Raw genomic sequence first — 202500 nt, 5'->3', positions numbered from 1 at the left:
GTTCAGAGGATTGTCATTTGTTGGGCAGATTATGAAATGAGAAGTGAAGTGATTTTGCTTATTAGATATATGTGTGGTTTAGCGAGCCAAAGTCAACATTATGGTTCTTATCCGATTATAAAATGTTTCTGTCATAGGCTACATCCCCTAATGGCACCCTATTCCATACATAGTGCACCATATGGGCCCTGGTCAAAAGTAGTGAACTATGTAGGGTATAGGGTGCCATTAGGGACACAAATATAGCATTTAATATAGTATTTAATATAGCATTTAATATAGTATTTAATGTAGTATTTGATATAGTATTTAATATAGCATTTAATGTAGTATTTAATATAGTATTTAATGTCGTTTTTAATATAGCATTTAATATAGCATTTAATGTAGTATTTAATATATCATTTAATATAGCATTTAATATATCATTTAATATAGCATTTAATATAGCATTTAATATAGCATTTAATATAGCATTTAATATAGTATTTAATATAGTATTTAATATAGCATTTAATGTAGTATTTAATATAGTATTTCAACAGGATGGGGCGAAACAAAATGGAGAGAAACAGCTGTCAACCTCCGCTTATGGTATTGACCCAGATTATGTTCAAGTTATAGTTTAAGTAGCCTATTATCATTGATGCTATGACACCATCCTGCCTATCTGGCCATTGCCCATAAGTCTAACTAAGTTTTAACTAAGTTCAAATTCATTAAAGGGTACGAGACTCAAACCTTCAAAGTCGATGTTGCAAAAACCACTATCCAACTATCAGAGTATTCTGAAAACCAGCTTTCCTTCGACACTGTCTTGGAATCTAATATCTGGGGTTTAGGAATGCTTCTGTAATGCTTTATTATAAAGCCATGACCGGGTGATACACTAAATCACATGGCTCCAACAGCCATGTTGGATTGATCAGTTACCCACACAGACTGAGGTTTGAGGTTTGGGCTGGGAAACTGGAGCCCGGCGGCCTCGATCTGTGCCAAGAGCTACAGGAACTGGCCTGAAAGGCTAGTATTACTATGGCCTATATCTTATGTCGTTGTCATAACCACTGAGTAAATCTTCCAATGAACTAACTCAGCAAAACTTAAAGGGTGTGTTCATAAGGCTGAAACATTAGAGTGTTGCAAAGAGACATATAATTTATAGTGACAGACATGTTAGATAATGAATATTATCTGTTCTACATTATGTATTTCTATCTGAACGTTTTTGTAGTGTTCCAACATCAGAACTAGAATGATTTCCATAGCGATTCTATTTCTATGGTTCCAACCTTCTGAAGAAATCCCAGGTTCCTCCTCGTTGATTGAGTCTTTCAAACTAAAGCAGGATGGAGAATAGATAGAGTTTATTTTTAATACCTTTTACCTAGAAATCCTTTTCTGGAATCACAAAGCTGAAAACCAGACTTGTTCCTTGGCTGTATGATTACTTTCTCCTGTTCCTAGTTGTGCTAGGTTTTCATGTGTTAGGATGCAACATCCCATTTTTATGATGATAGTATTTATAAAGGGTTTCAACAGAGTCCTGCCTGAGCAAGATGGATAAACCATTACCTAAGTATCTTATAGTCAATATTGACAGATGAAAACTAAACCCTGGTCAAAATCATGACATTGTTTTATGAGATTCAAGAGCGATGTCACACTGAGAAGGGCCATCACGAGCACCCACTTGGATATATCCATCACGAGCACCCACTTGGATATATCCATCACGAGCACCCAACTTGAATATAAATTGCAATTGAAACTTGTTTTTAAATGTTCTTTCTCTCACCAATATGGCAAGTTTCTATACTAAGCTCACTTACCAGTAGTAGCTGCATCAAGGATATTAGCCAACAATTCACAGATTCTCTGGCAGACCAGAATATGGGTCAACTCTTCCATGGCAGTAAATCACATCTAAAACTCTTCCAGACTCTCCTTATCATCTCTCTCCCATACAGTTTCCTTTCCAGACGTCCTCCTTTAGGACATTAGACATACATGTATGACCTGTGGCAAGACAAGTAAAACTGTAAGATTTTTTTTGTGTGACCCCTAACATAACATACATACAGTGCCTTCAGAAAGTATTCATACCCCTTGACTTATTCAAAATAAAAATGTTACAGCCTGAATTCAAAAATGGATTACATCTAAAAAAAAATATCTGAGCCATCTATACACAACACCCCATAATGAGAGTGAAAACATATATATTTTCAAATTGATTGAAAATGAGATACAGAAATATCTAAATTACATAAGTATTCACAAAGGTGCTTCTTAAATACTGTAGAAGCATCTTTGGCAGCGATTACAACAGTGAGTCTTTCTGGGTAAATCTCTAAGAGTTTTCCACACCTGGATTGTGCAACATTTGCCCATTATTCTTTAAAAAATTCTTCAAGCTCTGTCAAATTGGTTGTTGATCATTGCAAGGTTGTCATAACAAAAGGGGTTGAATACTTATTGACTCAAGACATTTCCGTGTGTGCGTGTGTGTTTGAGTGTGTGTAGCAGGCAGCCACAATACTCCGATTGTACTAAACAAGGCCTGTAGCAGTAAACATTCCTGGCTTCCTCATCAGCCATCTCCAAGTGCAGCAGAACGTTGTCAAGGGAATCACACATGCACGGACACACACTCCTCACTGGGTCAATGCAAGAACGTCCTATGACCTAGATTCCATTAAAGATGTTCATTTATTTTTATAAAACATTTATTTGTAAAAAAAAACAATCGCTCCCATTCACATAGCCTGTTGGTAAGGAATCCAGATATGTAAACATTCAATATGAAGTTATGATGATTAATATATAACTCACTGCCTGTAAAGTGAGTTTATTTATTCATACTATAAGCACAAGTTGGTATTGTAAACTACTTATGAACTCATAACACCTTAAACCCTTTATAAAGGGGACATTAATGTAAAGTGTTACCAACGTGTCGGTTATAGTAGAAGACCACAAGAATACAGCAACAGATGCAAATCAGACATTTGCTTACATTTTGCCAGCTGAAAAATAATGTATTTCTTTCAACTGACCATTTCTGACCAAAATGTGATCTTTCTTTCAACCTATAACTGACCAAATAACATTCACAGTTGGTTATGGAATGGTTCCGAACCGACAGCATTGGACACAGCTACTCGTATATCCAGAAATGATTTCTATTCTAACAGATTTTAAAGGCCATAAAAGCAATGTAACAATTGAAAAATCTATTAATTTAAAACTTTTCTTATCAATGATCGCTTGCTTTTGGAGTAAGTGATTCTCAAAAAAACAGCTCGTATGCTTTGACAAAGACATTTAGATAATACAAAACACATATATAACAATAAAAAATCAAGTGTTTCATTTCACTGGGACTTTCAGTCCTAAAGGCATTTGGACTCGAGTTCTGTGGAGATTTCCCAAACAAGGTTCAGTCAGTCTATCGTTTCCCCGTCAAGGTCCCAACAAACACAGTTCTTCTGTTTGTTGATCGTCTTCTCCTTGGATCTGAATGGTTAAAAAGTCACCCTTTAGGCATAGATCTAGGATCTATTTTACCCTCCCAAATCCTATCATCAACCATTAGGGGGAGAAACAAACAACTGACCCTAGATCAATGTTTAACTGCAACTATCAGTGTCTAGGTCTCTCAACAAGCGTGTTTGTTTGGTGGTCCAATATACTTTTATCAATCTCCCGGATTCCACACCACAGTTGCCATGGTTACTGCAGGATGACGTCATCGGGCTCGGTGTTGAACAGCAAGGGGCCTGTTCATGAGTGACATTGTAACGTTACAGAACGTTCAGATTAGTATTATAATTTTTAAAAAAGTCTTGAATACACTCGTGGTCATTTGTCATGGTTACTGCATAATGACATCAGGCTGGATGTTGAAGAGTAGGTCGTCGTTGCCCCTCCTGACCTCCAACAGCAGAGTCGTCTCCTGTGTGAGCGCCCCCTGTAGGTCAGTAGTGGTCAGCAACGGACGGCCGTTCAGCTTCACGATGATGTCACCGTCTCTGATTCCACCTCTGTGTGGAGAAAAGGGATTTCAGAATATATATATTTACATGGTCTGTGGGTACTGCAAAGCATTTTGTTTTTAAATATAAATAACAATGTTAATTTATCGTGGCTTATTCATGAACGTTATTATGAAAATGTAACTAAATCTTTTAAGCCAATCAATGGTCATGGTATAGCAGTGTAGACCACCTACTTCTGTGCAGGAGAGTGAGGAACCACTTCATGAACGTAGATCCCACTAGTGACCTCTGGGAAGTCTGGGTTCTGCTGCTTCAGCTCCTCAACCAGGCTAGACAGGACAGACACACAGTAAAGTTAGTTTTGGAAATAGTACGATTTTTTGTATTTATTGTAAGCTATAGAGATGTAATATATAGTTTGACACACGTTTTAGTATTATGACTACGTGTTAGAAAGACTTACGCTGAGGTGATGGTGAGCATCCTTATCCCAATAAACCGCTTCTTCAGTGATCTCACTTCTGTAAAAAAAAAAAGAGAATTTTTATTTTATTTATACTCATCTGTTCTATTCTTCCTTTTTCTGTTAAAATGTGATCATGCTGTCACGGTTCCACCTGTCAACAGAGGGCGGCAGAGACCGTCCTAGAGGCATTAACGACACTCAGGTGTGTCCAATTTACTCATTATCATTTCCCTCTTAAAAGAGGTGTGTTTTCCGTTGTCCTTTGCAGAAACTTGAATTGTTTACTGTGTGCGGTTGTTTCCTGAGTGAGTTTGCGAGACTTAGTGTTTGTTGTTTTATTCAAGTGTACTGTGATCCTGCGGCTACCGTTTCTCAGTGAAGTATTATGTTTATCCTTAACCGCTGATTCATCGTCTGGTCTCTTCTCTGCACCTGGGTCCAACCTTGCCACGTCACACATGCATGATGCTAATGTCTGTCTGTCTTTCCTGCTGTATGTATGGTGATGGGCTCTACTTGTCCAATGATTTGTTAAGGAAGGGGAGGGGTGGGCCTACCTTTGCTCTGCTTGTCCATTGATTCGTTGAGGAAGCGTGTGATCCTATCAGAGGGGATGGCGAAGGAAATCCCAGCAGCCACCTTGAGAGTGTTGATGCCAATCACCTCTCCATCCTGGTGGCAGTCAGACAGATAATGTAACATTGTGTTATGAATAGAAACTGGATTGCTACGGTTACCGATCACCTCACCATCGTGGTGGCATCCTATACAGGGTTAATAGGGGTCCGCACTGGGCTGGCTTCATTTAATTACATAGAATATTAGAATGGGCATTGGAATCCTGGCAATGTGACTCACAAGACCAGTGAACGTTTTGTTACTAGCGTATTATATTTCTGTGGCAACGGCTTCTTCAAGATTATCACAGTGAAGGTCGTGACTAATGTTATGGGTGCTGATGTAACGCTTACCAAGTTAACGAGAGGTCCACCTGAATTTCCATACTGAGAAAAGATGGAAACAATGATTATTCAAACAACCAATGGGATGTGTCTCTGATCATGGATGTCCCCTTTAAAATGTCAACACAGACAGCTAGACAGCCTATGAGTTGGTTATAAGTGGAGTGTGCTATAATTACCCTTTAAATAAAGTTTAGCTAAAGTTTAATTGAATGTCTCACGTTAATGATGGCGTCTGTCTGTACATAGCCCATGTCAGAGTCTCTGATGCCCAGCTCTTTGCCGTCCCTCTGAGCCGTGCTCACGATCCCCGTGGTAACCGTGTTCTGGAGCGCAAAGGGGCTGCCGATCGCAACCACAAACTCACCGGGTCGAAGGTCGGCCGAGTGGCCAAGCAACAGCACCGAGAGCTTTTTCTAAAGGGAGGAAGTGGGAGAGGATGGGGGAAGGGAGAGAGGGTGGGGGAAGGGAGAGAGGGTGGGGGAAGGGAGAGAGGGGTGGGGAAGGGAGAGAGGGGTGGGGAAGGGAGAGAGGGTGGGGGAAGGGAGAGAGGGTGGGGGAAGGGAGAGAGGGTGGGGGAAGGGAGAGAGGGTGGGGGAAGGGAGAGAGGGTGGGGGAAGGGAGAGAGGGTGGGGGAAGGGAGAGAGGGTGGGGGAAGGGAGAGAGGGTGGGGGAAGGGAGAGAGGGTGGGGGAAGGGAGAGAGGGTGGGGGAAGGGAGAGAGGGTGGGGGAAGGGAGAGAGGGTGGGGGAAGGGAGAGAGGGTGGGGGGTGGGGGAAGGGAGAGAGGGTGGGGGGAGGGAGAGAGGGTGGGGGAAGGGAGAGAGGGTGGGGAAGGGAGAGAGGGTGGGGAAGGGAGAGAGGGTGGGGGAAGGGAGAGAGGGTGGGGGAAGGGAGAGAGGGTGGGGGAAGGGAGAGAGGGTGGGGGAAGGGAGAGAGGGTGGGGGAGGGAGAGAGGGTGGGGGAGGGTGGGGGAGGGAGAGAGGGTGGGGGAGGGTGGGGGGAGGGAGAGAGGGTGGGGGAGGGTGGGGGGAGGGAGAGAGGGTGGGGGAGGGTGGGGGAGGGAGAGAGGGTGGGGGAGGGTGGGGGGAGGGAGAGAGGGTGGGGGAGGGTGGGGGAGGGAGAGAGGGTGGGGGAGGGTGGGGGAGGGAGAGAGGGTGGGGGAGGGTGGGGGAGGGAGAGAGGGTGGGGGAGGGTGGGGGAAGGGAGAGAGGGTGGGGGAGGGTGGGGGAAGGGAGAGAGGGTGGGGGAGGGAGAGAGGGTGGGGGAGGGAGAGAGGGTGGGGGAGGGAGAGAGGGTGGGGGAGGGAGAGAGGGTGGGGGAGGGGGAGGGAGAGAGGGTGGGGGAGGGGGAGGGAGAGAGGGTGGGGGAGGGAGAGAGGGTGGGGGAGGGAGAGAGGGTGGGGGAGGGAGAGAGAGAGAGGGGGTTGGAAGAGGGAGAAAGAGGAGACAGAAAGGGGGAAAAGGAAAGAAGAGAGAGAGACGGAGAGAACAGTTAAGTAAAAACATATGCTCACGAGACGGATGGTGTAGGAGGGCGAGAGAGAGGGACTTGTGGAGGAATTCTTTAAAGGGAAACTTCCACATGTTTCAACTTCATATTCATCATGTCCAGCACCACCCCAACATCAACATATGTAAAAAAGATAGAGGATGATACAGTGCCTTCAGGAAGTATTCACACCACACCCCTTGACTTTTTCACATTTTGTTGTGTTACAGACTGAATTTAAAATGGATTAAAATGAGATTGTGTCACCCGCCTACACACAATACCCCATGATGTCAAAGTGGAATTATTTTTTAGACATTTGTACAAATTAATTAAACATGAAAAGCTGAAATGTCTTTAGTCAATAAGTATTCAACCACTTTATGGCAAGCCTAAATAAGTTCAGGAGTAAGAATTTGCTTAACAAATCACATGATAAGTTGCATGGACTTGCATGGACTGTTTAGGATTTTGCCTGTGCTTAGCTCCATTCTGTTTATTTTTTATCCTGAAAAACATTAACCTGAATATATAACCACCATAGTATTTGGACTGTTCCATTGTAAAAAGTCCAAAAGTCTTTAGATACAGTGTTAGTCTTCCTCTAACCACAAATATTGGAGTCTTACCACAGCCATATTGTTCACAAAGAATAATCAGGTAGAACAGACAACCAGCAGTAGTCCGGACCTCCATGGGGTAAGATTTGAAGAAACTGACCATTCAACAATACATTGGAATAACTAATATATAATCCACTTCTCTCACCAGTGAGTTGACTTTTATGGTGGCGATGTCGGACTTCTTGTCGATGTCCTTGATGGTCGCCTCGTAGATGTCACCACTGTGCATCTGGACCTTGAGCTGCTGATGACCTGACATGGGCGTGGTGCTGGACACGACGTGGGCATTGGTCACTATCAGGCCCGTCTCTGACATCACAAAGCCTGACCCGCTAGACAGAGGGACGTTCCGGCCGAACAGAGGGTGTCTGGGAGTCGAGAGGTCAAAAGAGGTACACATAGAGCTAGAAATATAGACTTTCTAATGACAAGACGAGAGTTTACTGTGTCATGTGAAGTGCTATTGCCTATGATGAGAGATGACATACGATCTACACTGTTGTGATGAAGTTACTACGTTATACGTGATCATTTTGGTTCAACCATCATGCGCCCTTTCTTCAACACGAGTAAGACACATACTGACACAACACCAACTGTAGTTGGAAATCCAATTTGAATATTGAAACTATGTTGCAAATGTCAGAGAGACAGACCACAAGATTTTTACAAATCTCCGCTGTTGAGAACTAAATGATATTATAAAAAGAAATGTGAGATAATGTCTAGATGATTTTTATAGTGGAGATCAAGTTTATAAATTACTTGGCTGGGCTGATGAGACAGTGGATTGTGTAGTCAGATGGAACACAGTAAATAGGCATTTTAACGTCAGATTTAGCCGGTGGTAACTTGTGGAATAGACACCGGCTGGAATGTGCTTTCAACCAATCAGCATGCAGGATTAGACACACCCGTTGTATAATGCAGTACAAACACACGTGTCTGCCTACACAAACACACTCGGCGTACCTGAGGAAGAGTTCGATGTGGACCACAGCCGGAGCGATCTTCTCCACCACGTCAGCTATGAAGTTAAACTTATACCTGGGACTGGTGGGGTGTGAAGTACCTATACTAGCGGGAAGAATTACTCATGTTAATAATAGAATCCAGTCACTCCTCCACACCATCACCACTGAAACATCAGATTTTCTAGCTGTTATCTGGTAGCCGCAACCTAATGTGCTGAAAACAGTAGGCTTCAAAGTGGTAACAGTAAGGGCCCAGAGTGGTCCCTAGTTAGGTCATGTGATCAGGAAAACGTCCTGGACAACAACATCAACAGTATCAAAACATACACCTGACGTCAACAGGTTCCCCTGAAGTTCCTTTGTGATGCCCTACACTATTTTATTCTTCCCTCCACCCCTTCCTAAATGAAACCTCAGTACTTTGGTCTAAAAACAGCTGGGAGGTTTTGCTGGGCTGCACTCTTTCAGGGCCATGAAAGCGCCTTGGTGGCGTGTGTGGGGTGCGTGCAGCAGTTAACAAACGTTAATTACAGCGGGTTATTTCCAGTACATGGCAGCCACGCCACCGGCTAGCGTTTTGTTCTCCTCAGCTGACTGCGGTTTCCTGTGTGTGTGTCGGTGTGTGTGTCGGTTTGTGACCGCCTTGGCTTGTACATGTATACACAATCAGGCTACACAGCTGAGTTTAGAGTACAAACAGTCAGCAAACATACACTCTGTCCTGAAACTGGCCTGTGGCATACTAGTGACCTCAATATCAACTCCCAGATTTTACAGTTACTCTTATTCATCTCATGCAGTTATACTAGGGCCAGGAGTTTGTCCTGACTGGGGGATCGTCATCATGAAAAACACTATCACTAACCAGGGCCCAGAGTTCCTAGTCAGGTCACATGGTCAGGGAAAAACATCTGACTAGATTTTAGAACTATTCTCATTCTAACCATTTGCAAATCCAATTTTTGGCTATGGTCATCCTCGTAATCATTGGCAAACCGTTGGCTAAGGGAGTGTAGAATTAAACATCCAAGCGAAGTGGAATCTCAGAAGAACATATTTCAGCACTAAGCTACAAATTGGTCCTCTATGGTTGGCTAACCAAGCATTAGAAAAACCAAACCAGTGGATGGCACAATCGTGGCCGTAACTGTGGAAAAACCAACTCTGCTATTAGTCTAGCCTGGTTTCCCAGATTTGTTTGTGCCGTCTTGCCAATAACCATATGAGTTGGAAAGACAGTAAAACAAATCTGGGACCAGGCTGCTATTATCCTGTGTGGTGGCCAATAATGATACTGTACATCTACCTCATGCTTTTCTGTGGGATAGAAGAATATATTGTAATTTCAGTGTTTATGTGCACGCATGCATGTGTGCATACTGTAGATGCAATGCTAAGGTAAGGGTTTGAGATAAGTCTGGAAAATGTGGGTTTGGAATGAAGAACAGTTTGAAGATACTAAACATGTACTTAGACTGAAGGCCAATGATAATGGGGAGATCATTTTAGCTTTAGGCCGATGTGGTAGCTGGTCCATCTGAAATAACTCAAGGATGACTTGAGGGCAAACACACATAATTCAACATAAGTTGAATGGGTTCACATGCTGATATAATATTAGACTGAGTGGGATATGCTGTAGACTGAGAAATGAGAGGCAATGGAGATCTGAGAATAGAAACTAAAATGTAAACAGTGATAATCTTCTATTTCTAACTCAACAGGGAATGATCAGTTTAGTTAGGGAAACCTTGAGTAATTGGCCAATTTGTCAGGAGATTAAGATAAAACGCCACCATCCATAATAATCTGCCTGTGTGAGGTCTCTACAAAGCCTTGATTCTAATTGGCTCATGGATGATTTGGACCAATGAGCAGATAAGAATACAAATCTCATCATCAGTCATCCGTATCCCTCTTATTAAACTCCATATAGTTATGGGTTCAAATAATATTTGAAATCTTTCCAATATCTTAAACATTTGCTCTGCTCTCCCTGGAGTGCCCGATAGGCAAGGTTTGCAGTTTTGGGACTACTCTATTGGTTCCATTGTGCCAGGCAAGCTCAATCAAGCCCAGCTTACATAGTTGAAATTATTTGAAATAGTAGTTGAACCCATCTATGGCGATTAGAACAATTCAATGGCAGTCAGCCACATGCTTTTAAGCCCCTGACACAGAATAATGACTTCTGATCAAAGTCAAGACAAATCGGATATGCCATAACTTTTTGTGTCTGCATGGGACTTCCTGCTTCGTGTAAAGTCTCTGAAGGGACACAAGCCAACTGTTTCCCTCATTAGTGAGAAAGTACTGTATTATTCGGGTCAGGTCAACCTGAGACGTCATACACTTAGTTCGTTTGAAAAGGGAATTGATGGACAAATTCAATACGGTTTGATTCATTCTGTGTAAAAGACCTGCAGGATATCTCTACCATATTACAATGGAGCCCCCTCAGTTTGCATGTGCTCTGTTGTCTATATTACACAGTACAACTTTGTTGATGTAGCCTGCAGTAAAGCGTGTTACACACCATCCCCAAGGACCTGTTTAGGTCGGAGATGGTATGAAGTCATGTATTGATTCTAGAATGTCTCTCAGGAACTATTTGTAATGTGCTACATTATTTTTCTAAAAATAAATACATTCAGAATGGAATGGGAACCAAGGTAACTTCCACCCCTGGGCAGGAAAATGCCTATAAATGGACACAGGAAATGCAAATAAAAGCTAGACAGGAAAACAAACATTAAACTCTGACAAGTGAAGTCATTCATTCAGTGGCTGGTCATTAGTTTTAATCATGTGAGACTAATCTATAGGAAGTCTGTCTGGGTGTAATGATGGAGATTCCCCTAGGCACAGATCAGCTTTCTCTCCCCCAATCCTAACCTATACCCTACATTACTCATCTCATATGTATATACTGTACTCTATACCATCTACTGCATCTTGCCTATGCTGTTCTGTACCATCACTCATTCATATATCTTTATGTACATATTCTTTATCCCTTTACACTTCCGTGTATAAGGTAGTAGTTGTGGAATTGTTAGGTTAGATTACTCGTTGGTTATTACTCCATTGTCGGAACTAGAAGCACAAGCATTTCGCTACACTCGCATTAACATCTGCTAACCATGTGTATGTGACAAATATGATTTGATTTGAAACCATTAGGAGGGAAAACCACAAAACTGGCCTCAGATCAGTGTCTATGGGAAACATTTGTTATTTTCCAATGAGGGACATAAAGGACTTGTATGGGTTGACTTTCGGGGTTAACTTTAACGATCCATTCACCCAGACAGTCTGCTGGCTGCCCGTTCTGACAAAGGAGGGGTTGAAGGGTTGTTCCTGCTCTTCCACTAGCCTACTTATAGTAAGCTGTTCCTATATAGTGCACTACTTTTGAGAAGAGCCCTATATGCCCTAACCAAATCTCAGCATTATTGAGTATGTAAAAAAAAAAAAGTGCACTATATGGAAGAGGATGTAATTTGGGATGAACCCTGTAACTGCACTATGCAAACATCAACCATATCAATTCATCGTCCACATCGCATAAAGTGCATCAAAGTAACTGTGTGTGTGCAAATCAAATCTGATTTGTCACATGTGCGGGAATACAACAGTTGTAGACTTTACCGTGAATTGCTTACTTACAAGCTCTTAACCAACAATGCAGTTCAAGAAATAGAGTTAAGAAAATATTTACTAAATAAACTAAAAAGTAAAAAAATAAAGTAACACAATAAAATAACAATACCGAGGCTATATACAGGCAGTACCGAGTCAATGTGCGGGGGTGCAGGTTAGTCGAGGTAATTTGCACATGTAGTTAGGGGTAAAGTGACCATGCATAGATAATAAGCAGCGAGTTTCTGCTAATATTGAATTGTATGTTTTGTATGTTGCAACTGTTTGTTGTTGTTGTTGATTTAGTTTATTTTTAGACACAAATGACTTACCTTTGTTTTGGTTGATTTTGCATGGTCCCTTCTGGACCGAGTTGATGGCTGGCAGCCCCTGTTGCAGAGCCTTCCTACTCTGCGCCTTAAGCTGACACACGTTCCCATAGGTATTGCCATCACTGCCGCAGACTTTATGGCCCAATTTGCACTGGCAGAACCCCTTGGCGAGACGCTTGCCGGCCGGGTGCTTGCAGTCGAGTCCATCACCGCAGGGTAGGTCGTCTTTGCGTCCGCATGGATCGCCTTCGCCCTGGGCGCATACCAGGCAGCAGTTGCATCGGTCTGGAACGTAACCCATCGGGCAGCTGGGGCTGGGGCAAGTGCTCACGTCGCAGCGCTCCGTGCACTTTGGTTTGGCCTCAGCACGGACGAAGTCCTCGACGCAGAAGAGAACGGTGGCAAACAGAAGGACCTGCATTGTTGGCGATCTGGTGGAGAAAATTAAACCTATAAAATAAAAAATAATGTAAAGTATTTACATTAAGGTCATGTTCGTCACAAAACGGTTACTTGTAATATGGGAAGATTGAACGACGCGCAACGTCTTTATGCATCACTTTCACGGGGCTGTTGAGACAAATTTACGCTTGCAGGACAGACATTGGTGTCTTCTTACGACTGAAAAGTTCTCCACTCATATGCATATTCTGATTCAGATTAAATGGGTAACTTTATCCCAAAGGAGTGGAAATTCATCCCAAAGATGCTCGTAATTGTGCGCCTAATCGATGCACTGTTTACAGCTGTAAGTTATTTGTAATGATCCCGGTGACGCTGAGTCTCCATTGAAATGAGTGTCAGTGCAGCAGTGCAGTGTCTTTTCTCCGGGTTTTGGAAGATCCCATATCATTCGTTCGCATCTGGTCTGGCTCTGCCCCTCCGAAGCGCGTAGCTGAGCAAAAGAGGTCTTTGATCATTAAAACGCGCCCCCAGGAGGCGGAGACTGAGCCCATTGACACACACACACCTCATAACCTTTGAGTTTTCATCATATAGAGCATGAAAGTTGTCATCATACCTTGTGATGAATAACTTGAAAATGAACTTTGTCTGTACCTTGCCACCGTAGGCCAAAGCATAATTAATCACTGGACAATATTATGGAGGTTACCGTTTTTTGTCATGAATCTTGTTCTGGAGGCAGCTCTGCAGAGTGGTCACTAGCTGGCACAGCCACAAAATCATAAAATCGGATAAAACCAAAAAGCATATTTTTGTTTTCAAACATTTTTTTTTACACTATAGACAATTTTTACTTTGCAGCTGGCCCATCCAGCAGAAACCGCTCAGTTCTGCCTCCAGTGAAAGATTCATGACAACAAACGTGTCAAAATCTGTGTCAAAATATTGACGTAAATAATTGGGTCTCTGTCAGTAAACATGGGCGTGGATGCACTCAGTAACAGTTGTCGCGTGGCAATTTGTTTTTTCCGTTTCAAAATATTAAGTCATCCATTCGTCTGGATGTGAGCAAGTGCAATGTACGTCCTAAATGGCACCCTATTCCCCACACAATGCACCAGTGCACTATAGAGGGAATGGGTGCACTAATAGGTTGGCATTTGGGATGCAAACACATGTTTTTATAAGCACCCCTTTTAAGGACAATTTAAGATGACCAGCCGGTAGCAACATAGTGGTGGTTGTTTTTTGCACATACTCTCTCTCCTAGAGGAATGGGCATCAGGCTAGAGCCTAATAAATGTTTGTTTAGGTAAAGAAGAGAGGAAATGGCACACTATTCCCTATATAGCGCACTAGGTTTGACCAGTGCCTGTAGGGAATAGCGTTCCATTTGGGACATACCATATGCATTTCACCAACCGCGGGTATGTTTATTTGAAAGCTCAACGTCAATCACTCCTGGCACTTTTCAGAAACACTGGACCCCTTGTTCCAGTCACCAACTGAGCTGACCGTTAATGTGGGAAGCAGTACTTGGTGATATTTTCACGATTCTTAAGCATACTTTATATGTGTTATTCTTGGGATTAAAAGATGGAATTGTTGCTGAAATTGTGATATTACCATTTATTACAGAAAAGTAAGACTCAGCATTACTCTTTCTCTTTGTCTGTAACTTTTTCAATAGTCAGTGCTTTCCAGGCATGCTTCATGTACAGAACTTCAGGGCAGCATGTTGTTCATTTGGAAAGTGTTTGGTGCAGACAGTGAGCTGCAAAAGTATTGGGACGGTGACACTTTGTTGTTGTTTTGGCTCTGTACTCCAGCACATTGGATTACATCAAGCTTGTGACTCTACACACGTGTTGGATGAATTTGCTGTTTGTTTTGGTTGTGCTTCAGATTAGAAAAATGAATGGTAAATAATGTATTGTGTCATTTTGGAGTCACTTTTATTGTAAATAAGAATAGAATATGTGTCTAAACACTTCTACATTAATGTGGACGCTACCATGGTTACGAATGATCAGTGAGAAAGTTACAGACCTACAAATATCATACCCCCAAGACATGCTAACCTCTCTCAATAACAGGGGAGGTTAGCAATTTTTTGGGGGGTATGATATTTATGCCTTTTAAATAAAACATATAATATTCTTATTTACAATAAAAGTCACTCCAAATAGACACAATACATTATTTACCATTCATTTCTATTGGGAACAAAATAATCTTAAACACAACCAAAACAAACAGCAAATGAATCAAACAAGTTAGAGTCACAAGCTTGATATAATCATTGGTTGCTAGGAATATGGGACCAAATACTACAGTTTTGACTACTTTATTAATGCACATAAACAGAGCATTCGGAAAGTATTCAGATCCCTTGACTTTTTCCACATTTTGTTACATTACAGCCTTATTCTAAAATGGATTAAATAGTTGTTTTTCCTCATCAATCTACACACACCCCATAAAGACAAAGCAAAAACAAGTCTAGAAGTTAAGTATTCAGACCCTTTACTCAGTACTTTGTTGAAGCACCTTTGGCAGCGATTACAGCCTTGAGTCTTCTTGGGTATGACACTACAAGCTTGACACACCTGTATTTGGGGAGTTTCTCCCATTATTCTCTGCAGATCCTCTCAAGCTCTGTCAGGTTGGATGGGGAGCGATGCTGCACAGCTATTTTCAGATCTCTCCAGAGATGTTCGATCGGGTTCAAGTCCGAGCTCTGGTTGGGCCACTCAAAAACATTCAGAGACTTATCCCGAAGCCACTCCTGCGTTGTCTTGGCTGTGTGCTTAGGGTTGTTGTCCTGTTGGAAGGTGAACCTTCGCCCCAGTCTGAGGTCCTGAGCTCACTGGGGCAGGTTTTCATCAAGGACCTCTCTGTACTTTATTCTGTTAATCTTTCCCTCAATCCTGACTAGTCATCCAGTCCCGCTGCTGAAAAACATCCCCACAGCATGATGCTGCCACCACCATGCTTCACCGTAGGGATGGTGCCAGGTTTCCTCCAGACGTGACACTTGCCATTCAGGCCAAATAGTTCAATCTTGGATTTATCACACTAGAGAATCTTGTTTCTCATGGTCTGAGAGACTTTAGGTGCCTTTGGCAAACTCCAAGCGGGCTGTCATGTGCCTTTTACTGAGGAGTGCCTTCCGTCTGGCCACTCTACCATAAAGGCCTGATTGGTGGAGTACTGCAGAGATGGTTGTCCTTCTGGAAGGTTCTCCCATCTCCACAGAGGAACTCTGTAGCTCTGTCGGAGTGACCATCAGGTTCTTGGTCACCTCCCTGACCAAGGCCCTTTTCCCCCCGATTGCGCAGTTTGGCCGGGCGGCCAACTCTAGGAAGAGTCTTGGTGGTTCCAAACTTCTTCTATTTAAGAATGGTGGAGGCCACTGTGCTCTTGGGGACCTTCAATGCTGCATACATTTTTTGGTACCCTTCCCCAGATCTGTGCCTCGACACAATCCTGTCTCGGAGCTCTATGGACAATTCCTTCAACCTCATGGCTTGGTTATTGCTCTGACATGCACTGTGAACTGTGGGCCCTTATATAGACTTTCCAAATCATGTCCAATCAATTGAATTTACCACAGGTGGACTCCAATCAAGTTGTAGAAACATCTCAAGCATGGTCAATGGAAACAGGATGCATGTTAGTTACATTTCGAGTCTCTTAGCAAAGGGTCTGAATATTTATGTAAATAAGGTATTTCTGTTTATATTTAATACATTTGCAAACAGTTATACAAAACCTGTTTTTGCCATGTCATTATGGGGTATTGTGTGTAGATTGATGAGAAAAAAGGTGGTAAAGTTACAAAATGTGGAATAAGGGAAGGGGTCTGAATACTTTCCCAGAATGCACTGTAAGTGAATTTGCCCCAATACGTTTGGTCCTCTAAAATGGGGGGACTATGTACAAAAAGTGCTGTAATTTATTAACAGTTCACCCGATGTGGATGAAAATGCCCTCAAATTAAAGCTGAGTCTGCACTTTAACCTCAGTCATTGTATCATTACTGTATAAAAATCACTGTATATGCATGTGTTAGTCCTTTCAGAAAGTATTCATACCCCTTGAGTTATAAAATGTTCAGAAAGTATTCATACCCCTTGAGTTATAAAATGTTCAGAAACTATTCATACCCCTTGAGTTATAAAATGTTCAGAAACTATTCATACCCCTTGAGTTACAAAATGTTGTGTTACAGACTGAATTCAAAATGGATTAAATAGATTTTTTCCCCATTTGGTATTTTTGGTATTTTATTAGGATCCCTATTAGCTGTTCGCAAAGCATCTACACACAATACCCCACACCTGTCTATAAAAGACCCACCAGTTGACAGTGAATGTCAGAGAAGAAACTATACCATGAAGTCCAAGAAACTGTCCGTAGATCTCCAAATTGTGATGAGGATTAGATCTGGGGAAGGGTATAAAACAATTTCTAGAGTGTTGTAAGTTTCCACGAGCACAGTGGTCTCCAGCACTGGGAAATGGAAAAAATATGGAATTACCCAGACTCCGCCTAGTGCTGAGCAACTGGGCAAGAAGGACCTTGGTCAGAGAGGTGACCAAGAACCCAATGACCACTCTGACAGAACTACAGAGTTTCTTAGCTAAGATGGCAGAACCTGCCAGAAGGACAACAGTCTACAGCACTTCACCAATCTGGGCTTTATGCGAGAGTGGCCAAACGGAAGACATGACAGCACGCCTGGAGTTTACAAACATTCACATGAAAGACTGTGGTCTGATGAGACAACATTTTAACTGAATGCAAAGCGCTATGTCTGGAGAACCAGGCACAGCTCCTTACCCATCTAACACCATCCCTACCGTGAAACATGGAGGTGGCAGCATCATGCTATGGGGATACTTTTCAGCGGCAGGGACTGGGAGAATGGTAAGGACAGAGAGAACAATGAATGGCAAATCCATGCAAATCCATGATGAGAACCTGCTTCAGAGTGCAAACAACCTTAGACGGGGGCCAAGATTTACATTCCAACAGGACAATGACCCCAAGCATACAGCCAAAGCAGTGCTGGAATGGTTTCAGAACAAGAATGTGAAAGTCCTTGAGTGGTCCAGCCAAAGCCCAGGCTTGAATCCCATTGAAAATCTGTGGAAAGACTTGAAGATAGATGTGGGGCAGTGGTGAACAGCAAATTTAACAGAGTTTGAGAAAATCTGAAGGGAAGAATGGGAGAACATCCCCTAATTCAGATTAGCAAAATTGATACAGCCATACCCAACACGACTCAAAGCTGTAAACACTGCCAAATGTGCTTCTATAAAGTATTGACTCAGGGGTGTGAATACTTATGTAAATGAGATCTCATTTTCAATACATTTGCAAACATTTCTAAAAACATGTTTTCGCTGTCATTATGGGGTATTGTGTGTAGATGGGTGAGAAAAGTCAAGGGGTATGAATACATTCTGAAGGCACTGTAGCTACCTTAAGATCAATGCAGTAACTGCAAGTCGCTGTGGATAAGAACTTCTGCTAAAATGTAAATGTAGGTAGGATAACTAGAAGTTAAAACTAGGGCCCAGAGTTCTTCCCTTCTCAGGGGGGCACATGATGGCCCCAGTCAGTGGCGATTTTAGCATGTGAATCTTGGTGGGGCAAATCCCCCAAATTCTTTGGGGATGCATGCCAGCAAAGCCACAACACAACACAATACATTAATTGCACTATAACGGTGACAAACGGTGCCCACAAACTGTTAGGGCCTACATAAAGCTGTCCCAACAGCAGACTCCCAACACCTTACCACTGCTACACCTGGCTATCAGCGGAGCCTTGTCTGGCAGCGAAACACTTCATTCAGCCTCATTTACTGTCTTAAAAAAAAGATAGCTGTTATGGCTGACTTGCTTAAACAAATGTGATTCCTACTGACAATTGAGATGTACAAACTAAACCATAAGGGGACGACAAGCGGATAAGAGGCAATCCATAATTTCGATTAAGACCTTAACTGAGCGAGCGACGACGGACGTAGTCAATATAACTATTTGTTCAGCACTTTTGAAATGGACAGCGACAGAATTCAGAACATGGGCCGTTCTTACAGTGTTCTCCCTGTACACCAAGTCAGAATCGTAGGATAAATAATGGGGGCATATAAGCAAACAATGAAAGCTCTTACAATATTCAATGATTACATTTCTCTAAAACAGGTTATAGGCTACATGTGCACCACCAAGTCAGAACAGAATGTGAAATTAAGAGGGGGAAATAGACCAAATTATTAGGGTGAGGCACATGGGCTACTAACAGCTTACTACACAACATACAATATAATAATTGATATTATAACCATCATATTGAAGTAAACTTGGAGTCACGAGATGATATGGTGTGTGGTCCTCCCACTATGACTCATGAAACCATGCAGTTTATTAGGCTACAGATGAAATAAGTTATGAACTTAATAGGGTGGGGAAAGTGGACAGTGATGGGCTTGATGCTCCTTTCCAATAAATATCAAGCGTCTTATTCTGGTGACTTGATGATCGACGTTTGACAAATGAAAATATTCTCTCTCTTATCCATAATAATCTCATGATGTAGACTACCAGCACAGCCTACCTGCACAGCATCTGCCACCTGTTGGCTAGAATGCACGTGCCCAGATCAGAGGAGGCACATTTTCTATTCAACTCAACAGTTTCTGTGACAAAACTATCAGTAGAGTAAAGAAAAGAAAAATGCCATGGAAACACATTGACTCTTTAGATTTTTATTCATTACATGAAAACCTAAGCGAAAAAGTACATTTTGTGTGCACTACGTCATCACACATTGATTTTTATCTACAACAAGTCCGTTGGGTGGAAACACCACTGATGGGAAAATGCGCATATTGTCTTTATGCGGATTGTTGAATATTCGCATGAAAATCTGTGCGCCGATTGGATGGAAAACGAGCTAATTATACAAAAAAAGGCATTGACGGCTTATCAGAGTGCTGACTTAGGATCAGTTTTGCCATTTGGATGAGAATAAATACGACTGTATGGACAGATCCTAGATCAGCACTCCTACTATGAGACACTTTGTGGATATGGGCCCAGCCGCGCAGTCCAAGTGGTCTTCACTCTCACAGAGCAATTCACTCCAGACTCCACTATAACCTGCAACAGCTGGACCTTCTCCATTATCTTCTCTGACTTTTTATTAGAGATATCTTTCATGATTCATTACTTTCACCATGACTTAACTCGTTTCAGGTCATCAACTGAAGACAATTATAGATATTCAGTCATTGCTGTATGATTCTATTCAAAGTGATATTGTTCAGTAAGGCACAGAACACTGATTGGCAAAATCACATTAACACATCTCAGCAGTTCAAAATGTCAGAATTACATATTTAAACCGAACGAAGGCCTACAACGCCCACTTGGCACAATCTCCTCCAACACCCATAACCTCTCTAGCCTGAGTGCCAGTCTGTTTGTGCTATCATTGCAACTCCTTGTCACTCACTGTCATGTTTTGCTTGACAATGAGCATTGGAGTTGGTAAGAGCACAAACAGATCTGGGTCCAGGCTATAATCTCTCCCCTCTTCTCACTAACTTCAAACCAAGATGGCCGTTTGACGGTGACTTATTTCTTGGTTCCTGGATGTTCACCCTGTTCATCTTGTACTGTGACATACTGCTGAAGATCTGGTCTGGCGAGAGGTTGATGCGTCGTACATTGAGGTCGGAGGCGAACGCTCGTGCTTTCTGGTAGAAGAAGAGGGACAGTTCCCGATCAACCAGGAAGTTGTGGTAGATGGTAGCCAATCGGGTGCAGAGCTGGAGTTGGGACTTCTTGTTGCCGATGTCCATGGCTGCAGCAAGTGCTAGGTGGTAGTAACCTGCGGCGTCATACGGGTCCTACGGGTCAAAGGTGAAAAGTTAGGGGTTAGAGGTAAGGTTGGTTCGGGTCAGTGGAGAAACCGTTTTGGTTTGGTCCATGTAAATCAAGCGTTATATAGCCATAATGAAATGGAAATTCATGTATATGTTTCTGTATGCCTTTGAGGGTTGGCATCAACTCCATCTTGACACAGAGTGCAATTCAAAGAGTGCAATTCAAAGTTGAACTTTTGGGATCAAATTTCTATTTCTTATAGATATGTATTTAAAACCTGAAAAAACAACAAACAGCCAAGTCATGAATTCCATTGATTGATTGATTGATTTGATTACCTTCAGGTCATAGAATATAATGTCCCCCAGCGTCCGATACACCCTGACATAGTACAGGGTTTCCTCATCAAACTCCAGGGGCGTGGGGCAGAGGGAGAGGGCCTTCAGGTAGTAGTGTTCAGCCAGCTCAAACTGACCCAGACAGTGGTACAAAGTAGCCAGGCGGTGGAACGCCACACGCTCGTTCAGACGGTTTCCTATATGAAGTACAACCATGGTTTCATTAGTTAGTATTTCTTCACAGAAAGAGCTATAGCCATGGTGCACTTGTTTCTACTTTCTGGCACGGATTCTTCTGATGGCAGCTTTTTGTTGTTGTTGTTGTTGTAATAATAACTGTGATGTGGTTGTTTTTTCCTGCCAAACCTTCCTGGAATGCACTGACTGTAATTCACTCTGGATAAGAGCATCTGCGATATGTAAATACATATTTCTATTGGGAAATACAAGTAAGGACTGGGTCTGTGCTAAGCAAGGTCTGACCTCTTTTGGCCATAGCTAGAACACCCAGGCTCTGTTGTGTGTCCTACCCAGTTTAACACTGATGTCCAGGGCGGTCTGGGCGTACTCAACAGCCTCTCCATACAGCTTCATCTGCAGCAGCAGCTCCACCAGCTTGTTAGACAGTCTCAGTCTGACCTCTGTACTGCTGGTTTTCACCGCGATGGGCAGGGCACGTTCCTAACACACACACACACACACACACACACACACACACACACACACACACACACACGAGGTGGGTCACACACATACACCACCTCTGTCCTACCCCATAGAAGCAGTGTGTGCGTCTGTGTCCTACCTCATAGAAGCAGACAGCCTTCTCTCTCTCCGTTGAGCTGTTGAAGAAGACGTCCCCTGCCGCCTCCAGCAGCTGTAGGATGAAGTGTGTGTCTCCCGTACTCACACCCACATCTTGGGCCACCTGGGAGGAAATACAAGAGGTAACGTGTCAATGTAAGTCTGAGTGAATGCTGTGTGCACTGTGCTATAGAATAGAATAGGTTCTGACCTGTAAATAAAGGTCCACCAGTTCAGTCTGGCCCAGCAGGTGGTATATCTTCCCAGCCTGTAACCAGGCGTAAGCCTCCTTCTCCCTCCGGCCCAGGTCTATGAAGATACCCAGGCTACGCTTGGTGTAGTCTAGAGCAGACCGCCTAGCCCTGGACACAGAGATGGAAAGGATGAGAAATGCTATCATTTGCTGCCAACTAGAGACAGGCACACAGACAAACAGACAGACAGACAGACAGACCTCTCTGTCCCCAGACTAAGGTATAGCTGGCTGATGGTCTCCAACACCTCCCCCTCCTGTCTCCTGTCTCCCCGTGTCACCAGCAGGGCCAGCTGATGTTCGTTGTAGATGATGCACTGGTTCTCATCCGGACACACTGCTCTGTAAAGGTGGCACAAGCGTCGCGTCACGCTCAACTGACCTGGTTAGAGGGGAATACACCATGGAGAGTCGGATTAACAGCATCTTTCTGTTAGCCTACTGAGCTAAAGCCTCGACATTAACCAGAGGAGCTACTTGATAAACATATTTGGGGCAGAAGTGATATATTCGGGTATACTGCAAATGAAATTCATTCCATATGTTCAGTATATAGTAACTTAGTATTTAAACAATCCAATCTTAAATAAATACATTATAGAACTATAGAATGCATAACCGACATTCCATCCTGTGCATATTTTTTCATGTCATTTTAGCAGGGAAATATACACGTATGAAAGATTCTGCATCTCGGTTTCTCACACAAAAACTAACCACAGGCTTGAGAGTATTTCCTTTCCTTGGATCCAATACCAACGTTCTCAGAGGGTCCCCATACCTCCGAATGTTGATTCAGCTGATGGGTAGTGGCGGGAATTGTGTTTGAGCCTGTATGTGAGCCATGTTTTCTGTAGCATTGTGGTGACACTAAGAAATTATGCTTTCAACAAAAAACAAATGAACGTACTGTCTGAGTGGTTGGACTTGATAGCCATGAGTAGAGCCCATTCATAGTAGATCTTTCCTCTGTCCAGGTGTCTCTGGTTCACATAGTACTGTCCCAGCTCCAACAGCACTGTGGTAAAGTTCACCTTGAATAACAAAAGATGACGACAAATGACAAATGTTATAATGTATATTATATAGCTGTTATAAAGGCTTTATGAAAGCATTCATAATGACACCTACAGTAAATTGTAAAGATAACAAATATTACATAGAACTAAATAAATAAATAAAATAGTAACATTTTTGACATAAAAAAATAAAAAGTTGTCCTCCTAATAGGGATGTGTAAAAATAAAAAAGGAATAAAATGAACCTCATGTTCTTGTCCCTCCAGCGCTGACAACATCTCAACAGCTTCTGTTAGATGCTGCTCCGCTAACCTCTGAGGATGAAGAGAAAGGACTGCTAATCCATCTGGAATCCTAATTAAAGTAGCAACATTTCGCTAACTTTCCTCAAAATGAACTGGTTTTCTGAGAAATCCCTGTTGGAATATTCACAGATTCTTTCCAAACAGGATTTCTGGAAAACCTGGGAATTTTGTAATCATAATTCATATATCAAATCAAATGTTATTTGTCACATGCGCCAAATACAACAGGTGTAGACTAAACCATGAAATGCTTACTTACGAGCCCATTACAAACAATGCAGAGTTAAAAAGTTTTAAGAAATTGCTAAATAAAAAAAAAGGAAATAGTAACACAATAAAATAACAATATATTTCTGATCACATACCTTAGCCCCAGCCTTCAGACACAATAACCCCAGGTTAGCTTCTGCTACTGCCCAGTTAGCCCTGTCCTCAAACTCCTCACACACATCAATGGCCGTCTGGTAGCTCTCTGCTGCCCTCCTCAGGTCCCCCATGCTTCGCAAGGCTACACCCCTCATGTTGTGGACCAGTCCTTGAGATGAGATTGTACTTCATTAATCTCTAAGGGGAAATTAGTTAGTCATACTTACAGCAGTAGTAAATAAACTATACAAATACTCACATATTTGTATAATAACACAAACAAGCATTACAAGATATCTACAAAAAAAATACATATGAAGAGGTAAGTTCAACAGTACCTTCCTGTGGGGTAGTGCAATGTTCTGGCATGGAGGCCAGCACTGAGTCGAGGACGTCTAGAGATACCTCTGGTTGTCTGTTACAGATGTGGAGCCATGCTAGCCACACAAGGGCGATGTTTCGTTCAGGAATGCTAGTGGTGCCCGATGATGATGACGGCGCACGATGATGGTCTATGAGAGTGTGCATGGAGCGTACGGCGTGACCTAGCATCCCATGTACCTGAAACAGCTGGGATAGGCAGAGTGTTAGAGCCTGGCTTAGAGCTTGGTCACCAGTGCCACCGACTCCATCTAATCGCCCAGTGAAGGAGAGCGACCGGCTGAGATATGGAGCCACTTGAGCCGGAATGGCAACGTCCTGCTTCCGGATCCCATAGAGTCTGTCTGTGTTCTCCAGAACCAGCCCCGTTCCATTCAGACAATCGGCTAGCCTAGCAGACGGATGCATCGTGGCTCTCCTGGCCGAGCTGACACAGAGGTGGGGGAGGGAGAGCTGGCTGTACAGCCTCCCCAGGCTGAGGTAGCCATGGCTGGGTGCGACGCTCCGGACACCAGGGGGCTCCGCCAAGAGAACCAGAAGCCTCTCCAGGAAGGGAACGGTGTCCGCCGCCTCACCTCGCCTCCAGTGGAGCTTGGCCAAAAGGAAGCATGCTCTGGCTTCTGCCATCTTGTTGTGACTAAGCACCGCCTTCTTCAGGATAAACTTCAGAACTTCTGAGTCTTTCTCCACTGTCGAGACGCAGTAAGGGATGCCCATTAGCAGCGCAGCGATCCGCTCCGACAGAGCCAAGTATTTTTCTGTATTTTTCTGCATGAGATAGATCACCGCTAAATTAGCGTAGATACTAGCTAGCATTAGCATGTCCGTGAAGCCGCCTCGAGGGACGCTAAGGGCCTCCTCGAAGTAGACTCGAGCCTGGGAAAATTTTGATCGTCCTGCGCAGAGCTTCCCCAAAAGGAAACAGAGGCGGCTCTGGGACCAATGGAGACGCTTCTTCCTGGCAGTTTCCCTGGCAACACCTAGATACGCCACCAATTTGTCAACGTCGTCTGAGTGGCCAGTGAAAGTGGCGAGGAGCCGTTCTGGAGTTTGGCCATAGAGGGCGCCAAACTCTGGCTTGTAGTTGCTGCCACCCAGGAAGGATAGAAGAGGAAGGAATTTCTCCTGGTTGGTGGTGGTGCCTTCCTCAACTGGTTGGATGGTGAAGTGAGGCCCGCTGGGTAACGTAGTCTTAGAGGTCTCACTGTGGTCCTCCAGAGTTCCGTTTGTCGTCACAGTTGCATGAGGCACCTTCGATTTCATCTTCCCTTTTAGCAGAATCTCTTCAATCTTCCTCCTCAGTTCTGCTTGTTGGTGAGCGTCCATGTTGCCTTGGGAACCATCTGTAAGACATTAGATGAAGATCATTATTTATGATTTTGTTGACATGTGGGAAGAATCAGAAAAAGGGAATTATTTGAATAGTTTTCCAAGTTGAGAAAAAATACTCAAACCCAATAGTCCATAAGTACAAAGCAAACAATAAATACCCCTCCTTTGAGTTGGTTCATTTGGAGAATCCGGTTGAGCAATCAGATCTGGAATGAAAGGAATAATGAATGAATCAATATTAAAACAGACTGTCTTTACACAGTAAGCAAGTCTAAGAGAGCAATGCAAAAATAAAAACAAGCTGTTCTTGCTGGCAGCTGTTCATCACCAAGAAAATGCCCCTGAGCATTTCCCAATTTCTGTCTCACCAAGTTTGTAGACGTGTCCAACATCATTCTGGTTGATTTTTTTCAGCAAGGCGATTGTCTCCTCTTTAATCTGATCTTCTTTCAGGTTGAAAAACAACCTCTCTTCTTTCTCTAGGAAAATGTCAGACGCCCTAGAATGGAGTTAATAAAACAAAATGTCTACTAATTTCAGACAAGGTAGAATGATAACACTTTCTAAAAGGAACGTGAGGAGCTACTATGTTGGTTTGAACATATAATTCAACATGGCTCTGAAAGCATTGTCCACAGTGTGCCTTTGTACATTTACTGTGATACACCCATAGAGATAAACCAAGTGTGCTATTATTGAGTTGCGCCCCCCTCCTTTCCTCTCAGAACAGCCTCAATTCATCGGGGAACGGACTCTACAAGGTGTCGAAAGCACTCCACAGTGATGCTGGCCCATGTTGACTCCAATGCTTCCCACAGTTGTGTCAAGTTGGCTGGATGTCCTTTGGGTGGTGGACCATTCTGGATACACATAGGAAACTGTTGAGTGTGGAAAACTACACTTGAGTAGCTGATACCATCGAGCTGCATAGTTGCTGGCATACCAATCACCATGTAAGTGTTCTATTTAATTCTATGAATATATCACTACTGTATACATGATGACGCAGTTAATCTGATGCAGTTAACCAGACGGAGTTAAACTTCTTAAGTGTAGGGGGCAGTATTTTCGTTTTTGGCTAAAAAACGTACCCATTTGAAACTGCCTATTTCTCAGCCCCCGAAACTAGAATATGCATATAATTGTCAGATTAGGATAGAAAACACTCTAAAGTTTCCAAAACTGTCAAAATTTTGTCTGTGAGTTTAACAGAACTGATATTGCAGGCTAAAACCTGAGGAAAATCCAATCAGGAAGTGCCTCTGTTTTTGAAACATCTCTGTTCTTATGCATCCCTATCACCCATTTAAAGGGATATCAACCAGATTACTTTTTCTATGGCTTCCCCAAGGCGTCAACAGCCTTTAGACATAGTTTCAGGCTTTTATTTTGAAAAATGAGCGAGAACGATCACATTGCGTAAGTGGATAGGTGGGGGCTCTCAGAGTGAGTTGTGCGCAACAGAGAAAGGCGGCCATTGTTACTCCCGGTCCTATTGAAAAACCAACACTCCCGGTTGATATACACTGCTCAAAAAAATAAAGGGAACACTTAAACAACACAATGTAACTCCAAGTCAATCACACTTCTGTGAAATCAAACTGTCCACTTAGGAAGCAACACTGATTGACAATAAATTTCACATGCTGTTGTGCAAATGGAATAGACAAAAGGTGGAAATTATAGGCAATTAGCAAGACACCCCCAAAAAAGGAGTGATTCTGCAGGTGGTGACCACAGACAACTTCTCAGTTCCTATGCTTCCTGGCTGATGTTTTGGTCACTTTTGAATGCTGGCGGTGCTCTCACTCTAGTGGTAGCATGAGACGGAGTCTACAACCCACACAAGTGGCTCAGGTAGTGCAGTTCATCCAGGATGGCACATCAATGCGAGCTGTGGCAAAAAGGTTTGCTGTGTCTGTCAGCGTAGTGTCCAGAGCATGGAGGCGCTACCAGGAGACAGGCCAGTACATCAGGAGACGTGGAGGAGGCCGTAGGAGGGCAACAACCCAGCAGCAGGACCGCTACCTCCGCCTTTGTGCAAGGAGGTGCACTGCCAGAGCCCTGCAAAATGACCTCCAGCAGGCCACAAATGTGCATGTGTCTGCTCAAACGGTCAGAAACAGACTCCATGAGGGTGGTATGAGGGCCCGACGTCCACAGGTGGGGGTTGTGCTTACAGCCCAGCACCGTGCAGGACGTTTGGCATTTGCCAGAGAACACCAAGATTGGCAAATTCGCCACTGGCGCCCTGTGCTCTTCACAGATGAAAGCAGGTTCACACTGAGCACATGAGCACATGTGACAGACGTGACAGAGTCTGGAGACGCCGTGGAGAATGTTCTGCTGCCTGCAACATCCTCCAGCATGACCGGTTTGGCGGTGGGTCAGTCATGGTGTGGGGTGGCATTTCTTTGTGGGGCCGCACAGCCCTCCATGTGCTCGCCAAAGGTAGCCTGACTGCAATTAGGTACCGAGATGAGATCCTCAGACCCCTTGTGAGACCATATGCTGACATATGCACATTTGTGGCCTGCTGGAGGTCATTTTGCAGGGCTCTGGCAGTGCACCTCCTTGCACAAAGGCGGAGGTAGCGGTCCTGCTGCTGGGTTGTTGCCCTCCTACGGCCTCCTCCACGTCTCCTGATGTACTGGCCTGTCTCCTGGTAGCGCCTCCATTCTCTGGACACTACGCTGACAGACACAGCAAACCTTTTTGCCACAGCTCGCATTGATGTGCCATCCTGGATGAACTGCACTACCTGAGCCACTTGTGCGGGTTGTAGACTCCGTCTCATGCTACCACTAGAGTGAGAGCACCGCCAGCATTCAAAAGTGACCAAAACATCAGCCAGGAAGCATAGGAACTGAGAAGTGGTCTGTGGTCACCACCTGCAGAATCACTCCTTTTTTGGGGGTGTCTTGCTAATTGCCTATAATTTCCACCTTTTGTCTATTCCATTTGCACAACAGCATGTGAAATTTATTGTCAATCAGTGTTGCTTCCTAAGTGGACAGTTTGATTTCATAGAAGTGTGATTGACTTGGAGTTACATTGTGTTGTTTAAGTGTTCCCTTTATTTTTTTGAGCAGTGTATTATCGAATAGATATTTGAAAAACAACCTGAGGATTGTTTATAAAAAACGTTTGACATGTTTCTGTGGACATTATGGATATTATCTGGAACTTTTGTCTGCGTTGTCGTGAACGCTTTTTCCTGTGGATTTCTCAGCATAACGCGCGAAACGAACGGAGGTATTTGGATATAAAAATATCTTTATGGAACAAAAGGAACATTTGTTGTCTAACTGGGAGTCTCGTGAGTGAAAACATCCGAAGATCATCAAAGGTAAACTATTAATTTGATTGCTTTTCTGATTTTCGTGACCAAGTTACCTGATGCTAAGTGTACTTAATGTTTTGTCGAGCGATCGATAAATATACACAAACGCTTGTATTGCTTTCGCTGTAAAGCATAATTTCAAAATCTGAGACGACAGGTGGATTAACAAAAGGCTAAGCTGTGTTTTGCAATATTGCACTTGTGATTTCATGAATATGAATATTTTCTAGTAATATTATTTGACTGTGGCGCTATGCTATTCAGCGTTGCTGATGACAATTATCCCGGATCCGGGATGGGTGGTTCAGAAAGGTTAATCAATATGTAACTCAGCAGAAGGACACACTTACTCACAAAGGCTATCGGCCGGTCTGACCAGTGTTGTCATCACCAATCCCACTTCTCCTGTCCTCTCCAGTCTGCCAGTGAACCACTCGAAGCACGACACCAACAGGCCCACAATGATGATGCGATCACCCTGCTCCAGGCTTAGCTCGTCTGGCCCACCGGCGTCATACTCAACAGTGGCCACGCAGGAGCCAGTGGCTAGCATGGAGAGAGAGAAAGGTGGACAGGAGAGATTAATTAGAATTTTAAAGTAAGTTTTGACTCTAGAATTCCTCCACATAACTCTAATTCTATGAGAAAAAGGAACAGTGAAGCCCTTAGAATTAGGATTGTCAAGTGGAATTCAAACAAGGTTCTTCTTACCAAACTGGCAGGGGAAATCACATGCTGGCTTGCCACTGCCAACTAAGATGTTCTCCCCACATGATTTGAGGAACCATCTATAGGGCGGAAACAGGAACGAAATATGCGAATAAAAAGGTGAAACTTGGAAAATTAGCAGTATGCTTCTTCTTCTGTATTGACTAAGAATGAAATAGCTAAGTATACACTAGGCAAAGTACTGACTGGTGGAAGGGGATGACGGGCTCCAGGGCTGGTTTGGGTTTGGTCCCCCGGGCTCCATCCCCCAGGGAGAGTACGGTCCACCCCGAGCCCAGGAACGGGGGCTCAAACAGGGCGATGTCCCCCTGCTCCAGGTAGAGGTCTCTACCAGAGGTGGAGCTGTCGAACATCTGGGTGGAGCTGCAGCTGGCGAACAAGGAACCTGACAGAAGGGGAGATTTGTCATACTTTATTTGTGGGTATAACTAAATAACAAATAATTTGTAGCATTGTAATTAAGAGTATAACATGTATAACATATCATAACAGCATAACATGGATACTCAATGTTAATTTGATCTGTATGTGCTGACTTATCAAATTAAGTGCTTCTGTATATTCTGAATACACCATTCTGAATACACCATCTGAATGTGGGTACCAAAAGCTGTCGAAGTCAGATATTTTAATCTGTGAGTCACTGGGCGAGTTACCCTCTTGCATGAGGATGCCTTTGTACATGAGGTTGAGAGTCTCCTCTTGGATAGAGATCTCTATTGCAAAGTACTCCTGGTCCAGAGAACTCAACCAGAAGTCCTGGTCCAACAGCAGGTTCTCCATGCACTGGCCCAGAAAGCCTGGGGAACAGAGGTCAAAGGTCAGATGTCAATATGTCAGAGGTCAGTCAGAACTCCTGGTCTATAAGTAGTTTATGTATTGATTTCAATCTGAGATATAAAATCAGTTACTTTGTTATTTCAAACCCGAACCTGTTCAGGCCCGGGTCGGGTCTCGGGTATATCGGGTCCACCCGAACCTGTTCAGGCCCGGGTCGGGTCTCGGGTATATCGGGTCCACCCGAACCCGTGAAGAACTCTACTTTGTTTGGTATTTATTAGGATCTCCATTAGCCGCTGCAAAAGCATTAACTACTCTTCCTGGGGTCCTCATGAAACAATACATAGTGCAGAACATTATTAGTCAAGGACTGAAATACATACATTTAAAACGTGACACATAGCCTATGTCATGACTGTCCTGTGAGGATCCAAATAGGTCAGATCAGCTTTGCAATAAATAACAATAAATAAAACATTCAGAAATCTTTCTCTAAATTACCTCAAGGAATGTACTTTGTTTTAAGAAGACTTTTCGGGCCAAAAGTCTAACACGTTCAAAAGCAACTACTAGAACAATATTTCTAACATAGAATGTGGGGAATTGTCAGAGGCGACCTAAAAGAACACTAATTTCGGTTTGGTTGTTATTTTGTGATGTCATTAAAAATATTATAAAGGAAACACTGTAACTTGGAAAGTATACATACGACATGTACAAACTTTCCATCCTCTGCGTTGTGCATGCTATATGAAAAATGAGTGTTTTGTTGAGAGGGATGTGATTTTAGAAACTAAGAGGAAATTGTTTCTATAACTGTGCACATATCTTTTGACCATGATAGCTTGCTATCTAGGGTTAGACCCAGCAGTTTAGTCTCCTCAACTTGCTCAATAGCCACAATATTCAATAATAGATCCAGATGAGGTTTAGTGTTGAGCGAGTGATTTGTCCCAAAAACTATGCTTTTAGTTTTTGAGATATTTAGCACCAGCCTATTGCTAGATACCCATTCTATAACTGACTGGAACTATATGTTAAGTGTCTTATTTATTTTACTGTTACAGGCGACATGTATACTGTTGAGTCGTCAGCGTACAGACACACAGGCTTTATTCAAGGTCAGTGGAAGATCATTTGTAAAAACAGAAAACAATAATGTCCCTAGCCGGCTGCCCTGCGGTACACCACACTGAATTTGCAGAGGCTTCCATTAACGAAGAGAGAGAGGATTCCATTAACAAAAAGCCTCTCTGTTCTATTAGATGGGTAACTCAATCCATAATACAGGCAGAGGATGCAAATCCACTGAAGTCTAACAAAACAACTCACAATCTTCTTACTATCAATTTCTTTCAGCCAATCATCAGTAATTTGTGTCAGTGCCAAGCATGTTGAGTGCCCTTTGTTTTCTGTAAAATAACTTGATCAAACCCAACTTTTCCCCAGAAGTTTGCTAAGCACTTGCAACAGGCTGATTGGTCGCCGATTTGAACCATTTAAACATATATTTTTTTATTTAACTAGTCAGTTAAGAACAAATTCTTATTTACAATGACGGCCTTCCCCGGCCAAAGCCGGACGACGCTGGGCCAATTGTGTGCCGCCCTATGGGACTCCCAATCACGGCCGGATGTGATACAGCCTGGATTCGAACCAGTGACTGTAGTGACGCCTCTTGCATGGAGATGCAGTGCCTTAGACCGCTGCGCCACTCGGGAGGCCATTAAAGGGTGCTCTGCTATATTTGGTTAGAAATGACCTCAGACCCCTCCATGTCTGAGGGCACACAGCATCTTCTAGGCTTAAATTGAAGATGTGGCAAACAGGAGTCACAATGTATTCTGCTACCAACCTCAACAATTGACCATCCAGGTTGTTGGCACCAGGTGATTTGTCCTGATCTATAGATCGCAACAATTCTTCCACCTCTTCCACACCCACTTTGAGGAAGTTGAAACTACAGTGCTTGTCTTTCATTATTTGGTCCATTATGCATGAATATGAAGACTCAGCATTTACTGTTTGCATGTCATACCTAAGTTTGCTAATCTTGTCAACAAAACAGTTATTAAAGTGGTTGGCAATATCAAAGGGTTTTGTTATGAACAAGCCATCTGTCTCAATGAAAAGATGGAGCCGAGTTTGCATTCTTGCCTATAATTGTATTTAAAGTACTCCAGAGCTTTTAACTTTCATTCATCTTTCTTCCATAGTATAGTTTCTTCTTCTTTTTGTTTAGTTACGTGACTTGTCAATTTACTGTATGTTTGCCAGTCTGCTGTGTTGTCAGATTTATTTGCTATTACCTTTGCCTCATCCCTCTCTGCCATACCGTTTTTCAATTCATAATCTATTCATGGGGATTTGACAGATCTAACAGTCAGTTTGTTGATGGGCGCCTGTCAGTAACCGGAAGAAACAGTTTCATAAACGCTTCAAGTGCTGCATCCAGATGTTCCTCATTACACACATCAGACCAACAAATAATTATTCACATCTTCGACACAGGAATCATTGCAAAACCTCTTGTATGATCGTTTATACAAATGTTTAGGTCCAGTCTTTGGAACTTTAGTTTTTCTAGACATGGCTATTATATTATGATCACTACATCTGATGGGTGTGGACACTGCTTTAGAGCAGATTTATGCAGCATCAGTAAAGATGTGATCAATACACATGCATGATTAAGTTTCTGTTCTGTTAGTAAATACCCTGGTAGGTTGACTGATGACTTGAACCAGATTGCAGGCACTACATTTTGGAGCTTATTTTTGAGTGGGCAGCTTGATGACAACCAGTCAATATTTAGGTCACCCAGAAAATATACCTTTCTGTTGATATCACATAAATTAACCAACATTTCACACATATAGTCCAAATACTGACTTTTAACACTTGGTGGACTATAGCAACTTCCTACAATAATAGGCTTTGGTGAGGCAGATTAACCTGTAGCCATATTACTTCAACATCACCGGACATGAGATCCTCTCTCAGCCTTACAGGAATATGACTCTGGACATACAGTGCATTCGGAAACTATTCAGCCCCTTTTTACACATTTTGTTACATTACAGCCTTATTCTACAATTTATTTAATTGTTTTTTCCCCCCTCCTCAATCTACACACAATACCTGATGATGACAAAGCAAAACCAGGTTTAGACATTTTTGCAAATGTATAAAAAAAAGTGAAATATTACATTCACATAAGTATTCAGACCTTTTACTCAGTACTTTGTTGAAGCACCTTTGGCAGCGATTACAGCCTCAAGTCTTCTTGGGTATGACTCTACAAGCTTGGCACACCTGTATTTGGGGAGTTTCTTCCATTCTTCTCTGCAGATCCTCTCAAGCTGTCAGGTTGGATGGGGAGCATCGCTGCACAGCTATTTTCAGGTCTCTCCAGAGATGTTCGATTTGGTTCAAGTCCGGGCTCTAGCTGGCCCACTCAAGGACATTCAGAGACTTGTCCCAAAGCCACTCCTGTGGTGGCTTGGCTGTGTGCTTAGGGTCGTTGTCCTGTTGGAAGGTGAACCTTCACCCCAGTCGGAGGTCCTGAGCACTCTAGAGCAGGTTTTCATCAAGGATCTTTCTGTACTTTGCTCCGTTCATCTTTCCCTCCATCATGACTAGTCTCCCAGTCCCTGCCGCTGAAAAACATCCCCACAGCATGATGCTGCCACCACAATGCTTCACCGTAGGGGTGGTGCCAGGTTTCCTCAAGACGTGACGCTTGGCATTCAGGCCAAAGTGTTCAATCTTGGTTTCATCAGACCAAATAATCTTGTTTCTCATGGTCTGAGTGTCTATAGGTGCCTTTTGGCAAACTCCAAGCGGGTTGTCATGTGCATTTTACTGAGCAGTGGCTTCCGTCTGGCCACTACCATAAAGGCCTGATTAGTGGAGTGCTGTAGGGATGGTTGTCCTTCTGGAAGGTTCTCCCATCTTCAAAGAGGAGCTATGGGGCTCTGTCAGAATGACCATCGGGTTCTTGGTCACCTCCCTGACCAAGGCCCTTCTCCCCGATTGCTCAGTTTGGCTAGGCGGCCAGCTCTAGGAAGAATCTTGGTGGTTCCAAACTTCCTCCATTTAAGAATGATGAGGCCATTGTGTTCTTGGGGACCTTCAATACTGCAGAATTTTTTGTACCGTTCCCCAGATAACGACACAATCCTGTCTTGGAGCTAATGGCTTGGTTTTTGCTCTGACATGCACTGTCAACTGTGGAACGTTATATAGACAGGTGTGTGCCTTTCCAAATCGTGCCCAATCAATTGAATTTACCACAGGTGGACTCCGATCAAGTTGTTGAAACATCTCAAGGATGATCAATGCAAACAGGATGCACCCGAGCACAATTGAGTCTCATAGCAAAGGGTCTGAATACTTATGTAAATGTAATATTTCAGTTCTTTTTTTTATACATTTGCAAAACTTTCTAAAAACAAGTTTTTGCTTTGTCATTATGGGATATTGCGTGTAGATTTATGAGGAAAAAAACAATTTAATCAATTTTGGAATAAGGCTGTAATGTAACAAAATGTGGAAAAAGTCAAGGGGTCTGAATACTTTCCAAATGCACTGTACATGGCAACACCTCCATATGCATTTCTATCTTTCCTATATATTCTATAACCATGTATGTTAAGTTAGGATTCAGAACTTGCGTATCATTCATGTAAATAAAAACCCCATACTATATCTAGAACTTCTTATACTAGACGACATTACCCATTGTGTAATACGTGGTGAACCTCCATATCTCTTCAAATGTTTTGAATGTGACAAATATGGCGTTTTCTTCACAGTTGATGGAAACGAGCCGAGCTGATAGTTCCTAAAAGTACAGGAGAACAGAGAAGAGTTCTAAATGTACATGATTTCTCACAAACTACTGTATAAAGCAATGTAATCTGTTAATAAGGTACTAAACTCAATAAGAACAAATACAACCTGATAACACAACCACTTCAAATGCAAAACTGGTGATATGACCATACACAATGCATTCATTCTTTTCACTATAACTTTACAGACTTGCGATAATTCCACAAAAGCTGTGACAAAGCATTGACAAAATGGGGTGTGACTGTGCTGAGTACAGTATCATAGCAAATGCATTTTAGCAGCATATATAGATTACAGGAGTACATATAGATTACAGCTGTACATAAAGATTACATGAAAATTACATAGGTTAACGTTTATTGTCCTGAATCTTTCCCTAGAGGCAGAACTGAGCGATTTCCACTAAATGGGCCAACTACAAAGTCAAAATTGTCTATATCGTAGTTCAAGAAAACAAAAATGATATTTTGTGTCTTAATTTAAGGTTAATATCAGATTTTATGACTTTGTGGCTATGCTAGCTACTGACCACTCTGCAGCGATGCCTCCAGGTCAAGATTTCTGACAATAAATGCCAACCTGCGACAAGACTAACCTGGATACATAAAGGTTAATAGAGTGTTATACCATGAAGAGAGCGTTGACCTCCATGCTGTCGGCCTCCAGGAGGCGGAGTTTCCCCCGCAGCACTTCCTGTGACCCCTCGTCTGCAGGAAGCTTGTCCGGCCCCTCCACCATGGCCAACAGCATGGGCAGCGCTGGAAACACACACATTAAAATCACCATTACAGTCTATGACAAGCTGAGTATGGGCAATCCTTCTCTAGTTAATGTTTTGTAGGAGAGAAGAGGTGACAGAGATACTCTGGTGACTTCGTAATAAAACAATAGTGCCATTTATCAAAACACCACGTAGAAGTAATTCACTTCCACATTCCAAAAGCAGTTCAAAAGTGTAGTTTGAGGTTTGTCATAGTTAAAGACTAAAAACGACTCAGAACAAAAATTTCAATATCCTGACAGGTACAGTACTAATACTGTATCCTCAACTTTGCTTTACTTCCTGTTTCTTTATTAACCAAAGTCCATTTTGGACACAATCATCTCACCACTTACAGAAAAACCACATGATTTCACATGTGGGAAATCACACGATTTCACATGTGAAATTGAATGTGAAATCATGTGTTTTTGGAACACTTGATCACGTTTTCACATGTGTAGTTCCATGTTACCACGTTGCTTTACATGTTGTCTCGTGTTATCATATTAACGTCACATACGATCACGTGATCACATGTGTAGTTCCATGTTATCACGTTGCTTTACATGTCTCGTGTTATCATATTAACTTCACATACGATCACGTGATCACATGTGTAGTTCCATGTTATCACGTTGCTTTACATGTCTCGTGTTATCATATTAACTTCACATACGATCACGTGATCACATGAAAACGTGTGTTTTTGGAACCCTTAATATGTGTCTACATGAAATTCATGTTGTTTTTCAGTAATGGACTGGTCTGGTGACACTGTGATTGACAGTGAATGACCCACAGAGATTAATCAATGACTTCAAAGTGGCTTTCTCAAGTCCAAGGTACAAGAATCATAGTTCAAATTCACTGTCAAATACATGATTTTTCCATAATGAGAAGTGAATTTCCAGCCTGGTCCCAGATCTGTTTGTGCTGTCTTGCCATTTCCTATGGTCCCTGTCACACCAAATGTAACAATAACCATAGGAGTTAGCAAAACAGCACAAACCGATCTGGGAACCAGGCTAGTGAGTTCTAGTTTAATAGCATACAGGCTACTGCTTTTGTGAGACAAGAGAAGAAAGAGTGCAGAACACACTATAACTGCAGTAAGTTGTTTATGGGTACACTAAAAACCACAGTAGGAATATACAAAATATAAAAACTGTTTCCTACTGAAGAAACATGAAACCCATAACTTATATGATTGTAATATGACCCAATGTCAACTCGCCTTTTTAATGGTTGACTGAGTCTGCAGTCATAGCGTGGGTCAAATCACTACAGCAGTGCTCAGTGTGTTGCTCTCAACCTAGCCTGGTCCCAGATCTGTCTCCATTGCTCTCATTATTGAGTGACAGGGAGTTGGCATGATAGCACAAACAGGCTGGCACTCAGGCTACTCACCTCAGACTACTATGTTGATACTGGAAGCATGAGGCTGTATGAAATAGCATGATGGTTCGTAGCAGAATGTGTCATTCAAAACCCACAGTTGAATCTTAGAGCTCATAATGGCAAGAGAGAGTTAAACCCATAAACCATAACTTTACTCCAACTACCACAGCCAAACCCCAAACTCTCTCCCCTTCTTTTGGGAATACTGTGGTTGGAACCTTCAAGAAATTCCATTCCGTTAAATTCTGAGTTTCCACAATGAGAATGAAGTGTCTGATATACATGCATTGGACGATTGAAAATGGAAATCCCCCTTTCACTGAAAGGTGTCATATATCTGGGTCTGTATTAATACAGTGTTTCAGGGTATGATCTAGGATCAGTTTAGCCTTGTAGATCATAATGAATAAGATTACATGGACCGGTGGGAACTGATTCTAGATCAGCCCTGTAGAGTAGATACACAGTTATTAGTTAGTCACCTGTTGGGAAGCCGTCTTCGGATGTGCCTGCTCCTCTGGAGCTGGAGCGCTCTGCAATAAACAGACATGTTCATTTAATACTGAACACAGTGTGTATGCTACTTTGAGCGATTGTAAGAAGTAGGTAAACAAAATAACCTACAAATTAAAGGTGACATGCCCAAAAGTTCTTTATGGGCCTTTTGGCTAGTGGTTGACATGTCTTTTATGTGTTTATTATGACAAGAGCAGGAAAACATATGATCCCTAGTCCTGTTTGTGCTGTTTCCTGTGTGTGCTATCGCTTACACACACCACACAGAGGGAGACAGGAGGAATCTGTCACGTTCTGATTTCATAACAGTGTCCCCAACTAAACAAGAAGGAAGAATTGAGAGAAAGGGGGCAGGGTCACAAAACAGACCACCATAGATAGAACTGAAACAATGAACAAGTTGTCAAATAACCCTCATTTAAACTGAGCTTGTAAGACTAGCACAGACAGTGTCACCAGCAAAGCACCCCCACACAATAACACCTCCTCCATGCTTTACCGTGGGATATACACATGCAGAGATAATCCGTTCACCCACACTGCGTCTCACAAAGACATGGCGGTTGAAACCAAAAATCTAAAATTTGGACTCCAGACCAAAGGACAAATTTCCACCAGTCTAATGTCCATTGCTCATGTTTCTTGGCCCAAGCAAGTCTTCTTCTTATTGGTGTCCTTTAGTAGTAGTTTCTTTGCAGCAATTCAACCATGAAGGCCTGATTCACACAGTCCTCTGAACAGTTGATGTTGAGATGTGTCTGTTACTTGAACTCTGTGAAGCATTTATTTGGGCTGCAATTTCTGAGGCTAATAACTCGAATGAACTTTTTTTTAAGTCTGGGTCTTCCTTTCCTGTGGTGTTCCTCATGAGAGCCAGTTTCATCATAGCGCTTGATGGTTTTTGCGACTGCACTTGAAGAAACATTCAAAGTTCTTGAAATTGTCTGGATTGACTGACCTTCATGTCTTAAAGTAATGATGAACTGTCGTTTCTCTTTGTTTATTTGAGCTGTTCTTGACATAATATGGACTTAACCCTTTTGGTACAAGACCATCTTCTGTATACCCCCCCACCTTGTCACATCACAACTGATTGGGTCAAACGCATTAAGAAGGAAAGAAATTCCACAAATTAACAAGGCACACCTGTTAATTGAAATGCATTCCAGGTGACTACCTCATGAAGCTGGTTGAGAGAATGCCAAGAGCATGCAAAGCTGTCATTAAGGCAAAGGGTGGCTATTTGAAGAATCTCAAATATAAAATATATTTTGATTTGTTTAACACTTTTTTGGTTACTACATGATTCCATATGTGTTATTTCATAGTTTTGATGTCTTCACTATTATTCTACAATGTAGAAAATAGTAAAAATAAAGGAAAACCCTTGAACGAGGTGTTCGAAGACTTGACTGGTAGTCCTAAAAACAATATCACTGTATGCTACTACTGCAGAGGCGGATTGTGGATCTGTGTGTCATTTTAATGTTACTTTATGGATCAATGACTCACCCATTTTTCTACTTCTGGTCCCCTTTTTTACCGGATCATGGTTGTGGTCTTCTGCTGAGAGCTCTCTCCGGTAATGGCGCGTGTTAGTGTCCTTACGGTTAACCACCGCCACGGGTTCCACCTCTTGTTCCGCGGTTGACATAATGAATCGAAGTATTTCCTACTTTTTCATGTTGTAGCCCTACTTTAAACTCCCCGAGCGAAGCTGGATATCATGCGCATCTGCACCCTCCTCGCGCCGTGGGCACACTATCCATGGAGTACGTCACAAAAGTTTACTATCACTGTCGAAGAGGGCGTGAGACGTTAAAACCGCTAACTTGGAGATGCCTTGTCGTAGAAGAATATCAATATTGTGTTGTCACTTAATGGTCCATAGAAGCGTTACTTATTCCAAAGTCAGATCTTTGGTGAAAAATCGGTGATTGTCATCCGCTGTTTTGCTTACAGAGGATTTCCCAACTCCATCAGAATTGACCTGTCCTGTGACGTTTGTGCGAAGAAAGTGCAGCTGACTGCAGGGAACAGGTTAATAATCGCTGACTGAACAAATAAAGTTTATTTTCTTAAATCCACCGCGCTGTTCTGTCAACAGAAGGAGTTCCCTGTTATGAATATAGGCCATTGGCTGTGGGAAAGTTGAACTGTTTTCTCAATCCTCAGATACATTTTTCCAGAAGTTTGAGTGCTATGTGTCGTATATAAAACTTTTCCACTTATTTGACCTCATCGTGGCATTCATAATTTCTTGCTATTTCCTATTGGGAAATTGAAAATGCTACACGCAAGCACGCACGTAGCCTACGTGTACGTACATAAACACACAATTGCTTAGACCTTTAATGTAGTCCTTTGTGTAGTCTATTGCACCATTTGACCATTTCCACAGTCAGCTGCTGCGTACACTAAAATAAGTGTCCTTTGCCCAAGCTAACCTCTTGTCACATCCTAGGAAGAGAGTCAGCGCTTCCCTTTCCTCCTCTCTATCAGCCTGGCCTGGAGTTAACACTTAGTCTCGGAGACCAGAGCCCTGTCTATCATGTCCAACTGAATGGAAAGAATGACTCACTATTTCCATTCGAATCTGTTAGAAAAATAAATAAACCTTTTCGCACTATGAAACACCTAAAGATTAGACAATAAGCAAACATAAAAGAACAGAATAATAGCTATTGAATAATATGTATTCAACGTCACACACTATAAAAAAAAAAGCACTTAAATGTACGTTTTTAAAATGACATTCGTAAGCACGTTTCATTGGTGAAAAAGTCGAACATTAGGTTCTGTTTTCCCGGGAAATAAGCTACTGTCAAAATCGAATACATGATAGATATCAATTATGACGTTAGGGTTCCTTGATAATGGCATTCTACTAAGTGTCCGTATTTCACGGGAAACAGAACCAAATATTACACTGGAATGCATTTATCACCCAAAGACAATGAAATCATTTCAGAACTGAAACACTTATTTTAATAAGAAGACGTGTCTGAGTTACAATGACATCCAAACGTTTCCATTCTAATTATTTTGGGGAATTTATTACCAAAACGATTTTTTTTACAAAGAAGGTTAATTTGTTTAAATGTTGCTTTTTTCTCTAATTTACAAGCCTAATTTTGCATAGGTCCCAATTCCCTATGGACCCTGATCAAAAGTAGTACACTATGTAGGGAATAGGGTGCCATTTCTCCAATCAAAAGTAGTGCACTATGTAGGGAATAGGGTGCCATTTCTCTAATCAAAAGTAGTGCACTATGTAGAGAATAGGGTGCCATTTGGAACTAACACTTTACTTCTGCCTGTCTTTCCTCCATAGGTATTTAGTATCCAGGAGCATGACCAGGAGTCCGACGGGGCCAAATGCCTCCACTCTGTACCCGACGACCCTGAGGTGAACCTGGGCGGCACCTCCAGTGTCCCGACCACCTCCATGCTCTTCCTCCACCGCGTGTCCATCCTGCAGGACCTCACTGAGGCACCAGACGACCAGGGCTCCCAGGCTTACCAGTGTGGCTTGTGTTGGCTGCCCCTCCCCAGCCTTGCTGCCCACCAGGCCCACCTCCTGGTCAGCTGGACGTACAGCACAGGCTGTAACCGCCTCTACAGTGACATGATCAGACTGAATCCGTCTCCTCTTCCTCCATTGGTATCTGAGGAGCCATCGCCATCCTCACCCAGCCCAGTCCACAATGACCAGTGGGACCAGGAGGCTGATATGGCCCGTCGTTTCAACCCTGTCCCCGACGACCTTGAGGCCAAACTGGGATCGAGGCGAGGCGGCTACACTGACCACCTCCAGGCCCACTTCGTCTGCCAGGTCTGTGTGTTTTGTGAATATAAGCACATGACCAATCTCTGTTCTTTACTGTAACATATGGACAATAAAGTTGTATTGTATTGAAGGTCTCCAATGAGGGCTATCGGGGCTCTCAGGGCTCTCAGGGCCACCAGGGCTACCAGGGCTCTCAGGGCTACCAGGGCTCTGAGGGCTACCTGGGCTCTGAGAGCTACCTGGGCTCTGAGGGCTACCTGGGCTCTCAGGGCTCTCAGGGCTACCAGGGCTACTAGGGCTCTCAGGGCTACCAGGGCTCTGAGGGCTACCAGGTCTCTGAGAGCTACCAGGTCTCTGAGGGCTACCAGGGCTCTCAGGGCTCTCAGGGCTACCAGGGCTCTGAGGGCTACCAGGGCTCTCAGGGCTACCAGGGCTACCAGGGCTTTGAGGGCTACCTGGGCTCTGAGAGCTACCTGGGCTCTGAGGGCTACCTGGGCTCTCAGGGCTACCAGGGCTCTGAGGGCTACCAGGGCTACCAGGGCTACCAGGTCTCTGAGGGCTCCGAGGGCTCTGAGAGCTCTGAGGGCTTTGAGGGCTGCCAGGGCTCTGAGGGCTCTGAGGGCTACCAGGTCTCTGAGGGCTACCAGGGCTCTCAGGGCTCTCAGGGCTACCAGGGCTCTGAGGGCTACCAGGGCTCTGAGGGCTACCAGGGCTCTCAGGGCTACCAGGGCTCTGAGGGCTACCTGGGCTCTGAGAGCTACCTGGGCTCTGAGGGCTACCTGGGCTCTCAGGGCTCTCAGGGCTACCAGGGCTACTAGGGCTCTCAGGGCTACCAGGGCTCTGAGGGCTACCAGGTCTCTGAGAGCTACCAGGTCTCTGAGGGCTACCAGGGCTCTCAGGGCTCTCAGGGCTACCAGGGCTCTGAGGGCTACCAGGGCTCTCAGGGCTACCAGGGCTACCAGGGCTTTGAGGGCTACCTGGGCTCTGAGAGCTACCTGGGCTCTGAGGGCTACCTGGGCTCTCAGGGCTACCAGGGCTCTGAGGGCTACCAGGTCTCTGAGGGCTCCGAGGGCTCTGAGAGCTCTGAGGGCTGCCAGGGCTGCCAGGGCTCTGAGGGCTCTGAGGGCTACCAGGTCTCTGAGGGCTACCAGGGCTCTCAGGGCTCTCAGGGCTACCAGGGCTCTGAGGGCTACTAGGGCTCTGAGGGCTACCAGGGCTCTGAGGGCTACCAGGGCTCTGAGGGCTCAGGGCTACCAGGGCTCTCAGGGCTACTAGGGCTCTGAGGGCTACCAGGGCTCTGAGGGCTCAGGGCTACCAGGGCTCTCAGGGCTACTAGGGCTCTGAGGGCTACCAGGGCTCTCAGGGCTCTCAGGGCTACCAGGGCTCTGAGGGCTACTAGGGCTCTGAGTGCTACCAGGGCTCTCAGGGCTACCAGGGCTCTGAGGGCTACCAGGGCTCTCAGGGCTACCAGGGCTCTGAGGGCTACCAGGGCTCTCAGGGCTACCAGGGCTCTCAGGGCTACCAGGGCTCTGAGGGCTACCAGGGCTCTCAGGGCTACCAGGGCTCTGAGGGCTACCAGGGCTCTCAGGGCTACCAGGGCTCTCAGGGCGACCAGGGCTCTCAGGGCTACTAGGGCTCTGAGGGCTACTAGGGCTCTCAGGGCTACCAGGGCTCTCAGGGCTACCAGGGTTCTCAGGGCTACCAGGGCTCTCAGGGCTACCAGGGCTCTCAGGGCTACCAGGGCTCTCAGGGCTACCAGGGCTCTCAGGGCTACTAGGGCTCTGAGGGCTACCAGGGCTGTCAGGGCTACTAGGGCTCTCAGGGCTACCAGGGCTCTCAGGGCTACCAGGGCTCCCAGGGCTCTGAGGGCTCTGAGGGCTACCAGGGCTCCCAGGGCTCTGAGGGCTCCGAGGGCTCTGAGGGCTCCGAGGGCTACCAGGTCACTGAGGGCTCTGAGGGCTACTAGGGCTCTCAGGGCTACCAGGGCTCTGAGGGCTACCAGGGCTCCCAGGGCTCTGAGGGCTACCAGGGCTACCAGGGCTCCCAGGGCTCTAAGGGCTCCGAGGGCTCCCAGGGCTCCCAGGGCTCTGAGGGCTCCGAGGGCTCTGAGGGCTCCGAGGGCTACCAGGTCACTGAGGGCTCTGAGGGCTCTGAGGGCTACTAGGGCTCTCAGGGCTACCAGGGCTCTGAGGGCTCTGAGGGCTCCGAGGGCTACCAGGTCACTGAGGGCTCTGAGGGCTACTAGGGCTCTCAGGGCTACCAGGGCTCTGAGGGCTCCGAGGGCTCTGAGGGATCTGAGGGCTACTAGGGCTCTCAGGGCTACCAGGGCTCTGAGGGCTACTAGGGCTCTGAGGGCTACCAGGGCTCTCAGGGCTACCAGGGCTCTGAGGGCTACTAGGGCTCTGAGGGCTACCAGGGCTCTCAAGGCTACCAGGGCTCTCAGGGCTACCAGGGCTCTCAGGGCTACCAGGGCTCTGAGGGCTCAGGGCTACCAGTGTGCCCTGTGTCAGCTGCCCTTTTTTGGTTCTGGTATGTTTTGCAGTTCGCTTTTGACTTGGTATATACTTAAGCATAAATATTGTCTATGCAGGGTTGGGGTCAATTCCATTTCAATTCAGTCAATTCAGGAAGCAAACTGAAATTCCAATTCTGTTTCCATTTTTTTTTCTCATAGAAGGCAATGAGGTAAATTGGAATTGATGTCGGAATTTCAGTTTATTTCCTGTATTGACTGAATTGAAAAGGAATTGACCCCAACCCTGCATCTACACTAGGTAAACTACACCAACCCTGCATCTACACTAGGTAAACTACACCAACCCTGCATCTACACTAGGTAAATACCAACTGAAAGAGGACTGTCAAATAAAAGGTTACCATACAGCCTATTCATGTGAATCCTATCTTACATTTTTATTCATCAATTAATTTGCTCTGCATTTGATGAATTGAAATACAATTTCAATTAAACATCATTCATCTTTGTGCCTTTGATTTTGTGCACTGCTTCACTAAATAAATGAGTTGTATCTGTCACACGCACGCGCACACTCGCACACACGCACGCACGCACGCGCACACACACACACACGTTGTGACTGACAATGTGTGCGTGAGTGTGTGTATGACAGAGCCACAGTCAATCACACTCTGTCACGCGTGTTGTTTGGTTATCTGACCTAGACACATTTAGCCAGGTAATCACATGATAATACTCTCTGACGGATGGACGGAGGGAGGGAGGGAGGGAAGGAGGGATGAAGGAGAGGAGAGCAAGAGGACCCAATCCTGTCATTCACATTACTGAAGGAGAAAGACTGCAGCTCTCTATCTCCTATTTCTTTCTTTAGTTTTTGGTTTTGTACCGGACAGCTGAAGGTAAGGACAACGCAGATCAATCATCACTTTGTACTCTTTGCACAAAATAGAAGGGGAGATTGGTTGATGACCTATGCCTTGACTGTGTATCCTTAAAGTAGGTGACACCTCTTTTTCCTCAGTGTGATTGGCTAGACTTGCATAGAATTTTTTGTGAGTGTGTGACAACTGAGTAACTTTCCACATTTTTCTCCAGGATGTCTAAGACCCCATCCACCACGTCTGCAGCCTCTGTAACCTCGGCAACGTCTGCAGCCTCTGTAACCTCGGCAACGTCTGCAGCCTCTACAGACAGGTAAGATCAATGTCTACATCTGAGACAGGGGAATTCACAGCAGGGAAAGACAGTGGCAATGTTGGGCAACAATAAAGTTATTGAGAGACATTGTTATTGAGTACACACTGATATGTTACCTGAGGTTACCTGAGGTTGACAAAGCGGTTGTGATACACCTGATGTTTTTGATGATGCCCAAAATAAAACAACAATATCAAGTGGTGTCTTCACCACGATACTTGGATCATTTTTTTTTGTTTTGTTGTTGCAGAAAATATCTCTGTTTTTATCACAACTGTTGTGCCAAATGCGTTTTACATCAGTTGTAAAACTTTAATGTGTATGCGGGGCCATTGAGTGATGACCTTATTTCTATGCATTCACCCAATGGTGATTATGTTAAGTCAAGGTGGCAAGATGGTAAGTAAGTATCCTTGCACCATCGTTGGCATGTGTGAGCAAGAATGGCTCATAGAACGGCCATCTCCTGTTTCTGTAGTGTGAGGCAGCTTGATGTAGAAGTACACCGCCTGGAGTGGACATGACGCTAGTCTATCTCCTGTTTCTGTAACGTGAGGCAGCTTGATGTATAAGTACACCGCCTGGAGTGGACATGACGCTAGTCTATCTCCTGTTTCTGTAGTGTGAGGCAGCTTGATGTATAAGTACACCGCCTGGAGTGGACATGACGCTAGTCTATCTCCTGTTTCTGTAGTGTGAGGCAGCTTGATGTATAAGTACACCACCCGGAGTGGACATGACGCTAGTCTATCTCCTGTTTCTGTAGTGTGAGGCAGCTTGATGAACAAGTACACCACCTGGAGTGGACATGACTCTAGTCTATCTCCTGTTTCTGTAGTGTGAGGCAGCTTGATGAACAAGTACACCACCTGGAGTGGACATGACGCTAGTCTATCTCCTGTTTCTGTAGTGTGAGGCAGCTTGATGAACAAGTACACCACCCGGAGTGGACATGACGCTAGTCTATCTCCTGTTTCTGTAACATGAGGCAGCTTGATGAACAAGTACACCACCCGGAGTGGACATGACGCTAGTCTATCTCCTGTTTCTGTAACATGAGGCAGCTTGATGAACAAGTACACCACCCGGAGTGGACATGACTCTAGTCTATCTCCTGTTTCTATAGTGTGAGGCAGCTTGATGAACAAGTACACCACCCGGAGTGGACATGACGCTAGTCTATCTCCTGTTTATGTAGTGTGAGGCAGCTTGATGAACAAGTACACCACCTGGAGTGGACATGACTCTAGTCTATCTCCTGTTTCTGTAACGTGAGGCAGCTTGATGAACAAGTACACCACCCGGAGTGGACATGACTCTAGTCTATCTCCTGTTTCTGTAGTGTGAGGCAGCTTGATGAACAAGTACACCACCTGGGGTGGACATGACTCTAGTCTATCTCCTGTTTCTGTAACGTGAGGCAGCTTGATGAACAAGTACACCACCCGGGGTGGACATGACTCTAGTCTATCTCCTGTTTCTGTAGTGTGAGGCAGCTTGATGAACAAGTACACCACCCGGAGTGGACATGACTCTAGTCTATCTCCTGTTTATGTAGTGTGAGGCAGCTTGCTGAACAAGTACACCACCTGGGGTGGACATGACTCTAGTCTATCTCCTGTTTCTGTAACGTGAGGCAGCTTGATGAACAAGTACACCACCCGGAGTGGACATGACTCTAGTCTATCTCCTGTTTCTGTAGTGTGAGGCAGCTTGATGAACAAGTACACCACCCGGGGTGGACATGACTCTAGTCTATCTCCTGTTTCTGTAACGTGAGGCAGCTTGATGAACAAGTACACCACCCGGAGTGGACATGACTCTAGTCTATCTCCTGTTTCTGTAGTGTGAGGCAGCTTGATGAACAAGTACACCACCCGGAGTGGACATGACTCTAGTCTATCTCCTGTTTCTATAGTGTGAAGCAGCTTGATGAACAAGTACACCACCCGGAGTGGACATGACGCTAGTCTATCTCCTGTTTCTGTAGTGTGAGGCAGCTTGATGAACAAGTACACCACCTGGAGTGGACATGACTCTAGTCTATCTCCTGTTTCTGTAACGTGAGGCAGCTTGATGAACAAGTACACCACCTGGAGTGGACATGACTCTAGTCTATCTCCTGTTTCTGTAGTGTGAGGCAGCTTGATGTATAAGTACACCGCCTGGAGTGGACATGACGCTAGTCTATCTCCTGTTTCTGTAACGTGAGGCAGCTTGATGAACAAGTACACCACCCGCAGTGGACATGACTCTAGTCTATCTCCTGTTTCTGTAACGTGAGGCAGCTTGATGAACAAGTACACCACCCGGAGTGGACATGACGCTAGTCTATCTCCTGTTTCTGTAACGTGAGGCAGCTTGATGAACAAGTACACCACCTGGAGTGGACATGACTCTAGTCTATCTCCTGTTTCTGTAACGTGAGGCAGCTTGATGAACAAGTACACCACCTGGAGTGGACATGACTCTAGTCTATCTCCTGTTTCTATAGTGTGAGGCAGCTTGATGAACAAGTACACCGCCTGGAGTGGACATGACGCTAGTCTATCTCCTGTTTCTGTAGTGTGAGGCAGCTTGATGAACAAGTACACCGCCGGGGGTGGACATGACTCTAGTCTATCTCCTGTTTATGTAGTGTGAGGCAGCTTGATGAACAAGTACACCACCTGGGGTGGACATGACTCTAGTCTATCTCCTGTTTATGTAGTGTGAGACAGCTTGATGAACAAGTACACCGCCTGGAGTGGACATGATGCTAGTCTATCTCCTGTTTCTGTAACGTGAGGCAGCTTGATGAACAAGTACACCACCTGGAGTGGACATGACGCCTGTCTAGCGCAGAGCATTACCCCCAATCTATCTGCTTAATGCTGAGTGCCATGCAGAGACGCATTGTCTCCCATTTTTACAGTCTTTTAGTGTTACTCCCAACCTTCCAATCTCAGGGTCGGACACTCTAACCACCAGGCCACTGAGTCGGTAAGATAGCGCTTGTCAATGTCTCTAATATGAACCCTTGTTGTCTCTTGGCTCCTAGCAAAGGTGGTAAATCCTCCCAGAAGTCCTCGGCCTCGGGTTCGGAGTCGGCTCCCAAGAAGGTGTCTAAGAAAGAGCAGAAGAGACAGGACATGGAGAAGATACACACCACCCTGCTCTGCAGCGTGTTTGGAGCGGTATACACACACACACCATAACAGCTACTTTACCCTTTGACCCCTAACCCATAATCCTGACCTATAACCCCACACCACTTAGTGAGGGACATGCTAGGCTAACAGCAGTCTGGTGTTTGGTGGGGAGTGAAAAGCCAGGGAAGCTGCTATTTTAGCTGAGCTTCTGATCTTTGCATGCCGATGTGTGTGAGTGCGTGCCTGCCTGCTTATCTGCCAGCATGCTACATCCGTGCCTGCCTGCGTGTACGACTGTGTGTGTGTGTGTGTGTGTGTGTGTGTGTGGGGGGGGGGGGGGGGGGGGGGGGGTTAGTAATGATCCTTTAAGTTACACACACAGAGTAGTTATCCTCTCACCACTCATTAGGATTAAGGCTAGAAGATGCTGGAAGAGCATCGAACAAAAGGGGAAAGTTATACGGTTATTTTAATATACGGTTATTTTTCATGTTTAGACCAATTGATGTGTGCATGTTTGCTGTTTTATGAACAATTGCTGTTGTCTTACTTTGAAATGTTTCTTGACATTGTGAACCTGAACCTGGGGACATCGATTAAGGAAAGAATCATTCAGATCAGAACTTCAACTAGGTCGTATTGAGCATGCAGTGTGAGCATGTAGGCTGTGCGGATCAACACAACACGCCACACACGTGTGAACGAGGTTGAAGGTTTTCCCAGAGAAACAGGATGGAACTCTTAATGATTTAATCCACCATGAGAAGGAAACGTCCTTAACTGTGCCTGTCCCCAATCCCTCACTAATTTACCTCACTACAGTACCAGAATGACCTCCTCTTACACAACAGTCTAAATCTCACATTTCCTGTCCTAAACTTCCAGCCATAAGCATCTGTTTTTGTCCCAACGTCTTCAAGGTTGCCCCTATCCAGATTATAGTACATGGAGATCTTCTGCAAGTCATGCGCTATAATATTACACAAAATGTAAGCCTGGTTTAAGTATTGTCAGACAGTGTTGTTTCTCCCTCACTAAAACACCTCTCCCCTGCTGTCTTCCTATAGGAGAGAGAGTTGGCTCAAGCTGAGTTGGATGGTGAGTTTTCTTAGCACAGTGATGTTGCATATACAGTAGAATGCTTTATTTCAAGTAGATTGACCAGTAGCACCACTCATTACATTGAGCTCGTATTACTCAAGTTAGGATTCAGCCAGACATTATATTTGTAAAAGGGGTGTAGCTTTGAGTCATCCATAGAAATAGCATGACTAGAATGGACAAAACGCCCCTCAGACCACGGAACTTTGACAGTACTACTGTCAGGGGTAGACTCAATATGGCCGCCAGCCCAGCCATCACAGAATGTTGACTTAAATGGGAATGTTCTTTCTAGTAATTCGACTTCCATGGTGTCATCATCACCTTCTGACCTCTAACATTTGATGTTTGGGGCAGAGCTGGACTTTGCCTTCAAGGAGTTTGACTACGACTGCGACGGCTACCTGAACTACAAGGACGTGGCAGAGTGCATGAGGACCATGGGCTACATGCCCACTGAGATGGAGCTTCTGGAAATAGTACAACAGATTAAGATGAGGAGTGAGTGTCTTATAACTGTTATATAGCTGTTATGGACCTGTTATAACCTGTTACAGACCTGTTATAACCTGTTACAAACCTGTTATAACCTGTTACAGACCTGTTGTAACCTGTTACAGACCTGTTATAGACCCGTTACAGACCTGTTATAGACCTTTTACAGACTGTTTTAACCTGTTACAGACCTGTTACAGACCTGTTATAACCTGTTACAGACCAGTTATAGACCTGTTACAAACCTGTTATATACCTGTTACAGACCTGCTATAACCTGTTACAGACCTGTTATAACCTGTTATAGACCTGTTATAACATGTTACAGACCTGTCATAACCTGTTATAGACCTGTTATAAATCTGTTACAGACCCGTTACAGACCCATTACAGACCTGTTAGACCCGTTACAGACCTGTTATAACCTGTTACAGACCTGTTATATCCTGTTATAGACCTGTTACAGACCGTTATAGCCTGTTATAGACCTTTTATAACTTGTTCTAACCTGTTACAGACCTGTTATAGTTCTGCTGGAGATCAAGATGAGGATTGTGTGATATGACTGCTGAAGAGGGAGAAAGAGAGAGATGGAGAAAGACCGAGAGAAAGAGAGAGAGGAGAACAGATACAGACTCATGTCAATGTAGTGACATTACAACTGACAGAAACTGTTTCTCTATCTCATTGACTGAGGTTATTGACTCCACTAAACCCTCCTGTCCTGACTGTTGATTGGTGTGTTGGTCCAGTCCCTATCTGTGTCCTGATTGTTGATTGGTATGTTTCTCTGCAGTGGGCGGTCTGATGGACTTTGATGACTTCTGTGAGCTAATGGGTCCCAGGATAATGGGGGAGACTGTTGACATGCTGGGGCTGAAGGAGCTCAGATCAGCCTTCTCTCAGGTAAGAGATTGAGATTGGAACCAAAGGAAACTACAAATAAAAACACAGGCATTATAACTCAAACTTTTATCTTTCAGCGTTTACATCATTGCATGATTGAGCTGATCTACTCTTCCTCAAATTCAGATTCAGCCCTCAACCAATATTAACTCACCTGTTTACTTAATCACCCCCATCCTCTCGTCCTCAACATCCTCTCCTCACCTCTCCCCTCACTTCTCCTCACCTCACCCCTCCTCTCACCCCTCCTCGCCTCACCCCTCTCCCCTCCTCACCTCTCCTCTCACCCCTCCTCGCCTCACCCCTCTCCCCTCCTCACCTCTCCTCACCCCTCCTCTCACGCCTCCTCGCCTCACCCCTCTCCCCTCCTCACCTCTCCTCACCCCTCCTCTCACGCCTCCTCGCCTCACCCCTCTCCCCTCCTCACCTCTCCTCTCAGTTTGACCAAGACTGTGATGGAAAAATCAGTCAGGATGAGATGAAGGAAGCGGTGAAGTGTTTTCTGGGGGAGAAACTGAAGAAAGGAGAGCTGGAAGATATCCTCAAGGAGATTGACATCAACGGAGATGGAAGCATCGACTTTGACGGTGAGGAGATAATTGTGCACACACACACACACGTGGAGGAAATACTCAAAAACATTCAGGATACACACACAAAAGTACGATCACTTACAGTTCCAGTCAAAAGTTTGGATACACCTACTCATTCAAGGGTTTTTCTTTATTTTTTACTATTTTCTACATTGTAGAATAATAGTGAAGACATCAAAACTATGAAATAACAAATATGGAATCATGTAGTAACCAAAAAACTGTTAAATATATCCAAATATATTTTAGATTTTAGATTCTTCAAAGTAGCCACCCTTTGCCTTGATGACAGCTTTTCACACTCTTGGCATTTTCTCAACCAGCTTCATCTGGGATTCTTTTCCAACAGTATGCTGAGCACTTGTTGGCTGCTTTTCCTTCACTCTGCGGTCCAACTCATTCCAAACCATCTCATTTGGGTTGAGGCCGAGTGATTGTGGAGGCCAGGTCATCTGATGCAGCACTCCATCACTCTCCTTTTTGGTCAAATATCCCTTACACAGCATGGAGGTGTGTTGCGTCATTGTCCTGTTGAAAAACAAATGATAGTCCCACAAAGCGCAAACCGGATGGGATGGTGTATCGCTGCAGAATGCTGCGGTAGCCATGTTGGTTAAGTGTGCCTTGAAATCTAAGTAAATCACAGTGTTACCAGCAAAGCACCCCCACACCATCAGACCACCTCCTCCTTGCTTCATGGTGGGAACCACACATGCGGAGATCATCCGTTCACCTACTCTGCGTCTCACAAAGACACGGCGGTTGGAACCAGAAATCTCAAATTTGGACTCCAGAACAAAGGACAAATTTCCACCGGTCTAATGTCCATTGCTTGTGTTTCTTGGCCCAAGCAAGTCTTCTTCTTATTTGTGTCCTTTAGTAGTAGTTTCTTTGCAGCAATTCAACCATGAAGGCTTGATTCACATAGTCTCCTCTGAACAGTTGTTGTTGAAATGTGTCTGTTACTTGAACTCTGTGAAGCATTTATTTGGGCAGCAATTTCTGAGTCTGGTAACTCTAATGAACTTATCCTTTGCAGCAGAGGTAAGTCTGGGTCTTCCTTTCCTGTGGTGTTCCTCATGAGAGCCAGTTTCATCATAGTGCTTGATGGTTTTTGCGACTGCACTTGAAGAAACTTTCAAAGTTCTTGAAATTGTCCGGATTGACTGACCTTCATGTCTTAAAGTAATGACGGACTGTCATTTATCTTTGCTTATTTGAGCTGTTCTTGCCATAATATGGACTTTTACCAAATAGGGCTATCTTCTGTATACCCCTCTACCTTGTCACAACACAACTGATTGGCTCAAACGCATTAAGAAGGAAAGAAATTCCACAAATTAACTTTTAAGGCACACCTGTTAATTGAAGTGCATTCCAGGTGACTACCCCATGAAGCTGGTTGAGAGAATGCCAAGAGTGTGCAAAGCTGTCATCAAGGCGAAGGGTGTCTACTTTGAAGAATCTCAAATATATGTTGATTTGTTTAATACTTTTTTTTTGGTTACTACATGATTCGATATGTGTTATTTCCTAGTTTTGATGTCTTCACTATTATTCCACAATGTATAAAATAGTAAAAATAAAGAAAATCCCTGGAATGAGTAGGTGTGTCCAAACCTTTGACTGGTACACACACACAAAATTCTCTAACGCAGTGGTGGCCAAACATGTTGTGGCCTTTCTAATTTCCCTCCCAGAGTTCGTCATGATTCTGTCCATTCGATAAGCGCTGGAAGACCTGAGAGGACGCTATCGTTTTAATGAATCTTGTTAGACTAAGACGAGATAACATTGTATGTGTGCATCTGTGTGTACTACTACACATGTACTACCATTTAAAAGTTTGGGGTCACTTAGAAATGTCCTTGTTTTTGAAAGAAAAGCAATTTTTCTGTCCATTAAAATAACATGAAATTGATCAGAAATAGAGTGTAGACATGGTTGATGTTGTAAATGACTATTGTAGCTGGAAACGGCTGATTTTTAATGGAATATTTACATAGGTGTACAAAGGCCCACTATCAGCAACCATCACTCCTGTGTTCCAATGGCACATTGTGTTAGCTAATCCAAGTTTGTCATTTTAAAAGGCTAATTGATCATTAGAAAACGCTTTTGTAATTATGTTAGCACAGCTGAAAACTGTTGTGCTGATTAAAGAAGCAATACAACTGGCCTTCTTTAGACTAGTTGAGTATCTGGAGCGTCAGCATTTGTGGGTTCAAATACATGCTCAGAATGGCTAGAAACAAAGAACTTTATTTTGAAACTCGTCAGTCTATTCTTGTTCTGAGAAATGAATGCCATTCCATGCAAGAAATTTCCAAGAAACTGAAGATCCCGTACAACGCTGTGTACTACTCCCTTCACAGAACAGTGCAAATTGGCCCTAACCAGAATAGAAAGAGGAATGGGAGGCCCCGGTGCACAACTGAGCAAGAGGACAAGTACATTAGAGTGTCCAGTTTGAGAAATAGACGCCTTACAAGTCCTCAACTGGCAGCTTCATTAAATAGTACCCACAAAACACCAGGCTCAACGTCAGCAGTGAAGAGGCGACTCCGGGATGCTGGCCTTCTAGGCAGAGTTGCAAAGAAAAAGCCATATCCAGACTGGCCAATAAAAATAAAATATTAAGATTGGCAAAAGAACACAGACACTGGACTGAGGAACTGAGACCGGTGTTTTACGGGTACTATTTAATGAAGCTGCCAGTTGAGGACTTGTGAGGCGTCTGTTTCTCAAACTAATAAGACACTAATGTACTTGTCCTCTTGCTCAGTTATGCACCGGGGCCTCCCACTCTTTCTATTCTGGTTAGAGACAGTTTGCGCTGTTCTGTGAAGGGATTAGTACACAGCGTTGTACGAGATCTTCAGTTTCATGGCAATTTCTCACATGAAATAGCCTTCATTTCTCAGAACAAGAATAGACTGACGATTTTCAAAATAAAGTTATTTGTTTCTGGCCATTTTGATCCTGTAATCAAACCCACAAATGCTAATGCTCCAGATACTCATTTACATTACATTACATTTAAGTCATTTACTCAACTAGTTTAAAGAAGGCCAGTTTTATTGCTTATTTAATCAGGACAACAGTTTTCAGCTGTGCTAACATAATTGCAAAAGGGTTTTCTAATGATTGATTGGCCTTTTAAAATAATAAACTACACGTGTTTGTGTCAGTATGTATGCTACAAGATCATATCCATGCCTAATGATGTAATGTGTATATCAGATCTAAGGATGAGATGTACTCCTCCCCTCCTCTCTTCTCACCCCTCCTGCTCCCCATCCTCTCAGTTCTGTTCTCTCCTCTATACCCGGTCACTGAGAAAAGACATGAAGGTGTGCACGTTGGGAAAGAGTATGAACTTTAATGTATTTGGGTTATTTATCAATTTATTGACACTGATGTGATATGACATGTAGATAAGTTACCATATTGCTATTTTAATAAAGAATTTGAATTCCATTATGAGTGACAACTAGACAAAAAAAAAGTTATGTTTTCTTTCTGTCTCAGTATTAACTTTACTTCTGCAAACAACTTGGCAAAGTTGACCCTTTAACTTTATTTCTAAAACATTTTACATACTGTATGCAGTCAACCTCAAGTCTAAATGTCAACGAAAAGAAAACCAATACCCTTAAAGGGATAGTTCAGCAATTTTACATATTTTTGTTTCCTCCCCATGAAAGCAGTGTATTTTAACAAAACCAAAGTGTGGATTAGTCATTACTTGTCTGTAGACTGATTTCAAAGTTAGGAAAAAAATATCTAAATATGTAAAAATTGCTGAATTACCCCTTAAAGCCAAGTAGATATTCTGTTCTCAGCTAAACTCCAGCCAAACCATCACTCAAACGGTAACTCAACAATTCAGCAAAATGTCCAACATATCGTGCAGCGTATCTAGAGTCAGGAGTTTTTCCTGATCATGGAAGACTTTGGGCCCTATAATGCAGTACTAGCCTAATACTGTAATACTGTAACAAACTATAGAGTTTTTCTCACAGTTCACATGGCCAGAAAAAACACCTGGCCCCTAAGGATATCTGCAGAAAGTCTTGTCATCCGACACAAATTCAACACTTGAAAAATAAATAAATGAAAACCCACTTTTATTTTTTCCCCAACCGATCTAAGTCACATGAAATAACAGTAGCTTCTTTGCATCATCAACTGACTAGAGGCAATATATTTCTAGAGACAGTTCAGCGATTTTACCTTCAAAGCAGTCTATGGACCAAAGGAATTGCTGAACTATCCCTTTAACTACGTTTTGTAAACCTTCATGACGTCAGACTGAAGTGTTCAGGTCTCGGTAAAGGCCTTCATACTGTAACTGTCTTAATTAACAACAGTCTTTGATAAGTTGAGTTACAGTGCATTCGGAGAGTAATCACACACCTTGACTTTTTCCACATTTTGTTACGTTACAGCCTTTGTTTTTTCCCCCTTATCAGTCTGTCATTATATATTATAGTGTGTAAAGCAAAAACAGGTTTAGAAATGTTTGCACATTTATAAAAAATAAAAAACTGAAATATCACATTTAAATAAGTATTCAGAACCTTTACTCAGTACTTTGTTGAAGCACCGTCGGCAGTGATTACAGCCTCAAGTCTTCTTGGGTATGCGGTACAAGCTTGGCACACCTGTATGGTGAGTTTTTCCCATTCCTCTCAAACTCTGCCACCACCATGCTTCACCGTAGGGATGGTGCCAGGTTTCCTCCAGACGTGATGCTTGCCATTCAGGCCAAAAAGAGTTCAATCTTAGTTTCATCAGACCAGAGAATCTTGTTTCTCATAGTCCTTTAGGTGCCTTTTGGCAAACTCCAAGTGGGCTGTCATGTGCCTTTTACTGAGGAGTGCCTTCCGTCTGGCCACTCTACCATAAAGGCCTGACTGGTGGAGTGCTGCAGAGATGGTTGTCCTTCTGGAAGGTTCTCCCATCTCCACAGAGGAACTCTGTAGCTCTGTCAGAGTGATCATCGGGTTCTTGGTCACCTCCCTGACCAAGGCCCTTCTCCCCGATTGCTCAGTTTGGCCAGGCGGCCAGCTCTAGGAAGAGTCTTGGTGGTTCCAAACTTCTTCCATTTAAGAATGATGGAGGCCACGGTGTTCTTGGGGACCTTCAATGCTGCAGAAATGTTTCAGTACCCTTCCCCAGATCTGTGCCTCAACACAATTTTGTCTCGGAGCTCTACGGACAATTCCTGCGATCTCATGGCTTGGTTTTTGCTCTGACATGCACTGTCAACTGTGGGACGTTATATAGACAGGTGTGTGCCTTTCCAAACATGTCCAATCAATATAATTGACCACAGGGGGACTCCAATCAAGTTGTAGAAACATGTTAAGGATTATCAATGGAAACAGGATGCACCTGAGCTCAATTTCATGTTTCATAGCAAAGGGTCTGAATACTATTGAAATAAGGCATTTCGTTTTTTATTTTTAATACATTTTGCAAACATTTATAAAAAGCTGTTTTGCTTTGTCATTATCGGGTATTGTGTGAAAATTGATGATAAAAACATATATTTAATAAATTTTAGAATAAGGCTGTAACGTAACAAAATGTGGAAAAGGTCAAGGTGTCTGAATACTTTTCGAATGCACTGTAAATACGTTTTTTGCGTTGATTGTTAATGCAGCTTATGTATCACATACATATTTATTTCCATAATTTGTTTCTAATTAGAGGAACACTAATGTGTTTCCCAAAGCCTTCGTAGCTACATTATCTCTCCACAATCCAGTCAAGGAGCGAAATTTGTCAAATGTAGGACTTTGCTGTTCTACGGAGGGGCTTGAGTCAAGAAAACAAAAGTACCATATGAGCGAAGGCGTCAGGAAACCCATCCCATATCACGGCTAGACATTCAACAGATTATGACAACTCCTCTGTGGGGCAAAAAGCTTTTAGGGAAGTCGGCACGATGGTGATATTATTGAGCTTTTGATCAGAATGCCATCCCATACTGTGAGCGAGAGTGTGTTTCACTGTGTCCCCCCACTCTCAAGCACAACAAGTCCAAGTCACAAGTCTCCTCTCATTCCAACTGTCTCCCGTTGTAACGGCAACAGGCGTTCTGGTTTCTCATAGCAACATCCGTAGAAATGTCCAGCATCCAACTACACTTAGGTATCCAAAACAAATGTTTATACTTTATTATATATATATATATTTTTAAACATTTGTTTTGAATAGACCTACCTAGTTGTTCCTGCCATAACCAGCACTCTAGATGCACTGTTGTGCACAGGGTTGATCTAACTACACTTCTTTGGTGAGTTCGTCATCGAACTCGACCATGATGTCGTGAACCCAGATGTCCTTCTCCTCCTGCGAGGTGTCAACCAGGAAGACGGTCAACTTCCTGTCCCAGGGGTGATGCGCTTCCTGTACGGCCTCCAGCTGAGCCACCAGCGGCTTCTTCTCCACATGGTTCCGGAACAAGATGGAAGCCTCCTCCGACCACTGCCTCGGTTTCACTCCTATTGGTGGAGGGGAAAGTAATGTTAATCAACAACAACAAAAGCAGAACACAATGGAAGCCTCCTCCAACCACTGCCTCAGCTTCACTCCTATTGGTGGAGAAGAAATGTTAGCCAATCAACAAGCTTCATATGAAAAAAGCTATCCTCAGAATTATGTATGAGAAATAAGCAAGTAAAAAAATTTATTTCATGAAATGGAAAAAAAAAGTTAAGTAAAACATTTATATCACATATCTTTTAAACCAGGGGTGTCAAACTAATTTTGTCCCAGGGGCAGAATTCGATCTTCAACAAGGTCCGGAGAGCCACACTGAAAATGTCCTCGTGGTCATAAATAGCAAAAAAGATAGTCCTCTATCAATCATTTTGGGAATTTTCTATGCTCCCTGACAGTCTAGGTTTAATTTCGGTGATAATTAGGGAGGTATAATAACGGTTTAAATATAAGTCCATTATCCTTTCTACACAGTTTAAATGTGGTTTTAATCCATTTAAATTAGTTCCCCCGTCCACCAAAAACAACAAAACAGTTCCCCCTCGTGGGCCGGATCCGGCCCATATGTGTGACACCCCTGCTCTAAACTCATAACTCACACTGAAGTCATTTCTCAGTTCAGTTCCTATCCTGGCCACCAGAGGACTCCCTACTCAAACAATCTGTATGCTCATAACTAATGGACTTATCTAGACATTAACAAGCTCAAGGACCATGTGACACATGTAGAGATGCTTCCAGAGGTATTTGTTCACAACAACAACAACAACACAGCCATATAAGGGACGTAACTCTTTTTCCAATATGTGCAGATCAGAAGAACCACTTGTTGCTGATTCTTTTGCAGTCTGGGTGCATTCCGAAGTCTAAGCTATATGGTTGCCTGGGGCAACTCTCCTTAGTTACCTGCGAGTTGTGCGGTGATGCCCTGGAATGGTAGCTGTCGGAACTCCTGTATGAGGGGGCGGAGCTGTGTGCCGCTGACCAGCTCATGTTTACCATAGTCCAGTTCATAGACCGACATCAGACCGTTGGTCAACACCCCCTTCACCAGCACACGGTGCCAACTGGGAGGGCACAGAGAGGTCAATTAATCAAGTTAATTCAATCAAGAGGTTTGTTAATTCAAGTTCATCCTTAGCCTGGGTGCCCAATTTAGTACACTGTTAATGAATGCAGTCAGACTATCTTACTAGAAGACGTACCCAAATCCCTCATACACACTCCCGGGCTACAGTGGCCCAAGACACTCCCGGGCTACAGTGGCCCAACACACTCCCAAGACACATTAACCCCCCCCCAAAAAAATGCCACCCGCTCCCATCCACTACCAACATACTTACTTGTTCTCTACTTTGGCAGCATATATCTGGTTCTTCTCCCCTTTGAGAGGCTTCTCCTCTGTTTTATTATAGTACAGGATCATCTCTTCCATCAGAACCACCAGCTTGTACATATCTCTCCAAGGTTGCACTACGAAGTGGCCCGGATGACACGCCACCGACACATAGATATCCATGTTATGACCTGCAGCAGAGACAGATTTAGAGAGAGTTTGGACCATATAATTACCTATAGAACACTAGAATTGACTTTGGCATCCTAGCAACATGATTAAATATTGGCCATCTTGGTCAGGAAAACTTGGTCAGGTAACTGATCAAATGTTAAAATATTGTATAAAACAATGCATTTGTAGATACAGTCAGATCCCAAATGATTGCAACTTTTTTTTTTGCTCATCTTTAATCAAGGGTGCCAATAATTTGGGAACTCGCTGTATATGTGGACAGTAGGGAATTCTCAAAGGTGCTGACATGGTGTCTGTTCTAAAATATTCCCTACATAGTGAACTATGTAATAATAATAATAATGGCGCCGGAGTAGTGGCTGCCGTTTCATGGGCTCCTAACCAACTGTGCTATTTTCTTTCCCCCCCCCCCCCTCGCATTGTTTGTAACTTATTTTATACATTAAGTTGCTGCTACTGTCTCTTAAGACCGAAAAGAGCTTCTGGACAATAGAACAGCGATTACTCACCTCGAACTGGACAAAGATTTTTTCTTTAATGAGCCCGACGGGAAGGATATACTGCTTTGCGGAAAACAGTTTGCGTGAAGAAAAGGCGGAGATACAGAGGGAGAAGGTCGGGACGCCTTGTTAGGATGTGTAGGCGAGTGAGTAAATCACCATTACCATCGGTTCTATTGGCGAACATGCAATCACTGGAAAACAAACTCAACGATCTACGGTCGAGACTATCCTACCAACGGGACATTAAAAACAAATATTTTGTGCGTCACCGAGTCGTGGCTGAGCGACGACGCGGATAATATAGAGCTGGCTGGGTTTTCCGTGCATCGGCAGGACAGAGCAGCTACGTCTGGTAAGACGAGGGGCGGGGTGTGTGTCTATTTGTCAATAACTGCTGGTGCACAATGTATAATATTAAAGAAGTCTCGAGGTATTGCTCGGCTGAGGTAGAGTACCTCATGATAAGCTGTAGAACACACTATATTATTCGTATCCGTATATTTAGCACCACAGACCGATGCTGGCACTAAGAGCGCACTCAACCGACTCTATTAGGCCATAAGCAAACAACAAAATGCTCACCCAGAAGCGGCACTCCTAGTGGCCGGGGCTTTAATAGAGACAAACAAATCTGTTTTACCTCATTTCTACCAGCATGTCACATGTGCAACCAGGTCTTGAAAATTCAAGACCACCTTTTCTCCACACAAAGAGACACTTACAAAGCTCTCCCTCACCATCCATTTGGCAAGTCTGACCATAATTATATCCTCCTGATTCCTGCATACAAGCAAAAACTAAAGCAGGAAGAACCAGTGACTCACTCAATACGGAAGTGGTAAGATGACGCGGATGCTACTCTCCAGGACAGTTTTGCTAGCACAGACTGGAATATGTTCCGTGATTCATCCAATGGCATTGAGGAGTACACCACCTCAGTCACCGGCTTCATCAATAAGTGCATTGACGACTTCATCCCTACAGTGACCGTACGTACATATCTCAACCAGAAGCAATGGATTACAGGCAACATCTGCACCGAAATAAAGGCTAGATCCTGTCGCTTTCAAGGAGCGTGACACTAATCCGGATGCTTATAAGAAGTCCCGCTATTCCTTTAGACGAACCATCAAACAGGCAAAGCCAGACAGATTACCAGGGCATGTACTCAGAGCACGCGTGGACCATCTGGCAAGTGTCTTCACTGACATTTTCAATCTCTCCCTGACCAAGTCTGTAATACCCACATGTTTCAAGCAGACCACCATAGTCCCTGTGCCCCAGAATCCGAAGGTAACCTGCCTAAATGACTACCGCCCCGTAGCACTCACGTCAGTAGCTATGAAGTGCTTTGAAAGGCTGGTCATGGCTCACATCAACACCATCATCCCGGAAACCCTAGACCCACTCCAATTCGCATACCGCCACAACAGATCCACAGGTGACGTAATCTCAATCCCACGCCGCACTGCCCTTTCCCACCTGGACAAAAGGAACACCTATGTGAAAATGCTGTTAACGTCTTATGGATGAGGGGTAGTATTGAGTAGCTTGGATGAATAAGGTGCCCAGAGTAAACTGCCTGCTACTCAGGCCCAGAAGCTAAGATAAGCATATTATTAGTAGATTTGGATAGAAAACACTGACGTTTCTAAAACTGTTTGAATGATGTCTGTGAGTATAACAGAACTCATATGGCAGGCAAAACCTGAGAAAAAATCCAACCAGGAAGTGGGAAATCTGAGGTTTGTAAGTTTTCAAGTCTTTGCCTATCCAATATACAGTGGGAATTTGGTCCGATTGCACTTCCTAAGGCTTCCACTAGATGTCATCAGTCTTTAGAACCTTGTTTCAGGCTTCTACTGTGAAGGGGGAGAGAATAAGAGCCGTTTCAATCAGGTGTCTGGCAGAATGCCATGAGCTCAGTCAGGCGCACGCCCGTGAGAGCCAGGTTAGATGGGGAACGTCGTTGCACAGCTATTTTAAGGTCTCTCTAAAGATGTTCGATCGGGTTCAAGTCCGAGCTCTGGCTGGGCCACTCAAGGACATTCAGAGACTTGTCTCGAAGCGACTCCTGTGTTGTCTTGGCTGTGTGCTTAGGGTCGTTGTCCTGTTGAAAGGTGAACCCTGTTGGAAGGTGAGCGCTCTAGAGCAGGTTTTCATCAAGGATCTCTGTACTTTGCTCCATTCATCTTTTCCTCGATCCTGACTAGTCTCCCAGTCCCTGCCACTGAAAAACACCCCCACAGCATGAATGCTGCAAACCACCATACTCCAACGTAGAGATGGTGCCAGGTTTCCTCCAGACGTGAGGCTTGGCATTCAGGCCAAAAAGACTTCAATCTTGGTTTCAGACCAGAGAATCTTTTTCTCATGGTGTGAGTGTCTTTAGGCGCCTTTTGGCAAACTCCAAGCGGGCTGCCTTTTACTAAAGAGTGGCTTCGTCTGGCCATTCTACTATAAAGGCCTGATTGGTGGAGTGCTGCAGAGATGGTTGTCCTTCTGGAAGATTCTACCATATCCACAGAGGAACTCTGGAGCTCTATCAGAGTGATCATCGGGTTCCTGACCAAGGCTCTTCTCCCCCGACTGCTCAGTTTGGCCATGAGGCCAGCTCTAGAAAGAGTCTTAGTGGTTCCAAACTTCTTCCATTTAAGAATGATGGATGCTCAGTTTCAATACTCATAGCAAAGGGTCTGAATACTAATGTAAACAAGGAATTTCTGTTTTTTATTTTAAAAAATATTCAATTTGTCATTATGGGGTATTGTGTGTAAATTGATCAATTGTTTTTAATCTATTTTAAAATAAGGTTGTAACGTAACAAATTGTGGAAAAAGTCAAGGGGTCTGAATACTTTCCGAGTGCACTGTATGGTACTGACCTGCAGGTGGTAGTTCCAGCAGCAAGGGTAGCTTGATAGGTGTGGTGGATGAGGGAGGTGGGGGAGTCCCCGGAGGGGTGCTTGTACCCCCCGTCGGCCTTGGTTCCGAGCGGGCACATCTCAGCTGGGGCTTGGTCCCGTTGGAGCTGGGTGTGGTGGTGGTTGTGGAGGTCTTGGGGGTAGAGGTAAGGGTGGCAGTGGAGGTACAGGTGGAGGTCTTGGAAGGGCTGTGATAAGAGAAGATGAAATATATACTATTGTCAAAGAGCCACTCAAGTGTATTTTTCCTAACCCCAACCCCACAAGAAAGCGGAGTTCGCACAACGGCAGGAGATTCCACACTGTGTAGGATTCAGGAACTGACTTGTTGAAATGGACTCCCAGCCCTACCAGTGGTCCCCTCTGTGTTTGAAGAGATCCGAGGCAGCCATCTGGCGGTTGAGACTCCTCGCGGGGTCCTGGAAGTTCTTGTCGGGGAACAGGTAGACATGGGCTACACTGCGCTTGGTCTCATCCAGCTTGGCGATCTGTGGAGAGAGGTCGGGGAGTGGATAAGAAGCCCAATATTTCAATACACAATAAACATATTTATCATACAAAACAGCCCAATCTCAGAGTGACGTTTCCAATGTTAACTCAGCAAAGATGTACCAGCTGAATACACACATTCAATACAGTGGAGTGTCCATTTCTACTCTGAGCCCTCAACCCCTCCCTTCCACTAAGATGTACTTCAGTACTTTTCCATCATCCAGGATTTATCCATGCTCTTCTGTACATATCATGCTCTTCTGTACATATCATGCTCTTCTGTACATATCATGCTCTTCTGTGCTTCTTATCAGACAGCACCTGGAGTTATTGGGAATACACATTCTTACAGTCTACCACTAGATAATTACACTTCTCATACACAAAGAGCTTAAACCTAACACTACTTTCAATCTCGAAAGATATAAAAACTGTATATTCATACTAAGAGGATATAATGACATAAAACAAAGATATAAAACAGTAAAGATGCAAAGATATAAAACAGTAATATACAGTGCATTCGGAAAGTATTCAGACCCCTTGATTAAATATTTATTTTGTTATTCAGCAATCTACACACAATACCGCACAATGACAAAAAACAGAAATACCTTATTTAAATAAGTATCCAGACCCTTTGCTATGAGACTTGAAATTGAGCTCAAATGCATCCTGTTTCATTGATCATCCTTGAGATGTTTCAACAACTTGATTGGAGTCCACCTGTGGTAAATTCAATTGATTGGACATGATTTGGAAAGGCAAACACCTGTCTATATAAGGTCCCACAGTTGACAGTGCATGTCAGAGCAAAAACCAAGCCATGAGGTTGAAGGAATTGTCCGTAGAGCTCCGAGACAGGATTGTGTCGAGGCACAGATCTGAGGAAGTGTGCTAAAACATTGCTGCAGCTTTGAAGGTCCCCAAGAACAGTGGCCTCCTCATCTTTAAAATGGAAGAAGTTTGGAACCACCAAGACTCTTCCTAGAGCTGGCCGCCCGGCCAAACTGAGAACCCGATGGTCACTCTGAGAGAGCTACAGAGTTCCTCTGTGGTGATGGGAGAACCTTCCAGAAGGGCAACCATCTCTGCAGCACTACACCAATCAGGCCTTTATGGTAGTGGCCAGTTGGAAGACACTGCTCAGTAAAAGGCACATGACAGCCTGCTTGGAGTTTGCCAAAAGGCACCTAAAGGACTCTCAGACCATGAGAAACAAGATTCTCTGGTCTGATGAAACCAAGATTGAATTCTTTAGCCTGAATGCCAAGAGTCACGTCTGGAGGAAACGTGGCACAGAGAGATCCTTGATCAAAACCTGCTTCAGAGTGCTCAGGACCTCAGACTGGGGCAAAGGTTCACCTTCCAACAGGACAACAACCCTAAGCACACAGCAAAGACAACACAGGAGTGGCTTTGAGAGAAGTCTCTGAATGTCCTTGAGTGACCCAGCCAGAGTCCGGACTTGAACCCGATCGAATATCTCTGGAGAGACCTGAAAATAGCTGTGTAGCAAAGTTCCCCATCCAACCTGACAGAGCTTGAGAGGATCTGCAAAGAAGAATGGAAGAAACTCCCCAAATACAGGTGTGCCAATCTTGTAGCGTCATACCCAAGAAGACTCGAGGCTAAGACACTGCCAAAGGTGCTTCAACAATGTACTAAGTAAAGGGTCTGAATACTTATGTAAAAATTATTGTTTTTTTATGTTTCATAAATGTGCAAAAATGTCTAAACTTGTTTTTGCTTTGTCATTATGGGGTATTGTGAGTAGATTGATGAGGAAAAACAACTATTTCATCAACTTTAGAATAAAGCTGCAATGTAACAAAATGTGGAAAAGGTCAATGGGTCTGAATTCTGTGCGAATGCACTGTAAAACAGTAAAGATATAAAACAGTAATATAAAATCTCAATGTTAAGAAGAATTCCGCTTTATGTTTACGATGGTGACATACACAGGAGTATCTGTATGCATTTGTATCTCAGTGTGAGTATACAGTATGTGTGTGGGTTGATACATTCTCAGAATGGATATTGGAAGTTGTCACAAACTCACAAAAAAGATGAGTTCTATGCAAAGCCTAGTCAATCACACTGAGGAAAAAGAGGTGTAAAACATTACCTTCACGCTGCAGTCTGTGGAGTTGAGCACGGCGTCTCGGAACCACTGAACAGCGTCTGGAGTCCAGGAGCCCACACCACTCACAGTCAGGTCAGCCAGACAACACTTCACCACCTAGAGAGAGACTACTGCACGTCAGACTACATTACCCAGGCAACACTTCAACGCCTAGCAGGACTGACTACATTACCTATACACAGACCCCCCACACACACAACATCCCTCCATCCATCCATCCATCCATCCATGTTCTGACCTGTGGTGGGATGGAAATCAGGTCCCGTAGGAAAGGAGGTGGGACTTCCCTCAGCTCAATCACCTCCACTGAGGCCTGCACCCCCAGGTCTGTGAAGAGGATGTCCAACACACGACTACCATGTAGGTTAGTGATCTATAGGAGAAACAGGGGAATGAGGGAGGGTGAAAGGGAGGGTGAAAGATAATAACATAACATAACATAACATATGACCTGGTTGTCTAGGATGTGCTAGCATTGTGTGCTACAGATGTGGGATCTTAATTTGATCACTCTTATGTTGCTGAGAATTCTTCTGCACCGCAGGAGCTTGATGATTTACATACATTCACTGAAAACCCACACTAACACACAGTTATATTAAAAGTATTGCACTTTTCATGTAGCTTAATTTTGGCCAGCTAATAGCCTAACCACAGACCAAGCAACATTATGGATTATGGTTTCTGTAGAGCACTTTGATATATCAGCTGATGTAAGAAGGGCTATATAAATACATTTGATTGATTTGATTTGACTAAACGTTCAAATCCTGTTGCTGCAGGATTATTTTGACATGGCAATACTGGTCAAATTAAGATCCTCCATCTGTAGACATTTTGTACAATATTTGGTGTAGAATTGAGCTAGTTAACTTCCATCCAGGTAAGTCACCTTCTCCTCCACCTCTTCATTGTGGGTCAAACTGAAGCTAGATGGTATGACCTTTAGGCAGAACGGTAGCTGAGACATGCAGTATCTATCACTGCCACAAACTATTGACTGTATAGGCAATAGAATCCATCTCACCTCCACGCGAGACCATTTGCCTTTGTAGCGCGCCAGACAGCCTTTCCCACAGAACGGTCTGGATACCAGGAACTCTGACGTCACCTGCCACACAGAAGAGATTATGTTATCAGTATAGGACAGGATTATGTCATCAACGTGAGACAGACACAGGCAAAAAAAAAAACATGAGATCTACGTTGACTCAGACTGTTGAAGCAGAACATCTCAGGTCAAGGTTAATATATTGTATGTAGATTGATGAGTTTTTATTTTTACCAATTTTAGATTAAGGCTGTAACGTAACATGTGGAAAAGTCAAGGGGTCTGAATACCCTCTGAATACACTGTATATGCAATATTATGTAGCCTGGTATATATATATATATATATATATATATATATATATATATATATATATATGAGAGTCTGTATTTTGTGCATCTGAACAAACCTGAACACCATCTTAGTGAATGATAACTGGGGACTACGGTAGGTACTATGTTGCCACTGGGTCAATGACAGTCAGTTCCAGTGTCATGTGATGAGATGAACTAAGTAGCCTGTGTCTTAACCCCAGATTATGTTCCTTAATCTCAACTGTGTCTGGCTCTCAGCAGCCTCCTCAGAGGACGAGACAGACAGAAGCTCTCACACGCACACACACACAGTCACACAGACACACGGGTACCTGTGAGTGGAAGTATGCCTCAGCCTTCTCCAGGATCTCAGTGAGTTTGGCCAGACCTCGAGACGGGAGCTGGCAGTAGATGGTCCCGTCTGAACACACACTTCTCACAGCCACGTTCATATAGGCACTGTTCACCTACAGGGGGAGAGAGAGAACCATGGCTGGGTTAGACATGATCCCATTCCACTCAGATTCAAATACTATGGACTGAAAAACAGGGATTAATACAATACTGATGAAAGATGCTCAAGAACGTCTTCGACCCACTGACAGTGGTACTCTCCTCTCCTATGACAGTAACCCACCTGTATGGTGGTCTTGTCCTGCAGGGCTTTGATACATACAGCGTTGATGTTGACATCATCATCCCCTCCTATGACAGTAACTCACCTTTAGGGGGCTGGCCAGAGTCTTGTCCTGCAGGGCTTTGATACATGCAGCGTTGATGTTGACATCATCATCCTGCGACGTGTCGTACAGGACCACCAATGGGGTCTGCCCTCTCTCTAGGATCTCAGCCAACAGGATCTTGCCGCTGGCCATGGACTCAAGCTTCTTCAGGACAGCAGGCTCCTGGTAGAAAGGCTCCAGACCTAGGTAGGAAAACAGACACTTCATTAAGAAGAAGAAACTGAATCCAAACATCTGACTGCAACACTATTGTATACAAATCAACAAGCCTTCTGTAACTTTGTGATTTAAAAAATATATATATAATTCACTGTCTAAGATTGTGATCAAAACTCACCAGCCAATTGACACTTGGTGGCCTGGAAAGGCAGGTTAAAAAACTTCTCATGCAGCTCAAACACTTTGGCCTTGCTGATGACTTCTGAAAACCCGTGATCCACATAGTAAACCTACAGATTCGCAAAAAACAGTGAAAAAAAGTGGAGAGAAGTGATTCATTTTCTAAAATGTCAAACCCTAAACTCTCCTCCTATCCTTAAACCATTAACATGGCACCATAGTATAATATAATATATATTATAATATATTATATAACATAATATAACATATACCCTACAATATAGAAATCATTGTATCTTTATTCATTTCGAAGTTTCAACCAATTGACCTTTGAACTCACCTTGACCTTGTCAGCCATGACCTCTGTGACTTGTGCTCGTAGTACCTCCTCATCCTCCTCCGTCCTGACGGCAGCCAGCTGACCTGAGGTTAGGGAGAGCAGGGGTGTACCACTTTTCTTGTCACCAGTACGGGTGTTGTTGTCCTGGCAACAGTAGAATTCTCTCATCTTGTCCTCCAGAGCCTCCTGGGCTTGGGAGTAACCCTCTCCTATGTACCTGGATGGAGGATACACAGGGAGAGAGGGGAGGGTAAGGAAGCATTTCACGGGAAGGTCTACACCTGTTGTATTTGGCGCATGTGACAAATATAATTTGATTTGAGGGGGGTAAGAAGAGAGCGAGAGGAGAATCTTTCATTTCTTTCTATTCATCCAGGTAAGGCTTAGTTAAACAGCACTGAGGGCATATTCTTACTGCACCACAACCAAACGACTCCCATGCCCATCCCACTGGTTCTTACCGGAGTATGACTCCGTTGGTATTAGCAGCCTCCCCCACCAACACAGAGGGGTACTCCTCTCGGGGGATGAGAAGAGGAGGTACAGTCTGGGTACTGAGCCTCCTCCCCACCTCCTCTCTGGCCCTGCACTCCTCCACTGACTCCCTCCTGTTGCGGTTCTCCTCCTCCCTGGTCCTCTTGTACAGAATGGCCCGTTTGGGGTTGTCCGGCATGGGGTATTCGATGGTGCAGAAGTCGGAGAGCAGCGAGAGATTCTCCAGGATGTGTTCGGGGAGTTTGGTTTTGTACATGTCCAAGTAGAGTTTGGGTAAGGCGTGGGCCCATAGACCATTGCTGTATTTGACTAGAAGCTCTCCCAGTTTTTGTCTGAGGTCGGGAGAGAGGGTGGAGGGGGAGGCTGGAGGACTAGGGGAGGAAGAGGGGGTGGTGAGTGGGAGGGGGCTCATGGTAGTGGTAGAGGGGGTGGTAGGGGGCTTTGACTGGGGCTTGATGTCCATGGTTGGGGTGAAGGCGGTGGAGGTGGGGTATTGGACTCTGGTAGGGACAGGGGATGCGGTCTGTGTTGGTTCCTTAGCCGGGTAGAGGAGTAACTCATTGGGGTTGCTGCTGCATGGTTTCTCTACCTGGAACAGGAGGACATATTCTTCAGATAAACAGAGTCTAGAACAACCAGTGGCCATACAGTATGTATCAAGCATCTCAGAGTAGGAGTGCTGATCTAGGATCAGGTCTTTCCTGTTCATGTAACCTTATTCATTGTGATCTAATAGTCAAAACAGATCCTAAATCAGCACGTTTGATACATATATGCCCAGATCTAAAACACACAAAAGGATAATACTGCCATTATAAATCACATAATATTAAAATACTTCACACCATACGTTATGCAGTTGTGGGGACTTACAGGCTATTTGACTTCGAGAGTATCAACTGTTACAACGGGTATAAGGTGCAAATATTTTTGCTCTTGCGAACCAGATGAGGGATGCTTATGACGGTATTACTGAACTCCATGTAAACATAGAAAATGTTTGGCTAGAAAATAAAACGCTATGTACAATATCAGTATTACACTCAAACAATGTTCTGTTTAATAAGCTATACATTATTCATACAGCTTTTAAAATAAACTGAAATAAAGTATTTAATATATACAGGATCATAATTTGAGCTAGTTTGCTACATCAAAATAATCCTGCAGCAACAGGAAATGTGAATTATTATGTGGATTATAATTAATGGACATTTTTGTAGGGGTTGGTACATTTTTTGTAAAGATATATCAAGTCTGAAATTTCAAAGTGGAAATTACAAACTTCAGAAGCCTTTTTAAACCTCAAATACACTACAAGTTTTAATGTCCTACATTGCAGGAAAGTTCTCCTGCAATAGGGTGGTCAAATTAGGTTCCTACATCTGTACATTCTGCGCAGATGTGTGTTCAGTGCTCCAGGTCTTACCAAGATAGTGATATTTCAACAGTGTTATTTAATACTGTACAGCAGTATAAATACAATACAAGTATGGTATGTACGGTGCAGATGTGTGTCCAGTGCTCCAAGTCTTTGATTGCTTCACTAGGCAGGTCCTGTTTGTACAGTTCTCTGTAGAGCTGAGGCAGCTTGGACACCCAGAAACCATTACTGTACTTGTTCAGCACCTCTCTGATACGCCCTTGCACCTTCTGGGGGTTGTAGTTCCCCCCGGGTGAGGGGTTGTAGTCCTTGGGGTAGTGATGTGGCATGGGCTTCCCAGAGACAGCATTTTCTTTGAAGTTTGTAGAAGCTGGAAGAGGAAAGAGGGGGACATTTTAGGTGAAATTGGTTAGGCACGATTTGTATGAAATAATACAGGTATAGACGTGTTATTGCACAGTTTTTGGGATCATATGGAATATATAAGTCCAGGAGTCTGTCCTGACAAGGCAGCTATAGTCTAGGGCCCAGAGAAAATCTCTGTGTTACATTGCAAGAGACTTTTGGTGCCTCGGGGTAACACTAAAAACGGTCTGCTTTCCTAGACCTGTCTCTTATTACCGAGAATTAAGTCATGAGTTAGCAGCCTAATGCTAATCTCTAGCCTGTAATGTGATTTTTGCTTTGAGACAGGCTGTATTCAAAGACAGTAATGTGAAGGACTGGAACCAGAGGGGTCAGTCATCTCTTGAAACAGTCATTTACACAGCTGTTTTACTTCTGATGTAAAGACTGATCTCTCTGTGAGGAACTACACCCCAGATGAAAACAGCAACCGATAAAACCCCTGATCTGGGACAGTCAGTCTATTGTAGTCCTTAAACGGTCCTACATACTGTTGCTCTGCTGGGCATTTGTGTGTGTGTGTGTGTGTGTGTGTGTGTGTGTGTGTGTGTGTGTGTGTGTGTGTGTGTGTGTGTGTGTGTGTGTGTGTGTGTGTGTGTGTGTGTGTGTGTGTGTGTGTGTGTGTGTGTGTGTGTGTGTGTGTGTGTGTGTGTGTGTGTGTGTGTGTGTGTGTGTCAGTGTCCCACGTACAGTTGCTCTGGGTGTTCCTGGAGAAATGAGTGTACACTTCCTTCTGGAACAGTGACGGCAGGGTCATCCTTTTGTCTGACCTAAAACACACAACAAGAAGAGAGAGAGAGAGTGTTGACTTAGAACCATTTCTACTGTATCCTTCAAATGACAGAGAGTCTAAGGGGCAGACGAAGCGGTCTTCTGGTCAGGCTCCACATCGCGCACCGCTCCCGAGCATACTACTCGCCAATGTCCAGTCTCTTGACAACAAGGTTGATGAAATCCGAGCAAGGGTAGCACTCCAGAGAGACATAAGAGACTGTAACGTTCTTTGCTTCACGGAAACATGGCTCACTCGAGACACGCTATCGGAGTCGGTACAGCCAGCTGGTTTCTTCACGCATCGCGCCGACAGAAACAAGCATCTTTCTGGTAAGAAGAGGGGTGGGGGGGTATGCCTTATGATTAACGAGACGTGGTGTGATCATAACAACATACAGGAACTCAAGTCCTTCTGTTCACCTGACTAAGAATTCCTCACAATCAGACAAAACAGACACTTCTGAACCAATGGCGGACAATGGAGGAATAACACAAGGACTTGCATTCATTTCCTTTTTGTTTAGTTTCCTGGTTGGATACATAATGGCAGTTTGTGTCCCCATTTCTCACCAAAAAAAGACTCAGGCGGAAGAAGCCAGCAATATCAGTCAACTCAGTCAGTGTTAGATGAGACTGCTGTACTCTACTGTACCATGTTCACACACCATAAACATTAGGCCTGTGCTAGAGTGTAGAGGCCTGAGATATCCTCATAGAAATGGAATAATTCCTCGAACAGTCATCCCCATTCAATTCAATGGGTGAGTGAGCCTTCTCCCCTTCTACTTACTACCCATAATTCTCTCTGAAGGGATCTTCTCCATCCCAGAATTACCTTAGACAATGGGAGCATAACATTCTGAATAGATCACGCTTATACAACAGAGTCGCTAGGCAGAACAGCACCCGAAACAGGCCTGAAATCCCCAGACATAGATAATTGTGGGCCCGGGTCCTCATTTATCATTATTGCATAGAAATTATTCTAAAATACTACTTGCGAACGGAACTTAGAATGTTCGTACGCATAATAAAAGTATGATTTATCAAACAAACCTACGAGCATCATACTCACACCGGTAGTAGATAACCATTGATAAATACCAATTGTTATTAGCTTCAGTGATCGTGCACGACCTTGGCTGTTTGCATTTCGAAACGCCCCTAATTAACCACATAGGGTCAAAAATCCTCCCTTTAAAGCCAGTGGGGAATATACAACGCAGTACCATAAAATACAAAGCACAACCAAATAGAACTTGGAAAAAAATACTTCTCTGAGACTGAATAAGAGGTGCTAGTGTCAGAGATTGAGTACAGCCAAAAGGTTTTATTTGGCTCGCTCAGTTGTGGCTTGACCAGTAAACATTGCTACAAAGAGAGGACCATTAGGACAATTCAAGTAGCTTTAGCAATGGCAAATTTACTTCAAATGAGTAGGCAACACTCACCAATAAGCCATCCATCCTCAACAGCTCCCTCCTGTAGGTGTATAGGCCAACATTGCTGTTCTGCAGAATGAACGAGTGGTGCATTCCACCTGGCCACTATAGTCTTTCCCGCGTCACATAACCTATCACCTGCACATTATGAGTGGAAGCCTTTTCAGTTCATATAGTTGAACTCGTTTTGATTTGGTGCTTTTATGGCGATGTGCGTGCTGTCAATTGTTCCGTTCGTATTTGGGAGCCCTAATGGAAAAGAAACCCCTCTTGACTTCAACCAGTTGTGCGATGGTGTATCGAAATTGTATTTAACTGGTCGTTTTGCTGATGATTGCATCCAAAACATTGGTTCATCGAGGGCTGTGAGATGCCGATCAACAAGCTCCCGCTGAAAAGTAAAAACCCGAGGGTGGATAGCACTTGAATGTGCACCGGAATGGCATGTGCTTGCCTTTCTAAATCCTTAGAGATTGGTTCGGGAAACTACAGTATATATGATGAGCCAATATGTATTTAGTGCAAAAAAGTCCCACCTGTCTCTAAAAACGGTCTCTAAGAAATGCAATGTGTGCCAAATCTTCAAAACAGAGCAAGATCAGCCATCTCTCATTGGATTTCCCGTTATCTGTCTTTTATTGTATATCAACAATGGTTTTACTTTCACACGTACCTCTACTTTAACAAATGACTGTACTTTATCAAATCAAATGTATTTATATAGCCCTTCTTACATCAGCTGATATATCAAAGTGCTGTACAGAAACACAGCCTAAAACCCCAAACAGCAAGCAATGCAGGTGGATATATGAGTTTATAGGAGTTTTCATAACCATGTTGAATGACCAGGAAAAACTCCCGTCCATAAATCATAGCCTAGGAGTTTCTTTCCCCTGGTCAGGTCAGGTGAGGTTGTGGTCAGCACACAGGAAAACTCCTGGGCCCACTGTACATAACACTGGAATCTACATTTAAATATTATATATTGTAAACTAGGATGGATAGCTACATATACAGTTGAAGTCTGAAGTTTACATACACTTAGGTTGGAGTCTTTACATACACTTAGGTTGGAGAATTTCTAGTTAACAAACTATAGTTTGACAAGTCAGATAGGACATCTACTTTGTACATGACACAAGTAATTCTTCCAACATTTGTTTACAGACAGATTATTTCACTTGTAATTCACTGTCTCACAATTCCAGTGTGTCAGAAGTTTACATAAACTAAGTGTGCCTTTAAACAGCTTGGAAAATTCCAGAAAATGAAAGTCATGGCTTTAGAAGCTTCTGATAGGCTAATTGACATCACTTGAGTCAATTGGAGGTGTACCTGTTGATATATTTCAAGGCCTACCTTCAAACTCAGTGCCTCTTTGCTTGACATCGTTGGAAAATCAAAAGAAATCAGCCAAGACCTCAGAAAAAAAATTGTAGGCCTCCACAAGTCTGGTTCATCCTTGGGAGAAATTTCCAAACGCCTGAAGGTACCACGTTCATCTGTACAAACAATAGTATGCAAGTATAAACACCATGGAACTACGCAGCCGTCATAACGCACAGGAAGGTGAACGTACTTTGGTGTGACAAATGCAAATCAATCCCAGAACAGCAGCAAAGGACCTTGTGAAGATGCTGGAGGAAACAGGTACAAAAGTATCTATATCCACAGTAAAACAAGTCCTATATCGACATAACCTGAAAGGCCAGCAAGGAAGAAGCCACTGCTCCAAAACCGCCATAAAAAAGCCAGACTACGGTTTGCAACTACACATGGGGACAAAGATCATACTTTTTGGAGAAATGTCCTCTGGTCTGATGAAACAAAAATGGAACTGTTTGGCCATAATGACCATCGTTATGTTTGTAGGAAAAAGGGGGAGGCTTGGAAGCTGAAGAACACCATCCCAACGTGAAGCACAGGGGTGGCAGCATCATGTTGGAGTGTTTTGCTGCAGGAGGGACTGGTGCACTTCACAAAATAGATGGCATCATGAGGGAGGAAAATGATGTGGATATATTGAAGCAACATCTCAAGGCATCAGTCAGGAAGTTAAAGCTTGGTCACAAATGGGTCTTCCAAATGGACAATGACCCCAAGCATACTTCCAAAGTTGTGGCAAAATGGCTTAAGTACAACAAAGTCAATGTATTTGGAGTGGCCATCACAAAGCCCTGACCTCAATCCTATAGAAAATATGTGTGCAGAACTGAAAAAGTATGTGTGTGCAAGGAGGCCTACAAACCAGACTCAGTTACACCAGCTCTGTCAGGAGGAATGGGCCAAAATTCACGCAACTTATTGTGGGAAGCTTGTTGAAGGCTACCTGAAACGTTTGACCCAAGTTTAACAATTTAAAGGAAATGCTACCAAATACTAATTCAGTGTATGTTAACTTCTGATCCACTGGGAATGTGATGAAAGAAATAAAAGCTGAAATAAATCATTCTCTACTATTATTCTGCCATTTCACATTATTAAAATAAAGAGGTGATCCTAACTGACCTAAGACAGGGAATTCTTACTGGGATTGAATGTCAGGAATTGTGAAAAACTGAGTTTAAATGTATTTGGCTAAGGTGTATGTAAACGTCTGACTTCAACTGTAACTGTTAAATACTTTCTGCCCCAACAGTTAACAGGAAGCCAGATAAACTTTTGAGACCGTCTGTAATCAGGGTTGGGTAGGTAGGTGAGTTTCTAAATGTAATCCGCTACTAGTTACCTGTCAAATTATTTTAGCAGTAACATTACATTTGTATAACCAAATTCAGTAATCTAATTACTTTCAGTTAATGTTGAATTACTTTCCCCTTATGAGGCATTAGAAGAATAAAAAAAGGATTCATAAAACGCATTTGGTGTGTCATCGTAATGGTCTCTGACATCATAGTGGTCTCTGACTTGTAGTCAGACTCGCTCAGGTGGAACAAATTTAAACTTGCACCTTTCTTCCATGCTGAATTGAATGCCATTGAGAAAACAGAAAGATGTCAATGTATTTTTTTTCCGCAAACATCCTTTCTGAATTTAAAATGAATCCAAGAAGTAATCATCTAGTTAAAAAAAATATATCTGAATCTGATTACAATATTTTAGCTGATAACGTAACTGATTACAGGTACTTAAAATATATATATACTGTATAATCAGATTACATGTAATCAGTTGCTCTCCAACCCTGGCTGTAATGTGAGTGACCTCACATACACTCAGATGTGTGTGTGTGGGCATGTGTGTATGCGTGTGTGTGTATCTGTGTGTGTTTGTGGGTGTGTGTATATCTGTGCGTGTGTTTGAGTGTATATCTGTGTGTGTGCATGTGTGTGTGTATCTGCGTGTGTTTGTGGGTGTGTGAATATCTGTGTGTGTGTTTGAGTGTATATCTGTGTGTGAGTGTGTGTGTCCATGTATATCTGTGTGTGTGTGTGTGTGTGTGTGTGCGTGCGTACGTACGTGTGTTTGCGTGCGTGTGTGCATGCTGCCTGCCTGCGTGTCTCTTTGCATTTGATTTGAGACGTCAGATGAAAGTGACTGTCCTACTACAGACATGCTGATTCATTGGGCTGCTAATCTGTAGAGTGCATGGAACAGAATCCCCCCCCCCCCCCGCAGCGACGGCAATGCTTGCAACTCAAAGTGATATTTCCTTAAAGCTGGAATCCTTAATGGTGAAACAGCCACATCCATTTGCGTTATTACAACAACAAAGAAGATACTGAAAACAAACCGTTTTTCTCCCTCTGACATCATCGCACGCACGGTAGACGAGAACAATATGTGCTGAAATGTTTTTCACTAATCTGCGAAACGCTCCTCAGCTCCGCAACAGAAACAATAACAACCGTGGTGGAGCGGCCAGTGGCACTATTTCCCCCAACTGCAGATTCCACCTTTAACAGAGTAAGAAACTCTAACTATTTCATTTCTAGAGAGTCGTTCTACAAGGACAGAATTTCAAACAGCCCCAACAGAGGATAGCTATTCACAGTACTAGGTCAGCAGAGCGAGAAAACGTCAGTCTGTCTTTATTTTTGACAAGTTCTTCCTCCATTGAACTCCTTTCAGTCATAAGGGAATGATTAGTGCAGTCTAGCCAGTCTAGTTTATGGTTTCCACTAATCACCACTCACCTCTCAAAGGGCACATAGGACTTCCTGGTAGCAGGGGTGTTCTGATTGATTGGTTTGTTCTGGTTGGAGCTCTGATTGCTCTTTCCCTCTGATTGGGTGTTCCTCATGTCCCTCCCCTGTCTGAAGTCTCCATGCTGGCCTCCCAATCCCCGGCCGCCCCCACCTCCTCCTCGCCCCACACCCCTGTGGTCAGGCTGTCTCAGGGAGGTTCTGGGCTTGGCTAGGGAGGAGACAAAGATGGTGGTGGCAGGATGATAAGAAATACACAGCTGTATACACACATAGAAACATGTACAGAACTAACACACACAAATAGGCAAAGCATTCCACGTCATACTCAGAAACGCACGCCCTTCACATCCATCATCTACAACAGGTCAGTTGGCAAGGGGAGAAAATAACACAGTTAGACAAAATCCTCCCTTCCACACCTCTGCAGAACCTAATACTCACGAATGTGGCAGTCTGCCTCACAACGCAACTCTGACCTGTCTGATTCTGTCTGATATGTTACAGCCCATCCCAGCTGTCATGACGTCACACTCCACACCACACAACACCACTTCACACCACACTACTCCACACCATACCACTAAGCCTGACTGTCTCCTCCTCCCTCCTCCTCTCATCCTCCCTTCCACACCTCTGCAGAACCTAATACTCACCAAGTCCTCCACCGCAGCCAGGTCGCCTCCTTATTCCACTGCTTGTACAGATACTTCAGCTTCAGCTAATTACCGAATGTGGCAGTCTGTCTCACAACGCAACTCAGTTACACAGTGTCTAGTGACGCGCCATCTGAGGTTAGGCGAGGCGACACTGGAGGTGGCGAGACAGAGACAGATACAGCAGAAGTAGCATCCCAGAGTTTCCTGGTTTTGGATTTCAGAAAGGCACAATATTTCTAGCTGTAATCAGCCTCCATTCAGGAGATGTGAAGGGAGAGAGGGAGAAAGATAGAGAGGAAGAGATAGAAATAAAGAGAGAGAGAGAGACAGACCGACAGAGAGAGGAGGCAGGAAGAGACAGAGGCTGCTGCATTGGCATGCGAATCAGCACCTTACCTCTTGCTTCCAAATGCTCTGTTCACAGCTACGATTAGTTTCTTTGCTCTATCTTTCTCTGTCTCCTGCTCTCCCGCTCTCTCTGCTTCCCTCCCTCTCTCTCGCTCTCTCTCTCTCTCTGCCTGCCTGCCTCCCTCCCTCTCTCTCCCCCTCCCTCTCTCTCGCTCTCTCTCTCTCTCTGCCTGCCTCCCTCCCTCCCTCTCTCTCCCCCTCCCTCTCTCTCTCTCTCTCTCTCTGCCTGCCTCCCTCCCTCTCTCCCCCTCCCTACCTCCCCCTTCTCTCTACTTCATCCCCCTTCTCTCTCTCCCCCTCTCTGCTTCATCTCTCCCTCCCTCCCCCACCCCCTCTCTCTGCTTAATCTCTCCCCCCCTCTATCTCTGCTTCATCTCTCTCTTCTTCCCTCATCTCTCTCTGCGTCCTCTCTCTCCCTCCCCCCTCTCTCTCCATCTCCCCCCCTCTCTCTCTCTGCTTCCCTCCCTCACTCTCTCCCCTTCTTATTCTCTCTCCCCCCTCCCTACCTTCCCCTTCTCTCTCTCTACTTCATCCCCCTCCCTCCCTCCCTCCCTCCCTCCCTCCCTCCCTCCCTCCCTCCCTCCCTCCCTCCCTCCCTCCCTCCCTCCCTGCTTCATCTCCATCTCCCTGCGTCATCTCTCTCCCCCTCTCTCTCTCTTCATCTCCCTCCCCCCTCTCGCTCTCCCTGCCCCTCTCTCTCTGCTTCATTTCCCTCTTCCTCCCCAATCTCTATCTCTCTGCGTCATCCCTCCCCCTCCCTCTCTCTGCTTCATCTCTCTCACCCCCAGGCCCACCTCTGGTACAGTCTGGTCCCTCAGAGGAACAAGGAGCAAAATAGGCCACTACATGTACCTGCCATAGCAGCACGTAAAACTACTGAACAACAACACCACCTGAAAGAATGTACTGAATACTGAAAGAATGTACTGAACACTGAAAGAATGTACAGAACACTGAAAGAATGTACAGAACACTGAAAGAATGTACAGAACACTGAAAGAATGTACAGAACACTGAAAGAATGTATTGAATACTGAAAGAATGTACTGAATACTGAAAGAATGTACAGAACACTGAAAGAATGTATTGAATACTGAAAGAATGTACTGAATACTGAAAGAATGTATTGAATACTGAAAGAATGCACAGAACACTGACAACTTAATAAGGAAATAGTCAAGCTACCTTTCCATGTCATTAACTTTCAACCTGTCAGCATACTCTTGTAAATCCAGTACATACATTGTCCTACATCGCTGTCCCACTGGGCACAGACGTCAATCAATTCAACGTTTAATCCACGTTGGTTCCACGTGGAAACAACGTTGATTCAACCAGCGTGTGCCCAGTGCGGTCCCATTCCAAACGTGTTTAAGTAGTTGAGTTCAGACTTATTCTACAATCAAGCTTAAGTGTCCGTGTAATTTGATAAAAGTTAATTGCATCGTCACCAGTTTCATTCCAAAAGGGAACATTCAATGGAATCAGTATGAGGTGAAATCTCAGTTTCAAAAGGCTTGGATCTCTGCTAATATAATAGCAGGTATATACAGAGACAGTCACACAAGGCTGCCCTGCTCAGATAAGACCCAATATGCCTTTCTACACTGTAGGTTTGGTGGCTATGGAAAAGGCTGAGGCTACGGATCCCCGTAGGTAACCACCCTGTCCCACCGCATCCTGAATCACATTCTGCACGTTTCTTTACCTCTATTTTACACACACATTTTTGTGGTCTCCTTCCCTTCACATGTCTCCCAGTCAATAGTGAATGATACGTCCACGTTTGGACCTCAATCAGTCTCATGGGGATATGCATTTAGAGCTTCTTGAGTTATACAGCGTTGCGTCGAGGTAGCCTACAGCGTTCCGTCGAGGTAGCCTACAGCGTTGCGTCGAGGTAGCCTACAGCGTTGCGTCGAGGTAGCCTACAGCGTTCCGTCGAGGTAGCCTACAGCGTTGCGTCAAGGTAGCCTACAGCGTTCCGTCGAGGTAGCCTACAGCGTTGCGTCGAGGTAGCCTACAGCGTTGCGTCGAGGTAGCCTACAGCGTTCCGTCGAGGTAGCCTACAGCGTTGCGTCGAGGTAGCCTACAGCGTTGCGTCGAGGTAGCCTACAGCGTTCCGTCGAGGTAGCCTACAGCGTTCCGTCGAGGTAGCCTACAGCGTTGCGTCGAGGTAGCCTACAGCGTTGCGTCGAGGTAGCCTACAGCGTTGCGTCGAGGTAGCCTACAGCGTTGCGTCGAGGTAGCCTACAGCGGTGCGTCGAGGCAGCCTACAGCGTTGCGTCAAGGTAGCCTACAGCGGTGCGTCGAGGTACCCTACAGCGTTGTTTTAAATTATGTACAGTGAGTAAATTAAAGTAGATGGTGTTAACAAACTGCAGCATAGTCTACCTGTGTTGATTTTAATCAAAGCACATATTTTGCTTAGTGGCACGAACTGTTGCGTTTTGGCCACGCACAATCATCCTAAATGCTCATAAGAAATGAGGTGGTGTTTTTTGTCTTCCAGTAATGTTACACTGCTATTGTATTCGGTTCTGTTATGTAGAAACCCGCACATGCGCAGAAGCGTGGGGACCTTTAGCTGTGGGGAAGAGGGGTCAAGAAAAGTCAGCTCCGAAGCCACTCCATATTGAAAAATAATATGGATTAGGCAGTCAGACAAAGACCTCCCCCCACACAGACACACACACACAGACACACACACACACATACCCCCTACCATTGAGGATGAGAGGGGCGGCCGGTTTGACCCTCATCTGACAGTTGACCATTTGGGGTCGTCCAGTCTTCTTGGAGGTACGCTGTCGAGCCACCAGTTTGGCAACGTGGGCCGTCTCGCTGGAGACTGAGGCGAAACACACCATCTGGAGAGGATCGAGAGGAGACACGCAGACGTGCACACACACACACCACAGGGCACACTCATTATCTCACACCAGCAGGATGCTAATCGTTCAGGATCATTGCTTTAATTACTTTGACGTCTCATAGAGACATCTTTTGATACTTTCATTATCTTTAGCCAGCCACTGGAGTGTATGTGTGCAGTAAGCGAATTGTGGGGACTAATAGTAAACGAACAAAAATTTGACCAACTGGGGACATTTTGTTAGTCCTGACGAGGTCAAATGTTATATTTCTAGGGGGTTCAGGGTTAAGGTTAGAATTAGTGTTAGAATTACATTTTGAGTTAGGGTCAGAAGCTAGGGTTAGTTTCAGGGTTAGATGCTAGGGTTAGATGCTAGGGTTAGGTTAGGGTAAGAGTAGGGGTTAGTGTTAGGTTTAGGGTTAAGTTTAGGGAAAATAAGATTTTGAATGGGACTGAAATCTGAGTCCCCACAAGGTTAGCTGTACAAGACTGTGTGTGTGTACGTGTGCGTGTTTGTGTGTCTGTGAGTGTTGGTGTGTGTGTGTGTATATATGTGCGTGTTGGTGTACATGTGTTGTGTGTGTGTGTGTCCATGTCCGTCCGTCTATGTGTTTGTGTGTTTTCTCCTCATGCTGTTTGTCTCCCGGTCCGTCCATCCACCCACCCACCCACCCATCTATCCGTCCATCCATCTATCCGTCCATCCATGCATCCATCCATCCATGAGTTTGTATGTGTATGTGTGTACACTCTCTCCTCACCTCCCCAGTACGGTTGCGCTCCATGTGAACCACGCTGGGAATGCTGTGCAGCAGGGTGTCCAGACTGGCATGACCCATCTGTTTATGAGGGATCTGTTCACCAGTCAGAGCCTTGTATTCAGACTGGAGGCGAGACAAAGACACCCCGGGCCCGCTCTTATTGGCCGCCAGCACCGCCCGTAACATCCTCTTCATCAGCTCCACGTCTGTCATCTATATGGACATAAAACCAAGAAGTAGAAATTCTTGGTAACAGTTTTATTAGGACAAAGACAGCTGTTTTATATCATAGTTTGATCCATTGACCTATTCAAATAAAGGGTGACTTACATAACTATTATTATTTTATTTGACCAGGTTGTCCTGATAAAGGTGAGGTCAAAATACCTATTTTTCAAGGGAACCCTGGCCTAAATGCCTGGTCTCATAGACTAGACGTAACATAGTAAACGTAAATCCGGGACACCTGGCCAGGAGGGCAGAGTACTGGCACTGTCGTAGAACTTTACATTATAGCACCGAAAGTGGGACCAACATGGTAATAGCATGGTAGCAAGTTATAGGACAATTAAAAAAGTATGTTACTGTGCTTGTTCTGTAATTAATGGAAACTAATTCCCCTGTCTTTGGGCACAATACAGATGTGTTGTATTAAAAAGGTATTGGTACAAGGCACAGCCCCTTGAGGACATCATCAGATATACTTTGAACAGGGGTGCCTTGTCAGACAGGCTTCCTATCACTGATCTAAGAACAGATTGTCAGGGACAGGAGACTATTGACTATTCGGATCTAATCTTCCAAGGTAGTTCAATTGTCTTCTTAGACTTTTATGAATCCTTTAATACAGTGGAACATGAGTTTCTATTTCTCTCCCTTGACAAATGTGGTTTTGGGGAATTATTTTGTAGTACTATTGAAACTCTTTATAATGAATGGGAACAGTTCCATTAAATTAAAGGATGGCACTTCTACTAGATTTGAAAAGAGGAATTAGGCAAGGTTGCCCAATTTTGCCTTACCTCTTCCTGCTTGCAACCCAACTTCTTAAATGTTCTGTTAAATCCAGCAATATAAAGGAGATCTCTATTGCTGACAGAGATATTATCATAAGTCAGCTTGCAGATGACACCACCCTCTTTTTGAAAGATGCTGATCAGATTCCTAGAGCAGTCGACGTGATAAATATTTTTCCCAAAGCATCTGGTCTTTGCCTACACCTTAATAAGTGTAAATTGTATGCTGTTAAAGACTGTGTGATACCCTATTGCATATATACTATATGCAATATTCCAGTCAAGGAAAAGGTAACATACCTTGGGATTACCATGTGTAAGGGTCAACAGGAAAGATAAGATGCTCATTAAATTTCATACCTATTATCGAAAAAAACTAAAAGAAGTTGAACCATTGGTTGCAGAGGGATTTATGCTTGAAAGGTCGAGTATTGCTTTCTAAAGCTGAAGGTATCTCCAGACTTAGTTATGCAGCCCAGTCCCTGCATCTTGACAACAAAATAGGTAAAGCAGTTGACCAGATGCTTTTCAACTTCATCTGGAAAAACCGTACACATTATACTAGGAAATCTGTCGTTATGAATACATATGAATATGGTGGACTCAATTTTTTGGGATTTTCCTACTTTCAATAATACTTAAGATAAATTGGGCTAAACATTTCAGAATCTTACTTCAATTTGGAATTGCATCCCTCCTTACATCTTCTCCCATTTTAGTGGCTTCAATTTGATGTTACTTTGTAACTATAATATTGATAAGATTCCTACAAAATGATCTGCTTTTCATAGACAAGTATTATTAGCGTAGTTGTTAATATATAAACATCATTTCCCCCGCATAGGTATTTCATTTGGAACAATAAGGATATTTTGTATAGAAACAAGTCTATTTTTTAAGAACTGGTTTAATAATCATATCCCGCTGGTGAGTCAACTTTTTAATGCAGAAGGATTGTTACTCAATATGAGGATTTTTTACCTCATTACAATATCCCTGTTACACCTAGAGAGTTCGCCATAGTCTTTAATGCTATTCCATCTGGACCTCTCATGTTGTTTAGAGGTGTAACCAGACCTCACCTTCTTGACCTACCCTCGCTTAATCCAGTTGACTCTCCAATAGGAAATATGTTTCTCCTTGCTCCCTCAGAACAACAGATCTATACGTGATTTATTTCAAAGGGATATTGCATCCATTCCTTATGTCACAACTTACTGGAATACATTTGTCAATAATATCTATTAGGAAAAAGTCTGGTTATTACCACACAAATACCTGCTTGTTAACAAGATCAAAGAGGTCTCTTTCAGAATGATCCATAAGTATTACCTTGCGAATCATTACCTGAATAAAATGAAAAAATACATTAACATTAACTGTAGTTGTGTTGAGCATCCAGAAACAGTTTTGCATTTATTTTGGCATTGTCTACTTGTAAAGAAATGATGGCAAGATATTCATAGTTTTATAAATGTTGTTATTCTTGATGACTTTTGTTTTTCTATGGGAGAATGTGCTGCTCGGGTTCCTTAACTATAATAATGATAAAGAAAAACCATTTTACCTCATAACTCTAATTGTGCTAATGGCACAATTTGAATTGTGCTAATGGAAGTCATTTTACTTAAGGCCCTTGGAAATGACCTGCATATCTGCAGTTATAAAAAAAAGTCTAATGCAATATATCGATTTACAAATACAAATCAAAAGGTGTTTGTGGAAAGTGATTTACATTTGTGGATTGGTGCTTATCTGTACAGATCATGATACACGAAAACAAAATGCATGCTGTGTGTTCACAATACATTTGATATTGATCCCATACAAGTGTATGGGATCGCTGTCAAGCGTCGCTGTCAAGCGACGTTATGTCGCTCTATCGAGCTCCGTACTCTTGCCCCTTCATGGGACTCTCAGAGGGCTTTTAAGCATTCACCAAATAGTATCAAAACGAAAAGGTACTATCACAGCAACTATTTAATCTCAGTAATATGATAATTAATTCAAGTAATGCCAGTCAATATAACTCTTACCTTGCTGGGAAAAAGAGACGAGAGTGACACGGATAACTTGCTGCTCGTCACACTTCCTGATTGTTGGTCTGTCGCCCTTGCGGTCTTGAGCTGTCCCAGCTCACCCAAAGCTGCACTCTAGCCAAGCGCCTCCCAGCAGGCCCGGTTGGTGGGTTACGGTAGCCTACCTCGTCTGTGATGTGATTGGCCATCTCCGCACAGCCCCACGCTAATTCCATCATAGCGCAGGCGCACACAGGAAACTGTTGTCCAAACTACAATGATTTATTTTTAGTGACACTTATTCTGTGTATAGATCTATTTGGTTTTCTTCAGCGGGTATGCTATCGTCTTAGAGTGATAAAAAAGAGTAGGCAAAACATTATTCACTGCCACTGTGTGCCACAAAGTAAGCTGCTTATCTCAGTCTCTAGTTCTTATAGAGAGCTGAGAGCTCAACGTTTTGTATATGCGGTGGAATGCTTCAGATGGTACTTCAGATGGAAGGTTGGTTACACTGTTGCATAAAGTGAAGTTGCGCTACAGACTGACCCAGTCAGTCTCTTTTTTTTCCTCCCTCACATTTCTCACATAGATCTGGGCTGCTGCCTTCCCTCCTTCCTGACTACAGTCTCCACAACCAGATGGTTATATAATTGTTGGACTGAAAGGCATGTTAAAACCATCATTCTATGCGGGTTTTGGGATGGGATAAGTACACATTTTTATTTTATGATTTTAGTCTTATCCTGAGGTTGAAGCTCTAAACATAAGCTAACTACAAAAAGTATTTTGTCAGCCCTTTACAAAGTATTTATTTTTGCATTTTAATTTGATGTATTTATCAGGGATCCCCATTAGCTGCCAAGTATTAGGGTTAGGCCAAGGCAGCAGCTACTATTCCTGGGATCCAAACACATTAAGGCGCTTACATCACACATAAAACAAAAGATAAAAACAGTACATCATATAACAATATTACACCACTACAATACAACATGTATAATACCACCATACAACAATGTTACAATGTATGTGTGTGTGTGTAGAGTGCGTGTGCTAGCGTGTGTGTGCGTGTGTCTGTTCCTGTGAGTGTGTGTGTGTGTGTGTGTGTGTGTATCTCTTCACAGTCCCCGCTGTTCCATAAGGTGTATTTTTATTTGTGCAGGCGATCTCTAACATTCATAGTTCTCTTTTCATCATAGAGAGCCTTTAACAGCCAACAATCTAAGATAGCCTACCAAGCCATTGAATAAAAGGCTCTGAATATCTTTTCCATCTGACTAATCTATGTTGACTAACACAACTATGCTTGGAGGTAAGCAACACTGAACCATGCATGAGAGCACCAGCTGTTCTGGACGACTGTGTGATATCGCTCTCCGCAGCCGATATGAGTAAGACCTTTAAACAAGTTAACATTCACAAGGCCACAGAGTCAGACAGATTACCAGGACGTGTACTCAGAGCATGCGCTGACCAGCTGGCAAGTGTCTTCGCTGACATTTTCAACCTCTCCCTGACCCAGTCTGTAATACCTACATGTTTCAAGCAGACCACCATAGTCTCTGTGCCCAAGAACGCCAAGGTAAGTAAGCAGCCTTGCACGAGCCTTAACGTGTGCGAGCCGGAGCGGCTCATAGGAGCAGGAGCCTATCTCCTGCTTCTGTAGCGTGAGGCAGCTTGATGTACAAGTAAACCCCCTGAACAGGACGCCAAGGTAACCTGTCTAAATGACTATCGCCCCATAGCACTCACATATGTAGCCATGAAATGCTTTGAAGGGCTGGTCATGGCTCACATCAACACCATTATCCCAGAAACCCTAAACCCACTTCAATTCGCATACCGCCCCAAACAGATCCACAGATGATGCAATCACTATTACACTCCACACTGCCCTTTCCCACCTGAACACCTATGTGAGGATGCTGTTCGTTGACTATAGCTCAGCATTCAACACCATAGTGCCCTCCAAGCTCATCACTAAGTTCAGGACCCTGGGATTGAACACCTCCCTCTGCAACTGGGTCCTGGACTTCCTGACGGGCCGCCACCACCTGAAACAACACATTCACCACCCTGACCCTCAACACAGGGGCCCTCAGAGATGCGTGCATATTCCCCTACCGTACTCCCTCTTCACCCACGACTGTGTGGCCATGCACGACCCCAACACCATCATAAAGTTTGCTGACGACACAACATGGTTGGCCTGATCACCGATGATGATGAGACAGCCTACAGGGAGGTCAGAGACCTGGCAGTGTGGTGCTAGGACAACAACCTCTCTTTCAACGTCAGCAAGACAAAGGATCTGATTGTGGATAATGGGAAATTGAGACCCGAGCACACCCCCATCCACATTGACGGGGCTGTAGTGGAGCGGGTCGAGAGCTTCAAGTTCCTTGGTGTCCACATCACTAAGGAATTATCATGGTCCACACACAGTGGTGAAGAAGGCACGAGAAGGCCTCTTCCCCCTCAGGAGGCTGAAAAGATTTGTCATGGGCCATCAGATCCTCAAAAGGTCCTACAGCTGCACCATTGAGAGCATCTTGGCAACTGGCAACTGCTCGGCTTCTGACCAGGCACTACAGAGGGTAGTGTGCACTGCCCAGTACATCATTGGGGCCGAGCTCCCTGCCATCTAGGACCTCTATACCACCCAAGTCATAGACTGTTCTCTCAGCTACTGCACGGCAATCAGTACTGATGCACCAAGTCTAGAACCAACAGGACCCTGAACAGATTTTACCCCCAAGCCATAAGACTGCTATTTCGGTAACTATTTAATAGTTAGTCCAGGTAGCTATTTAACTATCTGCATTGACCCTTTTTGCACTAACTCTTTTGACTCATCACATACGCTGCTGCTAATGTTTAATATCTATCCTGTTGCGGAATTACCTCCTACCTCTGCATATCGACTCGGTACTTGCCATGTGGATATAGCCAAATTATAGTTACTCGTTGTGTATTTACTCCTTGTGTTAATATTTCTCTATTTTATCTCTCTGCATTGATGGGAAGGGCCGTAAGTAAGCATTTCACTGTAAGTCTACACCTGTTGTTTACAAGAATGTGCCAAAGAATATGTATTCGATTTTGATACCTGTAAACCCAAATCTCAAATAATGTCCCCATGGGAGAACCATTTGAAGAACCCTTCTGGTTCCAGGTAGAACCCTTTTGGGTGCCATGTAGAGGCCTTTCTACAGATGGTTGTACATGGAACTCAAAAGGGAACAGTTGATTAACCCTTTTGGAACCTTTTTTTCTACTGAGCTCATGTGAATGCAAAAACAGTACGAATATTTTAATCAGTTTTGTTTCTATATAAACGTTTTGCGCATTGCTAGTTGAGCACGTCACTCTAGGTCGTCACTAGTTACCACAATCGCAAATAAGAAACTCCACCGATTTATGTAAGGTATCTTCTTAAAATGTTATTTTAAACCTAACCATAGCCACACTGCTAACCTTAAATTAAGACCAAAAAGCTAATATTGTTTAAATTAATTTATACGATTTACCAAATTTAGACTTTGTGGCTGTGTATAACTAGTAACAACCGTCACTCACCATATTCTATTGAATCTGACAATTAATCTTGATGGTTGTAAAGTCGTCTCAAATAAAACTGTGAAGGACCTCGGCGTTACTGTAGACCCTGATCTCTCTTTTGATGAACATATCAAGACTGTTTCAAGGGCAGCTTTTTTCCATCTACGTAATATTGCAAAAATCAGAAACTTTCTGTCCAAAAATGATGCAGAAAAATTAATCCATGCTTTTGTTACTTCTAGGTTAGACTACTGCAATGCTCTACTTTCCGGCTACCCGGATAAAGCACTCAATAAACTTCAGTTAGTGCTAAATACGGCTGCTAGAATCCTGACTAGAACCAAAACATTTGATCATATTACTCCAGTGCTAGTCTCCCTACACTGGCTTCCTGTTAAGGCAAGGGCTGATTTCAAGGTTTTACTGCTAACCTACAAAGCATTACATGGGCTTGCTTCTACCTATCTTTCCGATTTGGTACTGTCGTACATACCTACACGTACGCTACGGTCACAAGACGCAGGCCTCCTAATTGTCCCTAGAATTTCTAAGCAAACAGCTGGAGGCAGGGCTTTCTCCTATAGAACTCAATTTTTATGGAATGGTCTGCCTACCCATGTGAGAGACGCAGACTCGGTCTCAACTTTTAAGTCTTTACTGAAGACTCATCTCTTCAGTGGGTCATACGATTGAGTGTAGTCTGGCCCAGGAGTGTGAAGGTGAACGGAAAGGCTCTGGAGCAACGAACCGCCCTTGCTGTCTCTGCCTGGCCGGTTCCCCTCTCTCCACTGGGATTCTCTGCCTCTAACCCTATTATAGGGGCTGAGTCACTGGCTTACTGGTGCTCTTTCATGCCGTCCCTAGGAGGGGTGCGTCACTTGAGTGGGTTGAGTCACTGATGTGATCTTCCTGTCTGGGTTGGCGCCCCCCCCCCCCCCCCGGGTTGTGCCGTGGCGGAGATCTTTGTGGGCTATACTCGGCCTTGTCTCAGGATGGTAAGTTGGTGGTTGAAGATATCCCTCTAGTGGTGTGGGGGCTGTGCTTTGGCAAAGTGGGTTGGGTTATATCCTTCCTGTTTGGCCCTGTCCGGGGGTATCATCGGATGGGGCCACAGTGTCTCCTGACCCCTCCTGTCTCAGCCTCCAGTATTTATGCTGCAGTAGTTTATGTGTCGGGGGGCTAGGGTCAGTTTGTTATATCTGGAGTATTTCTCCTGTCTTATCCGGTGTCCTGTGTGAATTTAAGTATGCTCTCTCTAATTCTCTCTTTCTCTCTTTCTTTCTCTCTCTCGGAGGACCTGAGCCCTAGGACCATGCCTCAGGACTACCTGGCATGATGACTCCTTGCTGTCCCCAGTCCACATGGCCGTGCTGCTGCTCCAGTTTCAACTGTTCTGCCTGCGGCTATGGAACCCCGACCTGTTCACCGGACGTGCTACCTGTCCCAGACCTGCTGTTTTCAACTCTCTAGAGACCGCAGGAGCGGTAGAGATACTCTTAATGATCGGCTATGAAAAGCCCACTGACATTTACTCCTGAGGTGCTGACTTGCTGCACCCTCGACAACTACTGTGATTATTATTATTTGACCATGCTGGTCATTTATGAACATTTGAACATCTTGGCCATGTTCTGTTATAATCTCCACCCGGCACAGCCAGAAGAGGACTGGCCACCCCTCATAGCCTGGTTCCTCTCTAGGTTTCATCCTAGGTTTTGGCCTTTCTAGGGAGTTTTTCCTAGCCACTGTGCTTCTACACCTGCATTGCTTGCTGTTTGGGGTTTTAGGCTGGGTTTCTGTACAGCACTTTGAGATATCATCTGATGTACGAAGGGCTATATAAATAAAGTTGATTTGATTTGAAATTTGATTTGATATGTCGCGCCAAATACTGATTGCAAATGTTTTTGATGTTTGTTCAGGTTGCTAGTGATTTCAGAAACGTATTGGTACTTCTAGACATGTCTCACATTTGTATATAAAACGCGAAAATGAAGTTTAACAACATTTATTTAGAAGTTGAGTTACTTTATATTATATAGCTGACCTGTGTAGGCCTACTCACCACCGTGGATTGTCAGTGCACATAGTTATCCATCAATACAACAGGTGTGGGCGCTTGGAATATATTCGTTTTTTTATGTTTGTGTGATATCGTGTCCTGATGTTAAAAATGTATTAGCCATTGTTATTGGAACTACTGTAATGTAATTCCAATTAATACAAATGTCACTTTTGTCAGAATAACCGGAAGTAGACCATTTATAATAAGAAAAAAGCACCGGAAGTTGTTGTGGGTGGACCGTTCTTATAATAGCTTATTATAGGGTGGACATGGCATTTTGCTAACTGACCCTTGCATGTATATTTTTTTCTTCCGTTTAACCAACAAGTTCTTTTGGAACATCATACCAAACCTAACTTTGTCAATTTGCAGGTAGGTGGTAGAAGTTTGCTAACGTTATCTATCTTCTCAAGATTATTGACTGTCAGGCTAACACTTCGCATCTAGTATAACGTTAGCTAACGTTAGCTATGAATATAACGTTCGCTAGGTAGCGTTTCTAGCTACAATGAAATGTATTGTTGATTTAACGTTAGCTAGCAAATGATTTTAGTTAACGTTAGCTCGCCACAGTCACTGCTTCTTTCTATGGGAAAACTGTATGAATATAAATTTTTCAGAGTACTTCGCTAGCTAATTTGTTTGCTCGAGCTACCTAACGTTAGCTAACATTACAATCAGATTTTTGACTGACGCGAAACACTCCACAGTTAGCTAGCTAAGTAACCAACTAGCGTTAGCTAACTAAGTTAGATGACAAACGTTAACCACTGAACCTGGCTGGGTAGCTAGCTAGTTTAGCTTGCCAACTCATAATGTTTGTGCTGGATGACACTTTCACCTGATCTTACAGGGCAAGATGACACTGACAACCTCTGAAGTAGATACTCCTGAAAAGGAGGATGATCATTTCTATTGGTGACAGTCAAGTGCTGACATGAGCATAATCAGAAACACATCCTTTCTCACTGACTGAGTGATGTTCTTCTTTCAGTACAGAGGTCCATATCAGGCCCTACTAGTGTCTTGTCAGGTATTGTTATGGCAAGATTATTTTCTGTTTTCCCATAATGATCTAGCTGCTACAGCTGGAGACAACAATGTTATTGTGTACTTGCTGTGATTCGGGAGAAGTACACAAGCTCACTTAGAGTTGTGGTGATTTCTGGATGCTGAAGGCAAAGCATCACTAATAGCTTCCCCTGCCAGAGACCCTTCTCTTTTTCTCTCCTCTCCTGTCTCTGTCACAAACACTTCCTCTCAGAAAAACAGTGAGAGAAGCTAGGAGGAGAGATGGAAAAGCTTACACTGTTTCATACTGTTGTTATTTTGCGGATAAATAAGGCAAGTCAATATGGCTGGAATGCGCAGGCGGCATTCCGTGGCCGTCCTGGCAATGGGCCGGGGTAGCTTGGTGAGTCCTATCTGATATTCTGTCTAAGACTAGACTAATTCCTACATATGAGTTGATTTGATTGAACGGACAAACAGCAACAGTCAGTTATTTTACGTAAGGCTAGTGATTGTCTATAGGCTACTTTTGATTTGATACTTGCGTCAACCATTTTTAGTGGTGCCACATTCGAGAACAGAACTGTATCAAGAGCAGTTCTCTTGTTGATTCTGCTGGCACAGAAATGAAGATAAAATACTAGTTTTACTCACAATGCAGGCTATGCAGCACGGTGCTGAAGATGATGATTTTGGTGATGATGATGATGAAATAACATGTTGTGGCTCCATGATCTGTTCACCGCTTCAGCTGAAGAAGTCACGGTTAGGAAGGAAGGGTAGACTATCCCAATGTTAATGGCATTTCCTGGATGTTCCGGTGTTATGACATAAGAGCTCAGTTTCTAGTTCTCTTGTTTCCAGTTTCTGACTAACACCATTCCTGCCATGATCCTGGCTACTCCTCCCAGTTGTCTGCCTTTTGGACTATATCTATCAGGCTAGCTACAGCTAATCTGGTCTCCTCTCACATGGCATTGCCTCCCTGAAGACCCACATATGATGTTTGCCATGTTCCTCCATGGCCCATTTTGACCATTTCTCAAAGATTTCCTCAATGTGGGTAGACGGTGAGCGGTACTGTCTGTGTGTCTACCGGCCGTAATGGTTACAGTCTGCTGAACCATATGACTGGGCGTGTGACTGCTCTGTCCTCAGGCTGTCTGTGGCCTAGCTAGCATGAGTCAGCTGGCTGTGTGTCTATATGGCCTAGCTAGCTAAGAGTCAGCTAGTTGACATTCAGAGGAGGGAACTAGACCTCATGGATATATCATCAATATGTTGTTTGTTTCTAGTACTTGTAGTGGAATAGGCCTATATAAGCCATTTTCCCTCTCAGCCTCTTCCTGGCAGTCTGAACTAATGGGAAATTAGGCCTAGTTATGGGAACTAATGAGCAATTAGGCCTAGTTATTTAACTAGGCAAGTCAGTTAAGAACAAATTCTTATTTACAATGTCGGTCTACCAAAATGCCTCCCGTGGGCACGGGGGCTGGGATTAAAAATACAAATATAGGACAAAACGCACAACCGCTTTACTTTATCTTGGCCAGGTCGCAGTTGTAAATGAGAACTTGTTCTCAACTAGCTTACCTGGTTAAATAAAGGTAAAAAAATAAATAAATAAAACACTACTTAAAGAGAGACCTAAGACAGCATGGCAACAAGACAGCATGGCAACAAGACAGCATGGCAACAAGACAGCATGGCAACAAGACAGCATGGCAACAAGACAGCATGGCAGCAAGACAGCATGGCAGCAAGACAGCATGGCAGCAACACCACACGATGACAACATGGTAGCAGCACAAAACATGATACAAACATTATTGGGCACAGACAACAGCATCAATGGCATGAAGGTAGAGACAAAATGCATCACGCAAAGCAGCCACAACTGTCAATAAGATTGTACATAATTGAGTCTTTGAATGAAGAGATGGAGGTCAAATTGTCCAGGTTGAGTGTTGCAGCTCGTTCCAGTGACTAGCTGCAGAGAACTGAAAAGAGGAGCAACCCAGGGATGTGTGTGCTTTGGGAACCTTTAACAGAATGTGACTGGCAGAATGGGTGTTGTATATGGAGGATGAGGGCTGCAGTAGATATCTCAGATAGGGGGGAGTGAGGCCTAAGAGGGTTTTAAAATAGGCATCAACCAGTGGTCTTGCGACGTGTTTACAGAGATGACCAGTTTACAGAGGATTATAGAGTGCAGTGATGTGTCCTGTAAGGAGCATTGGTGGCAAATCTGATGGCCGAGTTGATGGCATGGAATGTTGTCATCAATAAAAATATGTTTGCATGCTTCACTTTGTTGTTGTGGAAAATCCAATGTTCAAATGTTTTATCTTAGATCTCACCAAGAACTCAGTTGTCATTATTTCTTGTTTGGGGATAAATGACAGATTTCCAGGCACACAGAGAAGTGCAAAGATCACAACAAAATCAAACCGATGTGAGGCTGTAGACTAACACCGGCAGTGTCAACAGCAGTCACAAGGTCCTCTGTCCTAAACTATGTTCTCTCTCTCCACCCCCACCCCCCAGATCTCCGGCAGCCCCCTCCTGAGCAAGATGAGTGCGGACGGGGGAGGCAAGCCTGCCAAGGTGGGCTCGGTGGTGGAGGTGATCGGTAAGGGCCAGCGTGGCACGGTGGCGTATGTGGGCGCCACGCTCTTTGCCACGGGCAAGTGGGTGGGTGTGATCCTGGACGAGCCCAAGGGCAAGAATGATGGCACGGTCCAGGGGAAGAGATACTTCCAGTGTGATGAGAACTGCGGCATCTTTGTGCGCCAGTCCCAGGTAACTAAGCTAACACGCCAAACCCCACACACAGACACTCTCTCTCTAACTGTGACACACATTGTGGAAGAGTAATAGACTGGTGTATTGAACCCGTCTCTCTCTCTATCAGATCCAGCTAGTGGAAGATGGTGCCACCTCTCCAGACATCCCAGAGTCTTCCACTGCCAAGTTCCTGTCCAAGCAGAAAGGTGAGCAGAATAACAAAGCTGTAGCCTTCATTTACATGGCCTCAGATAGCATCAGGGTTGGGGTTCATTTCAATTCGGTCAATTCAGTTAGTAAACTGAAATTCCAATTCTAATTGTCCTGAATGCTTCTCTATGATAATTATTTGTAGAAATTTCTGTTTACTTCCTGAATTGAGATGGAATTCTCCCCAACCCTGGATAGTATGGCACTGATCTTTAGGCTACAATCATAAAGACAACACTAACCAGGTTTCCATCCAACATTTTTATGCGCGTAAAGTACATGTTCGATAAAAAATGTCATGACAGGCCTGATGGAAACAGAAAATGTGTCCGTTAACTTTCCAAATGTCGACAAAACGAAATACTGTAGACATGGTGGGTTCTTTTAGTGTCGGTAAAATTCATTATGTGAGAATTGTCTGCAGAAACTCTTTTTATGCACAAATATTGATATAATAACCATCATATGGAAGTAAAGTTGGAGTCACGCGATGACATGTTGTGTGGTCTTCCCACTACGACTCGTCTGGAAAGCTTGCAGTTCATTAGACTGCAGATGAAATAAGGGAGGAATTTCACAGGGTGGTGAAAGGGCAAGGTTGTGACCTTGTGATGCACCATTCCAATACATATCCATAATAATCTCATCATACCCACACTGTATCTGCCAGTTGTTGGCTAAGGAGCACGTTTCAATACCAGAGTGGGCACATTCACTATATAATGCCATTTTCTTTTGAATGAGAAAACCATCAGTAGAGTTGAAAATGCGATGGAAAACCATTGAACTTTTTTATTCACTTCATGGGAATTAAACCGCAGAAGTCAATGTTATGTGCACTACGTCGTCACGCACAGCCTTTTAATCCCCAACAAGTCCATTTGATGGAAACTCATATTTGGTGGGGAAATGCGCGTATTGTTGTTAAGCAGATATAGAATATTTGCAAGAAAATCTGTTGCCATTTGGATGGAAACCTAGCTACTGTAACACTTTATATTACGGTCCACTTAAAGTATTTCTAAAGGGTTTAGAAGTAGTTTATAAATGTTTGTGTGTGTTTATAATAACATATGATCTGTTCTTTCTGTTATATTACGGTCCACTTAAAGTATTTCTAAAGGGTTTAGAAGTAGTTTATAGATGTTTGTGTGTGTTTATAATAACATATGATCTGTTCTTTCTGTTATATTACGGTCCACTTAAAGTATTTCTAAAGGGTTTGGAAGTAGTTTATAGATGTTTGTGTGTGTTTATAATAACATATGATCTGTTCTTTCTGTTTTTATCTTCAGACATCCCTGAGGTTCCAAAATCAGTCAAACAGGTACAGTAAAAATACTGACCTTTGTTTCGGAGCGATTTCCATCCCTCTCCTTTTCTCTCCCTCCAAGTGACCTACCTGACCTCTTCCCTCTTTTCTACTTCTCTCTCTCCCTCTCTCCTGCTCCCCCAAATCCCATTACAGACGCCCATTTCCAAGAAGGTATAGATATTTAAAACTATGCTCACCTACTTTGCCATGGTGGTTGCTTGCTTGTCACGTTTTCTTTTGAATTAGGCTGTTCAGGGTAATATTTTTGGCCTCACAGCTTTTCTGCAGTTTGTCTTTTGGACTTTATACTGCTAATGGATAACATGGGTGTTTCATGTCACCGTACATTTTTGTTGCGTTTTCACTTTGGTTCCATGACACATTTAGGAGCATGATGTTCCATTTTCTGGCTGTTAGGTTCATTTTATATATGTATATATATGTATATATATTTATAGTTTTTTTGTTAAAGTTTCAGACACAAGTGTATTCTTGCTTGCATTGTGATGCGCCTTGTTTTTGCCTCGACTTCACTTGGGATTTTTTTATTTTTAAACTTATTTTAAGTCATATTATATACTTTTTAACATCAACTTCACCCACTTATATATTAACTACAGTACGTCACCTCAGTTTTTAAAAGTAGAGGTTATCAGCGCAAACTTAATATTTGCATAAAGACTTAAAGAAAAATTCCACCCAAAAACAGTTTTTTGGTATTTGTTTGATTAGTCAATAGTTGATATAGTTCCAAAATGTTTTGCATGTCAGCAATGAAGTTTTCAAGATATGCAGCTTTCAAAATACAGAAATACAGCCGGTATGTTGCATCATATGATGCAAAATGCGTCAAACCGGCTGTATTTCTGTATGTCAACAACGAAGCAAATACTAAAATAGTTTTTGGGTGGAGTTTTCCTTTAAGTGACTAAGGGGAATGCAGTAACACACAGCAAGCAGTCCAGTCTGCTGGAGAGTGATATATCAGTGTGTTTTGACTAGTATTAACCCTGTGTGTTTCTGCCTCTCTGCCCTGCTAACTACTGCCCTTCGCCGTCTCTGCTGGGCCTGTTTGTGTGTGTTCTCTATCCTCTCCTCCGCCGCTACTATACCCTCCTCCTCCTCTTCCTCCTCCTCCTCCTCCAGTCCGTCACCCGTCGTAGCACCAAGGTGAGCTTGTTATGAACAGCAGATGGTGTGGTAACAGGGTTCCGTTAAAGAAGAGCCCACCTGTCCATTCCTACTGTAGATCGTGATGTCATTGTGATGTCACAGCAGTACGTTCCGAGGTAGATTAGAGCAATGGAATGTTGATAAGCTCATGAATATGGAAGATGTAGGTATGTGACAGAGTAGGAAAGTAGCTCACCACAGTCTGGGAAGGAATGATGTTTTAGAGTGGGAGATCTCCTGCTTCAGTTTAACGTCATAGACTGAGATAATCAACAGTCAGTATTTTACTTGAGAGTATGTCACACGTCAGTACATGGTGTGTGTATCTGTTTAGGCCTAACTATAGAATGTGAGAGTAGTAGAGTGTATAAAGTTGTTCTAGAAGATTCCCTCAGGAAGAGAGAACAGCAGTAGACAGCTCTTCAACCCCTAACAGTCTACTCTCATACAACAGTGGAACACTCCAGGTCGTCTCTCCTCCGCCAGCTCCCTCCCCTCCCTCCTCATGGTACGTTCCAGGCCTCAAAGCACCTGACTCCCCTGGGAGAGATCAACTCTGGTCCTGGAGGGGTGAACTCTGGTCATTCGGGTTATTGGTCAAAGGTCAAATTCACTGCAATAACTGGAAAAACGACAGCGTAGTTAGTTTTAGTATTTTAAGCAAGTCCCCACAAAATGTGAAGCAGTAACTTACTACTGTAGTAGTGCCTCTAAAACCAGAGTTCACCCTTTTACAGACAGTTCAGTTCACCTGGCCAGTTCCTTGTGCACTGTTGCTACTTTTTAGTGTAGGCCAGATCAGCACAGTAAAGGGTGACTTATATGGCACTGGGTGTGGTATTTGCTCACCACGGCAGGTTTCACTTAGATACAGGTTTACCGGAGTTCACCTGGGCTCTGGGTGGAATGTTTCTGTGTTCAGTTCCGGGAGCAGTCTGTTTTTATGGTCACTGGGATTAACAGGTAATGGTACGGTCTCACAGATGTGGTTCTCTTTTACATGTATTTTACTTGTATTTCTCCCTCTTCCTGTTCTCCTCTCTCGCTCCCCTTTCTCTTTCTATATTTTCTTCGCCTCTCTCTACCTCCACCATTTACCTCCACCCTTTACCTCCACCCTTTACCTCCACCCTCTACCTCCACCCTCTACCTCCACCCTCTACCTCCACCCTCTACCTCCACCCTCTCCCTCCACCCTCTACCCTCCACCCTCTACCCTCCACCCTCTACCCTCCACCTCCACCCTCTACCTCCACCCTCTCCCCCTCCCCCACATCTCTCTACCTCCCCCCTCTCCCACCCCACTCTACCTCCACCCTCTCCCCCCTCCCCCACCTCTCTCTACCTCCACCTCTCTCTACCTCCACCCTCTCCCCCTCTCTCTACCTCCACCCTCTCGCCCCTCCCTCTACCTCCACCCTCTCGCCCCTCTCTCTACCTCCACCCTCTCGCCCCTCTCTCTACCTCCACCCTCTCGCCCCTCTCTCTCCCTCCACCCTCTCTCTCCCTCCACCCTCTCGCCCCTCTCTCTCCCTCCACCCTCTCGCCCCTCTCTCTCCCTCCACCCTCTCGCCCCTCTCTCTCCCTCCACCCTCTCGCCCCTCTCTCTCCCTCCACCCTCTCGCCCCTCTCTCTACCTCCACCCTCTCGCCCCTCTCTCTCCCTCCACCCTCTCCCCCTCCCTCTACCTCTACCTCCACCCCCTCCCTCTACCTCCACCCTCTCCCCCTACCTCCACCCTCTCCCCCTCCCTCTACCTCCACCCTCTACCTCCACCCTCTCGCCCCTCTCTCTACCTCCACCCTCTCCCCTCCCTCTACCTCCACCGTCTCCCCCTCCCTCTACCTCCACCCTCTCCCCCCTCCCCACCTCTCTCTACCTCCTCCCCCACCTCTCTCTACCTCCCACATCTCTACCTCCCACCTCCCCCCTCTCCCACCTCCCCCCTCTCTCTACCTCTCTACCTCCACCCCCCTCCCCCACCTCTCTCTACCTCCACCTCCCCCACCGCTCTACCCCCACCTCTCTCTACCTCCACCTCCCCCACCGCTCTACCCCCACCTCTCTCTACCTCCTCCACACTCTCCCCCCTCCCCCACCTCTACCTCCCCCCTCTCCCACCTCTCTCTACCTCCCCCCTCTCTCTACCTCCCCACCTCTCTCTACCTCCCCACCTCTCTCTACCTCCCCACCTCTCTCTACCTCCCCACCTCTCTCTACCTCCTACCTCTCTCTACCTCTCCACCTCTCTCTACCTCTCTCTACCTCCCCACCTCTCTCTACCTCCCCACCTCTCTCTACCTCCCCACCTCTCTCTACCTCCCCACCTCTCTCTACCTCCCCACCTCTCTCTACCTCCCCACCTCTCTCTACCTCCCCACCTCTCTCTACCTCCCCACCTCTCTCTACCTCCCCACCTCTCTCTACCTCCCCACCTCTCTCTACCTCTCTCTACCTCCCACCTCTCTCTATGTCCTACCTCTCTCTACCTCCCACCTCTCCAGGCTCCCCGGGCCATCGGTCTGTCCAGCTCTCGGTCCAGGGAGGATGTCAGCGAGGGCAGCCTATCTTCCAAGGGTGCGCTGGGGGCTCCTGTCGTCCCCCTGCCCAGCGGCATCCCCACCACGTCCGGAGCTCAAACCCCCGCCACCCCTAGCAAGGTCAGTCCACAACCCCCTGTGGCCAATCAGATCATCACCTTAGGTTCTGGGGAGTTATTTGGTCGAGCACAGAAAGAAAACACCCCATTATCAGAACATTGATACGTTGTTGGATGTGTTTACTACTGGGCTGGAACAAAGCCTGCAGCCTGATATGTCATGTATAGAGCTGAGACGATAAACCGAAAAAATGATCGACACATACCACTTACTGAGGATGTTTAGATGACATCGTTCATTACGATAATTAGCCTATCCTACAGAAAAGTGAAGTTTGAAATTAAGTTTGCTAATATGGGGTGATTATTGGGATAATGGCGACTGTGCATGAAGATGGCGGCCCCCGTGTACTTACCACACATTCCTTGTTTTGCCAAGTTTGCAGTGTTGTTCATCGATCTCCGTTACTATTTGTATGGTCATTGGCACCGTGTACATGATCCCAAAGCTTTAAGACGCCGGCAATAAAAATAAAATAAAATATTTACTGGCACATTGAACCATGTCGCGCGCCGTAGTTTAAGAACTCTGTGGGTAGTGCTAAAAACAATGATGTCATATCTGAATTCCTCCATCTTTATGGACCGTCGGCCGTTGATGGCTACAACATTCAAACTAGCAGTAGTAGTTTGAAGGGTAACAACAAAAGCTGGTGCACATTATTCTAAACGTATCATTCTATTTGTTGTATTGATTCAGTCAGTTTATTGTGATTATGGCTTTTTGTCCGCATCGCCCAGCTCCACCATGATATCACCTCCATCCATTGTGTTTCCTTCATTCGTTGTCTTTTGACTGTTGTGTTCCATCCATGTTGTCGTTGTAAACAGGCTGAGCCTCCTGCATCAAAGCAGGTAGGGTAACAGTATCTGAACGCATGCTTATCTGGTCTGGGCATGTTGTTTGACTAACAAACCTAGGTTGCCCCAAATGGCACCCTATTCCCTATATAGTGCACTGCTTAATAGGGAATACGGTGCCATTTGGGACGTATCCAGAGATCATAGGGTGCTACTCCTCAGCCTCACTACCACTGCACTTCACCTGCATGCCAACAGAGGGCAGAGTTTCTTTGGTTTAATATTACTGAGTAAAGGAGTTTACTCCAGACACGGTTCTTGGTGGTGGGAACATGTCTTGGAGCTTTTGAGGTGTTTTTTTGGAATGTGGGTTCTAACGTCTCTGGTTGATTTGAGATGTCCACTATCCCCTCTCTCAGTGCCCCCCCCCCCCCCCCCCCTTTCTCTCTGTCTTCCCTGATGTGTTCACCTTCACACCTTAACCTCTCTGTGTTCCCAGGAGGAAGAGTCTCTGCGTGGCCAGGTGAAGGACCTAGAGGAGAAGCTGGAGACCCTGAAGATGAAGCGGGCGGAGGACAAGGTCTTTGTCTTTATTACCTTGTTATTATATTATGTACAGCACGTTGACTGGCTGTCTCTGTATGAATTGTGCTATACAATATAAAGACATCTAAAGTTGATTATTTTTTATAAATATGTAATAACTTGTATTCTTATTTATTCATATTTACAATGATTATTCAGGTCAAGCTGAAGGAGCTGGAGAAACACAAGATTCAGCTGGAGCAGCTCCAGGAGTGGAAGACCAAGATGCAGGAGCAGCAGACTGACCTGCAGAAACAACTCAAAGAGGCCAAGAAGGTACAGTACACACCAGAAACGTGAATGATTAACCTCTATGGTAGTCACCTTTTTGAAATGAGTACAGAACCTTCACGCTTCTTAAGGGGTTTCTGTCCACTTCTCTTATTAAATCAGAGTACTTGGCAAGACTTCAAGTAACAAACCGGTAGTCATTAACCTAAGATAATTAAAAGGTAATCCCTTATGTAATGTTGTACCAGGTATGGGAGTCTGTTGTCAGGTACCTAGTTTTAGCTTTGGTTAGATTGACATTGCTAATGACATCCACTCTTGTCATTCTGGATTTTTCGCGTATTTCGTCTGACTCTGTTCACACACAAATGTGAGATTTACACTAATGTTCCTCTCTCAGGACGCCCGGGAGGCATTGGAGGCCAAGGACCGCTATATGGAGGAGATGGCAGACACGGCGGACGCCATCGAGATGGCCACCCTGGACAAGGAGATGGCCGAGGAGCGGTCCGAAAGCCTGCAGGTGGAGGTGGAGTCGCTGAAGGAGAAGGTGGAGGAACTCACCATGGACCTAGAGATCATTAAACACGAGGTTGAGGAGAAAGGTTAGAGGTCACTAGTAGTGAGTTGCTATAAAAGGCTGCTCTATTTATGGTATCTCATCCCATACAGAGGGTCAAAGATCATACCCCCAAAACATGCTAACCCTGTTATTGTAATAGTGAGAGGTTAGCATGTCTGGTTAGCATGTCTTGGGTGTATGATCTTTGACACTCATCATTATTCACGATTCATTCAGGTTTATCTGTGATGGTAGCATCCACATTAATGTAGCAGTGTTCAGAAACATTCTTATGATAAAACTGACTCCAATGACACAATACATTATTTACCATTCATTTCTATTGGACTCAAAATAAATTGAAATGCAACCATAACGACATGTAGATGCATCCAACAAGTTTGTATAGTCACAAGCTTGATGTAGTCATTCTGTGCTAGGAATATGGGACCAAATACTAAACTTTTGACTACATTATTTATCATCTTTAGGGGTGTCAATCATTTTGGCCCCTACCTATTTATTGAGAAAAATATATATTGTAAAACAAAATATTTTTGCATACACTATAGGTCAGTATTTAAATGATTTATTTTATACAGTCATAATTGTTCATTTTTATCAAGGGTGTCAATCATTTCGGATCCCACTGTCTTTATATAAAAAATAAAATACCAATCATATATTTGACAAGGACTTCAGTATTGCTTGGCAAAGTTGAAACGAAACCTAACCTAACTCTGTTGCTTCTCCAGGTTCTGATGGAGCTGCCTCTAGTTACCACGTAAAGCAGCTGGAGGAGCAGAACAGCAGGCTGAAAGATGCTCTGGTCAGGTGCGTGTACTTAAAACCATAACACCTTTTTTTTAATTTTTTTTTTTAAGATGTTTCAGTTTTGACCAAACTGTCTCATCCGTTACCTGATGTTTCATTGAGATCTAGTGCCCCATATGGGTACACTGGGGTGTCTCTTCCCTTCAGGATTTGTTCAAAATGATTTGTCTGTCACTTTTTGGGGCAGTTTCCTGGACACAAATGAAGCCTAGTCCTGGACTAAAAAGCCTGCTCAGTGGAGAATCTCCATTAGAAATGGTTTCTAGTGCAGGACTGCACTTAATCTGGGTCTGGGAAACCAGCCTTAAACATTTCCCTTTAGTTTGATCTCTAACAGAACTATTTGTTCCCCTCCCTCAGGATGCGTGACCTGTCGTCGTCTGAGAAGCAGGAGCATGTGAAGCTGCAGAAGCAGATGGAGAAGAAGAATGGAGAGCTGGAGACTCTGAGGACCCAGAAGGAGAAACTACAGGAGGAGATGAAGCAGGCTGAGGCCACCATCGATGAGCTGAAGGAGCAGGTCAGTCAGCCAGGCCACCATCGATGAGTTGAAGGAGCAGGTCAGTTAGCCAGGCCACCATCGATGAGCTGAAGGAGCAGGTCAGTCAGCCAGGCCATCATCGATGAGCTGAAGGAGCAGGTCAGTTAGCCAGGCCACCATCGATGAGCTGAAGGAGCAGGTCAGTCAGCCAGGCCATCATCGATGAGCTGAAGAAGGTCAGTCAACCAGTCTGTCAGCCAGTCAGTTATTCAGTCAGCTGGGGGGGGGGTTTAGATTACCATCAACAGGCTCAAAGAATAAGTCAACAAGTTGGTTAGTCAGCCAGTCAGGCCACCATCAATGAGCTCAAATAGCAGGTCAGGCAGTCAGTCAGTTAACCAGACAGCCAGCCAGGACATTATCAACAAGCTAAAAGAACAGGTCGGTCGGGTCAGTGAGTCAGCCAGTCAACTAGGTTACCATCAACAAGCTCAAAGAACAATGCCACTCCGACAGGCCACCATCATTGAGCTCAAAGTACAGGTCAGTCAACCAGTCAGTTAGCCAACGAGTCAGCCAGGCCACTATCAACGAGCTCAAAGAACAAGTCAGTCAGCCAGTCAGTCATTCAGCCAGTCAGTGAACAGGTCAGTCAACCATAGTGTCAGTCAGCCAGTCCGTCAGTCAGCCAACCAGTCAGCCAGGCCACCATTAATGAGCTCAAAGAACAGGTCAGCCAACCAGACAGTCGGTTAGTCAGTCAGTCAGTGACCTCAAAGAACATGTCAGTTGGTCGTTCTGCCAGTCAGTCGGCCCACCATGGATGAGCTCAGTGAACAGGTTAGTCAGTCAGCCCACCATGGATGACCTCAGTGAACAGGTTAGCCAGTCAGTCAGCCCACCATGGATGAGCTCAGTGAACAGGTTAGCCAGTCAGTCAGCCCACCATGGATGAGCTCAGTGAACAGGTTAGTCAGTCAGCCCACCATGGATGAGCTCAGTGAACAGGTTAGTCAGTCGGCCCACCATGGATGAGCTCAGTGAACAGGTTAGCTAGTCAGTCGGCCCATCATGGATGAGCTCAGTGAACAGGTTAGCCAGTCGGCCCACCATGGATGAGCTCAGTGAACAGGTTAGTCAGTCGGCCCACCATGGATGAGCTCAGTGAACAGGTTAGCTAGTCAGTCGGCCCATCATGGATGAGCTCAGTGAACAGGTTAGCCAGTCGGCCCACCATGGATGAGCTCAGTGAACAGGTTAGTCAGTCATCCCATCATGGATGAGCTCAGTGAACAGGTTAGCCAGTCAGTCGGCCCACCATGGATGAGCTCAGTGAACAGGTTAGTCAGTCATCCCATCATGGATGAGCTCAGTGAACAGGTTAGCTAGTCAGTCGGCCCACCATGGATGAGCTCAGTGAACAGGTTAGTCAGTCATCCCACCATGGATGAGCTCAGTGAACAGGTTAGTCAGTCATCCCATCATGGATGAGCTCAGTGAACAGGTTAGCTAGTCAGTCATCCCACCATGGATGAGCTCAGTGAACAGGTTAGTCAGTCATCCCATCATGGATGAGCTCAGTGAACAGGTTAGCTAGTCAGTCGGCCCACCATGGATGAGCTCAGTGAACAGGTTAGTCAGTCATCCCACCATGGATGAGCTCAGTGAACAGGTTAGTCAGTCATCCCATCATGGATGAGCTCAGTGAACAGGTTAGCCAGTCAGTCGGCCCACCATGGATGAGCTCAGTGAACAGGTTAGCCAGTCGGCCCACCATGGATGAGCTCAGTGAACAGGTTAGTCAGTCGGCCCACCATGGATGAGCTCAGTGAACAGGTTAGTCAGTCGGCCCACCATGGATGAGCTCAGTGAACAGGTTAGTCAGTCGGCCCACCATGGATGAGCTCAGTGAACAGTTTAGTCAGTCGGCCCACCATGGATGAGCTCAGTGAACAGGTTAGTCAGTCGGCCCACCATGGATGAGCTCAGTGAACAGGTTAGTCAGTCGGCCCACCATGGATGAGCTCAGTGAACAGGTTAGTCAGTCGGCCCACCATGGATGAGCTCAGTGAACAGGTTAGTCAGTCGGCCCACCATGGATGAGCTCAGTGAACAGGTTAGTCAGTCGGCCCACCATGGATGAGCTCAGTGAACAGGTTAGTCAGTCGGCCCACCATGGATGAGCTCAGTGAACAGGTTAGCCAGTCGGCCCACCATGGATGAGCTCAATGAACAGGTTAGTCAGTCGGCCCACCATGGATGAGCTCAGTGAACAGGTTAGCCAGTCGGCCCACCATGGATGAGCTCAGTGAACAGGTTAGTCAGTCATCCCATCATGGATGAGCTCAGTGAACAGGTTAGTCAGTCATCCCATCATGGATGAGCTCAGTGAACAGGTTAGTCAGTCATCCCATCATGGATGAGCTCGGTGAACAGGTTAGCCAGTCAGTCATCCCATCATGGATGAGCTCAGTGAACAGGTTAGTCAGTCATCCCATCATGGATGAGCTCGGTGAACAGGTTAGTCAGTCGGCCCACCATGGATGAGCTCAGTGAACAGGTTAGCCAGTCAGTCGGCCCACCATGGATGAGCTCAGTGAACAGGTTAGCCAGTCAGTCGGCCCACCATGGATGAGCTCAGTGAACAGGTTAGCCAGTCAGTCGGCCCACCATGGATGAGCTCAGTGAACAGGTTAGCCAGTCGGCCCACCATGGATGAGCTCAGTGAACAGGTTAGCCAGTCGGCCCACCATGGATGAGCTCAGTGAACAGGTTAGTCAGTCGGCCCACCATGGATGAGCTCAGTGAACAGGTTAGTCAGTCGGCCCACCATGGATGAGCTCAGTGAACAGGTTAGTCAGTCGGCCCATCATGGATGAGCTCAGTGAACAGGTTAGTCAGTCGGCCCACCATGGATGAGCTCAGTGAACAGGTTAGCTAGTCAGTCTGCCCACCATGGATGAGCTCGGTGAACAGGTTAGCCAGTCAGTCGGCCCACCATGGATGAGCTCGGTGAACAGGTTAGCCAGTCAGTCAGCCCACCATGGATGAGCTCAGTGAACAGGTTAGTCAGTCGGCCCACCATGGATGAGCTCGGTGAACAGGTTAGCTAGTCAGTCGGCCCATCATGGATGAGATCAGTGAACAGGTTAGTCAGTCAGCCCACCATGGATGAGCTCAGTGAACAGGTTAGCCAGTCAGTCGGCCCATCATGAATGAGCTCTGTGAACAGGTTAGCTAGTCAGTCAGCCCACCATGGATGAGCTCAGTGAACAGGTTAGCCAGTCAGTCGGCCCACCATGGATGAGCTCAGTGAACAGGTTAGTCAGTCGGCCCATCATGGATGAGCTCAGTGAACAGGTTAGTCAGTCGGCCCACCATGGATGAGCTCAGTGAACAGGTTAGCCAGTCGGCCCACCATGGATGAGCTCAGTGAACAGGTTAGCCAGTCGGCCCATCATGGATGAGCTCAGTGAACAGGTTAGTCAGTCGGCCCACCATGGATGAGCTCAGTGAACAGGTTAGCCAGTCGGCCCACCATGGATGAGCTCAGTGAACAGGTTAGTCAGTCGGCCCACCATGGATGAGCTCAGTGAACAGGTTAGCCAGTCGGCCCACCATGGATGAGCTCAGTGAACAGGTTAGTCAGTCGGCCCACCATGGATGAGCTCAGTGAACAGGTTAGCTAGTCAGTCGGCCCACCATGGATGAGCTCGGTGAACAGGTTAGCTAGTCAGTCGGCCCACCATGGATGAGCTCGGTGAACAGGTTAGCCAGTCAGTCAGCCCACCATGGATGAGCTCAGTGAACAGGTTAGTCAGTCGGCCCACCATGGATGAGCTCGGTGAACAGGTTAGCTAGTCAGTCGGCCCATCATGGATGAGCTCAGTGAACAGGTTAGTCAGTCAGCCCACCATGGATGAGCTCAGTGAACAGGTTAGCCAGTCAGTCGGCCCATCATGAATGAGCTCTGTGAACAGGTTAGCTAGTCAGTCAGCCCACCATGGATGAGCTCAGTGAACAGGTTAGCCAGTCAGTCGGCCCACCATGGATGAGCTCAGTGAACAGGTTAGTCAGTCGGCCCATCATGGATGAGCTCAGTGAACAGGTTAGTCAGTCGGCCCACCATGGATGAGCTCAGTGAACAGGTTAGCCAGTCGGCCCACCATGGATGAGCTCAGTGAACAGGTTAGCCAGTCGGCCCATCATGGATGAGCTCAGTGAACAGGTTAGTCAGTCGGCCCACCATGGATGAGCTCAGTGAACAGGTTAGCCAGTCGGCCCACCATGGATGAGCTCAGTGAACAGGTTAGTCAGTCGGCCCATCATGGATGAGCTCAGTGAACAGGTTAGTCAGTCGGCCCACCATGGATGAGCTCAGTGAACAGGTTAGCCAGTCGGCCCACCATGGATGAGCTCAATGAACAGGTTAGCCAGTCGGCCCATCATGGATGAGCTCAGTGAACAGGTTAGTCAGTCGGCTCACCATGGATGAGCGCAGTGAACAGGTTAGTCAGTCGGCCCACCATGGATGAGCTCAGTGAACAGGTTAGCCAGTCAGTCGGCCCACCATGGATGAGCTCAGTGAACAGGTTAGCCAGTCAGTCGGCCCACCATGGATGAGCTCAGTGAACAGGTTAGCCAGTCAGTCGGCCCACCATGGATGAGCTCAGTGAACAGGTTAGCCAGTCAGTCGGCCCACCATGGATGAGCTCAGTGAACAGGTTAGTCAGTCGGCCCACCATGGATGAGCTCAGTGAACAGGTTAGTCAGTCGGCCCACCATGGATGAGCTCAGTGAACAGGTTAGCCAGTCAGTCGGCCCACCATGGATGAGCTCAGTGAACAGGTTAGTCAGTCATCCCATCATGGATGAGCTCAGTGAACAGTTTAGTCAGTCGGCCCACCATGGATGAGCTCAGTGAACAGGTTAGCCAGTCAGTCGGCCCACCATGGATGAGCTCAGTGAACAGGTTAGCCAGTCAGTCGGCCCACCATGGATGAGCTCAGTGAACAGGTTAGTCAGTCGGCCCACCATGGATGAGCTCAGTGAACAGGTTAGTCAGTCGGCCCACCATGGATGAGCTCAGTGAACAGGTTAGTCAGTCGGCCCATCATGGATGAGCTCAGTGAACAGGTTAGTCAGTCATCCCATCATGGATGAGCTCAGTGAACAGGTTAGTCAGTCAGCCCATCATGGATGAGCTCAGTGAACAGGTTAGCCAGTCAGTCGGCCCACCATGGATGAGCTCAGTGAACAGGTTAGTCAGTCGGCCCACCATGGATGAGCTCAGTGAACAGGTTAGCTAGTCAGTCAGCCCACCATGGATGAGCTCAGTGAACAGGTTAGTCAGTCGGCCCACCATGGATGAGCTCAGTGAACAGGTTAGTCAGTCGGCCCATCATGGATGAGCTCAGTGAACAGGTTAGTCAGTCGGCCCACCATGGATGAGCTCAGTGAACAGGTTAGTCAGTCGGCCCACCATGGATGAGCTCAGTGAACAGGTTAGTCAGTCGGCCCACCATGGATGAGCTCAGTGAACAGGTTAGTCAGTCGGCCCACCATGGATGAGCTCAGTGAACAGGTTAGTCAGTCGGCCCACCATGGATGAGCTCAGTGAACAGGTTAGCCAGTCAGTCGGCCCACCATGGATGAGCTCAGTGAACAGGTTAGCCAGTCAGTCGGCCCATCATGGATGAGCTCAGTGAACAGGTTAGTCAGTCGGCCCACCATGGATGAGCTCAGTGAACAGGTTAGTCAGTCGGCCCACCATGGATGAGCTCAGTGAACAGGTTAGTCAGTCGGCCCACCATGGATGAGCTCAGTGAACAGGTTAGTCAGTCGGCCCACCATGGATGAGCTCAGTGAACAGGTTAGTCAGTCGGCCCACCATGGATGAGCTCAGTGAACAGGTTAGCCAGTCAGTCGGCCCACCATGGATGAGCTCAGTGAACAGGTTAGCCAGTCGGCCCACCATGGATGAGCTCAGTGAACAGGTTAGCCAGTCAGTCGGCCCACCATGGATGAGCTCAGTGAACAGGTTAGCCAGTCGGCCCACCATGGATGAGCTCAGTGAACAGGTTAGCCAGTCAGTCGGCCCACCATGGATGAGCTCAGTGAACAGGTTAGCCAGTCGGCCCACCATGGATGAGCTCAGTGAACAGGTTAGCCAGTCGGCCCACCATGGATGAGCTCAGTGAACAGGTTAGTCAGTCGGCCCACCATGGATGAGCTCAGTGAACAGGTTAGTCAGTCGGCCCACCATGGATGAGCTCAGTGAACAGGTTAGTCAGTCGGCCCATCATGGATGAGCTCAGTGAACAGGTTAGTCAGTCGGCCCACCATGGATGAGCTCAGTGAACAGGTTAGCTAGTCAGTCTGCCCACCATGGATGAGCTCGGTGAACAGGTTAGCCAGTCAGTCGGCCCACCATGGATGAGCTCGGTGAACAGGTTAGCCAGTCAGTCAGCCCACCATGGATGAGCTCAGTGAACAGGTTAGTCAGTCGGCCCACCATGGATGAGCTCGGTGAACAGGTTAGCTAGTCAGTCGGCCCATCATGGATGAGATCAGTGAACAGGTTAGTCAGTCAGCCCACCATGGATGAGCTCAGTGAACAGGTTAGCCAGTCAGTCGGCCCATCATGAATGAGCTCTGTGAACAGGTTAGCTAGTCAGTCAGCCCACCATGGATGAGCTCAGTGAACAGGTTAGCCAGTCAGTCGGCCCACCATGGATGAGCTCAGTGAACAGGTTAGTCAGTCGGCCCATCATGGATGAGCTCAGTGAACAGGTTAGTCAGTCGGCCCACCATGGATGAGCTCAGTGAACAGGTTAGCCAGTCGGCCCACCATGGATGAGCTCAGTGAACAGGTTAGCCAGTCGGCCCATCATGGATGAGCTCAGTGAACAGGTTAGTCAGTCGGCCCACCATGGATGAGCTCAGTGAACAGGTTAGCCAGTCGGCCCACCATGGATGAGCTCAGTGAACAGGTTAGTCAGTCGGCCCACCATGGATGAGCTCAGTGAACAGGTTAGCCAGTCGGCCCACCATGGATGAGCTCAGTGAACAGGTTAGTCAGTCGGCCCACCATGGATGAGCTCAGTGAACAGGTTAGCTAGTCAGTCGGCCCACCATGGATGAGCTCGGTGAACAGGTTAGCTAGTCAGTCGGCCCACCATGGATGAGCTCGGTGAACAGGTTAGCCAGTCAGTCAGCCCACCATGGATGAGCTCAGTGAACAGGTTAGTCAGTCGGCCCACCATGGATGAGCTCGGTGAACAGGTTAGCTAGTCAGTCGGCCCATCATGGATGAGCTCAGTGAACAGGTTAGTCAGTCAGCCCACCATGGATGAGCTCAGTGAACAGGTTAGCCAGTCAGTCGGCCCATCATGAATGAGCTCTGTGAACAGGTTAGCTAGTCAGTCAGCCCACCATGGATGAGCTCAGTGAACAGGTTAGCCAGTCAGTCGGCCCACCATGGATGAGCTCAGTGAACAGGTTAGTCAGTCGGCCCATCATGGATGAGCTCAGTGAACAGGTTAGTCAGTCGGCCCACCATGGATGAGCTCAGTGAACAGGTTAGCCAGTCGGCCCACCATGGATGAGCTCAGTGAACAGGTTAGCCAGTCGGCCCATCATGGATGAGCTCAGTGAACAGGTTAGTCAGTCGGCCCACCATGGATGAGCTCAGTGAACAGGTTAGCCAGTCGGCCCACCATGGATGAGCTCAGTGAACAGGTTAGTCAGTCGGCCCATCATGGATGAGCTCAGTGAACAGGTTAGTCAGTCGGCCCACCATGGATGAGCTCAGTGAACAGGTTAGCCAGTCGGCCCACCATGGATGAGCTCAATGAACAGGTTAGCCAGTCGGCCCATCATGGATGAGCTCAGTGAACAGGTTAGTCAGTCGGCTCACCATGGATGAGCGCAGTGAACAGGTTAGTCAGTCGGCCCACCATGGATGAGCTCAGTGAACAGGTTAGCCAGTCAGTCGGCCCACCATGGATGAGCTCAGTGAACAGGTTAGCCAGTCAGTCGGCCCACCATGGATGAGCTCAGTGAACAGGTTAGCCAGTCAGTCGGCCCACCATGGATGAGCTCAGTGAACAGGTTAGCCAGTCAGTCGGCCCACCATGGATGAGCTCAGTGAACAGGTTAGTCAGTCGGCCCACCATGGATGAGCTCAGTGAACAGGTTAGTCAGTCGGCCCACCATGGATGAGCTCAGTGAACAGGTTAGCCAGTCAGTCGGCCCACCATGGATGAGCTCAGTGAACAGGTTAGTCAGTCATCCCATCATGGATGAGCTCAGTGAACAGTTTAGTCAGTCGGCCCACCATGGATGAGCTCAGTGAACAGGTTAGCCAGTCAGTCGGCCCACCATGGATGAGCTCAGTGAACAGGTTAGCCAGTCAGTCGGCCCACCATGGATGAGCTCAGTGAACAGGTTAGTCAGTCGGCCCACCATGGATGAGCTCAGTGAACAGGTTAGTCAGTCGGCCCACCATGGATGAGCTCAGTGAACAGGTTAGTCAGTCGGCCCATCATGGATGAGCTCAGTGAACAGGTTAGTCAGTCATCCCATCATGGATGAGCTCAGTGAACAGGTTAGTCAGTCAGCCCATCATGGATGAGCTCAGTGAACAGGTTAGCCAGTCAGTCGGCCCACCATGGATGAGCTCAGTGAACAGGTTAGTCAGTCGGCCCACCATGGATGAGCTCAGTGAACAGGTTAGCTAGTCAGTCAGCCCACCATGGATGAGCTCAGTGAACAGGTTAGTCAGTCGGCCCACCATGGATGAGCTCAGTGAACAGGTTAGTCAGTCGGCCCATCATGGATGAGCTCAGTGAACAGGTTAGTCAGTCGGCCCACCATGGATGAGCTCAGTGAACAGGTTAGTCAGTCGGCCCACCATGGATGAGCTCAGTGAACAGGTTAGTCAGTCGGCCCACCATGGATGAGCTCAGTGAACAGGTTAGTCAGTCGGCCCACCATGGATGAGCTCAGTGAACAGGTTAGTCAGTCGGCCCACCATGGATGAGCTCAGTGAACAGGTTAGCCAGTCAGTCGGCCCACCATGGATGAGCTCAGTGAACAGGTTAGCCAGTCAGTCGGCCCATCATGGATGAGCTCAGTGAACAGGTTAGTCAGTCGGCCCACCATGGATGAGCTCAGTGAACAGGTTAGTCAGTCGGCCCACCATGGATGAGCTCAGTGAACAGGTTAGTCAGTCGGCCCACCATGGATGAGCTCAGTGAACAGGTTAGTCAGTCGGCCCACCCTGGATGAGCTCAGTGAACAGGTTAGTCAGTCGGCCCACCATGGATGAGCTCAGTGAACAGGTTAGCCAGTCAGTCGGCCCACCATGGATGAGCTCAGTGAACAGGTTAGCCAGTCGGCCCACCATGGATGAGCTCAGTGAACAGGTTAGCCAGTCAGTCGGCCCACCATGGATGAGCTCAGTGAACAGGTTAGCCAGTCGGCCCACCATGGATGAGCTCAGTGAACAGGTTAGTCAGTCAGCCCACCATGGATGAGCTCAGTGAACAGGTTAGTCAGTCGGCCCACCATGGATGAGCTCAGTGAACAGGTTAGTCAGTCAGTCAGCCCACCATGGATGAGCTCGGTGAACAGGTTAGCTAGTCAGTCGGCCCACCATGGATGAGCTCAGTGAACAGGTTAGCCAGTCAGTCGGCCCACCATGGATGAGCTCAGTGAACAGGTTAGCCAGTCATCCCACCATGGATGAGCTCAGTGAACAGGTTAGTCAGTCAGCCCACCATGGATGAGCTCAGTGAACAGGTTAGTCAGTCGGCCCACCATGGATGAGCTCAGTGAACAGGTTAGTCAGTCGGCCCACCATGGATGAGCTCAGTGAACAGGTTAGCCAGTCGGCCCACCATGGATGAGCTCAGTGAACAGGTTAGTCAGTCGGCCCACCATGGATGAGCTCAGTGAACAGGTTAGTCAGTCGGCCCACCATGGATGAGCTCAGTGAACAGGTTAGTCAGTCGGCCCACCATGGATGAGCTCAGTGAACAGGTTAGTCAGTCGGCCCATCATGGATGAGCTCAGTGAACAGGTTAGCTAGTCAGTCGGCCCACCATGGATGAGCTCAGTGAACAGGTTAGCTAGTCAGTCGGCCCACCATGGATGAGCTCAGTGAACAGGTTAGTCAGTCATCCCATCATGGATGAGCTCAGTGAACAGGTTAGCCAGTCAGTCGGCCCACCATGGATGAGCTCAGTGAACAGGTTAGCCAGTCAGTCGGCCCACCATGGATGAGCTCAGTGAACAGGTTAGTCAGTCGGCCCACCATGGATGAGCTCAGTGAACAGGTTAGTCAGTCGGCCCACCATGGATGAGCTCAGTGAACAGGTTAGTCAGTCGGCCCACCATGGATGAGCTCAGTGAACAGGTTAGCCAGTTGCTCATATAGAGCAGGGGTCTTCAACTTTTTGAACAGGAACCCCCTCCCTGGCATATCGGCGACCCAGGAACGCCCCCCCCCCCCCCCCCCTGGCAAACTAGTGACCCAGGGACCATCATACTTTAGCAAAAAAATGACATTTCATGTCTCATCAGGTGAATGATAATGGCAAGGAGAAGTAATCAACATTTTTAAATGAATAGTTTTGGTAGATTGTTTTTCATTATTTTCACCTGCCCACATTATTATTTACATTTTAGTCATTTAGCATTTTAGTCATTTAGCGGACGCTCATATCCAGAGGGACATTTTTATATTATTTCCCCGTGGGAATCGTACCCACATGCCTGGCGTTGCAAGCGCCATGCACTACCAACTGAGCCACACGGGATCTAATTGGACAAGGAAGTGTAAACTCTTAACATAGCCTATTAGCTAAAAAGGTAGCTCCAAACACATTTTTGCTAAGAGCAACTGTTTAGCTGACCAAGAAGGATAGTGATGGAGTGCTGCATCAGATGCCCTGACCTCAACCCAATTGAGATGGTTTGGGATGAGTTGGACCGCAGAGGCCAGGAAAGGCAGCCAACAAGTGCTCAGCATATGTGGGAACTCCTTCAAGACTGTTGCAAAAGCATTCCTCATGAAGCTGGTTGAGCAAATGCCAAGTGTTCAAAGCTGTCAAGGCAAAGTGTGGCTACTTTGAAGAATCTAAAATCTGTTTTGATTTAACACTTTTTTTTGTTCTCTACATTATTCCATATGTGTTATTTCCTAGTTTTGATGTCGTCACTATTATTCTACAATGTGGAAAATAAAGAAAAACCCTTGAATGAGTAGGTGTGTCCAACATTTTGACTGGTACTGTGTGTCCTAGGTGGATGGTGTTAGGGTTAAACTGTGTTATATGTGTCCTAGGTGGATGGTGTTAGGGTTAAACTGTGTTATATGTGTCCTAGGTGGATGGTGTTAGGGTTAAACTGTGTTATATGTGTCCTAGGTGGATGCTGCTCTCGGGGCAGAGGAGATGGTAGAGACTCTAACTGAGAGGAATCTGGACCTGGAGGAGAAAGTCAGAGAGCTGAGAGAGACAGTCACTGACCTGGTGAGTTCAATCAACAATACCCCTGTCAACCCTGTTACCATAATGTCAACTTTGATATCCATGTCAATTCCGTTACTTTGTATGCTTTGAGTAGTCAGTGATTTGTTGAGTCAACTCTGTTAGTATGTTTTGAAAAACCAACTCTGTGTCAACTGTTTGCCCTTCATGTGGGTCCACGACATTGGCAAGGAGACTGTTTTAGAGACGGAGAGACACCGTTTGTGTTTGAACCCTATCTGTGCATGACTTTATATCTAAACCCCTGTCCACTCATCACTACACAACTATAGCTGCTCTGACCCTTAACCCGTCAACCCTGACCTCTCCCCTCCAGGAAGCGATCAACGAGATGAATGACGAGCTTCAGGAGAACAGCCGAGAGACAGAGATGGAGCTGAGGGAGCAGTTGGACCTGAACGGGGCCAGGGTGAGAGAGGCCCAGAAGAGAGTGGAGGCTGCTCAGGAGACTGTAGCAGACTATCAGCAGACCATCAACAAGTACCGCCAGCTCACTGCCAGCCTGCAGGTATGTACCGCCAGCTCACTGCCAGCCTGTAGGTATGTGCCGCCAGCTCACTGCCAGCCTGCAGGTATGTACCGCCAGCTCACTGCCAGCCTGTAGGTATGTACCGCCAGCTCACTGCCAGCCTGCAGGTATGTACCGCCAGCTCACTGCCAGCCTGTAGGTATGTACCGCCAGCTCACTGCCAGCCTGCAGGTATGTGCCGCCAACCTGCAGGTATGGTTGGAAATCACAACTTCAGAGGAGTGTCAAAGAACATGCAATCAAAAGAATGACACTGAAAAACACTAACAAGCATGTTTAGTAGTTAAAACAATGAAAAGGTGAACTTGTTTGTCACACTTTGGAGTTAAGAACTTCCTGAACACATTCCTTTTCAGCAAAATGGGTAAGTTGTTAGGTGACAGTGGTTTCTTTTGGTTGTTTGTATCTAAAGTGTGTGTGTGTGTGTGTGTGTGTGTGTCTAGGATGCCAACAAGGAACTGACCAGTGCTCAGAATGCCAACGCAGAGCAGGTCCAGCAGCCACCAGCTGAGCTGTTTGACTTCAAGATCAAGTTTGCTGAGACCAAGGCCTACGCCAAGGTAAGGAACACAGAGCAGCAGGTTCTGGTGAAGACCCAGCTTGGGGTCCAACTGTCCCATTCACACTTTGGGAGCATCATACCAGTCTGCAGATGTGCTTTTTGTTCCCAGAGAAACATGCATTGCATTTTAGTGTTAAATGTACAGGTGTGTGCTGTTATTGCAGATAAATAATGTGTGTCCTGTGTGTGTGTGTGTGTGTGTGTGTCTCCAGGCCATAGAGATGGAGCTGAGGAAGATGGAGGTGGGCCAGGCCAACAGACAGGTGTCTCTCCTCACATCCTTCATGCCCGACTCCTTCCTGCGTCACGGAGGAGACCACGACTGTATCCTGGTGCTGCTGCTCATACCAAGACTCATCTGCAAGGTACAGGGAGAGAGGGGAACAGTAACAGGTTCAACATTTGACGAGGAGTGTGTCTGCTTGTTTTTCAAGATGCCAAATGTATGTTCCCCCCTCCCTCTAGGCTGAGTTGATCAGTAAGCAGGCCCAGGAGAAGTTTGATCTGAACGGTAACCCCGTGGAGAGGACTGGGGTGAAGATGAGAGGACCACCTGGAGAACAGCTCAGCTTCGCCTCAGGACTGGTCTACTCTCTCACCCTGCTGCAGGCCACGCTGCACAAATACCAACAGTAAGGCCAAGTGTGTCTGTCTCTCTCTGCCACTACCTGATAGGAAGGAAAACCATGAAGGAGTTATCTTTTAGATTCTGTATCACTTTCTGTCTTAATTAGGAAGAGTAAGTGTACTGTAAATCTGACATACTATCTTTCGAAAGTAACATAGGGTACCAGCTCATTCGACAGTCTGCTTTCTCTCGTCTGTGGCTGTTGTCAGAGTAGTGTCATTTACTTCATCCATCAAATATTCTCTCCCCCTAGAGCTCTGAACTGCTGCAGTGTGCAGGTGTATACGCAGATGGGGACTCTCTACTCAGAGATGAGTGTCCATGAGCGTTCCCTAGACTTCTTCATTGACCTGCTGCACAAAGACCAGCTGGATGAGACTGTACACGTGGAGCCTCTCACCAAGGCCATCAAGTACTACCAGGCTAGTACCACGCACGGATTCACACACACACTCTTCATATGCACTCGATGGCACACCTGACGGAGAGACGAAAACACTTGACCACACGCTATACTCTCGACAGTGCCGACTCTGTCAACTCAACACTGATGAAACACATTATCAAGCCTCATCAATTTTGTTAAGAATAAATAAAACTCCAGATTGTGTGAGGCCTTGATTGACGTACCGATCTGTTTTATGTTGCAGCAACTATACAGCATCCACCTAGCTGAGCAGACTGAAGACTGCACCGTGCAGCTGGCTGATCACATCAAGGTAAAACTGTCTTGTACTGAAGAAAGTAAACCTCTCTAGGCCCTGTTAAGGTCTTTCCTTTCCTCCCTTCCTTGAGGTAATCAAGATTTCTAACAGGCCCCTAGTCTTTTCTAAGTTCAGTAACAAACATGGTCTAACTAAACTCAATTTGACGTTTTGATCTCTGACCTCTAGGTCATTCAGAGTGTGTTGGATTGTATGGGGGCTGAGGGCCTTCCTACACTACTGACTGTCGCTCTCGCCCTCTGTGTGTGTCGCTCTCGCCCTCTGTGTGTGTCGCTCTCTCGCCCTCTGTGTGTGTCGCTCTCGCCCTCTGTGTGTGTCGCTCTCGCCCTCTGTGTGTGTCGCTCTCGCCCTCTGTGTGTGTCGCTCTCGCCCTCTGTGTGTGTCGCTCTCGCCCTCTGTGTGTGTCGCTCTCGCCCTCTGTGTGTGTCGCTCTCGCCCTCTGTGTGTGTCGCTCTCGCCCTCTGTGTGTGTCGCTCTCGCCCTCTGTGTGTGTCGCTCTCTCGCCCTCTGTGTGTGTCGCTCTCTCGCCCTCTGTGTGTGTCGCTCTCTCGCCCTCTGTGTGTGTCGCTCTCTCGCCCTCTGTGTGTGTCGCTCTCGCCCTCTGTGTGTGTCGCTCTCTCGTTCTGTGTGTCGTTCTCTCTCTCTCTGTGTCTCTATCTGTGTTTGTCCGTGTGTAGTTCATCCAGAGTGCGTTGGACTGTATCGGTGCTGAGGTGGTGCGTCTCAGGGCTTTCCTTCAGCCGGGACAGGAGGGGCTGGCTCTGAACATCCTTCTGAAGGACCTGGACACCACGTGCAGGTCTGATATAACTATATTTAATAATATTATTTCCATGTACGGTACCGGTCAAAAGTTTAGAAAATAGTAAAAATAAAGAACAACCCTTGAATGAGTAGTTGTGTCTAAACATTTGACTGGTACTGTATAAATCAAATCAAATCAAATTTTATTAGTCACATACACATGGTTAGCAGATGTTAATGCGAGTGTAGCGAAATGCTTGTGCTTCTAGTTCCGACAATGCAGTAATAACCAACAAGTAATCTAACCTAACAATTCCACAACTACTACCTTACACACACACACACAAGTGTAAAGGGATAAAGAATATGTACATAAAGATATATGAATGAGTGGTGGTACAGAACGGCATGGCAAGATGCAGTAGATGGTATAGAGTACGGTATATACATATGAGATGAGTACTGTAGGGTATGTAAACATAAAGTGGCATAGTTTAAAGTGGCTAGTGGTACATGTATTACATAAAGATGGCAAGATGCAGTAGATGATATAGAGTACAGTATATACATATGAGATGGGTAATGTAGGGTATATAAACATTATATTAAGTGGCATTGTTTAAAGTGGCTAGTGGTACATTTTTACATAATTTCCATCAATTCCCATTTTTAAAGTGGCTGGAGTTGAGTCAGTATGTTGGCAGCGGCCGCTAAATGTTAGTGGTGGCTGTTTAACAGTCTGATGGCCTTGAGATAGAAGCTGTTTTTCAGTCTCTCGGTCCCTGCTTTGATGCACCTGTACTGACCTCGCCTTCTGGATGATAGCGGGGTGAACAGGCAGTGGCTTGGGTGGTTGTTGTCCTTGATGATCTTTATGGCCTTCCTGTGACATCGGGTGGTGTAGGTGTCCTGGAGGGCAGGTAGTTTGCCCCCGGTGATGCGTTCTGCAGACCTCACTACCCTCTGGAGAGCCTTACGGTTGTGGGCGGAGCAGTTGCCGTACCAGGCGGTGATACAGCCCGACAGGATGCTCTCGATTGTGCATCTGTAGAAGTTTGTGAGTGCTTTTGGTGACAAGCCGAATTTCTTCAGCCTCCTGAGGTTGAAGAGGCGCTGCTGCGCCTTCTTCACAACGCTGTCTGTGTGGGTGGACCAATTCAGTTTGTCCGTGATGTGTACACCGAGGAACTTAAAACTTTCCACCTTCTCCACTACTGACCCGTCGATGTGGATAGGGGGGTGCTCCCTCTGCTGTTTCCTGAAGTCCACAATCATCTCCTTTGTTTTGTTGACGTTGAGTGTGAGGTTATTTTCCTGACACCACACTCCGAGGGCCCTCACCTCCTCCCTGTAGGCCGTCTCGTCGTTGTTGGTAATCAAGCCTACCACTGTAGTGTCATCCGCAAACTTGATGATTGAGTTGGAGGCGTGCATGGCCACGCAGTCGTGGGTGAACAGGGAGTACAGGAGAGGGCTCAGAACGCACCCTTGTGTATATATATGTATTCGCAGACCCCTGGATGAATACCCCTGATATAGAGGTTTCTTCCAACCTAGGAAGTTTACCATGCTTGTGTTACTGCTTATGTTTAGGAGGCAACCGCTCCACAGGTGACATGGCTATATGTGTATTCTTCTGTTCTATAAATCAGACTTTTAAGACCTTTGCGACGTATGCGTTTGTAAAAAGTAACATACAATGTTAATTGTTTTGAAATTTGAAAATCATTACTGTATGTCGAATAAATTAGTGTGTGTTTATTTAACAATCAAGGCTATGTAAATATTTTCACTGTGTGTTTATTTCACACACAGTAAATATTTTCAAAGGAAATAAATGATAAAAAGATATACAGTACCAGTCACCAGTTTAGACACATCTACTCATTCAAGGGTTGTTCTTTATTTTTAATATTTTCTACATTGTAGAATAATAGTGAAGACAAACTAAGAAAGAACACATATGGAATCATGTAGTAACCAAAAAAGTTGTTAAAATATATTTTGATTTGAGATTCTTCAAAGTAGCCTTGATGACAGCTTTGCACACTTGCCATTCTCTCAACCAGCTTCCCACATATGCTGAGCACTTGTTGGCTGCTTTTCCTTCACTCTGCGGTCCAACTCATCCCAAACCATCTCAATTGGGTTGAGGTCGGGTGATTGTAGAGGCCAGGTCGTCTGATGCAGCACTCCATCACTCTCCTTCTTGGTCAAATTGCCCTTAGACAGCCTGGAGGTGTGTTGGGTCATTGTCCTGTTGAAAAAGAAATTATAGCCCCACTAAGCACAAACCAGATGGGGTGGCATATACAGTTGAAGTCGGAAGTTTACATACAGTGGGGAGAACAAGTATTTGATACACTGCCAATTTTGCAGGTTTTCCTACTTACAAAGCATGTAGAGGTCTGTAATTTTTATCATAGGTACACTTCAACTGTGAGAGACGGAATCTAAAACAAAAATCCAGAAAATCACATTGTATGATTTTTAAGTAATTAATTTGCATTTTATTGCATGACATAAGTATTTGATCACCTACCAACCAGTAAGAATTCCGGCTCTCACAGACCTGTTCGTTTTTCTTTAAGAAGCCCTCCTGTTCTCCACTCATTACCTGTATTAACTGCACCTGTTTGAACTCGTTACCTGTATAAAAGACACCTGTCCACACACTCAATCAAACAGACTCCAACCTCTCCACAATGGCCAAGACAAGAGAGCTGTGTAAGGACATCAGGGATAAAATTGTAGACCTGCACAAGGCTGGGATGGGCTACAGGACAATAGGCAAGCAGCTTGGTGAGAAGGCAGCAACTGTTGGCGCAATTATTAGAAAATGGAAGAAGTTCAGGATGACGGTCAATCACCCTCGGTCTGGGGCTCCATGCAAGAACTCACCTCGTGGGGCATCAATGATCATGAGGAAGTTGAGGGATCAGCCCAGAACTACACGGCAGGACCTGGTCAATGACCTGAAGAGAGCTGGGACCACCGTTTCAAAGAAAACCATTAGTAACACACTACGCCGTCATGGATTAAAATCCTGCAGCGCACGCAAGGTCCCCCTGCTCAAGCCAGCGCATGTCCAGGCCCGTCTGAAGTTTGCCAATGACCATCTGGATGATCCAGAGGAGGAATGGGAGAAGGTCATGTGGTCTGATGAGACAAAAATATAGCTTTTTGGTCTAAACTCCACTCGCCGTGTTTGGAGGAAGAAGAAGGATGAGTACAACCCCAAGAACACCATCCCAACCGTGAAGCATGGAGGTGGAAACATCATTCTTTGGGGATGCTTTTCTGCAAAGGGGACAGGACGACTGCACCGTATTGAGGGGAGGATGGATGGGGCCATGTATCGCGAGATCTTGGCCAACAACCTCCTTCCCTGAGTAAGAGCATTGAAGATGGGTCGTGGCTGGGTCTTCCAGCATGACAACGACCCGAAACACACAGCCAGGGCAACTAAGGAGTGGCTCCGTAAGAAGCATCTCAAGGTCCTGGAGTGGCCTAGCCAGTCTCCAGACCTGAACCCAAAAGAAAATCTTTGGAGGGAGCTGAAAGTCCGTATTGTCCAGCGACAGCCCCGAAACCTGAAGGATCTGGAGAAGGTCTGTATGGAGGAGTGGGCCAAAATCCCTGCTGTAGTGTGTGCAAACCTGGTCAAGAACTACAGGAAACGTATGATCTCTGTAATTGCAAACAAAGGTTTCTGTACCAAATATTAAGTTCTGCTTTTCTGATGTATCAAATACTTATGTCATGCAATAAAATGCAAATTAATTACTTAAAAATCATACAATGTGATTTTCTGGATTTTTGTTTTAGATTCCGTCTCTCACAGTTGAAGTGTACCTATGATAAAAATTACAGACCTCTACATGCTTTGTAAGTAGGAAAACCTGCAAAATCGGCAGTGTATCAAATACTTGTTCTCCCCACTGTACACCTTAGCCAAATACATTTAAACTCAGTTTCACAAAATTCCTGACATTTAATCTGAGTAAAAAATCCCTGTTTTAGGTCAGTTAGGATAACCACTTTATTTTAAGAATGTGAAATGTCAGAATAATAGTAGAGAGAATGATTTATTTCAGCTTGTATTACTTTCATCACATTCCCAGTGGGTCAGAAGTCTACATACACTCAATTAGTATTTGGTAGCATTGCCTTTAAATTGTTTAACTTGGGTCAAACATTTCGGGTAGCCTTCTCCATCTTCCCACAATAAGTTGGGTGAATTTTGGCCCATTCCTCCTGACAGAGCTGGTGTAACTGAGTCTGGTTTGTAGGCCTCCTTGCTTGCACACTCTTTTTCAGTTCTGCCCACACATTTTCTATAGGATTTTTCTATAGGATTGAGGTCAGGGCTTTGTGATGGCCACTCCAATACCTTGACTTTGTTGTCCTTAAGCCATTTTGCCACAACTTTGGAAGAATGTTTGGGGTCAATGTCCATTTGGAAGACCCATGTGCGACCAAGCTTTAACTTCCTGACTGATGTCTTGAGATGTTGCTTCAATATATCCACATAATTTTCCTCCCTCATGATGCCATCTATTTTGTGAAGTGCACCAGTCCCTCCTGCAGCAAAGCACCCCCACAACATGATGCTGCCACCCCCGTGCTTCATGGTTGGGATGGTGTTCTTCTGCTTGCAAGCCTCCCCCTTTTTCCTACAAACATAACGATGGTCATTATGGCCAAACAGTTCTGTTTTTGTTTCATTAGACCAGAGGACATTTCTCCAAAAAGTATGATCTTTGTCCCCATGTGCAGTTGCAAACCGTAGTCTGGCTTTTTTATGGCGGTTTTTGAGCAGTGGCTTCTTCCTTGCTGAGAGGCCTTTCAGGTTATGTTGATATAGGACTCGTTTTACTGTGGATATAGACACTTTTGTACCTGTTTCCTCCAGCATCTTCACAAGGTCCTTTGCTGCTGTTCTGGGATTGATCTGCACTTTTTGCACCAAAGTACGTTCATCTTTAGGAGACAGAACGCATCTCCTTCCTGAGCGGTATGATGGCTGCGTGGTCCCATGGTGTTTATACTTGCGTACTATTGTTCGTACAGAAGAACGTGGTACCTTCAGGCATTTGGAAATTTCTCCCAAGGATGAACCAGACTTGTGGAGGTCTACAATTGTTTTTTTGAGATCTTGGCTGATTTCTTTTGATTTTCCAATGATGTCGAGCAAAGAGGCACTGAGTTTGAAGGTAGGCCTTGAAATACATCCACAGGTACACCTCCAATTGACTCAAATTATGTTAATTAGCCTATCGGAAGCTTCCAAGGCCATGACTTAGTTTTCTGGAATTTTCCAAGCTGTTTAAAGGCACAGTCAACTTAGTGTATGTACATTTCTGAACCATTGGTATTGTGATACAGTAAGTGAAATAATCTGTCTGTAAACAATTGTTGGAAAAATTACTTGTCATGCACAAAGTAGATGTTTCTAACTGACTTGCCAAAACTATAGTTTGTTAATTAGAAATTTGTGGAGTGGTTGAAAAATGAGTTTTAATGACTCCAACCTAAGTGTATGTAAACTTCCGACTTTAACTGTAACTGCAAAATGCTGTGGTAGCCATGCTGGTTAAGTGTGCCTTGAATTCTAAATAAATCACAGACAGTGTCACCAGGAAAGCACCATCACACCTCCTCCTCCGTGCTTCACGGTGGGAATCACACATGCGGAGATCATCCGTTCACCTACTCTGCGTCTCACGAAGACACGGCGGTTGGAACCAAAAATCTCAAATTTGGACTCATCGAACTAAGGACAGATTTCCACCAGTCTAATGTCCATTGCTCGTGTTTCTTGGCCCAAGCAAGTCTCTTCTTATTATTGGTGTCCTTCAGTAGTGGTTTCTTTGCAGCAAAATCGACCATGAAGGCCTGATTCACACAGTCTCCTCTGAACAGTTGATGTTGAGATGTGTCTGTTACTTGAACTCTGAATCATTTATTTGGGCTGCAATCTGAGGTGCAGTTAACTCTAATGAACTTTTGCTTTGCAGCAGAGGTAACTCTGGGTCTTCCATTCCTGTGGCGGTCCTCATGAGAGCCAGTTTCATCATAGCGCTTGATGGTTTTTGCAACTGCACTTGAAGAAATGTTCAAAGTTCTTGAAATTGTCCGGATTGACTGACTGACTTAGTCTTTTACCAAATAGGGCTATCTTCTGTATACCATCCCTACCTTGTCACAACACAACTGATTGGCTCAAACAGATTAAGGAAATAAGTTCCTTAACACCTGTTAATTGAAATGCATTCCAGATGACTACCTCATGAAGCTTGTTGAGAGAATGGCGAGAGTGCAAAGCTGTCATCAGGGTAAAGGGTGACTACTTTGAAGAATCTCGAATAAAACATTTTGTAACACTTTTCTTTGTTTGCTAAATGATTCCATATATGTTGTTTCATCATTTTGATGTCTTCACTATCATTATACAATGTAGAAAATAGTACAAATAAAGAAATTCTTGAATGAGTAGGTGTGTCCAAACTGTTGACTGGTGCTGTGTGTGTGTGTGTGTGTGTGTGTATATTATCTATCTCTGTTATTTACCTTCTGCAGTGACATCAAACAGTTCTGTAAGAAGATCAGACGCAGGATGCCAGGGACCGATGTACCAGGGGTGCCAGCTGCTCTGTCTTTTGGATCCCCAGTATGTGACCAGCGCTATGCTTAGGCCTTACGTTTAGGTTGGAGAGTCTTGGCCTTGTTAAGTGTTTCACAGTATCTTTGGAGCCCCAGTATGAACAACATTTTGTAGGTCTTGTGCGTAACCCAAACCCAGTGGCTCTATACATGCGAACATTAGCCAATTTCAATTCATTGAAGTAGTTGCATGTGATAGAATGCTACATGTTAGCTGTGACCATCAAGTAACCTGGCACACTTAGCCTTATGCTAACCACCAGCTGGCCTTGACTCTTGGCTGGCGTTTGGAGCACAGAGCCTAGTGTTTACACTTATCTCATAAACTACAGTAATGCAACTGTCAACTTTGTGGAGGTGGAAATACTCTGAGAACGTGTGACTGACAGCTCTGTGGACCAATGACAGGTGTCGGAGACGCTGACGGACTGCAGGCGTCAGCTGACACGGGTGGTTGCCGTGCTACAGGAGGTGGCTGCGGCGGGGGCACAGATGGTCGCCCCTCTCGGGGAGCAGGAGGGGCTCAACGCTCTAAAACTGGATGACGTGGCCTTCAAGGCTGTTGAACAGGTACTATATACGGCACACAGCTCCCGGGAGCTAATTCTTCTTGATCAATGTGGACGACCTGTCTGTCACACAATACGGTAACCATAGGCTACTTGTACACTACATGACCAAAAGTATGTGGACACCTGCTCGTCGAACATCTCATTCCAAATCATAATATGGAGTTGGCCGCCCCCTTTGCTGCTACAAAAGCCTCCACTCTTCTGGGAAGGCTTTCCACTTGATATTGGAACATTGTTGCGGGGACTTGCATTAGTGAGGTTGGGCACTGTTGGGCGATTAGACCTGGCTCGCAGTCGCCGTTCCAATTCATCCCAAAGGTGTTTGATGGGATCTCAACAAACTATCTGTATGGACCTTGCTTTGTACACGAGGACATTGTCATGCTGAAACAGGAAAGGGCCATCCTCAAACTGTTGCCACAAAGTTGGAAGCACAGAATTGTCTAGAATGTCATTGTATGCTATAGCGTTAAGATTTCTCTTCACTGGAACAAAGGGGCCTGGCCCAAACCATAAAATACAGCCCCAGACCATTATTCCTCCTCCACCAAACTTTACAGTTGGCACTAGGGTTGAATATTCTATCAGTATTTTACTAATGTTCCATCCTGAGAATAAATCACTTTTCTCCCGGGTAATCCGGTATTTCCCGGTTAAACCGGGAGTGTTAAACCTGACGCTACCTTGGCCTGATGACCCTTATATAATAATAAATGTTATGATCCCTACATTAACGACATTTAATGAGCCCAAAAAATCCCAAATGTTTGTGCCGTTATCCATTTCATACTGTAAATCAAATCAAAGTTTGTCACGTGCGCCGAATACAACACGTGCGCCGAATACAACACTTACAGTGAAATGCTTACTTACAGGCTCTAACCAATAGTGCAAAAAAGGTGTTAGGTGAACAATAGGTAAGTAAAGAAATAAAACAACAGTAAAAAGACAGGCTATATACAGTAGCGAGGCTATAACAGTAGCGAGGCTACATACAGACACCAGTTAGTCAGGCTGATTTGAGGTAGTATGTACATGTAGATATGGTTAAAGTGACTATGCATATATGATGAACAGAGAGTAGCAGTAGCGTAAAAGAGGGGTTGGTGGGTGGCGGGACACAATGCAGATAGCCCGGTTAGCCAATGTGCGGGAGCACTGGTTGGTCGGCGCAATTGAGGTAGTATGTACATGAATGTATAGTTAAAGTGACTATGCATATATGATAAACAGAGTAGCAGCAGAGTAAAAATAGGGTTTGGGGGGGGTATAAGCCACTGCACATTACACGCGACAGAAAAACAAAAGCCCATAGCTGTAGCTAGCTATATGCTCTCTTGGGTAAATTAATGAAACTAGCTCCAGTAGGCTAATCTTTTTGACTGTGGACTGTATTACTGTATTATATGGACTGGATTTATGGACTTCATTCAAACTATGATAAATCAGAAGAGAACATGCAATTCTGGTCCCACGCATGCAGCCTACAAAGTTACAAGTACAGGCTAGTGAATTTGATTTTAATTTTGAAATATAATAGGGCCTATTCGTATAATTCGTAGGCTGACGTGTATATGTATATATTATATTTCACCTTAATGTTATAAGCCTACCTCCTCTTTCTCTCTCTTGTTGCTTCATTCCTTCGTCGCTTTCAACAGTTAAATGAAATACGTTTTGTTGTCCTTCATCATTCTAATGACGTCCTTGAATAATATAGGACTAAAATTAGATGCAGAATGCTTTCACTTCTCGTCACGAAGATTTGAATGGTTATGGGTCTGAGTAAATAACTGCTCTAGCCTACTGCCATCACGCATTCGTTCTTCTTTCAAACTAACAACATACAGTGATTTTTCTATTGGCTGTTGTAATTAACATTTAGCAAAAAGAGCTACAAAAAATAAATCATTTCCAATGTAACAAATGTTTTACATCAATAAAAGCAGTGTAATTCCACCATATTTAATAGGCTTGAGGTCTACTCGCGAAATAGTCTATTGGTATAAGTAATGCAAAATAAATTCTATCCAACAAGCTATTCTAGTCTAGCTTTTCCCGCATGGGACTCCAAGAGCCAAGGAGAGTATTTATTTATAATTTTTTTTTTTTTTAAGGTGAGTGTCCAGCAGAGCACAGGTGCGTGCGTATTGCGCAAGAAACTGAGGCGATAACCCACCATTAATTAGCTAAATATAAGGCTAATACTGCATTGAATTTATTACCTGAAAGAGTTAGACTAGGACATCCTATATGTAGGGCTATATGTCCATCTAGAACAAGATTCTCTATTTTGGATGTCATTTAAATGGAGTTGATGGCGCTAGAGAGAGACTGCGAGAGAGTGCTCGCGTTTGTGCTGATTTTAAAGAAGAAAAAAAGTGTACTCTTTAAAATAAAAAACCAGGTGACCCCCGAAAGCCAGATGGAGATAGACGCCATTCGGTATTTATGTTACTGTAGTATAGGCTATGCTGCAGCAAATGTAGGCCTACCTGTCACAAGAAAGAAGGTTACCATGATGAGATGATACTGTAGGTCTACATGCATTGTGTACTGCGCTCCGTACTGAGATGGTCTGTCCCCACCCTGAGCGTTGATTCATCATGCAGAGGTCGTTGGTAAGGATCGCTCTTTCTTTTCTTTTCACCTAAAATGACATACCCAAATCTAACTGTCTGTAGCTCAGGCCCAGAGGCAAGGATATGCATATTCTCGGTACCATTTGAAAGGAAACACTTTGAAGTTTGTGGAAATTTGAAAGTAATGTAGGAGAATATAACACATTAGATCTGGTAAAAGATAATACAAAGAAGAAAACATGCATTTTTTTTCATCTTTGAAATTCAAGAGAAAGGCCAGAATATATTATTGCACTTTAGGTGCAATTTTGGCCACTAGATGGCAGCAGTGTATGTGCAAAGTTTTAGACTGATCCAATAAACCATTGCATTACTGTTCAAAATGTTGTATCAAGTCTGCTCAAATGTGCCTAATTGGTTTATTGATACATCTTCGAGTTTATAACTGTGCACTCTCCTCAAACAATAGCATGGTATTATTTCACTGTGATAAAAACTATAAATTTGACAGTGCAGTTAGATTAACAAGAATTTAAGCTTTCTGCCCATATAAGACATTTCTATGTACTGGGAAATGTTCTTGTTCCTTACAATGTCAGGCTAATCACATTAGTGCCTGTTAGCTCAATCGTCCCATGGGGGGGACACCGAACCTGTAGAGGTTTAACAGTTCCATTTCACACCATGCTGTTCATATAAATAATTTACCGGTTTCTCGGTTATTTATCCCAGGAAAAGGGAGTAGTTTTGGGCGGTAAATCTCTGTAACCGGGTTCCCGACATTCAACCCTAATTGGCACTATGCATTAGGGCAGGTAGCGTCCTCCTGGCATCCGCCAAACTTAGATTTGTCCGTTGGACTGCCAGATGGTGATTCATCACTCCAGAGAACGCGTTTCCACTGCTCCAGAGTCCAATGGCAGCGAGCTTTACACCACTCCAGCCAACACCATGTGCAATGCCAAGCGATCTTAGGCTTGTGTGTGGCTGCTCGGCCATGGAAACCCATTTCATGAAGCTCCCGACAAATAGTTATTGTGCTGAAGTTGCTTCCAGAGGCAGATTGGAACTCGGTATTGAGTGTTGCAACCAAAAACAGATGATTTTTATGCGCTAATTGCTTAAGCACTCTGTGGTCCTGTTCTGTGAGCTTGTGTGGCCTACCACTTCACAGCTGAGTTGTTGTTGCTCCTAGATGTTCCCACTTCACAATAACAGCACCTAGAGTTGACAAGGTCAGCTCTAGCAGGGAAGAAATTTGATGAACTGACTTGTTTGAGATGTGGCATCCTATGATAGTACCACGCTGAAAGTCACTGAGCTCTTCAGTAAGGCCATTCTACTGCCAATGTTTGTCTATGGAGATTGCATGGCTGTGTGCTCGATTTTATACACATGTCAGCAAGGGGTATGGCTGAAATAGCCAAATCCACTCATTTGAATGGGTGTCCACATACTTTTGTATCTATAGTGTATTAATGACAAATGTCCTTACATATGATAGGTATATTGATGAAGAGTTGGTCCTCTCGGTTAATACTCTCTCTCCCCTTCCTCTCTCTCTCTCTCCTTCATCTCTCTCTCTCTCTCTCTCTTTACTCCATCTCTCTGGTAACTCTCTCTCCCCTCCCTCTCCAGGTGTATGGGTCCCAAGGTCTAAACCCCCATGAGTGTCTGCGTCAGTCCTGCAGCGCTGTCATCTCCACCATGAACAAGATGGCCACTGCCATGCAGGAGGGAGAGTATGATGCTGAGAGACCACAGGAAAAGGTACAGATAGATCTCCATGCAGGAGGGAGAGTATGATGCTGAAAGACCACAGGGAAAGGTACAGATAGATCTCCATGCAGGAGGGAGAGTATGATGCTGAGAGACCACAAGGAAAGGTACAGATAGATCTCCATGCAGGAGGGAGAGTATGATGCTGAGAGACCACAGGGAAAGGTACAGATATATCTCCATGCAGGAGGGAGAGTATGATGCTGAAAGACCACAGGGAAAGGTACAGATAGATCTCCATGCAGGAGGGAGAGTATGATGCTGAGAGACCACAAGGAAAGGTACAGATAGATCTCCATGCAGGAGGGAGAGTATGATGCTGAGAGACCACAGGGAAAGGTACAGATAGATCTCCATGCAGGAGGGAGAGTATGATGCTGAGAGACCACAGGGGAAGGTACAGATAGATCTCCATGCAGGAGGGAGAGTATGATGCTGAGAGACCACAGGGGAAGGTACAGATAGATCTCCATGCAGGAGGGAGAGTATGATGCTGAGAGACCACAAGGAAAGGTACAGATAGATCTCCATGCAGGAGGGAGTATGATGCTGAGAGACCACAAGGAAAGGTACAGATAGATCTCCATATAGCAGCTCTATTAGAAGATGCATCTTATCAGTTTGGAGTTAGATGCTTCTCCCTGGGGGGTATGAGACTGGGGGGGCTATGGCTGGAGAATGACTTCCTCCTTTACCAGCCGTTCATAACTAACAATACTATATATTACATCTGGAACATGTCATGAAATAAACTCTAGTATATTTCATGACATTGACATTCTCTCTCTCTCCCCTCTTCTTACCTGTTTCTCCCATCACACTCCCTCCACCTCTCTCCTCCCTCCGTCTACTTCTCTACCTCTCTCCACCCTCCCTCCCTCCTCCAGGCTCCCCCAGTAGAGGCTCGTGCAGCAGCCCTCAGGGCAGAGATCACTGATGCAGAGGGCCTGGGAGTCAAACTGGAAGACAGAGACACTGTCATCAAGGAGCTCAAGAAGTTACTTAAGATCAAGGTAGGGACATGTCTATCTTTCTCTGTTCTTACACACATTCACACATTTTCCTCCACATGCACCCATCTCTCACCTCCCTCCTGTCTCCCTCCCCAGGGAGAGGAGTTGAGTGAAGCTCACGTCCGTCTCAGTCTCCTGGAGAAGAAGCTGGACACGTCGACTAAAGACGCAGACGAACGTGTGGAGAAGATCCAGACCAAACTGGATGAGACCCTGGCCCTGCTCAAGAAGAAAGAGAAGTAAGACGGGGGGGGGGTTGTTGAACTGTTTGGAAGTAGGACGTTATTGTTATAGAATGTGCAGTAAAGAGGACTGGACAGGTGTAAGATTTCCTCTAGCCTATCAGGGGGCTAGGTGGTGCGATCCCCATATTGTTAAACCGGTCAGATCTCCAGTGAGACTAAGGGTTGTTTTTTAACCCCCCCCCCCCCCACACACACACACACAGGGAGTTTGAGGAGACCATGGACGCCCTGCAGGCAGACATCGACCAGCTGGAGGCAGAGAAGGCGGAGCTGAAGCAGCGTCTCTCCAGCCAATCAAAGAGCACCATCGAGGGCCTCAGGGCCCCGCCTGCCTCGGGCATCGCCTCCATCGTCACGGGATCCGCCGGAGGTGAGGCTCCTGAGTCGTCTGATCCCTCACCTCACACACCTTAGTACACGCCACCTCTTATACCTCGCACGTCATTCATACTATACATACTCCTAATATTTTTATAGTGTTTTGTTGTTCTTTTACCTTTTTTATCTCACAAGGTTTTGTTTTATTTCTCAATTCCTTCTTCCTCCCCACCCCTCTCTCCAGCCGCTCTTGCCCCAGGAGCAGGGGGTCTGTCTGGGCCCATGCAGGTGGTGGACTCCCCTCTCCTCCGCCAGCAGGTGGAGGCTCAGAGACTGGGTATCAAACACCTGAAGAACGAGAACAACAGACTCAAGGTCAGAACACCGCAGGGAACTGACTCGTCTCTTTGTGTGTGTGTCACTTTAAGTCTCATTGTCTCTATTCAGTCCTAATCCAAATATGGATCAATGCTTTCTTTCTTGTTTCCAGAACACTGTCCGTCTGTGTTGTATGTGGTTCATTGAATAGTATAGTTGTCATGGATACATTGTCAGTAGTTGTTGATATTTGTATGTTTCAGGCTCATAGTTAACCGACTGTGTACCTGTCTCTATTGATAACTCTCTGTGTATCTTGTCTCTCCTCCAGGCAGAGAAGATGAGAGCCCAGTTAGCCTCTCTCCCTCCCCTCCACGTCCCCAAGTTACACCTGAGAGAGGCCACCTCTTCCTCCTCTCCCCCTGCTGAGGGGCCTCTCCACGGGGCTCTCTACAGGAAGACGGAGCAGCTCCTGGGGACCCTGCTCAAGATGACTGCCACAGTTAAAGTGGTCGACATCACCGGGAAGACACCAGGTGACTGGGAGGGATGTGTGTTTATGTGGGACAGGAAGACACCAGGTGACTGGGAGGGATGTGTGTTTATGTGGGACAGGAAGACACCAGGTGACTGGGAGGGATGTGTTTATGTGGGACAGGAAGACACCAGGTGACTGGGAGGGATGTGTTTATGTGGGACAGGAAGACACCAGGTGACTGGGAGGGATGTGTGTTTATGTGTGACAGGAAGATACCAGGTGACTGGGAGGGATGTGTCTATGTGTGACAGGAAGATACCAGGTGACTGGGAGGGATGTATGTTTGTGTGACAGGAAGATACCAGGTGACAGGAAGATACCAGGTGATTGGGAGGGATGTGTGTGTGACAGGAAGATACCAGGTGACTGGGAGGGATGTGTGTTTATGTGACAGGAAGATACCAGGTGACAGGAAGATACCAGGTGATTGGGAGGGATGTGTGTATGTGTGACAGGAAGACACCAGGTGATTGGGAGGGATGTGTGTTTATGTGACAGGAAGATACCAGGTGACAGGAAGATACCAGGTGATTGGGAGGGATGTGTGTATGTGTGACAGGAAGATACCAGGTGATTGGGAGGGATGTGTGTTTGTGTGTGACAGGAAGATACCAGGTGACAGGAAGATACCAGGTGACTTGGAGGGATGTGTGTTTGTGTGACAGGAAGATACCAGGTGATTGGGAGGGATGTGTGTATGTGTGACAGGAAGATACCAGGTGATTGGGAGGGATGTGTGCTTATGTGTGACAGGAAGACACCAGGTGACTGGGAGGGATGTGTGCTTATGTGGGACAGGAAGATACCAGGTGACTGGGAGGGATGTGTGCTTATGTGTGACAGGAAGATACCAGGTGACTGGGAGGGATTTGTGTGTGACAGGAAGACACCAGGTGACAGAGGGATGTGTGTTTGTGTGACAGGAAGACACCAGGTGACTGGGAGGGATGTGTGTTTGTGTGACAGGAAGACACCAGGTGACTGGGAGGGATGTGTGTTTGTGTGACGGGAAGACACCAGGTGACTGGGAGGGATGTGTGTTTGTGTGACAGGAAGACACCAGGTGACTGGGAGGGATGTGTGTTTGTGTGACGGGAAGACACCAGGGCCCAGTTTCCCAAAAGCGTCTTAAGGCTATGTTCATGGTTAGAACCGCCGTAGGAGCATCGTTAAATCTCAGAGCTGTTTCTCAAAACCATCGTTACTAAAGTTGCACTTGAAAAGGTTTGTTATTTAACGACTGCCTCAGACCACTCGCAGAACAGCTCAGTACGTCGTTAGATGCTTCTTTTTTTGCCCTTCTGAGGCAGAAGATCTCCGCTGAACACAGAATCATGAGGATTATCCATCTCTGTGACCGCTGATCACTTCAGAACCAAGTTGACTACAAGTACAAAGTTGACAATGTCTTTGCAATTGTTACAAACAACTGAAATAAAAAGATGCTTCAAATGAAAATCAAAATGAACGCATTAAAATATCAATGTAATATAGACTACACAGGCCTATATATTTCAATCATATTAAAATCTATTTCACGCCCATTCAATTGAGTTCTATTTTGCTAATTGTAGGTTGTATGTAATTTTTGCCTCAATATATTCCATGATGTGTAACAATGTGCAAGTCTTGATTTCGGTCATTATTATAGGGTAAGCATTAGAATCAGCTGCCTCAATATTTGCAGCCGTAGTTGGTCATTTCTTTCTAGGAGCTGATCCGTCGTCAGTATTGTGAAATAATTCTAATGTTAAGGTAAGATTTGAATGGAGATGGCTGATCTGACACTATGCCTCAATGATGCACTTAGCGAACGTTCTCTCTGCCGTGGTGTTCTGGGAAACATGTTACATCTTCGGCCGTTGTAGGAGAGATGCATCGTTAAAACACTCGTAAGCCTAAATTCCATCGCTATCGGGAAACAGTGCCCTGGTGTGTGTGTGTGTGAAGGGTTTTGTGTGTGTGTAGCATAGTTTATGTTATGTGTGTTTTCAGTATAGGTAAAGTATTCACATCCCTCAACTTTTTCACATTTGGTTGTTACAAAGTGGGATTAAAATGCATTTAATTGTCATTTTTTTGTCTACGATCTACACAAAATACTTGGTCAAACTGGAAGAAGAATTCTAACATTTGTAAAACATTTATGAAAATTTGAACACTCTCTCTTGATCAGATAAGTTTAACCCCAATTAGGTTAGAATTGTGGAGTAACTACAATGTTGTTGATCCATCCTCAGTTTTCTCCTATTACAGCCATTAAACTCTGTAACTGTTTTAAAGTCACCATTGGCCTCATGGTGAAATCCCTTAGCTGTTTCCTTCCTCTCTGGCAACTGAGTTAGGAAGGATGCCTGTATCTTTGTAGTGACTGGGTGTATTGATACACCATCTAAAGTGTAATTAATAATTAATTAACTTTGACATTAATTAACTTTGACATTAATGGGGTATTGTGCATAGGCCAGTGACACAACTCAAATGTAATCCATTTTAAATTCAGACTGTAAAAACAAAATGTTGAAGGGAGTCGATGGGTGTGAATACTTTCTTAAAGGCACTGTATGTGTCTATTTGAGTTGGTACATAGATAAAGAGTCTTTCTCTTCTACAGTGAGTGCTAGTGCTCAGCTCTTGGACCAGACGGCTCGGCTGCAGAGCCTGAGTGACGCCCTGGACAAACTGAAGGTGACTTGAATTTATATTATCAACCCCTAGTAATAGTCATAGTATTTATCTTCACCTCAGATTTTGTCCACTAATCTGTTTTTCATGGAAATGGACATAACATCAAGTCTCTCTCTCTCTCAGGGTGAAGTGGCGGAGCATGTGGTTTCTCAGCAGCCTGGGGCAAAGGTCTCCTCTGACTTTGCCACCTTTCCCATTTCCTCTTTCGTCAAGGTAACACGCACATGGACATCACAGACTGTCTTAGTTGGCACTCAAACAAATATAAGGAATACATCTCAATGCAACAGATATCTGGTGGATGCATCAACCTGTATTTGTTGTCCTTTGACATCGTATTTTCTCGTCCTCCTGTCTTCTCAGGCGAAGGAGGGAGGCACGGTGTTTGTAGGCCGCGTGGCCATCCCGTGTGCCAAGGGCCAGGAGCAGGTGCACCGTCTTGTCCTATCACAGCAACACCTGCAGCAAGTGCACCGCCTCCTCATAGCCTAAGACGACACCCCATTGGCCTGCGTCCACAAGTGGACAGCAGGCTTCACCAATCGGAGCCCAGCAGACACAATTTTTTTCCTTCTTTTTTTCTTCAGTCTCTCACCTAAAGTTCCAGTCCATTTCCTGTTGTTCCACAGAATCTCTCAGGATACGCTTTGTCACACTACACCACCTAGAAATAGCATTTTAATTGCCATCAGAGGCTTTATGCCCCTTCTAGGATGTCTATTTCTATCATTTTTTCTATGCCAAAGAGACACACACGTGTTCTCATCGAGTACCTAATAATACTGTACAACTTATTTTCTATTGCACTTCAAGTCCTAAATGATTTTTTTTCATCTCCTTTTGTTCTACTGTGGTGGTTTATTATTCGCCTACCTGCGTATACCAGCAGTCAGCAGCACTTTAATGTGTGCTTACCCTGTTTGGGGATTTTGTTCAATTGACTATTGTTATTCATTTATGACAGGCTATTTCAAACCTAGGGTGTGTCTGAAATTACACCCTATTCCATATATAGTCAATAAGAAGAGGGTGGAATGAAGTCCCATAGCCAGTTGACACATGTAACTTTTCTCACTGTAAAACTTATGTTCATTTGGAGTTGATATCTATTTGCATGTCATTTCATTAAGATAGGAAGCTAATTTAATGTTTTTTTTATTTTTAGTGTCAGTCCACTACTAGGACCTTTATAGATTTAAGAGAGATAGCAGTAAGTGAACTTGTTACTCAGTATTTGAATTGTTTCACTGTGTTGTCTCTCTCATTTTCAGTTAGCCATTACACTATGAAGGTCTATCCACCATATGTACCTCGTGTCAAGACCTTTCACATTAGTCACTATTCATGGTAACTGATGAAGAATGCATGCAAGTATATCTGGGTGGAAGTAAAGATATCATTTAAAGGTTTTTGGCTAGTGGTTAAGGTTATATGCAGACGGTCTCTAAAGCCGTGATACTTTAACTACAAGTTTCTGTCAGACCGGGTGTTCAGTGCAGATTGCAGAACATTTACCAAATGCAAATGTTGAAGTAGTTCAGACCACACAGCGGACTGGAGTCTGTCCATGGATACAAACGACTATACTGTACCTAACGACTAATGTGTCCAAAACAGAACAATAAAGATCTTTTCAAAGTCATCCATTTTGTCAGATTAAATGATATTCACAATATAGCCTATTCATGTATGAATATAGAAGTTAAAGCTTTTTATTTGTACTGTGACCGAATTTAAACGATAAGCATTTTATTTGCATAGCACCACTGATAAACAAAGGGTCCATTTCCCAGACAGGTTAGGCCTGGTCCTGGACTAAGATGTACTTTCAATAGAGATTCTCCACTGAGCAGGCTTTTTAGTCCAGGACTAGGCTTGATGTGTGTCCAGGAAACTGGTCCTTAGAATTGTAATAAAAATGCATTTGATATGTTCATCACAGTCTGATCAGGAGAAGGAAATGGATGAGACTTTCAGCAAAGACAAAACCCCCTCCTATGATCCCAAGAGGATTAAGTCAAGTTGGCTACTCAATCACAAACCAAAGTGCTTTACATACAGTATCCCTATCCAGGATGAGAAGTCTGAATAAGAACACTAAACACAACAATCGGTGGGATTTTTATTGTGTACATGTAAAAATGCTCCAGTGAATCCTAACCATATACAACCAACCCCTCACAGTGGTGAGAAAATACTAAAGATATAGACTGACACTTTCAGATACAGTGGGGCAAGAAAGTATTTAGTCAGCCACCAATTGTGCAAGTTCTCCCACTTAAAAAGATGAGAGGCCTGTAATTTTCATCATAGGTACACTTCAACTATGACAGACAAAATGAGAAGAAAAAAAATCCAGAAAATCACATTGTATGAATTTATTTGCAAATTATGGTGGAAAATAAGTATTTGGTCAATAACAAAAGTTTCTCAATACTTTGTTATATACCCTTGGTTGGCAATGACAGAGGTCAAATGTTTTCTGTAAGTCTTCACAAGGTTTTCACACACTGTTGCTGGTATTTTGGCCCATTCCTCCATGCAGATCTCTAGAGCAGTGATGTTTTGGGGCTGTTGCTGGGCAACACGGACTTTCAACTCCCTCCAAAGATTTTCTATGGGGTTCAGATCTGGAGACTGGCTAGGCCACTCCAGGACCTTGAAATGCTTCTTACGAAGCCACTCCTTCGTTGCCCGGGCGGTGTGTTTGGGATCATTGTCATGCTGAAAGACCCAGCCACGTTTCATATTCAATGCCCTTGCTGATGGTAGGCTTTGTTACTTTGGTCCCAGCTCTCTGCAGGTCATTCACTAGGCCCCCCCGTGTGGTTCTGGGATTTTTGCTCACCGTTCTTGTGATCATTTTGACCCCACGGGGTGAGATCTTGCGTGGAGCCCCAGATCGAGGGAGATTATCAGTGGTCTTGTATGTCTTCCATTTCCTAATAATTGCTCCCACAGTTGATTTCTTCAAACCAAGCTGCTTACCTATTGCAGATTCAGTCTTCCCAGCCTGGTGCAGGTCTACAATTTTGTTTCTGGTGTCCTTTGACAGCTCTTTGGTCTTGGCCATAGTGGAGTTTGGAGTGTGACTGTTTGAGGTTGTGGACAGGTGTCTTTTATACTGATAACAAGTTCAAACAGGTGCCATTAATACAGGTAACGAGTCTGTGAGAGCCAGAAATCTTGCTTGTTTGTAGGTGACCAAATACTTATTTTCCACCATAATTTGCAAATAAATTCATTAAAAATCCTACAATGTGATTTTCTGGAGAATTTTTTTTCGCATTTTGTCTGTCATAGTTGAAGTGTACCTATGATGAAAATTGGAGGCCTCTCTCATCTTTTTAAGTGGGAGAACTTGCACAATTGGTGGCTGACTAAATACTTTTTTGCCCCACTGTATATATTTGAAAACACAGAACAGCCCTTCTACTTAAAAAGCAATAAATGTTTTTTTCTTCTAAAAACATTGTTTTCAAGAGTAAAAGACAGAATATGAAAGACAACCCATGAAATTTGATTTTTTTAAAGACTGCTGCCCATACCCAATCAAGTTCTGAGATAAGAGATCGGTACAGCAAGTAGCATTAGTTTGAACACTGTATACAGGGCCCAGAGTTGTTCCTGCTCACATCACATGGTCCAGTAAAACCTGACCCAATGTGCCACTGCCTCCACTCTCCTTGGGGCCAAGAGTTTCCCACTGCCCCTTGACCCCATCGTGACCTGACCAGGAGAAAAACTGGGCCCTAGTTTTGAACAGTTTGTACCGTCCACAGCAAAGAGCTATCCAGAACTACAGTATAATGGCTTTCCAGAACTATAGTAGAAGGGCTATCCAGCACTACAGTATAACAGCTATCCAGAACTACAGTAGAAGAGCTTTCCAGAACTACAGTAGAAGAGCTATCAAGAACTATAGTATAATGGCTTTCCAGAACTACAGTAGAAGGGCTATCCAGAACTACAGTAGAAGAGCTATTCAGAACTACAGTAGAAGAGCTATTCAGAACTACAGTAGAAGAGCTATTCAGAACGACAGTATAAGGACTTTCCAGAACTACAGTAGAAGAGCCATCCAGAACTACAGTAGAAGAGCTATGCAGAACTACAGTAGAAGAGCTATTCAGAACTACAGTAGAAGAGCTATTCAGAACTACAGTAGAAGAGCCATCCAGAACTACAGTAGAAGAGCCATCCAGAACTACAGTAGAAGAGCTATTCAGAACTACAGTAGAAGAGCCATCCAGAACTACAGTAGAAGAGCTATTCAGAACTACAGTAGAAGAGCCATCCAGAACTACAGTAGAAGAGCTATTCAGAACTACAGTAGAAGAGCCATCCAGAACTACAGTAGAAGAGCTATTCAGAACTACAGTAGAAGGGCTATCCAGAACTACAGTAGAAGGGCTATCCGGAAACACAGAAGGGCCATCCAGAACTATAGTAGAAGAGCTATCCGGAAATACAATAGAAGGGCTATCCAGATATACAGTAGAAGGGCTATCCGGAAATACAGTATACAGGCTTTCCAGAACTACAGTAGAAAAGCTATTCAGAACGACAGTAGAAGAGCCATCCAGAACTACAGTAGAAGAGCCATCCAGAACTACAGTAGAAGGGCTATCCGGAAATACAGCATAAGGGCTTTCCAGAACTACAGTATAAGGGCTTTCCGGAAATACAGTATAAGGGCTTTCCAGAACAACAGTAGAAGAGCCATCCAGAACTACAGTAGAAGAGCCATCCAGAACTACAGTAGAAGGGCCATCCAGAACCACAGTAGAAGAGCCACCCAGAACTACAGTAGAAGAGCCATCCAGAACTACAGTAGAAGGGCTATCCAGAACTACAGTAGAAGGGCCACCCAGAACTACAGTAGAAGCGCTATTCAGAACTACAGTAGAAGAGCTATTCAGAACTACAGTAGAAGAGCTATTCAGAACGACAGTATAAGGACTTTCCAGAACTACAGTAGAAGGGCTATCCGGAAATACAGTAGAAGGGCCATCCAGAACTACAGTAGAAGGGCTATCCGGAAATACAGTAGAAGGGCTATCCAGAACTACAGTAGAAGGGCTATCCAGAACTACAGTAGAAGAGCTATTCAGAACTACAGTAGAAGAGCCATCCAGAACTACAGTAGAAGAGCTATTCAGAACTACAGTAGAAGAGCCATCCAGAACTACAGTAGAAGAGCTATTCAGAACTACAGTAGAAGGGCTATCCAGAACTACAGTAGAAGGGCTATCCGGAAACACAGAAGGGCCATCCAGAACTATAGTAGAAGAGCTATCCGGAAATACAATAGAAGGGCTATCCAGATATACAGTAGAAGGGCTATCCGGAAATACAGTATACAGGCTTTCCAGAACTACAGTAGAAAAGCTATTCAGAACGACAGTAGAAGAGCCATCCAGAACTACAGTAGAAGAGCTATTCAGAACTACAGTAGAAGAGCTATTCAGAACTACAGTAGAAGAGCTATTCAGAACTACAGTAGAAGAGCTATTCAGAACTACAGTAGAAGAGCTATTCAGAACGACAGTATAAGGACTTTCCAGAACTACAGTAGAAGGGCTATCCGGAAATACAGTAGAAGGGCCATCCAGAACTACAGTAGAAGGGCTATCCGGAAATACAGTAGAAGGGCTATCCAGAACTACAGTAGAAGGGCTATCCAGAACTACAGTAGAAGAGCTATTCAGAACTACAGTAGAAGAGCTATTCAGAACTACAGTAGAAGAGCCATCCAGAACTACAGTAGAAGAGCTATTCAGAACTACAGTAGAAGAGCCATCCAGAACTACAGTAGAAGAGCTATTCAGAACTACAGTAGAAGGGCTATCCAGAACTACAGTAGAAGGGCTATCCGGAAACACAGAAGGGCCATCCAGAACTATAGTAGAAGAGCTATCCGGAAATACAATAGAAGGGCTATCCAGATATACAGTAGAAGGGCTATCCGGAAATACAGTATACAGGCTTTCCAGAACTACAGTAGAAAAGCTATTCAGAACGACAGTAGAAGAGCCATCCAGAACTACAGTAGAAGAGCCATCCAGAACTACAGTAGAAGGGCTTTCCGGAACTACAGTAGAAGGGCCATCCAGAACTACAGTAGAAGAGCCACCCAGAACTACAGTAGAAGAGCCATCCAGAACTACAGTAGAAGGGCTATCCAGAACTACAGTAGAAGGGCCACCCAGAACTACAGTAGAAGAGCTATTCAGAACTACAGTAGAAGAGCTATTCAGAACTACAGTAGAAGAGCTATTCAGAACTACAGTAGAAGAGCTATTCAGAACTACAGTAGAAGAGCTATTCAGAACGACAGTATAAGGACTTTCCAGAACTACAGTAGAAGAGCCATCCAGAACTACAGTAGAAGAGCTATTCAGAACTACAGTAGAAGAGCTATTCAGAACTACAGTAGAAAGGCTATTCAGAACGACAGTATAAGGACTTTCCAGAACGACAGTAGAAGAGCCATCCAGAACTACAGTAGAAGGGCCATCCAGAACTACAGTAGAAGGGCTATCCAGTCAGTATCTGTGGTACTTGTGGAGTCTCTGGTGTCTGTATGGGGCGTAGTGCTTCTTGGAGTTGGCCATGCCTGGTCTAGAGATATGAACGATTGAACCACTGACATACATTGTGACAAACTTGACTGCTGCTGGCTCACAGCCTGCATGGTCTCCCACTGGTCATCACAGACAAGTACAGCCAATTGATTATTGGTTATTGATTAGCCCCCCAATAGTTGGGAGTGTCGGCCTGCCCTAGAGCAGTGTTTCCCAAACTTCCCAATTTCAACTGTGTAAACATTGATTGAAGTCACAGTTTGACTAAATCGAGTTATCATAATGATTAGGATCATGTGGTCATGTTCATTTCTGGAAGTAGGCTAATGGTCTGGCTAATGGTCTCCAATCAGCTCCAATTGTTGCAAACCCCCACTAAGTTAACACAACATTACTAGGTCAAAAGGCTATCTTGCAGCTCATTGCACCTTATTCAGACTATGTCGTTAGCTACCAAATATTGTGATAACTGTTTGATAGACATCTCAGTTAGCTCCAATAGTGAAAGAACGTGCACTAACGCACTGGACCAGAGCTATCAGCCAGGTCAAAATTAAGAAATGCAGCTAGACAGGTGGGTGAAATCAGACCTGTCTTGACCAGGACGCTCCCCCCTTGGCCCTGGTCTGAATAATCTATTGTCCAAATTATCAAATTATTAGCTGGCTTCTAGCGATCGTTAGCTAGCTAGAAAACCTATTATTTCAGTTCCTGTAGCAAAAATGTTTTAAAATGCTGACAAATTGATTTTCCAGAGCGGTTTGGATAGATAGCTACGCAATTTTGGATGTGATTAATCTTACTCTGCCACAACAATCCTCGTCTTTGATTTATAGAAAATATGACTAGTCATTTGCATGCTAATTGGCTAATTAATTGCAAAATCAATGTGCACCTGTATTGCTAGCCGGTAACGTTAGTTTAGCTAGGCTAGCTAGCTAGCGAGCAAGAGAGGGAATTCGATTCCACCTGCATTGAGAGAAACCTATCAACATAGAAGTATTTTCAACTTGCATTAGAGTCTAACATTAGAAAAATGGGTTCTCTAAAGTTTGATGAAATACTGAGAATTTTTAGGGTGAAAAGGCACCAACATGTGGCTAATGTTTGAGTCCGATGATTTCCTTTCGTAAACCATTCACTGCATGAGATTGGGATTTGCTATGTGATTGTGAATTTGGCCGAGAGCGGGTCTATTTGGGAAGAGTTGGACTGCAGAGTGAAGGAAAAGCAGCTAACAAGTGCTCAGCATATGTGGGAACTCCTTCAAGACTGTTGGAAAAGCATTCTAGGTGAAGCTGGTTGCGAGAATGCCAAGAGTGTGCAAAGCTGTCATCAAGGCAAAGGGTGGCTACTTTGAAGAATCTCAAATATAACATATATTTGTATTTGTTTAACACTGGTTACTACATGATTCCATATGTGTTATTTAATCGTTTTGATGTCTTCACTATTATTCTACAATTTAGAAAATAGTAAAAATAAAGAAGAGTAGGTGTGTCCAAACTTTTGGGGACTGCTGAGGGGAGGACAGCTCCTAATAATGTCTGGAAAGGAGCTAATGGAATGGCATCAAACACATGGAACCCATGTGTGTGATGTATTTGATACCATTCCTCTCTTTCCGCTCCAGTCATTACCACGAGCCTGTCCTCCCCAACCTCCTGTGATGCGTGCGTAACCTCCTGTGATGCGTGCGTGCACGCCTGTGTCTCTGTGTGTGTGTGTGTGTGTGTGTGTGTGTGTGTGTGTTTAGGCCTACCTGCAGGTAATTATTTATGCGGTGCTGCAGTAACAGTATGTCTCTAGTCTTCTGTAGTTCTAACACAGTCTCTGCCTGGGATGCCTTAAGGTCCCTCAGCTCTCTGGAAGACTTCTCCAGCTTCCTATCAACCCCGAGGAAGCGCAGGCCCTCACGACCCTCCTGCTGTAGCCTGAAGGCCTACGAGAGGGATTACGAGATGCATAACAAAAGAGAAAGTGAATCATGTTAACAGGAACCCTTCTGTTGTTATAATGTCGTTATTTAAATGATCTGAGAAGGGACCAACCTTTGTCTGTGTGATGGCTTCACAGAGGTCCTCAACACTCATGTCAAACTCCTGAGAACGTGAGCAAAAGAAGGGCAGAAAGACATTAGAAACTGAGAACAATGTGATTCTAATTAATGTAATTATTATTATAATGTATTATTATTTGTATTTATTGTTCATATTAATGTTTGTGACAGTCATGACCTCTGACCTTTGTGACTGAGTCCCTCTTGCAGTGATGTCACTTCCTGTCTGTACTGTAACTCTTCCTGCTCCATGCAATCATGCTTATCTCTTATCGACTCAACAGATTCTGTCAACGTGAATAGAATACAACAGACTGACAATAAAATGTTTTTATTGCATTTGTAATGGGGAAATTTGATCATGAATATGATACGACATATTTAGATACTCAAGAGGTTAGATTCTTACCCCTCTCTCCTGTTGTTCTTCAATCCCAGGGATGGGCAACTTTAATGGGGGTGGGAGCCACAAAATATCTGAACTCATCATGAGAGGCTGCAGTGGTCTGCCCACCCACATCCACACCCACAAATGCAGTGAGAGCCGGCCTTAACCTTTTGGTGGTCGTAAGCAAAATGTTGTTTTGGGGCCTCCCCCCACCTTGCGAGCAAAACATTTGGGGCCCCTCTTTTGACAGAAGAGAGAAACATTTGCTTAGAGTTTTAGAGTTAATTTCCTGCAATTCTACATTTTGCCATGACATTCTTGCGAACCACCAGTTGCCCATCCCTGCTCTATCCTCTATTTGTCATAACCTTTCTTTCACCTCCTCCAGACTCCCTCTCTCCTCCTCCAGCCTCCCTCTCTTCTCCTCCAGCCTTCCTCTCTCCTCCTCCAGCCTCCCTCTCTTCTCCTCCAGCCTCCCTCTCTTCTCCTCCAGCCTCCCTCTCTCCTCCAGCCTTCCTCTCTCCTCCTCCAGCCTCCCTCTCTTCTCCTCCAGCCTCCCTCTCTCCTCCTCCAGCCTTCCTCTCCCCTCCTCCAGCCTTCCTCTCTCATCCTCCAGCCTCCCTCTCTTCTCCTCCAGCCTCCCTTTCTCCTCCTCCAGCCTCCCTCTCTCCTCACTCTGCACTCGTAGCATCTCCTCAAGCTGTTGAATATCCATCCTACAGTTCTCCTCTTTCTCTCCCTCTGTTTTTCCAGCTCCCTCGCTCAGTCCACCTTCTCAAATCAAATCAAATGTTATTTGTCACATGCGCCGAATTAAACAGGTTGTGAAAAGTTTACTTACAAGCCCTTACCCAACAATGCAGTTTTAAGATTTTTTTTTTACTAAATAAACTGAAGTAAAAATAAAAAAATTACAAAATAAATGTATTTATGTACAGTATATACAGTTGAAGTCGGAAGTTTACATACACCTTAGCCAAATATATTTCAACTCAGTTTTTCACAATTCCTGACATTTAATACTAGTAAAAAATCCCTGTCTTAGTTCAGTTAGGATCACCACTTTATTTTAAGAATGTGAAACGTCAGAATAATAGAAGAGAGAATAATTTATTTCAGCTTTTATTTCTTTCACATTCCCAGTGGGTCAGAAGTTTACATACACTCAATTAGTATTTGGTAGCATTGCCTTTAAATTGTTTAACTTGGGTCAAATGTTTCGGGTAGCCTTCCACAAGCTTCCCACAATAAGTTGCTCCTGACAGAGCTGACAGAGCTGGTGTAACTGAGTCAGGTTTGTAGGTCTCCTTGCTCGCACACTCTTTTTCAGTTCTGCCCACAAATGTTCTATAGGATTGAGGTCAGGGCTTTGTGATGGCCACTCCAAAACCTTGACTTTGTTGTCCTTAAGCCATTTTGCCACAACTTTGGAAATATGCTTGGGGTCATTGTCCATTTGGAAGACCCATTTGTGACCAAGCTTTAACTTCCTGACCGATGTCTTGAGATGTTGCTTCAATATATCCACATAATTTTCGTCCCTCATGATGCCATCTATTTTGTGAAGTGCACCAGTCCCTCCTGCAGCAAAGCACCCCCACAACATGATGCTGCCACCCCCGTGAGTCACTTTTGGGATGGTGTGCTTTGGCTTGCAAGCCTCCGCCCTTTTCCTCCAAACATAACGATGGTCATTATGGCCAAGCAGTTCTATTTTTGTTTCATCAGACCAGTGGACATTTCTCCAAAAAGTACGATCTTTGTCTCCATGTGCAGTTGCAAACCGTAGTCTGGCTTTTTTATGGCGGTTTTGGAGTAGTGGCTTCTTCCTTGCTGAGCGGCCTTTCAGGTTATGTCGATATAGGACTTGTATTTACTGTGGATATAGATACTTTTGTACCTGTTTCCTCCAGCATCTTCACAAGGTCCTTTGTTGTTGTTCTGGGATTGATTTGCACTTTTCGCACCAAAGTACATTAATCTCTAGGAGACAGAACGCGTCTACTTCCTGAGCGGTATGACTGCTGCTTGGTCCCATGGTGTTTATACTTGCATACTATTGTTTGTACAGATGAACGTGGTACCTTCAGGTGTTTGGAAAGGATGAACCAGACTTGTGGAGGTCTACAATTTTTTTTCCTGAGGTCTTGGCTGATTTCTTTTCATTTTCCCATGATGTCAAACAAAGAGGCACTGAGTTTGAAGGTAGGCCTTGAAACATCCACAGGTACACCTCCAATTGACTCAAATTATGTCAATTAGCATATCAGAAGCTTCTAAAGCCATGACATACTTTTCAATAATTTTCCAAGCTGTTTAAGGGCACAGTCAACTTAGTGTATGTAAACTTCTGACCCACTGGAATTGTGATACAGTGAATTATAAATGCAATAATCTGTCTCTAAACAATTGTTGGAAAAATGACTTGTGTCATGCACAAAGTAGATTCTACTCTACTCAGTTCCAGGAGAGTGTCAGATCTGGAAGGAGAGAGAAGTTTACTGAAGGTCAGTTATGATACACTGCCAGAGAGGAGAGTATTAGTGGAAGACATTGCTTTGAGACAATGGGTTGTATGTATGTGAAACTTTTTTAATGATTAACTATGGAATGATTAACTATGGACCACTCCACAAATTTCCTGTTAACAAACTATAGTTTTGGCAAGTCGGTAACCGACCCCCCCTCTCATTCCCCCTCTCCTCCTCCTCTCCTGCCTCCTCTCCTCCCCCTGTCCTTCCTCCTCTCCTCCTCCTCTCGTTCCCCCTCTCCTTCCTCCTCTCTTCCCCCTCTCATTCCCCCTCTCCTTCCTCCTCTCCCATCTTCTTCCCCCTTTCCTTCCCCCTCTCCTCCTCCTCTCCCTTCTCTTCTCCTTCCCCCTTTCCATCGCCCTCTCCTTCTTCCTCTCCTTCTCCCTCTCCTCACTCCTCGCCTTCCTCCTCTCTTCCTCCTCTCCTCACCCTCACCTTCCCCCTTCTCCTCTTCTCCTCCTCCTATCCTTCACCATTTCCTTCCCCCTCAACTTCCTTCTCTCCTTCTTCCACTCCTTCAACCTCTCCTTCTGCCTCTCCTTTCCCCTCTCCTCCTCTCCTTCCCCCTCTTCTTCCTCCTCTCCTTCCTTCTCTCCTTCTTCCCCTCCTTCCCCCTCTCCTTCCCCCTCTTCTTCCCCCTCTCCTCCTGTCTCTCCTTTCCCCTCTCCTCCTGTCCTTCCCACTCTTCTTCCCCCTCTCATTCTGTCTCTCCTTTCCCCTCTCCTCCTCTTCTTCCTCCTCTCCTTCCTCATCTCCTTCTTCCCCTCCTTCACCCTCTCCTTCCCCATCTCCTTCGGTCTCTCCTTTCCCCTCTCCTCCTCTCCTTCTCCCTCTCTTTCCCCTTCTCCTTCCTCCTCAGGGACTGGGCAGCTCCAACTCTGTCACTCTCACCTGCTCGATGTCTATCACACTGGACCTGTTGGATCCAAGAGGAAAGAAGAGAGAGAAATAATGGAGGAAGCAGTAGGATTCTGGTAAGGTAAGATCATGCAGGCCACACAGCAAAACATCCTTACCCATTGGGCACACACTAGTTGAATCAACGTTGTTTCCACATAATTTCAACATAATTACGTTGAACCAACGTGGAATAGACGTTGAATTGACATCTGTGCCAAGTAGGTACCTATGGCTTTGTTAGCATACTGTTAGGAGATTGAGATGGTTTCATAAAACGACTAGCCTGGTTGCCATTATTTCTGCTCTCTTGCCAACTCCTTATGGAATTGTCAAGCCAACCAAACATGTTACAAATGCTTAGCTTGACAATGGAGTAGGAAAAAGCACAAACAGATCTGTGACCAGGCTATAACAATATCACTTAGAATCTAGCATGAATCAGCATTAGAATGAAACAATGTATACCACAAACAGATCTGTGACCAGGCTATAACAATATCACTTAGAATTGAGCATGGATCAGCATTAGAATGAAACAATGTATACCACAAACAGATCTGGGACCAGGCTATAACAATATCACTTAGAATCTAGCATGAATCAGCATTAGAATGAAACAATGTATACCACAAACAGATCTGGGACCAGGCTGTAATAATACCACCTTGAATTTAACATGAATAAGCATTAGAATTAAGCAATTTATTGAGCATGAATTCTAAGTGGTATGCTGCTGTAGATATTGGGACGTAGTAGTCTGCTTTTACACTCACAGACCTGAAGAGCACATGTCTATTTTGTGGTTGTAGAGGAGGGGTGGGAGGGAGAGAAGAACGCTGGATGAATGAATGTTAGACACTTGCTTCTCTACTCAACATTATTTGACCCTGCTGGTCATCTATGAACGTTTGAACATCTTGAAGAACGATCTGGCCTTAATGGCAATGTAGTCTTAAAATCTCCACCTGATACAGCCAGAAGAGCATATTACCTATGCTACACTGACATTTCAGGCCTGGACATTGCATTGAATTCAATTGACACAGATCATCAATCACAGCACAGTGTCAATATGGTAGCTAGCAGTGTACCTGTTTCTTCACAGTGTCAGCATGGTACGTAGCAGTGTACTTGTTTCTTCACAGTGTCAGTATGGTAGCTAGCAGTGTACCTGTTTCTACACAGTGTCAGCATGGTACGTAGCAGTGTACTTGTTTCTTCACAGTGTCAGTATGGTAGCTAGCAGTGTACCTGTTTCTTCACAGTGTCAGCATGGTACGTAGCAGTGTACTTGTTTCTTCACAGTGTCAGTATGGTAGCTAGCAGTGTACCTGTTTCTACACAGTGTCAGCATGGTACGTAGCAGTGTACTTGTTTCTTCACAGTGTCAGTATGGTAGCTAGCAGTGTACTTGTTTCTTCACAGTGTCAGCATGGTAGCTAGCAGTGTACCTGTTTCTTCACAGTGTCAGTATGGTTGCTAGCAGTGTACCTGTTTCTTCACAGTGGAAACAAAACATTTGCAATTACAGAAGAAGTGTTCTTGATGAAGTTGATGCTGTTGAAAGTTATGATGGCAATACCAATGATGATAATGAAGTGATAGAGGGTTATATTTTGTCCCGTCACTGTCTTCCAGGCACTATAAGTCTCTCTGTCTCAGCTACTGTGGTAGAGCCCTATAGGACTAATCCTATTGGATCCCACCTCTCTCTCTTGCTCTTTCACTGTCTCTCACTCTTTATCTTTCTCCTTCTCCTACTTGGTGTACAGCCTCCAGCCTATCTCAGTTTTTGTCCCAAATGGCACCCTATTCCCTACTTAGTGCACTCCTTTTGACCAGGGCCCTACAGTATATAGGGAATAGGGTGCCATTTGGGCCTGGTCTCAGTGTCCCACCTGTTCCTGTACTAACCCTAGCCAGCCTCAGACCTCACCACACGTCACTGAGGGATACAGGACATGAGATAATGATATGATTGGTTTGTATAGTCGCATTACCCCACTGTTTCCTAAACTCTGTCCTCCGGACCCCAAGGGGTGCACGTTTTGGTTTTTGCCCAAACTAGTCGATCAGTTAAATCAGCTGTGTAGTGCTAGTGCAAAAACCAAAACGTGCACCCCTTGGGGTCCTGAGGACTGAGTTTGGGAAACCCTGCATTACCCTTTCTCTTCTGCTCCAAAAATATGGATTGACAGAGTGGTTTTTAGGCAAAAATAAATCACAAAAGTTGATTTGAGAATTTCACCTTGTGGTACCCCACCTAGAAAATCACATTGAAGACTTGCACGCTATCCTTTATCTCTTTCTTGTAACTTGTCTGATGCCAAAAACAGTCACATTCTGTTGTGCCAATGGAACTGAACCGGTAACAGTGGATAATCAAGAAGCAAGATGCTTATCATAAGAACTCACTCTGCTAAGTTTTACGATCTGTTTGATCTTGAGAACATTACAGACATGGCTTTACTCTCTCTCAATGTCATGAGTTCTGTGGTCCATCCGTCCACTGCACCCACACACGTCTGGTCGCTCCAACAGAACAGCTCCAGGAGCCTATCATGCTTCTTACACATCCTGTCCTCCAGGTTCTCCGCAGGGTTGATCAGCTTGTGGACCTTCAGCATAGCAACTCTCTGATGAGGCTGCAGGTGAATCTCACAGGAAGAGGTCAGACACACCAGGCAGGACTTCAGGGCCTTGAGCTTCTTCCCCATGCAGACGTCCTAGGGCACACCTTGTCACGCCCTGACCATAGATTGCTTTGTATGTTTCTATGTTTTGTTTGGTCAGGGTGTGATGTGGGTGGGCATTCTATGTTGTATGTCTAGGTTGTCTTTTTCTATGTGTTTGGCCTAGTATGGTTCTCAATCAGAGGCAGGTGTCAGTCGTTGTCTCTGATTGGGAGCCATATTTAGGTAGCCTGTTTTTCATTGTGTTTTGTGGGTGAATATATTTTCTGTTCTGTGTTTTGTTTCACCGTTCAGGAGTGTTCGTTTGTCGTTGTATTGTTTTTGTTCAGTGTTCATTTTTCGTGTTAAACAATATGGACACTTACCACGCTGCGCATTGGTCCTCCTTTTCTTCCAACCACGACAAGCGTTACAGAATCACCCACCAAAAAAGGACCAAGCAGGGTGGTATCGGGCAGCAGCGATCTCCGGACTCATGGACATGGGAGGAGATTTTGGACGGAAAAGGACCCTGGGCACAGGCTGGGGAATATCGTCGTCCCAAGGCAGAGCTGGAGGCAGCGAAAGCTGAGCGGCGGCGACGGGGAGTGTGGCAGAGTCAGGCTGGAGACCTGAGCCCACTCCTCGTGCTTATTGTAAGCAGCGCGTTACTGGTCAGGCACCGTGTTATGCGGTTAAGCGCACGGTGTCGCCAGTACGCGCCCATAGCCCGGTGGCTATAGGACAGCCCCCCGAAAGTGTCATGCGAGTGTGGGCATCCAGCCAGGGCGTATTGTGCCTGCTCAGCGTGTCTGGTCTCCGGTACGCCGCAGGGTATCCTGCGCCGGCTCTGTGTGCTGTGTCTCCGGGGCGCTGGGAGGGTGCAGTGCGTCCTATGCCTGCGCTCCGCTCGTGCCGGGCGAATGTGGGAGTTGATCCTAAGGGAGAGGTGCGCGTAGTATGCACTAGATCTCCAGTGCTTACCCACAGCCCGGTTCAACCTGTGCCTGCACTCTGGGCTAGAGTAGTCATCCAGCCTGGGGGAATGGTGCCAAGGCTGCGCACCAGAGCTCCAGTGCTCCCCCACAGCCTGGTCCTTCCGGTGCCTCCTCCAAGCACCAGGCCTCCTGTAGGTCTCCCCAGCCTGGTGGGTCCTGTGGCAGCCCCACGCACCAGGCTGTTTCTCCGTCTCCTCCCTACAGGTGCTCCCATCTGTCTTGAGCCGCCAGAGCCGCCCGTCTGTCCTGAGCCGCCTGTCTGTCCTGAGCCGCCTGAGCCTCCCATCTGTCCTGAGCCGCCGTCTGTCCTGAGCCGCCTGAGCCGCCCATCTGTCCTGAGCCGCCCGTCTGTCCTGAGCCGCCTGAGCCGCCCGTCTGTCCTCATCCGCCTGAGCCGCCCGTCTGTCCTGAGCCGCCTGAGCCGCCCTTCAGTCAGGAGCCGCCTGAGCCGCCCTTCAGTCAGGAGCCGCCTGAGCCGCCCTTCCGTCAGGCGCCGCCTGAGCCGCCCTTCAGTCAGGAGCCGCCTGAGCCGCCCCTCAGTCCAGAGGCACCTCTCAGTCCAGAGGCGCCCCTCAGTCCAGTGGTGCCCTTTATTAGGGTCCCCAGTCCAAGGTCGGCGGCGAGGGTCGCCGCTCCAAAGACGCCACTTAAGCGGGCTAAGACTATGGTGGAGTGGGGTCCACGTCCCGCGCCAGAGCCGCCACCGCGGACAGATGCCCACCCAGACCCTCCCCTATAGGTTCAGGTTTTGCGGCCGGAGTCCGCACCTTTGGGGGGGAGGTACTGTCACGCCCTGACCATAGATTGCTTTGTATGTTTCTATGTTTTGTTTGGTCAGGGTGTGATGTGGGTGGGCATTCTATGTTGTCTTTTTCTATGTGTTTGGCCTAGTATGGTTCTTAATCAGAGGCAGGTGTCAGTCGTTGTCTCTGATTGGGAGCCATATTTAGGTAGCCTGTTTTTCATTGTGTTTTGTGGGTGATTATATTTTCTGATCTGTGTTTTGTTTCACCGTTCAGGAGTGTTCGTTTGTCGTTGTATTGTTTTTGTTCAGTGTTCATTTTTCGTATTAAACAATATGGACACTTACTACGCTGCGCATTGGTCCTCCTCTTCTTCCAACCACGACAAGCGCTACACACCTCCAGATTTGACACTAGATTAAATATGTTCAGTCTTTTAATTTCTTTAGCGAATTAGTTCTCGAGGAGATCAGGGCATCCTTTAATCACCCTCTTACATTTGGGACAACGTCACTGCTTTCCCTAGTGTCTCTTAATACAGGCCAGGCAAAAACTGTGGCCAGATGGGATGGAGACTGGCTCAGTGAAGACATTCAGACAGATAGAGCAATGGAACTGCTCTTCAGATAATAGACCACTGGGAGAAGTCATGTCTTCAGGCAGAAACATTGAAAGAATGGAACACAGTTTCAGAGTGACAGCTAAAACAAGGAAAAGTCTTTGAAATGCATTTCCACTGTAAATGAAATAAAAAAACTCCCTAATTTGAACACTGGATAAATATCTAAAATGTTTTCTAATCCTATTTATAAACTGGGTGGTTCGAGCCCTGAATGCAACCGTATACCACGGGTATGACAAAACATTTATTTTTACTGCTCTAATTACGTTGGTAACCAGTTTATAATAGCTATAAAGCACCTCAGGGTTTGTGTAATATATCCAATATACCAGGGCTAAGGGCTGTATCCAGGCACTTCGTGTTGCAGGGTGCCTAAGAACAGCCCTTAGCTATGGAATATTGGCCATTTCCCACACCCCCTCAGACCTTATTGCTTAATAAAACACTATGGACAAATATGTAAAGCGTCTTATAATTCTACATAAAACAATATGGACAAATATCAAAAATGTCTTCTACTCCTACATTAAACACTATGGACAAAATATCTAAAACTTCTAATCCTAAATATAGCAGAGAAAGTAAATCAAAAAGTTAACTCAAACTCATTCATAGCTTACATGCATGTGGCTACTTTTACAACAAACCATGACCGTAAAATTCATTAGTGCACACACTAGCAAAACCTTTTGCAAGAAAACTAACGTTTCTTATTGGACAAGTTCACCTTAGTCCATCCCTGTTTTCTTCTGTTTGCTTCCTAGTGAATACAGCCACAGTGTCTTATCAGCTGCCTGTGAAAGAATCGGTCAAAGTCCAAAGAGTCATCATGAATCGTATTCTGAACTTCAGGAAACCAGTGTCCAGTGACAGACAACCCAATGTTTTAGATTAAAGATGATAACACTTAACTGGATAGCAGAAATTATATCTCCTGCATCCCTATGTGATGTCACTTACCTTGGCTGAAAGGATGTTGACCTCTCAGGTGGCAGAGTAAAGTTACTCAGGTTCCGCTGTGTGTCAATCAAATGCTGAGGTAAAGCACCTCCCCTTTCTACAGTGCTGTATGTCTGATATTGTGTCTGCCTCCCCATCTTTTAACCCTCTCCACGCCAGAAAGGTTTGACACACAGACATTCAGAAGAACAAAACCTTTTATTTTCAAAAGATGCAACATCGTTTTCTTTCCATGATTTGTCAAAATCTAATTAATATCTATAATAAACACACAATTTTTGGTAAAATATAGTCATAAACCTGTATGGTTTAATTTCAAAGTTATTACAGAACATTAATTATGGTTAATGCATTTTCCAACAACTAAAAGTAGATAGATATTTAATTCTTTATAGTCACAGTAGGTCATGGGATAAGAGCGTAAAATGGAAGATAATCTATTGTAAAGTATTTGTGTAAGATATCTTTGTGATCAGGTTTGCATTCTGTTCTGTCAGTGTTCTCTCAGATGTCCTCCTCCTCTTCCCCCTGACAACTAGCTATGAAAGATTCTCAATCGCACTGTAAAGTCCCCTGGCAGCCCTCGTCTGATCAGTTCCTCACGAAGCTGGAATAAACACAGGGGTTACATCATTTAGTACATTTTTTATTGCTACTTTCCCTCTCCTCTTCACGCTCCTTCCCCCTCATTCACTTTACTTTCCATCTTTGTTCAGTATCCTTATTTGTTTAACAATCTTACACTTAAATCCCGTTGAGTGAGGTTTTTCCTCATCCTGTAATCATTTTGGGAGATTAATTATTCATTATTTATTATAAAATGATATGTTTGACAGTGACTCTCACCTGCTTGAAGATCTCCGATTCGGTTAGCTTTGTCGTCGAGGTCAATTTCATCCTGAGTACAAACTTATATCCTGTAGAGACCCAATGAGTCAATAATACGAACAAGCATGAAACTGACAGACAGACAGACAGACAAACACATATTGTACTGTATGTAACAAGGAAGGGACGTGACAGGGTTGACCTCTATTACCAGTTTAGATATTAAGCACAGTAAATCACACTTACCAGGTCCACTATTAGTTGTTGACTGTCCAGTGGTTTGAGGTGTAGTGCTCATCTGTTGAGTTATTAGTTGTGTAGTTGATGTCAGATTAGAGGCTTTGGTTGTCGTAGTAGAAGCTGTAGTTGTGGTTGTCGTATTAGAAGCTGTAGTTGTGGTTGTCGTATTAGAAGCTGTAGTTGTCGTAGTAGAAGCTGTAGTTGTGGTTGTCGTATTAGAAGCTGGGGTTGTCGTAGTAGAAGTTGTAGTTGTGGTTGTCGTAGTAGAAGCTGTAGTTGTGGTTGTCGTATTAGAAGCTGTAGTTGTGGTTGTCGCATTAGAAGCTGTAGTTGTGGTTGTCGCATTAGAAGTTGTGGTTGTCGCATTATAAGCTGTAGTTGTTGGAGTAGAAGTTGTAGTTGTGGTTGTCGTAGTAGAAGCTGTAGTTGTGGTTGTCGCATTAGGAGCTGTAGTTGTGGTTGTCGCATTAGAAGTTGTGGTTGTCGCATTATAAGCTGTAGTTGTTGGAGTAGAAGTTGTAGTTGTGGTTGTTGTATTAGAAGCTGGGGTTGTCGTATTAGGAGCTGTAGATGTGGTTGTCGTAGTAGAAGCTGTAGTTGTGGTTGTCGCATTAGAAGCTGTAGATGTGGTTGTCGTATTAGGAGCTGTAGTTGTCATAGTAGGAGCTGTAGTTGTCGGAGTAGGAGCTGTAGTTGTGGTTGTTGTATTAGAAGCTGTGGTTGTCGGAGTAGGAGCTGTAGTTGTGGTTGTCGTATTAGAAGCTGTGGTTGTCGGAGTAGGAGCTGTAGTTGTCGTTGTCGGAGTAGGAGCTGTAGTTGTCGGAGTAGGAGCTGTAGTTGTCGGAGTAGGAGCTGTAGTTGTTGGAGTAGGAGCTGTAGTTGTTGGAGTAGGAGCTGTAGTTGTTGGAGTAGGAGCTGTAGTTGTTGGAGTAGGAGCTGTAGTTGTGGTTGTCGTATTAGAAGCTGTAGTTGTGGTTGTTGTATTAGAAGCTGTGGTTGTCGTAGCAGAAGCTGTAGTTGTGGTTGTCGGAGTAGGAGCTGTGGTTGTCGGAGTAGGAGCTGTGGTTGTGGTTGTCGTATTAGACGCTGTAGTTGTGGTTGTCGGAGTAGGAGCTGTAGTTGTGGTTGTCGGAGTAGGAGCTGTGGTTGTCGGAGTAGGAGCTGTGGTTGTGGTTGTCGTATTAGAAGCTGTAGTTGTGGTTGTCGGAGTAGAAGCTGTAGTTGTGGTTGTTGTATTAGAAGCTGTGGTTGTCGTAGCAGAAGCTGTAGTTGTGGTTGTTGTATTAGGAGCTGTAGTTGTGGTTGTCGTAGTAGGAGCTGTGGTTGTTGGAGTAGGAGCTGTGGTTGGAGCACCTATAGTGTTGACAACTGAGGACAGTCGGTTTACTGTCATGCTAGGCACTGCAATCCAAAATAACCTGGAGGTCTGCATAAATGTTGTCCTTGAAGAGGAAGACAGATAATCGTACCAATATTAGACTGCACAAGTAGCCTACACATATGGTTGCAAAATTCCTGAAACATTCCCATGTTTGTAGGATTGTACTCATTCCCTCCTGATTCTGGAGATTCTCCAACTGGGATTTCTGGAAAAACTCAGTTTGAGAAAGTTCCTGGAAATTTCTTACCCAGAGCAAATATTTAGAGTTATCATGCACCTAATTCTTATAAATCTTGTATGTAAAAACATCCTGCAAATGGATAAACAGTACTGTAATTGTTTCAATATCCATGACACTTTTGCAAACATTTCGTAAAATATTCCAACAGAAAAATTGTGTAAAAAATAATTGTGTTCTGTGTATTGTAATTTTCCCCTAATTCCCATATTTTCCAGGAAACCTGTTTGTAAGGTTTCCGGTTTTATGAATTCAGGAGGAAATCCGGAATCCTCCAACCAGGATTTCTGGAAAACCCAGCAATCTTTGGTAAAGTTACCATAATTTTTCAACTCTACCTGAGACTCACTTGACTACAATGTTGCCCAAGGAGGCTGAGGCTGGTGCTGTCCAGGTGACTGTTACTGATGATTTAGCCTGGTTGTTGCTTTGACTCACCCCAGAGACCTAACAGTAAAACAGCAGGTAAAGTCAATCAATAGAGAACAATGACTTTGGTACACAATCATGTAAGGTAAGGCACTGATCATTGCTTTTTGATGGTTCTAGCTATAGTATGTAAAGGTAACAAACTCTTGTCTAGGGTTGAAAATTTACGTTAACTTGCCCAAAATACCTAGGTTTTCCAGAAATCCCAGTTGGAGGATCTCATGATTCAGGAGGGTAGGAGCAGGGTGGGAATCCTCCAACTGGGAAAGTTTCAGGAAGTTTACAACCCTAACAGTAACTCACTGTGATCCCATTGCACGGCACAAGAACGATCCCAGTCCCACTGCCGAGAGAGAACGTTCCCACAGCGGTGTTCTGTCCTTCCTCATGGGCCTCCAGGAGAAACCCTTTATAGGTGATGGTTCCTGACAGATTCACTGAGAAAGAGAGAGAGGGAGAAATTTAGTGCTGAAACGCTGAACGACATGTCCTTGGACTAAGTCAATCTTATATTGTCAGGTCAGCTGTGCTAGAATATGCTGTGTGAAATTTAACATCTGACTTGGGACGGACTGCCATAGCGCAATTCTGGTAAATCTTTAGCCTTGTCTAAATTTTAATTACATTTTTCTTGCAAAAGGAACATTATTTGCAGGGGGCCCCAAGGAATGAAATTGGTTGTGTATTAGAAATTCCCGGTCCCAGTCCATCCTTGCATCTCAGCCAATACAGCATGGATCGGGTAAGCCTAATAGTGTGATTCCACCATCTTGGTGACTCACCTTGGATGGTATCTCCTGGCTGGTAGGTGGTCTGGTTGACAGTGACAGTGTATGGTGAGGAAGAGCTCTGCCCTGTGTTGCCATGAAAACTATTACCAGGTAGCATTGAGCCACACTGAGAAGCAATGGAAGATCCTCCCCCACTGAAACCCTCCACTTGTAGAGCAGTCAGAGAGAGGAGAAGGCAGAGAAAACCCACCATTTCTCTGTATAGCAGATCTACTTTCTGTATGTGTGAGAGAGAGTGAACTAGAAAGATAGCGAGATAGGGAGTGAAAGAGCAAGCGAGAGAGATTATATTATCCAAACAAAAACACAGCAGAAGTTTCACATTTTGAGTATGTTCTTTCCATATATGAACAAATGCATCCATTTATAAATACACTAATCTCTAAATGATAATATTGCTAATGACATTATAGTAATGTTATAACTACAAACATATATAGGGAATGAACAGTTGCCGGAGCATTACCACAGACAATGGAACACAAACACCTGTGGAAACATCAACTCTGACCTTTTGGCATTAAAGCTCTCTTCTTTAGACAGAGAGTTAAACTCTAATAACAACTATATAACTAGTCTTGAATTATAATTAAATTGTAATAATAATTATAATTAAATAATAAATAAAAAACATTTTAAACATTAAAAGGTATGTGAAAACATATCTCCAACATCTTAAACCCTAGTTCAGACCTTACTGAGGACAAAGATTTGTTAGTATTAATAACATAAACGTGAAATATTTAGTAGTGAAAGTAAAAAATAAAAAAAACGAACCATGGCTTACCAGGTTCATTTCACTGTTTCAAGGACGTCCTATTCCACCGAGTGCGAATCAAAGCTTGGCAGTCCCACATCATCGTTTACACAGACACTCATGCACACAAACTTGTTTGACATGTTTTTGAGTGTACCATGGCAAAGTTCCATAGCTGTGAAAAGACAAATGTTCATGTTAAACTGTTACAGTAGACTGACTTCAGAAACTTCAATTTTAAACTGTTGCAGTAGATAATTGTTTGTCTTACATAATTTTAATTTAGTTGTTTTAATAATTATAGGTAATATAGGGGGGCTACAGTAAAGTATGTGCCATGCTATGTTGTTGTCTTAGGTCTCTCTATGTAGTGTTGTGTTGTCTCTTGTCGTGATGTGTGTTTTTATTTATTTTAATCCCAGCCCCCATCCCTGCAGGAGGCATTTTGCCTTTTGGTAGGCCATCAATGTAAATAAGATTTTGTTCTTAACTGACTTGCCTAGTTAAATAAAGGTAAACAATATATTACATTTTTTAAAGTATATATGGATCATAGGTCATGAACTATGAAGCATTAAAAGCTACATTTTTCCCACATATTTTCAGTTATGTAGCTATTTGTTTACATTCGACATGCATTACGCAGGAAGAATTCCATTCTGACTCTGAATCAAGTCTGGTTGGTTTTACATTCCTAACCTCAACCATTAGTGGGGTAGAGGCAGAACTGACCCAAGATCAGTGGCTAGGTGCAACTTCAACCTGCTCCCAATTGACTGATTCTGTTGGAGGGTGTAGAGTAGGCTTAAACATTAAACATTGCTGTGTTTTAAGGACTCAAACATTTATATTATATTGAAAGTGACTTCAATTTAAATTAATATGTTTTTGTTCAATAATAATCATATAATATATGTATATATATTATAATCATTAGTATGTAATTTTTTAAAACAACTAACTAAGCTTATATCCAACAACTTGTTTGGGTTAGGGCAAAGGTTTGCGGTTAGGGTTAGAGTTATGGTTAGGGGCCAGGGATAGGTTATGGTGAGGGTGTCACGTTCCTGACCTGTTTTCTGTTGTTTTGTATGTGTGTGATGGTCAGGGCGTGAGTTTTGGGTGGGCAGTCTATGTTTGCTGTTTCTATGTTGGTTTTGGGTTGCCTGGTATGGCTCTTAATTAGAGGCAGGTGTTTTGCGTTTTCCTCTAATTGAGAGTCATATTAAGGTAGGTTGTTCTCACTGGTTGTTGGTGGGTGATTGTCGCTGTGTCTGTGTTTGTTGCACCACACGGTACTGTCTCGTCTCGGTCGTTCCTGTTCATGTGTTCTTCGTTTCATGTAAGTTCGTAGTTTAGGTCTGTCTACGTCGTGTTTGTTATTTTGTAATTTCCAAGTGTTTTCGTATTTCGTCTTCGTGTTTCAATAAATATCATTTATGTCTAATTACCTCGCTGCATATTGGTCCACCGATCCTTCTCTCCTCTCCTCTTCCGAGGAAGAGGAGGACGACACCCGTAACAGAATCACCCACCAACAAAGGATCAAGCAGCGGGGAGGAGCACAGCGACAGCTGCAGCAGAAATCCCAGGACTCCTGGACTTGGGAGGAGATCCTGGACGGCAAAGGACCCTGGACTCAGCCAGGGGAATATCGCCGTCCCAAGGCGGAGCTGGAGGCAGCGAAGGCAGAGAGGCGCTGGTATGAGGAGGCAGCGCGGCGACGCGGTTGGGAGCCCGAGAGTCAGACCCAAAAATTTCTTGGGGGGGGGCACACGAGGGGAGTGGCAAAGCCGGGTAGGATACCTGAGCCAACTCCCCGTGCTTACCGTGGAGTGAGAGGGCGTCGTACTGGTCAGACACCGTGTTATGCGGTGGAGCGCACGGTGTCCCCAGTACGCGTGCTTAGCCCAGTGCGGGCTATTCCACCTTGCCGCACTGGGAGGGCTAGGTTGGGCATCGAGCCGGATGTCATGAAGCCGGCCCAACGTATCTGGCCTCCAGTACGTCTCCTCGGGCCGGCGTACATGGCACCAGCCTTACAGGTGGTGTCCCCGGTTCGCCTGCATAGCCCAGTGCGGGTTATTCCACCTCGCCGCACTGGCAGGGCTACGGGGACCATTCAACCTGGTAAGGTTGGGGAGGCTTGGTGCTCAAGAGCACGTGTCCTCCTTCACGGTCCGGTATACCCGGTGCCACCTCCAAGTACCAGTCCACCGGTGGCAGCCCCCCACACCAGACTGTCTCTCCGGGTTCTCTCTCCAGCTGCTCCCACCTGTCCAGCGCTGTCAGAGCTTTCCTCCTCTCCAGCGCAGCCAGTGCCTATACCACGCACCAGGCTGTCTCTCCGTCTCCTCCCTACAGAACTGCCCGTCTGCCCAGCGGCGCCTGAACTGCCCGTCTGCCCAGCGGCGCCTGAACTGCCCGTCTGCCCAGCGGCGCCTGAACTGCCCGTCTGCCCAACGGCGCCTGAACTGCCCGTCTGCCATGAGCCTGCAAAGCTGCCCGTCTGCCATGAGCCTGCAAAGCCGCCCGTCTGCCAAGAGCCTACAGAGCCTTCCGCCAGACCGGATCAGCCAGAGCCTTCCGCCAGACCGGATCAGCCAGAGCCTTCCGCCAGACCGGATCAGCCAGAGCCTTCCGCCAGACCGGATCAGCCAGAGCCTTCCGCCAGACCGGATCAGCCAGAGCCTTCCGCCAGACCGGATCAGCCAGAGCCTTCCGCCAGACCGGATCAGCCAGAGCCTTCCGCCAGACCGGATCAGCCAGAGCCTTCCGCCAGACCGGATCAGCCAGAGCCTTCCGCCAGACCGGATCAGCCAGAGCCTTCCGCCAGACCGGATCAGCCAGAGCCTCCCCAGCCGGATCAGCCAGTGCCGTCAGCCAGGACCAGCCAGAGCCGTCCAGCCAGGACCTGCCAGAGCCGTCCAGCCAGGACCTGCCAGAGTCCCTCAGCCAGGACCTGCCAGAGTCCCTCAGCCAGGACCTGCCAGAGTCCCTCAGCCAGGACCTGCCAGAGTCCCTCAGCCCGGAGCTGCCGTCCCTCAGCCCGGAGCTGCCCCTTATCCCGGTGCTGGTCCTTATCCCGGTGCTGCCCCTTCATTTAGGTGGTTTTAGTTGGAGGGTGGTCATTGGGAGGGGGATACAGAAGCGGGGAGTGACTATGGTGGTGTGGGGACAGCGTCCGGAGCCTGAGCCACCACCGTGGTCAGATGCCCACCCAGACCCTCCCCTGGACTTTGTGCTGGTGCGCCCGGCGTTCGCACCTTGAGGGGGGGGTTCTGTCACGTTCCTGACCTGTTTTCTGTTGTTTTGTATGTGTGTGATGGTCAGGGCGTGAGTTTTGGGTGGGCAGTCTATGTTTGCTGTTTCTATGTTGGTTTTGGGTTGCCTGGTATGGCTCTTAATTAGAGGCAGGTGTTTTGCGTTTTCCTCTAATTGAGAGTCATATTAAGGTAGGTTGTTCTCACTGGTTGTTGGTGGGTGATTGTCGCTGTGTCTGTGTTTGTTGCACCACACGGTACTGTCTCGTCTCGGTCGTTCCTGTTCATGTGTTCTTCGTTTCATGTAAGTTCGTAGTTTAGGTCTGTCTACGTCGTGTTTGTTATTTTGTAATTTCCAAGTGTTTTCGTATTTCGTCTTCGTGTTTCAATAAATATCATTTATGTCTAATTACCTCGCTGCATATTGGTCCACCGATCCTTCTCTCCTCTCCTCTTCCGAGGAAGAGGAGGACGACACCCGTAACAGAGGGCTAGGGTTAAGGTTAGTGGATAGTCAGTTTAACAATATAGTTAGTTTCATTTCAAAAGTATTACAGAACATTTATTGTGGTTAATGCAATTTCAATCAAGTAAAAGCAAATCGATATTTAATTTCTTATAGTTAACTTATTTATTAGAAAATTTGCAGGATGCAATCCTATTTTCACGATAATTCTCGAATTTTCCACAAAAAAAAAACTATAATTAGCTAGTAGCAAAACATTAGCTAGCTAAAATAGCTTGATGTTAGCTTGCCAGCTAACTAGGCTTGTTGAGGATATTTAGCTTTTTCTCTTAAATTTTGTGCACAAATTTGTTTACATCCCTGTTTTGATCATTTCTCCTTTGCCAAGATAATCCATCCATCTCTGGGTTTGCACAACCGAAGACTTTCTGCACAAACTGCCAGAAACCGTCTCAGGGAAGCTAATTTGTGTGCTCATCATCATTGATCTGACTGCAGTTCGGCACATGCTCACCTTCGATGGCCACTGGCATGCTTGAGAAGTGTGCTCTTCATGGATGAACGCTGGTTTCAACTGTACCGGGCAGATGCTGTCGTTTGCTAATGTCAACGTTGTGAACGGAGTGCCCCATGGTGGGGGGGGGGGGGGTTATGGTATGGGCAGGCATAATCTATGGGCAACGGACACAATTGCGTTTTTTCAATGTAATTAGAATGCACAGGGATACAGTGACAAGATCCTGAGGCACATTGTTGTGCCATTAATTTGGGGTGGGTTATGGTATGGGCAGGCATAATCTATGGGCAACGGACACAATTGCGTTTTTTCAATGCAATTAGAATGCACAGGGATACAGTGACAAGGGGGGGGGGTGTTATGGTATGGGCAGGCATAATCTATGGGCAACGGACACAATTGCGTTTTTTCAATGCAATTAGAATGCACAGGGATACAGTGACAAGATCCTGAGGCACATTGTTGTGCCATTAATTTGCAGCCATCACCTCATGTTTCAGCATGATAATGCATGGCCCCATGTCGCAAGGATCTGTACACAATTCCTGGAAGCTGAAAATGTCCCATTTCTTCCATGGCCTGCATGTCACCAGACATGTCACCAATTGAGCATGCTTGGGATCGACTTGTACGACACCGTGTTCCAGTTCCCGGCAAAATCCAGGAACTTTGCATAGTCATTGAAGAGGAGTAGGACAACATTCCACAAGCCACAATCAACACCCTGATCAACTCTAAGCAAAGGAGACGTGTTGCACTGCATGAGGCAAATGGTGGTCATACCAGATAATGATTGGTTTTCTGATCCACACCCCTCCTTTTTTTTTTTTTTTTTTTTAAAGGTACAGTATCTTTGACCAACAGATGCATATATGTATTACTTAATTGCACACACCTGGTGTCCCAGATCTAAATCAGTCCCTGATTAGAGGGGAACAATTAAAACATTTAGTGGAACTGGCTTCGAGGTACAGAGTTGGGTTTGAAAGCTGTACACTATACTTGCTTGTTTGGCCACGTAAACTGAAATTAGGTGAAGTATTTGAATTTTAGCAACCAGGAAATGGCATAGCGATTTCCGCATTGTGCATTTTTTAAGTAGGTCATGAACTATGAAGCATTAAAAGCTACATTGTTTCCACATATACAATTGAAGTCCGAAGTTTACATACACCTTAGCCAAATACATTTAAACTCAGTTTTTCATAATTCCTGACATTTAATCCTAGTAAAAATTCTCTGTCTTAGTTCAGTTAGGATCAACACTTTATTTTAAGAATGTGAAATGTCAGAATAATAGTAGAGAGAATGACTTATTACAGCTTTTATTGTCACGAATCCCGTTTCCTGAGTCTGTTTTTTGCCTGTGTTCTGTCCTGGAGTGTTTTTTCCGGCGTCCTGGAACGCACCCTGTCTGGTTGCCGGGCAATGTAGCCAGTTGGGAGTTCTGATTACCCGCACCTGTATCCCATCAGCTATCTGCACACCTGGTCCTGATCATCATCTCCTCTCTTCTTAAGCCCGGACCTGACATCTATTCCCTGCCGGATCGTTAGCCATGAACAGTATGTTGTGCCCACGAACCAGCCTCCAGTTGATAGAGTTTGTTTTGTTTTGTACGTCTTGCTTGCCTTTAACTTACCTCCGTTTGTTCTGTCTACAGCCATTCACCCGGAACCCATATCCATTCCCTGTCTGCTCGTCGCCAGTATTTGTTTATCCCTTGGATCTGCCTATCCACTCCCATCAACACACCTCCGCTGCCCGCTCCGCCACCTGGAACTATCTACCTCCACGTATTCATTTATTAATAAATACTCACCATCTTCATACTCACCTTGTCCTGGTCTGCTTCTGGGTCCAATTTTGGTAAACCGTGACAGAACGATCCGGCCAGGAATGAACCCAGCGGACCTGGACTCCGTTCGACATGCCATTACCCATCAGGGGAAGATATTGGGACAACACAGCACGGCGCTACAGGAGATAGCGATTTCAGTCCAGAACTTCTCTGCTAGCTTGGCGAGTATCCAGGATCAGCTCAGTTTGCCGGCGGATTCTCCACCACCTGTTTCACCCCTCTCACCTGCCGCTTCTGGAGCGGTTTCCTTCCGTGAGCCCAAGGTACCGACGCCTGATAAATACGAAGGGGATTTGGGAGGATGCCGTTCATTTCTTATGCAGTGTGGTTTAGTGTTTGATCTGCAGCCCCACTCTTACGCCACAGACAAGGCTAGGATAGCTTTTGTTATTGAACTGCTGCGTGGTAGAGCTTTGGAATGGGCTTCAGCTGTTTGGGAACAGGACACCTGCATGGCGTCATACCAGGAGTTCACGGCAGAGATGAGAAAGCTTTTTGACCATCCAGTACGAGGTAAGGACGCAGCTAAGCGGTTGTTCTCTCTTCGCCAAGGAGCTCGTTACGTGGCAGACTTTGTGATTGAGTTCCGGACATTGGCTGTGGAGAGTGGGTGGAATGAGGAGGCACTACAAGCGGCTTTTTACCAGGGGTTGTCGGAGCAACTCAAGGATGAACTGATCTCCTATCCGGAGCCTTGTGACCTGGACAGTTTGGTCGCATTATCTATTAGGGTGGATAACAGAGTTCGAGAGAGGAGGAGGGAGAAGCAGTGGGTCCGGTCCAATCAATCAGCTACTCGGTTACCATTCGGGTCAGGAGGTGGACCAGAAGGTGTTAATCATGTTTCCTCACACGGGATTAGTGGAGGAGTCCTGCCGCCAGATCCTGAACCTATGCAAGTGGGGCGGCACGGGTTAACTAAGGACGAGCGCCAACGTAGACGTGAGACCAACAGCTGCCTCTACTGTGGTAGCTCGGGACATTACATTTCCGTTTGTCCTCAGCGCCCGTTAAACTGCTCGGCTCGTTAAGTTTGGGAGGTTTGTTAGCGAGCCAGTTTCAACCTCTCAAGAGCCCTGTCAGACCTCGTTTTCCTGCTACCCTCATAAATAAGAATCAGAGTTTAGCGATTAACGCTTTCATTGATTCAGGTGCCGATGACAGCTTCATTGATGCCGACTTAGTGGAACAGCTGGGGCTTTCCAAGGAGCAATTACCGGAAGCCATTGAAGCAACCACTCTGAACGGCAGTAGTCTGGCACGGATCACTATGAGGACTGAACCGGTTAAGATGTTGTTGTCGGGGAATCATTCAGAGGTTATTTCTTTTTTCATTTTGCCTTCCCCCCCATGTTCCTCTGGTTCTTGGATACCCCTGGCTAAGAGAACACAATCCCTCGTTCGATTGGGTGACTGGTAAGGTAACTAGTTGGAGCATTGAGTGCCATGCTAACTGCCTCAGGACTGCCTGTTCTCATGCTGTCCCCAGTCGGGTCAGTGAGTCTGCTCCTCCTGATTTGTCCCTGGTTCCTGAAACATATCACGAGTTGGGTGAGGTGTTCAGTAAGCAGAAGGCTCAGTCACTTCCTCCCCACCGACCTTATGATTGTACGATTAAGCTGTTCCCTGGAGCTGCCTTTCCCAAGGGACGGTTATACAGTATCTCTCGACCTGAGCGGGAAGCCCTGGAGACCTACATAAAGGAGTCTCTTGCTGCAGGTCTCATTCGTCCCTCGTCATCACCCCTGGGAGCTGGATTTTTTTTGTGAGTAAGAAGGATGGCTCTCTTCGACCGTGTATTGATTATCGGGGGTTGAATGATATTACGGTCAAGAACAAGTACCCCTTGCCCTTGATGAGCTCCGCTTTCGATTCTTTACAGGGTGCTACTGTGTTTACGAAGCTTGATCTACGCAATGCGTATCATCTGGTTCGGATCAAAGAGGGGGACGAGTGGTTGACTGGATTCAATACACCTATGGGACATTTCGAGTACCAGGTGATGCTGTTTGGACTTTCCAACGCTCCAGCAGTGTTCCAAAGTTTGGTGAATGACGTGCTGAGGGATATGATTGGTCTGTTTGTGTTCGTTTACCTGGATGACATCCTGATTTTCTCCAAGGAGCTTTCCAGCCACATCCAGCATGTTAAGCAGGTCCTGCAGCGGTTATTGGAGAACCGTCTGTTTGTGAAGGCAGAGAAGTGTGATTTTCACGCCCACACTACATCCTTCCTCGGGTACATCATCTCCAGGGGTGAGATCAAGATGGACCAAGAGAAGGTTCGGGCGGTTCGGGATTGGGCCCGGCCCCGTACGAGATTGCAGCTCCAGAGATTCCTGGGATTTGCGAACTTCTATCGGAGGTTTATCCGTGATTACAGCCGGGTGGCCGCCCCTTTAACTGCTCTGACGTCTTGCACCAGAATTTTCTGTTGGACTCCTGAGGCAGACCGAGCATTTCTGAACTTGAAGAGCCGATTCACCAACGCCCCGATTCTCTCAACCTGACACTTCCCGTCAGTTTGTTGTTGAGGTGGACGCGTCTGATGTGGGGGTGGGCGCCATCCTGTCCCAGCGTAGCTCCACTGACGGTAAACTCCATCCCTGCGCCTTCTACTCTTGTCGTCTTTCACCAGCTGAGAGAAACTACGATGTGGGTAACCGGGAGCTTCTCGCTGTGAAGCTTGCCTTGGAGGAGTGGCGTCACTGGTTGGAGGGAGCGGAGCAACCGTTTGTGGTCTGGACTGACCACAAGAATCTGGCTTACGTGCAATCGGCTAAACGTCTCAACTCCCGTCAGGCCAGGTGGGCTTTGTTTTTTGGACGCTTCAATTTTTCCCTGACGTTCCGACCTGGGTCGAAGAACGGCAAAGCGGACGCCTTGTCCCGGATGTTCTCCAAGACGGATGAGAGTGGGGCCAAGACTGAGACGATTCTTCCCCAGAACCTTGTCGTGGGAGCCGTTACATGGAGGATTGAGGAGGATGTGATGGCGGCCCTTCGGACGCAGCCCGGCCCCGGTAACGGTCCACCCGGTCGGTTGTTCGTGCCTGAGTCGGTCCGTTCTGCTGTTCTTCAGTGGTCCCACGCCAGCAAGATAGCTTGTCACCCTGGCGTTGCTCGGACTATGGCGCTACTGCGCAGACGATTTTGGTGGCCTGCCATGGGAGAAGATACCCGGAGGTTTGTTGCCGCATGTCCTGTTTGTGCTCAGAACAAAAGTACCAATCGGCCCAGCTCTGGGCTTCTTCACCCCCTACCTATTCCTCGGCGACCTTGGTCGCATCTGGCCCTGGATTTTGTCACGGGATTGCCCTCTTCTGTTGGGAACACGGTCATTCTGACCATTGTGGACAGATTCAGCAAGTTTGCTCATTTTGTCCCTCTCTCCAAGCTTCCATCTGCCACGGAGACGTCCGAGATCCTTGTTAGGGAGGTTTTCAGGGTCCACGGATTGCCCAGTGACATTGTTTCTGACCGTGGTCCTCAGTTTACCTCTGCTGTCTGGAGATCCTTCTGTTTGGCCATTGGAGCTACAGTCAGTCTCACTTCTGGATTTCACCCACAATCTAATGGTCAGGCGGAGAGAGCCAACCAGAAGATGGAGTCCACGCTGCGTTGTCTTGTCTCCTCTGATCCCACCTCTTGGTCATCTCAATTACCCTGGGTCGAGTATGCCCATAATACCCTTCCTTCATCTGCCACTGGGATGTCCCCATTCCAATGCCTGTACGGATACCAACCTCCCTTGTTTCCTTCTCAGGAGAGGGATCTCTCGGTTCCTTCTGTCCAGGCCCACATTCGTCGTTGCCACCGGACCTGGCATCGGGCCAGGAAGGTCCTCCTTAGAGTTTCTGACCGGTATCAGATCCAGGCGAATCGTCGCCGTATTCCTGCTCCCGCTTATACCATCGGAGATAAGGTTTGGTTGGCTACACGGGGATCTTCCTCTACGGACTGAGTCGAGGAAACTGTCACCAAAGTTCATTGGTCCGTTTGTAGTGGAGAGAATCATTAATCCTGTTGTGGTCCGACTCAAGTTGCCTGCAACACTTAGAGTACATCCCACCTTTTCATGTCTCCTGCCTCAAGCCGGTTCTCCTCAGTCCTCTGTTGCCCCCTCCTCCTCGTCCTCCTCCTCCTCGGATGATCGGAGGTGGTCCTGTCTACACGGTGCGCCGCATCATGGACTCCAGACGGCGGGGTCGAGGGTTCCAGTATTTAGTGGATTGGGAAGGATATGGTCCAGAGGAGTTGGATTCCTCGGCGTCAGATCCTTGACGATGACCTGCTTCGTGACTTTTACCGCCTCCACCCTGGCGCTCCAGGTAGTCCGCCCGGTGGCGTTCGTCGGAGGGGGGGTACTGTCACGAATCCCGTTTCCTGAGTCTGTTTTTTGCCTGTGTTCTGTCCTGGAGTGTTTTTTCCGGCGTCCTGGAATGCACCCTGTCTGGTTGCCGGGCAATGTAGCCAGTTGGGAGTTCTGATTACCCGCACCTGTATCCCATCACCTATCTGCACACCTGGTCCTGATCATCATCTCCTCTCTTCTTAAGCCCGGACCTGACATCCATTCCCTGCCGGATCGTTAGCCATGAACAGTATGTTGTGCCCACGAACCAGCCTCCAGTTGATAGAGTTTGTTTTGTTGTTTTGTACGTCTTGCTTGCCTTTAACTTACCTCCGTTTGTTCTGTCTACAACCCGGAACCCATATCCATTCCCTGTCTGCTCGTCGCCAGTATTTGTTTATCCCTTGGATCTGCCTATCCACTCCCATCAACACACCTCCGCTGCCCGCTCCGCCACCTGGAACTATCTACCTCCACGTATTCATTTATTAATAAATACTCACCATCTTCATACTCACCTTGTCCTGGTCTGCTTCTGGGTCCAATTTTGGTAAACCGTGACATTTATATCTTTCATCACATTCCCAGTGGGTCAGAAGTTTACATACACTGAATTAGTATTTGGTAGCATTGCCTTTAAATTGTTTAATTTGGGTCAAACGTTTCGGGTAGCCTTCCCACAATAAGTTGGGTGAATTTTGGCCCATTCCTCCTGACAGAGCTGGTGTAACTGAGTCAGGTTTGTAGGCCTCCTTGCTCGTACACGCTTTTTCAGTTCTGCCCATGTAACAGTTTAACTTTACGTCTGTCCCCTCGCCCCGACCCGGGCGCCCTCTGCACACAACAACAGTCACCCACGAAGCATCGTTACCCATCGCTCCACAAAGGCCGCGGCTCTTGCAGAGCAAGGGGAACCACTACTTCAAGGTCTCAGAGCAAGTGACGTCACCGATTGAAAGGCTATTAGCGCGCACCACCGCTAACTAGATAGTCATTTCACATCCGTTACACCCACAAATTTTCTATAGGATTGAGGTCAGGGCTTTGTGATGGCCACTCCAATACCTTGACTTTGTTGTCCTTAAGCCATTTTGCCACAACTTTGGAAGTATGCTTGGGGTCATTGTCCATTTGGAAGACCCATTTGCGACCAAGCTTTAACTTCCTGACTGATGCCTTGAGATGTTGCTTCAATATATCTACATAATTTTCCTTCCTCACGATGCCATCTATTTTGTGAAGTGCACCAGTCCCTCCTGCAGCAAAACACCCCCACAACATGATGCTGCCACCCCAGTGCTTCACGGTTGGGATGGTGTTCTTCGGCTTGCAAACCTCCCCCTTTTTCCTCCAAACATAACGATGGTCATTATGGCCAAACAGTTCTATTTTTCTTTCATCAGACCAGAGGACATTTCTCCAAAAAGTTTGATCTTTGTCCCCATGTGCAGTTGCAAACCGTAGTCTGGCTTTTTTATGCCGGTTTTGGAGCAGTGGCTTCTTCCTTGCTGAGCGGCCTTTCAGGTTATGTCGATATAGGACTCGTTTTACTGTGGATATAGATACTTTTGTACCTGTTCCCTCCAGCATCTTCACAAGGTCCTTTACTGATATTCTGGGATTGATTTGCACTTTTCGCACCAAAGTACGTTCATCTCTAGGAGACAGAACGCGTCTCCTTCCTGAGCGGTATGACGGCTGCGTGGTCCCATGGTGTTTATACTTGCGTACTATTGTTTTTACAGATGAACGCGGTACCTTCAGGTGTTTGGTAATTGCTCCCAAGGATGAACCAGACTTGTGGAGGTCTACAATTGTTTTTTTGAGATCTTGGCTGATTTCTTTTGATTTTCCAATGATGTCGAGCAAAGAGGCACTGAGTTTGAAGGTAGGAAATACATCCACAGGTACACCTCCAATTGACTCAAATGATGTTAATTAGCCTATCGGAAGCTTCCAAAGCCATGACATATTTTTTGGGAATTTTCCAAGCTGTTTAAAGGCACAGTCATCTTAATGTATGTAAACTTCTGAATCGCTGGAATTGTGATACAGTGAGTTGTAAGTGAAATAATCTGTTTGTAAACAATTGTTGAAAAAATGACTTGTGTCATGCACAATGTAGATGTCCTAACCAACTTGCCAAAACTATAGTTTGTTAACAAGAAATTTGTGGATTGGTTGAAAAACAAGTTTTAATGACTCCAATGATTTCTCATGATTTGGTTGGGTCTAATTGTGTTGCTGTCCTGGGGCTCTGTGGGGTGTGTTTGTGATTGTGAACAGAGCCCCAGGACCAGCTTGCTCTTCTCCAGGTTCATCTCTCTGTAGGTGATGGCTTTGTTATGGAAGGTTTGGGAATCGCTTCCTTTTAGGTGGTTGTGGAAATTAACGGCTCTTCTGGATTTGGATAATTAGCGGGTATCGGCCTAATTCTGCTCTGCATGCATTATTTGTTTTACGTTGTACACGCTGATATTTTTGCAGATTTCTGCATGCAGAGTCTCAATTTGGTGTTTGTCCCATTTTGTGTATTCTTGGTTGGTTAGCAGACCCCAGACCTCACAACCATAAAGGGCAATGGGCTCTAACTGATTCAAGTATTTTTTAGCCAGATCCTAATTGGTATGTTGAATTTTATGTTCCTTTTGATGGCATAGAAGGCCCTTCTTGCCTTGTCTCTCAGATCGTTCACAGCTTTGTGGAAGTTACCTGTGGCGCCGATGTTTAGGCCTAGGTATGTATAATTATTTTGTGTGCTCTAGGGCAATGGTGTCTAGATGGAATTTGTATTTGTGGTCCTGGTGACCTTTTTTGGGACACCATTATTTCGGTCTTACTGAGATTTACTGTCAGGGCCCAGGTCTGGCAGAATCTGTGCAGAAGATCTAGGTGCTGTTGTAGGCCCTCCGTTGGTGACAGAAGCACCAGATCATCAGCAAACCGTAGACATTTGACTTCAGATTCTAGTAGGGTGAGGCCGGGTGCTGCAGACTGTTCTAGTGCCCTCGCCAATTCATTGATATATATGTTGAAGAGGGTGGAGCTGAAGCTACATCCCTGTCTCACCTCACAGCCCTGTGGCAGGAAATGTGTTTTTTGCCTATTTTAACCAATTTGACATTTGCTCATTATATTGTTTTCACTGAGGAAATGTACGAGTCTGCTGTTAATGAAAATGCAGAAGATTTTCCCAAGGTTGAGGTTGACACATATCCCACAGTAGTTATTGGGGTCAAATATGTCTCCCATTTTATGGATTGGCGTGACCAGTCCTTGGTTCCAAATATTGGGGAAGATGCCAGAGCTAAGGATGATAAAGTGTTAGTATAGCCAATTGGAATTTGTGGTCTGTATTCTGTATAACTTCATTGAGGATACCATCAACACCACAGGCCTTTTTGGGTTGGAGTGTTTTTATTTTGTCCTCTTGTTGATTCAAGGTAATTGGAGAAACAAGTGTTTTCTGGTGGTCTTTAATAGTTGATTATAAGATTTGTATTTGATCAAGTATATATTTTTGCTGTTCTTTGTTATAGGGCCAAAAAGATCGGAGAAGTGGTTAACCCATACATATCTGTTTTGTATAGATAATTCTTTGTGTTTAGCGTTTACCAATTTTCCCAGAAGTGGTTAGTCTATGGATTCTTCAGTTACATTGAGCTGATTTCTGACGTGCTGTCCCTTCTTTTTCCGTAGTGTATTGTTTTATTGATTCATCATAGTGAAGGCGTAGACTCAGGTGGTTTCTGGGTCACTGTTTTTGGTTGGACAGTTTTCTTAATTTCTTTGGTTTTTGCATTCTTCATCAAACCATTTGTCATTGTTAATTTTCTTCGGTTTTCTGTTTGAAATTTTGATTTGATAGGGAACCTGAGAGGTCAAATATACTGTTAAGATTTTCTACTGCCAAGTTTACACCTGTGTCACGCCCTGACCTTAGTTCCTTTGTTATGTCTCTATTTTGGTTTGGTCAGGGCGTGAGTTGGGGTGGGCATTCTATGTTTTTGTTATATGTTTTATATTTCTATGTGTTTTGCCGAGTGTGGTTCTCAGTCAGAGGCAGCTGTCTATCGTTGTCTCTGATTGAGAACCATACTTAGGTAGCCTCATCCCACCTGTGTTTTGTGAGTAGTTGTTTTCTGTTGTGTGTCTGCACCAGCCAGAACTGTTTCGGTCGTTCTCTTTGTAATTTTTGTTATTTCAGTGTTCATTAAATAAATATGGACACTGCACCTTGGTCCAACAGCCGTTACAACCTGCACAATTGCAGTGGAACGTTTTACCCAGGAAGTTGTCTGAAAGGGATTGAATTTGTTGTTGCCTAATTGTTTTTTTGGTAAGTTTCCACACTACATTCTTCCATCTATAGCATGTCTAAATATTACTCAGTTCTTTGGCTTTGATGCCTCATGATTGAGTATTGCTCTGGTCAAGTACAGATTTTTGCTGTGATCTGATAGGGGTGTCAGTGGGCTGACTGTGAACACTCTGAGAGACTCTGGGTTGAGGTCAGTGATAAAGTAGTCTACAGTACTGCTGCCAAGGGATGAGCTATAGGTGTACCTAGCATAGGAGTCCCCTCAAAGCCTACCATTGACTATGTACATACCCAGCGGGCGACGGAGTTGTGACCCGTGTTTGTTGGTTATGTTGTGCCTAGGGGGGCATGTGGGGGAGGGAATGCTGTCACCTCCACGCAGGTGTTTGTCCCCCTGTGTGCTGAGGTTGTCAGGTTCTTGTCCAGTTGCCACAGACTAGTTCATATCCCTGGGCCTGGAAATGATTGATTTCCCCCTCCAGGATGGAGAAGCTGTCTTCATTAAAGTATGGGGATTCTAGTGGGGGGGATTTAGGTAGCACACAGGAAGATATTTTTCTCTGTTTGAATTTCTAGCCAAATGTAAAATGTTCCTGTTTTAATTTAATAGAGTGAGTTAAGTCTGCTCTATACTAAATTAGCATACCCCCTGAGTCTCTTCCCTGTTTCACACCTGGTAGTTTGGTGGATGGGACTAACAGCTCTCTGTAACCTAGAGGGCAACCAGTGGGTCCATCTCCTCTATACCATGTTTCTTGTAAGATGACGATGTCTGTATTTGCGATTTCTTTGAAGTCCAGGTTCCTGCTCTTTAGGCCAAAGACAGTTGACCTCAGGCCTTGGGAGAGTCCCCCAGGTCTGGGAGAGTCTCACTGGTCTGGGCGGGGTGTCTATTGATCTGTTGCTCCTGTATGAAGTGTTGGGGCTGCGTTTGAGAGCGATGTCCTTTAGGGTCCGGGCGATGAAGGCCACTGCTGCCTTGTATAGGTGGACCTGGTCGTAAAGGCTGTTCGTCCAGGTTGGAGTGGTGGGCCAGAAACATTTGGTTTCAAATCAGATTTTATTGTTCACATACACATGGTTAGCAGATGTTTATGTGACTGTAGCAAAATGCTTGTGCTTCTAGTTCTGACCGTGCAGTAATATCTAACAATTTCACAATTACCTTATACACAAGTGTAAAGGGATGAATAAGAATATGTACTTAGAAATATATGGATGAGCGATGGCGGTGCGGCATAAGCAAGATGCAGTAGATGGTATAGAATACAGTATATACATATGAGATGAGTAATGTAGGGTATATAAACATTATATAAAGTGGCATTGTTTAAAGTGACTAGTGATACATTTATTACATCCATTTTTTTTAAAGTGGCTAGATATTTGAGTCAGTATGTTGGCAGCAGCCACTCAATGTTAGGGATGGCTGTTTAACAGTCTGATGGCCTTGAGATAGAAGCTGTTTTTCAGTCTCTTTGTCCCTGCTTTGATGCACCTGTACTGACCTCGCCTTCTGGATGATAGCGGGGTGAACAGGCAGTGGCTCGGGTGGTTGTTGTCCTTGATGATCTTTATGGCCTTCCTGTGACATCGGGTGATGTAGGTGTCCTGGAGGGCAGGTAGTTTGCCCCCGGTGATGCGTTGTGCAGACCTCACTACCCTCTGTAGAGCCTTACGGTTGTGGGCGGAGCAGTTGCCGTACCAGGTGGTGATACAGCCCAACAGGATGGTCTCGATGGTGCATGTGTAAAAGTTTGTTTGTTTTCGGTGACAAGCCAAATTTCTTCAGCCTCCTGAGGTTGAAGAGGCGCTGTTGCGCCTTCACCACGCTGTCTGTGTCGGTGGACCAATTAAGTTTGTCCGTGATGTGTACGCCGAGGAACTTAAAACTTTCCACTTTCTTCACTACTGTCCCGTCGATGTGGATAGGGGGATGCTCCCTCTGCTGTTTCCTGAAGTCCATTATCATCTGTTTGGTTGACGTTGAGTGTGAGGTTATTTTCCTGACACCACACTCCAAGGGCCCTCATGTCCTCCCTGTAGGCCATCTCATCCTTGTTGGTAATGAAGCCTACCACTGTAGTGTCGTCTGCAAACTTGATGATTGAGTTGGAAGCGTGCATGGCCACGCAGTCATGGGTGAACAGGGAGTACAGGAGAGGACTGAGAACGCACCCTTGTGGGGCCCCAGTGTTGAGGATCAATGGGGTAGAGATGTTGTTTCCTACCCTCACCACCTGGGGGCGGCCCGTCAGAAAGTCCAGGACCCAGTTGCACAGGGAGGGGTTGAGACCCATGGTGGCAGGAACAATGGTGGCCCTCTTGAAGCATGTGGGATAGGGAGCGATTGAATATGTCCGTAAACACACCAGCCATCTGGTCTGCGCATGCCCTGAGGACGCGGCTAGGGATGCTGTCTGGGCCGGCAGCCTTGCGAGGGTTAACACGTTTTAAATGTTTTAGTCACGTTGGCCGTGGTGAAGGAGAGCCCACAGGTTTTGGTACCGGGCCGTGGCATTGTATTGTCTTCAAAGCGAGCAAAGGTTTTGAAGCAGAAGTAGGGGGGTGAGATCCCCTGGGCTTGTGGTTCTTCATTTTGTCTGTCCTGCTGCGATTTCGACACCATGGTCTGAGGTGGACTGTTCTGCTGGCTTCTGTGGGGGCGGCCACCGCTCTAGTAGGTTCTGTCACACGCCCTCACCCTTTCCTCAAGCAGTCTGATCCTCTCCTCTAGTGCTCTGTTCTTCTCTTGCTCTTTCTTCTGTTTCACTACAGTCCAGACCGCAGATATGTCTCTCCAGGTCTAGTTAAGGTGGTGTTGTGCTGGACTGTTGTTTGGGTTTGTGCTGACTGGTATGTAATCACCTGCTGTTTTGCTCGCTTGCTGTACAGCCTCCAGCTTGTCTCAGTTTTTTTAGGCAAATAAAACAAAGCCTAGCTTCATTTAATTCAACAAAGGAACATGATTCTTACAGAGAAATGTCTATAACCCAGATCAGGTAACTATGATCAACTGTATACCAATAAAGAGGCTCTCCTTTTCTACATTGAAGTAAAACCTATTGTTTCCCATTGTCCTCTTTAGGGCACATTCAAAAGGAAATGGATTGTCCATGGCAAAGTACGTTTCATATTGTGATTTCATCATCCAAAGTCCTGCCTCCACTGACAACACCAACAGGACACATAATGAGCGGAGATTTGTTGTTTCCACTGTCAATCAAATCGGGGTTGAACAAGGTAACACTTTCTCAGTGAACTGGTTTCACGTGAACGAATAAATAGGTGACCTGCCCGTTACATAAAACATCTCCTCATCGTAATCCACAAACACCCCTCACACTCACTTCCTCTCCTCAAACATATTGTCCAATAGCTCTCCTGGGGTCTCGGCATGACAACGCTCTTCCTGTTGATGAACTCCCTGGCCACGCCCAGCTCCCAAGCCGTCTCATCTCCGACCTGGACCAATTGAAAAGTATAACTCACACATCTATAGTCTAGTAGTTGCATTTCCAATACCTATAGATAAGGTGCCTATAGGCTTACCTATACCAACAGTATCACCAGGTGCATGGAGAAACTGCATACTGAAAAAGAAAACAAACTCTAGCACTTTGGTGATCAGTCATTGGCAAGGACGCAGGGCACCGAAGCACTGGGGACCGTCCCAGACCAGCTTACCATCTTCAGACAGGACCAGCCAGGTGTTGGCAGTAATCAACTCTGCGGAGACAGAAGATAGATAAGCTCTGGCTTACACGGTCACAAGGTAACAACAGGCATATAACAAACACATTAAACATTTACAAGTTCAACATATGTCAATGTTCAAATGATTCTGTTATATTTGTTCTGTATGGCCGTTTTTCTAGGTAGTCACCATCATAGAAGCAATAGCTGAACAATGAAGGAAGATAAAAAGGATTCATTGAAAGGATTTGAATCAAGGTCAAATAAAACTTTGTCTTTTCAGAAAACACCACATTGAAATGGGTTGTAGACCTTTCCTGCAGTCAATGACCAAAAGCGCCCTTTTTGTCCTCATGGGTAGAATGTTATTAATATTTTTCATCATTAATAAAGATTACTTAGAAAATAAAAGGCTAACATAGTGTTTCTATGGCAAACAGTTTTGTTATTTCAGATGTGTGTGTTAATATTGGGACAAACTCAAAATGTAATACATTTCAACTCTATCTGACATGGTACAGGTGTCTTTATTTAAGCCCATAACCATATGTGTGAGGTGTAGACTTTTGTTTCAAAGTAGATTTTTTTAACACTACTAAGAAACATTCTGTGTGACCCTGATTTAGACCACTGCAGTAAAAGGTTAATTCATTGATGTCTTACAATGGATTTTAGAACTGTCATGTGAGGACAACAGATGACATTGGCCTTTAATTGACAGTTTGTTTATTGCTGTCTCCACTATCTCCTCCAGATAAAATACAGCACTCCTCACATTCCCCAAACTCAGGTCAGAGTGAACACTGATCTCAGACCAGTCCTTGGATGGTGGAGGGGTGCACAGGGATGGAAAACTCTACCACAGGAAACAGTACAAACACTTTAGACATGAAACATAACATCCTGTAATACACACTGTATCCAACATGGAGAAAGAGACACTGACCTGTAGGGGGTGGAGGTGTTCCTCTGTGTGTGGCAACCGCTCCAGCTCAGTGCTTCTCCTCTGTAGCTCAGTGATTTCCTGCTCCAGTTCCTTGATTAACTCTTCAGGCTGCTTTCTGCTTCTCATCAATCACCTTGATGAGCTCAGCCTGGCTTCTCTCGACGGAGCACACCAGAGCAGTGATGACCTCCACGCATCCTCTCGATCTGATGACATGAAAAACAGTTGGCCTGAGAATTGACCCTTGTGTTTACCCCACGTAGAAAATCACATTGAAGACTTGCACACTATCATTTGTCTCTCTTGGAACTGGTCTGATGACAACACGGAAATACTGTAGAAAAACAGTCACATTCTGTTAGATAAACAAGATGCTTATAAGAACTCACTCTGTTAAGTTTGATGGTTTGTTTGATTTCCTGCACCTTCTTCAGTCTGACCTGAATCATCCGATGCACCTCTGCCTCAGTCTGTCAACAAAGCCTAGGAATCAGAATTGGAACAATAATTGGAATCAGAGTAACAATCAGAAACAGAAAATAATTGGAATCGGAAAATTAGTAAAGCCATTCTACCATGTGGATATGAATTTGTATTGGCTAAAAAGACGACAAACCACAGTGAAATCATGAAGCAGAAAGAAAAGAAAGTAAGAAAAGATTTAGTCAAAAAGAAAGAAGAATGAGAACATTACTGACATGGTTTTACTCTCTCTCAATGTCATGAGTTCTGTGGTCCGTCCGTCCACTGCACCTACACACGTCTGGTCGCTCCAACAGAACAGCTCCAGGAGTCTCTTGTGCTTCTTACAAGCTGATTGATCCTGTGTAGGACAGGAAGTGTGTCTCTACAGATTCACCATTCTCTGATGTGGCTCCAAGAGAGTCTCACAGGAAGAGGTCAGACACACCAGGCAGGACTTCAGGGCCTTGAGCGTCTTCTTCATGCAGACGTCGTAGGGAACACTTCTAGATTTGACACCAGATTAAATATGTTCAGTCTTTTCATTTCTTTAGCGAATTAGTTCTCTAGGATATCAGGGCATCTTTACACACCCTCTTACATTTGGGACAACGTCACTGCTTTCCCTAGTGTCTCTTAATCAAATCAAATCAAATCAAGTTTATTTTATATAGCCCTTCGTACATCAGCTAATATCTCGAAGTGCTGTACAGACACCCAGCCTAAAACCCCAAACAGCAAGCAATGCAGGTGTAGAAGCACGGTGGCTAGGAAAAACTCCCTAGAAAGGCCAAAACCTAGGAAGAAACCTAGAGAGGAACCAGGCTATGAGGGGTGGCCAGTCCTCTTCTGGCTGTGCTGGGTGGAGATTATAACAGAACTATGCCAAGATGTTCAAAATGTTCATAAGTGACAAGCATGGTCAAATAATAATCATGAATAATTTTCAGTTGGCTTTTCATAGCCGATCATTAAGAGTTGAAAATAGCAGGTCTGGGACAGGTGGCGGTTCCATAACCGCAGGCAGAACAGTTGAAACTGGAATAGCAGCAAGGTCAGGTGGACTGGGGACAGCAAGGAGTCATCATGCCCGGTAGTCCTGACGTATGGTCCTAGGGCTCAGGTCCTCCGAGAGAGAAAAAGAGAGAGAGAAGGAGAGAATTAGAGAGAGCCAAGATTTTCAAAATGTTCATAAATGACAAGCATGGTCAAATAGTAATCAGGAATAAATGTCAGTTGGCTTTTCATAGCCGATCATTAAGAATTGAAAACAGCAGGTCTGGGACAGGTAGGGGTTCCATAACTGCAGGCAGAACAGTTGAAACTGGAATAGCAGCAGGGCCAGGCGGACTGGGGACAGCAAGGAGTCATCATGCCCGGTAGTCCTGACGTATGGTCCTAGGGCTCCGGTCCTCCGAGAGAGAGAAAGAAAGAGAGAAGGAGAGAATTAGAGAGAGCCAAGATTTTCAAAATGTTCATAAATGACAAGCATGGTCAAATAATAATCAGGAATAAAAGTCAGTTGGCTTTTCATAGCCGATCATTAAGAGTTGAACAGGTAGGGGTTCCATAACCGCAGGCAGAACAGTTGAAACTGGAACAGCAGCAAGGCCAGGTGGATTGGGGACAGCAAGGAGTCATCATGCCCGGTTTGCCGTGACGTATGGTCCTAGGGCTCAGGTTCTCCGAGAGAGAGAAAGAAAGAGAGAACGAGATAATTAGAGAGAGCATACTTAAATTCACACAGGACACTGGATAAGATAGGAGAAGTACTCCAGGTATAACCAACTGACCCCAGCCCCCCGACACATAAACTACTGCAGCATAAATACTGGAGGCTGAGACAGGAGGGGTCAGGAGACACTGTGGCCCCATCCGATGATACCCCCGGACAGGGCCAAACAGGAAGGATATAACCCCACCCACTTTGCCAAAGCACAGCCCCCACACCACTAGAGGGATATCTTCAACCACCAACTTACAATCCTGAGACAAGGCCGAGTATAGCCCACAAAGATCTCCACCACAGCACAAACCAAGGGGGGGCGCCAACCCAGACAGGAAGATCACGTCAGTAACTCAACCCACTCAAGTGACGCACCCCTCCTAGGGACGGCATGAAAGAGCACCAGTAAGCCAGTGACTCAGCCCCTGTAATAGGGTTAGGGGCAGAGAATCCCAGTGGAGAGAGGGGAACCGGCCAGGCAGAGACAGCAAGGGCGGTTCGTTGCTCCAGAGCCTTTCCGTTCACCTTCACACTCCTGGGCCAGACTACACTCAATCATATGACCTACTGAAGAGATAAGTCTTCAGTAAAGACTTAAAGGTTGAGACCGAGTCTGCGTCTCTCACATGGGTAGGCAGACTATTCCATAAAAATTGAGATCTATAGGAGAAAGCCCTGCCTCCCGCTGTTTGCTTAGAAATTCTAGGGACAATTAGGAGGCCTGCGTCTTGTGACCGTAGCGTACGTGTAGGTATGTACGGCAGGACCAACTCGGAAAGATAGGTTGGAGCAAGCCCATGTAACGCTTTATAGGTTAACAGTAAAACCTTGAAATCAGCCCTTGCCTTAACAGGAAGCCAGTGTAGGGAGGCTAGCACTGGAGTAATATGATCAAATTTCTTGGTTCTAGTCAGGATTCTAGCAGCCGTATTTAGCACTAACTGAAGTTTATTTAGTGCTTTATCCGGGTAGCCGGAAAGTAGAGCATTGCAGTAGTCTAACCTAGAAGTAACAAATGCATGGATTAATTTTTCTGCATCATTTTTGGACAGAAAATGTCTGATTTTTGCAATGTTACGTAGATGGAAAAAAGCTGTCCTTGAAACAGTTTTGATATGTTCGTCAAAAGAGAGATCAGGGTCAAGAGTAACGCCGAGGTCCTTCACAGTTTTATTTGAGACGACTTTACAACCATCAAGATTAATTGTCAGATTTAACAGAAGATCTCTTTGTTTCTTGGGACCTAGAACAAGCATCTCTGTTTTGTCCGAGTTTAAAAGTAGAAAGTTTGCAGCCATCCACTTCCTTATGTCTGAAACACAGGCTTCTAGCGAGGGCAATTTTGAGGCTTCACCATGTTTCATTGAAATGTACAGCTGTGTGTCATCCGCATAGCAGTGAAAGTTAACATTATGTTTTCGAATAACATCCCCAAGAGGTAAAATATATAGTGAAAACAATAGTGGTCCTAAAACGGAACCTTGAGGAACACCGAAATGTACAGTTGATTTGTCAGAGGACAAACCATTCACAGAGACAAACTGATATCTTTCGACAGGTAAGATCTAAACCAGGCCAGAACTTGTCCGTGTAGACCAATTTGGGTTTCCAGTCTCTCCAAAAGAATGTGGTGATCGATGGTGTCAAAGGCAGCACTAAGGTCTAGTAGCACGAGGACAGATGCAGAGCCTCGGTCTGACGCCATTAAAAGGTAATTTACTACCTTCACAAGTGCAGTCTCAGTGCTATGATGGGGTCTAAAACCAGACTGAAGCATTTTGTATACATTGTTTGTCTTCAGGATGGCAGTGAGTTGCTGCGCAACAGCTTTTTCTAAAATTTTTGAGAGGAATGGAAGATTCGATATAGGCCGATAGTTTTTTATATTTTCCGGGTCAAGATTTGGCTTTTTCAAGAGAGGCTTTATTACTGCCACTTTTAGTGAGTTTGGTACACATCCGGTGGATAGAGAGCCGTTTATTATGTTCAACATATGAGGGCCAAGCACAGGAAGCAGCTCTTTCAGTAGTTTAGTAGGAATAGGATCCAGTATGCAGCTAGAAGGTTTAGAGGCCATGATTATTTTCATCATTGTGTCAAGAGATATAGTACTAAAACACTTAAGTGTCTCTCCCGATCCCAGGCCCTGGCAGAGCTGTGAAAATCCAGGACAGCTAAGCCCTGGAGGATATGCAGATTTAAAGAGGAGTCCGTAATTTGCTTTCTAATGATCACGATTTTTTCCTCAAAGAAGTTCATGAATTTATTACTGCTGAAGTGAAAGCCATCCTCTCTTGGGGAATGCTGCTTTTTAGTTAGCTTTGCAACAGTATAAATTTTTTGGGGGGATTGTTCTTATTTTCCTCAATTAAGTTGGAAAAGTAGGATGATCGAGCAGCAGTGAGGGCTCTTCGGTACTGCACGGTACTGTCTTTCCAAGCTAGTCGGAAGACTTCCAGTTTGGTGTGGCGCCATTTCCGTTCCAATTTTCTGGAAGCTTGCTTCAAAGCTCGGGTATTTTCTGTATACCAGGGAGCTAGTTTCTTATGACAAATGTTTTTCGTTTTTAGGGGTGCAACTGCATCTAGGGTATTGCGCAAGGTTAAATTGAGTTCCTCAGTTAGGTGGTTAACTGATTTTTGTCCTCTGACGTCCTTGGGTAGGCAGAAGGAGTCTGGAAGGGCATCAAGGAATTTTTGTGTTGTCTGAGAATTTATAGCACGACTTTTGATGCTCCTTGGTTGGGGTCTGAGCAGATTATTTGTTGCGATTGCAAACGTAATAAAATGGTGGTCCGACAGTAAGGATTATGAGGAAAAACATTAAGATCTACAACATTTATTCCATGGGACAAAACTAGGTCCAGAGTATGACTGTGGCAGTGAGTAGGTCCAGAGACATGTTGGACAAAACCCACTGAGTCGATGATGGCTCCGAAAGACTTTTGGAGTGGGTCTGTGGACTTCTCCATATGAATATTAAAATCACCAAAAATTAGAATATGATCTGCTATGACTACAAGGTCTGATAGGAATTCAGGGAACTCAGAGAGGAACGCTGTATATGGCCCAGGAGGCCTATAAACAGTGGCTATAAAAAGTGATTGAGTAGGCTGCATAGATTTCATGACTAGAAGCTCAAAAGACGAAAACGTCATTTTTTTTTTTGTAAATTGAAATTTGCTATCGTAAATGTTAGCAACACCTCCGCCTTTGCGGGATGCACGGGGGATATGGTCACTAGTGTAACCAGGAGGTGAGGCCTCATTTAACACAGTAAATTCATCAGGCTTAAGCCATGTTTCAGTCAGGCCAATCACATCAAGATTATGATCAGTGATTAGTTCATTGACTATAACTGCCTTTGATGTGAGGGATCTAACATTAAGTAACCCTATTTTGAGATGTGAGGTATCACGATCTCTTTCAATAATGGCAGGAATGGAGGAGGTCTTTATCCTAATGAGATTGCTAAGGCGAACACCGCCATGTTTAGTTTTGCCCAACCTAGGTCGAGGCACAGACACAGTCTCAATGGGGATGGCTGAGCTGACTACACTGACTGTGCTATTGGCAGACTCCACTAAGCTGGCAGGTTGGCTAACAGCCTGCTGCCTGGCCTGCACCCTATTTCATTGTGGAGCTAGAGGAGTTAGAGCCCTATCTATGTTAGTAGATAAGATGAGAGCACCCCTCCAGCTAGGATGGAGTCCGTCACTCCTCAGCAGGTCAGGCTTGGTCCTGTTTGTGGGTGAGTCCCAGAAAGAGGGCCAATTATCTACAAATTCTATCTTTTGGGAGGGGCAGAAAACAGTTTTCAACCAGCGATTGAGTTGTGAGACTCTGCTGTAGAGCTCGTCACTCCCCCTAACTGGGAGAGGGCCAGAGACAATTACTCGATGCCGACACATCTTTCTAGCTGATTTACAGGCTGAAGCTATGTTGCGCTTGGTGACCTCTGACTGTTTCATCCTAACATCGTTGGTGCCGACGTGGATAACAATATCTCTATACTCTCTACACTCGCCAGTTTTAGCTTTAGCCAGCACCATCTTCAGATTAGCCTTAACGTCGGTAGCCCTGCCCCCTGGTAAACAGTGTATGATCGCTGGGTGATTCGTTTTAAGTCTAATACTGCGGGTAATGGAGTCGCCAATGACTAGGGTTTTCAATTTGTCAGAGCTAATGGTGGGAGCCTTCGGCGTCTCAGACCCCGTAACGGGAGGAGTAGAGACAAGAGAAGACTCGGCCTCAGACTCCGACTCGCTACTCAATGGGGAAAACCGGTTGAAAGTTTCTGTCGGCTGAATGAGCGACACCGGTTGAGCATTCCAACAGCATTTCCCTCCAGAAGCCATGAGAAAATTGTCCGGCTGCGGGGACAGTGCGGGGGGATTTATACTAACGTTACTCTCTGTACTTACTGGTGGCACAGACGCTGTTTCACCCTTTCCTACACTGACATTACCCTTGCCTAACGATTGCGTCTGAAGCTGGGCTTGCAGCACAGCTATCCTCGCCGTTAGGCGATCATTCTCCTGTATATTATGAGTACAGCGAATGCAGTTAGAAGACATCATGTTAATGTTACTACTTAGCTTCGGCTGTTGAAGGTGCTGACGAACCATGTCCAGATAAAGCGTCCGGAGTGAAAAAGTTGAATGAGGGAAAAAAGTTGTGATGGAAAAACTAAAAATATAAACGGTAATTTAAAGGAAAAAAAAAAAAAAACGTAAAGTTGTCAGCTAGCAAAGCAAAGCTAGCAAAGTAAAGTTGGCAACAAAACGCACAGCAACAAAACGCACAGCAACATGTCTGCAAATTCAAGAGTAAGTCACCAGTAACACCATACAGGCCAGGCAAAAACTGTGTCCAGATGGGATGGAAACTGGCTCAGTGAAGACATCCAGACAGAGAGCACTGGAACTGCTCTTCAGATAATAGACCACTGGGAGAAGTCATGTCTTCAGGTAGAAAAATGTAAAGAATGGAACACAGTTTCAGAGTGACAGCCTAAAACAAAGCAGAGTCTGACATGCATTTCCAAAAACTTCAGACAAATATCTGAAACGTTTTCTAATTCTATATAAAACACTATGAATAAATAAATAAAATGTATTCTAATCCTATATAAAACACTATGGATAAATATCTAAAATGTGTTCTAATGCTAAATAAAACAAAGTATATAAAATAATTAACTCAAACTCAATCATAGCTCACATGCATGCGGCTAGTTTTATGACAAACCATGACCTTAAAACACTATTCATTAGTGCACACGGAAGACGTTTTGCAAGAAAACTAACATTTCTTATTGGTCAAGTTCACGCTAGTCCCTTCCCATTTGCTTCCTTGTGAATACGGCCCTAGTGCCTTATCAGCTGCCTGTGAATGAATCACAGATGAATTAATCACCTAGCGGTCCAGAGAATCATCTTGAATCACACTCTGAACTATGGGAAACCAGCGTCCAGTGACAGACAACCGAATGTTTTAGATTAAAGCTGATAGAAATTAACTGAATAGCAGAAATTCTCCTACATCCCTATGTGATGTCACTTACCTTGGCTGACAGGATGATGACCTCTCAGGTGGCAGAGTATTACAGAACATTTATTATGGTTAATGCAAATTCAAACAACTAAAAGTAGATATTCAATTCCTTATAGTTACAGTAGGTCATAGGGTAAGATGTGTGTGTGTAGCAATTTTTGTGATCAGGTTTGCATCCTGCTCTGTCTGTATTTTCTCTCAGGTGTCCTCCTTCTCTTCCCCCTGACACCTAGCTATGAAAGATTTTCAAACGCACTGTAAAGTCCCCTGGCAGCCCTCGTCTGATCAGTTCCTCACGAAGCTGGAATAAACACAGGGGTTACATCATTTAGTACATTTGTTATTGCTACTTTCCCTCTCCTCTTCACGCTCCTTCCCCCTCATTCCCTTTACTTTCCATCTTTATTCAATATCCTTATTTGTTTAACAATCTTACACTTAAATCCCGTTGAGGTTTTTACTCATCCTGTAATAATTTTGGGAGATTCACTATTCATAATTTATTATAAAATTATATGTTTGACAGTGACTCTCACCTGCTTGAAGATCTCCGATTCGGTTAGCTTTGTCGTCGAGGTCAATTTCATCCTGAGTACAAACGTATATCCTGTAGAGACCCAATGAGTCAATAATACGAACAAGCATGAAACTGACAGACAGACAGACAGACAAACACATATTGTACTGTATGTAACAAGGAAGGGACGTGACAGGGTTGACCTCTATTACCAGTTTAGATATTAAGCACAGTAAATCACACTTATCAGGTCCACTATTAGTTGTTGACTGTCCAGTGGTTTGAGGTGTAGTGCTCATCTGTTGAGTTATTAGTTGTGTAGTTGATGTCAGATTAGAGGCTTTGGTTGTCGTATTAGGAGCTGTAGTTGTGGTTGTCGTAGTAGGAGCTGTGGTTGTCGTATTAGGAGCTGTAGTTGTGGTTGTCGTATTAGAAGCTGTAGTTGTGGTTGTCGTAGTAGGAGCTGTGGTTGTCGTATTAGGAGCTGTAGTTGTGGTTGTCGTAGTAGGAGCTGTGGTTGTCGTATTAGGAGCTGTAGTTGTGGTTGTCGTATTAGAAGCTGGGGTTGTCGTAGTAGAAGCTGTAGTTGTGGTTGTCGTAATAGAAGCTGTAGTTGTGGTTGTTGTATTAGAAGCTGTGGGTGTCGTAGTAGAAGCTGTAGTTGTGGTTGTCGTAGTAGAAGCTGTAGTTGTGGTTGTCGCATTAGAAGGTGTGGTTGTCGTAGTAGAAGCTGTAGTTGTGGTTGTCGCATTAGAAGCTGTAGTTGTTGGAGTAGAAGTTGTAGTTGTGGTTGTTGTATTAGAAGCTGTAGTTGTGGTTGTCGCATTAGAAGGTGTGGTTGTCGTAGTAGAAGCTGTAGTTGTGGTTGTCGTAGTAGAAGCTGTGGTTGTCGCATTAGAAGCTGTGGTTGTTGGAGTAGAAGTTGTAGTTGTGGTTGTTGTATTAGAAGCTGTAGTTGTTGGAGTAGAAGCTGTAGTTGTGGTTGTCGCATTAGAAGCTGTAGTTGTTGGAGTAGAAGCTGTAGTTGTGGTTGTCGCATTAGAAGCTGTGGTTGTCGCATTAGAAGCTGTGGTTGTGGTTGTCGCATTAGAAGCTGTGGTTGTTGGAGTAGGAGCTGTGGTTGGAGCACTTGTAGTGTTGACAACTGAGGACAGTCGGTTTACTGTCATGCTAGGCACTGCAATCCAAAATAACCTGGAGGTCTGCATAAATGTTGTCCTTGAAGAGGAAGACAGATAATCGTACCAATATTGGACTGCACAAGTAGCCTACACATATGGTTGCAAAATTCCTGAAACATTCCCATGTTTGTAGGATTGTGCTCATTCCCTCCTGATTCTGGAGATTCTCCAACTGGGATTTCTGGAAAAACTCAATTTGAGAAAGTTCCTGGAAATTTGTTACCCAGAGCAAATATTTAGAGTTATCATGCACCTAATTGTTATAAATCTTGTATGTAAAAACATCCTGAAAATGGATATACAGTACTGTAATTGAAAATGGATATACAGTACTGTAATTGTAAATGGATATACAGTACTGTAATTGAAAATGGATATACAGTACTGTAATTGTAAATGGATATACAGTACTGTAATTGTAAATGGACATACAGTACTGTAATTGAAAATGGATATACAGTACTGTAATTGAAAATGGATATACAGTACTGTAATTGTAAATGGATATACAGTACTGTAATTGTAAATGGATATACAGTACTGTAATTGTAAATGGATATACAGTACTGTAATTGTAAATGGATATACAGTACTGTAATTGTAAATGGATATACAGTACTGTAATTGTAAATGGATATACAGTACTGTAATTGTAAATGGATATACAGTACTGTAATTGTAAATGGATATACAGTACTGTAATTGAAAATGGATATACAGTACTGTAATTGTAAATGGATATACAGTACTGTAATTGTAAATGAATATACAGTACTGTAATTGAAAATGGATATACAGTACTGTAATTGTAAATGGATATACAGTACTGTAATTGTAAATGGATATACAGTACTGTAATTGTAAATGGATATACTGTACTGTAATTGAAAATGGATATACAGTGCTGTAATTGTAAATGGATATACAGTACTGTAATTGAAAATGGATATACAGTACTGTAATTGTAAATGGATATACAGTACTGTAATTGTAAATGGATATACAGTACTGTAATTGTTTCAATATCCATGACACTTTTGGAAACATTTCGTAAAATATTCCAACAGAAAAATAGTGTAAAAAAGATTTGTGTTCTGTGTAATTTTCCCCAAATTCCCACATTTTCCAGGAAACCTGTTTGTAAGGTTTCCAGGTTTATGAATTCAGGAGGAAATAAGCAGGAAATCCGGGAATCTTCCAAATTTGGGAAAGTTACCCTTATTTTTCAACTCTAGCAGACTCACTTGGTGTTGCTCAAGGAGGCTGAGGATGGTGCTGTCCAGGTGACTGTTACTGATGATTTAGCCTGGTTGTTGCTTTGACTCACCCCAGAGACCTAACAGTAAAACAGCAGGTAAAGTCAGTCAATAGAGAACAATGACATTGGTACACAATGATGTAAAGTAAGGCACTGATAATTTCTTATTGGTGGTTCTAGCTATACTAGGTAAAGGTAACAAACTCTTGTCTAGGGTTGGAAAATTACGGTAATTTGCCCAAAATTCCCAGGTTTTCCAGAAATCTCAGTTGGAGGATCTCCAGAATCAGGAGGGTACAGTAGGATCAGGGATTGAATCCTCCAACTAGGAAAGTTTCAGGAATTTTACAACCCTAACAGTAACTCACTGCGATCCCATTGCACGGCACAAGAACGATCCCAGTCCCACTGCCGAGAGAGAACGTTCCCACAGCGGTGTTCTGTCCTTCCTCATGGGCCTCCAGGAGAAACCCTTTATAGGTGATGGTTCCTGACATATTCACTGAGAGAGAGAGTGAGTGGGTGAGAGAGTGAGTGAGAGAGAGAGTGAGAGAGAGAGTGAGAGAGAGACGGAAAGAGAGACGGAGAGAGAGAGAGAGAGTGGGAGAGAGAGTGAGAGAGAGTGAGAAAGAGAGTGAGAGAGAGAGAGAGAGAGAGTGAGAGTGGGAGTGAGAGACAGAGAGAGTGAATGAGAGAGTGGGCGAGAGCGAGCGAGAGAGAGAGAGAATGAGAGAGAGAGAGAGAGAGAGAGTGGGCGAGAGCGAGCGAGAGAGAGAGAGAGAGAGAGAGAGAGTGGGCGAGAGCGAGCGAGAGAGAGCGAAAAATAGAGTGAGAGAGAAAAAGAGAGAGAAATTTAGTGCTGAAACGCTGAACGACATGTCCTTGGACTAAGTCAATCTTATATTGTCAGGTCAGCTGTGCTCGAATATGCTGTGTGAAATTTAACATCTGACTTGGGACGGACTGCCATGGCGCAATTCTGGTAAATCTTTAGCCTTGTCTAAATTTTAAGTACATTTTTCTTGCAAAAGGAACATTATTTGCAGGGGACCCCAAGGAATGAAATTGGTTGTGTATTAGAAATTCCCGGTCCCAGTCCATCCTTGCATCTCAGCCAATACAGCATGGATCGGGTAAGCCCAATAGTGTGTTTCCACCATCTTGGTGACTCACCTTGGATGGTGTCTCCTGGCTGGTAGGTGGTCTGGTTGACAGTGACAGTGTATGGTGAGGAAGAGCTCTGCCCTGTGCTGCCATGAAAACTATTACCAGGTAGCATTGAGCCACACTGAGAAGCAATGGAAGATCCTCCCCTACTGAAACCCTCCACTTGTAAAGCAGTCAGAGAGAGGAGAAGGCAGAGAAAACCCACCATTTCTCTGTATAGCAGATCTACATTCTGTATGTGAGGGAGAGTGAACGAGAGCGAGAGACAGAGAGATTATCATATTATCTGAACAAAACATGGCAAAAACGACCGTATCAACATGCACTGCGCCCAGCACGCCACAGGAGTTGCTAGTGCGCGATGAGACAAGGACATCCCTGCCGGCCAAACCCTCCCCTAACCCGGACGACGCTGGGCCAAACCCTCCCCTAACCCGGACGATGCTGGGCCAAACCCTCCCCTAACCCGGACGATGCTGGGCCAAACCCTCCCCTAACCCGGACGATGCTGGGCCAAACCCTCCCCTAACCCGGACGACGCTGGGCCAAACCCTCTCCTAACCCGTACGACGCTGGGCCAAACCCTTCCCTAACCCGGACGATGCTGGGCCAAACCCTCCCCTAACCCGGACGACGCTGGGCCAAACCCTCTCCTAACCCGGACGACGCTGGGCCAAACCCTCCCCTAACTGGACGATGCTGGGCCAAACCCTCCCCTAACCCAGACGACGCTGGGCCAAACCCTCCCCTAACTGGACGACGCTGGGCCAAACCCTCTCCTAACCCGGACGACGCTGGGCCAAACCCTCCCCTAACCCGGACGACGGTGGGCCAAACCCTCCCCTAACTGGACGACGCTGGGCCAAACCCTCCCCTAACTGGACGACGCTGGGCCAAACCCTCCCCTAACCCAGACGACGCTGGGCCAAACCCTCCCCTAACCCGGACGACGCTGGGCCAAACCCTCCCCTAACCCGGACGACGGTGGGCCAAACCCTTCCCTAACCCGGACGACGCTGGGCCAAACCCTTCCCTAACCCGGACGACGCTGGGCCAAACCCTCCCCTAACCGGACGACGCTGGGCCAAACCCTCCCCTAACCCGGACGACGCTGGGCCAAACCCTCCCCTAACCGGACGACGTTGGGCCAAACCCTCCCCTAACCCGGACGACGGTGGGCCAAACCCTCCCCTAACCCGGACGACGCTGGGCCAAACCCTCCCCTAACCCGGACGACGTTAGGCCAAACCCTCCCCTAACCCAGACGACGCTGGGCCAAACCCTCCCCTAACCGGACGACGCTGGGCCAAACCCTCCCCTAACCCAGACGACGCTGGGCCAAACCCTCCCCTAACCCGGACGACGCTGGGCCAATTGTGCGCTGCCCCATGGGTCTCCCGGTCGTGGCCGGCTGCGACAGAGCCTGGACTCAAACCCAGAATCTCTAGTGGCACAGCTAGCACTGTGATGCAGAGCCTTAGACCACCGCGCCACTCGGGAGGCCCTAAGAATTATAATTTAATTGTAATAATTATTATAATTTAATTGTAAATATTTTTTATTTTATTAAAACCCTAACTTCTTAAAGCATTGTTGGTTAAGGGCTTATAAGTAAGCATTTCACTGTGTTGTATTCGTCGCTTGTGACAAATAAAATTTGATTTGATTTTAATTCAGACCTTACTGAGGACAGTGATTTGTTGGTCTTAAAAACATAGGCATGTGAAATATTTAGTAGTAAAAAAACAAACCAAGGCTTACTGTGCTAATTTCACTTGAGATCGACGAGTACAAAATTTAACTGTTTCAAGGACTTGATATTCCACTGAGTTGAATCAAAGTCTGGCAGTCCCCACACACACACACACACACACACACACACACACACACACACACACACACACACACACACACACACACACACACACACACACACACACACACACACACACACACACACACACACACACACACACACACACACACACACACACACACACACACACACACACACACACACACACACAAACACACACACACTTGCTTGACATGTTTTTGAGTGTCCCATGGCAAGGTTCCATAGCTGTGATAAGACAATAAATGTTCATGTTAAAATGTTACAGTAGACTGAGTTGAATCAAAGTTTGGCAGTCCCCACATCATCGTCTACACACACACACACACACACACACACACACACACACACACACACACACACACACACACACACACACACACACACACACACACACACACACACACACACACACACACACACACACACACACACACACACACACACACACACACTTGCTTGACATGTTTTTGAGTGTCCCATGGCAAGGTTCCATAGCTGTGATAAGACAATAAATGTTCATGTTAAAATGTTACAGTAGACTGATTTCAAAAACTTGAATGTGAAACTGTTGCCGTAGATGGTTGTTTGTCTAATATAATTTTAATTTAGTTGTTTTAAGACTTTTAGGTAATATAGGGGGGTCTACAGTAAATTATTATATATGGATCATAAGTCATGAACTATGAAGCATTAAAAGCTACATTTTTTTCACATATCTTCGGTTATGTAGCTATTTGTTTACATTCGACATTCATTACGCAGGAAGAATTCCAGTCTGACTCTGAATCAAGTCTGGTTGGTTTTACATTCCTAACCTGGAGTAGAGGCAGAACTGACCCAAGATCAGTGGCTAGGTGCAACTTCAACCCGCTCCCCATTGACTGATTCTGTTGGAGGGTGTAGAGTAGGCTTAAACATTAAACATCACTGTGTTTTAAGGACTCAAACACACATTTTGCCTGAAAATGTGCACATTTACTGAAAATGACTTCAATTTGAATTAATAACTTTTTGTTATATAAATATGTAATAATCCTTATTATTGTAATTAAACAGCAGGGAGCAGGTCTGGAACCCTCGACCTTCTAGCCCGAGGTCCGTCGCGCTATCGACTATGCCGCAAAAGCATGCTCGTCGATGATGAACCCAGGGTCGTTACAGTAGATACAAATATTTCACCTCAAACTAGGTATGATGTAATATTAAATATCAATAAACTAACAACTGCAATGCTGTTAATATGCAACAACTTGTTAGGGTTAGGGCCAGGTTTGGAGGTTTTAGGTCAAGGTGAATGTTAGTTATGTTTGGGGGGACAGGGACAAGTTGTGGTAAGGTTAGGACCAGGGTTAAGGTTAAGGTTAGTGAATAGTCAGTTGAACAATTTCTTGATAGTTAGTTTATAAACAATTTGTAGCAGGACTTACCAAATAAAAATTCAATATAATTACTTAAAGATTAGAATATGGTGTCAGAGAGTTTCATGGACAACAAGATTAGTATCTTGTACTTTGAACATTGAAATTCATCTGTTGTGTTCCATGCCTTTATGGAAAATCATATATTGACATTGACTAAACAAACTACAAGTCGAGAAGCTATGATTTACATGTTGCTAAGGCAACAACTTGACGTGATAGATTAACAGCCTCCATCCATAAAGTATAGTGATGAAGAGACTAAAGAGACACACGCAGGCAGACCTTGGAGAGAGGAAGACACTGCACTAAAACAAGAGTGACTGAGATATCCTACTATTGAGTGACAGGTGAGTGAAACTTTTTACCGTAATAACTCAAAATAATGACCTTCTTTTTATTTTTCGCCTGTATGTGTATCTCCCTATTTCTAATGTCATTGAATAGTGGTTTATTTTGAATGCACCGCTAACTGATACAATCAATTTCCACTAGCATTGCTACATTCTCCAAACACGCTAAGCAGGAGATTTGTGACGTTGCTAAATAACCAGCTAACAAATGAAAACATTTCTTGTCCAAAATGTTAATTTATAAAGTATTCCATCATTATTTGTCTTGTTTTGGCTAGTGATCTGTTTGTATTTGCTAGTGATGACTGTAAGCCAGTGTTGGGTTCCATAGGACATGAGCCTATCTGCTGTTTCTGTGGCGTGAGGCAGCTTGATGTACAATACACCCGCCTTTACAGGATGCCAGTCTATCACAGGACCTTAGCCCCAATTCCTCTCCATAAAGGAATATTCCACTCAAAAACTATATTTTGGTATTTGATTCATTAGTCCACAAAATGATTAGCATGTCAGCAATCAAGTTTCCAAGTTATAGAACTTTCAAAATACACAAAGTGTCACAGTAAGATGCGATTTGACACGGCAACGCAAGTCTGCATGTGTCATGCAACACATTTTACAAGCCCACAACAAAAAATCACAAATGAAATGTTTCCTTATCGGTTCAAGAGGCCTAGTGTGGCATCTGCAACCATCAGCACTCTCATACATGTGGATCAAAACCAAGGACTGTATGTTGTGCGTGTGTTTGTGTGTGTGTGTGTGTGTGTGTGTGTGTGTGTGTGTGTGTGTGTGTGTGTGTGTGTGTGTGTGTGTGTGTGTGTGTGTGTGTGTGTGTGTGTGTGTGTGTGTGTGTGTGTGTGTGTGTGTGTGTGTGTGTGTGTGTGTGTGTGTGTGTGTGTGTATATGTGTGTGTGTACACAACTATGCTACTGTTCAGTATGTGGATGTGTGTACATCACAATAGCAGATTAAAAGTCACCATGATCCAATCTTGCCAGCTGAACCTGTTAGAGTATGATACTGGGTGTGTGGAAAGATGTCTCTGATAGTGTTGTCAGAAAGTGATATCAGACAGGCATGTTCCTAATGATTGCCTGACAACACTAGGGTGGGACAGTAAAATACATGACAGTGTATGTGAACATTTTTAAAATATATAGTATTTCATAATACACACATAACTAAGTTCAAAGTATTTCACTTTATTTATCTGGCTTGTTAATGAAAATAGGACATCCATATCTTAACCTTCTGTCATCTCCAGACAAATGTAATGTTTTCAATTTCATCCCTTGAAACTAAAGCTGGTATGTAATGTCTTGATTCACCAAAACTAGTATCTAACCCTTTGGGTAACTTGACACAATCAAGATTGAATTCAAAAGACTGCCTGCCCTCCATCCACTGTGTGAGGCTCAACTCAGCTCAATCCAAAAAACAAAGCAAGAATAATGTTATTTGAGTTGGACAGGTGTGAATGACACACCTGGAATGAATCATAGAATAGGTTTAAAAATGATTAAATGTCATTTGGCGTTGGATGTGGATTATATTTAGACCTAAATTGTATCTATTGGTAACTCATTTTATGATATTATTCTTATTTTCCTTTCTTTGCAAATAGTCTTGTCTATAGTTTCCAAGCATATTTTATACACAAGGAAGTGAATAGAAGGAATTGGGTCCAGGAAGATGGGTCTTTAAAGAAAGGGTGACTTGACATAGCTAATGTCGGAGGATGAAGGTTAGGCTCAACAACGTAATTGTTTCCATTGAGTGTTGTCGCCGGTTCACCCCTCCTCCGGGAAACCTATGTCACGCCAACCAGCATGCCATTGTGAAACCACCCCCAAAAAGACGGAGGAGAGAGGCAGGTTTCTCACTCCTCTGTCCCTCCTCCCATTGCGAGTGCTGTTTTAAATAGCGGGAGAGTGAGCTCAGGTGGCGACATCGCCGCAAGGACACCTGTTGAGAACATCTACTTCTCAGCGCAGCGCACCTGTCATTAGCTTCTAGAACAACTTGTTCAAGGAGAACCACAGAAATATAAATATAAGAAATATTCCAAGTCACAAAAGTACAGGTAACATTTCCATCTATTTTATGTAATGATGTGGATATTGTAAAACAAAAACTATTTCTTCATTTATTGTTGTTTTACATCTCTCTGGTGAAGGGCATTTTCAACTCTGGAATAGGGTTTTTTGTTGTATTTTGCAGCTGGTTAGTCTCCACTATCAGATCAGATATTATGAACTTTTACTCCTTGGATACAGATGTTTTTCATTGCTTTTGTCACATGATTTAATTTAATTACGATATCTAAAAAAGTCCTTATTACATTTTTAAATGCTCCACAGGACAGGAAAATAGTCCAATTCACACACTTATCAAGAGAACATCACTAGTCATCCCTACTGCCTCTGATCTGGCGGACTCACTAAACAGGAATGCTTTCTTTGTAAATTATGTCTGAGTGTTGCAATGTGTCCCTGGCTATCTGTAAATTTAAAAAACAATAACATCGTTCCATCTGGATTGCATGATATAAGGAATATGAAATTATTTATATTTGTACTTCTACTTTTGATACTTAAGTATATTTTAGCAGTTACATTGACTTTTGATACTTAAGTATACTTAACTATATTTAAAGCCAAATACTTTTAGACTTTTACTCAAGTAGTATTTTACTGGGTGACTTTCACTTTTATTTGAGTAATTCTCTGTTAAGGTATCTTTACTTTGACTCAAGTATGACATTTGGGTACTTTTTCCACCACTGCTTACTACGTGGATCTCTGTTACTCTAACAGGAATGGACAATATCAGCAGACTGATGTTCGCAGTTGTCATGGCAATGGCTTACATGGCGATGGGAGCCGAGGCACAGAACACCACAATGGATCCGAACTCCACAATGGCATCCAATGTAACAACGGCACCTGTTGTCAACACCACCGCCACAGCTCCCACAGTGAGTTACCTAGGCTACATGTTTCACTCGGTCTCCCAGAGTCTCTGACAAGAAAAAGGAACCACACAATCTCTCTCTCTCTCTCTCTCTCTCTCTCTCTCTCTCTCTCTCTCTCTCTCTCTCTCTCTCTCTCTCTCTCTCTCTCTCTCTCTCTCTCTCTCTCTCTCTCTCTCTCTCTCTCTCCCTCTCTCTCTCTTCCTCTCTTTCTCTTTAAAATCAACTGTTGTTTTAAGTGCATTTGTAGGATCTCAACAATAAACCGCACACACTGCCATGGAAACAGAAAGTAGATTAAGCAAAAGAGTGTATGTTACATTACCCTGCAGTTTACCATAAATATAATCCATGACAGTGTGGAAAACATCTCTCTAGTATTTCATAAAACACACAGAACTAGGTTCATTAACAAGCTAGAGATATAGATAGAGAAACTTAGAAAGAAAGAAAATAGAAAAACTTATTGCGGATCAGTGGGACACGAAAAGCATACCATGCGATTATCTGAGGACAGCGCCCCGCATACAAAAGCATAACAAACATTTTCCAAACAAGCAGAGGCGTCACGAAAGTCGGAAATAGCGATAAAATAAATCACTTACCTTTGATGTTCTTCCTCTGTTTGCAATCCAAAGGGTCCCTGCTACATCACAAATGGTCGTTTTGTTCGATAAAGTCCTTTATATCCCAAAAAAGTCAGTTTAGTTGGCATGCTTGATTCAGTAATCCACCGGTTTTCCTCGTTCAAAATGCATACAAATTAATCGCAAAAGTTACCAATAAACTTCGTCCAAACAAGTCGAACAACATCTCTAATTAATCCTCAGGTACCCTAATATGTAAATAAATGATACAATTTAAGACGGAGAATAGTATGTTCATTACCGGAGATAAATAACAAAGTGCGCGCCCTCACCGACGCCCGCCACAATACTACAGCCAAAATGGGAGCCACCTAGAAAAACTACAAATTCTAGCTCATTTTTCAAAAACAAGCTTGAAACTCTTTCTAAAGACTGTTGACATCTACTGGAAGCCATAGGAACTGCTATCCGGGAGGCATTCCATTGATTTTCCCATAGACAGCCATTATAATGAGTGGTGAGCTCAAAAAAAAAAGAATCTCAGATGGATTCTCCTCGGGTTTTTGCCTGCCATATCAGTTCTATTATACTCACAGACATTATTTTAACCGTTATAGAAACTTTAGAGTGTTTTCTTTCCAATACTACCAATTATATGCATATCGTAGCTTCTGGGCCTGAGTAACAGGCAGTTTACTTTGGGCACCTCAGTCATCCTAACTTCCGAATACTGCCCCCTATCCCTAAGAAGTTTTTAAGAAAGGTGCCTGTTTTGGAGTTTAAAGTGAACTCATGTACGACACTATCTCATATAGGATTTCTATTGGACTTTTAAAAGTCAAAATGCTTTATAACAATGCAGAAAACAATGTAGAAAACATAATTTAAAAAAGTTATTATGTTGTGTTCTGATGATGTAGTTAAACTAAGCTTCTGAGGTAAGTTATGTTCTTCAAGAATCAATGGGTATATATTAATAATTTAAAAGTGAAAAATGTATTTCGCAATTGCAGATTTCCCCTTTAAAGTTCAGAACTGTACTGTATGTACCAATTGTAGATTGCTCCTTTAAAGTAAAACGAATGACAAACATGACAGCAACTAATGATGCATTCTTCAACAGGTAGAGATCTTGACGGCGGAATGTGGAAACTCTCAGCTCTGTGCTTCTGAACCGTCAGAGTGTAATCCGGCCCTGGCTGGTTCCTGTTTCTTCATCTCCACCCAGCAGACCTCGGGACAGAATATCTCCTTCCAGCTACGAGGAGTGTCCAGCGGCTACATCGCTGTAGGCTTGTCCACAGACAACAAACAGGTATGGAAACCTGCCTTTAGAATAAGTATACATGTTACAATACCCAGGACAAGGGAGTTGGGGTTGGTGGGAGAAGTCATTTTAACTTGAGGAAATTCAGGATTTACATTTTATTAATGAATTAGGAAGAAATAGCCAAAATGAATACTGTTAAAATGATGATTTATTTCTATTTATTTGATTTCATCCTCTCTCTCTCTACAGGGAGGGAACGACACCACCTATGTGTGTGCAAACAACAACGGCAAAGTGAAGTTCTTCACCGCTCTCCTCGACAACACAGTTCTGACCATCATCAGCACAGTGAGTTGGACCAATCAGAACACAGTGTTTAATTTTCGACTTCCTGTAACAGATTTTAGCTTGACAGTTTGAATTCCGGCAAATTCCGGAAGTGACCTGATATGTAATCAATGAGTTTTATGAATTGAACAAGATACTGATAGCCAAAATCAGAGGATTCATGATTTTGAATTACATACTTTTCTGAGCGGTCATTGAAGTTGAATTTGACTCCAATTCTCACTCTTATTCCCTGCATATACACTTGGGTGCCATTTGGGACAGTGCCTGGGAGAATAACAGGGTACCTGACTAATACTACACTGTAGGCTTACTGACATTTGACTAATGTTATTTGTGGTTAAAACCGTTGTGTTGGGTAGCTGCCTGTGAACTCTGTGAAGGGCTCAGTCAACGGTCAGATCATCCAGTGCACCTTCTCTGCTACTGTCCCCAAAGCTACTGTCACCCGGAGCCCCAACACCAGCTTCTACCTCTCCATCTCCAACGGGACTTTTATGAACGGTGAGACACTCATCCATACACACTCCTGGTGAAGTTTCCCCCAGGTACAGATCTAGGATCAGCTTCAACTTCACCCTACACCTCCAAACACCCTGTGGACACTGCATCTCTTCTTTCTGGTTTGTCTCTAACTCTCTCTCTCTCTCTCTCTCTCTCTTTCTCTCTCCCTCTTGTCATTTTCTCCTTCCTCATAAACAGATACCCTAGGTTCTCCTAAGAATTTTCTGTTCAGTAAAGAAGCTGTGGACCTGGCCGACCCCAACGCTAAAGTGACCAACTCTTTAAACTCTGCTCCCTCCGGCCACGCCTTCGGCCTGTCTCAAGGTAATAAACCATAAGAGGCACCACAAACACTTCATAATAATAACTGATATAATGATTAAGTATTAATAACCTATTACAAACTTTTTCATTTTTAATTCATAAGCATTAAAAGCATTTCAAGGCATGAGCACTTTTATCATTTATAAATCGTTAACATTTATAAATAAATAATTTACAAAGTATTTATAAAGATTTATGACCATTTATAACGTTGTAATTCATGGAAGCTATTATAATGTGTTACCATAGTACCTAATCTCATATAATCCCTTCTCTCTCTCTCTCTCTCTACTACTTCTCTCTCTCTACTACTTCTTTCTCAAATTTCAAATTTTTCAAATTCAAGCTGCTTTATTGGCATGAAAAACATTGTGTCAATATTGCCAAAGCAACAATGTATACAATATACATTGTAATACAATACAATTGTAATACAATACAATTAAAACAATGACAAATAATAATATAGAATGGCAGTAAATAATAATACAAAATTAAATATAAAAATAGTAACAAGAAAATGGTAATAATAGTCAATAGTCGAATGTAATGTATGGTGTAATTTAATTTAAATTTAATTAAACTCTCTCTCTACTACTTCTCTCTCTCTCTGTCTCTCTCTGTCTCTCTCTCTACTTCTCTCTCTCTCTCTCTACTACTTCTCTCTCTCTCTCTGTCTCTCTTTCACTCTCTCTCTCTCTACTACTTCTCTCTCTTTCTCTCTACTACTTCTCTCTCTCTCTCTCTCTACTACTTCTCTCTCTCTACAACTTCTCTCTCTCTGTCTCTCTTTCACTCTCTCTCTCTCTCTACTTCTCTCTCTCTATTACTTCTCTCTCTCTACTACTTCAATCTCTCTCTCTACTTCTCTCTCTCTCTCTCTCTACTACTTCTCTCTCTCTCTCTCTCTCTCTCTCTCTCTCTCTCTCTCTCTCTCTCTCTCTCTCTCTCTCTCTCTCTCTCTCTCTCTCTCTCTCTCTCACTCTCTCTCTGTCTCTCTGTCTCTCTCTGTCTCTCTCTCACTCTCTGTCTCTCTCCCTACTTCTCTCTCTCTACTACCTCTCTCTCTCTCTCTGTCTCTCTCTATCTCTCTGTGTCTCTCTCTCACTCTCTGTCTCTCTCTCTACTTCTCTCTCTCTCTACTACTTCTCTCTCTCTCTGTCTCTCTCTCTACTTCTCTCTCTCTCTCTCTACTACTTCTCTCTCTCTGTCTCTCTCTCTCTACTTCTCTATCTCTACTACTTCTCTCTCTCTGTCTCTCCTCCATAGCTCTTCTGATCCTGCTAGGTGTGATGATGCTGTAATGCAGGTCTGAAGGTGAAGCACCATGCACTCAGGAATCCTGTCTCCTTACCTTTACTCACCTTGGCCAGGCTGCATCCTAAATGGCACCCTATTCCCTAAATACTACTGTACTTTCCCTATGTAGGGAATAGGGTGCCATTTTGGAGTCACTCTGGTACCAGAACAAAGGACCATGACAGATCTGAAGTTATATGCTTATAAATCCAGTCATATTTTTTTACATACTTAATGAAACACCTTCTAGTTGGGGGTAGTAAGACATTAACGAACAGAATGGACACAGTGATAATAGGCCAAGTACTAACATATTCAACGTCAATTCCACGTTCAACCAGTGTGTGCCCAGTGGGCCATAGATGAAGTCACAAGGGCTGCGTTTAGACAGGCAGACAATTTCTGATCTCTTTTTATCTGATCTTTTTTCAGAGGTTATCTGATTGGTCAAAAGACCAATTAGTTTAAAAAACACAGAATTTGGCTGCCTGTCTAAACGCAGCAAAGGTGGCAGAAATGGGAATTTGTGGGTTTATATTGTGTGTATATATTGTGCGTGTGTGTGAAGGCGTGCATAATGACGAAGCCACCGGATGGTGAACTGTTCTTCCTGATTACCTTTTTAAATTATATACAATCATGGAAATATTTTATCAGACCATTTATAAAATAAAAAATGTTATTTACAATAAAATGTATGTTTGAATATCTTTCATGGGTATATATATATTTTATCTACTGACACAAAAAATTAGAACATTTAACATACTGTAATATAGACTCAAAACCTGACACAGGCTCAGCTAGGGCAACAGGTAGCTTAGTGGTTATGAGTGTTTGTCACATCTACTCCTGCTCCTCCCCTCCGGCATGCGACGTCGCCGGAATACTGACCACCGGTCCTGGGAATCATCATTACGCACACCTGTCACTCATCATTACACACACCTGGCACTCATCATTACGCACACCTGTCACTCATCATTACGCACACCCGGCACTCTTCATTACGCACACCTGGCACTCATCTTTACGCACACCTGGCACTCATCGGTATGATTCACACCTGGACCTCATTACCTCCCCTTTATAGGTCCCTTACGTTTGTTCATTCCTCAGTTGGTATTGCACCTGTGTTCATGTGACCTCGCTTCTGTTACGCTGTCTTGTTTCATGTTTGTTGTTTTCATTAAACGTTTTACCTGCACCTGCTTCTCGATTCACAGCGTTTATCATTACAGTGTTGGGCCAGTAACTGAAAAGTTGCTGGTTCTATTCCCTGAGCCGACTATAGCGTCTTGTTTTTGTGTGGTTTAGGCCAAGACTCTTACAGTAGATGTGAGCAGAGCATGTTGAGTATCTGATACATACCTCTTAGGTCTCAGGATGGGGCTTGAGCCGGTGTATTAGTGGGGGTTGAGTCTGTTGCTCTGCTCACGGCCTGGATATATGTGCAGCTGTCATGTTGAGATCTCTGCTGCAGGGGTGGGGTGCATGGGGGCATTGGTCTGATCTGGGTATAGGGTGTGGCAGGGTTTGTTAGGGTGGGTCTCAGCTCTCTCTTTCTCTCTTGCTCTTTCATGTTATGTCGCTCTTTATCTCTCTCTCTCTCTACCTCGCTCTTTCTGTCACGCCCTGACCTTAGAGATCCTTTTTATGTCTCTATTTTGGTCAGGGCATGAGTTGGGGTGGGCATTCTATGTTTTGTGTTTCTATGATTTTCTATTTCTATGTTGTGGCCGGGTATGGTTCTCAATCAGGGACAGCTGTCTATTGTTGTCTCTGATTGGGAACCATACTTAGGTAGCCTTTTTTCCCACCTGTCTTTGTGGGAAGTTGACTTTGTTTAGGGCACATAGCCTTTGAGCTTCACGGTTTGTTTTGTATGGTTTATTGTTTTTTGTCGGCGTCATTCTTAAATAAAGTAAAATGTACGCTCACCACACTGCACCTTGGTCTGCTCCTTTCAACAGCCGTGACACTTTCACGGTCTCTTGCTCTTTCACGGTCCGTTGCTCTTTCTCCTTCTCTTCCTTGGTGTACAGCCTCCAGCTTGTCTCAGTTTTTGTCCCAAATGGCACCCTATTCCCTACTTAGTGTGCTCCTTTTGACCAGGGCCCTACAGTATATAGGGAATAGGGTGCCATTTGGGCCTGGTTTCAGTGTCCCACCTGTTCCTGTACTAACCCTAGCCAGCCTCAGACCTCACCACACGTCACTGAGGGATACAGGACATGAGATAATGATATGATTGGTTTGTATAGTCACACAACCCTCTCTGTTCTGCTCCAAAAACATTGATTGACAGAATGGTTTGTGAGGCAAAAATAAAACACAACATAACTATATTTAAAAGAGCATCCATCATTTAATGTGATTCTTACAGAAAATTCATTTCTATAACCCAGATCAGGTAACTATGATTAACTGTGTTTCAATAAAGAGGCTCTGCTTTTCTACAT

General features: G+C 44.7%; 7 protein-coding genes and 1 long non-coding RNA gene across 19 annotated transcripts in view; 3 read left to right on the top strand and 5 right to left on the bottom strand.

Annotated features, from left to right (window-relative positions):
- Positions 1 to 2711: 2711 nt before the first annotated feature.
- On the bottom strand, positions 2712 to 13294 carry LOC139561213 (serine protease HTRA3-like). Of its 2 annotated transcripts, none has more exons than XM_071378170.1 (9): positions 12490 to 13294; positions 8514 to 8613; positions 7687 to 7909; positions 5651 to 5845; positions 5439 to 5471; positions 5025 to 5139; positions 4465 to 4522; positions 4235 to 4330; positions 2712 to 4046 (listed from the first exon to the last, which is right to left on the bottom strand). In XM_071378170.1, the coding sequence occupies exons 1-9, from the start codon at positions 12908 to 12910 to the stop codon at positions 3878 to 3880; spliced, it is 1410 nt and encodes a 469-aa protein (XP_071234271.1). In that variant the 5' UTR covers positions 12911 to 13294; the 3' UTR covers positions 2712 to 3877. The 2 variants fall into 2 exon arrangements, with proteins under 2 accessions (XP_071234271.1, XP_071234272.1); XM_071378171.1 differs by having other exon boundaries at positions 8514 to 8618; positions 12490 to 12650.
- Positions 13295 to 19659: 6365 nt separating this feature from the next.
- LOC139561170 (SH3 domain and tetratricopeptide repeat-containing protein 1-like) lies at positions 19660 to 40151 on the bottom strand. The gene is made up of 20 exons (XM_071378092.1): positions 39495 to 40151; positions 37949 to 37999; positions 35933 to 36063; positions 35189 to 35294; positions 30325 to 30468; positions 29855 to 30053; positions 29651 to 29727; positions 29290 to 29485; positions 25965 to 26095; positions 25755 to 25802; positions 24222 to 25607; positions 23883 to 24052; positions 23458 to 23526; positions 23104 to 23227; positions 22395 to 22575; positions 22152 to 22302; positions 21942 to 22064; positions 21667 to 21817; positions 21137 to 21333; positions 19660 to 20821 (listed from the first exon to the last, which is right to left on the bottom strand). Exons 1-20 carry the CDS (start codon positions 39634 to 39636, stop codon positions 20489 to 20491), a joined length of 4110 nt encoding a protein of 1369 aa, XP_071234193.1. The 5' UTR covers positions 39637 to 40151; the 3' UTR covers positions 19660 to 20488.
- A 1179-nt stretch (positions 40152 to 41330) lies between these two features.
- On the top strand, positions 41331 to 53778 carry LOC139561751 (calcium-binding protein 2-like). Its single transcript, XM_071379021.1, has 8 exons — positions 41331 to 41817; positions 45347 to 45445; positions 48489 to 48624; positions 49647 to 49677; positions 50038 to 50181; positions 50972 to 51081; positions 51521 to 51668; positions 53375 to 53778. Exons 1-8 carry the CDS (start codon positions 41690 to 41692, stop codon positions 53401 to 53403), a joined length of 825 nt encoding a protein of 274 aa, XP_071235122.1. The 5' UTR covers positions 41331 to 41689; the 3' UTR covers positions 53404 to 53778.
- Positions 53779 to 55032: 1254 nt separating this feature from the next.
- LOC139561802 (tudor domain-containing protein 7B-like) lies at positions 55033 to 92653 on the bottom strand. 3 transcript variants are annotated; one of them, XM_071379094.1, is made up of 19 exons: positions 92246 to 92653; positions 81918 to 82130; positions 81007 to 81151; positions 77206 to 77425; positions 71544 to 71623; positions 70568 to 70818; positions 69031 to 69653; positions 68570 to 68786; positions 68228 to 68339; positions 67870 to 68072; positions 67480 to 67614; positions 66810 to 66893; positions 66021 to 66155; positions 65765 to 65878; positions 63496 to 63632; positions 63106 to 63332; positions 59531 to 59714; positions 59094 to 59254; positions 55033 to 58189 (listed from the first exon to the last, which is right to left on the bottom strand). In XM_071379094.1, the coding sequence occupies exons 1-19, from the start codon at positions 92321 to 92323 to the stop codon at positions 57969 to 57971; spliced, it is 3540 nt and encodes a 1179-aa protein (XP_071235195.1). In that variant the 5' UTR covers positions 92324 to 92653; the 3' UTR covers positions 55033 to 57968. The 3 variants fall into 3 exon arrangements, with proteins under 3 accessions (XP_071235195.1, XP_071235193.1, XP_071235194.1); XM_071379092.1 differs by having other exon boundaries at positions 70694 to 70818; positions 92246 to 92651; XM_071379093.1 differs by lacking the exons at positions 81007 to 81151; positions 81918 to 82130; positions 92246 to 92653 and adding an exon at positions 77871 to 78390 and having other exon boundaries at positions 70694 to 70818.
- On the top strand, positions 90786 to 136333 carry LOC139561801 (dynactin subunit 1-like). 5 transcript variants are annotated; one of them, XM_071379086.1, is made up of 33 exons: positions 90795 to 90952; positions 94139 to 94393; positions 94506 to 94584; positions 95884 to 95915; positions 96057 to 96074; positions 97050 to 97073; positions 97531 to 97584; positions 99581 to 99736; positions 100567 to 100590; positions 101036 to 101116; positions 101281 to 101397; positions 101753 to 101957; positions 102670 to 102748; positions 103109 to 103268; positions 114662 to 114766; positions 115101 to 115292; positions 115757 to 115873; positions 116088 to 116240; positions 116341 to 116507; positions 116757 to 116925; positions 117154 to 117222; positions 117906 to 118027; positions 124555 to 124645; positions 125047 to 125208; positions 129431 to 129562; positions 130459 to 130584; positions 130681 to 130823; positions 131033 to 131199; positions 131392 to 131522; positions 131797 to 132001; positions 134618 to 134691; positions 134815 to 134904; positions 135055 to 136333. In XM_071379086.1, the coding sequence occupies exons 2-33, from the start codon at positions 94166 to 94168 to the stop codon at positions 135181 to 135183; spliced, it is 3801 nt and encodes a 1266-aa protein (XP_071235187.1). In that variant the 5' UTR covers positions 90795 to 90952; positions 94139 to 94165; the 3' UTR covers positions 135184 to 136333. The 5 variants fall into 5 exon arrangements, with proteins under 5 accessions (XP_071235192.1, XP_071235187.1, XP_071235190.1 ...); XM_071379089.1 differs by lacking the exon at positions 97531 to 97584; XM_071379088.1 differs by lacking the exon at positions 100567 to 100590.
- Positions 136334 to 153330: 16997 nt separating this feature from the next.
- Positions 153331 to 157934, bottom strand: LOC139561577 (putative ferric-chelate reductase 1). 2 transcript variants are annotated; one of them, XM_071378802.1, is made up of 6 exons: positions 157846 to 157934; positions 157050 to 157298; positions 156571 to 156704; positions 156188 to 156285; positions 153998 to 154068; positions 153622 to 153758 (listed from the first exon to the last, which is right to left on the bottom strand). In XM_071378802.1, exons 2-5 carry the CDS (start codon positions 157249 to 157251, stop codon positions 154062 to 154064), a joined length of 441 nt encoding a protein of 146 aa, XP_071234903.1. In that variant the 5' UTR covers positions 157252 to 157298; positions 157846 to 157934; the 3' UTR covers positions 153622 to 153758; positions 153998 to 154061. The 2 variants fall into 2 exon arrangements, 1 of the variants encoding a protein (XP_071234903.1); XR_011672168.1 differs by lacking the exons at positions 156188 to 156285; positions 156571 to 156704; positions 157050 to 157298; positions 157846 to 157934 and adding an exon at positions 154226 to 154489 and having other exon boundaries at positions 153331 to 153758.
- Positions 157935 to 173648: 15714 nt separating this feature from the next.
- LOC139561747 (uncharacterized) lies at positions 173649 to 178693 on the bottom strand. Its single transcript, XR_011672206.1, has 5 exons — positions 177936 to 178693; positions 177627 to 177720; positions 177238 to 177443; positions 176148 to 176324; positions 173649 to 176060 (listed from the first exon to the last, which is right to left on the bottom strand). It is a non-coding gene; the product is annotated as an uncharacterized lncRNA (long non-coding RNA).
- Positions 178694 to 194677: 15984 nt separating this feature from the next.
- Positions 194678 to 202500, top strand: part of LOC139561327 (putative ferric-chelate reductase 1) — an 8189-nt gene continuing 366 nt past the window's right edge. The window contains exons 1-8 of one of the 4 annotated variants that reach the window (XM_071378348.1): positions 194679 to 194818; positions 195552 to 195712; positions 197417 to 197608; positions 197813 to 197911; positions 198274 to 198415; positions 198614 to 198739; positions 200009 to 200056; positions 201356 to 201376. In XM_071378348.1, coding sequence (XP_071234449.1) covers positions 195554 to 195712; positions 197417 to 197608; positions 197813 to 197911; positions 198274 to 198415; positions 198614 to 198739; positions 200009 to 200043 — 753 coding nt within the window. In that variant the 5' untranslated portion in view covers positions 194679 to 194818; positions 195552 to 195553 and the 3' untranslated portion in view covers positions 200044 to 200056; positions 201356 to 201376. Of the gene's footprint in view, positions 194819 to 195551; positions 195713 to 197416; positions 197609 to 197812; positions 197912 to 198273; positions 198416 to 198613; positions 198740 to 200008; positions 201251 to 201355; positions 201377 to 202500 lie in introns of those variants that run through there. The other 3 variants (XM_071378349.1, XM_071378347.1, XM_071378350.1) reach the window with 3 other exon arrangements.

Source organism: Salvelinus alpinus, chromosome 31, assembly GCF_045679555.1.
Source record: "Salvelinus alpinus chromosome 31, SLU_Salpinus.1, whole genome shotgun sequence".
Lineage (NCBI taxonomy): Eukaryota > Metazoa > Chordata > Actinopteri > Salmoniformes > Salmonidae > Salvelinus > Salvelinus alpinus.
This window is presented reverse-complemented; position numbering and strand designations above follow the sequence as displayed.

What these genes read in the sequence shown, in the direction of transcription:
- LOC139561577 (XM_071378802.1), bottom strand. Translation starts at nt 157,251, where the DNA reads ATGGTGGGTTTTCTCTGCCTTCTCCTCTCTCTGACTGCTCTACAAGTG. An exon ending in GCCAGGAGATACCATCCAAG is followed by an intron (nt 156,705 to 157,049) that starts GTGAGTCACCAA and finishes TCTCTTTCTCAG; the next exon opens with TGAATCTGTCAGGAACCATC. An exon ending in TGCCGTGCAATGGGATCACA is followed by an intron (nt 156,286 to 156,570) that starts GTGAGTTACTGT and finishes TTTTACTGTTAG; the next exon opens with GTCTCTGGGGTGAGTCAAAG.
- LOC139561170 (XM_071378092.1), bottom strand. Translation starts at nt 39,636, where the DNA reads ATGTCAACCGCGGAACAAGAGGTGGAACCCGTGGCGGTGGTTAACCGT. An exon ending in TGATTTCCCCTGCCAGTTTG is followed by an intron (nt 29,486 to 29,650) that starts GTAAGAAGAACC and finishes TCTCCATGCTAG; the next exon opens with CCACTGGCTCCTGCGTGGCC. An exon ending in CAAGTCCAACCACTCAGACA is followed by an intron (nt 22,576 to 23,103) that starts GTACGTTCATTT and finishes CCCTCTAACCAG; the next exon opens with GTCAGTTGAGCGTGACGCGA.
- LOC139561213 (XM_071378170.1), bottom strand. Translation starts at nt 12,910, where the DNA reads ATGCAGGTCCTTCTGTTTGCCACCGTTCTCTTCTGCGTCGAGGACTTC. An exon ending in AGACAGACGCCATCATTAAC is followed by an intron (nt 5,472 to 5,650) that starts GTGAGACATTCA and finishes ATCTTTTCTCAG; the next exon opens with TATGGAAATTCAGGTGGACC. An exon ending in AATGGACAAGCAGAGCAAAG is followed by an intron (nt 4,523 to 5,024) that starts GTAGGCCCACCC and finishes TTTTTTTTACAG; the next exon opens with AAGTGAGATCACTGAAGAAG.
- LOC139561801 (XM_071379086.1), top strand. Translation starts at nt 94,166, where the DNA reads ATGAGTGCGGACGGGGGAGGCAAGCCTGCCAAGGTGGGCTCGGTGGTG. An exon ending in ACGCCCTGGACAAACTGAAG is followed by an intron (nt 134,692 to 134,814) that starts GTGACTTGAATT and finishes TCTCTCTCTCAG; the next exon opens with GGTGAAGTGGCGGAGCATGT. An exon ending in CCATTTCCTCTTTCGTCAAG is followed by an intron (nt 134,905 to 135,054) that starts GTAACACGCACA and finishes CTGTCTTCTCAG; the next exon opens with GCGAAGGAGGGAGGCACGGT.
- LOC139561802 (XM_071379094.1), bottom strand. Translation starts at nt 92,323, where the DNA reads ATGGAGCCACAACATGTTATTTCATCATCATCATCACCAAAATCATCA. An exon ending in AGCGCAACCGTACTGGGGAG is followed by an intron (nt 81,152 to 81,917) that starts GTGAGGAGAGAG and finishes GATCCTCTCCAG; the next exon opens with ATGGTGTGTTTCGCCTCAGT. An exon ending in AGGCATACTTCCACTCACAG is followed by an intron (nt 66,894 to 67,479) that starts GTACCCGTGTGT and finishes TCTGTGTGGCAG; the next exon opens with GTGACGTCAGAGTTCCTGGT.
- LOC139561751 (XM_071379021.1), top strand. Translation starts at nt 41,690, where the DNA reads ATGACCAGTGGGACCAGGAGGCTGATATGGCCCGTCGTTTCAACCCTG. An exon ending in AGGCCCACTTCGTCTGCCAG is followed by an intron (nt 41,818 to 45,346) that starts GTCTGTGTGTTT and finishes ATTTTTCTCCAG; the next exon opens with GATGTCTAAGACCCCATCCA. An exon ending in TCTGCAGCGTGTTTGGAGCG is followed by an intron (nt 48,625 to 49,646) that starts GTATACACACAC and finishes GTCTTCCTATAG; the next exon opens with GAGAGAGAGTTGGCTCAAGC.